Source organism: Lepidochelys kempii, chromosome 18 (assembly GCF_965140265.1).
Source record: "Lepidochelys kempii isolate rLepKem1 chromosome 18, rLepKem1.hap2, whole genome shotgun sequence".
NCBI lineage: Eukaryota > Metazoa > Chordata > Testudines > Cheloniidae > Lepidochelys > Lepidochelys kempii.
Window position 1 is genome coordinate 19058767 of NC_133273.1, and position 288358 is coordinate 19347124.

Sequence of the window (288358 nt, forward strand, 5' to 3'; positions counted from 1 at the left end):
AATGTAGCGCAAGCAGAGCAGGGGCATCAGGGAACGAGAGCTGAGGAAGCGTTGTTCTAAGTCATCCATAAAAATGTTGGCATTCAGGAACCGGTCGGAGAACACTTCAATCTCTTTGGTCACTTGATTACAGATCTAAAAGTTGCAATTCTTCAATAAAAAAACTTCAGAAACAGAGTCCAACCAGAGACTGCTGAATTGGAATTGATTTGCAAACTGGATACAATTAACTTAGGCTTGAATAGAGACTGGGAGTGGATGGGTCATTACACAAAGTAAAACTATTTCCCCATGTTTATTTTCCCTCCCCACCCCCCACTGTTCCTCAGACATTCTTGTCAACTGCTGGAAATGGCGCACCTTGATTATCACTACAAAAGGTTTCTCCCCCCCCCCCAGCTCTCCTGCTGGTAATAGCTCATCTTAAGTGATCACTCTGGTTACAGTGTGTATGGTAACACCCATTGTTTCATGTTCTCTACGTATATAAATCTCCCCACTGTATTTTCCACTGAATGCATCCGATGAAGTGAGCTGTAGCTCACGAAAGCTTATGCTCCAATACATTTGTTAGTCTCTAAGGTGCCACAAGTACTCCTCATCTTAATCTGATACAGTCTCTGAGCCATCTGAATTCTGCATGCAAGGTCAGATCCATACAATGGATATTTTCATAACAGTTGGTGCCTGCTGCCACAGAGTTTGAGAAGAGGTAGCAATTTAGTAGGGTGACAAAACTGCTTAAAAAAGATTGTCATGGGCCATCTATGTAAGAATATGTGACAACTCCAACCTGGTGGCTATGAGAAAACTTTAATTATTTTCAAGAGGATTAGATGAGAAAGATTTGGTGGCTTACTTGTGGTTTTAATGCTGATTTTATGTGTTTTAATCTTCTATCTTTTGTCATTTAATCTGTCATTAACAGTAAAGGGCCTAGGATATTGTGATAGGTATTGTAGAAATAAAATGCATTATAAATCATTATTATTCTAGTTCCCATGTTTCCCCTACTTCTAATAGGCATTATTAATTCTGAGTGGGGGAAAAATATACTCAAAAATCTCATCTGCCTAAGTAAGAATTTGTGTGGAACTTTGATTTAACAGCAGGCTGTATGAGCTGGTATCTGCCCTTCTTCAAAATCATAGTTATGCAAAGTGCAAGCCCCCATTAACTCAATGAAAATTACTCACATGAATAAAGTTTTGCACATGCGTAGAGTTTTCCAGGAATGGGACTTAGATCAGGACTTTTCTTCTTCAAGGCATAGATGTACACTGGCTGCTCAATCAGCCTTGCAAAATTTGTCATAAGAATTTTTCACCCCAGGCACAAAATCTATTTGCCCTATCCTGATGATGAAAGCACCTACTCGCCTGTCAAATATTTTATTTTATTATATTATTTCTGGGCGATATTAGTGAGCTGCTTGCAAACACACAGGATACATTCTACAGTTTAAAGCCCTCATCTTGTAGGCTGATCTCTGCCAGTGGATCTTTACCCTCATCTAGACTCCAATGCAATTAATGGGCTCTGAACATAAGCAAGGGTCCGCTCCTAGAGATCAGTTTGAGGCATTAGGGCTTGTGTTTAAAAGACCAGAATGCTGAAATGATGTAGCCAATTAACAGACATATTGGAGCATAAGCTTTCGTGGGTGAATACCCACTTCGTTGGATGCATGTAGTGGAAATTTCCAGAGGCAGGTATAAGAGACACAAGAAAACAATTTCCTGTGTGTAAGTACTGTACTTCCATCAGTGGCCCAACCACAGCCAACAAAGCTTATTTTAACTGGGTCCAGGGTGCCTAAAAGGGGTTAACTGTTCTGGGTGTAGTTGATGCACAAAGAAACACAACTTATTCTTTCAGCAATGATTCCTTTAGAGGGCTCCACTCTATTGTGTAATTTAAGGTTTTATACAGGAAATTGTCTGTTAAAAGAACAATTCATAGTAGCCTTTATCCTTTTAGAGAACATGATGCCAATAATCTTCTTCCACATGTCTGCATTTTTACTAGATAACTTATTTACCTTAGCTGTTCTTTGATATTGTAACAGGTGTGTTCTTAGGAGATATAATTGTAACTGTGTGCCTGTTTTACTAGTCAAATAATTAGATGGTAGCTGTCTAGCCTTGGAGAGAAGCAGAATCTAAGAGTTCTAACCGCAGGTAGGTAGGCAAGCATGTGTAAGACAAGGAAAAATATAGAAAAATTGAATGTCTGAAAGATGTAAATCCGTGTATAATCCATACCCAGATGTATTAACTAATACGAAATTTTACCCTGTAGATTACATAAAAGAATGTTTTGATCCCCCCTCACCTCCATCATAAACAGCTTTCAAGATCTGTTAAAAAGCAGCCAAAGCAACGCAGTTAAGCATTAGAGTGTAAATTTAGGTGTTTTCTTTCCCAGTGTGCATTAGCTGCAGAGAATGACAAAACAAATGTAGGAGGGGAGGAAGGAATAGTAAGAAAATCGAAAGCTACATTAGTTCTACATATGTCTTCCCCTGCTCATTTTAATATATAATACCTATCTATACACACACTTTATACATATATGTGGGTGCATGGGTGGATGGATGGATATTTTCCTCAGTCCCTTCAGAGCCCTTGTTTTGCTTCCCTATCTTGCTTTCTATATAAAATATTAGTGTTGAATGGTACAAGCAGGAATATAGAAACTATAACCCAAGCCTTCTCCCCAGTACATCCTCAGGCTTGGAAAAATCTCGGAATAAAGTATCTGGATATTCTGTTCCTTCCTGCCTTCTAGTGCTCAAAGATACATGTTTGTTCTTTAAAACGTTTCCTCCATAGTGTTTCTTCTCTTCTTCCGACAGAGCGGACCCAAACAGCCCGGCGGACAAAACGTGGGACGTTCACACTTGGCACCCGAGTTTGCCCTGCGAAGAGAGACCGTGAGGACCAAACTGCCTAACTGCATCTTGGACAATGTCCCCCCAGCCGACACCTCTACTGGGCCAACCCCCTTTAATAGCAAAGAGGGGCCCCCGAGAGGTGGCAGGAGCTGGTCTGAACTGTGTGCATTCAGTGAGCCTAAGGAGCTCTTGCTATCTGAGGACTCAGCCCTGGGGCAGTCACGGTCCCGATTCTTCTCAACGCCGCTGCATGCCTACGGATGTAGTAATCCAGCATGTTTCATCTCAGGGAAGCAGCCCCTAGCCCTGCCAGAGATGAGGAAGAAGTTTGACTAACGCTGGCTCTGCTTCCCATGCTCTTGCTAGTGCTTTGTGGGTGTGACTTGTTTAAAGCCCCTGCCACTGCAAAATCCCCTTGTTCCCGGGGCTAGATCCCCCCGCTCGTCTCCCCCCTCCAATCTCCGTGCCGCAGAGGGCTGCTGTTGCCCCTGGAGTTGTGCGGGGGAAGGAAGGGGAGGGAACGTGCTGCGCACACACACGCATACACAAACTCCTGCAGTTTACCTACGCTTCTCCCAGATAAACCGTGCATGAATCTCCCTCCGAACAGCCCCTGGACTGGTGGCTGCTCCAGGGACGTGTCCCCCTGTGGCCCGAGTCTGGACGGGATCGTTGTATTTAGTTTTGGTTTTTGCACAGGGGCACTTCGACAAATGCTCACCCGATCCTAGCTCGCTCCCTCCTGCGCTTGCTATGATCAAATCTGTAATTTCAGGGGTTATTTTCGGCAACCAGCTTTGCACGGAGGAAGCTCTGCTGGGAAGAAGCCTCTGAAAAGCAGCCGCGAGTGGGGACGGCCCAGAGGGGCAGCTGTCAAGCTGGCATGCCGCTTCGCCTGTCCGTGGTATGAGGCAGCGACCGGGGGGCAGCCCAGGAGTCTGGGAGGGCTGACCCTGCTCCCCATCTCGCCCTGCCTGCTTGTCTCTGAGGCGCGGGAGCGATTGTGGGGGTTGCTGCTGGGGAGCAACAACACGGCTTCAAACTGAGCCTCAACTTAACGCAGCAGGGATGGTAACACTACAGCAGCCTCCTCGGCGCTTCCAGGACAGCAGGAGAGCCAGGGCTTTGCTTGCCACTGTCTAAGGCCTGGGACTAAAATGGAATTTCTCACCTGGATTTTGCCGTCCTTGGTTCTGCTGTGCACCCAGCAGCACAGGTGTATCAGGTAAGGGTGGGGGGCGGCTCCAGGGTCTTTACTTGGGTGTCATTATCCCCCTTTGCCAGGGACGCCCTGAGTTCGTGGGCTGCGGATTTTTGCCTGGCAGGGAAAGTGGGTCTCGACTGGAGAGTTCGTCACAAGGTGCCCTACTTTTATCACTGTTCCACCCGCTGAGCAGCAGCGTCCCGGGTTAATCAAGTGGGAAGCCCGTTAACAGGATATCTGGGGAAGCCTTATCTCTAGGGCACTTTGATCTAAATTGGAGGCAATCTCTAAAGTTAATGGCATTTCACAGGCCCGGGATAGTCCCGTCCCCGTTTAAAAAGCAGCAATCCCTGCAGCTTGGCCATAAAACTCGGCAGCTCACTGGAGATCGTTGGCTGGTGACAAAGAGCCTCCCCAGACGTAACAAAAAAAAACCAGAGAGAAGTTTGAAAAACAAATCAGACCCATTTTTAAAAACAAGTGTAGGGCTAAATCTGTGCAATTGATAGTTATGTTCACTCCAAAGGTGTTAGCTAGGCAACCAGCTTGGATCCAATTTGCAATGTTCTTTATATACTCTCCACGAATCTGGAGGCTGAAAGTGGAGAAAGCTTGCCATGGTTATGCAATGAACGCAGAAGGGGAGGAAATCTTTAAAAGAGAGAGATCTAGTTCAGGGCATCTAAAAGCAATGCCCAAGCTTTTCCAGGCAGGGAGCCCTGGGAGGGATGGAGGGGATTCCCCTGCTCCTCAAAAACGGTGGCTATGCCTATTTGTATTTGGGGGCTTCAAGACGGTGGGAATAAAGGCCAAGTGGTGATTGTGCACAGAGGAACATGGTTACTGTGGTGTTTGGGATTATTTGCTGAGGTTTTATTATTTTATTGAGAAGCAGGATGGTTCAGTGGTTAGAACAGGAGTCAGGCAACTGAGTCTCATGTAGGACTTCGCCACTGATTGACAGCATGACCTTGAGCAAGCTACCAAAGGCCAGATGCTGATACATTTACATGAATACCTCCCTTCTCAGGTGCTCCTGTGACTTAAGAGGGTCACTCAAGGAGTAAGATGCTACTTGCTAGGTGAATAAGGGTGTCAGAATCTGGCCCATAATTTCAGTACCACAGTTTCCCCACCTATATACTTAAGATAACGTTGAGATTTTTGGCTGAAAGGTGCTGTATAAGTGCAAAGTATTATTCTTTTAAATAAGAAATTACTCTTCTCTAGCCTGTGACTTCAGGATCTGTTTCAAGGCATAGCAAGAGCTTGGATGTGTACAATGTATAATTTGTTACATAAATTATTTTATTACTGGATTAATTGCCTAGTTACTTGGCTTTCTTCCTACAATGACATAATAGTGATGAATTGTTGTTAGAAATACATATACTTCATGGCAGAGGAAGGGGACAGCTAGAAAAATACAACTGCTAGCTTTTGAGATTTAATGTTCTGTGTTCAAATGATGTTAGCGGTTTATCTTATCTATAATTGCCAATAGCAAAAGACTCTGAGTTCAAAGGAAGCTACCCTGTTTAGTTAAGTGTAGTCATCTGAAAGCTCACCTAGAACAGTGTTCTCATTGCAGATGCAGTGGTGAGCTGTATTTGAAAAGAAAAAAGGGTTAATGGACACCTGGTGTATCGCACCCTAGCCATACAATAATACAAATAATAAATAATAATCCTGTAAACCAGCCTACAAATAATTTTACTCATGTTAAATTAAATGGAGCTACACAAATGAGTAAAATTACTGATGTGTAAATGTTGGCAGGATTGGGACTAAAGTTTTTTCTAATGAAAAACTGCATTCCTGAGTTTTTGGGTGAGAACCATGAAATCAATGAAAGTTAACATGGTTGGTGAAACTTTGGAGCCCAGCGTCAGAAATTGCAAACTGTTTTCCACTTGGTTTTTAACACTGGACAAGGAGAAGAATTTCACTGTTGACTGTTAACCAAAATAAAGTTTAATGTGTGTAGTCTAAAGTCTCCCTTGCGTTATTGAATCATTATTTACAACCAAGCAGAAACTGGTTTCCATTGAGTTCACGTAGGACCTGATCCAAAGTCCACTAAAATCAATGGATAGATAACCTTCCATAAACCTCAAGGGGCTCTGGGTCAGGTTCTAAGTGCTGAAGACAATTCTTAGTGCTATAGCATCTGCAAGCAGCAAACTTAGACATATCAGACTCTTTACAGGTGGTGCAATTCCTTTTTCTTATTTTAATAACGCAATGACATTCTAACTTCTTTTCTGGTTTAAAAATCAATGCAAAGCATTTTAAAAAATGCATATTTAGCATTAAGCCCATCCAAACCCCACTATCTAACTGAGCTTTATTGAGAAATGTGTGACTAAGGCTGCACAATCCTCAGGCTGAAGTCCTGTGCAAATGCGCATAACGTCTGTGTGCGCTAACCAGTGTTGCTGAATTGTCACCTCAGGGTCCTGTTCTAATCTCTTGGACTGATGCACGTCCCTTGGCCACTGCAATAGCTCATCTTGTAAGGGCCTCAAGAAGAGTATACTTTTCTCCTTCTACCCTCTGTGCCAGAGATGCACAGGTTTGTATGGTAGATGGTGCTTTAGCCAGGATATATTTTACTAGTAGTTTTGTACACTGAGATTAAAATGTAAAATTTTGTCAGTGGCTACATTTCCTCTTTATTGATCTAATTTTGATTTTAAATGTGATGCCTTGATTATAATGACTGCAGGGTTGTCAAAGAATACATTTCTCTGGCCACAGATTCCATAGATTGCAGAGCAAGAGGTTATTAAAAGAAAGTGCTATTTGGAAGATTCTAAACACCACAGTATTAGTTAAGACTTCCCAAGGACCAGCTTTAAAGTTAAATACCAGAACTATCTTATTTTTTTTTTTTAGGAAACACCCACAATCTGCTCATGCTTGGCACTTTCTGAACATTGCCCATCTCAAATTAGATGCTCAAGACTGGTATAATTTGAGGTCTCCATTACGTGTGCTGTTTGACAGAAATCAGTGAACCAAATTCAGCCTCAAAGTCAGTGGAGTTGCATCAACTTATACCAGAGTTGAGGTTAGCCCACTGTGCTTATTAGTAGTATTAGTATTCATTTGCAGCTTTCTATGTGCAGAGCTTGGCGCATTGCAGACGCTCTCTTAATACAAATAAATAATAGTTGAGATGCATTAAAAGAAAATGTAGTGAGATGTCTTCTCTTGCAGTGGAAGAGTTTCATGTGCAGTATTTACTCCTATTACTATTAATAGGAGTCACGCGGCTGTCGTGCTCAAAGGTTTAAAAGGCCCCTGACTCTATAACTCTCCAACGAAATAGCTTTTAACTCTCTAATTAAAAATAGACACATAATCTTGTTTTAAAAATAATTCTATTTGTATATAATTAACTATCCTACTGGCTTGTACATCTCTCAACCTTTTCCTCCCAGAGATGAGAAGAGAGGCTTGCAAATGTGAAATATGTGCAAAGAGTAGACTACTTCATGCAGCTTAAAACTCAGGGAGAAATGGAAATAAAGACTTTGATGTTCATAAGGTTGCCATGAATTAAGCCTAATGCTTTTTCAGTTTCGTTTCAAAATATGGAACATTTTAGCTTCACGTAGAGTCACGGATGGCAGATGGAAAGGATACACATACTGCTCTGGATAATCCTGGAGCTTGCTACAGGCTAGATCATTCCCTGACCTTGCCTGATATTTAAAGGCCTTTTTCCAGGAAAAAATGGCAGAGAAAATTATACTGAAATGAAACAACTTTACCTCCATACCAGTGCTCTGGACCACACACAGTCAGCTATTTAACAGACTGATGCTTCCATCTTTCAGATGAAAATATCCATTTGCAGGTGCTCAGTTGCCCACAGACCGTGTAGAATGTAGGCTGGTTGGGCAACTTAAAGGAGAAATAGGAGAGATACAGGAAGCAAGACATTTTCCCCGCTGCACTTTTAAAATGAGAGTATCTGGCCACTAGCGCAGGTTACCATGACCTATCTACAAGTTTGATCTAAAGTCAGCTCTGCTGATGGCCATTAACTTGCAGAAGGTCCTTGGGCTTTTTTGTGCTGGAGACAGTAGCTGAGATTCCTATCTCTCTATATTCTTGTTCAGCAACCACTGAACAGTGCATTCATTCCCACATGGCTTAAGTGAAATATTTACCAAGTCTTTTGCTCACTGATATGAGGGAATTTTGACTCAATATGTTCAAGAAGTGTTCCAGGAGATAGTAAGAAGTGGGCAAAATCCCAGCTGATAAACCATGCTGCATTAGTGAAAATGCATTTATTCTGTAGCTGGTTGGAGAGACCCATCATCTGAATTAGGTGTATATGTTACCCACATCCCCACTGTTGGCTGTGTTTATATCCTTAGGAGAGCTGCATTTCTTGGTAATATTTATTTGAGGGGCTTTATAATTTTCCTAAGTTGTATAATAACCATAAACATCAGCTTCCTCTCTGCTTTAAGGGGGCTAAATTGTCTTTCCCTACCAGACAGGAAAACTAGACTTTTCTTTTTTTCAAGAAAGAAAGAAAAATGAGGCTCTTTTCCATGGTGAGCCAATTGCATTGATCAAAGCATCACAGAAATGTAGGGCTAGAAGGGACCGCAAGAGGTCATCTAGTCCAGCCCATTGCACTAATGCAGGATCAGGTAAACCTAGATTCCCTGACAAGTGTTTAGCTAACCTGTTCTTAAAACTCTCCGAAGATAGGGATTCCACAACTTCCTTTGGAAACCCTTACCTGCCCTTACAGTTAGAAAATTTTCCCTAATGTCTAACCTAAATCTCCCCTGCTGCACATTAAGCCCATTATTTCTTGTCCTACCTTCAGTGGACATGGAAAACAATTGATCACCATCCTCTTTATGATAGCCCTTAACATATTTGAAGACTATCAGGTTCCCCCTCCTCCTCCTTTTCTCAGAACTAAAATATGCCCAGTTTTTTTTAAATTCTTCCTCATAGGTCAGGTTTTCTAAACCTTTTATCATTTTTGTTGCTCTCCTCTGGACTTTTTCCAGTTTGTCCTCAACTTTCTTAGAATCATAGACCTTTAGGGTTGGAAGAGACAACAGAAGGTCATCTAGTCCAACTCCCTGCTCAAAGCAGGACCAACCCCAAATAAATCATCCCAGCCAGGACTTTGTCAAGCCGGGCCTCAGAAACCTCTAAGGATGGAGAGTACTTTGCACTTATTTTTATTGAATTTCATCTTATTGATTTCAGACCAGTTCTCAATTTGTGAAAGTCATGTTGAATTCTAGTCCTGTCCCGCAAAGTGCTAGCAACCCTTTCCAGCTTGGCGTCATCCACAAATTTTATAAGCATGCTGTCTCCACATTACTATCCAAGTCATTCATGAAAGTGTTGAATAGTACTGGACCCAGGACAAACCCCCACAAAACCCTCCTAGAGACCTTTTCCTGTTTTGAAAGATAATATTATGAGTACATTTTTTCAACCACTTGTGCACACATTTGATAGTAATTTCATTTAGATCACATTTCTTTCATTTAGTGTCCAAGCAAGGGCAAAACTCCATATTTGTATTAATGCAAGTCACTGCCCTGAAAGAGTGCAGACGAGGGTTAAAAAACCCTCTCCTGAACTGCAGCTTGCAGAAAACTTTCCAGAGAAATGATCCAGGAGCATGTTGCCCTCCTGTTAGCATGGCACCCACTCTGACTTGGTGCAGGGTAAAGATAAGCTATTCTTTTTCATTGCATGCTGGTGTGAGCCGCTAGAGTTTTAGGAATTAATAGCTTACTTTTATATGGTGCTTTTCATCCCAAAGCACACTGTACAAAAGCTTAGGTCAAGAAGTGAAGTTGCTGAATCAGCTGAAGGTGATTTCCTTTCTTCCCATCTTTATTACTTGGATTATAAAATGCAAATCCTCTCCAGCTTGCATTTCCATGCCAGTCCTCATGTTTCCGGGTAAAATTCATGAATAACATCTCAGGCCTCAGATAATCCCCATGGGTCATCATGGGTGAATGGACTTTTCTGCTCTTGCACACAGCCTCAGGAAACTGGGCCTGGTGTAGGGAAGGCCACAGGGGTGGGGCTATTTAGGTATCCCACACACCACACTGCTGGCAGGCCATCTCTATCACACCCTTTCCCTCCCCACTCTCGTGGCAGGCTGTAATGTGGTGTGGAGGGTTTATGTGGGTTCTCTGAACTTGCATGAATGTCACTCCAGATGTGAATTTCACTATGTTTTCCATCCAGTCAAATAGTAAAGAGTCCCTAGTATTTTTCATTAGATTAGGTTAAAACAAACAAAAGTTATAAGTCCAGTACAGCGGTCTGGACTGGATGATTTATCCTCCTAGTCCTACATTTCTATGAGTCTATGTACAATACCCTACTTGGATGTTGGTGGGGAATAGCTATTATGGGGACTTCTGAGGACTAGAAGATTTGGGGCCAAATTTAGCCCTGGAGTGAATGAGTATAATCCCTGTTGACAGGAGTGGAAATTGTGCCTACTTACACCATGGCTGAATTTAGCTCTTGGCCTACAGCCCTATTCACTCAAGCACAAAGACTCTGCTGCATTATTCCTAACTCCTATATTCTTTTCCTCGATTCTTTATCTTCCACACCCTCCGAATGAAAAATCTAGTGTCGTTTGGACAGTATGATTATAGAAATTACCACCATGTAGATTAGGACCAAAATTAAGGTTTTTCATAGAAAAATCTAATATGAATAGACAGTTTTCGTAACCTCAGGCTTTATTAATAATAGGACCAAGATTCCTTTTTAATTTTGTAGTATATTGTGCTGAGGATTTTTAAGTAAAATTCCCCATGGATTGCAATCTGCCTAAAATGCATGGCATATGTGGCCCATCATTTTTAACCTGAGATTGTCCTTTTAGCTCTCTTATTCTTGTTAACGCCACTACCATAGAACATTGACACAGGATAATGCCCTCCCACTCTGTGGCATGCTGTAAATGCTGAGGCTTTTATGGAAAATAAATGTCAAGGGAAAATGAGGTGATTTTATTTGTCAAAAGAGATGATGCTCCTGACAGTTCTTTTACAATGACTTTATTTCTGTAATAGCAAATGACTGATGATGAGTCAGTCATCTGGGGCTAAGTTCTCTAGGCAGCCACGTAACACATTTTGGTGTGAAAATGGAGCTGCAAAATTTGTTTTCTTAAATGTTTCAGATTCATTACGCAAGAGTAGACACAGGACTTCGGATTTTTATAACATCTTGCAGCTAACGATCGCAAAGCATTGTACACCCAAAAACCTGAAGGGCAGATTCTGACTTCCTTATAGATCAGGCCCCAAAGACAAGCACATGAGATAAGCAAGGGATGCATGCAGGAATCTCTTCACCCTGCACCAGAGTGCAGCCACCTCTAAAGCTAACACTGTCATTTGTTTAAAAACACAAGACAGGATGACAAATCTATCCCTAAAAAAGTGCATGGGATCTTTAATGACCTGGATCTCATGTCTATGTCTCAGGCTAAGACTTACAAATTACCAAAAACCCCCACCAAAAATGAAACGTTTAGAAACAAAATATCTGAAAACTATTCCTTTCTTGGCTAATCTGCCAAGAACGTACTTCTGGCTGTCATATGTCCCGTGTACTAACTGATAGCATCAGTGATACTCAAAGCAGGTCAGGGAATGCAAAAGAAAATAAATAAAAATATCACTGAGCTGCAATGTTCGTTCTCAGCTGCAGCAGGAGAAATGCAGAACCTTGAATTTGGGTCTTGGCAGGTAAGTAACAGAGTGAAAGGGTAACTTCACTTAAGTAAATATTGGCACTTCAACACCAAGGCGATAGGCACCTAAGAAATATCAAAGATACTAGATAGAGATAAGTGAGTTGGCTGCGCAGATGACAAGACCCAGCGAATAGAAAAAATATAGTTAGAATAAATCATCATAGCCTCCGTTGAAGTCAGGCTATGGCAATTTACCCCAGCTGAGGATCTGGGCCAGCGAGTCCTCTGAGATACTTGGATAGGTGCTGTAGCTAGCTATCTAGGTGAGTCTGTGTGTCAAGAGAATATTATAAATGCATTTAAACAAGCATCCCTAACCTTATGAGGTAATGAAATGATGAGCTAATGAAATGTCACTGTTGGGCAATAACTGTCCCCATGCATCTTCAAGGTCACTTTACGCCTTGACAGCGCTATTAACTCAGGATGGCAATGTCTCCGTTACTCAGAGCTTACAGTCACACGCTGTTATCCCAAAGCTTCCTTACGTTATTAACTCCATTCACATGCGGCAAGAACGTCATCATTCATCCCATGGTGAGAGGAAACATTGTTCTGGTGGCTGTTTCTTGCAGTAAGTGTAAATACTGATCTGAATACACCCATAAGTGACACATCTTGGAGAAAAAAACCCTTGTGCCTATGTGGGTCCGTGTCACACAAACGTTCTAAGAAAGTTATATAAGTCCCAAGGCAAGAGCTGTTTATGGTATATTAATCTGCAGCCTTTCATCAATATTTTAAAAGGTTTCTCTTCTGCTATCAGCGATATTTTTTTTAAGCTCCATGTTTATTGCAGAGCTGAGTGGAAGCAGCTGCACCAATGCTCCGACAGCTCTGATGTGGTGCTTGCATCCGGTTACCTGTGTTTTTGGGAGACTTGAGAGTTACCCACACACCCTGGTAGATAGGATCTTTTTGCCAGTTGATAGTCCAACAAACACTTCCCATTTCAACAGGCAGGTTTTCATACTAATTTTCTGATAGCAGTAGGAGAAGCTCGAAGGATTATGCTGTCAGCTGAGTGCGTGTGTAGTTTTACAGGCAACTCCTATTAACTTTAAGATGACCTGGGAACTCCCAGCGACTGGCACAGAAAATGGAGTTCTAGAGATCAAATGCTGATTCTGTTTATCTGGAGAAATCTGAAACTTCCATTCAAAGAGTGTTTTTGGAATAGTCCTTTCAGGACTTTGCTTTTTGCTGCCTCTTTGCTTTTCTCAATTTGTTTACCCTTTTGATCAGAGCTTTGCAAACGATGGCCATTTCAGGTCACATGAGTTTGCATTTCTTTTTGTGTTTGCATGGGCCTATTGTGCTTTTCACAAGAGCAGGGATGATAAAACTAGTCTCCTGGCTCTATTCCAGCTGAATTACATTCTTCTTCCCTAAACTCCCCTGATGTTACAACTGGATAAGTTCTTCACCACCTGACTTAAACTTTTGTGTAGTGTTGCTTTGAGGTGTTAGTTGCTATGCTCAACTATCGAGGTAGTTTCATTTCAGTGGCAGATGAAGCAATTCCTATGTGCACTAGATGAAGTACTTTGTAGTTTTCTGGGCCTCCTCCACCTCTTCCCTTCCATGAGGCTTAGCAAGTGAGCCCTTACCATATGCTCGCTTATTTTCTTTCCTTGACACAGAATGACTCTCCTATTATCACCACCTCTCTGGGCAGAGTTAAGGGGAAGAGGGCCTTTGGAATGTTCCACGTCCTTTGCTCTTTTTGGGACTCCTAATCTTTTATCCTGCCTGTTACATCTTGCACTGAGCCACTCAGAAACTCCATTCTCTTTCACATCCAGGTGGACCTGGATCTGTGAGGGAGAGGCCTGAAATTAAGTCACCAGTGTCTGCAGGTGAAGTTTAACTCTTGTCATCTCACCAGTAGGGAATAGATTCCTTGCCCCCCCCCCACGATGAGTAAAAATTCATGAAGGCAAAATTGGCCCCCTGATGGTGTCACATGTTATGACTGATATGTCTCAGGTTCATTCAACTCACAGGGCTTCTCTATGATCTCTGCAAGTTGTTCTTTGGTGTATAGTACCTTGGACACAAGAAGCGGGGCAGAAGTAGTTCCTGAGCTCACTTAAGCAGCGGTTTGGTGTATGAAGCAGAAAGCCCTACAGAATCTGTGAGAGGGGGACTGCAGAGACCAAAGTGATGGGCATTATATGAGAGATGGATAGATCAGTGGTTGTGGCCAGCTGCTTTTTTAATGATTGTAAAATTTTTGAATTTTGATTGATACTTTCTAGCCTGAGGTTTGTTAGTACTGGGGTCAGGTTGGCTTTGGGAAACAAAGACCTTTTAAAAATTGGATTAGGTAACTGGAGTTAGCAAACGTGACTTGAAGCACCTAGGATAGACACAGTTTAACACTTTTAAAATTGTGCAACACATTGTGTTGTTAACCCAAAGGTCCCGATTTCCTGACCCAGGAAGAAGAGCTAGATGGTGCTCAGCAGTGGTGGATAGATGGTGCCTAGGCCATCAATAAGCTAAGGCCTTTGAGTATGTTGGTACTCCAGTGCTCTTACATAATCTCTGTTATTTATTTGATAATTATAGTATATTTGGTTTCATTTGAGCACTTAAAGATTCCTGCTAAACGAGCATGTTGCTTTATTATGCTGTCAGTTGAATACACGGTGAAGCCAGCTTATGGCAAAGTCATGTTTGTCACACAACATCTTCACTACAACTGGAATTACACCTTGTATATCAAGATGCAGTGAAGCAATTCAGGATTTATGGTCTTTCTTCATAAACCAAATCTCTCTATCGCCACATCTCTCCATAAGCAGGTTCCACATAATTTGTTAATAACAGAATTGTATCCCATTTCTTTTTCATATTGGAGGAAAAAAGAAAGATGAATTAAAAACAAGATCCTAGTTTGGTTCCAGTGACTAACTTTCTCAATTATTTTTTTCACAACAAGGAAAATAAATCAAGTCATCTTAAACTTTGGTTTTATGTATTTAGGAGAAAAAATAAACTAAAAGATGTTTGTTCTTGACCTCATGTCCCTAGGTAGGCTGTAGCCTTGTCTATACTATTTTCTAGTCTAAACATCATTTGTCCCTCCCCCACAAATAAATGAAACAGTCCTATCAACTCTCAGAACTGCTCCAATCAGTTACCAATCATGCTGAGTAGCTGACATTTTATCAGAGCTCTAGTAATGGACACGTAAGTCTTCTATCTTTTTCTGCCACATTTTATTTTCTCTACACATGGTGAGGTTTTAAAAGCTTGCTTGGACACTTGTGGTTTTGTTTGTTTTTTATCCAGCGCCATGAATGACATTGGAGATTACACAGGCTCCAACATAGAAATATCCTGGTTACCTAATCTGGATGATTTAATGAAAGGATATGCACGGAATTTCAGGCCTGGAATTGGAGGTAAGAGTCTGATTTATGTCTCTTCTGATTTCTAATGTATTCCTTGTATAATCTAATGGCTGAAATGGATGTGAATGTCTCCCTTTTGGTGGATATAATCAAGTGTTTGTGAATGTCTTGCTCTTAGACATAGTGATAATAACAGTAAGAATTTATTTTTTTTATGTCAGCCTTTGCAAAAAGTCCCACAATCTAGCCCAATTAAAAGCTGCATCAAACCAGTTATCTTTTGAATTTTGAGTTCATATTTGAGTTTGCTGTGCCAGAGTTTCTCAGTGATCACGCTCCTCCCCCACACTATGAACAACCCTCTTGTTTTGAGGCTTTGGTATAAAAACAAAACTCAGAGCAGGTTCATCAAGAGATTTCCAAACCTTTCAGGTACACCTGGGCCAGTCTACAGGATTGTGTCAAAACCATGAACACTGTGCCGTTCCACTTGGGTCCAAAGCAAAAGCAAGGGAAACTTGATGGTTTCCCCTGAGTTTTGCTTTGAGATTTTGCATTTGTCTGAACTGGAAGCTTAAAGCAAAACTCAATGGATGTGAATGCATTGAAGGCTAAACGCAAAAATGTTCTCCTGAGTCCTTGCACAGTGATTCTGTCCAGTTTCACGCATGTTATTAAAAATGAGAGAGGCCTAACCCACAAAGTTTGGAGCCACACCTAGTCCCAGATCATTGCAAATTTCAGTGGATATTATTCAGGTCCTTTCAAGTTGAAGTCAAAGGACCTAATTCCTCTCCATTCGTCAATGGGAGTCTTTTCATTGTCTTCAATGAGTGCTGGATCAGGCCCTAAACACGCTCCTTTTTTCTCATGTGAAAGAGCAAATGGGTCCATGAGTTGGGGCAAAAAAGATATCAAGATGTCAGGCTCCCTGGTTACAATATAAAACATAGCAGTGCTCTGAATTTAGGACAATCCAGTGAGTCTGCAGACATCGACCTTCAACAATCCACTACATAAAAGGAAAATAACTCTGTGCTTTCGGGCCCAGTGTTACTGAAATGCTTTATAAGGAAGTAAAATCAGTTGCCCAGATTTTCAAAAGCAACTAGTGATTTTGGATGCACAACTTGGGATGTCTTAAAGGGGCCTGATTTTCAGGAGGTGGGGGCTCAGCAGTGTGTGAAAATCAGGCCCCTTTAAGGTGTTTCAGGTTGGGCCCCTCAAAATGGAGACCTCCAAGATCACGAGTCAATCCTGAAAATCTTGGCCAATTTGACAAGGTTGTGGCTGGCCTGCAAAGAAACTATAAGACTTTAAACTACTGGCAACTATTATAGACTGTCCTGTAGCTCAAGGGGCATTTTGTTTTCCCTTTTTAGCATGTGTGCAGTTCAGCTGATGCCCATGTGGCCTGCGTATGTATGTGGACCTGGATCTTCATAGAGTTGAAGCAACAATACAACATACACAAAGTGTTTAGATAGCATTTGGCAATCCCCTTTTCTAGTGTTCTTTGAAAATGATCACTCTATCCCAATCCACAGAACAATGAACGTAGCAAAGCATGCACATGAATAGAAGCAAAACTTCCATCTTGCCAGGACAGAGGAAATTCTACTAGGAATCTGGATACCCTGGCAAGTCAGTCAGCTTGTAATCAGTTTTAATTGGCACTCTCGTAAGCCATAATGTTATTTTTCACCTGAAGCAGCTACTTTCTAAAGGGGTGAAGTTTTCTTATCTTTGAAAATGTCAAAGCAATTACTTCCCCTGATCCTTAAAGCTGAAGGCTTTAAGCAATACAAGCAGTTCCTATTTTTTCCTGAGTTCTTACACCACTCCTGTCACCATGGTATCGGAACTGACTTTTGGAAAGTAATTTTGTGGTCCATATCAAGTGGTGATCACTTCTGTACTTGGATCCTCAAAGTAAGTGTCATGATTTCAAGGGGTTGCCACCAACTGTCAGAGATCATGACCAGCCTCCCTTTCTTTATGGCTAGATGGGAGGGTTTCTATGGAAACTTGGCATCACAATAAGAGGTTGGAAACCCATTGTTCTAAGACAGATTTTATTTCTGGAAACTGTGAGTAGGGGAAAAGATATTTAGGGACTCACTTCTGTGAACTGACTCCATATGAAAAGATTGACAAAGCTAGTGCATATATATTCACACCATATCCTCCCCAATTTAACGTGTCTCTTTCTCAGGCCCTCCTGTTAATGTTGCCCTAGCGATTGAAGTTACTAGCATTGATCACATCTCAGAAGTTAACATGGTAAGTTGCCATTGAAACTTGTTAAGACTGGAAAGCTGGGAATGCTTATACTGTAGTGGTGGGAAGTATAGAAAACTGATTAGGCATATATGATTATTCTACATAGAACTATCACTAGCTGAAATGAATTGGCAAAGACAGAAAAAAAAGTCCTACATTTTTCAAGTGAAAAATTGATTCAGGAAAATCCTGTAAAGAGCAGACTTACAGCTGCATGCTAGCCCATAGGCCAGATCCTCAGTGGCTGTACATTGGCATTGCATATCTTCACTGGAGCTACACAGATTTGTACCAGCTAGGGATCTGGCTATGTATGTCCCATTTAAACTGGCTTAGTAGGGAGGGCAGGGTTGGGGTCTGAAGTATGTTGCCCTTATTGTTAGGGAAACTATTTTTAAGAATTAAATCCAATTTCTACTCCAATTCCACTTGCTCCTGTACACTTCTGGAAAGAGGCCTGCGGAGTTCAGCCTCTTTTTTGCCCCTCTGCAAAGCCACTGAGCTGTGGGATGTTCCCTTAACCATCTCAGCCATGCCCATACCCTGAACAAACCAACAGGCTAGATTCTAGAACATGTCACTTTACTACATATCTAAGAACTGCAAAGATCAACTGCATTTTTGTAGCCTATTAATCCTGAAAGATTTATTCTTAAAGCTATAGCTGTGACTTATCATTGACCCCCTCTCTCTATTGCATTCACCTGGGGCTTTTATTTTTTTAACTGGACTGAAAAAAAACATACAAAAACCCTACAAAAAAACCACTGGTCCTACTTAGGAAAGATGCTTAGGAGGGATATTAACCTGATTCTTCCCATCAGTCTCAGACGGACATGCAGCTCTTACTACACAGTATACCTGACAAGGCCATAGAATCAGAGCAGTTAAACACATGCTTGGGTATCTTGTGGTTATCCATTGGTAGAAACAGACAAGAGACATTAAAATGTCCAGGCAGTTTTATTCTGAGTACAAAAATATTCCAGCGCACAGGAAGCAGCTATTAGATGTTCCAGACTAATACAATGAAATTTGACCAGGCCCCAAGATATCATCATTGTGTTTGTTTCACATGGTTTGTTAACTGTTGGTTCTTCTTGTGCTAGGAATACACCATGACAGTATTTTTGCATCAGAGCTGGAGAGACGACCGGCTGTCTTACAACCACACCAACGAAACTCTGGGCTTGGACAGTCGGTTTGTGGACAAGCTCTGGTTACCAGATACATTCATAGTAAATGCCAAGTCTGCCTGGTTCCATGATGTGACTGTGGAAAACAAACTTATCAGGCTACAGCCTGATGGAGTCATTTTATATAGCATCAGGTAAAGAGAGAGAGAGAGAGAGATTTCTCTCATGTGTTAGCTTTTTGAATAGACTCTAAAAAATAATCACCCCCTTTCCCTGGATTATTTTGGAAAACAACCGTTCATTTAAAACATTTTTTTAAAACGTGAGCATGATGGATTTCTGTTGAAGACCCCTCATCTCTCTGCTGGGTCTACACGGGAAAGGCACCTGTGGAAACAGTAACACGTTTCCCATCATGTAATTGTTAATCACAAGTACATCATTAACAGAGCATGATCTTGCTATAATTGGGGTTGCTCTACAGCCACCAGTCCGAGAGGCAGCGTGAACAGAACAAGGAGTCCCTGGGTTCTGTTGTTGACTCTGCCACTGATTCCCTGTGTGACCTTGGTGGAGTGATCTAGAATCTCTCCGCTTTAAACTTCCCCATCTGTGCAATGGCAATAGTAACCTTTCCCCTCCTCAGAGGGGTATTCTGAGAAAAAGTTAATGTGTGCACAATGCTTTGGAGCTGTAGGGTCAAATTCATCCCTGGAGTAACTTCATTGACATTACACCGGAATGGATTTAGCTCACAAAACTCTATATTAGTGCTTATTTATTTATTTAGCAGTATCTGGTCTTGAGCAAGTCATTTAACCATTCAATACCTGTTTCTTCTACCTCAGGGGGGTGCTGTGAGGACTGGTTAGGATAATAGCTTAAAGGGCTTTGAAAGTATTACTGGTTTTTAATGTGGGTATGGCAGCAAAATAAGGACAGAAACATGCATGGAAGTAAGCAGCAGGCCACAACTTTTAATAAACTTTAACACAGGGAAGAGGCACTATCTGCCCATCACCCACACTCTCCTGTACCAGGCATTTAATTTGTTCCAGTGTTGGGAAACAGGGTTCCTTACCATGTAACTCATAACGTGGGGTAGGCTCTCCTCAGCCTGCCCTCTAGGACTCGGCTTTCTCTGAGTCTTAGCACCCTACATCCTGCTGTAAGCAGGACAGAGGGTGCAGCAGTGTGGGGACCTTGGCCTGTGAAGGTCACATGGTCTAACCCTATCACATGAGCCCAAGGCCCATCACCAAAATTCCAGGTCATTTGCCTCTGGGAACCGTTCATTTTATTCTCTTAACCACACTGGAAACCAGCTGTAAGTTGCGACAAACAACTTCACCCCACTACCTCGGGTGCCATGCGTATTCCAACTCAAACCACTGTGGCTTGCAGTGAAACTCCCTCTCTGGTTCTCCACCAACTGGCACATGGGAGAAAAAATTCCTAAGGAGCCAATTGGCTAGATCTGCAGTGTCTGTCAAGCCAGGTTCCCATTCCTAACTCAGGTGGGGAGGGTGGGCTGCTGGAATGGAGCCCAAAGAGGCTCCACACGGCCCCTGCAGCAGGTTAAATCCTGGGATCTGGCAAATGCTGGCCAATCAGCTGGCCAATGGGTGCCAGAGACCCCTGGGAGAAGGAGCTACCTATTGTCCCTTGGTGAGTGTCTCCCTCCCTTGCTGCTGGGACTCTCCCCCTTTCACTGCCAACCCCATCAACTTCCCCACCTGTTGATGTGGGTGAGTGGCATTTTAATAACAGAGGTAGGTTAAGGGTTTCCTACCCAGTCTTTGGATTATGGGAATAATTACATGCCAAGCTATGAAAGCCTACAGCCTGCTCTGAATATAACTAACTGGTACTTTGATTTTCCTTGCATGGGGCAGGATTACCTCAACCGTGGCCTGTGACATGGACCTTACTAAGTATCCCATGGATGAACAAGAGTGCATGCTAGATTTGGAGAGCTGTGAGTACGAAAGTCTGAGCACAGCAGTGCCTATAACTTATGTTCTGTTGAAAGCCTACATAGATAATCCTTAGCTTTGTTTCTGTGGGTCAACTTAAATCAATCAAATACAAGGGCTGTTTTCGATTTAGTAAATATAAGACCCAACCCCAATTCCCTTGATTCCAAGTTTGGACATCAGGTTACAGAGCCTTACAGCACTAGTTCAAAACTGCCATAGTTAGGGTCTGGCTTTTGACTGGAACACCTGGTTGAAAAGGGACCCTGGTGGCTCTGGTCAGCTAAAAGTCCGGTTGGTGGTGCAGCTGCCTGCCGTGGCTCCGCACAGCTCCTGGAAGCAGCGGAGCCATCTTCTATGCATCTCCTCCATCTCCTATGCATAGGGGCAGTGAGGGGGCTTGGCATGCTGCCCCCGCCGCAAGCCAATAGGAGCTGTGGGGGCGGCGCCTGAGGATGGGGCAGCATGCAGAACCACCTGGCCACACCTCCGCATAGGAGCTGGAGTGGGGACGTGCTGCTGCTTCCAGGAGCTGCTTGAGGTAAGCACTGCCTGGACGCTGCACCCCTGACACCCTCCCATGCCCCAACCCTCTGCCCCAGCCCTGATCCCCCTCCCGCCCTCTGAACCCCTCAATCACAGCCTGGAGCACCCACCTGCACCCTCAGCCAGAGACCTCACCCCCCCATGCCCCAATCCCTTGCCCCAGCCCTGATTTCCTTCCCACCCTCCAAACTCCTCGGTCCCAGCCTGGAGCATCCTCCTGCACTCCAAACCCCACATCCCCAGCCCAAGCCCTCACCCCTTCCCACATCCCAACCCACTGCTTCAGCCTGGAGCCCCCTCCTGCACCCTGAACTCCTCATTTCTGGCCACACCCCAGACCCCACACCCCCAGCTGGAGTCCATACTCTGTCCCGCACCCCAACCCTCTGAGCCAGCCTGGTGAAAATGAGTGAGTGAGGGTGGGAAAAGCAAGCGACAGAGGGAGGGGAGATGGAGTGAAAGGTGGGTGGGGCCTTGGAGGAGAGGAGGGGGAGGGGCGGGGCAAGGGTATTCATTTTATGCAAGTAGAAAGTTGGCAACCCTAGCTGCAGATCAGAACTATAGAACCAAATCCAGCAAGGTGCTGAGCACCCTCCATTCTCATTGGAGATGGAGAATTGGGAGCTTAGGGCTGATCCAAAGCCCACTGAAAACTGTGGGAGTCTTTCCATTAACTTCAGTGGGCTTTGGATCAGGCCCTGAGAGACAAAGCAGAGAGTACAGAGGGACTGAGCCCCAGGGCAAACTTCGGAGTGGGTTTTATTTTCTCTAAGAGAAATCAAGAGGGGCAGAATTCCGTGTGTGTGGGGACTGCTATTGTGACTAGCCCCCATAAAGGTCTCTGTCTTTCCTTGGCAACACCTCACCCCTACACAGGAGTCAGTCACAATCTGGGCCATAGACTAGTGACATTCTATTTAGTGCTTACGTGGGAAACCTGTATAAATTGTGTCTATATTCTACCCAGGTGCCATTCTCCTCCTAATCAGTGTGTAATTCCCATGAGCATTAATGCTTTGGGGATAAATTCACTATTGACTTAAGCAGGCACCACTCAATGACAGCAGCGAATTTGGCCATTTGTGGCTACATCAGTGGGAGAGTAGAATCCTGATGTTTCCAGAGATTTAGGACTAGCGGAGTACCTAAGCCAGGGCAACCACACTGGGGAGAGCATCGGTCACTCTCTTTCTTTTATAGCATTGACTCTGTTTTCTAGGCAATTAACCACAATACATTTCATCCTGTCAAAAATAGCAATCTGCAGTTTTACTTATGTAATCAGCAAATGCAGAGGCAGCAGACAATGAACTAGCAATCAATTCACTCTCCTGGCAAGTTTGGCAGGGTTTTTTTTTTTTAATTTAATTTAAGGATTTTTATTTCAGTGCAATAAACATAAGTAGAAATAAAGCCTCTTTAAACAAACATATTAAAGCAAAACCAGAGGAAACTTTCCCCCTGTTGTTTCCACATGCAGGGTTTCCTCTAGGCAACTGCTAACCCAAACCAAGGTGACTGTGTATTCCCATCTTCCTGCAGCATTGGTGTGGTCAATTTTTAGTGCAGTTACAAGATACTTTGCTCTATTTCTATCTAGACAGCCATTTCTCACTAGTAAGAGGATGCTGACAGCAGATTACACATTAGGGAACAGATTCTCTGCTGTGCCTAACTTCTGCTGGGCACAGCAGGGGGGTGATGGGATGCCAGGTGGCTGAGTGTAACTCTCTGATTCCCTGCCTCACCTTGGCCCCAAAGATACAAGTTAGAGTAGCCTCCATGGATCACCTGACAGCTGGGGATAGCTGCAGTGCGTCACTCTCCCTGCTTGCTTGTCTTTACCTCTAATATGTCCCCTGCACCAGAGTCTTCAGAAAGGGTGACCCAGGGGCCAGATTCACTGACTGTATGCCTGCCCATGACATTGGGATAATCCCCAGTGTTGGGGTTGTGACAAGTCTTTGCTCCATCCACTTTGCTTGACTGGCACAAAAATATTGGAAGCGGCACCGAATCTACCCATATAGATGTAAAAAAACACACTGTTTTTACCTGTGCTATGAGTGAACACCTTAGATGATTCAAATAATTAACAGTCTAATTTACTTTTCACTAATCCTGCTGCTTGATTGCTGTTTTGCAGTTCTGTCAGTTTGGATAATGAAAACATACTACAGTACTCCATTCAGCTTTAATATGTGGTCAGGTTCTCATGCTTTAGCATAATGCTACTGATTGGATTGCAAACAGTGCAAAGGAAATATTCTTTTATTAGTTTATTTTCCAACTGTTTCCATTGGAATGTAAATAAAAACCACTATGACCATTTTCTGTTGCTCTTAGGTTTATTTAAAAGCTTATTTTTAAGTTGTGTTCTCCACTTCAAAGTTCTTCTAAAGCTCTGAACAGTGTAAGCTAGCCTGGAGGGAACACTGTTCCGGCTAGGTCACTGGCAACCTCACTGTTGACAGGACATTGAGTTATCCAGATTGAAACGCAACATGTTTGTTGTGGGATTGAAGACGAGCAGCATGGCAGAGTCGTCTGAGTTTCACTTTGAGCCCATCAATCATTATTTCCCCCAAAACCTTTGCATTTATTCAGCTTCTTTTGGCAGATGGCTACTCTTCAGAGGATATTGTGTACCAATGGTCAGAAAACCAGGAGGAGATCCATGGGCTGGATAAGCTGCAGCTTGCTCAGTTCACAATCACTAATTACCGCTTCACGAGAGAAATGATGAACTTCAAATCTGGTAACAGACTCTGTGTCTTCATTGCAGGCATGCTGTCAGCCTCCACTATCTGTAACAGACAATCCCCTCTCTTAAGTAACCAGTTTAATGTGTCCATCTGGTTTCCAGTACAATTTATTTAGCCCGTATCTAAAGAGAGAGAATATTTTTGCTGGTTCCTTGGGTAGCCATTTCAGTCTATTGTGACAAATCCATACGTGTCCTGGGCTTTGTGTTTGCCATAATGCTACACATGGCTGCCAGTCAGCACTTCACAGCAACAGCAGAGTTAGAACTCAGATCCTCCTGCTCTAATTTGCAATTTTGGCTATAGGAGAATCTCCATTATTCCTAATAATATTGTGCTTATGATATCCAGTTGAGCAGTTCTGATTCCATCCACTAGACTAGAGGGTAGTGGTACACATACCTACTAGCATGCCTATTGCAATGTTTGTAAAAGCTTGAAGTCATTTCTTCCCTACTGATTTTTGTCCTCTTACATGTACTGTAGTTAAATGCTCATTTATACTGCCCCCTTATCCATCAAGCTCTTTCCCTGTTTGTTTTAAATTAACATGATCTTTTAAAAAAATCTAAATTTAGTATCTGGAGGACTTTCCACAACAGATTATAAAAATCTTAAGGCAGATCACATTTTGAAACAGTGTCATCATTAGAGCAAGGGATTTGGAATCAGGACTCCTGAAATCTATGTTTTGATCTGCTACTGACTCACTATACAACTCGGGCAAGTCACTTGACCTATTCTTAGGACTAACAATGCTGACCCTAACTATGGTGCCTTATAGGGGTTTTATGAGGCTTAATTAATGCAAAGCCCTTTGTGACCTTTGAATGAAAGATGATGTAAAAGTGCAAATCCATATCATTACTCTTGTATATTATTTTATTAACTGCGTGATTGTAAAGCCAACCTTCTAACACACAACTTTATATTTGTCCTTTGCCCACTCTTTCCATCAGCGGGTCAGTTTCCCAGGCTCAGTCTCCACTTCCACCTGAGGCGGAATCGAGGTGTTTACATCATTCAGTCTTACATGCCTTCCATCTTACTGGTGGCCATGTCATGGGTTTCCTTCTGGATCAGCCAGTCAGCTGTGCCTGCTAGGGTGTCACTAGGTAAAAAGATTGTGGCATTGGGATCTTGAAATGGAGGACATGTGAAGGCCATATGTTCATCTCCAGTGTGCCATTGTTGGAACAGAAGTACATTTATGAATGCTGTGTCTGCACTGGCAAAGCAATAAGTCCTTCAGCGAGTTTTATTCATGCTTTGGTGTCTGTCACTGGCGGATGCTTCTGTCAGGGCAGAATGCGCTAATAAAGGATGGAAAATAAAGGTCTGATGCTGTTATATTGTATCCCTAAGAACAACAGACACTACTAATAAAGAGTCAGTGCTGCAGCCCTTACTCCCACTGAAGTCATGAGTAAGAGGAGCAGATGCAGGTGCTAAGAATAGAAAGTACTCTCCAGGGGTTGTTCTAATGGATCTGTCTATCTGTGTCTGGTAAAAGAAGCCACATTGAGATTTTCAGAGTTGCCTTGGGCATTGGGTGCCCAGTTCAGAAGTGGGTGCCCACATCCCCTAGATAGCTTTGAAAATCTCAGCCAGCTCCTCTCTGGGTAGAAGTTATTGTTTGTTACCATTGGAATGTGTTACAGAACTCTAAGCCAAGCTTCTCATGCTATTCCCTAGGTATAACGACAGTTCTTACTATGACCACTTTGATGGTCAGTGCCCGCTCTTCACTCCCACGAGCCTCTGCCATCAAGGCGCTAGATGTTTACTTCTGGATTTGCTATGTGTTTGTCTTTGCCGCTCTGGTGGAATATGCATTTGCACATTTCAATGCAGACTACATGAAAAAGCAAAAAGACAAGATGAAGGCGAGCAGACAGAGTGGAGAGGTAAGCTGTGTGCTGGTGGTGCCGTGGAAGGCTTTGAAAAACAACCACCCTGCATTATAACCTTGTCTTCAGCCAGAGCAAATACTCCCCTCCGCTGCCCTTTGGTATAGTCATTCCCTGAGTTAATAGCCCCACCACGTGAGTGTTTAGCCCCTGAATGCCACCATGCTGATTGCTGCCTGTTGGCAGTACAAGTCAAAACCAGCTCAGAACAATTACCAGGATACAGAGCCGGTAACCAATCATCTCCATGCCACAAGCGGTTGGGACTGATTCTCATTCTGTTCCTGTGTTTGGGACAGGATGGGGGAATGGGAGGGAAGGGATACAAAGGGGCTTTTAAGCCACATTTGTGTTCCTCGTATTCTGGAGATGTACAGGACCTTTGGAGACATGTTCACCCCTTGGTGTAGATTCGAGCAACCTCAGTGTGCTCTGTTCAAATAGTCCCCAATATGCCCCCCATCACAGGCCAGGAGCAGGGCCAGTGTAGAGCCCTTATGCCAGTTCTACACCAGCCAGGGAGGCCCCACACCCCGAGGGTATTCTCAGGTAGCTGTTTACTTATGGGTCCTTTGCCTGGCAAGAGAACCATAAAAGGGCTTCAGCAACCCTGAGAACCAGGCCCATTGTCTTCAGTGTTGTCCCATGGAGATTAAATTCTCCATTGTGTGCAATGGATTCCAGATAGATCCTATTTTGCTCAGCATGAATACAATTTATGTTCCAAAGCAGACCTATACAACAGCTTGCAAGAACAAAGCAATTGCTTATGTGAAATTCCTTCCTGGACCTCTTAATTCTAGATAGCTCAGTTGTTCCCTTCATGTCCTTTATGTGGCTGATGAAACAGAATGAATTGATTAGGGAAAAATGCTTTTGACAATCCACAGTTTGCAAATTTCCCCCCACAAATCTGCAGGCATGTGAATCCCTGGACTTGATTTTTATTATGATTATTAGTATTTATTATTTTTATTGTTATTAATTAATCTTGCTAAGCTGCTAGCGGATATGATTGATCTGCGCTCTTTACTAAAACCTACCCAAGAACATCCACAGCCTTACAGGACCCACCCTATGTTTCAGGCCAATCAGTTATTCTTTCAGCTGGGTGACAGTCTCTTTGGAGTGGATCAATACTACTTGTGAACCAGCCCAGGGCTGAGCATGCTGCCTCTGCAGTGCCTCAAGCCCCTGCAATAGCCTAGGGCATGTAAAATTATCAACAGAATTTACTCCTGAGACTCCTGCATGGCAGAACAGAGCCATTCACAGCTTCCTCAGCCACTGCAAGCATTGGAACAAAGTACTGTCCATCACATTTGGATCTCGGGCAAGGCAGACCATTAGGCCACCTGGCTAGCTCTGATTAAGTATTCTGACTCTCTTCCCATGCAGATTGTCATAAGAGGTTCTTCTCTTTCATTTGCAGATCAATGTGAAGAACGCCATTGTTTTGTTTTCCCTTTCCATTGCTGGCGTGAACCAGGAACTGGCCATTTCCAACCGGCAGCACCGAGCTCCCAAAACCCTACCCGGATCATATGGCTCTGTAGAAGTCGAAACTGGAGAGACGAAGAAGCAGCAAGAAACTAAACTGGAGAAAAAGAGTGGCTTAAAGTCCCTCTTCAAGCCTATTGATGCGGACACCATTGATATTTATGCCAGGGCAGTGTTCCCAGCAGCCTTTGCAGCAGTCAATGTTATCTACTGGGTTGCTTATACAATGTAAGAACAAAAATGTGCTCCCAAGAGGTAAACTGTGGGCCGGAATTATGCTCAGACAGTACAGAGTAACTGAACAACCTGTATCGGTCCATTTCTTGTTGAAGTGCTTTCCAACGCGCTGAAGATATTTCTCGAATGCAGCAGAGTGTATCATTTCTGTTTGATTCTACAATCAACTCCAGCTAAAACTGGGAGAGGGGAGAATTGGCCATTACCAATTTGGTTTGATATATTTGTTATTACTAAACTCTGCCAAACAATCCAAGGATCCTTTGTTCCCCATCTCATCTTGAAACAATTTGTCACGTGTACATATCTTCAGTGAAGGTGCCACCACCAAATCCTAAAGCACAGTAGGATATTTTCCCTTTTCAAAGGTCTGCAGATGACGAGGCTCTGATTTTCCCCACACTCTTGGCATTTCTTTTCTCACAGCACAGCTAACCTCATGTTTTTACATGGGAGTACCTTTTCTGTGTCATGCCAGTTGTGTGACAGTTCAAGTTTAATGGGGATAGGAAAATGGCAGTGATCTCTACATGTGAAGACGGCAGGATTGAAGTATGGGGAGCAGAGCAAGGCGGAGGGTTTTTCTTTATTTGTCTTGGATAAAGTATTTAAAACACTTTTGATTCTCTTCTTCAGTCACAGCATGAAATAAAATATATTGTATAGAACCTAACTGAATTGTTAATATCCACTGTGTTGCATTTCAGACATAAGCTAAGGAAAGTCTTTCTTTACTGCTTAGGCTTCCTGTATATTGCTACTTGTCCATTTATGGTGCAATTACATTGGCAAAGTGATTTAAAAACACAGGCTGAGCCTAGGGTCCTTGTCCCAAAGGATTTAGGGTAAAATTTTCAAAAGCACTGAAGGGATTAGGAGCCTCAATCCCATTTTCCAAAAAGACTTAGGCACTTGGTAACCTAAGTTTCATTGGCTTTCAGTGAGAGTTAGGTACCTAGCAACCATTTGTGCTTTTGAAAATTTCCCTGAGAGGCTTCTAAGTGCCAAAGGTACTTATGAAAAGTCATAATTTTCTCCTAAGTCGCTTAGATGCTTTTGACTATTCTGTCCTGATAGTTGAAGGGGCCTGATCCTGAGAGATGCTGAGTACCCAGAGCTCCTGGTCACTTCACTGGGATTTACAGTAATGGAATCTATGGGTACTCATCCGCTCTCCCTTACTCAGAGCCAGATTCTGTTACCCTTACTTACACTGAGGAGTACTGTTGCCCTTAAGTAATTCCATTGATTTCAGTGGGGTAAGGTGGCATTCACCATAAATACTGATATCAGAATCTGGCCTTCAGATTAGTAGAATGAACAGGATGAGAGTACAGGCAGAGGAGATATTGTTAGCATAGGAGACCAGTGTAGGAGGCTTTGCAAGTGGAATGGGTTTAGCGGTGGGAGGGACCACTCTTGGTGCCTGGAAAGTGGGAGGGAGTTCCAAGCACAAAGAGAGACACAAAAGAAAATGTGAAGACAGAGTAGGCGGGGGAGACAAAAGAAGAGGCAAGGGAGCGAGGATGGGAGGGGGTGAGGTTTAGATTAAACAAGAGCACAAATGTACTTGGCAAGGGCAGAGCTGTGCTGGGCCTCGAAGATGAGGAGTTTGAACTTGGCAGTGATTAATACTTGTACTTGCAGTAAGAATGGTGGACACGTTTGATCAAAGTGCAAAACTCTTGTTCCTCTTGACTGACTTCCCTCTGACATGTGGTTTGATTCCACATGACCACGGCTGAAAGATGGAGTGTCCACTTTTTATTTTGAGCCAAGTCAGATTTATAACTTAGAATAAAAATCGTCCAATATCACCAAGGAAGAGAACGTTCTGAAGAAAAATAAATGATCCTGAACTGAGCTATAATTGAAAATATATTCCCTTCATAAATCAAGCTTATGTTCACTTAAATCTCCAGTTTGTCTCAGAATGGGAAAACTTTCTGCCAGCTCTGTGATGGAAGATGCAAACTGACATCAAACCACGGGTGTTCCACAAATCTATCCATCTATCTGGAAAGTTTGGCCTAGTGGATAGAGGACTGGACTGGGACACCTGAGTTCTATTCAGAATTCTTTCACTGGCCTACTAGGTGACCTTGAATAAGCCACTTTACTTCCCTGTGCCTCAGTTTCCCCATCTGTAAGAAATGGGAATAACGATACTAACCTTCGTTGTAAAGTGCTTTGAGATTTATGGGTGAAAAGCACTACAGAAGAGGCAGGAATTATCTATCTATCTTCCTACCTGGTGCTTATCACTGTAGTGTCTGAGGACCTCGGACATTGAATTAAAGCAAGAAAGAGCTCAACAAAGAGACTAGAGTTCTTCAACCTCACCCAGGAGGTTGCTGAAATTTTGTGGGCTTTTTAATGTGTGTGGTTGGGAGAGGGCTTCTCTCTTCGTTTTCTTGGCGGTGGTTGCTGCTGTTGTGGGAAGACCAGGCTTAAAGCATTGCACTGAATTCTGTCTGAAGGCACTGAAGTCTGTGGTCACTATCAGTTCCTCCATAGTGGGAGTTCCAGTTGCTGAGGGGGCTCGACTCCACTCCACTCTGCTCTCACATGCGTGACCTTTGCCACTGACGGGCTCAGCATTACTGTGATAAGTAACTGTGAAGAGCAGAGCGGAATGAAACCAGAGCTCAAGCGTGGTATTAAAATGCTTTTCCTTTAGTAAAGAGCTGCTTCTCTCCTGATCTTGGGCCAACTCCTTGGCCTCCTCTTACATCCCTTTTTGCGCTGCTCCATCAGCCACAAAGCTATGATTGTACTAACCTGGGGGTGCTTGGGGATGATTCAACCTTTGGAAATCCCTGGGATCAAGGCTGTTGTGAAGGTGGTTTAGGGTCACCCTTGCTTCCCCCCAGTCTCAGCATGAGCGTGCAAGTTGAGTATCCAGTCCCTTGTTCTACATCCTGACATGCTGGTAAAGCAATGTCGTGACACAGAAGGCAGAAACCAGTCTCCTGGGGAAAGGTAAGCTGTGAAGCTCGTAGGTCTAAAACATTCTGCCTAGTGCTTTTGATGGTAACACAATAACAGCCCACTTTAGGAAAGTCATTGTGCCTGATTCTCTTCTCCTCTTTTACATGGTGTAACTCATTAAAGTTGGCAGAGTTACACCAGTGTAAAATTGCTGTGAGATCAGAATCAGGCCCAGTGTATTCTGTTGGAATCTCTAACTCTATTAGCTTAATATGTGGCTTGTCCGGTACTGTCTCATTCACACAGAGGAGTGAGATTACAGACTAAATCCAGCGGAGGAAATACTTGAAGCCAACTCTAGTTGAGAGTGAAGCCTGTGAAGAGTCATCCTTGATTTCTGAATTAAGGTTATTAAGGGATAGAGAGCAAAGTACTGGCCCAGCCCCTCTCGTGTGCTGTTGCTGATCATTCAGAGTAATTAGAGAGAAGCAGCTTCTAAAAAGGAGATGACTGATCTAACTTGTACAGAAACTTTCTTATTGTGCTCCTGGCACAAGCTGCTTAGACTAGAGCCAAGTGAATAATTCACAATTAATAAGTTATTGGGTAAATGTAGTTCCTCTTCTGCCTAAAGGATACTCACAATCAAACTGTGAGTCCAGCTGATTTCTTCAAAATATGGATATAGTCAGTGAATTTCTCTATGATTTGATTGTAAATTGTTGAGTTGTGTAGCTCATTCACAGCCAAGCAATGTAACAAGCTGGCATCAGTCTTACAACCTGTAAGGTGCTGGATCTTCCGGCAAAGTGCAAAGATCAGGCCACCCCCTTGTCTCAGGTATGGGGGAACACGCTAGGGGGGAGATGCACCTGGGGCAGTCAGGGTGTGCCATAGGGTGGGAGGGTCTCAGAAGGGAGAACAGGGGTTTCGACTACTGCTATGGAAGCACACAGGTCAGCAGCTCAAGGACCAGACATTTCTATGTTGGAGAGTGGTTCTATGGTGAAGATTTCCTCACCATGTTCTCAGAGAAAGGAATAGGGAAGCCAGCTGCCAGGCAGCCACTTCTGGAACAGAGCTTGGAAGCATGGATCCCCTATGTAGATCTTAGTTTTGTGCAAATGAGAATCTTCTGGGGGAGCATATTTTTAAGTGGCTTTTAAAATTGCATTTTATGGTGTATGTAGCTCTGTGAATGCGTACTGCACTTCACAAACAGCTCAGAGCCAAAGCTCCTGGTCATAGGAGCTTATATTCCAATCAGCATTCATTTTACTGAACCCTGAATAAAGCACAACATCAACTGAAGACTGTCTGAGCTTTGCTCATTGCCAGTACACACACCCAGCACAAACAAAACCATGTCACAGACCAGGGAGCCATCACTTCCCTGCCATGGGTCAAACTGTCCAAAGCCTGGGTGTTCGTATCTTTAGAGAACTATTGTATAGATTGGAAGTAGAGCTGGATGACATTTTTCAGCCAAAAAATGTTTTGGTGGCAAATGCAGATTCAGTAACACCAAAACATTTTGTGAATTTGTCTCAGCTTTGCTGAATTGTCCATTTGGAAAAAATTAAATTTGAAAAATCAAATGTTTTGTTTCATCATTTTTTTAAATGAAAAGTTTCAATTCTTTGGTTTGAAATTAATTTTCCATTCAATGTTTCCTTTATTATTTTTTTTAAATCAACATTTTAAAATGGTCAAAACTGAAACAAAACATTTTGTTTGACCCAAAACAATTGTTTTGACTTTCTGCAAGAACATTTTCATTTGCAGTCTGACCCAAAAGAGATTTTATTTTCTGAAAGTGCCAGTGAACTGAAAAAGCCATTGTGTGCCAACTCTAACTGGAATGCCTTTGTGAAGTAGAGGGTGTGTAGGTGTGATTATTCTATAAATTGAAGTATTAATAAGTTTTATAAATTATACAGGAAGATGTAGCTTCTATCTCCTGACAAAATAAACATTCCAGTGAAAGAGAATTATTTTTAAAAGGAGGAAACTGGAACGTAAAAGGGATAATAAAGAAAATCAGAATAAACTCAGGGATTTCATCCCATCCTGAATACTTGCCTCTGCATTGCCTCGGGCCCCATAAAACCCTAATTTGGCCTTGACCACAAGAGGGAAAGTACCATTCTGTATTCATGCATGCTGTCAGAGGGGGACTTGTGTCGATATTTCTATTCATGTTGGAGAACATCTACTGCTTTTTATAAGAGGCTGAAAAGAATTAGGAAGTCATGGGATGAAGAGGGGAGGAGGGGGGAGAACTGCACAATGTATTTGACAAGCAATGTTTGCAGCACCAGAAACTGTACAATTTGTTAAAAGGTGAGGCTGGATTTGCCTTGATTGTGTGCAGAAAAGGAAGCATTCATCCAAGTTTAAATAAAGGCTCCCACGACAGTCTTTCCTGCTCCAATAGATAATAGAGTGAAAACCAATTTTAGCTCAATGAGCCTTCCACACACAGCACAACTAAGACTTTTCAGGCTTCCAGTGTTCAGTGTCATTAGACTAAACTAAAACTCTTACCATCAGGAGGAAAACATCATCCCTCTGATTATTTGTTTGGGCAATACTTGGTGCTAGAATAAATAACACAGAAAAACACTGAAAACTACCAAGAATATTTCCATTTAAAAATCCAAAGCCCAAGATCATTTTCTCCCCTATGTTACAGACATTTGATGCATTAGCAGTGATTGAAGGCCTGTTTGATGTTAGTCAAAGAAGGGTAGTGCAATGCCAACACAGAAATTACAAAAACAACAAGGAGTCCGGTGGCACCTTAAAGACTAACAGATTTACTTGAGCATAAGCTTTCGTGGGTTAAAACCCCACTTCTTCAGATGCATGGAGTGAAAGTTACAGATGCAGACATAAATATACTGACACATGAAGAGAAGGGAGGTAACTCCCTTATATAGTATATTTATGTCTGCATCTGTAACTTTCACTCCATGCATCTGAAGAAGTGGGGTTTTAACCCACGAAAGCTTATGCTCAAGTAAATCTGTTAGTCTTTAAGGTGCCACCAGACTCCTTGTTGTTTTTGTGGATACAGACTAACATGGCTACCCCCTGATACTTGACACCATAGAAATTACAGAGCTTTCTAATGAAGACTTAATGAATATGCTCAGCTAGAGGGGTTCAGTGGCTTAGTTGCAAAGCACTGTCCTTTGCTCTCTTTACAATTGAAGTTTTAAGTGATAGTCTAAGCCTGAGTGCTACATGGCATATTATAGGCATGATTCTCTCCCTTACACTAGTTTTAGACCACCGTCACTCCATTAACTGCAGAGGAGTTATTCTGAAATCGGAACTTGAACCTGTATCTTAATTCCACATCTGGTTCCTATTTTTATAATGGGACCAAACCAAATACCCCAGAAATCTGAGATGTTTGAAATCAGGGTCTAAACTATGTGTCTCAGGCCCATCTCTGCTTGAGAAGCAAAATCACACTGATTTATCACAAAGATTCCATCACATCCTGGTCTAGTAAATGAACAACGCATCCGTGTCAACCTGGCACACTGAGCAGCAGAACAGTAGAGGACGGAGGGTGGTCTAGTGGGCTGGCACTGGGAACTCTTGGACCTGATCCCAATTCTGATGCCGCCTTGTTGTGTGATCTGACAGGAAGGATGTCCCAATGGTTGGCAGGCTAGCCTGGGCTGTGGAACACCCAGGTCCAGTTTCTGCTGTGCCACAAATACCTTGTGTGACCATGGGCAAGTCATTTTGTCTCTCCGTGCCTCAGTTTCCCATCTATAAAATGGGGATATGGCACTGCCCTGCCTCACAGAGGTGCTGTGAGGATAAATACATTAAAGAGTGTGAGGCTCAGATACTACAGTGATGGGGGCCATATTCGTTCCTTATCTAGACTGGTCTGGGCAAAGCATTTAAGCCCACTGTCCATCCACTATTTTGGTACGCCTCAGGTTGTGGGTGCCCAATTTGAGACATCTAGGTCTTGATTTGCAGAGAGGCCAAGAAACCACTGTTCCCACTGAAGGCAAAGAGAGTTATGGATACTTAGCATCTCAGAAACATCACGCCCTATGTTGTCCTCAAACCGGACACGTAAAAAGCGAGTCTCTCAAAACTAGTGAAAACTTTTTAACATCTGTAAGGACTCATCTAAACAAGACAGTCGGGCTGATTTAACAAAATCAGGTTCACTATCTGCTTTCGTGGGCACTCTTATTTTAGTGTAAGAATGCCATATATCAATTTTGTTGAAGTCAATTCCTCACAGTCTTATGCTAATTCAGTATAAGTCATACTGAAACTGAAATAAGAGTGTCCAAACAATTGGTACAACTTTCTTGTGTAGACAAAGGCTAAGTTTTAGAGCCCCTATCTGTCAAAGAGACAGGTTTACATACCTCATTAAAAATATTTTGATGTTAAATTAGTTAAATGTTAGTAAAGCACTTTGAGATACGTAGGAGGAAGATGCTAGGATGTGCAAAGAGCATTTCAGATTTATAATGAGCAGTCTGTATGTTTCAAAACTGCATCACTAGCAATTGTATAATAACCCTGCCAGTGCTCAGTATGGTATTTGCCTGCTCCCAGAATCAGCCTGTTAAGGACAAAAAGTTTTGTATTGTCAATTCCTCTTTAAGAGACATGAGACATAAAAAAACCAAAGGGCTATAATGTGAAAAACGACTGTACATTTTTTAAAATTCTGATTGCTTTCAGACAGTTTTTATAATCTTGCAGTGACCATTAAGCACTAACCAATGCAAAACAAATCACCTGTTAGTTATGATGAGAAGCCTTTATTCCTTTACCCCTCATGAAATCTAGGTGCCATGGGAGCTTTTATAAACAGAAAATAAAATATCACCATATGCTCCTTCCCTATGTTAAGATGCAAGATTTCAAAGCCAGCACATGGAAAGTTAGTTAACTCTACAATTATATTTCCATGCTTGAAAACCTTATGTATCTTAATGTAAATGGGATGCATGTAACTTTTTTAAATGACTTGATTTAAAAAAAAAAATCAAGCTGCTCAAAAGTAATTTTTCAATGTCTGAAATTTACAAACTCAGGCCTGCAAGTCCACAGGTTCCACCTTGACTTCAGGGAGATCTCAGCACATGAAGGGCTTGCAGGATCAGGCCCTAAACCACAGATTCATTTATTAGTAGTATTTGTTTTACAGGAGCTCCTAGAAACCCTAACTGAGATTGCAACCTCACTAGGCTAGGCTGCATTTCACTTCCAGAAGAAGGATGCTCAACCAAGCTGGACACTGGTGTGAGAGGTCTGGAGTTAAAACCCACAGGAGTTTCCAGTCCCAGCTGAGAGGGCGTCCCTGAGCAGAGCACAGTTGAACATAGTTAGAATCAGAGCTTTTCTAAGGGGACTGGGCTAATCTATCTGTTCAGAAGCAGGATTGTTGGTTTCTTGGAGTCAGGTCAGGGACTGCTAAAGAAAGGTACTCCCTTGCTTACGTTATTTGGTGTCCACAATGAAAGCTGTATGGAAGGAATGGGCTCAGAGATTATGATGGATATGGGGTAGGGGTTGTGTTGTTCTTGGTGTACACAGATGCTGTAAAAATGAACCTGAAAGCACAGAAATGCTTTCTTTGCTTATCCTGGGTCTCCTGTGATGTTTCCTTTCAGCCACTGGACCTGTCAGATTGACTTTAGCCAAGTGAGTTAACTTTTTGTGTGCCTGTGTTTCCTCATCTATAAAATGGAGATAATGGGAGGTTGTGAGATTTAATCAGTGCTTATAAGGTGCTTTGAGATCCCCATGTAAAAGGTGGCCCATTTTGAATATAATGAAAACAACATGTATGTGGTGGTGTGAAAAACAAGAGTGGTAGGACTTTCTACACAGAGATGCAGGTGGAAGGGCAAATTTCTTGTGTAATCTCTTTCTAAATGTTGACTCTCCCAACCAATTTAAAAATATTGCTGGCTCTACTTAGTTTTCTTCCTCTCTCTGTTCCTAAGCTGAGGTCTTCAAAAATGGTTTTACAGAGGTATTTCTTGCCAATATTGGCAAGACTTCTGCTGTTGAGCTACTGCCATAGTTATTTATGTTATAGTTAGAATGCTTTTTCATAATATGTAACCAATTTCCCTTGCTGCAGATTAAGCCATTTATTTTTTATCCTACCTTGAGTGGACAATATGGAGAACAAGTGACCACTATCCTCTTTATAACCGTTCTTAATGTATATTTTAAGACTGTTATCCGGTCCCCCCCCTTAGTCTTCTTTTCTCAAGACTAAACATCTAGTGAAGCCACCTGTGCTGAGGCAAGACCAAGTATACCTAGACATCCCGGATAGGGGTTTGTCTAACCTATTCTTAAAAGTCTCCAATGACAGGGATTCTACAACCTCCCTTGGAAGCTTATTGCAGTGCTTAATTTCTGATTCTATGCCTTCTAAGAAAGTGAATTGTTTATACTCTGCATATGTACAATGCAGATGCACTCTAAAACCAGGTGAACTATGCTGAATAAATAACACTTCACAACTTATGGAGTGAAGTAAAAGGTGTGTATATATAGAAACAGGTAAATTCTTTTCACTCTGCAACTAATAAAGATTCCCCCCTACATACTGTTTTGGTGAAACTCCTAGGAAAGAATGTTGATTGAAATGAGTTACTTTGCTCTGTCCTGCACTGCAACAAGACATCTGTGGTGTTCATGCAGGGTATGTACATGATGTACTCAATCCTGCAATCAGACCCTTGTGCCATGTGGAGCCCAATTGATTTCAGTGGGGATCATGTTGGGCACAAGAGCCCACCTGCATGACTTTGAATGTGGCTAATGTGTCCATTTGTGCCTTTGAAAATCTCCCCCTAAATCATTATTAACCAGAATAGGTTTCTCTAGTATGTAAACAGGTTAACTTTCCTCAACAGTAATCTGTGAAATGAAGCTTGGTCCCCAAAGATATCATTGGTATTCATAGCTCTTGGAACTTACTGATACATTAACCTGTTTTTTGACAGGAACAAATAAGTGTCATCTTAATGTAACTGTTAAACATTATTTGGTCTGTTTTAATGTGGGTTAATAACATTAGTATTCAATCCAGCAAACTGATTTGCAAAGAATTACCATGGTGATTTGTGGTTTTATATATCATCTTGCTAACTCATAGATGATATATGCCTGGCTCTATTTTATGCTACAATAGTCAAATACCAACTCTTTGCAGTATCTATCTTAGCTTATTGGCATTGGGCCCAATTCTGTTCCCAGTTAAGTCAATGGAAAATTTGCTATTGACTTCAGTGGGAGCAGGATATGTCCCCTTGCTATCATATCATGGGTGGAAGGCTCAGACAATGAGTCCAGGCATGTATAGATCACTCCCTATTCATGCAACGCTTCCTGGGAGAACCCTTTCTTGTGACAAAACTTTATGCAAATATTCGCAATGCAGTGGGGATACTCACATGAGTAAATGTTTGCAGGGTCGAGCTGCAAATTCCATTCATCTTACTCAGCCAGGTAGTCCCTGAATGCTTTTCGGTAATGGAATTACTTGCTTTAGTACGGTGAGTGGGATGGATTTGACCGTTAGTAAGGAGCACAGATCAAAATGCGGCTCCTGCTGCTTGTTCTAGTGATGGGGCCTTGTTGCTAAAGGAGGAAGATATGGTCAATCAATTTTCATTCTTAGCTGACACTTCATTTCAGACATTTGAAGACCAGGAGGTAGAACTTTGTAGTAGAACAAATGGCCAACTTGCTCCATTTGTCCCTTATTTAGATCTCACTCTGAACCCACTTTGTTCTAATCCCAACTAAATCTTCAAATCCTTGGAGAAATGACTAGTCCTAATCCATCTGAAGATTCTAAATCACGTGACATGAGTATAGCAGGACGTGTACTCCTGCTCCATAGATGGAGACTGTTATGTAATCACTATGATTACTACAAGGACCTTTTCCTAAGCAACTGTATTTACCTTATGAGTTAAGATTCAGAAGGATGCCTTAAATCAAGTAGTAGTCTTTTTTCACCCACAAGGAAATCTTATCAGTCCCATTAAACACCCATTAGTGGCACAGTGAAAGTTAAAGAGAAACACAAGGGGAACCAAAGGAGAAGTGCACAAGAGCTGGGAGGATTAGAAGAGATGAGTTTCCTGGTGGTATACATTTATTTAGAAACCTTCCTGATTCTCATGTCTTCACCACTACCATGATCACAAAGGAATGATGCTCTACATTTCTATGGTGCCTGTCTTCTGACTTTCTCAAAGCACTTCACAAACAGGTAAATTAGCCGACCCCTGGTACAGGTTAGTGAACCAAGGCACAGAGGGCCTGCTCCATCACCACTCAAGCCAATGGAAATCTCTCATTGAGTTGAATGGAGCTGAGTCAGGCCCAGATAAATCCTCAAACGTATCTCAGATCAATGGGAATTAGGCATCTAAATACCTTTGAGCATCTGGGGCTAAATGCCTAACTCTGTTCTCATAGCAGTGCAACTCTGACTGCAGTGGGTTACTTACCACTCTGCCAGGTGATGCAGAGGAGAATGAGGCTCTGAGGGCCAGCTTTTTAAAGGCATTTAGGCACCTAACTCCCATTGATATTGAGAGGAAGTAGGCACCTAAATACCTTTAGAAACCTGGCCCTATGTGACTTGCCAAGGTCATATGGCAAGTCTTCACTCAGCTGGGACTAGAACACAGAAGTCCTGCCACCCAGTCCCCAGAGCTAACCATTTGAACACATTCTTTCGTTTTCCTTTTTTTCTGAACTTTCCACTTGATATGTAACAGTCTCTTATATGGAGAAAGCCAGACCTAAATGAATGTTAAACTGACTCTTAAGCTACCAAAATTAGTAGAGTACTTTAGCTGATTTAAGTGAATAAGCAAATGCATCTGAATATCCTAGCTGAGTTGCTTGCTAATGAATACATCAAACTGCATAGCTTAATAATTAAAAATTGTATAAAATGCCAGTTCATGATTTTCATGTTTATTTTTCTTCTTCTCATACCCATTGCAAAGGGGAGATGAAAACCTTGAATATAGCAACAAAATTTGTACTTCAAAATTACAAGAGTGGACACATACCTTATATCCGCTGATTCATCCCCTTCTCTTTAAAGCTGGGCAATGGGGGTCTGTGTTCATAAAGTGATGTTTTTCTTTCAAAGGAAAAGCCTCTTTATAAACAAGGAGCAAGTCCTTGGGGGGAAATAAAAATGATCACAGTCAAAGCTGGGGATGAGGGAGGGGAAAACGTCAGTGGTGGGGAGAGAGGAAAAGGGGGTGAAACTCCTTAGGTGTAGAGAAAAAAGGGTTGGGTCATGGTTACTGTGCTAGCTAAGTGCACCTCTGTCCGCTTTCTGGTCTCTGAGTGTTCCCCTCAGGGGTCAGGTCTCATGCTTTTTACCGATCCTGGGGTGAAACTCCACAATTCTTCCACTCTTAGATCAGGCCCAGGTCCCGGTATCCTGTGTATCAACAGTACTTATAACACAGGCACCGACTTTCCACTGTGCCGGGGGTGCTTGACTCTGGCTCTGCCTAAGGCCCCACCCCCACTCCACCCCTTCCCTCAAGGCTCCACCCCCACCCTGCCTCTTCCCACCCCCACTCCAACCCCACCCTGCCTCTTCCTGCTCCGTTCCACGCCCTCCCCCAAGCGTGCCATGTCCTCACTCCTCCCCCGCCCACCCTCCTGCATGCTGCCAAACAGCAGATGGCGGTGGGCTGGAGGTGTGGGAAGGGAGGGGGAAGCACTGATCGGTGGAGCCCACCAGGGGGTAGGAGGCACTGGGGGAAGAGGGAGGTGCTGATGAGAGGGCTGTCAGTGGGTGCTTGGCAACCACCATTTTTTCCCCATGGGTGCTCCAGCCCCGGAGCACCCATGGAGTCGGTGCCTCTGACTTACCCAGCAGGTCTAAGTCCCAGTACCTGCACTTCTTAAGGACAACAACAGCCATAGTGGGTCAGACCAACGGTCCATCTAGCCCAGTGTGCTGTCTTTCCACAGTGGCCAGTGCCAGATACTTCAGAGGGAATGAAGAGAAGAGGGCAATTATCAAGTGATCCATCCCCTGTCGTCCAGTCCCAGCTTCTGGCAGTCAGGAGCAAGGGGTTGTGTCCCTGACAATCTTGACTAATAGCCATTGATGGACCTATCCTCCATGAACTTCTCATTTTTTGAACCCAGTTAGACTTTTGGCCTTCACAACATCCCCTGGCAGCAGGTCCACAGGTTGACTGTGAGTTGTGTGAAGAAGTACTTCCTTATGTTTGTTTAAAATCTGCTGCCTTTTAATTTCCTTGGGAGATCCCTGGTTCTTGTGTTATGTGAAGGGGTAAATAACACTTCCCTATTCACACCATTCATGATTTTATAGACCTCTATCATATCCCCTGTTGTTCCTCTTTTTTCTAATCTGAACAGTCCCTGTCTTTTTAACCTCTCCTCATATGGAAGCTGTTTCATACCCCTAATCATTTTTATTGCTATTCTCTGTACTGTGTCCGATTCTAATATATCTTTTTTGAGATGGGCCAACCAGAACTGTATGCAGTATTCAATGTGCGAGCGTACCATGGGTTTATATAGTGACATTATGATATTTCCTGTCTTATTACCTCTCCTTTTCCAAATGGTTCCTGCATTCTGTTAGCTTTTTTGACTGCTGCTGTTGCACATTGAGCAGATGTTTTCAGAGAACTATCCATGACTCTGAGATCTTTCTTCAGTTGTAACAGCTAATTTAGATCCCATCATTTTGTATGTATACCTGGGATTATGTTTCCTATGTGCATTACTTTGCACTGGTTAACATGGAATTTAATCTGCCATTTTCTTACCCATCACCTAGTTTTGTGAGATCCCTTTGTAACTCTTTGCAGTCAGCTTTGGGCTTACCTATCTGGAGTAATTTTGTATTGTCTACCAACTTTGCCACTTCACTGTTTACCCCTTTTTCCACATCACTTACGAATATGTTAAACAGTACTAGTCCCAGTACAGATCCTTGGGGACCCCACTATTTACCTTTTTCCACTGTGAAAACTGACCATTTCCTCGTAAACTTTGTATTCTGTCTTTTAACCACTTACTGATCCCTCTTCCCTTCAGGCATCTGTGAGCATTGTTGAATACAGTGAGCAGACAACCATCTTTACTGTTAAATATTAATAGTAGAAACAAAGCATTTAGAGAGAAACTATTTTAAAACAACAAGGAGTCCGGTGGCACCTTAAAGACTAACAGATTTATTTGAGCATAAGCTTTCATGGGTAAAAACCGAAGTGGGGTTTTTATCCACAAAATCTTATACTCAATAAATCTGTTAGTCTTTAAGGTGACACCGGACTCCTTGTTGTTTTTGTGGATACAGACTAACACGGCTACCCCCTGATATTTTAAAAAGTCTTTATGCATGTCCGTCTTACCCAAAGGCTTAGCAACCCCTGAGGGTAGCTGAGGCAGGCCTCACTTCTTCAAATGCCGCAATGGGTGCCTGTGTGTGTGTGTGTGTCATAGAATAAAGGAAACGTTGGGCTGGAAGGGATGCTGAAAAGTCATCAGGTCCAGCCCCCTGCGCTGTGGCAGGGCCAAGTAAACCTAGACCATCCCTGACAGATGTTTGTCCAACCTATTTTAAAAGCCTCCAGTATTTTAATTGTATGGAGTATCTGGTCGCCATAGGGAGTGTCTACACTAGCACTTTACACCGCTGCAGCTTTCTTGCTCAGGGGTGTGAAAAAACACCCCCCTCAGCACTGCAAGTTTCAGCACTGTAAAGCGCCAGTGTAGACAGTGCTGGGAACTGTGTTCCTCGTGGAGGTGGGTTTTGTAGAGCGCTGGGAGAGCTCTCTCCCAGCACTGTACCGTGACTACACAAGCCACGTTAAAACGCTGCCGCGGCTGTGCTTTAACATTGCCAGCGTAGACAAGCCCTCAGTTCAGTCTGTTCTCCTGAGCTAGGGAAAGAATCACTTTTTAATCCAGTTAGTTCCTTTATCTTCTCAGATCCTGTAGCTTCTGGCTCTGCTAGCCAAAAACCCGTCCAATGGGCTCAGCAGAATAGAGAGCTAGTGACCTCAGAGCCAATGGCTCGTCCATTGTCCTGTAACAATCCTCAAGTATTTTCTGTTCTCTTGAGCCATTGTTTCACCTCTTGCTTGTTTTTATACCCCATTTCTGATTCAACTAAACCAATATAGTCAGACAGTAAATATCCCAGTAAACAAGTCACATACAGTATTTATAAATTATCACAGAGCAGCCCCACTTCCTTCACAGCTTGTTTTCACTGATGGTATGATTCACTACCATAAGTCACCATATGTTTTCATATATTCAAAGAGAAACCTTGGTTTGTTGTTTTCTGCCATGTGAAAAGTACTTCTTAATAATGATTTTAAATTGGTCAAATCAGTCCTTACATAGGCAAAATTCCTGTTGGCTTCAAATCTCTTTCAGTCCCGCTGTACTGTGTATCATGGATACACCCAAACCTCTTTTTTGGGACTGTTCTTATCTTTAAAACGTCAGCCAGTCTACTGAAGCTGTAGCACATGCTGTGAAGGAATAAGTATTAGGATCATCTTCTCTCTCCCTTTTTTTTTTTACAGCAAGTCTAGCTGGCACAACAGCAATGGGTAAATGCATGAGCTGCTTGCACTTTATAGATATTTTGTGCACAAAAATATGAAGAAGAAATTGATGTGGGTGATCTGCAGAGGTGGGCTGGACTCATTTGGAAAAGTTGAAGTTCTATCAGCTCTGTATTTACCTGGCTTTCGTTGTGATAGTTAGCAAATGTGGCTATTGCTAGGTCACAACGAGACAACAGTGTACGTATAAAGAAGAAATAATGTGCTATAATGCAATAAAAGAGGAAATAATTATATACACACTCAGTAATTTCAGAAGCAATTGTTCTGTCCCAAGAATAAACATTATGTACAGATTCCTAAGCACCCACCAGAATAACTTCCTGGGATAAGTTAAGGAGGCACCTGGGTCTATCTATTCCTGTCCCATCTGTTATGCAGGACGTCAGACCAGATATCATAATGATTCCTTTTGGCCTTAAAATATATTAATCTTTTCATTGTTCACTCCCTAATTTCTTAGCTAAGTGTGCAAAGATACTTGCAGCAAATATTACAGGTAAGATGCCAAGTGACATTTTTCTTTATTCACTAATGTAGATTATTTTTTAAACACAGGATCCTTCCCATTTTGTCCCGGTATTAGTGTAAAATTCACATTTTAGCCAGTCGTCAACTGGATTCTCTGAATGGCTCATCCTAGAGGGTGGCGGGGGCGTTCTCAGAGGTTTCAGAGTATTATTCCTGCCACGGAGGACAGCAGATTCCATCTGTTCCGTACAGAGTCTAAAATAAACTATTTTTAGTTTCTTCTTCTGGATTTCCCTTAAGTACTTCTCAAAAGCAAATGAGTTTTACAATTTTTTAATAAAGAGATTTTTATGAAAGAGAGCTGTGCCTCCTATGGTGACAGATATGTACCATTTCAGAGTGGTTTGGGGAGTTGGAATATTAATGAACATTCAGGGATAAATTTATGACCCTGATTGAGTCACATGCTTAAACATGCGATTAAGTTCTTGCATATAAACAGTCCTATTAAAGTCAAGGGGGTTGCTCACATGCTTGCAGTTAGATGTGCTAAAGTACCTTTCTGACTCAGGCAGGGGAGCTGGAACAATTTTTATAATGGGGGTGCTGAGAGCCATTGAACCAAACTGAAAACCTTGTGTATAATGAAAACCACTTCAAGCCAGGGGGTGTGGCAGTACACCCAGCACCTCTACTTCCAGCACCTATGGACTCAGGGCAGGAAGAAAACAACATCCCTGTGGGAATCTTCAGTTCACTTTAGACCAGATGGGACTGATACCATCCCAGGTGCTCATGGAAAAGAGAAAATACATGCAGCTTCTCCCTTTCCCAGTATAATTGCAGTCTCTTCTTTCACTGCTAAAGAGAGGGGGGTAAGGAAGGGCAAGGAGGACCTGGGACCAGGGGGCAGAGGGAAGCACCTTGCATCCTCTTAAAGAGGTAGCACAGCAGTCGCACTTAACTCCCTGCCCAGGCGTTCGGAGGTGCTGTGCATCTGACACCCAGTGCCTTCTGCGGAAATGTGGGTGGAACAGCCCTGCACCAGAGTAAGATATGATCATATATGCTTGGACCGCTCCCTACTTCCCAGTACAAGACTATGGGTTAAAGCCACTATTTACCCCAAAGAAGCTCATTTTCTTCCCCCAATAAACTACTTTTTAGAAAGAACAGTGCTCAGTACCCTGTGAACAACATTAAAATGAAGGAAGCTATGATCTATGAACATCAGGTATTCAGCTGAACTTTTCCCCAAAGCAGTTCCCTGAGACCATCTTGCCACCTACTGGAACTATGTAAAGATACATTCCTATAGAAAGTCATGCTTTTTAACTTCTACAGGCACCATGAAATAACTCAGAAGCCACTACATCCTGAAACCAGTACTCTGGATGTTGGTAGCATACAGCTAAAAAATGATTCTTTAACATGATATTTTATTAGGTACCACAGGGCAAATAAATGCCCATTGCTGCATTCTCTACCTACTCAAAGCTCTCCTGTCAGTATGTGTAGGGGGCAGGATACCCCCTGAATTTGAATGCACATCTGGATATAAAATATGTGTAATTGAGGGCTAGATTCTGATGAAACCTGTGTAAAGCCAAAGTAAATCCACTGAGTCAATGGGATTGGTTGGGGTGTATGTAATTTGGCACATAACTTGACCCCCCATTTGCAGAGATTTCTCAGTCAAAATGCATGTCATCCTTTTAGGTAACAGGGTCCCAATCCAGCTCAGTGAGACTTTACAATGAACTTCAATGGAAGCTGGATCAGATTCCTGATTAGAATAATCTGAAAAATGTCTGAACTTCTTGGGTGTTTGTTATTCTAAGTTTTCTAGGACAGTTCCTTTCATTGGGTGGGTGTGGATAGTCCTCACCCTACTTATATAAGGAGTTCACACTCACAGCCACAAAGGTGTTTAGTCTCCAAACTTTGCTTTAGTGGCTAGCCCCAGTCCCCAAAAAAGCCTGCTACCATCTCATACGAAAGGAGAGCTCCTTTAGTTCAAGGGGTTTTGGTTGCTGATGTTACTGCATTTGTATTCAATCACAGTTCACCCCCCAAGGAAGGGAATGCAGAATTGAAAGTCCCCAGTTTTGCTGTTGATGCTTGAGGCAGAATAGAACCAAACTTGCTCTCCTCTATTTGTACTGGATCTGATAGTAGCCACACTTCAACCAACTCAAATATTTTCAAGGAGTAATTTTTTCCCTTACGACAAACTGAACAGTCCACTTTAGAGTCTGCTCTCAAGTATGAAAAAAAGATAACACAAAGGTATTTTTCTCCCCAATGTTTTTTTAAATAATGCCTCAGCTTGAATACTTCCTTTCAATCTGGCACAAATTAAAATGGCTGAGTTAGAACCCTCTCAAAAATGGGGTTTATAATAGGGAGGGACATTCTCGGGTCCTTTACTTTAGCTCTAGTGAGTAATGGTTTGATAACTGTCAGTTTATTAGGTTGAGGGTAAGTTAATGTCAGATAAAAATGCAATATTCTGCTAGCTGAAAAAAAAATTGAGCTCAGGAACATATTCAGGATTTACGGCTCTATGCCAACAGAAGTTGGTTGTGTTTCAAAAAAATACGCCAGAGACAATGATCTTACAATATGTTATGCTTGTAATGCAGTTACAACCTTGTGAGCTAATCCATAAAGGGAAAACTGACATCATCTCTAAAAAGTGCCATCTACTGACCTTTCTCCCCTGAAATGGAGAGCATCAAATTTAGAAATGAATACATTTTAAAAAAAAATACTGTGATATTAAGAGACATTAAAACTTAGGACATTTTTGTTAAAATGATTAAAGGGTATTGAATGACCAGTGGAAAAAAACATAATGGAATATGTTCATTTTATGAACGTGTTGTTATAAGTGCTGTAAATGTACATAGAATTTTTTTTGTCTAAACTGTGTTTGAAAAAAAGAACAAAAGCTCATCCCTAATTAATTCACAGCACCTGTTGTTTAAGGAGCTTCTGTTGCTTTTCAGGTTTAATTATTTATTTCCATGCCATGTGAAGTAAGTATCATTATCTCAATTTTACAGATAGGGAAACTGAGACAGAGAGATTTAAGGGCCAGTTTTGAAACCATGACTCTTACTTAAGTGGGACTACTTGTGCAAGTAAGTACTACTCAACAGGAATAATGGTTGCTAACTCAAGCTCTTTGAGGATTGCAAAGTGAATAAGTGGCAACATCAGAAACAAAACTTTGGAGTCTTGACTCATAGTTTCCTACTCTAATGACTAGACTACAAAAACAGTAGAAAAAACCCCAGATCTCCCTTCCAGTGATATCATTAGTATTTTATTTGTACTGCTGTAGCACCTAGAAACTCCAGTAAGAGATCAGGGCCCATTGTGCTAGGTGCTATACAAACATATCAAAAAAACTATCTATTCTCCAGAAGGGTGCATAATTTACATATAGGATGAGAATCAACGGGTGGATGAAACTGACTGAAGGGAGAGCACAAAGTAACAATAAGATTAAAACCAGCATGACAAGCAGCAGTCACACAGGTCACATATACTAGTGCTTAACATGTATGCAATACTTTTCATCTTCAAAGTGCAAATTATGACGCCTCCAGTGGAAGAGTAAGGAACAGAACCCAGTAGTTCTAATACCTAATCTCATGCTCTGGGTATTAACCACATTGCCTCACTGCCTAGAAACAGAAGGATGGAGAGATCAAAAGAATCTATGCATAACCTATAATGAAAAATCACTGAGTTGAGCCAATGGGCAGGTCGGCCATCGATGTCTCTTTTGATACACTTTGGAGGCTCTGTAGGACAGGGACTCCCTGCAGCTTGTTTTTGAAGCTGTTCAGGCAAAAGTATTTTATTTACTTGTTTCAGGTTTTTATCAGGGTTAGCTCTTTGGAGTTATTCTTAATATTGTTTGTTTAGTTATTTCCTTTGTATCTTCATTTTGTTTGTTTTGATTGCTTTTTTCCTCTTGTATGGGTTTATTTAGATAATCTTTGGATTGTGTCTGTTTTGTTAGTGAAATACCTAGCTGAAACAAAAACAATTGTTGTAACATATTATCAGTATCTAATCTATTGGTTTGTCAGTTATGCTCAGATACATTTGATCCTGTCATCATGTATCTTACCCTTTAAAAGGTTGCAAACCTCCTGAGATAGTAGAGATGTTCTTTTAGCTGAAACTGGAAAATCTCTCACTTGGGAACCTAGATTCTGATCCCACTTTGAGATTTCTCTTTGTAAATGAGTTTATTAATTGGCTTGCAACAGATGCCTTTTACCGAGGGATGTGGAGACCTCTACTGTTCTAAGAGAGCCTTGAAAATGATTACATAACAATATTAAGTAATATTTTTGCTTTTAAAAATATATATTTAAAGTATTTGTTAAAGGCCTAAAATTAAGAATGAAAACACTTATACTGAAGAGTGGAATACACTGGGCATGATCTACCATTGACATCACTGACTTACCATCTTTTACTGAGGATGCTACAGAAACAGGATTGTTTTTATGCTACCCTGATTCGGTGGAGTTGGATCCTATGCCCCACGCGATTATGACCACACTACTCCCACAGTGTGTTCCAGCTGAGAATGTCAAAGCCCTTTGGAAACACAAATGGGTTAAGCTTCCACTTCCAACTGTAGCGTACTTTAGAGAGGGGTAAATCGAGGCACAGAGGTTAAGGGATATGCCTAAGGTCAATTGGTGGTAGCAAGGGGAATAGAACCCAGGAGCCCTTGCAGCCAGGACTCACTTCCCATTGACCCACCTATAACCAGGACTCAGGAATCCAGACACCAAGCCCCGTACCCCCATCTCCTCAGCCCCCCGGTGGGAACCCTGCCACCCCACCTCGGCAGCTTAGTGTCCCTCCCTCTCCCCGCTGGCTGCAGGTGCTCTCCTTGCCCCCTCCTATGTTATGACTGGCTGCCTCGCCTCAGCTCGCCAGGTAACGGGTGCCGATCTCTGATTGGCCAGGCCCGGGCGGTATCCCTCTGGGGATTGGTTTCAGGTGGGCGGCGCTTGCGATTGGTCGGCAGGTAGGGTGGGAGGCGCTCCATTGGCTGCTGCGGCCGCTAACCTGCTGGCTTGGGCCGCCATGTTCGGAGGAGTCGCGGCGGCGCTGGGGCCGCTGCAGCCGCCGGGCGGGGGTCGCCGCTGAGCCGGGCGCGGGGTGGGAAGGGAAGTCGGGGGGGAGCCGGGCCCTGGGTCGCCGCCTCAGGAGGGGGGCCGAAGGCGCGGGGAGGGGGGAACCGCGTCCGACCCCAACTTCCTGCCGGGACTTCGGGCAACTTCTAGCCCGGGGGCGGGAGAAGCCGGGGCGGGGCTAGGCTGAGGGGCTGGCGGCGGCGGCGGCGGCGGGCGGGGGGGCGCGGGCCGCACGCCTGGGGGGGACCCACTTCAGCTGGCGCCGCAGCAGGTAGGAGATAGCGCCCCCCTCACCGCCCCTGTGCTGGGGGGCGTAGCTCGTTCCGCTCGGCTGGGACCCCAGACCTAGAGCCGAGCTGGGGCACCCCCGCGTGGGCAAGGAGCCTGCGGGCACTAAGCCAGCCCCCCCCCCCCCACACACACACACGCCGGCCGTGACCCAGCGCGGAACGCTCTCCGGGGGGCAGGCCCCCCAGCGGGGGAGCGCCTCCGCTCCGCCGTGGGGCAGGGAGACTGCCCGGCTCCTCAGTGCAGAGACCACAACGCCCCGAGTTGGGACTCGGAGCCTAGGACCAGCAACACCTGCCAAGCGGCTAGTGGGACCCAGCCTGTAGAGGGGTGGCCGTGCTTTCTCTGAACCAGAGCCACCTGGGGAGGAATGACCCCAATACTCAAAAGACTGACAAACCCTGTCGGTTGTGTGGTTTCTCCCCCCCCCCCCCCCCAGCTGTTACAACCCTGCTTCAGTATATACTGGGGGGGCTTCAGATTATTAAACAGGTTCATAACTAGGCCTTCCCACCCTGTAAAGGGAGGCCAGCCTGCAGCTGGAACCTTCTCCTTAGAGACCTAGTTAACGTTGGTCTGGGATACAGCAGTGTTTCTTCCCTATGGGAAAGTGGAAAAACTTCTGTGTGGCATGAAAACTGTGGGACTAGAAGAAGGAGGAGTAAACAACTTTTCTGTAAATAAAGTGTTCCTTCCTTTCCCCAGTCTCTTAAAAAGAGCTTTTCTTGCAATACTTTTGGCCAGAAGTGGAAATATGCGAAGTTTTATTTGGAAACTTTGAAAAAGAAATTGTTCTTGAGGCATTCAGATCCTAGTTTTGTCATCTGAGGGGACAGATTAATATTCTGACAGTTGGAAATTTATCTTGTCTTAAACTTAATTTTACAAAATTATTCAGGTTAACAGGCCTTATTATTTTTTGACATTACTGTTTTCTTTAATGCTTATCCCTCTGCTTGTTAAGTGCTTTTAAAAGCTTTTATAAAATTAAAATGAGAGCATGACAAAAGTAATTAAAAGCTGACATATTTTTGCAGGACCAGGGCCTTATGGCAGTGAGTAGTCTCATTGATTTCGATGGTATATTGTGGGTAAAGTTAGTAATGTGTTTTAGTCATTGTAAGATCTAGCACCACATCTGTACTTTAATGTGTTCCAGTTTTTCTGGGTGTTTGTTAAACTCTCTATTTTTTCTTGTGTGTGCAGGTGGACCGGATATCATTGGAAAAAAGAACATGTAAATTTCACTTACTACTTCACTGGAATTTGGCATAACATTAGTGATTGCTTGTATCCTCCAAACTGGTCAAATCTTTATGCCCAGAACGTATTTGTCATTTACACTTCTGTATTAGTACCATGCCTAGCAGAATGGGATCGAAAATGAATCTGAACAGAGACTTCATCAGAGTAAAAGCTCATTACAATGGGTAAGTCATACAGTCCTTTCAGTGCTGCTTTATGTGTGGTTTGTCACTTCAGTTCACAGCGAACAATAGTCCATGAACTCATTTAGTAATGCAGTAACCAAAGAGTTGATGGTTCCAATGGATACTAACAAATCATTCTGTGTACAATGTTTGTAAATTTACTTGGATGTTAAAATGTTCATTTTTTAAAATCCCTGAATCTTTATAAGCTAGTGAGAGATGCGTCTGCCTTATTTTTGGTTGGCTTGTTTTTGGTTTCTAATCAAATCTGTTTTTGAAACAGAAGTATTGATGTATTTGCTGATCCAGTCTGAAGATTAATAAAACAATGTAGTCTGTTAAACCCAGGCACAGCTAATATATTTTAATTGGTTTTCCTTAGGCCCCAGTCCTTCAATGAGTTCTGCATTGGCAGATTTCCATTTAAGTTAGTGGGGCTGTGCTTGAGTGCTTGTGTCCACCTGCATAGTTCTCATTGAAAGTTTGGGGATGTACACTGTAAGCTCTTTGGGGCAGAAATTGTCTGGGCTTCTACAAAACCTATCACAAAAGGGTCCTGTTACTAGTTAACACCTTTTGGGTGCTACTGTAATGCAGATAATTTATAGCTGGTGTTATACTTTCATAATTAGTGGAATCAGTTCTGTGGTTAAAATTGTAGACTGTGTTGGCAACTGCCATTGTTTGGCTTATTGATTTCCACCACCACCATCTTAATGAAAGCTCAAAAGGATTGTCTGTCAGAGAAATATTTAGGAAGGTGTGGGAAATAAGTGTTTGTGTTTTATTATTTATTTTATTTATTACACAAATTATTAGTAAATCCAGTAAGAATATTTACCTGTTTAAAATTTGGTTATTTAAAATGAACTTAAAAATCCAATTTACCTTTCACTATTGATGATGTTGGCCCATGTTGAGTGAAATGCAAACATCAGAGTTGCAGTTATACCTATTAGGTTCACTTTGGTTTATACTCACTTTCATTTTCTAGCAACTTCACCAGCAGGTTGCTTTTGTTGTTTGGCCTCTAACATTGTAGGGAATTTTTTTTTTTTTAATTTAAAACAATCATGAGAGCATTTCTATCTAGTTTTGAATCCTGCTCCCTCCCTTTTTACTAAATATAACTTAGCTTAAAAGCAATTGACAGTGACTTTTTAAACTTAGACTTGAGTTTTGGCCTTTTTCCTTGTAAGCTAAAAATATATTGATCCCCAGTGTATTCATTGTCAGTAATTTGGTGTGTAGTGTGGATATATATATTTTTTTCAATAAGAAACTTTGTTTAGTAACAGTTGGAAAGAAGAGGACAAAACCGGGATGAAGAACTTAGTCTTTACAGACTGTGAAAGGGAGTAATGAGGAACAGTCCGCATGGATTCACCAAGGGCAAGTCATGCCTGACTAATCTAATTGCCTTCTATGACAAGATAACTGGCTCTGTGGATGAAGGGAATGCAGTGGACGTGTTGTTCCTTGACTTTAGCAAAGCTTTTGACACGGTCTCCCACAGTATTCTTGCCAGCAAGTTAAAGAAGTATGGGCTGGATGAATGGACTATAAGGTGGATAGAAAGTTGGCTAGATTGTCGGGCTCAAAGGGTAGTGATCAATGGCTCCATGTCTAGTTGGCAGCCGGTATCAAGTGGAGTGCCCCACGGGTCGGTCCTGGGCCGGTTTTGTTCAATATCTTCATAAATGATCTGGAGGATGGTATGGATTGCACCCTCAGCAAGTTTGGAGATGACACTAAACTGGGAGGAGTGGTAAACGTGCTGGAGGGTAGGGATAGGATACAGAGGGACCTAGACAAATTGGAGGATTGGGCCAAAAGAAATCTGATGAGGTTCAACAAGGACACTTGCAGAGTCCTGCACTTAGGACGGAAGAATCTCATGCACCGCTACAGACTAGGGACCGAGCAGATAGGCAGCAGTTCTGCAGAAAAGGACCTAGGGGTTACGGTGGACGAGAAGCTGGATTTGAGTCAGCAGTGTGTCCTTGTTGCCAAGAAGGCCAATGGCATTTTGGGATGTATAAGTAAGGGCATAGCGAGCAGATCGAGGGACGTGATTGTCCCCCTCTATTCGACATTGGTGAGGCCTCATCTGGAGTACTGTGTCCAGTTTTGAGCCCCACACTACAAGAAGGATGTGGAAAAATTGGAGAGAGTCCAGCCGAGGGCAACAAAAATGATTAGGGGACTGGAACATGTGAGTTATGAGGAGAGGCTGAGGGAACTGGGGATGTTTAGTCTACAGAAGAGAAGAGTGAGAGGGGATTTGATAGCTGCTTTCAACTACCTGAAAGGTGGTTTCAAAGAGGATGGCTCTAGACTGTTCTCAGTGGTAGCAGGTGACAGAACAAGGAGTAATGGTCTCAAGTTGCAGTGGGGGAGATTTAGGTTGGATATTAGGAAAATCTTTCCCCCTAGGAGGGTGGTGAAACACTGGAATGCGTTACCTAGGGAGGTGGTGGAATCTCCTTCCTTAGAAGTTTTGAAGGTCAGGCTTGACAAAGCCCTGGCTGGGATGATTTAATTGGGGATCGGTCCTGCTTTGAGCAGGGGTTTGGACTAGATGACCTCCTGAGGTCCCTTCCAACCTTGGTATTCTATGATTCTAATCGTATATTACTTTGCTAAGGCTATGGGTACCCTGCACGGCTGTAAGCCCTCTAATGTAGCTGCTCTAAGCTGGGGGGGGAGAGGTCTCCTGTCAGCTTCATTACTCCAGCCCCTGAGAGCAGCAGTAGCTGTGTAGGCAGGAGAAGGTCTCCCACTGACACAGTGCTGTCCACACTGGCACTTAAATCAGTGTCTAATTGGCTAATTCACACCCCTGAGCAACATAATTTGTGTCAAATTAAGCTATAGTGTATCAATAGCCTCATGCTCTGTTCTGATGTGTGAGTAGGATTGGCAAATAATGCCTTAAACAAAATGACTGGGTCCATGGATATATAGGGAAAATTTTTGCTCCTGCAGTGAAATGTGGCATAATCTTGTGGTTAGGGCGGGGGGACTGGAAGATAGCTCCTTGATTGTAAAACTAGCCATACCATTAACTTTCATTCTAACCAGGAGCCAGTCACTTAATCTCTGTGTGTCAATTTACCCATCTGTAAAATGGAAATCCACCAGAACCTTTCTAATTCACACTTCATTATAGATGTGATAATTTGCGCACAAAAATATGTCCTCAAATATTTATTGAGGCCTTATTTATAGTGAGGATTCTTGTTAAGACTACCTTTCAAAATATATTGCAGGACATTTATATAGCTATTATATGTTTAATAGATTTGTTTTTACTATATTAGATGTGTAAGTGAATACATGTGAAAATAAATGAGCACAGCATATTTTGTGGTGCATTATTACTGCTGTTATCGTGTTACTCTTGCTCAGTAATTTGTGAAATTTTGATCATCAGCAGTGATTAGTGCTAATTAGCAAGGTTTTACTACCTGACAGGGCTGTTTGGGAGATTTAATGAGTACTTGTAAACAGCTTTGAGATCTTTGGATGAAAGGCTTGCACAATACAAGTGCTGTTAAGTGTGCCTAGTTTCAGTTCAATAGAGATCTTTATCCTAAATTTATAAGACAATGTCAGTCTGGGTTTATGATGAAAGGATGTTCTCAACTTAATTATAGTAGCACTAGAGTGGTACTACATGTTTGAGATGTGCAAGCTGCTCTGAAACTGTAGTCCACAAATGTTATATCCAGTGTATATATGCACAACATTCAAACCTAATAAGTGTTTCCAGAATATAAAAATGTGTAATTCTCCAAATGTTTGCAAGGGGATATAGGAATAAAGAAAGGTAGGAGAGCTACTTGGCTCTATGAGGGGAAAAGAACAGTGGATGGAAAGAGGAATTAGCATAACCAATTTGAGACTGCTTGCTGGCACAGGAAGGAAGGTCTAGGGGTGTGCAGGTATATGTATAGGCTTTGTTCAGGAATGAAGCAGACCTTTGAATATTGGAAATTTGTGATAACATTTGATTCATTACTAGAATTCACTGGAAGGAATGTGAATATCATAAAAGGAATTAGTAAAAGTATTGAACATTCTTTGTACTTCCTGCAACAAGTATTCTGTAATTTTCATGAGTCATGCAGATTGTATTTGTAGATAAAAATGTTTTTTTCTCCAATAATTCATTCAGAACCTCTGCAGCATTCTAGCCATCGTTTGTTTAATGCTCTTCTCAGTTGGAGAAGAGCAAAGCATCTGTCCCACTTAAAGTAGGGGTCCCAGAATTACTGAATTTTGTCTTTGCTTTGTTGACACAAAGTTCTATGTTAAATAACAGGTTTATATAAAACAGTTTATGGGCTAAAGCATAACTTGAAGTGTTTCAGTATCTGTTCTGGATTCCTGCTTCCATATATGCAGATGTAGTAAAACATACTCTTTCAGAATTAGTATCTAGAGTTATTCAGTTAACTGCTAAATAATTTACAGTTCCAGCTGATAGAACAATATACCTTTCTGAAATTGTGATTAAACAAATAACCTGTTTAAGTAAGGACAAGGAAGCTGCAAAAATCATGAATGTTGTGATTGTGTCTCCATGGAGTCTCAGGAGCTATGGCATTTGTATTTCTTTGGTATACCAGAGTTCCTTATGTAACAGAAATGACCAGCATATGGAAACGGAAGTATAGAGCAAATTTGTGTAATTTCTCATTTCATTTTTAAAAACATTTTGTTGTCTAGATTATGTATAATCCTCTGAAATCGTCTGCATTAAATCCTGTTGACTACAAAGGAACTATCTGACTCTGGTTAGCTGTGCCCTAGCCAGCATGATTCTAACCTTTGCAATGCCTCATCCCAGGAATGCGAGAAATGCTCTTAATACAAGTATGTGCCCAACATTGGCCCCTTATGCTGTTTGATGGAGTCTGACTTCTTAACTCTGACTGGGGAAATGTGCATATCTAGTGGGATTCTTAAGTAAAGTTTAGCAACAAATAGTCTTCGTTCAGCTGTGCTCTGACCAGCTGATGTAGTTGTTGGCATTCAGATTTAATGTAGTAGCTCTCAAAAGTATATGTATAATTGACAGTAATTATTTGGATAAATCCTATATGCAATTGCATCAGAAATAGATGCTGCTTGAGCAAAATACAGTAGAAGTTTTCTGATCTGTACTTCTCTAATTAGTACAAAGAATGGCAGTTCACCTCCCACTTAAAAGCTTTAATAATTTAAGGAAAAAGGAGTACTTGTGGTACCTTAGAGGCTAACATTTATTAGAACGTAAGCTTTTGTGAGCTACAGCTCACTTCATCAGATATACAGAATGGAACACACACACATATTAGAAAAAAGAAAAGGAGTACTTGTGGCACCTTAGAGACTATCCAATTTATTTGAGCATAAGCTTTCGTGAGCTACAGCTCACTTCATCAGATGCATAAAAGTGGAAAATGCAGTGAGGTTGTTTTTATATACACAGATCATGGAAAAAATGGGTGTTTATCACTTCAAAGGTTTTCTCTCCCCCCCCACCCCACTCTCCTGCTGGAAATAGCTTATCTAAAGTGATCACTCTCCTTACAATGTGTATGATAATCAAGGTGGGTCATTTCCAGCACAAATCCAGGATTTAACAAGAACGTCTGAAGAACGGGGGGAGTGTTAGGAAAAAACAAGGGGAAATAGGTTACCTTGCATAATGACTTAGCCACTTAGCCAGTCTCTCGCTGGAGTCTGTTTTTGTAGTTTACTGTTGTAATATTGCAACTTTCATGTCTGTAATCGCGTGACCAGAGAGATTGAAGTGTTTTCTGACTGGGTTATGAATGTTATAATTCTTGATATATGATTTGTGTCCGTTTATTCTTTTACGTAGAGACTGTCCAGTTTGACCAATGTATATGGCAGAGGAGCATTGCTTGCAGTTAGAAGTTACCATACAAACTGTGAGAGGCTAATTAGTTAAGGTGAGCTATTATCAGCAGGAGGAAAAAAAACTGGATAATATCTACAAAAGATGGCCCATTTAAACAGTTGACAAGAAGGTGTGAGGATACTTAAGGAAATAGATTCAATGTGTAATGACCTAGCCACTCAGTCTCTATTCAAAGCCAAGTTAATGGTATCTAGTTTGCATATTAATTCAAGCTTAGCAGTTCCTTGTTGGAGTCTGTTTTTGAAGCTTTTCTGTTGCAAAATTGCCACCCTTCAACCTCTGTGGCCACTCAGTAAAAGATTTAAGTGGTCTCCTACCGGTTTTTGAATATTATGATTTCTGATGTCAGATTTGTCCATTTACTCTTTTGCATAGAGACGGTCCAATTTGCCCAATGTACATGGCAGAGGGGCATTGCTGGCACATGATGGCATATATCACATTGGTAGATGTGCAGGTGAACAAGCCCCTGATGGCGTGGCCAAGTGACACCGTCATAGGTCCTAATCACATTAAATAAACATGTGGACGGAGTTGGCATCGGGCTTTGTTGCAAGGAGAGGTTCCTGGGTTAGTGTTTTTTGTTGTGTGGTTGCTGGTGAGCATTTGCTTCAGGTTCGGGCTGTCTAAGTGAGGACTGGTCTGTCACAGATCTTGATTATCACTACAAAAGTTTTTTTTTTCTCCTGTTGATAATAGCTCATCTTAACTAATTAGCCTCTACCAATTTGTATGGTAACTTCCAATGTGTGTGTGTATACACATACTTACTATATTTTCCATTCTATGCATCCAATGAAGTGAGCTGTAGCTCATGAAAGCTTATGCTCTAATAAATTTGTTAGTCTCTAAGGTGCCACAAGTACTCTTGTTCTTTTTGCAGATACAGACTAACACGGCTGCTACACTGAAACCAATAATTTAAGGCTTGATCCTGCCATAGGATTTGCATCTAATACTCACATTGACTTCAGAAGAAGTTCAGGGTATGTATCCTATTGTAGTAACATGCATTCTGGGCCAGATCCTGAAATGGATGTTTGGCACGGAGTAAATTCCATATTCAGTGGAATTGCAACATCAGAAGTTGATCTGCTAACCTAACTGAAAACACATAGATGGAATACCCAAAGGTGGATGATGTCACAGTGCAGGTACACACACATGGTAAGAACTGAATCAGTTTTCACCTACAAAACAGCATGACTTGATAGTTATGTGAGTCTATCAATCTCTCCTGTGTTGTCTTCACTGAGCTAGTTACATGCTGAGTAGAAACAACCTGTAACTTGAGCTGTATTTTTCATAGTCTTATTGATTTCATAAAAAGAAAAGGAGTACTTGTGGCACCTTAGAGACTAACAAATTTATTTGAGCATAAGCTTTTGTGAGCTACAGCTCACCTAATTCGTAGTAAGGTACCTCGAGATACAGGTATGAAGGGCCCTCCATACAAGACATACTAAAAATTAGTTGTAACTTTTGGACAGGAGGTGTTTGTTACATGTAAATAACTGCTCTTGTTATATACATGAGATCCTGGCTAAAAAGTTATGTGGATATTCTGCAAGGTTTGTTTCCTTAATACTGAAGTATGGGACAGGGTTAAATTAGATTGACTTTTTTTCTGGATCTGTAACTTCTTATCTCCTTTAAAATGTGAGTTTCAAAAGGAAATAATTACATTCTTAATCTCCTCCTATAATCTCATCCCAAAGCACCTTTAGAGACATGGGAAACATAGTGTTGCCATTCATTCCTGTCCATAGGTAGTTCCTCCAGTAAGCTCAGCCTGGTCATGTCCCTGTGTACAATGTCCTGCCATCTATTCAGCGGTCAGCCTCTAGGTCTGACTGACCTTGTTGCGTCTTTATTATTTTCTTTGGCATACTGTCATTCGTTTGTTCTACAGCGTCCGCATGTGTGTCATCTTTCAGTTGCAGCGAATCCCCTACCTTGGCATCACGTTTTATTTTCCTTTTAACTTCTTCATTTATCTGAATATATCATTCTGCTTTTCAATTGCCATCTTGCGAAGAGCTCTCCTCTTTACTGCCTCCAGATTTCTGATGTCTGTTTCATTTAATGCAACTGCTTCCAGACCATAGAGTAATGCTGTTAGTACAGCGGTATGATAAATTTTCACAGTGGTACTGAAGATAATGGTTTTTATCCATAATTTCATCAGGCTCTGTGCAGCACTTGTAGCTGAAGCACATTTCCTTTAAACCTCAACCTTGATGGAACCATAGTCACTAATCAAGCTTCCTAGGTGTACTGAAGATTGTACTTGTTCTGTGATTTCACTGCTGCATTTCAACACTTCATCTGTTATCCCTTTTCTAGTATCAATCCCAGGGAAGATAATGGAGTGGCTGATAGGGGACTCAGTTAATAAATTAAAGGAGGGTGATGTAGTTAATGCAAATCAACGTGGGATTATGGAAAATAGATCTTGTTAGACAAACTGGATATCTTTTTTTATCAAATAACAAGTTTGCTTACGTACTTAGACTTCTGTAAGGTATTTGAGACACAGCATTTTGATTAAAAAGATAGAATGATATAAAATTACCATGGCATACATTAAATGGATTAAAAACTGGCCAACTGATGGATCTCAAAATGTAACTGTAAATGAGGAATCGTAGAATGGGTGTGTTTCCATTGAGGTCCCACAGGGATCAGTTCTTGGCTCTATGCCATTTAATATTTTTATCAGTGACCTGGAAGAAAACATAAAATCATAGTGATAAAATTTGCACTTGACACAAATTGTGGGAGTGGTAAATAATGAAGAGGACGGGTCACTGATTCAGAACGAACCGGATTGCTTGGTAAATTGAGGCAAACTATGCATTTTTAATATGGCTAAATGTTTACCTCTAGGAACAAGGAATGTCATCCATACTTATAGGATGAAGACTCTTTGCATTTCCCCAAGACAGGCTACTCCCATCCATCATCTGGGGGACATGCCTCTACGCTGTTGTCTCCTGGTGCAAGGCCTGCTATAGTAGTGATTTCAAAGTTATCTAAAGAAAATACTTCATCTTTTTTTTGTTTTTGTTTTTTTTTGGAACACATCAAGATTTATGTTCTTTCTAAGATATTGCCCTAGGGACAATAAATAATATTTATGTTAAAAGAAATCGGTCAGTCTGTCTCATCATAGTATGTGGTGTTCAGTCATATTCTTCCAAGAGCATACCTTGGTGCTCGAAATAACAGTTGGAAATTTTGTTTTTAGTTACAATATTTGTTTGCCTTGGTATTTTTCCATTGGTTCCTCTTCATCACTGTGCTCATATTTCTTTAAAAACAAACTCTACCAGTAAGAAACATTAATATCTGAGGAGAGGACATGAAACGTGTCCGCAGTGTCTCCATTACTACTTCTGTAAATCAAATCTCAAAACGGTTCAGAATTACTTATTTTATCCAGAGGATGGTCCCCTTCATTGATTTATTGCTCTCCATTTTTTCTAATTTCAGTAGTAACTTTCCACAGTCTGCAGAGGGCTAATTTTCCCTGAGAACTGTTTCTGAATGACACACCATGTGCTCAGGTGTACAGTTTGACGATTTGGTTACAGCTCAGCAAATCCACCTGTCTGTAGCTTCATACCAGATATAGATGCACTACTGTTATCTGTACACAGTTTTATCTATTATATTTGTTCGTAATTAGATTATGGAACAGATTGCCACATGAAGTTGTTGAGGTTAAGAATTTAGCAAAATTGAAAAAGGGATTGGGCATTTAAATGGATAACTAGAGTTGTTACAATTATGGTAAATATTTTTGGGGGATATTAAAAATCATTCTTCGGGTCTTAAGCCAATCTCTGACTCTCAGAGATCAGACTGAGACAAAATTTGGGGGATGCACACTATTCTATATCTGCCTGCTTTTAGGATTCTTAGGCCTCCTGTGAATTATCTGGTACTGGCCACTACCATAGACAGCATACAGGACTAGATGGACCTTGGATCTGATCCAACTAGACAATTCATATGTTGCTAGAATTTAAAAAAAAAAAAAAAAAAAAAATTCAAATCTCTAAATGTTAATGTTGAATCCTGTCCCCATTTGTATGTCCCAAGTTCTAGGGCCCAATCCTGTAAACAGACATGCATATGGTTCCATTAAGGACATACCTGGGTTAAGCACTATATAAAGATATATGAAGATATGGTGAATGGCCTAAAAAGTTTATACTCCCTATCCTACAAACACTTGAGCTTATACTTGAAGCACTGGGTCCTTAGATGATAACCTTTCTGGGTCAGTAACTGTGACTTTGTGTGCAGTGTTGTAGCCGCATTGGTCCCAGGACATTAAAGACGCAAGGTGGGTGAGGTAGTAATCTTTTATTGGACCAGCTTCTTTTGGTGGGAGAGACAAGCTTTCCAGCTAAGCAGAGCTCTTCTTCAGCTGTGTGGCTCAAAAGCTTGTCTCTCTCTCTCTAACAGAAGTTGGTCCAATAAAAGGTATTACCTCACCCACTTTGTTTCCCTGTCTTTGTGTCTTTATAGGGTGTTTTGTCTCCATGAAGCTTCTAGATTCTGCTTTGGTGTTGAGAACTAGTGCAGTTAAAATGCTTTTAATTATTGAGAGCTCTAAGAAGTACTTGTGGACTCCAGACCACTTGTTTATTTTGCAAGCAACATTAACATCTCAGTCTCACTCAGTAAATTGTGGTAGCTTATCACATTAAGTATGCTTTTCCAGATTGATATTTAAAAACCTGCTTGTGTTTTCATTTCCATAAGGAATAATTAGTTAAGATATAAACTGTCATTTAAGATCTCTTCAAATGCTAAAGAAAAAAAATTCCATGTTGAAAGATTATATAGCCCATTTTTAATCTACATTTGAAACTGAAACTATTTAAAAAAAAATATTGTGCTCACAGCTTTACTTCCAGTCATTTTAAAAAATTGGTTTTGCAAAAATATTCCTTTTGCCTTCATAAAACAAACAACTTACAGCAATATGACCTAATAATGCATGCATATTTTTCTTGAGGTAGTCTCCACATTTTTGACACTTTGACTAAACAGTTTCCGTGAAAATCAAGCTGGAATACTGTAAAGTTTCAGAGTAGCAGCTGTGTTGGTCTGTATCCGTAAAAAGAAAAGGAGTACTTGTGGCACCTTAGAGACTAACCAATTTATTAGAGCATAAGCTTTTGTGAGCTACAGCTCACTTCATCGGATGCTGTGGCTCACGAAAGCTTATGCTCTAATAAATCTGTTAGTCTCTAAGGTGCCACAAGTACTCCTTTTCCTTTTGTAAAGTTTCAATTTTCAGCTGACATACACAAATGTATGAAGTAGGTAAGACAGCTTGTTTTCTAAAACAATTTATCATACAGGGTGACAGTAACAAAACTAAATCATGTTTAGTTTATTCTCCTTATTTCTGGTCTCCTTGTTGACTTCAGTACATTATGTGAATAATTTACATGTGGTTCTAAGTACATATTCTTAACTGAGAAGTGCAGTTGCATAGTTATCCACTAGAGGGTCTTTATACCAAAAAAAAGTATCTCTGAACATCCTTCAAACACCTGCTTTTCTCCCCATGTTTATTTTGTGTAGCTTTTCCTTGAGGTACTTTAACTTTAATGTAAAACATGAAAAATCTACCTCACATGTTCAGTTGCTTACCTGATCTAGTTTGTATGTTTTTTTTAGTTTTTACATGCAACAGCTTAGTGTGACAAGATGTAGTTTCACACACATTCTCTAGGGTACTAAGTGGTTTACACTGTGTGAGTTTCATCATTCTAGAAACACTGAACGTCATAGAAAGGAATTAAAAACTTCAGCTTCAAGGAAAATAATACGCCCGAAAAAAGCATACTCAGCTTGCTAAAAGCTAAAACTTAGCATCCCATTCTAGTTGTCCGTCTTTATCATCTTTCAACAGTTCCATGTTGACGTCAGACTTGAGACTTTGTAATTATCAACTGTTCTTCTAAAAGAAGTACAGTTCTTAGCTGAAGTGTGATACAAATGTTTGATTTCAAAGTTACAGCATTGAATATAAGTTTTCACACACACCTAACACCAGAAATAACTTTGCCATTCTTCTGGTTAAAACCATATAAATGTGATAAGTCAGATTTAAAATTTAATAATCTGTTGTAGCCTTTTCACCATCCTATTGGTCAACTGTTATATACAGTGGTTTGTCAATTTATTCCGGTCTCGCTCACCTTCCACCATTTGTTTCTTTAATCTTAAGTAAAGTTTCAGGAGGTCAGAGACATCTTTTGTGTGGTGAATTTTTTTTAAAAAGTTCACATTTTCAGGATAATTAATTTATGAAATACAGTACAGGAAAATGTGGAATTAAAACCTATTTTTCAGAATATAATCATAATCAAAATGATCTCTTTAATAATGCAGGGACTTCTGAGCTGCTGCGAAGTCCTATATAAACTCCAACATGTTTCAGTCTTTGATTCCATATAGCTAAAGAAAAAATCACTTTGGTTAGTTTAGGAGTGGCAAAAGCTAGGCATTTTAAAATGCCCATTTAAACACTAAGATTTATGTCAAAGGAACTGACATCCAATAAAGCAGATATTGAAAAGCCAGGGTTGTTAATGTAAAATATTATTATAATAAACTAATGTTGAGATGTAAAGGCAATCTATCCCCCCCTCGGATAACAGTCTAGCCCTTTTTCACAAGAATAATACTTGCTTGTCCAAGTAGTCCCATTGATTTCAATGGGATTACTTTAGTGAGTAAGTGCCGCTTGTGTAAGCGCTGCTTGTGTGAGCACAGCTCAGCAGGATAAATTCCACAGATGCAGTTACTGGAGCAAGCAGTTTATGTCAGATACCATATTTCTGAATGAGGGACTATATTTTGTGGTTTAAATCTGTGAATTCATCTCTTGCAGGGACATCCTAATAACAAATTTAGAAGCATCAATGAACTATGGTGAACTTTGTGATGAAGTGAGGGAGATGTGCAGTTTACAACAGGAACAGCCAATTACCCTCAAGTGGATTGATGATGAAGGTATTACAAACACATGAGATTCTTTTCTAAATCTTTACTTGTTTTCTATATTGCAAAGTATGACTCAAAATATTAGACAAGGGGCTTGATGAAATTTGCTTAATTTAGGTTTCAGATAATCAAGGCATTTTTTTTATTGTAATTTATAGATATCATGGGACATAACCCTGTTTCACATAACAGGAAGGTTTGGATAAATGAGGCTCAGATAACCAAGGTTGTGCTGTACTTGAATTCACTTTTTAATCCTTTTAAATGAACTTTTTCAAAGTGTAATTATCTGAAGCACAGTTTAACTAGAGTGATCAGGGAAATGTATGGTGGGAAGGAATGTGGCAGGGTGGTTGCTTTCCTTACCTAGATGCTCTTATTTTCTTTTTTCTTTTTTTTTTTTATTGTAAGTGGAGAAAATGCAAACATAAGAACTAGAATTGTGGATCTGTTCTGATTGTTGAGGTCCATGAACTGCCTTGACAGGGTGAGAGCCCCCATTTTCCATGAGGAAGTCATGAAGTTACTAATGGCTATGGCTTAATTAGGTAATAATTTGTAGAGTGCATGAAGAGAAGGGGTAGAGTTCCTTGCCGACAGAGCTCCAGGACTACAAGTCTCAAGAGTCTGTTTTTCTGATTTTTCTTTTTTTTTTTTAAATCTAAAAATATTAGTCAAAATGCTCAACTTTTCTTTTTTTATTGCTTTGGGCCATCCTGATCGGAGTGTTTTCTTCTGAGGACCATATTGCAGGGGTAAAAAGTAGTGGCCCTTGCCCACACCTTTTGGAAAGGTTAATATAGTAGATATTGTCAGCTGAGCCTGTAGTATTCTAGGGCCCACCTGTATCTTGCAGTGGGCTGCGATAAATTGTAAGCTTGTGGATAGTAGCAGCTCGCTGGTCAGTCATCCTGAGTGCTGCTTGCTCAAGAATTATGGCAGGGGATCAGAAGCATGGCTCTGCTGGAGCAAACTTATATGTTCATTCCCTGACTAAAGCCTTGCAGCAGAAAACTTTAATTTGGTTATTGTGTGTAAGAAGCAAATAAAATCAGTTCTCCAGGGATTAGGCCCATGCAACAAGGTTCCTTAAGTCTCTATCCTGCATTGAGAGCCTTGCAAGCAGGTTCCTGAACCTGTACAAAGTCCCTTTGAAATCAGTAGTGAAATGGAATCAGATTGGGCCCTTAGTTTAAGGGTGAGAGGAAAAAACTGACCTTTAGGGAAGTCGCCTGAAATACTACAGAGCTCATGCCTGCATGTGTATACCACAATTAAACAGCCTCTTAGTCTGAGTGTGAGTCAGCTGATGCGGGCCAGCCACTGGTGTCTAACTGCAGTGTAGACATCCCCAAGAGTATAATTTATGTGAACAATCACTTGAAGAAAGAATGGTTACTTATCCCAAAGTAACTGGCTCTTTGAGATGTGGTGTTCACACAGATTCCATGTTCTGCCCTCCATCCTCATTTAACAGCATCCCAACACCTGGGATTCTTATTGGCAAAGGAACTGAGTGGTGGTCAAGGCTGCCTCATCTCTTATGCCCTTGCCTGTGGCATGGCTGCTGGAACTAGGGGTGCTTTAGGTGCTGCCGCACTCCCTGTCTTCAAGTGGTTTCCATCATATACAGGGCTCACAGTTTTGGTTCAATGGCTCTCAGTACCCCCACTGTACAAATTTGTTCCAGCAGCCCTGGTCAGTGGTGGTCATGAGGGTTGCAGGCATGGCCACAACACATACTGCTATTCAAAAATAACCCAATCTTGTGCATAAACTGCATGTGTGCCAAGATTGGACTCTTGTCTCGCTTTACCTTCGTATAAAATGGGTCTAAATGTATTTCCAAACATGTTTGTTTGAGAGAGAAGCGAAAGGCACTTCAGAACTGTAAAGCTTTTATTATTCAATAGCAAGTTAAAAAAAAAAACAACTTTAAGGTGAACGTTTTAATGGCAAAATGACACAGGTTGATGAAAGGCTGTTCAGACTTCTTTCCCATATTCTTTGGCATGCATGCAAAGTAACTTTTTTGAAAAAGTGCGTAAGTCCTATTTGACTTTCAATACAATTTAAGCACATGAGTCACATAGATGCTGCTGAAAATTTTACTTCTAGTCCTGATTCATCTTTGGAATGAGTGTCTGCTTGCTTTCAAGGTGGGGATACAGCTGTGTTATGGAAAAACTAAATGTTTTTGTCACTTACAATTTTTGATGTTTTGCACAGAACATATGACAAGAATTGTAGCAGTGATGCATATTTTCCTTTTTCTGTTGATTATTCTACCTGGCGGCCACCTTACTACTTCAGTAGGTCATTGGATGCAACCTTGACTGTAGTATTGGCCTAATGTATCCCATTCAGGGGCTAGTGGATGCATTGATGTTGGCTTCCTTTAAAAGAACCCTTTACTAAAAGACAGTACAATGTGCATGATAATCAAGGTGGGCCATTTCCTGCACAAATCCAGGTTTTCGAGTTTGTGTGTGTATGGGGGTGGGGGGCATGTGAGAACCTGGATTTGTGCAGGAAATGGCCCACCTTGATTATCATGCACATTGTGTAGAGAGTTGTCACTTTGGATGGGCTATCACCAGCAGGAGAGTGAATTTGTGGGGGGGGGTGGAGGGTGAGAACCTGGATTTGTGCTGGAAATGGCCCAACCTGATGATCACTTTAGATAAGCTATTACCAGCAGGACAGTGGGGTGGGAGGAGGTATTGTTTCATATTCTCTGTGTATATATAAAGTCTGCTACAGTTTCCACGGTATGCATCCGATGAAGTGAGCTGTAGCTCACGAAAGCTCATGCTCAAATAAATTGGTTAGTCTCTAAGGTGCCACAAGTACTCCTTTTCGGAACATGTGGGTGGTTTACCTGATCTTGGAACTACATTTTTCATATCTGTCATGGGCTAATAGTTGTCTGACAAATGTAAAGCTCTTCTGACGCTCTTCTTCCTCCTCAAGTTGCTGGAAGTGAAGGAAGAAGTTTCTTCTTCTTCTTCATCTCAGCAACTGTGGAGAGGGAGGTTTGTGTAGTGTGGTCTGTTCCCTCTCCTCCCTCCTCTGAAAGTGCTCTACAACTCTAACTCACCTACAATCTCCTGGTTGCTGTGAGTAGGGGCAGGGTGGATAAAAATAATTTTTTTAAATAAAAATCAGTTTTTTTCCTCAAGTATTTTATCTAAAGATTAGTTTTAATTAAATTACATTATAGCTCAAAGATATCTCCCTATGTAATTGGGATTATAAATTCTAATTCTACAGTATGGGACAATATATTCATGTAATGGTTAAACATTTTTTGTAAATGAGTTCCAATAGTTCATGGATTAGGGACCCATTTTATGGGGTTCCAGGGGCTTCTGTATAGATTATTTAGGTTAATCTTTCTATCTACCCAATGGGACTCAGTGCTCAGTCCAGAAGATACTATCAGAGATGGTTAGTTTTGCAGTTCTCAAACTGTGGATTTGTGTCTCCAGAGAGAACATGCTTGTTAACACATGTTTTTAAATAAATATATAGAGGTGAGAAATAAGGCTTCAACCATATTGTCCCTCTGCAAATGTACGTACACAGAGTCAATCCCTTATACCTCTCTAAAAGTGCAAAGTTTCGAAAAGTTAAATGAACAGAAGATTGTTGGGGGCGGAATAGATCTGAACAAGGAGGAGAAGTCTGGAGATAAATGTGAAAAGGGAGGGACAGGCAGTAGAAACAAAAGTGAAACTGAGCAGCATATTCCAGAAATCTTGGGGTCTTTCTGAGTGTAGCCTTGATTGATTTGAGATCTACCATACCATTCTCTCACTAGAAGAGAACCTATAATGGCAGCAGGCCGTGAAAGAGACCCAGTCTGGGAATAAGAACCATTCAAGAAATAGGTTTGCTAATGATGTGTTAAAGAAAATCACACCAGTGAACTGGTAGAAGTCACTTAAGCACTTGGATTCAGAGATAGTTGAAGTGATGATCATAGAATATCAGGGTTGGAAGGGACCCCAGAAGGTCATCTAGTCCAACCCCCTGCTCGAAGCAGGACCAATTCCCAGTTAAATCATCCCACCCGGGGCTTTGTCAAGCCTGACCTTAAAAACCTCTAAGGAAGGAGATTCTACCACCTCCCTAGGTAACGCATTCCAGTGTTTCACCACCCTCTTAGTGAGAGAGTTTTTCCTAATATCCAATCTAAACCTCCCCCACTGCAACTTGATCTCACTTTTAACAGCAGTAGTATCTCCTGCTGGTATATAAAGAATATTTTCTTCCTTTTGACTAATTCATTCCAAATTGAGAAATTGTTTGGGACCTGAAAAAGCAGGAAAGCTTGTTTTTCTTTTCCAGAATATGAACAACCAGCAAAACGAAGGTGAAGATGACAGTTAGCTGCAGAAGCCAATATTTTAAGTTTCTCTTGTTGACCTGGCTGACAGTCTATTTTAATTTTTTTAATATTTCATTTAACTATTTTAGTGAAAAACAATTCTAACAGAAACCAACCTGATTCTAAAAAACTTGAATGTTTAACTAAATTCAAAAATTCATATGCTTGTTTTGTTAAAATATTATGCATTTGCTGTTGAAGAAAAAAATCCAGAATACACAATGTTGTTTTTTAGTTAAATAAAACCATTTAAATGTCTGTCTGGGGATCTTCTCCTAATACAGCAAGGCAAGAAAATCCTCCAAATATTAATGATTAACCTGTTGAATTGGAGATAGTTCACCTCCCAATGACTTCATAAATATCTGCTTCAATTACCTTTGGTAAATGAAATAACCAAACAATCATTAATTTTCTGATATAGCTGTAAAACTAATCTGAAAAGTTTTCAAAATAAATCACTTTAAAAATGTATAGTGTGTAGCTTCTAAAAATGAAACCTACATCTATCTTTGAGTTGTGAAGAATATGTATTAAGGTTATAACAACCAACAAGAATGCACTTAGGTAGAAAGCCATGATTAAATTGAGTCTTCCTGACTAGTGATTTTAAATCAAATCCACCCTGAGTAGGGGGTGACTATATAGATTCCCGCTCCCCTGTGCTTCCCCCCGCTCTCCATTTTTGTTCTGTTCCCTTGTGAGTAACTTCAGTGTCTCCCTTCACTGCAGCTCACAGCCTTTCACAGCACCAGCAACATAACATTGCTATAATTCTTGACAGCTTCTTTGCTGCCCGCTGGTTTCTGAATAGCTGCCATGTAACTGTGTGGTCTCGTTGACCTTTGCTGCTCACCAAACTTTTAATTGTGGCGGGGACATTAGAACTGCATGCAAACTTCATTATATTTGTTCATGTTTTAAAGGTTATCCTTGTAATCCTAAGAGCTAGAAACCTTTTTTTTAAAAAGACCTCAATTTCTGCAGTTATGAGTGGTTCTGTCTTTCCATTTGCCAGGAAAAGTTCACTGTGGCCCAGTAGCGGAGTGGAATTTTCAAATTCTGCTACTACGGAGAAGGGCATCCTAAAGTCAAAGTTGCATGTGTGTTGGTCTTGTTTTTGTCTTCTTTTTTTAAGATTGAGCAGATGTAGTGAAAATATTTTGAATTAATCTCAGTTTTTCTTTTCATTCCTAATCCTGAGGAAGCTGGAGCAAGCTACACTGATATTTGTTTCCCCTGCTCCCAATTGCACTTCAGTAAATAATCTCTAATATGAAACAGTTCAATCAGGAGAGGTGTATGGAGAATAATGTACTCTACAAGTTGGACATTTTAATTACTAATAAAAAGCAGGATCCTTTTAATTAGAGGAAGTAACTCGTGCATGTTTTGGTGGACCCTAAGAAGGGGGGGAGGGGAGAGAGAGATAGTGACGTGTTGGTTTTCTGTCTCGTATGTTTGGTGGTTTTTTTGTTTTTTGAGGTTTACTTTAATTTAAAAGAGCATGGATTTCTACTATTTCAGGTGCTGTACTAATGAGCATATTCCTCTTGTAATCTTGAATTGAATTTGTATCTCAATTGGATTACAAATCTCATTTCAAATGTCTGCTTCAAGTTGTAAACTTTCTTCTTAGATTCAGCCAGCCTGCTGTTTTGGCTGCCTCAGTCTTCACAGATTATATTAGCTATTGAACTTTTGCACACTGTGTGCATTTACATTTTTGTTAATGTAATTTAAATGCCTCTGACTGATGCTCTTCTAAAGTAAGGTAAACAGATAGTTGCTTGGTGATTTAGTGGATAATGAGCTTTGCCTCTAGCAAAACTATTCAAAGGGCTCACTGTCAAACTGAGGAATATATCTAGTGGTGCACCACAGGGGTCATTTCTGTAACTGGTATTAGTCAATATTTTCATTAATGACATGGATAATAGAGTGGGTGTGTACACTAAAAAATTTCCAGATGACATTAATCTGGGAGGGATTGCAAGAATTTTGGAGGACAGGATTAGAATTCAAATTGAACTTGGAGAATTGGTCTGAAATAAATTGGATGAAATTCAGTAAAGACAAGTGCAAAATACTTCACTTAGGAAGGAAAAACAAATGCCCACTAGAAAATGGGGAATAATTGGCTAGTTGGTAGTACTGCTGAAAAGGGTCTGGGGTAGTAGTGAATCACAAATTGAATGAGAGTCAGCAATGTGATGCTGTTGCAAAAAAAAAAAAAAAAAAAAAAAAGGGGGGGGGGGAGGGGGGTAATTTTCATCCAATTGTCCACTAACTTATCCTGATTGAGGTACATTTCCTCCCTGACCTTTTTCTTACTTCTCCATTTGTTAATCTCAATGCAAGGACAGTCATGCCTCAAAATATTTTTGGGGTACTGATATATAGTGTAACGAATCCTTGACCACTTGCAGGTTGTCTCAGTTTAGAACTAAGTATCTACTTCATGAGTACTGACGATGCAAGTAGGGGCTGGGTCTAGTATTTGGACCCATTCTTCCATACACTGTAATCCCTGTAATTTTGTCCCATTCTTTCCCACCCCTCTGACATTAATATTTCATTCTTTTCTAATCAGTTTGGTAGAGCAGGTCAGAGAACTTCAAATGGCTTCTTGACTTTCCCTTTTAAAGCTCTTCATAACTTATTCCTGTCCTGCCTGACTGATCTAGTAACGTTTCTTAAAGTGGACTCTTGCTTTTGCTTTGTCAGCATTCCCAGCCTTCACTATCCATCACACAGCTTCTCCCTTAAACTTTATGCACAGGAAAAAACTCCCTCATAGAAGCTGAACAGTCACTACCTTAACCTCCCTTAAATTGCTCCCTAAGACACTCTTCTGTTGTGTTGCCTGCAACATCCAGTCTGCTGACCATGGCCAAGTGGGTGTGACTCTTCCCTTCCCCCCCACTTTTCTATTCCTAATCTCTAATCCTAATTACAAAAAATTCACCCCCCCCCGCAATACAGTAATTAATTGTGCCAATTCTTAACTGTATTCACATATGTATTCCCCTCCTCTACCCTTTGTCTGTCTTCCTTTAGATTGTAAGCACTTTGGGTAGGGATTACCTCTCTATACTCGTTCAGTGTCTAGCACAAGTGATACCCTGTCCTGATTTTGGCTTTTGGATACTACCATAATGTTTACTACAGTACACCCTCGCTATAACGAGCCTTCGTAATAACAAACCTTCAGATATAATGAACCTGGTCCTTGGATCCCATCTCCAGCCCCGTGGAAGTTAGTCAGCTTGCTTAAATTAATTTTCTGTCACGTGTACCAACCTAAGAGAACCATCTCCTAACTCTTATATGTTTTTGTCTTTAATCTTTTCAGTTTGGTTAAAAATGTAAAGTAAAAAAGACAAGTTTCATGTTACTGTATTATGTTTGGCCTTAATAAAATTATTAGGATAATATGATAACTTTGCTTGAATTTTCTCAGCTAACCAGTTTAAATCCTAAACTTAATATACCATAGTCATAAATTTGGTTGCATATTTTTGTTCCCCTTGCTAGGTGATCCATGTACCATCTCATCTCAGATGGAACTGGAAGAAGCCTTCCGTTTGTATTGTCATCATGGAGATGAAGGACTCATTATTCATGGCAAGTACTCTGCAATTTTAGAACCTTATCTAAATTTCTTGTGAGGAGGAATAAAGCAGTTCAGGAGCCCTGTGCAATATAAATACTCGCTGAGCTTCAACGCTGCAAGGACGTGTTAAATTAAATATTTGGGCTGACTTCTGGTCACTCTTGCAGTCGTTTTATGTACTGAGTCATGTTGGCTGGTATCCTTTGTAAGTTTGTAATCTACTGTATATACTCGTTCGTTTATAAGCAGACTCCCCCAAGATGGCTAGGTAAAAATAGTAGAAACTGTATGACCCTTTCATAAACCGACCCTATGTTTCTGGGGTTGGCAAACTTTGGCTCCTGACTCGTCAGGGTAAGCTGCTGGTGGGGTCAGGACGTTTTGTTTACCTGGAGAGTCTGCAGGCATGGAGCCCATCAGCTCCCTGTGGCCGCGGTTCACTGTTCCCAGCCAGTGGAAGCTGCGGGAATTTAGAGGGATTTAACTGGTGGTTTTATTTCTGAATTTGCTTCGTATCCCTGCAGACCTGCAATCAGATCTGCACAGATGTTTTCCTATCCTCTGTGGAACCCCATGGAAGCAGGAGGGACTCTGTACAGGTGCAGGAGTCTGCCTGTGTGGACCTTATTGCAGGTTTAGGGAGTCTGCTTGGGTAGTATGCTTCATGATACACTTTAAAAAAGTATTTGGGCAAGTTAGTTTGTTTCTGGATTAGTGAGTTTGCATTGCTGATTTTTGTGTCTTCATAACCCCACCTGAAATATTTGTTTACAAGCTTGCTGGAGAGGAAGATACCAGTACAAAGGGCTCAGTTCAGTCACATTAAAGATAACAAAGCTATAATATATATAGTCATATATAATATAAATGCTAAAATAGACTATCTAGGCAAATGATAATTTTGACATTAGGTCTCTATTTCAACTTTTATTTTTAATAAAATACTTGTGCTTCCATTTTTAAGAACCAATTATGGAAGCTTTTGACAACTTCAGTTTTTCAATTAGATCTACACCTTATGTGAATGGGTAATGCACATGTTATGGAAATGAATAATGCAACAAATTATTAGAAAAATACATGGTTTACATTAGGAACGTACCAATAAAAAATCAGTTTATATGTTCCGTTTTTTCAGGAGTCTCATGTCAGCTACATTATCTTCCTCCTCTCTTTTGGGCTTTAAGTATGTGCTTCATGGTCTTCATTGTAGTGAAGAGGACCTTGGAGCAATGGTGAAAGCACAGTGCTGGAAGCTGGGAAATCTGGGTTCTGTTTCTAGCTCTCCTACAGGCTTCCTGTTCAACCTGGGGCATATCATTAGTTTGCTGTGTTTATGTTCAAACTATAAAACAGGGATAATACGTCTTCATCTCATAAAGGTGTTGAATGGGTTAATTCATGTTTATATACTTCTTTGCTATCCGTAAATGAAAGATGCTGTGTAGGGATTTGATCCAGAGTCCATTGAAGTCCATGGGAGACTTTCCAGTGATTCAGTGGGCTTTAAGTCAGGCCCTATGTACAGCATACTGTGGTGTTGCTAGAATAATTGATTCTATGATCGTGGCATAAGAAGCTGGTTTAACCAGTTGTTTCTCAGAGCAGAACTGAAAAAAATCTAATCTTCCAAAAATTGTTTTAGATAAAGTAATTTATTACTTCAATAATAAGTGTCTGTTTTTGTTTTAGTTTTCCCCAGCATTCCAGAGAAACCAGGCATGCCATGTCCAGGAGAAGACAGTGAGTACTATGTCTTTTGGCTTTGCTCTTTATCTTATTGTCTTAATTTTTGATTCATATGTGTAAGAGATGTTTGCTTACTTGAAGTAGCTTATGATATATAATTAGGAAAAGGGTAAATGTATAACTGTGCAAGGATTGTTTAGAATATAAAAAATAAGGAGCAAGCATCTGGTGGCATTTTTAATGCTAATAAGAGTTAATACTGGTTTCCAGTAACTGACATAGTTTAAAACTACAATAAATACAACCAAGTGGTTTAACAATCAAATAGACTGACATACTGGTACAGTTTAGGGTGACCAGATGTCCCGATTTTATAGGGACAGTCCTGATATTTGGGGCTTTTTCTTATATAGGCTCTTATTCCCTGCCCCCCACCCCCCCATCCCAATTTTTCACGCTTGCTGTCTGGTCACCCTATACAGTTGGCACTCCTGTTTGCAATCAAACTGTGCATCTTCATAAGATCTAAAGGCAATTACAAATGACTGGTAATTATAGGTCAAAGTTTTAGTCTTATCTACAAGTGCAAGGTTTGTAGCTTTGATAGCAGGGATTGATTCTGAATAGATTATTTTTCAGAAATATTTTGTGTGTGTGTGCTGCTAATAAATACCAAATGTGCAAGACTGAGTGGAGGGTAGCAAGCAGAGCTATCTTCAATTAAATATTCACAGGATATTTGTCATCTTTCAAATCTTTAAGTATACAGGCATAATGCTGTTTCTCAGGTACCACTGTGAATCAACTATTGTTGAATGACCACCACTAATGACTACCATTATAGATAACTAATACATTAGAGAAGAATATTCCTAAACATTTGTTTTGTAAAGGCAAATTGACAGAATAAGTCAAGTAACAAAAACTTTTGGGAACGTAAAATTATGCTATTTTGATTCACTTGCTTCACAGTCTCGGAATATAAAGCAATATTCTGATTCATGCAAAAAAGCATGGCAGTGCACATAAATGTGATACTTTTTGCCAGTTGCATATAATTAAGATAATGTGGACAATTCTGTTCTCCCATATATAAATACAGGATTTAAAATATGGGTCTGTTTTTTGAGAACCATCTTGATCTAGTCTTACTTTCTATTGGGCTGTAGAAAATGGAGCAAGGTAGAGTAGATTTCTTAATTGTTGAGCTGCAGTGCATCAAAGATGGCCTTGTAAAAGTCAGATATTTGGCTGGGAGTTGTCTTTATTGGCTCTATCTGAATTACAACAAGGTTCTAACAATCAGAATAAGAAACTTTGGGTAAGGTACAAAACATGTCCTATATATAAAACTTGAAGATTCTTCCGTATTGTAAATTTCTGGTAGTACCAAAAAAATAGTTTTCTTTTAGACACTTTCTTTAGGTTTCAGAAAACCTAAATCACTTTAAATGTGTAAAACATCCGGATTGCTAGATGGTCTTGTGTCCCTTTTTGGGATGCAGTGGAATGGTCTACGTGAGGAGAATTCTATCTCAATAGTTATAAGGCACTCATTCCCAGATAGTGAAGACATCATACCTGATCTATTTTTCTTAGTTGTGCAAGATTTTTTTCTCCTGTGTATCTATGGAGGTTTAATTCTTGTTTGGTTTCTCTCCAGTTTCACTGATGAAATAGTCAATAGTCGTCTTTCACTGTATCATGTAATGCACTCTGCTGGCGGTGCAAGAAAATGAGGCCTGCATTTTCCCTTGAAGGTTAATCTTGAAGTGCTAGATTTGTGTTCATGTTGAACAGTATGTTGAAATTCTATGGGCATTTTAACTTAATGTCATGTCTCTTTTAGATTTGCCAGTTGTAAAAAGTTCTGGTCATGTTACCCATTTTCATTAGGTGAAAACATCATCTGACCACTCCAGATAATGTGCTTGTAGCCCAAGATATATTCTTGCTGCAAGTTGTATAATTTAAATACTATTTATTCTGACATCTGAGTTTAGCAGTTCTTTCCTAAATTGAACCTGGTGCTCATGAAAGGTGTCATTTACATACACCGCTGGAAACTGAATCTGTTATCTATAGTGCAGCATATGTAATGGTAGTTAAAGCTTGTGTGCATTTCCTTGCTGCTTTGCCTCCAACTTATTTTAGTAGTGACCATTTAAGGTCTGCAGATTAGTATCCATGTCCATGCAATCCTTGACCTCGGAGACTGCGTTCCGATGGGCCAGGATGGATTGTTTTGCTGATTAGACAGCTGTTGAATGGCTCTGGCACTCTACCATTACCAACCAGGGCAGAATTTGGCACCAGAGATTTAGGTAAGTATTGCTGTTTTCCATTATCAATCCCCAGTTGAAGCAGTCATCTCTGAACAAGCAGCCAATAGTTGATTTTTATTATTTGGTTTGTTACTATACAATTATTGGTAAAACAAGCAAAGTCAGACCTGTCTGGACCATTCAGTCAGGGCTCTTTCATCACCACCTAAGAATGTTTTTTAGTCTTGGGTAGGATTAAAAATTGGAAGACATTAACAATGTGATAGTGAACTAATGGACATCCCTTGTATTTACACATTGCGATAGAAGAATTCCAATAAAGAGCCGGCTGAAATTACAGAACCATGCAGAGATTTGTACTGCACGTTACCCGAAAAACAATCCAGTTCACTGCAAACAGAGGACACTGAAATTAAAGACTACTAATTCCAGTAGTTTGATAGATCTTATTGTAAAGAAACCAAGGAACAGGAATATAATTGACTTATGAAGCCAATTATGGCCAGAGCTGAAATCCGTGGAAAGACTTCCATTGGCTTCTCTAGGTTTTGGAACAGACCCCAAAATAAGTAAATCCCTCAGCTGACATACATGAAGGGCTCTTCAAGTGATATAAGAATTTTTTCATGCAATCGTTGTTTAATAATCTTTTGCAAAATATGCATTCGGAGCCTCAGTACAGAAAAGCCAAGGGCAGCATGGACTAAGAGCTGGGATTTAGGAATGTTGGGGCTGATTCCCAGCTCTGCTACTGGACTGCTCTGTGACCTTGAGCAAGTCACTTCCCTTTTTCTGCTTCAGTTCCCCCTCATCAGCCCTCGAAAACCAATACTCAGTCTGGATTAATTCAAAGTTAGATATTTCTAAAGTGCTTTCCTTTTTCATAGACCACTGATTTGTGTACCATCAGGTGTCCTGAAAATTAAAGTACTGACAAGTCATGGTTCTATTAGTACAGCCCATCAACTGGAACATACTGAGCTGCTTTGACTTTTTGATAGTTCCAGAAGATCACTACGTTTTTTCAAATTCAGCATGAAGGTTATTTGTGAAATAATTGTTGAGCACAGGTAAGAAGAAATTCCAAATTGTACCAATCCAGATTAGTACTAATCCCAAATAAGATTGTTTGCCCCTAAAGTATGATAACACAAAGTAAGCTGTTACCTTAACTAACCTGAAGAAGAGACAGTTACCTAAAGAGAGAAACATCAGGGGAGAATTTTAAACAAATGTAAAGTCTGATTCTGATCTGAAAAGTCACTATCTAAAAATTAGAGAAGATGGGTGAGGTAATACCTTTGATTGGACCAATTTCTGTTGGTGAGACAAGCTATTGAGCCATACAGAGCTCTTCTTCAGAGTTCTTCTAATATCCTGGGACTGACATGGTTACAACTACACTACATACAACTAAGTTAAAAATCGCACTTTCTTTCTCAATAGATATGTTCCTTGTGTCTATTCAGTCACTTTACTTTCTATCTGCTGTTAGCACTGCAGATCCAGTTAAAATATGAGTGTGTGTGAGCTGGATTCTGTTCTTGCTGGCATATCATCAATTTAACTAAATTTTTGATTACATAATCTTTGTCAACCTGAAAGAACCTAGCTTGATTTTCAGATCCTAGACTAATGGTATCATAGAATATCAGGGTTGGAAGGGACCTCAGGAGGTCGTCTAGTCCAACCCCCTGCTCAAAGCAGGACCAGTCCCCAATTTTGGCCCCAGGTCCGTAAATGGCCCCTTCAAGGATTGAGCTCACAACCCTGGGTTTAGCAGGCCAATGCTCAAACCACTGAGCTATCCCTCCCACCCCAGGCAGAATGTTTGCACAGAAGCTGTGAGATGGGATTCCTAGCTCTAATAGACAGACGTGCTAGATTCATGCAAGCTAGCACTCTGAAAGTCAGTGTGGCTACAGCAGCATGGGTCTCTGGCTAGCTGCCCAGATATGTATGCAGGAGGTCAGGTGGGATTGTACTCGGGTGTCTTGCCTGAAGTGCTGTTGTGGCCACACTGTTTTTAGCACGCCATCTAGAGTGTATGTCTACTTGAGCTGAGAATTGCTCTTCCCAGCTGCTGTATAGACATAAGTTTGCAATGCTGGAAAAAAAATACACTTGTAAGCTGAGCAAATTTAACCTAGTCACTGAAACACAATAAATATGAGCAATCACAATTCCATTTCTACAGTTAACTTTTCAGAGAGGAATTGCCTACTACCATTTTTTCCTTTGTTTTTTTAAAATTATTTTCAACATGACATAAGCTTAATTCCTTCATTGTTGTGACTCAGAAGAATAGGCTGAAGAGATTACTGTTGTAAATGAATTTAGGTTCAAATCCAGTGCTGCTCAATCCCTGGCCTGAGTAAGCCAGGTGGGGCACTGAGCTAATGCTAGAGAGAAGAATTCTTCCAATCTCCAAAGGCGGCTGGACCTTCAGAGGCTGCTTGAGTCCATGGGCTGCAGCAGTCTCGACTGTCTTCTACCTAATACCTTTTGGCTGCTCATGCCTTGTTTCTTCTGCCGTATGTAACGGCACATCACTTATGCTGGCAAAGAGTTCATTGGATCATGGAAGAGGAGGGCTGCACTTTGCCCTTGAGTGTGACTGAAAGGTGACTAAAATCTTCTGTCCACAGAACAGGTGAGAGTGTGGGCGTGGTTGTTGAAGCTTCCCTCCTGCAAGCTAACTCTGTCTTGGAGGCGTGACCTCTAGAGGTGAGAAGACTGTTCACTTTTCATGTCTATTCAGTCCTTGGCCTCCACTGTAGACTTTTGAGAGTGTCAGTTGGGTTCATGTTTTTTGTGATGTGGACACCTTTTTCTACTAAATTTGACTTGACACCATCAACTCATTGTGTTGGGCCATTGAACAGCCAATAGATGGTAACTTTTGGTCACCTCTTGTCTCAGACCAGTGACATCCCTTGATTCACCTAATCCCTCCCAAATGTAATTTGAGGCTTTGAGTTTCTAGGGGTTCTTCTAAATCACAGTAGTACTGGGTTGTTAATTTAATATAAACTGTAAAAAGAGCATTGGTTTAATCTGATAATGTTGGAACACCTTTAGGGAGAAAGTGGAAGTGAACAAAGTATGTGCAAATATTAAATGGCATGTTAGAGATGTGTTCCAATTTAACATGATCTCAGTTAAAGTAACTTGGATATTTTAGGACATTAACTCATAGCTGTCCTGATTGTACTGCTCCATATTATAAACTATATTAATCTGTAGAGATACATAATTCAGTTGACCCGTTTCCCTGTTGGTATGTAGAATGCTCATTCTTGTGCTGTTTTAGTAATCTTGTTGAATCATACTTTGTTTGAAAAGCCTGTTTAGTAGGATGTGCTTGGTAAGGGATTTGCAATCAGGTTTCTAAAGATGTAATGAATGAATTTTGTACACATTGTCTCTTGCAGTTATGGGACCTGAGTGGACACCTGGTACTGTGAACTAGTTTTGACTGTTTCCATATTGTTATGGTGTTGAGATATTAGATTGTATCAACACTAATTAATTTAGCATAAATTGATGTGTTCAGTATTGCTTGTTAGCTGCATGAATACAGCTAGAATCGTCATTATATAATTATACTCAAAGTGCTATTGATATTGGTGATTTTGATTATTTAAAGGATATGAGGTGAAAGTGGGTTACTCTGAAGAGTATTTTAAGTTAAACTTAAAATATACTTCTCAAAATCCATAGTAAAATGAGTTTACATTTGCCTACTAGTTTTACTGCATGCAAAATGTGCTATGAGCAATGTTGGAGTAGAAAGTTACAAGTTTTTTAAGTATTTGATTTGTTTCAATTTTTTATCTTTTATTCTTATCTTACAATATATCTTTATGGTATTCTCTTATATTAAATCATTTTAAAAAACATTTTTGGTATTTACAGCATATCCTATTTAAATTGAACTATATAAATAAAGATTTTTTTAGGTTTGTCTCAAATTATTTGCATGGACAAGTGAAAAAATTCTCCACTAAATTAAAATAGGCTACCCACTTATATTATCAATCTGTCAGTACAAACTGTGTGTTTTACAATTTGTACAAAACTATGGACACTTTGGAATGGAGCATATGAAGAACAATCAGTTGAATCTCCAAATCAATCTAACTTTTAGTGCTTTGCTCTGTGTCATTGATATTAGGTTATGAAGTACCTATTTATAGTGTTCTGTAATATTCTGAAGTGGCTTTTTATATGATGTGACTTTTGTTTTGTTTAAATTTTTTTTGCCCTCTACAACTACCTCTAACGATGGCAGAAAATATTTGTTATTTAGAGTGTTCTGTATTCATGTTGCGGTGGTGTACGGTATGTTGAAATAGAATAGTATGATTGCAGTCTACCTGGAACTCCTGAAAAGATGGGATGTACTAAAGGTTGTCTCAGTGAGCAAAACTTTAAAGAATGTGACTTAAACTCAGTGCTGTTTGCATCCCCTTCTTCAAACTGCAATTCAAGTAGTGTTCAGGAAAAGTTATTGAATTCTATTTTACCCTGCATTTGAAGAACAGACAGTTTTTTGTTTGGGGGGGGGGAGTAGTATTAATCAAAGGTTTCTCTTCTGGGTGTGTTTGAAGAAGCCATCTTTTTCCAGGCAGCAGCATCCTAATGTAAAATAGGATACACAGTTCTCTAGCTCCTGAACTTGTAATGACCCATCTACACTGTCTTTTGGGATTTTTCCTGCAGACCTGACTTCTTTACTCCCTATGTACTGCTGCTGTTACCATGATACCTTTTACCCTCAGCAGGACAGTTACTCAATTTCACATGAATCAGAATGGCAGTGCTGCTACATGGGTGAGGTGGCAGAATGTCTAAAACAGCTTGTATCTCTTTCCAGATACTGAATGTAACCTGTCCTTCCCTAGGTATTACTAGCACCTATTGGCCTGGAGCCTCGGATACTGATTTCCTTAGTTCAAAAAAACCTCCCATATTTAATAACATTCCAGAGCTGTATATATTAGACCAGTCTTCAAAATTTTACATGTATTTTAATTTTTTTGGTAAGTCACCTCTTCTTTCAGATTTGATGTTAAACATTGTTATAAAATTTGTGGGTGTTTTTGCCCACAAGCTACGGACGTGCTGCTGTCTTGATGCAAAATGAGATTTGAGTGGCATTCTTATCACTCTGTGGTCCCATTTTTTTGTCTGCACTGAGTCAGGCTTTTTTTGGTACTGTTTTCATTTTTGGTATTCCTTTGTGTTGCAAAACACAGTTGTGTTATACTGCCACTGTTTTCTTATTCATTTGTATCTTCCAGAGAGCTCTTTGTCAGAGTTGAGTTGTACTGCAGAAATATATGGGGCTGTTTTTTTTTGTGTGGTGGTTTGTTTTGGGGTTTTTTTTTTTTTTGGTGACATCAGCTCCTTAATGTCCATGCCATGTTTTAGTTTGTGCCTCAGCTGCTAGCTACAGCCTCCCAAGGGAGCCAGTACCACCCGTGCCTGGATACATGAGGCAGAGATGTGAAAGGGAGAGAACAGGATAACCAGTCTTCCATTAAATATTTGCTCTTAATGTTCAGGCTGATCCTGCCTATTGTCCTGGTGTCTAGTGGTATTCTAACAGCAGCATCAGTGGAAAAAAGGGAAAGGGAAATTTGTTTCATTTCAAACCTACTGCATTGTAAAGCATAAAGAATTACATGCTGAGGAAGCAAAAGAATAAAACCCAGTGAGTAATGCACGTCTTCTATAGATTTTATGTACCTTCATTGCTATTGCTGTTATGAATTGAAGCCATTGGTGCAGTATGTGTGTGCATGTGGTGCAGTAGATAATAGAAGTCAGCATTTTGGTTATCATGTAGTTGCTTTTCCTACAGTCCTCCTTTGCAACCATAGATTGTTACAAATACAGATATTACTGGTGCCTCTGCGTGTGTAGGGATGTGGCTGAAAGAGCTCTGAGAAATGTTGACAAAATTGGAGTGAAAAGACTTGGATTTTTTTGGTGATCAATTTTAGGAGAACAGACGATAGGAGTATGTAGAATGAGTGATGCCGCTGAAAATAAGGGAGATTAATGAAGGAAATGTATCCAAAAAAACCTGACGGTATGTGTTTAGGGCCTATTTATTATAAGACTGAAAACAATGCTCTGAAGATGTAAATCTTTAAATTAGCAAAGGCCTTTTTTCATTTTGCAGTGAAGTGAATTGCTTTAAATTGTTGAATAATGAAATATTTGTTTTGAATTAGTGTTTTGCTTAATGTTACGGGAAGAAATGTGCTGGTACACTTTTTTTTTGTTCTGCATTGCTACATCTGAATAAATCAATATTCTGTTTAATGATAAAAAATGTATCTTGATGTTGGATAGTTAATACTAATGGATTTTAATGATTTCACTTGCCATTGTTTTTTCTCTCAATAGAGCAATGAAAGGGACAATTCACTTTGATTAAAGCTTTTCATATGATATAGCATTTTTATACAGTAGTATGTTGGTGCCTATGGCATTACCATGATAGCACATTGATAATGTTTGTTATTGAATATCGATGGTGATCTTTGCTGAACTTCCCCCCCCTCCCTTTTTTTAAAAACGACTAGATTGTCATGGATGTTTTTGGTTTTTGGTGGGTTTTTTTGGGGGGGAGGGGGGTTCAATTTTTTTTGGTGTTGGCTTTTGATTTAGTTACTCCTCCCCCCCATTGTGTCTTAAGGTTAAATGAGGTATTTTATTAATCTAATTAGTATCTTGGCTTGTAAATTTATTTTAGATCTGAACATATAATTTTGCTGTATGTTCTGCCTAGCACAACAAAATAGCAGTAAAAGGTTGGTTGCGACAGTTGTGTGGCCTGTAAATATTGTGCTAGCTCACAAGGACAGGTTTTTCCCTTCATTTGTTACTGTATTAGCAGCAATGATTAGGTTATTCAGAGCACGTGAACCAATCCCATCCCCCAATGAAGAAAGGAACTATTGCGACCATAGAGACAACTCTGAAGACATAGCTTGGATTGCACTGGGTAATTCATCTGTTTTGAAACTAATTTAATAAAAAAAGCTCTTTATTGGTTGAAATGGCAGAAGGGGAAAACTAAACTGTTTTTCTTGTTCGAAAGGAAAATTTGCTCAAGATTTTAAAAGAGCTGTGTGATAGTTTCTCAAGAATGTCTGAAATCTCTGCCTCCATCCTGCTAATGTGTACCACGTGCTTTTTATTGCATACAGTTCATGTAGATTATGAGAAATTAAAATATAGATTGCCGAAGGGGTGGTAAACTTTAAGAACAAGAATTGTGGTTTAAGTCAATTATTTATTTGGTTAGAATTATTTAATTCCAAAATTTGCTTTGATTTTTATTAAAACTGAAAGACCCCCAATGGCTTCAGGGTTTTTAATGACTATGTAGGTGTGAGATTTCAAAGCTCATATTTTATTTTGATTTTTGCTCTTTTCTTTAGTTTATAATGCTAGATACTTACCAGATGTGTTCATTTCAGTCCATAAGTTATAAACAGAAAAGTATTTTGAATAAGGGAAGCTTCAGTGAAACTAGTTTAAGGGCTCAACTGGGTGACTTGGCTTCTTTCTCATTTTCTCTGTTTCTTTCTAATAACTTAAGATATAAACAATAGCTACATAGCGAAGTGTCACTTGGCTTTAAAAACCTTTTCCCTCCTAAGTTTCTCTCAATTCAATTTCCCCATCTTCCAAAACCACTCTATCCATAAAGGTAGATAGCAGCAGTCTCTTAAATCTAGACGTTCATTTTGGCTGGAAGGAGTTATTGACAAAGTTGATCACAGTAGTGAGTATTGGTTGGGTGACTCACTGGCCCCAACAGATGATTACTAATCTGTTAGACCTGTTAAAGCATTTTTTTTGTTTTGTTAGTGTCTATAACGAGATTTGTATAATCAGCCCTCCAAATGACAATTTCAAGGTTAGTTGTTAAAGGATATCTTGTTGGTCTGAAGGTCTTCTTTTAAAACCAGCTGCTCCATTACATGTTTTAGATCTTGATAACTTTTTATATTAAGCCACAGGAACATCCAAAGGCCTCTGGATAAGATGAATAGGGTCTTCCAAGCACGAAGGCCAATGTTACATTGCTCTCTGTGCATATATGCATCTGTGTATAAAAAAAACTGGGATTCTAGGCCTGGCTAATTGGAAATAGAGACGATTGCAGAAGTGAAGCTGAAATGAGTTTCTGCAAATGACTGACCATTAAAGAATTTGCTGCTGACTGAGACTTGTATAGCATTTAATCCTTCAGAAGGAAACTAATTGTAGGCTTGTTAAATCAGTGAGCAATTCTGAAGTATGGAGGTGTTGCTCTAAAGTAGTTAAACATGTATATTTGCCAGACTTAACAGATTAGAAATGTTTATTTTAGTCTAGGACTTAACTCCTTTTTCTTGGTTAGTTATTGGGAGGGAAGGGAGTTGAGAAGCCTGGGTTTGACCAGAGAAGTACCTGATTCAGGTCTCTTAGATTCCAGCACTAATACTTCACATCCATAAATGTTTTTTTGAATTGTTAGCTGGGGATAAAGAGAAGTGTAATGATAATACTAAAGAGTTTAGTACAGCCCTCTTTATCTGTGTTTGTAAAATGCTGAGCTCATAGTCACCACTAAGCAAATCATAAACAAGAATGTAATAAATGGTGCAGTGTTCTTGACCCACACTTTGAGACAATTGATTTATGCCCTTTCACTAATGGGGATTGGGGCAGGTACAGACAAATCTTTGTTCTCCAGATTTTCAGCTTCCATTTTAAAAAGTCACTAGCTGTTTGTGGTTGTGAAGAAAATCTTCAAAATGTGAAGCAAGTGCTGCAGAGATGTCCAGTTGATTTTTTCAGGGAGCCTGAAACAATATCTCTGAGAGGTGTGAACTTCCCCATTTATTTCAAGCTCCCGGACAAGTGATGAGACTTTAAATGAAATACTGTTAACTACTTCACTGTTCTTTCTTAAATGCTTTAATGGAGAGGAAGGGTCACATTATGAATCTCTATGGAGTGTTTCCAAAGTGTATGTGGGAGGTGGATAGGGAGCACAGAATATATGCAGATTAAGAGATCTAGGTCTCTAGTAGCATATGGTGAGGTTGCCAGGATGGTGCAACTGGTTTCATTTTTTGTGAACTTGGGTGGAAGGGGGATCATCTTTCAAAAGTATGGGAAACACTGTCTTAAACATAATTTACAACTATTTTAGATCTTCAGATTGTGATTCAAAATTTTAATATGAGGGGGAAAAACATGCTAATTTCTACACCTTCTGTTCCACAAAGTGGATAAAAAAGTTACACAAGATTCCATAAGCTAGACTGTAAGCAAGTCTGAGAAACCATCAGAAAGACAACTTGACAGATCACTCTCTTAGGTTAGGGTTTGATACTCCTCCAATATCATAAAAACTTAAGCGGGTGGTGGTATTAAATTTGCTATTAGAACCTATGTATCATCACATCAGCCACTTCGTCCAAAACACTCTATGGATATGTGAATAAGCTTGTAAAATATCTTAGCTGTTACAGAAGAGATTTAACTGCCATTTGGATATGTAGGGCTTTAATAGAGTTTTTCCTCTTCACATCACTTTACAAATATTAGCTAATTCTCATGATATACTTTTGAAGTAGATAAATATTGTCCCCTTTTCAGAGGTGAGGAAACTGAGACAGTTTGAGGACACAGAGGGAGACTGTTAGAGCTAAATTTTAGTGCTCTCAAGTTCTTGACTCCACACAAATATTACTTCAGAAAGTCATGTACAGTTTCTAGAACTCTGCCCAATACAAATTCATAATTTCAGTTTAATATTTTTTAAAAGTTTTCCTTGTTTTTAAAAAATCAGAATCCAGTTACATGCTGAGGTATCTTGTGAGCAGTTTAGTTTAAGTTAGAGTGCAGGTCAAAGATTGAATGTTTCTAGTCCAGTGTCTGAAATGAGAACAGAAATCCTGATAAAAATATAATAGCTGAATGAATGCCTGTACAAAGTTGGTTTTAATTTCAACTAAGTCCTTTTAAAAGTAGCTTTTCCTGCCTATTGGTGTACTAACAGTAAGGTGAGTTGTTATAGAATCTCTTCCATTGTGCAAGGCATCCTGTATTCAGATTACATGAGTTACCTGACAAGAACTTGCAGTGTGATATAGCTGCAAAGAAGATCAATGCAAGTTTTATGTACCTGGGCAAAATAACACCCATTTGAGCAGCAAAATAATCATAGAAACGTAGGGCTGGAAGGGACCTCGAGGTCATCTAGTCCAGTTGTAGTCTTTTCTCCCCACCCCCCAGTGCTGAGGCAGGACCAAGTATACCTCAAACCATCCCTGATGTGTATTTGCATAACCTAGGGGTGGCCAAGCCATGGCTTTTGAGCTGCATGAGTCTCTCTTACAGTTGGTGTAGCTCCTGGACCCCCCCATAAGTCCCTATTTTCTGCCCTGTGGTGGGGCTAGGGGCTTCAGAGACAACTGGTGCCTACTGAGAGTGGGGGAGGGGCACAATTTAAAGGTCCCCCTCCCCCCCCCCAACAGCTTGAATCACACACTTCACAGGCATTTCCACCCCTTACCCTCAGCTGCCCCTCCCTTCAGCTCCCAGCTATTAGTTCTGCAGGGAGAGGTAGCAGCAAACAGCTTGGAGTTGCAGGGAGTACTCCGGAGGGCATTCTGCACCAAAAAATTAAAAATTCTGCACAATATTTTAAAATTCTGCTACTTTTATTTCCCAAATAAATGAGAAGGCTCCAGCATGGCACTGGGGCTCCAACATGGCCCAGGCCACTGACAGCACAGAGGTGGGAGATCACTGTGCAGGTCCCCCCAGGACACAAGCTCAGTGGTGAGGCTGCATCCAACCCTGACACAGTGCAAGGACTGGGCCTGCCCCTCTGTGCCAGGTACACCAGGTGTGGGCAGGCAAGCTCAGCAACATAGAATCCAAGTGTGGAGGGGATCCAGGTGTGGGTTGAGAGGTGTTCTGTGTGGGGCAATCTGGGTGTGGGGCGGATCTATATGCACAGCGGTTTGGGGGGCAGGGTGTTCTGGGTGCAGTGGTAATGGGATTCTGCAGGGGAGTCCAGGTGAAGGTGGTTGGGGTTCAGCAGAGGGAACTGAGTGTGGGGGGTATAGAGCTCAGCAGGGGAGTATGGGTGTGGGGGGTCCATATGCAGCTGGTTGGGGCTTGGTGGAGTGAGTGTCTGGGTGCAGGTGGCTTGTTGGGGTGGGCCAGGTACAGTGAAGTGGGGCTAATCGGGGGGTGGAAGAGTTCGGTGTATGGGGAGGTAAGGCTCGGCAGGAGCATCTGGGAATGAGGGCATCTGACTTCAAGGGGGGGAGGATGGGAGAGCAGCTCCCTGCCCCGGGATCCCTGCCCCTGCTGCTGAGGAGCAATGGGTGCAGTAAGTGGGGGGCCAGGGGAGAAAGCTGGGGGTGGGTCTGACTTAGCCCTGGATGCTGTGCAGGGGAAGAGGAAGTCCTGTCCTGCCCAGCTGGGACTAGCAGCTGAGCCCAGTCCTGCCTTCTGCCTGACTGAAAGGGGCCAGCAAATCTTGTCAAAAATGGGGGGGGGGGGGGGGAGGGCAGCACAGGACTGCACATGGCCATGCTTGCCCCCCCCCCCCTCAATGCAGCATGTCTGGCTTTTGCCCAGCAGGGATGGGGGTCTCTGTGCCTGCTGGGGCCTCTCAGGGCTGAAGGTGCGTCCCGCAGGGCTGAAGTCCCAAGCCCCGGAAGGCGCATCCCGGCTCTCAAGCTTCTGAAGATTATTGTATGCAGCTTGGAGGGTCAGTAAGTTTGGCCACCCCTGCCATAACCTGTTCTTAAAAACCTCCAATGATGGGAATTCCACAGCCTCTTTTGGAAGCCTATTCCAATGCATAACTATCTTTATAATTAGAAAGATTTTCCTAATATGCAACCTAGATCTTCCTTGCTAATAACTTTTTTTGTCCTGCCTTCTGTGGATATGAAGAACAGGTGATCACTCTCTTCTTTATAGCAGCCCTTAGTCTTCAAATATGCTGTCAGTCTTTTTTTCCAAGACTAAACCTGTCAATTTTTTAACCTTTCCGTATAGACCAGGTTTTCTAAACCTTTTATCATTTGAGTTGCTCTTCTCTGGACTCTTTCCAATTTGTCCACTTTTTTCTTAATATATGGTGCCCAGAACTAGACCCAGTACTCGAGCTGAAGCCTCACCAATGCAGGCTATAGCATACAAGATTCCTGGTAATAAGGAGTCTGGTGGCACCTTAAAGACTAACATTTATTTGGGCATAAGCTTTTGTGAGATACTTGACTCCTGCTAATAGACTCCAGAATTTTAGCCTTTTTTTGGCTAGAGCAGGGTTTCCCAAACTTCATTGCACCATGTCCCCCTTCTGACAATAAAAATTACTAAAAGACCTCAGGAAGAGGGACTGAAGCCTGAGTTCCCCTGCCCTGGGAAGGGTGCCAAAGCTTGAGGGCTTCAGCCCTGGGCAGTGGGGCTTGAACTTTGGCTTCAGCCTTGGGCCCCGGCAAGTTTGACAGCCCTGGCAACCCTGCTAAAATGCGGTCGGGGCCCACTTCCCGACCCACAGTTTGAGAACCGCTGGGCTAGTGTGAGGAGAATCATTAAAACAATTGGCTGGATGATAAGGATATGCTTCTCCTTTTGCTGATGCATTACCAATTGTGTCTCTGCTTATTGCAGTGGGAAAGAGAGGACTTCTATATTTAAATCCTTCACAATGTAATAATTTTTGCTTACTAGCATAATGCACAGAAAACAAGTTACATTTTCTCTGGCTATTGCTTACGTAGTTTTTAGCATGAGTAAGGTATGATAAGTAATTCGTATACTTAAGTGGTCTATTTAAAATCTCTGAATCCTAGCGCATTTAGACACAACAGTAGACCCATAAGCAACTTACTTTTGGTAAGTCAACATCCAAGTAATCTAAAGCCATTTCTTGGCACAGTTGTCTGTCTGGTTCTTTATTTTATCATATTAGATGCCTCTCCAGAAGAATATTTGAGCTCCATAGCAAACTCTTTAACCCTGCAGGAAATAGCAATGCACAATATAAGTCAGTCTTTTAAATTATATATCAGTGTTTTTTACAAAATTGTAATGAGAACATACAATTCTGTATGCAACTTGAGAAACCTCCATTGCTGGTTGCTGAAGTTTAGTAACCAAAACACAATTTTAAATAAAAGTCTACCAAACAATCATTAAAATATCAAAGTAAACACAAAATTACACTTTTCTTCCTACCCTGGAAAATGAAGCATAAACAGTCCACAATAAGTCATTATTCAGTGTTTCTTTACATTGCTCTAGGTGCTATAAAAATTAAAAATACAAACTTGATTGTCTAGACAAAGTATTGGCTCATATTAGAAACCGTATATAGACTAATGGTCTACAGTATGGATCCTTGATCAGTTTTTAGGTTTTGCAACTGGATATGTTTCCAGCCCCAGAGAGCAGGAAAATTATTTTTTTTATTCTGTAGAAACTTCTGAGGTGATCAGGGTCATAGAACTGTATTTCAGAATGTCGTTATGCCATCAGTTTTTCAGCAGTATTCTCACTGATTTCACTTGGAGTTCTGCTTAAAAATGGATAGCATGATATGGCCCATAACTTTTTAAAATTCACACTTATAAGGGTATAAAAGTTATTCTGTGTATTCTAATTTAAACATGTAAGACCACTGAAGAAAGTGATTTCTTTTGAGACCTAATCATATAATGAACCTCAGGGGAATGGGCTAGATGACCTACTGAGATGTCTTCCAGTCCTACATTTCCAATTCTTTGAGAACACGAAGCATGTTCACTAATTTCCTTTGCATATTACTGTGGGGCTGATTGTTTTCTATTTGAACGTAGGAAAGGAAATATTTTTAAGAGGGGACAAAACCCAGTGATATCTGAGGGTATGTCTACACTACGAAATTAGGTCCAATTTATAGAAGTCGGTTTTGTAGAAAGTGTTTTTATACAGTCGATTGTGTGTGTCCCCACACAAATGCTCTAAGTGCGTGTAGTCGGCGGAGTGTGTCCACAGTACCAAGGCAACCGTCGTCTTCCAGAGCATTGCACTGTGGGTAGCTATCCCACAGTTCCCGCAGTCTCCGCCACCCATTTGAATTCTGGGTAGAAATCCCAGCTCCTGATGGGGCTGAAACATTGTCGTGGGTGGTTCTGGGTACAGATTCAGGCCCCCCTTCCCTCCCTCCTTCCATGAAGGCAAGGGCAGACAATCGTTTTGCGCTTTTTTTTCTTGAGTTACCTGTGCAGACGCCATACCATGGCAAGCATGGAGCCCACTCAGCTAACCGTCACCGTATGTCTCCTGGGTGCTGGCAGACACGGTACTGCATTGCTACACGGCAGCAGTTTATTGCCTTTTGGCGGCAGACAGTGCAGTATGACTGGTAGCCGTCGTCAACGTAGTCCTGGGTACTCTTTTAACCGACCTCGATCAGGTCAGGGGCGCCTGTGCAAACATGGGAGTGACTCAGCCAGGTCATTTCCCTTTTAAGTTTCATCTCATAGTACACTGCCGGTAGGACTCAATCGCAGTCTTTTAATCAGCAGCCAACAGAAGACGATGGCCAGTAGTCCATACTGCACAGTCTTCTGCTGAGCACCCAGGAGACGACGATGGCTAGCGATCGTACTGCACAGTCTGCTGCCAGCAAGATGTATGAAGATAGATGAAGTGGCTCAAAACAAGAAATGGACCAGATTTGTTTTGTATTCATTTTCTCCTCCCTCCCTCTGTGAAATCGACGGCCTGCTAAACCCAGTTTTGAGTTCTATCCTTGAGGGGGCCATTCAGTTTCTCACAAAGCCACCCCCTTTGTTGATTTTAATTCCCTGTAAGCCATGTCGTCAGTCATTCCTCCCTCCATCAGGGCAATGGCAGACCATCGTTCCGCTCCTTTTTTCTGTGCAGGCACCATACCATGGCAAGCATGGAGCCTGCTCAGATCACTTTGGCAATTAGGAGCACATTAAACACCACATGCATTATCCAGCAGTATATGCAGCACCAGAACCTGGCAAAGTGAAACCGGGTGAGTAGGCAACGTCAGCGCGGTGACAAGAGTGATGAGGACATGGACACAGACTTCTCTCAAAGCACGGGCCCTGGCAATGTGGGCATCATGGTGCTAATGGGGCAGGTTCATGCGCTGGAACATCGATTCTGGGCTCGGGAAACAAGCACAGACTGGTGAGACCGCATAGTGTTGCAGGTCTGGGACGATTCCCAGTGGCTGCAAAACTTTCGCATGCGTAAGGGCACTTTCATGGAACTTTGACTTGCTTTCCCCTACCCTGAGGCGCAATAATACCAAGATGAGAGCAGCCCTCACAGTTGAGAAGCGAGTGGCAACAGGCCTGTGGAAGCTTGCAACACCAGACAGCTATCGGTCAGTCGGGAATCAATTTGGAGTGGGCAAATCTACTGTGGGAGCTGCTGTGATGCACGTAGCCAACACAATCAAAGATCTGCTGATATCAAGGGTAGTGACCCTGGGAAATGTGCAGGTCGTAGTGGATGGATTTGCTGCAATGGGATTCCCTAACTGTGGGCCATAGATGAAACCCATATCCCTATCTTGGCACCGGAGCACCAAGCCGGCGAGTACATACACCGCAAGGGGTACTTTTCAATAGTGTTGCAAGCACTGGTGGATCACAAGGGACGTTTCACCAACATCAACGTGGGATGGCCGGGAAAGGTACATGACGCTCGCATCTTCAGGAACTCTGGTCTGTTTCAAAAGCTTCAGGAAGGGACTTTATTCCCAGACCAGAAAATAACCGTTGGGGATGCTGCAATGCCTATAGTTATCCTTGGGGACCTAGCCTACCCCTTAATGCCATGGCTCATGAAGCCATACACAGGCAGCCTGGACAGTAGTCAGGAGCTGTTCAACTACAGGCTGAGCAAGCGCAGAATGGTGGTAGAATGTGCATTTGGATGTTTGAAAGCGTGCTGGTGCAGTTTACTGACTCGCTTAGACCTCAGCAAAACCAATATTCCCACTGTTATCACTGCTTGCTGTGTGCTCCACAATATCTGTGAGTAAGGGGGAGACGTTTATGGTGGGGTGGGAGGTTGAGGCAAATCGCCTGGCCGCTGGTTACACACAGCCAGACACCAGGCTGGTTAGAAGAGCACAGGAGGGCGTGGTGCACATCAGAGAAGCTTTGAAAACCAGTTTCATGACTGGCCAGGCTACAGTGTGAAAGTTCTGTTTGTTTCTCCTTGATGAAACCCCCCGCCCCTTGATTCACTCTACTTCCCTGTAAGCTAACCACCCTCCCTCCTCCCTTCGATCACCGCTTGCAGAGGCAATAAAGTCATTGTTGCTTCACATTGATGCATTCTTTATTCATTCATCACACAAATAGGGGGATAACTACCAAGGTAGCCCAGGAAGGGTGGTGGAGGAGAGAAGCACCAGGAAGGGTGGTGGAGGAGGGAAGGACAAGGCCACACAGCACTTTAAAAGTTTAAAACTTTTAAAAACTTTTTGAATGCCAGCCTTCTGTTGCTTGGGCAATCCTCTGGGGTGGAGTGGCCGGAGGGGGGCCCCCCCCACTGCATTCTTGGGCATCTGGGTGAGGAGGCTATGCAACTTGGGGAGGAGGGTGGTTGGTTACACAAGGGCTGTAGCAGCAGTCTGCTCCTGCTGCCTTTCCTGCAGCTCAACCATATCCTGGAGCGTATTAGTTTGATCCTCCAGCAGCCTCAGCATTGAGTCCTGCCTCCTCTCGTCACGCTGCTGCCATTTTTCAGCTTCAGCCTTCTCTTCAGCCCGTCACTTACTCTCTTCAGCCCACCACCTCTCCTCCCGGTCATTTTGTGCTTTCCTGCACTCCAACATTGTCTGCCTTCACGCATTCGTCTGTGCTCTCTCAGTGTGGGAGGACAGCATGAGCTCAGAACATTTCATCGTGAGTGCATGTTTTCTCCTTCTGATCTTCGCTAGCCTCTGGGAAGGAGAAGATCCTGTGATCCTTGAAACACATGCAGCTGGTGGAAGAAAAAAAAGGGACAGTGGTATTTAAAAAGACACATTTTATAGAACAATGGGTACACTCTCTCTTTTACGGTAAACCTTGCTGTTAACATTACATAGCACATGTGTTTTCGTTCCAAGGTCGCATTTTGCCTCCCCCCCAGCGTGTGGCTAGTCCCACCCCCCCCTCCCCGTGGCTAACAGCAGGGAACATTTCTGTTCAGCCACAGGCAAACAGCCCAGGGCAGAAAAGGTGGGGGAGTTGCACTGTATATAAGAGAGCAGTATGACTGCTTAGAACTCCGGTATGAAACTGCAGAAAAACCTGAGAATCTCTGGATTAAGTTTAGAAGTGTGAGCACCAAGGGTGATGTCGTGGTGGGAGTTTGCTATAGACCACCGGACCAGGGGGATGAGGCTGACGAGGCTTTCTTCTGGCAACTCGCAGAAGCTACTAGATCGCACGCCCTGGTTCTTGTGGGAGACTTCAATCACCCTGATATCTGCTGGGAGAGCAATACAGCGGTGCATAGACAATCCAGGAAGTTTTTGGAAAATGTAGGGGACAATTTCCTGGTGCAAGTGCTGGAGGAAACAACTCGGGTCAGAGCTCTTCTTGACCTGCTGCTCGCAAACCGGGAAGAATTAGTAGGGGAAGCAAAAGTGGATGGGAACCTGGGAGGCAGTGACCATGAGATGGTCGAGGTTAGGATCTTGACACAAGGAGGAAAGGAAAGCAGCAGAATACAGACCCTGGACCCTGTGGATAAATTGGAGAGAGTTGTGGATAAATTGGAGAGAGTCCAGCGAAGGGCAACAAAAATGATTAGGGGACTGGAACACATGAGTTATGAGGAGAGGCTGAGGGAGCTGGGATTGTTTAGCCTGCAGAAGAGAAGAATGAGGGGGGATTTGATAGCTGCTTTCAACTACCTGAAAGGGGGTTCCAAAGAGGATGGCTCTAGACTGTTCTCAATGGTAGCAGATGACAGAACGAGGAGTAATGGTCTCAAGTTGCAGTGGGGGAGGTTTAGATTGGATATGAGGAAAAACTTTTTCACTAAGAGGGTGGTGAAACACTGGAATGCGTTACATAGGGAGGTGGTAGAATCTCCTTCCTTAGAGGTTTTTAAGGTCAGGCTTGACAAAGCCCTGGCTGGGATGATTTAACTGGGAATTGGTCCTGCTTTGAGCAGGGGGTTGGACTAGATGACCTTCTGGGGTCCCTTCCAACCCTGATATTCGATGATTCTATGACTTCAGAAAAGCAGACTTTGACTCCCTCAAGGAACTGATGGGCAAGATCCCCTGGGAGAATAACATGAAGGGAAAAGGAGTCAAGGAGAGCTGGCTTTATTTTAAATAATTCTTATTGAAGTTACAGGAACAAACCATCCCGATGTGTAGAAAGAATACTAATATGGCAGGCGACCAGCTTGGCTTAACAGTGAAATCCTTGCTGATCTTAAACACAAAGAAGCTTACAAGAAGTGGAAGATTGGACAAATGACCAGGGATTAGTATAAAAATATTGCTTGGGCATGCAGGAGTGAAATCCGGAAGGCCAAATCACATCTGGAGTTGCAGCTAGCCAGAGATGTTAAGAGTAACAAGAAGGGTTTCTTCAGGTATGTTGGCAACAAGAAGAAAGTCAAGGGAAGTGTGGGCCCCTTACTGAATGAGGGAAGCAACCTAGTGACAGAGGATGTGGAAAAAGCTAATGTACTCTTGCCTCTGTCTTCACGAACGAGGTCAGCTCCCAGACTATTGCACTGGGCAGCACAGCATGGGGAGGAGATGACCAGCCCTCTGTGGAGAAAGAAGTGGTTTGGGACTATTTAGAAAAGCTGGACATGCACAAGTCCATGGGGCCGGATGCGTTGCATCCGAGAGTGCTAAAGGAGTTGGCGGATGTGATTGCGGAGCCATAGTCCATGATCTTTGAAAACTCGTGGCGATCCAGGGAAGTCACAGACGCCTGGAAAAAGGCTAATGTAGTGCCCATCTTTAAAAAAGGGAAGAAGGAGGATCCTGGGAACTACAGACCAGTCAGCCTCACTTCAGTCCCCGGAAAAATCATGGAGCAGGTCCTCAAGGATTCAATTCTGAAGCACTTAGATGAGAGGAAAGTGATCAGGAATAGTCAGCATGGATTCACCAAGGGCAAGTCATGCCTGACTAATCTAATTGCCTTCTATGACGAGAACTGATTCTGTGGATGAAGGGAAAGCAGTGGACGTGGTGTTCCTTAACTTTAGCAAAGCTTTTGACACTGTCTCCTACAAAAAGAAAAAGAGTACTTGTGGCACCTTAGAGACTAACCAATTTATTTGAGCATAAGCTTTCGTGAGCTACAGCTCACTTCATCAGATGCATACTGTGGAAACTGCAGACTAACACGGCTGTTACTCTGAAACCTGTCTCCCACAGTATTCTTGTCAGCAAGTTTAAAGTAGTATGGGCTGGATGAATGCACTGTAAGGTGGGTAGAAAGTTGGCTAGATTGTCGGGCTCAAAGGGTAGTGATCAATGGGTCCATGTCTAGTTGGCAGCCAGTATCAAACCGAGTGCCCCAAGGGTCGGTCTTGGGGCCGGTTTTGTTCAATATCTTCATAAATGATCTGGAGGATGGTGTGGATTGCATCCTCAGCAAGTTTGCAGACGACACTAAACTGGGAGGAGTGGTAGATATGCTGGAGCGTAGGTATAGGATACAGAGGGACCTAGACAAATTGGAGGATTGGGCCAAAAGAAATCTGATGAAGTTCAACAAGGACACTTGCAGAGTCCTGCACTTAAGATGGAAGAATCCCATGCACCGCTACAGACTAGGGACCAAGTAGCTAGGCAGCAGTTCTGCAGAAAAGGACCTAGGGGTGAGAGTGGACAAGAAGCTGGATATGAGTCAGCAGTGTGCCCTTGTTGCCAAGAAGGCATTTTGGGATGTATAAGTAGGGGCATTGCCAGCAGATCGAGGGACGTGATCGTTCCCCTTTATTCGACACTGAGGCCTCATCTGGAGTACTGTGTCCAGTTTTGGGCCCCATACGACAAAAAGGAAGTGGAAAAATTGGAGAGAGTCCAGCGGAGGGCAACAAAAATGATTAGGGGACTGGAACACATGAGTTATGAGGAGAGGCTGAGGGAACTGGGATTGTATAGTCTACAGAAGAGAAGAATGAGGGGGGATTTGATAGCTGCTTTCAAATACCTGAAAGGTGGTTCCAAAGAGGATGGATCTCGAGTATTCTCAGTGGTAGTGGATGACAGGACAAGAAGTAATGGTCTCAAGTTGCAGTGGGGGAGATTTAGGTTGGATATTAGGAAAATCTTTCCCCCTAGGAGGGTGGTGAAACACTGGAATGCGTTACCTAGGGAGGTGGTGGAATCTCCTTCCGTAGAAGTTTTGAAGGTCAAGCTTGACAAAGCCCTGGCTGGGATGATTTAATTGGGGATCGGTCCTGCTTTGAGCAGGGGGTTGGACTAGTTGACCTCTTGAGGTCCCTTCCAACCCTGATATTCTATGATACTACGAATGGGCACCTCTGAATGTCCCCTTAAGAAAAGCACCCTATTTCAACCAGGTGACCATGAATGATAACACAGAGAGATAAAGAATGGATGTTTGAACGCCAGCAAACATACACTGCAATGTTTTGTTCTACAATGATTCCCGAGTATGTGCTACTGTCCTGGAGTGGTAAAGTGTCCTACCATGGTGGACGGAATAAGGCTGCCCTCCCCAGAAACCTGTTGCAAAGGCTTTGGGAGTTCATCCAGGAGAGCTGCGAATGCCAGTGCAAATTAATCATTAAACATGCTTGCTTTTAAACCACGTATAGTATTTTAAAAGGTACACTCACCAGAGGTCCCTTCTTCACCTGGCGGGTCTGGGAGGCAGCCTTGGGTGGGTTCGGGGGGTACTGGCTCCAGGTCCAGGGTGAGAAACAGTTTCTGGCTGTCGGGGAAAACTGGTTTCTCAGCTTGCTTGCTGTGAGCTATCTACAACCTCAGCATCCTCATCTTCCTCGTCTCCAAAACCTGCATCCATGTTGCCTCCATCTCCATTGAAGGAGTCAAACAACATGGCTGGGTTAGTGGTGGCTGAACCTCCTAAAATGGCATGCAGCTGCTCATAGAAGCAGCATGTTTTGGGCTCTGACCGGAGCGGCCATTCGCCTCTCTGGTTTTCTGGTAGGCTTGCCTCAGCTCCTTAAGTTTCACGCAGCACTGTTTCGGGTCCCTGTTATGGCCTCTGTCCTTCATGCCCTGGGAGATTTTGACAAATGTTTTGGCATTTCGAAAACTGGAACGGAGTTCTGATAGCACGGATTCCTCTCCCCATACAGCGATCAGATCCCGTACCTCCCGTTCGGTCCATGCTGGAGCTCTTTTGCGATTCTGGGACTCCATCATGGTCACCTCTGCTGATGAGCTCTGTATGGTCACCTGCAGCTTTTCACGCTGGCCAAAGAGGAAATTGAAATTCAAAAGTTCACGGGCCTTTTCCTGTCTACCTGGCCAGTGCATCTGAGTTGAGTGCTGTCCAGAGCAGTCACAATGGAGCACTCTGGGATAGCTCCCGGAGGCTAATACCGTCTAATTGTGTCCACAATACCCCAAATTTGACCTAGCAAGGCCAATTTCAACGCTAATCCCCATCGGGGGTGGAGTAAGGAAATCGATTTTAAGAGCCCTTTAAGTCGAAAAAAGGGCTTCGTCGTGTGGACGGGTGCAGGGTTAAATCGATTTAACACTGCTAAATTCAACCTCAACTCCTAGTGTAGATCAGGGCTTAGTGATCACACCATAGAGAAGGGGTAGCAATGTGCAACATCCAAGAATAGGGAGTTATGGAGCACAGGAGGCAGGGATTCTTATGATGATCTACTCCACAATCTTTTGGAGTTTTTTGCTTTTGAAAGGCAGACTTTTCTCCAGGATAAGACCACTTGCCACTGAGCCAGCATCTGAGAATGCTGATAGCTTCCACAAATCAAGATTATACGTATGAACAATTCTGCTTTTTCAAGCCTCTTGTGTAGACCTAATTTTCAAGTGTGTGTAGGGAGGTGAGAGGGTGTTTGGAGCATCATCCCAAAAGCATTTTAGGTCTGACAGTCACTATTATTAGGATTTGACAGTAAACACTCCAGAAAAGTGATTTTTTTCCAGTTAAGAGACTTTGCCAACTGTTAAATGAATTTCACCACCAAGCAAGTATAATGTGAAAAAAGTACGTAGCTGATATAAATGATCCTCAAAATGCTTCATATTGATCAAGGAAAGGGTTGTTTTGTCTATCAGACTGATAATACTGACAGAAGCAGAGTTTTACTAATACTCATCTTTCCTGCCCCACATGTCTGAGTCCAGAAAACCCCCAAACCTATACAACTTTGGCAGAGGTTTAAAAATAATGCTATAGCTTTTAAGAATGCCTGTTTGGATAGTACACACGTTGTGGGATACTACTAATCTTTCAAACAATGTGTTTACAGTCAATCGTTAATCTGTTTTCCCAATGGGTAATTAAATGTGTGGATCCAACATTATTGTAATTTACATTACAGCAGCACCTGCTAGTTCCATCATAGTTCAGTTTTTGTCAGTTCCCATTATATTTTTAGGAGGATTTATAGCGGAGTTAAAAAGCAGCAATAGAAAGTCTAAGTGGGGGAGTGAATTGATTTTTCTTAATTTTATTTCAGTTGGTCCAAATCTAGATTTTTTCTTAGGTATCTTTATTGAATTTTCAAGTCTATGGATACAAAATGCTAATCAAAATTACAAACAAAATGGGGGAAGTGGGAAGTAAGCTTGTCCTCGTAAGTACCCCAGAGAAATGCCTAGATAAGAGTCAATGTTAAGGGACGTAGTTCAAAAACAGGTTGTGCTATAAGACACCAAAGAATTAGCCTGTGAACTGCTTCTACATCTGGAATTCTGTAGTTACTGTTGGTCATGACTGTAGGAAGGGTATACCATGGTCTTGGAGAAGTAGCTAAATGACTATTGGAAGATTACATTAAGAGGAAAAGATTCATGAAGTTGGATTTTTTGTAGGAAAAGAGATGACTTAATTTGTTTTGGAAAAAGTCTAAGGAACATTTCAAAAATAAAAAAGCCTAAGAATTTAGGAGTAAATATAGAACTTTGTCAGAATTGCTTCAGGGCAATGGTGACGAACCTATGAGTTGAGTTAATGATGTGACCCAAACCACAGAGTATAAATAAATGCGGAAGACATCTAGACTTGTTTCAACAAGGTATTCGGAGGACTGATGGAAAAGTGGAGTTCAGATATATCAGAAAGAGCAGATATCTTGAGCTGCAAGGGTCTTTCTCCTGTTAGTTAGGATTAAAACAGCAGATGCTATTGTGTATAGAGTTGGCTGCTATAAGTAGTCTAGTGGCTGGAGCAGGTACTTTATCCTCTTATTGCCTAGAATGCATACCCTTGGGATACAGGAATGGATGGGCTCCATGTGATGGAAAAGGACTCACGTTTTTCTTGCATACAATCAGGGATTTACTGCATTGTGCAGTGTATATAATGTTTCACTTTGCGATTCTGTAATATTTAAAGCATACATTGTAATTAGATTAGTTTAGTCATATAAAATTGTTTCATCTAATTCCTTTCGCTTTTCTTTAACAATTTGCAGATGCCTTTTTCTCCACTGGATTTGGTCTATGAATTTCATTGAAAAAAATATCCTGGATCTTTGGAAATATATTTTAAAATATAGCATATAAAATGTCCACATTATTCCAACTCACTCTACTTTCATTTTACGTGAGATTAATCTCTGATGTGAATATAAATTAAGCTCTCTCTGGGTATAGGAATCTGCCCTGTATATGAGTATAACAAGAACAGCTTTGGGCTTGCTTTGTAAAGAAAATTCAATACAACATGGGGAGGGAAGGGAAAGTCAAGGTCACATCTTATAATATTGCTTCATTTTTGTTCAGCAAGTGGAAATAAGTTGCAAATTTCATCTGAAAACCTTTTTGTTCTACATCAATTTATAAGTATACAGTAGATTGTGAAATGTCTTGTTTCTTTGCTTTATTCTATCTCTTTTTTTGGTGTTGCTGAAAGTAGTAACTTAACAAATATAGGCTACAGGTAATTTTGTCATCTGACTTTGCACTCTGCATCCTTGGAGTTTGCAGAGTTCTCACTTTAAGAGCTCTTCGAAGCTTAGTTCACATGGCAAGTTGACTCAGTTCAATAACTAAATGTTTTATATCTTCAAATACTGTTTTTCATTCCTTTATAAAGTGATTTTTTCTTAATTCCTAATATTAAGTAAATGCAGTCTAATTTTGTTTCCTATCTGTGCCCTTAATGTTCCTGACCACATCCTACTCTGTTAATGCTTTTCTTTTTATATCTATATAAATGTAATGACTTCACATACAAAAGGTATGTTTCCAGTGCTGTTTTTTTTGTTTTTTTTAATTTTGAACAATTTATAAACAGGAGGGGGATGACCGTTCTGAAACATGATCCCATAAAACACTGGAAACCATTCTCATTGTTCTGTCATGAGAGGCTTATTCCTTGCATTGAAGTATATTGTTTCTGCTAGATTGGATTTGTAAAATGCATTTCAACTGCGTTTTGATTCACTACAGACTTGTCTTGTTTTCTGTGATAAATGAATCCTGGATTAATTGGGTGAGGCAAGGTGCAAGGAATAGTTTAGACAGTCACAGAAAATGTGTCTTCCTGACGTGATTGTGATATATTGGCTGGACAGTGATTTGACAAGTCGTTGTCTTTATTTTGAATACTGGCATATTTTAAAATTTGATTTGTACATTTTAATGAAACATTCCTTTTTATCAGTGAAAAAAGAGAGGTCCCTCAAGTTCTCTGAATAGTAGCAATAAAACACAAAACAAGCTTAGTAAATCTGCAGTTGCAACAAAGAATGGATTCTGGAGGTCTCTTGATTAAGTTCACGATGCACTGCTTTAGTTTTTATTGACCATTAAATTTCAGCATTGCAGGAATAACAAAGAAGGTGAAGAAAGCTGAGTGGTGGACATTTATGGGAAGCAAAAATAATGAAGAGGCCAACCTTGAGCTACTGAGATTAGCAAGAAAGGCAAAAATAAACAGCCTTTAAGTAGCATTTGTAGAGTATCTTCTTTGTGAAAGAAGCTGTTGCTGGATGTTAATTACAAGGATAAAATAGCTGGAAATAACCGTAGCAAACACAGTACTCAGAGAAAGAGTGAGCACAAATGAAAATGGAACAGTTAAAATTGTGGAGACTTGTTGAGAAGCACTGCCAAATTTGAGAATGACATCATAAAAAGAAAGCAGTAAGGTATGTAATAGAGGAAAAAAAATAATAAAATTAATAAGACTTTTAATTATCACTTCCAAATTTTTGTTCGTATTATAGCAAGTACTTAAATATTTGTTTACGCTGAATGATAGAAGGCGAGCAAGCTTTTCTTTTGATTATGGTGATTAAAAACCACTTTCTGCCAGAAGCAAAGTGTTTGCAGGGCTAGAGGAAATATGTACTTCATATTCAAATCCTTACTTTGTGGGATCTGTAATATGTGGACAAATATCTGGTAGAACTTTTTTCCACTTGGAAAACCTAAAAGCTATGTAGGTTTAAAACAACAACAAAATCCTAGATAAGTATAACCTCTGTCACTTGACAGTACTGATTTTAGGAATATTCTAACTTGAGAACCATGTACACATTCTGCTATGCATAGCTATTCTATGTGGACCATATCTTGGCCCTATTGAAGTAAGAGGGAATCAGGATTTTGCCCTCTATGGTACTTTGTGAAGTGGTGTCCGCAGCATCTGTAAATGAACATGTAAGGACCAGACTCTCTGGCTTTTTCCAATGTGTATGCTCAAAAGGCATTAGTAAATTGAATCGAAGGATGCTATCACAAAGTTGAAGGTGTTCACACTGCCTGGACTCCATGTGCTAGCGTCAGGTGACAAAGTGTGTCTTAGAATGTGCATTCTTCTCCCTTCAGTTAACTTGTTCTGGTGGCATGACTGATTGGTGTCTGCCTTGCAAGACTGTCTAGAATGGGGACATAAAATGTCTTTGCACTATTAATTTGAGCCAGCTGTTTATGGAGGGGTAAAAAGAGACAGTTTGATCCTTATAGTTTTGAATAAAACGTAACATCCTGGCTTTGTAAGAGAGGAGAAATGGGGATAAAAAGAAACAACCTTATAAATCCAACTTTCATGTTTGGACTAAAATGAAGCAATGCAATAAATAGTAATGCACTTTTACCATCTGAAGTTGTTGTTCTGTCTGTTTACAGAATTATGTCACTTGAATGGCACTACATTAAATATTGTGTTTATGTATATATTATAAATCTAGATAAACACTGAAGGGTTGTCTTGCTGATATTTAGTTGTATCCTATTCCCCAAAAAAGAGTTGCATTTAATTCATAATTTCACTACTCTTTTTTTTTTTGGTAACATCACATTACCAACAAAAAAGGTTCCCATTAACATGGCATTATCTTTAAAGTATAAACAGGCATAAAGAGTCCAATCCAGTACCCACTTAAATCGTTAGTCTGCCATTGAGTACATTTGGTGTTGAATCAGGGCTATAATGAATTTCTAAATGTTAATGCAAGTAACAACATTTCAGTGAGCAAAATAATCTCTCAAACCAAAGACGCATCATTTCTGTATTCTACTCCAGTTGTGTGATGGATATATCTCGAGGCAGTTTTCCACTTGTCTGGACAGATAAGTCTACACCTTAAGTATATTTTTGCCTGGCACACAGTGTTTTTCCGTGATTCATTTGAAATGTGTGCTTGTGAATTTTACTGTTACAGTTAAGCTACTATAACTTTTTATTTAGTAAACCTCTGCCAAGGCAGTTTGCTGAACAGTAATACAACAAATGTTACTCTGTCTTAATTTGTTTACTCAACTCTTTTGGAATAATAGTTGGCATCTTTCTATAGCCAAGTGTGTGAAGTAATAGAGAATATATTAGTGATTTCGTATCCCAAAGAATCCACTGGAAGGGCAATGTAAAGTTCTGCAGTCCCTGATGCATGAATCTGGAACTGCTGAGTCAGCCAGACACACAGTGAAAATGGCTGACTGAAGTACCACTGAAATTGTAATAGTTTGATTAGAGTTACTCCAGGTCCTCACTTCCTGTTCCCATCTTGTAATTCTCAGAGTAAAAGAGCAACTTTGGCTGTGCTTACGTGATCAGTTTATGTACCGTTTTAACTAAATCTGTTTAAAAGCTGATTTAGTTAAATCAGTGCAGTCCCTTTGAGTGGGCACACTAACTTCAATTGAGGAGTGCTTCACATTGATTTGCATTAAGTCATTAAGGAATCGACTTGGGCAAAATTGAAGTAAATCTGGATATAGAGTAACTGTCACCAAATTATGTGGTGCAGTTTGATTGGTGCTTCTGTCTTCTGCTTGCATTGTGAGTTACTGACCAAGTCATTCCAGACAGCTTGGAGATTTAGTTACTTTACGTTGGTACAACTTTCTTTTGTAGAAAGTCCATAGAGATTCAAATAGTACAACTTGTAGGATGCACATCATTCCACTTATTTTGGGCTCCAGTAGGTTACTTTGTCTTCTCTATAAAATAACAGATACAGAGGATGACTTATGGTGTAAGGAACATCATAAAATCATAATTTATTGTGGATACATTGCATCATTCTCATTTTTTAAAAAGTTAAACTAAGAACACTTTAAAATTAAACAAGACACTTACATTTACCAAATTACTAAAATATATTAAGTCTTTAATTGTGTAGTAGCCAATTCAGAGGGTCTAAACATGTGCGCCATGACAAGACCCATAATTAAGGCACTCACAAAATTTTCTAGTTTATGCAGATTTCCATAGATCAGAGCCCAGGAAATTTTAACTGATTGATAGATATGCAAATATGCAGAATATTAATGTATAACTTGGTAGCTTTCTTAGGTGCTCTGCATAATGATTTTATGCTTTTTAACTGTAAAAGTTGAATGGGCAGGATTGCTGTGTATTCAGCAGTGTAAATGAATTAAGACTTGCTGATAATTTGTGGTGTTGCAGCATACTGGAATTACACCCGTTAACATTAAATTTTTAGTACAGGGACATTTAAACCCTTTCTATGCTAGGTTTGTCAAAATTTTCCCACTGGCTAATCTCTATCCGTGAGGTCCACGTTTAAATTATCAGGCATTTTCGTGTCAGTTACCTTCATAATATTCAAGTCAGTTTTCTTGTGCTGTATTGTTCAGCTTGTTTTAGTATAAACAACCACCTTTACAACTCACTGTCTGACTTGAAGAGGCATGTCTTAACTAAAGTAATTTAACACACCATCGTTTTCCGCATAGATTGAGTTCAGTAGCAATACTTCACATTTTTTAAAATAAAACCTCTTGGATTTAGTTGCTGCAGTGGGTATAAAAGTCTACTGTTCCTCTATTATATATTCTTTACTAAATATGTAATTACAGTGGAGTTGCATCTTACGCCGGGGTTAGGTTCTAAAGTCAGCACATAGGACGAAAATCGCATCTAGTCAAAAAGAGAGACGGAAGAATGAAAGAATAAAAAAGGGAGAAAGACAACTTCAGCATCGTTATGCGCAAACCGGAGTGCCTCAGGATGGCCAGGAGCATTGTCTACTATCAGCAACACTTTATAGTCAAGTCCTTTCTCTTCGAGGTACCACTTGACCTCTGGAATGAAACACTGGAACAAATCCAGAAATAATGCTGCCGTCACCCAAGCCTTTTTATTTGATTGCCAGAATGCAGGTAGGAAATTTTTTATTCTTGCCTTTTAGGGCACAGGGATTTGCAGCCCTGTAGAGCAAGCCCGGCTTTATTAAATGCCCAGCCGCATTGCCACAAAACAACACAGTCACCCGGTTTTTAGCTGCTTTGAAGCCAGGGGCTTGTCTTTCTGATTTCGAAGTATAAGTGTGGTTGGGCATTGTTTTCCAGAAGAGTCCAATCTTGTCAGCATTAAAAACTTGTTGCAGATTTTCTTCTGTGATTTTCTTTAATTGTTTGGGGTAGGCTTTTGCTGCCTCTTCATTGGCAGATACAAATTCACCAGTAGTCTGCACGTTTTTGAGGTTGAAGTGGTTCCTAAAACTGTTAAGCCAACCTTGGCTGGCTTTGAATTCCTTCTCATCAGAAGGCTGTCTGCCTTCAGTGGGAGGTTTGAACAGTGCGTAGAGGCTAAGAGTCTTTTCTCGCAACGTGTTGCCATCTATAGGCACATGTTTACGGTTCATGTCTTTCAGCTATAAGTTTAATGCCTTTTCAGTCTTGTCTTCTCACACACCTGGTTCATCACCTTAGTAGTTATTGGAGCACTTAATGCCATGGCTTGATGAATTTCTCTCTCTCGAATCTTGATGGCACAGATACTAGTTTTGTTGTGGCCATATTTACGCGCCACATTGGAGACCAACATACCGTCTCTCAATAAGTCCAACACAATCAGTTTTTTTCTCCAGCGTTGGAACAGATTGCTGTTTCTTCGGTTGAGCACCAGATGAAGTAGTTGGCTTGCATTTAGGGGCCATGTTGTATGAAAAATACGTATCTTTAAACACTAGAATCACACTCAGTGCGGCGAGATGCTCACCGGATCAGTGGGCAGCAATCGATCCAGCGGGGGTTAATTTATTGCGTCTAGTCTAGACATGATAAATTGACATGACACCCCCCTCCCCCGAGCACTCTCCCGTCAACTCCTATACAGTACTCCACCACTGTGAGTTAGTTGTGGTTTTTTTTGGCTGAGCGGGTATAGTGGAATTCGCTATGTTAGTTAAATGCGCATATGATGCAACTCCACTGTACACATCTATTCTGTTTTGTAAACCATTTGTATTCATTTTTATAATGACCATGGTCAGTATTTTCATATATCCGTTCCTAAAGATGTGTTGCTATATTCCTATTAAGGGGGCTAACTAACTGGCCTGTTTTGTTGTTTTGGTTTTTTTTTGTTTTTTAAAGTTGTCGAGGTAGTCTTGTTTTCACAGGCACTCAAGTTGGAAAATGTTGGCGTTTGCTCTTAAGGAGATTATTAAGACAGTAAATTGAGAAGATTAATGTTTGTACTCAATTCCTATTGACTCTTGTAATCTGTGGGAATTGTTTCACAAGGATGGCTTTATCTTTTTCTTATTCATTGTTGTATTTAATAATGACATTGCTTTCTGCATATTAGGTAACCATGAATTTACGAAGAATTTAAATGGTCTCTCAAATTATCAGTATAATTAATCCCTTTTGTAGTTTGTCACTTTTTGATACTTCAATTTGAAAATTGAGGGAGAAGTAGTATGACAGAATATAGTCGAGTAAAATTTCTATTGTCTTGATTTTATTTATTGACTTTAGTGCTGGTGAAAAGTTCCTGATTGACTACTGTTCTCTAATTATTCACTGAACAGGTTAAGTGCAGCAGGGTCAGTGTAAGCATCCCTAAATTACCCCATATGGAACTTCAGTTTTGTTCTAGAGGAATCACCTGTACAGAATAGAACAGAGGTGTCAGTAGTGGTCATAATTTTGTGGTGTAGTTGTCTGTTCCGTCAGCAGTGGACAGATATCACCCATTTAGTTCACTTAAACCACTGAATAGCAATCAGAATCTAACGCGGATTGCATATAGCTCATTGAACTGAGAGGTCTTAAAGTGCACATACTGTTTTTCTATAGATCTGGATTGTCTTGCTCCAGTTCTCCAGAGTTTGGTTTTCATACCATACTTGTTGTCTTCCAGACAAGCTATTCTTTAGAACTGTTTGCAATAACATGGTGGTACGCTAGTGGAGTACTTCAGTAACTGCACAGATACATTAATTAGCAACTCATTCTTTCCCTCTTCGTCCGTCTTCCTCTTTGGGTTGTTTTCTTCAATTTAATTATATATGCACAATACTCTGTTGGTGGCTTCTTCCCTCTTTCTCCCAGTTCCTTCAACCACAGGGATCTGTGTTCCTTTTAGAAGTAGGAGGTGGGTGATGCCTTTTGGTAACTCCTTGCTATGTTTACTCGTGAAGACGAGGTCTGGAAGCCTCCCTAAGTGTGCTACATTTGGGGCTACCACAGGACTATGAAGAGAAGGCGGCCAGTATAACAGGATCTGCTCACCAAGTTTTCTGTCACAAGGCATTAGCCCCAACTAGGGAGTGTTTCTTCTATCAAGAAGTATTGCAGCCTCCATGTCCCCCTCTACTCCTCTCTGTTAATGACTTGTAGTTCCCCTCCCCATCTCATGAGAACTCCCAGGTTGGGAACTGCTGCCTTATAGCTTTAGGCATTATAACTTACTGAGAGAAAACGTTGGCCAGAAGAATGTGCTTATTGTGAATCGTGGTTTGCTGCCTGAACTTCCATATTGTTATAACTGCTTAGAAAGCACAGTTTGATTGAAACATGGTGCCCTACGAAAGAGCTCAAATGTGAAATGGGGATAGAAGTATTTTCCAAATTGTTTGGAAAGTGCTACATATAAAAAAGCTAACCTTTAATTTTCCTGCTAAAATGGCTGTGGAGACCCAACTTCATTTGCACATGATTAACCATTTATGAAATACTAAATTTTGTGTCAGAATGCATTTAATTAAATGGTCAGTGCTACTAGTCCTCACTTTCATGAGCATTAAATTCATTCATAGATTAACAAAAGGTTTGAGATCTGTGTGAGAGCAGTCTGTTGGACCTTTACTTAGGCATTACTCTGGAATGACTGACAGTAGGGATCAGTCTGCCCAAAAACAGGTTGGTTAGTTATAATACCAGCTTAGTGCTCCTAGACCTAACCCTTGTAACTCAAAGCCACTAAAGGAGCTAAAGACTGAGACTTTTTGAGGTTTTTTGCTCTTATTCACAGCAAAATTGAATATTTTACGATAAGCATTAAATTTGACACACTGTTTTGTAGACAAAATACAATTAAAAACAAACCCCATAGGATGCTGCATGAGAATTTAGACTGAGAGAATATGGACATTTTTGCTACAATGGTGGGTGGGGTGAGGTGGGTGGTCAAATTAACAGTTTCAGTGAGTTTTAATGCACATGTAGGCTCGTGTGAAAAGCACTGTCTTGATTCAAATAAAATGTGAGCAGGTGTTGCACAGGTGCACCCAGCTCTGCCAGTCCACCTCCATCCTGGCTTCCCCCTGCTATTCATATCTCAAGCCTCCCCTAAACTGGGATTGCCAGTCATGCAAACTTCTGTGGTTTTGTCCAGAAATCTGCACTGGAGACCAAAGAACTGATATTTGTGACCTAAGTTGGACTTGAACTCTGGTTTCCAGAAATTAGACACTGTAATTGTGCATTGTCACTGCAGTTATCAGCATAGATATGGATCCCTGCACAAGTGCACACAGTGTTTAATTTCAAAATTTCCATAATTCAAAGGGGAAGATCAAACCTTTATAGAGGAGATGTCGTCCTGTATGTATGATATATTCAGCAGTTCTGTAGAACCTCAGAGTTAAACGCACCTGGGGAATGGAGGTTGTTCTTAACTCTGAAATGTTTGTAACTCTAAACAAAATGTTGTTCTTTCGAAAGTTAATTGAATATTGATTTTATACAGCTTTGAAACTTTACTATGCAGAAGACAAATACGGCTTTTCTTTTTTTTAGTAGTTGGTTTAAACCAGCACTATACTGTGTTTCCTTTTTTTATTTTGTCTCTGCTGCCGCCTGATTGTGTACTTCCAGTTCCAAATGAGGTGTGTGGTTAACTGGTCAGTTCATAACTCTGATGTTCGTAACTCAGAGGTTCTACTGTAGTAGGTAAAAACATTTTCAGATAATGTGGTTTTGAAGTTAGTGGTATTCCTAACACTACATTTTCCAAATGCTTTTCAGAGCTGACATCTATAGAGATGCGATTATTCTCTTTCTATAGCTAGTATTACAAGTTGTATAATATTTAATTACTAATTCAGTTCAGAGTGTCTGAAACATATAAACATGATCTTTCAAAAAGAACATTACCCTTTATCATGCAAAAACTTTTACCATATATTTAGTATCTAGCTATTATAATTTGGTTAAACAAATACATCTTACATGGAAAATAGTTACATGAACGTACCATAAAAAGCATGGCATTTTTATAGGCAGACAGAGAACATTAGTTATAAATTCAGAAGCTACGGATCAAGAAATAGTGACAGGTTTTAGTGGAAGTTAGTCAAAATACTCTCTTTCTGTGTAGCACTACTTATTTCATGACTGGTTGTCTGCCCGTCACCACAGAGGGGGCTCCATAACCTCTGTAACAGTGAGTTTAACAATGTGAGCAGGAGTTAAATAAGTCTACTTGGAGTCCTTTTAAAAAAAAATTCAAAAAGAAAGTGCACATACCAGGGGATCAGCTCTGCAAACACACTGACTACAGTACTTGCGTGCACAAGGATTAGGATTCACAGGATCTGCCATATATGTACACTAGCTACAGTAGAACCTCAGTTACAAATACCAGAGTTACCAACTGACCCGTCAACCATACACCTCATTTGGAACTGGAAGTATGCAATCAGACAGCAGCAGAGACGGGGGAAAAAAAGCAAATACAGTACTGTTAAACATAAACTACTAAAAAAAAAATGTGGGGGGAAAGCAGCATTTTTCTTCTGCATAGTAAAGTTACAAAGCTGTATTAAGTAAATGTTCAGTTGTAAACTTTTGAAAGAACAACCATAACATTTTGCTCAGAGTTATGAAGAACCTCCATTCTTGAGGTATTCATAAGTTTGAGATTCTACTTTATTTTTAAATGATTGCTATAACTGATGGAGGGAAAACTTTATTTTGTCAGTATGCTTACCTTTTGCGTTTGACTGCACTGCACTTTGTATGTAGTCCTATTTGCTGTTCCCACTGTATAGTCACTTAGTTTCTACTGAATGCATCCGTTGAAGTGAGCTGTAGCTCACGAAAGCTTATGCTCAAATAAATTTGTTAGTCTCGAAGGTGCCACAAGTACTCTTTTCTTTTTGCGGGTACAGACTAACACGGCTGCTACTCTGAAATTAGTCTCTCCTGTTTGTGTAATAGTATGGCTCTCTAATATAGCAACAAGAGAAGAATTAACTTTTAAAAATAAGCAAATGTAATTGTAAAACTACTAAAATTAAATGGGAGACTTGTGCCAGATGTAATGTCTGAAATTACTTTAAACTTAAATTTGAAGTGACTAGATTTAATAGTAATTGATGTTTACATAACATTCTCATCCATCCTCCCCGTGGAAGGAAAAGGCCTGGGTAGGGACCGCCGAATAGTGGAAGTCAACGAATGGCTACGTGGGTGGTGTCGGAGAGAAGGCTTTGGATTCTTTGACCATGGGATGGTGTTCCATGAAGGAGGAGTGCTGGGCAGAGACGGGCTCCACCTTACGAAGAGAGGGAAGAGCATCTTTGCGAGCAGGCTAGCTAACCTAGTGAGGAGGGCTTTAAACTAGGTTCACCGGGGGAAGGAGACCAAAGCCTTGAGGTAAGTGGGAAAGCAGGATACCGGGAGGAAGCACAGGCAGGAATGTCTGTGAGGGGAGGGCTCCTGCCTCATACTGAGAATGAGGGGCGATCAGCAGGTTATCTCAAGTGCTTATGTACAAATGCACAAAGCCTTGGAAACAAGCAGGGAGAACTGGAGGTCCTGGTGATGTCTAGGAATTGACGTGATTGGAATAACAGAGACTTGGTGGGATAACTCACATGACTGGAGTACTGTCATGGATGGTTATAAACTGTTCAGGAAGGACAGGCAGGGCAGAAAAGGTGGGGGAGTAGCACTGTATGTAAGGGAGCAGTATGACTGCTCAGAGCTCCGGTACGGTACTGCAGAAAAACCTGAGTGTCTCTGGATTAAGTTTAGAAGCCTGAGCAACAGGAGTGATGTAGTGGTGGGAGTCTGCTATAGACCACCGGACCAGGGGGATGAGGTGGATGAGGCTTTCTTCTGGCAGCTCGCGGAAGCTACTAGATCGCATGCCCTGGTTCTCATGGGTGACTTTAATTTTCCTGATATCTGCTGGGAGAGCAATACAGCGGTGCATAGACAATCCAGGAAGTTTTTGGAAAGCGTAGGGGACAATTTCCTGGTGCAAGTGCTAGAGGAGCCAACTAGGGGGGGAGCTTTTCTTGACCTGCTGCTCACAAACCAGGAAGAATTAGTAGGGGAAGCAAAAGTGGATGGGAATCTGGGAGGCAGTGACCATGAGTTGGTTGAGGTCAGGATCCTGACACAGGGAAGAAAGGTAAGCAGCAGGATACGGACCCTGGACTTCAGGAAAGCAGACTTCGACTCCCTCAGGGAACGGATGGGTAGGATCCCCTGGGGGGACTAACATGAAGGGGAAAGGAGTCCAGGAGAGCTGGCTGTATTTCAAGGAATCCCTGTTGAGGTTACAGGGACAAACCATCCCGATGTGTCGAAAGAACAGTAAATATGGCAGGCGACCAGCTTGGCTTAACAGTGAAATCCTTGCTGATCTTAAACACAAAGAAGCTTACAAGAAGTGGAAGATTGGACAAATGACCAGGGATTAGTATAAAAATATTGCTCGGGCATGCAGGAGTGAAATCCGGAAGGCCAAATCACATCTGGAGTTGCAGCTAGCCAGAGATGTTAAGAGTAACAAGAAGGGTTTCTTCAGGTATGTTGGCAACAAGAAGAAAGTCAAGGGAAGTGTGGGCCCCTTACTGAATGAGGGAAGCAACCTAGTGACAGAGGATGTGGAAAAAGCTAATGTACTCTTGCCTCTGTCTTCACGAACGAGGTCAGCTCCCAGACTATTGCACTGGGCAGCACAGCATGGGGAGGAGATGACCAGCCCTCTGTGGAGAAAGAAGTGGTTTGGGACTATTTAGAAAAGCTGGACGTGCACAAGTCCATGGGGCCGGATGCGTTGCATCCGAGAGTGCTAAAGGAGCTGGCGGTTGTGATTGCAGAGCCATTGGCCATTATCTTTGAAAACTCGTGGCGAACGGGGGAAGTCCCGGATGACTGGAAAAAGGCTAATGTAGTGCCAATCTTTAAAAAAGGGAAGGAGGAGGATCCTGGGAACTACAGACCAGTCAGCCTCACTTCAGTCCCCGGAAAAATCATGGAGCAGGTCCTCAAGGAATCAATCCTGAAGCACTTAGATGAGAGGAAAGTGATCAGGAATAGTCAGCATGGATTCACCAAGGGAAGGTCATGCCTGACTAATCTAATCGCCTTCTATGATGAGATTACTGGTTCTGTGGATGAAGGGAAAGCAGTGGATGTATTGTTTCTTGACTTCAGCAAAGCTTTTGACACAGTCTCCCACAGTATTCTTGTCAGCAAGTTAAGGAAGTGTGGGCTGGATGAATGCACCATAAGGTGGGTAGAAAGTTGGCTAGATTGTCGGGCTCAATGGGTAGTGATCAATGGCTCCATGTCTAGTTGGCAGCCGGTGTCAAGTGGAGTGCCCCTGGGGTCGGTCCTAGGGCCGGTTTTGTTCAATATCTTCATAAATGATCTGGAGGATGGTGTGGATTGCACTCTCAGCACATTTGCGGGTGATACTAAACTGGGAGGAGTGGTAGATACGCTGGAGGGGAGGGATAGGATACAGAGGGACCTAGACAAATTGGAGGATTGGGCCAAAAGAAATCTGATGAGGTTCAATAAGGATAAGTGCAGGGTCCTGCACTTAGGACGGAAGAACCCAATGCATAGCTACAGACTAGGGACCGAACGGCTAGGCAGCAGTTCTGCGGAAAAGGACCTAGGGGTGACAGTGGACGAGAAGCTGGATATGAGCCACCAGTGTGCCCTTGTTGCCAAGAAGGCCAATGGCATTTTGGGATGTATAAGTAGGGGCATAGCGAGCAGATCGAGGGACGTGATCGTCCCCCTCTATTCGACATTGGTGAGGCCTCATCTGGAGTACTGTGTCCAGTTTTGGGCCCCACACTACAAGAAGGATGTGGATAAATTGGAGAGAGTCCAGCGAAGGGCAACAAAAATGATTAGGGGTCTGGAACACATGAGTTATGAGGAGAGGCTGAGGGAACTGGGATTGTTTAGTCTGCAGAAGAGAAGAATGAGGGGGGATTTGATAGCTGCTTTCAACTACCTGAGAGGTAGTTCCAGAGAGGATGGTTCTAGACTATTCTCAGTGGTGGAAGAGGACAAGACAAGGAGTAATGGTCTCAAGTTGCAGTGGGGGAGGTTTAGATTGGATATTAGGAAAAACTTTTTCACTAGGAGGGTGGTGAAACACTGGAATGCGTTGCCTAAGGAGGTGGTGGAATCTCCTTCCGTAGAAGTTTTGAAGGTCAGGCTTGACAAAGCCCTGGCTGGGATGATTTAATTGGGTATGGGTCCTGCTTTTGAGCAGGGGGTTGGACTAGATGACCTCCTGAGGTCCCTTCCAACCCTGATATTCTATGATTCTAAAATTAGAGTTCTCAAGGCACTGATATTAACTGTAATCCATTCCTTTATGAACAGAGATTAAAAACAATTGGAGCACTTTTCTATTTAAAAATCTTCATAGTTGACCACTTGTCAGGATTGGTTAATGTAACATACTTCTGAGTGACTTATCTTAAATGTAGACACATACACCTGACTGTTTAAATTCCACAAGTGTTCATAACTATGTAGTGTTCACTTATTACAGTAGGCTATGCTTTCTGCATAACGTGCTGTCTGTGACCGTTGCAACAACTGTACATTTACTAATAACTGTCTTATAACTCTCTTCCTAATTTTTAGTAGCACCAGTGAAACAAAACCTGACTGTTTACTTCAGTATTTCTTGTCAAAACCTTTATTTAGGGCTCTAGTCAATTGGAACCTGGAGTTCCGTGCTTTTGGCTAGATTTTCCTTAGCAGCTGTGGATCCTAAATATGTTTAGGAATCAAACCTTGTGTAGGCTGAATATTCACAGCTCATGAACATTTTGCCTCCTTTCATCTTGGTGCGTGAAAGATGGTTCACATTTATTATGGCTAAGTTGAGGTTTTGCTTAGAGATCAGTCGTACTGAATGAAGTGAAATACATTGGGAGTGCTCTTGAGCCATACTGACAATTCAGCTGCAACTGACTTTCCTTTTTTTAAGGATAGATACCTGTGTGTGTCTTGGCTGCACATAACTCTAATACGGAATGAAGACTAGAAAGACTCCAGACTTTGATTGTAACCTAGGATATTTGTTTCATTCCTTCCGTGACCCGACTGTGGTTGTCAGATACCTGATTTATTTTCTGTACTCTTAATTACAGCCTGAAAGCTAGGAACATATACTACTTAACATGTTTTCTGAAATCCTTTGTCTTACTAGGTTTCCCATGCACCAACTGCAGTGTGACTAATATATTTAGCAGCAATACATTCCTGAAAATCCCATTGTCGTCCATTTCTGATACTATTCAAGTGAGCATGTTTATTTGGAGACTGGGGGTTGCAACCGAACATGGCAACAGGAGTAAAGGGACATATGGCACCAGTGTAGGAGGGGTTTCTGTAGATGAGATGGTATTCCTGTTTTTGCTTGGTGCAGTGCTGTAATAACTTTGGCATATCACCTTGTAGTGGCATGGAGCCATTTAAACAGAAGGGCATGAGGAAGAGTAGCCAAGAGACCATGCATGAGAATGTGTGTGAAGGACAGGATTCACTCCCAGCAGGTCTGAAGTGGTAGTCCGTTCATAGCAGTTAGGCCAGTGGGGAACAGGATATCCAAACACTACTATACCGGAGTTGGATTAGATATATTTTAAAAAAAAATCTGTATCTATTAATTTTTGGCACTGAGTCAGAATTAGCTTTTTCTGGTGAGGTACAGTTTTATTGCTCTTTCATTGTTAACTTCTGCCAGTCTGCGTAGCCTTGCATTTTTTACATTTCTTGTCATCACTGTTTTTGATTGTTTACTGTATTTCTGACAAAGATAAATATAATTGTTTTTATCATGGTGTGTATTCACTGTGATTTTTAGGGTCTGCTGGAAATGAAAAAACAAATTGAGGACAACATACTGAAAGACTAAGCCTTTCTAAGTGTCAGTATTTATAGAATTACATAGATGTGCTGAAACACTTTATCCGCAAGAAACCATCCTGTCATAAAGACTGTAGTCTAAATTAGAATTAAATGTAAATGTGTATATCTTTTAAAAAATATTATGTCAAATGCCTTGCAACATTTCAGTAATACAAGACAACAAATCTAATACATGATCAAAAACACATTGTATAGTTACGTTTAAAGTATGTTCATGAGACCACTTACAGAGGGAGATGGCATATAATAAGAAAAGAGAAGGTAAGAGATGTTTTTCAGTGAAGAACTGAGAGTTGGAAGTGTTTCAGTTGGCAGGAGCCGTAGTTCAGAAGGCCTTTTTATCTGTAGAAGCTAGGTTTGTTTACTTTAAAAAACAAAAAACAAAACAGAGTACTTGTGTCAGACAAGGAGAGGGAGCAGAGAGGAGGTCTGTGAGGTTGGCAGGAAGACCATTTTGAACCGTCATGAGATAAATAGGAGGGTCACTGGGATTGTTCATAAGTATTTTAGGAGGGAGATGATATACCTGTGCTGGTCGGTACATTTTGAGAAAGCAGGCAGCAGCATTGCTTATGGACTGGAATCTAGAGAGCTACATCCTGGAAAGGGCTACCCACTGAAGAGAGATTTGTGGTAATCAAATTGAGAGATGGCTTTGGAAATTGGAACTGGTTTCATTGAGTAAAAGAGAGCTACTGTTGTACTGATACTGCAATTCTTTCTAGCTGTTTTTGACCAATGCTTTGGGATTCTTAGCTCCACATTCTATTATTCCGCAAAGCAGCACTGTAATTTCCATATTTAGGACATAAACTCATTGTCTTCTGATATGGAGATGAGAGAGTGCTGATTACTTGTATGGAATGCTTGCAGTGACCAAACAATTTAGTGATACAAAGATGAGTTCAAATACTCTGCTGTCTCTTGATACTGTCTTTACAATGGAATAGAAATTAACTGAAGCGTTTAACCTCTCACAAATGAATGTGCCACCTTTATGACCTTGTTTGTTATTGTGACTGATGAAAACTTATGAATAGTCATACATGTATTTCCATCTCTGCTGAGGCATTCTGGCTGGCTCCAGTGCATAAACATGATGGTTCAGTTGTATATCCTTGCTTACACATAATAAAAGACAAGGGTTGAGGTCACATCATAGCATTATGATTCCAGTAGCAAACTGCAGTGAGCAGAATAGGTTTTATGTCATTTGAATGTAGTTATTCAGGAAATTGACAAATGTTTAGAGATACAGCATAATTTAGAGAACTCCTCCAGACTGCAGGGCATGTGTACATAACAATCACTCAGCCTATCTTTATTTGTAGTATTAGAGAGACAGGGTCTTTTTTTGGACTAACTTCTGTTGATGAAAGACAAGCGTTCAAGTTAGAGAACTCTTTTTCAGGTCTGGGAAAGATATATACTCAGGTCTGGTCTACATAAGCGGCCTTACATCAACCTAATTATGTCAGTGTACGTACTACATTGTCCTGCCAATGTAAGTGCCCTGCTGCACCAACATCATAACTCCACTTCCATGGGAAGCACAGGGCTTACGTCGGTGTAGTTAGAGCAACACAGTGTCTGTGTAGATGCTGCATTACTTACTTCAGCTGTTTGCTGTCTTGTCAATTTCACGGCTCTATTAGACAAGAAAGTCTGCTGCCTGGAGGCTCCCTGTTCAGGGAGGTGAGACTTCGGTGTGGCTGCTCCCGGCTGGGAGCTGCATGGAGGGCTCTCAGCCTCCCCACACTGCTCCCCCCTTCAGTCAGTGGAAGCGCTTCTGGTGAGGACGCTCACTACTGACAGAAGGAGAGTAATATGGACATCAGCCTCCACAGTAATTCCTGCACTGATTGTAAGTTGACCTAACAGAAGTTGATTTTGGGCTGTAGTGTAGACATGCCCTTAGAGTCACAGCTAAGTACAAAGCGGAACAGATTGTTTAGCATAAGTAGCTAACACATATTCCAAGAGACCATTCAAGGTGAAGTTGCCCATTAACACCTCTACAGTCATAAAACAAAAATGGGGGGTTAATAGATTGTTGTAATGTAATCATGATTTTTAGTGTCTAGCAAAGTTATGAATTTAGGCTTCGAGGTTCATCTTTTGAAGGTGATACTCAAGTTTCCTTTGAGGATGAGGACTGGGAGGTTAGCTGTGGAATGATTGTTTTGTGAAAAGTGTTCTCCCATGGGTGATAAAAGACAAAAACACTCACTTTTCAGTTTGAGTTGTTCACTTTTCAGTTGTTTCATTTGACAGTACAGTGATTGGTTTTACCCACATAGTTGTTGGGGCATTTAGTGTGTTGGATGAGGTACACCATATGTGATAAGCATGTGTAGGACAATTAATCTTGAAAGGTGTTGAGGGGTTGATTATTTATAGCAGCGGAGATATGTCTGTGGGTTTTTCATCTGCTCTGTCTGGGTCTGGTGCTGCTTTGACTTGGTATGCCCTGGTTTGTGGGGAGCTTGCTGCTTATTTTGAGTTTGGGAGATTGTTTGAAGTCCAGAAGAGGGAGTTTGAGAGAGATTCCTTTCAGGATGTGGTCCCAATCAAGTGTAGGTTGTAATCCCATTTGGATTCCAGTTTGGGGTGTTGGGTGACAACTAAGGGTGTGTGGATGGAGGGTTATTTTTTCCTCAAAGCATCTGAGTGACCCGTTCCGTGATGCAATGTACTTCTCTGATGGAGTGTCCTTGTTTGAAGGTGGTTTTAAGTGTTTTAACATGTATCTATCCTGAACTTTCTCCTTGGAACACAGAATATGGCTGCAGATAACAGATTTCTTGGAGTGTTTGGGGTGGTTCCTGGATCCAAGAAGGTAAACAGGTTTTCTGCATGTTCCCCCTGTAGTGTATGGGAGCATGTGATGATTTCTTATTTGAGGTGGTCTGTTTGGAATATGTTAAGTGCTGGAGATGGTTTCCTCCGTTTTTCTGAAGTCCTTCTGCAGGGCTGTTCAACACATTTAGAATTATAATATTAGAGTTGACTGGAAATGTAAAGATTCATTTTCTTTTCATGTACAGTTTGTGAGTGTTGGTTTTTAAATAAAGCTCACTTGTTTGTTCTTCAGCAAAACGCTTTTTTAAAAAAAAAAACTGAGCAGTTGGCAGGCAATATAATGTGCTCTTACGTCATTGCGTTAATCTCTGAGAAGTGATCAATTGTAACAGCGTTTCTCTGCTTAGTATTATGAGTTTGCATAAATTTTTTCATTTAAAAATACTTTTGAATTGCTAAAAGCATTTATAGCATTAAAATGGAGGAAAAACCTTTTATTGACAAATTGTTACAACTTATGTGCTACTTGGTGTAAACCAGATTTTTTTAGACTGCTTCTGAATTCTTGTACTGTCTTCCGCAAAGCTTTTGCTTTACTAAACTTTGTCAAAAGTAAACTTAATCTGTTTCTTCATATTCCTCACACTTACATTGCCAACGAGTTATGTTAGTATTTATTTAAATAGCAAGTCTGTTTTCTTCTGGGATTTTAATCTCCCTGTTTACTTAAAATAAGACTTCAACTCCATATCAGTAAGGTACTGTGGACAAGTAGCTGGATAGGGGAGTCTCTCCAACAAACTTTTGGATTCCCTCCATTCTTTTGTTGCTGAAATGCTATAGAAATAGCTGCTCCAGAAATATAGTGAAATTCTCCCCTTTCCTCACTTCATTTGAAAGAGTATATGGAAGAGATTTCCTGTAACTCTCAGACAAAAATTAAAACCCTGGATTACTTTTGACTCTACTTAAAGTGAAGGTATCTATCTAATGTCCTTTATACTCTTTACTAGTATCTTAATAGAGAAGTAAGGCATAATATTGTACAACATATGACCCCTCAAAATGACACATGACCCCATTCTGTAAATGTGATAGTTTGGGGTGAACAGTGAGCTGTCAGTTTCTCAAAACACTATGAAAATAGTGTATGCCTTAGTCACACTTTTTGTTCTACATGTATTTTTTCCCCTTACCACTTTGTTTTTTCTGTAAGTAATTTTAAAAGGCGAAAGTAAAATATGAATCAATTAGAATGCCTTTGAAACATAATTATTAGTTAAACTTCAAGGTGCATTGTATATTGCCATTAATGATGCAGTTGCAGAACTTAGCAACAGAGGGGGGAATTGTACAACAGAGACAGAGAACTGTTCCACTCCATGGATTGTGTAGAGGCAGCTATCTGCTTTAGATTTAGCATCTCTGCTTTACATGCAGTTTCAGTATTTTTATTTCTGTGGAAATCAAACTGGAAGGACATAACCTCTTAAGAAAATAATGGAAGTAGTTACATTACAGTAAATGTATTCTAACTAGGGTTTTTTTCCCCCCTGTATTCTCAAAAGCAAGTTGAACTTCTAGCGCAAAATGGGAAAAAATTCCCTGCACATCTAATTCAGAGTTGGGAAGCTTTCTCTGGCAAGTGTATTGGGCTTAAGACATCAATTTCTGCAGAATTTAAGTTTTGATTAAAGGAAGAAATAATTCTTCTCATATAGTTGCAAAGATAAACCTTCTAAAAGTGGCCTGAATGTAAAGCAATGCAGTGTTGTCTCTCAGCTTCTACAGACTACTTCAGTCACTTTCTTGTTGCTCATAGCTTTATTAAAATACAGAATGGTGAAATGAATATCAGAATCTTGTTGGTAGCAGTGAAACTGTTAGAAATACTTCCCATTTAATGCTGCTGTTGCTGCTTAGGAAAGCTCTAGGTAGCACCAAATAGTGGCAGGAGCAGAGGTAATCCTAGAGGGTGACCCATAAAAAAGGATGCCGGGGAAGGGTAAAATAGCAGACCACTTGTATTTTTTTCTCCCGTGCCCTGGCAGTGACCAAAAGGCTCTAGATAGAGGGAAGAGACAAAAATCTAATTTTCCTTTCTACCATGCCGGGGTTGGAGATTCACGTTTATCGGACCTGTACTAGCCAGGCCTCCAAACAGTGTCCAGGTCAGCATTCTGTAAAACTGGTTCCCCTTCCCAGCAGCAGGAGAATGCAACACAGTGCTCTTTCTGCGTCTACTAGCTAATACGTTTAGTTCCCCCATGAGGGTAGTCCTCTGAATTTTTGCAAGCCACATTTTAAAAACCCAAAACTGCAGTGGAATTTCAAGCACTCTGAAACAAAAGATATATAATGAAGTAATTTAACTGGAAGTGTTAATGGATTTTTGTTTTAACATGTTATATAGATTTGGAGTTTTGGCCATCTTATTTTGTGTCATGCCAGAATGACTTGTGACAGTATATTTACTGTGATATTTAACTATAATACAGTAGGACATGAAGTTTATTTTTAAACACATTTTACTGATTACAAAAATAAATTAATAAATTACCTATTAAATTAGAGGATCTCTGGCTTTGGAATAACCACTTTTACTAGTCCAACAGAGCCTGCCTGTTTAAACTTCAGGCTATAGAGTAAGGCCCATTTGTTCTCTGTTTTTGCCTGAAACAGGTGACTGAAGTATGCATAGACTATATTTCGTGGGTGAGAAAGCTATATTTCCCCTAGACTGTCATCCTAATATCATATTGGGTAATATTTCATGTAGTAACATCATATGTGATACTGCTTCTTGGAAATTATGTATTGTTACTTTATTTTGTACCTTTACTACATTTAGCTCTAACATTCACCTGTCTCCTGTGGGTTGAGATTAGGTAGTCAAATACCCATTGAGCCTCCTTTCGCTTAGCTTTACAGAACTCACAAGTGCCATTGTATGATCAGTGATGCTATTTTGTTGCCCTCCTCTGAGGGATACCAGCATTTGGCATGAAATATAGAAGGCTCAAAGAAGCTACAGGCTCTTAAAGCAGGAGGATAATCTATTGAGTCTCTAAAAGAATGATATGCAAAATTTTCAATCTCAGCAGAATTTTCTAGGAGGTTGAACTCGTATGAGTTTGTGGAAGAAAATTTCCCATTCTCTCTGTTAGCTGCTTTTCAACTCTACTCCAAACCTGTAGACACCTATGAATGGGAATGTTTTGAAATTCTCTTATGCTTCTGCTGTAGAAGAGCCTGGAAGTGAAGACTTCACTTAACTGTCCCCCTAATTAAGCAAAGTAGGATTTTGACCTGGAATTAGTGTGCCTGAGCCTAGAAGCAACAAAATCCAGAATTCCTCAAAAAATTGAATTGTGCCTATGTTGTGGGACAGATGAAGGAAGGAATTACTTAGTCCTCTTCGTGCAACTAATGATTTCAACTAATGCAGTAATGGAACCATTAAAAAAACATTAGAACAATTCAGTTCCTAGTGGGCTGGTATCCACGTCATAAAGATGTCATTACAGCTTGTTTTAATTGTCTGTCTCAGAGGAACCAAGGATAATGCTTTCATTATTTTTAACTCTGTAAAGCATTTTGGGAACACGCTTTGAATGAAAGAAGCTAAACCAAATGGATTTGTATTGTAGGAGTTGAACTGGCATAGAGTTTGAATCTACCTCTTCACCACTGAGATGTGGGGGTGAGTATATGCTAGGATAGAGGCCTGTGCTTGCAGTGCACTGCTGCTGATAGAGTATCTATTTTTCTGTTTTGTGGATAAATAGAGCTTTTTAAAGTTTACTTTTTAAAAAAAATCCCCATTTTATCATTCCTCAAAGGTCCCTTTCTTCTAGAAACAGTAATGAAATGCTAAACTGTATACTGTTCAGTAGGTGTGTGTAACACACCTTAATGGGCCACTCTACCTTGACTAACCAATTTATTTGAGCATAAGCTTTCGTGAGCTGCAGCTCACTTCATCCGATGCATACTGTGGAAACTGCAGAAGACCATTATATACACAGAGACCATGGTCTCTGGTCTCTGTGTATATAATGTCTTCTGCAGTTTCCACAGTATGCATCGGATGAAGTGAGCTGCAGCTCACGAAAGCTTATGCTCAAATAAATTGGTTAGTCTCTAAGGTGCCACAGGTACTCCTTTTCTTTTTGCGAATACAGACTAACACGGCTGTTACTCTGAAATCTACCTTGACTGACCCTTTAGAATATGTGCTAACTACTTATGCTAAACAATCTGTTCCATCTTGCATTTAGCTGTGATGCTCGGAATACCTTTCCCAGACCTGAAGAAGAGCGCTGGGTGGTTTGAAAGCTTCTCTCTTGCCAACAGAAGTTGGTCCAATAAAACATTACCTTATTTACTTTGTCTCTCTAATACCTTATCTTAAGCTTAAAACAGCCATTTCTGGCAGTGCATCAGAGAGTCTTAAATTGAACAGATCTCTTGGAAGGGAGCTCTGAAACCTTTCCATATCTGGTACAAGAGCCTGATCAGCTAGGAGCAGCCCTACAAGCTACCTTGTACAATGTGTACGTGACAGAAGCAAACTGGGAGTAGGGGAAAAAATGGGTATTTGTCTCACTTTTTGTTTTGTTTGATAAGTTTTGAGATTGTCTTCCTTCCCCAGCAGAGCACAAATTTGTTAGTAATTTTTGATGTAAGATTTAAAGCAGCTAGATAATGATGTAGAAAACTGTGCTAGAGAAGGTGTGTTCTCTGCATGATTGATAACTCTACGATCTTCTTTAGAATTTCTGAAATACACTTCTATATTAATACAAGATGTATTTTAGTTTTGCTGCAGTAGTGTTAGGGAGAAATGAGACCTTCTACTATCAATCCAGAAATATAAAGAAAGATTGAAGGCCTCGTGTATAACAAAGAATAGGTGAAATGCAATTCCATTCTTGATTGAGATCTTGGAATTACACTTTACAATTTTCCCCCCTTTAATTGGAGGTGGGAAATCAACCTGAATATAATCAGGTTTCCTGTGGTTAGTGATATAGCAAGGTGAGGTCAATGGTATGCCTCACCCTACCCCACCTGCAGCCGACCTCACCAATTACAGCAATGAAACCTAAAGTCTTATCTCCACTAGGGTTTTACATCTAGATAACTAATGTATTAGTTAGCTTACTATAAAAACATGCCCTTTTTGGTAGTGAACACAAGGCCAAATGTGTTAAACAATTTAAGGTCAAAAACAAAACACCTCTAGTAAAGACAGTATTGATTCATGTCCTTGGAAGCTACATGTGTTCAGGACCTTTGAAAATCAATTCACTTATTTGAAGTGTCAAATTTAGGCACCATGTTGGAAAACTTTGTCCTCAGTGCTACTAGTTTGGGGGAAAAAAATTACGTTTTGGGGACAACTGAGTTCTGATTTGACATTCTGTGGTAACACACCTGAAAATTGCTAGCTAATCAGTGTGGTGGTGATTAGAAATCCTTTAGAAAGCAATCACCTAGGTTGTTGAATGAATGACCAGTCTGGATGGTCTTAAAGGTACAGTAGGAAGTACAAATGTGAGATCTCTGAGTAGCAAGAAATAGCTCTTCATGGTGAATATTCCGAAAGCGTTCAGAGGGATAAATATCAGAGAGGGAGAGGAGTTATTTAAGTTGACCACCCATGTGGTCACAAGAACATGATACAAATTGGCCATCAACAAGTTTAGGTTTTAAATTAGATGAAAGTTTCTAACCATCAGAGGAGTGAAGTTCTGGAACAGCCTTCAAAGGGAAGCAGAGGGGGGCGAAAAACCCTAACTGGCAAGACTGAACTTGGTACGTTTATGGAGGGGATTGTATGATATTGTCTACAATGACGTGTTGCCGATCTGCAGCGGCTAGTAGCAAATAACTCCCAATGGCTGGTGATGGGACACTAGATGGGGAGGCTCTGAGTTAATATGGAGAATGTCTGTCTGGTGGGCCTTGCCCACGTGCTCAGGGTCTAACTGATCACTGTATTTGGGTCTGGGAAGGAATTTTCCCTGGGTCAGATTGACAGAGAACTTGGCTGTTTTCGCCTTCCTCTGCAACATGGGGCACAGATCACTTGCAGGTTTAAATAGTGTAAATGGTGGATTCTCTGTAACATGAAGTCTTTGAGGACTTCCCTAACCTCTGGCTAAGTGGCTGGTCTATTACAGTAGTGGGTGGGTGACGTTCTGTGGCCTGAAATGTTCAGAAGTCAGACTAGAGCGGGGTGGGGAAACTTTTTGGCCCGAGGGCCACATTTGGGTATGGAAATTGTATGGTGGGCTATGAATGCTCACGAAATTGGGGGTTGGGATGCAGGAGGGGGTGAGGGCTCTAGGGTGTGGCCAGAAATGAGGTGTTCAGGGTGTGGGAGCGGATTTCAGGCTGGGGTTGGGGTGCAGGTGTGTGCTCTGGGCTGGGACCGAGGGATTCGGAGGGCGGGAGGGGTATCGGGGGGTGGGCCAGGGGGTTGGGGCACGGGAGGGGGTCAGGTGCAGGCTCTGGAGTGTGCTTACCTCAAGCAGCTCCCAGAAGCAGTGGCATGTCCCCTCACCGGCTCCTACACAGAGGCGCAGCCACATGGCTCTGTGTGTTGCCCTGTCCGCAGGTGCCCCCCTTGCAGCTCCCTTTGGCCATGGTTCCCAGCCAATGGGAGCTGTGGGGGCAAGCACTTGGGGTGGGGGCAGCGTGCGGAGCCCCCTGGCTGCCCCTATGCATAGGAGCCAGAAGCGGGATTTGGTGCTGCTTTTGGGAGCTGCATGGAGCGAGGCAAGCCCTCAACCCTGCTCCCTGGCTGGAGCAAGTAAAGCCCTGGAACCTGCTCCCCAGCGGGAGCTCAAGGGCTGGATTAAAACATGTGGCCCCTGGGCCATAGTTTGCCCATTCCTGGACTAGATAATCGTCGTGGTTCCTTCTGACCTTAGAGTCTGATTCTAATTGTTACATGTCATCTGATTGATCTTCATCTACATTGATCTTGATGTAATGACATTTCCTAGAAAGAACGTGCATAACTTTTCTTTGGATAGTGATTTGTGTGCAGCAATCAAAAGTATCGGTGTTCAATTTTTAGCAGCAAGGAAATATTTGTGAATTCTTAACAAGCTATATAGTAGTTCAGCTCTTTAGGATGATTCTTATATTTGGCCAAATAAATAATTGATTTGGAGCTATAGAAACAGAAGTTCAATAAAACGTAGGGACTGGCAAATGGACAATATTGAACAAAAGGTGGCAAATCGTGACCTAATGCACTGATGATTACTACTTTTCTTATGAGGAAGTGTTACCTCTTTATAATTTGAGGACTAAATTTAGTCTTGATGTGACAGTCCATTGACATACATGACATTGTACTTACGCCACAGTTTAATTTGGCCCCTGATTTTTTTATACCATTTGGTGCCTACATCTGAATAGGGTAGTTGTGGTTTAGTGGTGGTCTGGAGGAAAGGAAATTGCAGTGTTCCATGCAATTTTAATAAACCTCTTAATTTTATGAATAATTGAGTTGGTGGGTATGGGTTAATGCCTTGATTTTTTTTTTTAAACAAATTGTAAAGCTTGTTTGATTTCCAGAAGCCCCACATCAGTTTCTACAGAGTCCATCTGTTGGTTCCCTAATAAAGGCCTTTATAGTAGTTGCTTCAAAACTAATTTGTGATTTCTGACTGTTATTCAGTTCCTTTCAAAATGGATTCGTTCATCTGAAGTCATGGATGTCAAGGCTTTAGTGCAGGGGTGGGTAAACTATGGGCCGGATCCAGCCCCTCAGGGCTTTGGATCCGGCCCCCAGTACTGCCCACTATGGTGCCGCAGGCCCCGCACCGCTCTCGGAAGCGGCCATCACCACATCCCTGCGGCCCCAGGGGGGAAGAGGGCTCTGTGTATTGCTGTGGTCTCCAGGCACCACCCCGCAGCTCCCATTGGCCGGGAACGGGGAACCATGGCCAATGGGAGCTTTGGGGGAGGTACCTGGAGGCATGGCAAAGGCAGTGAGTGGAGCCCTGTGCCTCCACCCCCCCAGGGGGCTGTGCAGGGACATGGGGCCAGGGCAGGAAGGCAGGGGAGCCCGCCCTGGCCCCGGTGTATGCCGCTGCCACCCCAGAGCTGCTTTAGGTAAGTGGTGCCGGGTCGGAGCCCGAACCCCTCCTGCACCCCGCCCCTCTAACTCCCTGCCCTGAGCCCCCTGCTGCACCCTGCACCCCAGTTCCCTGCCCTGAGCTCCATCCCGCAATCCACACCCCTCCTACACTCTGCATCCCTCCTGCACCCCAACCCCCTTCCCTGAGCCCCCCATACATCCCACACTGCTCCTCTGCCCCAATCCGTTGCCCTGAGCCTGTTCCTGCACACTGCACCTCCTGCCCCGCATACAATTTCCCCACCCAGATGTGGCCCTCGGCCCAAAAAGTTTGCCCACCCCTGCTTTAGTGTCATCATTTTGTGGCACTGATTCTTTCCCCTGCTGATTCCACTCCCCCACCATACCCGCCTCCAATGGTGGCAAGGTGGATGTCTAAAAGTTTGGTGGAGAGTTTTCATTTTTGATTTTTAACTGATCCCAACAATAAATAGAACACGGATGAGGTATTGTTAATAAATGGTTGATATCCACAGAAAAGCTTTTTGAAAGATAACTAAAATCTGTTTCATTATCAGCATTGTCCTTCTCCTTTGTTCATTCAAACTGTCTTGTTCCAGGGCTGTTTAAAGTATAAGTATTAGACTGCTAGCATAGTGTGTTTGCTGCTCTAATAAGAGCATTAGAGTACTTACTTCGAAGACAATGATGTTTCAAGGAGTATATGAATATTGCAGATGTTATGTAAATAGATATGAGGGGAAAAATATAAAAAATGTTGGAAAATCTTTGTGATAACTCCTCTCTTCTTCCTCATGTAACCCTATGCTATTTAATATTGCTTCTCTAATAAAATTATTAGGGGTATGGAATGGCCTCCATATGAGGGGAGATTAATATGACTGGGACTTTTCTCCTTTGAAAAGAGATGACTAGGGGGGTTATGATAGAGGTCTATAAAATGACTGGTGTGGAGAAAGTAAATAAGGAAGTGTTGTTTACTCCTTGTGACACAAGAACTAGGGGTCACCAAATGAAATTAATAGGTAGCAGGTTTAAAACAAAAGGAAGTATTTCTTCACCCAACACACAGTCAACCTATGAAACACCTTGCCAGAGGATGTTGTGAAGGCCAAGACTATAACATGGTTCAAAAAAGATGTAGGTAAATTCATGGATTATTGGTCCATCAATGGCTTTTAGCCAGGATGGGCAGGGATGGTGTTCCTAGCCTCTGTCTGCCAGAGTCTGGGGATGGGCGACAGGAGATGGATCACTTGATGACTGATTACCTGTTCATTCCCTCTGAGTCACCTGGCATTGGAAGACAGGATACTGGGCCAGATGGACCTTTGGTCTGACCCAGTATGACAATTCTTACGTTATGGCACCCCTGGAAAGCATATTTGTTCATGAACGCAGGGAGAAATGCTTAGAATTATACTCAAGGATTTTTCCTTAGGACGAGTGGACTGTAACATGGATGAGGATGTGAAATCCCAGTGATTTTACTCACATTTATAATCCCCGAGGAGGTCATTTGGGTCAGCAATATACATTTGACTGTATTTTGCCATTAGTGCATGACTTCCAGCTCTTGTGCATTACAGGCATTCTGTCTATATATTGATGCTTCATTTCACTTGATACACAAAGGGCCACTCATTTTTTTTTTGAAGCAATTAATGTCATCTCAGACTTGCTTGGGAAAATTGATCATAGAGTGGGCAGCATAGATAGTATATCAGAGAATAGACATACATTATCTCTGGAGTCCAAATTTTGAGTAAGGATTATAAGACACGAGGGCTCCATGGCCATATTAGATGGAAGATTTGTTCTCCGTCATTAGGTTTGTCTTGGGTGTATGCCCTAGGGTTGCCTTAGAGTAGGCAGTGCCTTTTCTTAATGTGTCTGTATAGCAGTGAACACAGCATGGCCCTAATCCTGATTAGGGGTTTCTGGAAACTACTGTAATTTAAATAATAACCATAATGCAGGTGGATTGGAAGATAGCAATGAAAATTGTCGACAAAACATTTGTCAGTGAAGCTGGACCTGCAGCAAGAGGGCTAGCAATTGTGATGTTCAGTAAATGGGCGTTCTTTCATCTATGTGGTCATCTTCAGCTAATCTCTCATGCTGCCCATCAGAAAGTAGACCCCAAGATATTCCTTTACATTGTTTAATCTTTTTTCCCCAAAGGGAAGTAAGAATCTGTCGCCTAGATCCTACTTCACTTTAGGTAGCAGCTTGGCCAGAGGGTCTTTGTTTGTGCAGGTTATCGAATTACGAACTAATGGAAACTCTCAGTTGACTGCCAGAGTTCCAGTGCAACTTAATTTATGCCTTTAGTCAAGTATTTTTCCATATTTTCATTCCATGAAATCTAAAAGGCTGCTGCGAGAGACTAGACTACTTGCTCTCTGTTCCAGAAAACTTGCTGTCTGCCATGTTTTTTAAAACTAGCTAGCCTTCAAGATGTTCTCTAATGACAATGATTAACTTCCTGTATGAAGGTCAGTGAATTGTAACCTCTGTTAATTAATTTTCCCTTTCTCATAAGATGAAAAGATGTTCTCAACCCTTATTTTGACTTAATGCCAAAAACATTTTTGGCATTTAAAATGTTCAGCTGTCTTGAACCTCCTCCTTTCCTTCTTGTCACTTTGCCTCTACTTGGGATGTTTTCAATGTTGCCTACTCTAAGAAATCATGAGATTGCCTCTTTGAAAATCAGAGACATTGGGTCAGACTTCTGATTTTTGAAATTGGTGGAAAAGCCTCCTGAGGCTTTACTACATAGTGTAGCATCATTCATTAACATGTAGAATGTACTCTTTGTTAACATGGTTGAGTGCTGTATTTTTCTTTCTTGGATCTGATTTTCTATATTTAATAGTCCAAGTAAATGCAAAGGAATTATCCTGTTTTGGAAGCCCAAAAGTCCAATTTGATCCATGCCTCATTTAACATAGACTGCAAACATTTAGTAATCCAGATGGGGTGACTCAGAGTGCATAGTTCCATATTTCTTTTGTAATAAGAAAATTACACTTAAATTTTAAAGCGTCATTAGAACAAAATAATAGTACTTAGCACATACAGGACAGGACTTTGCATAATGACAGGTTTCAGAGTAACAGCCGTGTTAGTCTGTATTCGCAAAAAGAAAAGGAGTACTTGTGGCACCTTAGAGACTAAATAATTTATTTGAGCATGAGCTTTCGTGAGCTACAGCTGTCTGTAGGCAAGGACTGGCCTGTCTCTCCTCCAACACATTATTAAGGATCTACAACCTATCCTAAAGGATGACCCAACACTCTCACAAATCTTGGGAGACAGGCCAGTCCTTGCCTACAGACAGCCCTGCAACCTGAAGCAAATACTCACCAACAACCACATACCACACAACAGAACCACTAACCCAGGAACTTATCCTTGCAACAAAGCCCGTTGCCAACTGTGCCCACATATCTATTCAGGGGACACCATCACAGGGCCTAATAACATCAGCCACGCTATCAGAGGCTCGTTCACCTGCACATCCACCAATGTGATATATGCCATCATGTGCCAGCAATGCCCCTCTGCCATGTACATTGGTCAAACTGGACAGTCTCTACGTAAAAGAATAAATGGACACAAATCAGATGTCAGGAATTATAACATTCATAAACCAGTTGGAGAAGACTTCAATCTCTCTGGTCACGCAATCACAGACATGAAGGTCGCTATCTTAAAACAAAAAAACTTCAAATCCAGACTCCAGCGAGAAACTGCTGAATTGGAATTCATTTGCAAATTGGACACTATTAATTTAGGCTTAAATAGAGACTGGAAGTGGCTAAGTCATTATGCAAGGTAGCCTATTTCCCCTTGTTTTTTCCTTACCCCCCCCCCCCCCCAGACGTTCTGGTTTAACTTGGATTTAAACTTGGAGAGTGGTCAGTTTGGATGAGCTATTGCCAGCAGGAGAGTGAGTTTGTGTGTGTGTCCCCGGGAAGAAGAAGAAAAAAAAGGGAGGGGGTGGGATGAGAGCCTGGATTTGTGCAGGAAATGGCCCACCTTGATTATCATGCACATTGTAGGGAGAGTTGTCACTTTGAATGGACTATTACCAGCAGGAGAGTGAGTTTGGGGGGGGGGGGGTGGAGGGTGAGAAAACCTGGATTTGTGCTGGAAATGGCCCAACTTGATGATCACTTTAGATAAGCTATTACCAGCAGGACAGTGGGGTGGGAGGAGGTATTGTTTTATGATCTCTGTGTGTATATAAAGTCTGCTGCAGTTTCCACGGTATGCATCCGATGAAATGAGCTGTAGCTCACGAAAGCTCATGCTCAAATTGGTTAGTCTCTAAGGTGCCACAAGTACTCCTTGACTTTGCATAAGAACGTAATATAAAAATGGCCATCTGGGTCAGACTAATGGTCAATCTAGTCCAGAATCCAATCTTTTAATAGTTGCCTGTGCTAAATGCTTCAGAGGGAATGAACAAAGCAGGGAAATTATTGAATGATTCATCCTGTGTTGTTCAGTCCCAGCTTTTGGCATCTTGCATACATCCTCACACCTCTGTGAGAAACATACTGGTGTCCCCATTTTTCAGGTAGGGAAATAGAATCAGAGGTTGACTTGCCTAAGGCCACGCAACGAGTCAGTGGCAGAGCCATTGAAAATCTGGGCTTTCCAGGCCTGTTCTCTGTTCACTAGACCACACTACTTCAGTATAATATCATATGAAGCTCTGACTTGGTTTAATATTTTTAATCTGGGAAGTGGTTGCTCCTCTGTTTATGAATTTCTTCAACATAAGAGGCATGGCAACACAAGCTGCTTATAAATTTATCAACTATTTAATATTCCTCCTGTCTGTGATAAGCTTATGTTCAGAACACAAATGATGTAAGTTGCCTCCATATGGTACTGCCTAATGAGTCAATTAGCTGACATGGGAAAAATCCTTGTGATTAATTCTTTCTCTTGGTGGTGAGCCATGCTACAAGTGGGGGAGCAGTCTTTCACTGATACTTAGTTATGGTATATATTCCAATTAGATCAGAAAAGCAGTAGTTAAGGATATATGTATTGTGAAAGTATTTCATAATTAGTGTAAGTATAGCTACATATATTTTTTTATAGAATAGGTTTGAATAAATTCAGTGAACATTGTTTTGGGTTCAGTAATACTAACTACAGTGACATTTTGTGTTTTTTTTTTTGCTGCTGAGTCAAACTATTTCTCATCAAGGAACTGAGTGAAAAGGGATGATTTAAGACAGTCATTTATCTTTAGAATCTGCTAAACTTTTCCATGTACTAGTACATTGTCTTCACTGATCTAGTGGCTTGCACTATTGCATCGTTTGATATTGACATCCAAGTACTTATAGTACAGTACTATTCACTCAGAAAACTAATTTATTTTCCTGTTTCTGAAGAATTTGATACTATACCATAGTTATCTGTGCCAATATGACTTTGAAAGAGCAAAGTCCTACTGTTTCCCTTTAAAAATGCTGATCATACATTGATCAGTGGATTTCTAACAGATTATGCTAACAGGACAATATTTAATTGCTACTTTTCTCTGGGGCTCTGTATTCAACTGATGGTATGATGTTTTGCCCAGGAAGAAAAAGATGTATTTCAGTGAGTGTGTTTTTCCTTGTTAAAATCCGTAGTGGTGTTTTTTTGAATGCCTCCTTCATTTGTATTTTACAGTATTTTTTGCCATTTTTGTAAATAGTCTTCCCCTTTTAATACTATTTTTAAAATCTGTTAATTTTTTTTGTCACAAGAAAAGGCTATAAATACCTAAAGGTGTATTAAAATACAAAAAGGCTTGGTCAATAAAAACTTACCATTCACTCCTGGGGGAATTCTGGGCTATTGCACACGCACACACAGAATTCATGTGCAGGGAGGAGCTGGCTGAGTGGGGGTGCAGGGACACATGGGGAAGGAGGGGTGACTGAGGGGGGTGCAGGGATATATGGGGACAGGCAGATGTGCCCAAATGAATGAGAGGCTAGGGCTCAGCCATGATCTGCGTGGACGAGGCTCTCTAACAATCCCCCTCCACCCGAAAGAGAAAACTGTTCCATACTTCTTCCACCCACACCCAACAACCCTCCAAGTTCACATCCGGGTTCCTTCCAGCAATTGCTTCCCTTTCCCTCAGCTCCTCCATTGCCCCTGACTCCCCAAAGCCTTTGCACCGCTTCTGAGAGGTGCGGGAAATACGTTTCCATATTGTAGTTTAAATGAATTATTGCTAGGGTTCTGTGTCTGTCGTGAAGGTCATGGAAGTAACGGATGTGCAATTTTCCCCAACCTCCGTGATTCCTGCAGTGCCCAGTGTTGCTGACCCCAGGGCCACCCAAGCAGCTGGCTCTGGGGTCAGCTGCTCAGGTGGTCCCAGGGATAGCCACACCGGCTGCTGCCGTAGCGGCTCTGCAGCCAGTTGCTGGGACGGCCCTGGCCCTAGTGTGATGATATTATGTTTTATGACAAAATGTACTGAATTTTGCAGAATTTTTAATTTTTTGATGCAGGGTTCCCCCAGGAGTATACCATTATACTATGAAATCTGAGGTAAATGGTAAAGAGATTAATGCTATGGGTAGCATATTTATAAAAGAAAAGGATATGCATCCTTCTAAGAGTTACAGTAAATACATACATATTGTGAACACAGGATCCCTAGAGAATAGTGGGCATCAGCAGTTTCTGAAAGAGGTTAGAATAGTAGGACATGAGCTCTTCTCGTCTAAAACTTTTAGACATCTTTACACCATTGTTTGTAAAAGTGAGGGTTTTCGACAACATTTTTAAAGTGAGAGAGATTGGCAAACTGGCTAAACCTGTTACAGCAAATTGCTTATTGCATAGTTCACTACTATGGCTTCCCACAGGACCAGCTAATAGTTTCTTCACTGTAATCTGTACATTTTCTTATACCCAATAGAACAGAAGGTGACTTCTCATAGGACTTTCGAACTGGCTATCAGAAACCTTAAAGTTACAGATGATTAGATTAGTGTTCCTCTTTTTTTATTAGCTCAGGCTCTCAGAAGCAGTGCTCTTTTTGGATTTGTTCTTACAGAACGATCATTTTAAATTACTTGGGTGACAAATCCTGGCCAAACCAACCCTCTGCTAGTATGTAAAACTACTTAGGCATTGGCAACAATGCAGTCTTGCTGTAAAGAGCAGAATGCTGGGAACAAGAGTTTCTATATTCTTGTCAGGGCTGGCTCCAGGCACCAGCTTTCCAAGCAGGTGCTTGGGGCAGCAGTCTGTGTCCTGCGATGGCTTTGGGGCAGCAGCTCCGCCACTCTTCCAGGCACAGCGGCAATTCAGCAGCGACTGCTTGGGGTGGCAAAATTGGTAGAGCCGCCCCTGATTCTTGTGGTCAAGAGAGCTATATTCTATGTGGGGCTCAATCCATCTTTACATGGAGGGCATGAGTTAAAATATGAGGATCTGAAGGCTTAACACCCCTGCATCTATATCCCTCATTATATAAGGCAGTGCATCTGCAGTTGAGCCTGCTGCAGCCCTGAGGCTCTAGTAGTAGTAGATAAGCTGCTTAGCTGGCATTCTACAAACCTGGAGGAGTGTTCCTTACCATTATCCCTGTGGAACATCCCATTATACTGACAGTTTACTCTAATCCTAACTCTCCTAGAAATTAGAAGCTAATTTTCTTTAACTTTTTTGTCCAAGTTGGTAGGTAAACTATTTCATTTTGATATTTGTAGAAGATATTGTGTCATTGCACAGAAGCATAGGTTATAGGTAAAGCACATCCTATCTAGTCCCTGTTGAAATCTTTTTTGTATTCTGATGTTTTCTGTCACTGTTTTCTCAGGTTAGCACAGTTGTAGCATTTGCTAATTCTCACATGTCATTATTTCTTGTATGCCATCACACGAGTGATTTTGGATCACATGTGATCTGTCATGGTGCACCACGGTGAAGAACTGGAATATTAATTAGTGCTATAACAAGATAAAAAAAATCTCATAACAATTACTGCAATAAGGCTTCTTATACTTCTTTCTCTTAATTCAAACAGTGGTTTTAATTTTCTTTCCTAAATTGCTAGAAAAATATAATTAATCTTTTGGTATGTTAGTCAAACTAAGACTCAATCAAACACGACTCCTCAGATTTCTTTCACATTTAATGTACGTGCTATTGGTGTTTAAAAAAATCAGGAGCTCACAAAGGAGTTATTCAGTAGTCCTCATTCATGTTGCGGTCTTTCAGTTTATACCTTCAGATAACTCAGCTGTGACAATATCATTTAGAACAAAATTGCTTGTATATTTCTTTTGTTTTCAAAGGTTAATGCCAGAGGTTTTAAATTTAGTTTTGTCAAAACATTTTTTTATTCATTGTAGACTTCCTAAACTAAGCACTAAAAAGTTAATAGGCTTTGCAAACTCTATAAACGTATTCTTTTAGATTCTGATTACTATAGATTCTAGGAACATGTAGGGTTTATTTTTTGCCAACACAGATATAGTAAAATCTGAGCTGTTCTAAACTTACTGTGTCATTCAGGGTTTTTAGCTTCAGACAGTATGAAGAAAACCTGTTCATATTTCCTGCATGTTAGAAAAATGAACAGCGCTGAGTTTTTTACTGTTTGTATTTACAGTAGCACACAGAGGCCTTCGTGAATATGGGGAGTCCATTGTGCCAGTTGCTATACAGATACAGAATAAAAAACTGTTAAATGCATAAACGTAGAACCCCAGAAAGAGGCTTGGGGTTTCGTTCCCTGCTTAATGCAACCCACTTTTATTAGTTGCCTGAAGGTTGTATTAAAGATGGAGTGTCAGTGTTAACTTGAATATTGCAGATATTGATAGTTTGTGTCACAACTTTGTTTATTTAAACATAGTTTTTAAATGCGTTTTCTCAGACACTGTATGCTTTTAGGACTCTAGGTTACCATAGAAACTGTTAGTTAAAATTCCTTGAGAGTATCCTAATAGACATTCATATGAAAGCTCGCTTCTTATTTCAAGGCCCTCAACGTTAAATATAGTATGTCAATTTTTGAATGGTCAAAAAACCCTGGGCTACAGAATTGCATTATTTCTTTGTTTGAAGAGAGAAAGGAGGCCCTGTCTGTACGTTGCTCAGACAGGATTTCTTCTTTCCAAAAAGGAGTTGAAGAGAGTAAAATCCTCCATTCTGGTACAAGCATAAGACCTAATAGCACTGGAGATGGGTAATATGTTCCAGGACAAGCATAAAGAGGAACAAGAACTGTTAGATAAAATAATTTAAAACTTCAAAGATCTATGTCTGGCATAGACATTGGATACTATGTTCTTAGTCTAATTTATAGACAGACATGGAGAATCTTAAGGCTAATTTGACAGAGACAAAGTGCAGCTTATCTGAATTTATTAATATAATTCACAGAGCAGCATCATTTTCAGAAACCCAGAAAACAGCTGTTACATTGGCTACTCTTCTACAAGACACTGGTTTACTTTCTGCGTGTCTGTCCCCCACACCCAAATATGCTAAATTTCTTGTTAAGGTTATATGCCTGGGATCTCACTCAGAATCTTCACCATCGTATGGATTTGGTTATTAAGAAAACAAAAGGAAACCTACCTGATTTTTTTTCTGTCAACAACCCTTTCCCTTAAAATCAAGAAAACTTGTCTAAATCAATTAAAAGTAATGGAACCATACCAAGTTACTGAAGCTAAGCATCTGGCCACAAGTTTTAAATACTTAATGATCCCCATCTAGTTCAAAGGCATCTATTATCTCCACTATTGAGCCCAACTTGATCCTAAATATGTTTGCTTGAGCTGCTAACCCTCTCTCTGGTTTTCTGTTTGATACTTACTTACCAGTACTGCTGCAAGTGATTTATCTTTTCTAGACTGAAAAATTGTATAGAAGTGTAAACATTTATAATGAAAGAATATTACTTGCAATAATAAAATCTGACACCCAGGACATGTTCTTTTCATTCATTAATATCACCTATTCAAGATATGTACAACATACAACAATACTGTACTGATGCTAATCTATGGCTCAAACACACAGATGAACACTCCAGTCAGCTGGTTAAAATATATTGCAGTGTTTAAAATTCAACTTGCCCCGTGGTTTTTCATCATTTTTGTTGAGGTTCTGAATCATTGGAACTGATACCAAGCTCTGAACTGAGTGGGAACTCTAATGAGCGTTTAAATGTGTAGCTTTTATTTATTACATGTTTATTCAATAGATTTTCTCTTTGAAAATAAAGATGAATGCTATCAGAATTAATACATTCACAGATGCTGTAGTTTCAACCTGAAACTGAGAATGAGAATACTTGTCTAAAAAAAATTTAATTGCCTGCAATCAAACTGTACATCTTTCAAAAACAAAAGCAGCATCAGATACACGCCCCCCCACCAAAAAAAGATCGGTGCCCAAGGACAGTCTTTTTAAGAGCTACAGATTAAGCTATTGTATTAGCAGACTCTAATCATATTAATGGCTTTAAGGGTTGGTTTCTATTAGGGTGGTACAACAAGGATGCAAGGTTTCCACCAAAGATTATCTGGATAATCAGTAGGGTGGTTATATACAGTTCGGCTTTTTCAGAACATGTCATTAGTCACATTCCACTTAAATTTCCTGCTCTTTTAATATACTAGTATATTCATAGGCCCAAGCATTTTTCCTTGCTTTCCATGTTTTGAGAAGACATACTTCACATGTTTTTCAACATTCAGAATGACTTGATTTGTTTAATGTAAATTATTTACTAACTCTTTTCTTGTAGGGAATTGGACAGGTGTCCTGGCCACTTCTAATACTGACTACATAGGTCAGTCTACATTCAATACTCAAAAATAAACAATTGACTGTCAGAAATGGTTTAGGTGGTATTACCTTGGCATTTTACCTAAAAGCTCATGGTTAGTATTTTATTTTTTTTTGCTGTTGGTGCCTAGAAAACGTGGTGCCATAAAATACAGACCCAAAATGTCACATAGCACACATCAGCTTGGTTATTTTGCCATGATGTTCGATTCCCTCCTCACCCCATCCTTGATCCAGATTTTGTCTGAGATTGTAAAGTCTTTCTGGCAGGGACCTGTTGTCTTACACACTTTTGGGTACTATATAAATAAGTCTGGTTTACTGTTGCAAGAGTCTGTGCCCAAGCATATACCTAGTGGCTGCCCTCTCTATACATAGCTCACACAAGATTGTTTCTTTCCAAAGAGGAATTGGAGATGGTAAAATCCTCCATACTGGTACATGCAGAAGACCCAACAGCACTGGAGTTGTGTAATATCTTCCAAGAGGAGCATAAAGAAGGAGAACTGGTAGATAATTAAAACGTTAAAGATTTATTTTTATCCCATTGATAATGTCACTGGGGGAAAAGTACATTTTATGTAAAAGATATCAGCTGCCATGGAGAGCTTCTGACTATTAGATTATAGACATATGTAACAAAGCATGTGAATTTGAAAAGTTAACCTATACACTGACGCACACTTATTTGTGATGTACCTGGTATTCAGGTTAAAACAACCATGTACTTGACTTTGCAAAGAACCGTGGATCTTTGCAGGACTAGTGCAAAATTGTTTCCAAAATGTAAGTGTGAGGAAACAGTGAAAGAACTGAAGTGCATCCAATAAAAAAATCATATCAGAGTATAAAGAACAGAATGCAAAGATAAACCAAGAGACCATTTTTGATTTGTTTATCGTAAATGTGGAATTAATTATAACATGATACAAAGGTACCCAATACAAGGGTTCTGGTGTCATGCGTTCAGTAAAAGCAACCATTTTGCGAACGTGTTGCTCTAAGCCCAGAGTGATTTTTATATATAAAATTTAAATAATAAATAAAATAGGAAAGACTTTGATGGACGTGCAGCCAGAGGGCAAAGCTCTTACGTTGCAGAAGCCGATTTCTTTGTTGGATCTCCTTTAATAAATTTGTGAAGCAAGGTTTAACAAACAGATATGGCGCTGAATGTAGTGTGATCACGGGGAAGCATAAACAAAATGATTAACTGTCCAATGTTAAAAAAGCTTTTGTTTCATGTAGTGGGCACAAAATGAGCCCTGTAGGAAAGCCACAGTGGCATGTTTGACTGAGAGAGCGCTCAGTTTAAAATAGTACAACAGAAAGTCCTATGTAGCCTTGGGTTGATAAACAGTTTGCAAACATAAATGGTCAACTCGCCTACTAAACAGAATACAAAAGACCACCTTAAAGAATTTGATCAGGCTTTTTATGGTCTCGGGTTCATTAGGCTATAATATGTTACATTGATACGTTCCGGTGTGTTGCCACAATGCATGCACGAAGTAAAGTCCCACTGTCAATGAAATTCAAGTTGAATTTGACCTGATGGTTTATTTAGAAGTTACAGAAGAAATTCAGACACCAACTGCCTGAGTTTACAGGATGGCCATTGTAATACAAACAAACAAGTAAAGGATTTGTGTACATCCAAAAGATTTGGATAAAGCTATTAAATGCTACTCTGAGAACAACAGTTGAGGAGATAAAGTATAGATTTCAAAATGCAAAATAATTTTCAGTTTTGGATGAAAACCAATGATTTTGGCAAGTCTTACATGGGACGAAAATTCAAAAGTCTACTCCTGGTAGATATGTGTTTGATTTTCATTCAGGATTCTACCTGAGTCAAGCATCCAACAACATATCCTGAATCTTTGAGGATCTGAATGTGGGGAAAGTAATTGCTGATCTGGGGCAAAAATGGAACGGCAACATGAGAATGCATACTGTATTATAATGTGCTAAAGAGCCTGACAATGAACAGGAACAAGTATCAGGGCTAAATTACATTGAGACTGACTCAGATCTCAGACTCCTTTTGTTAATTAGGTCTTTTGGGGGAGAGTGAGGCTTATTTATCTTAGCAGCTAAATGGGAGGAGCCAGAGAAGAAATTGTTTTCAGGAGAGACCTTTGAAGTTCAAGAATAGTCATTTTTGAAAGATATCCTTTAAGAGGCAGAATAATCCTCTCGTCCCTCTAAGGGATTCAGGTCTACTGACTTCCATGCGATACATCATGTGTGTGTGAGTGAGAGATTAATTAGCTGGATTAGTTTTGTGAGGGTTATTTTGATATGTACTATGGAGTTTTTTTATTACGTCCAACAGCCATCAGAGTCAGTAGTTGCTAACCTCTACCTTATGATGGGAATATAAGCTTTTGTGACCCTGACCAATGTCATTTGAATGGAACCAGAAAATAAAGACCAGTCACTTACTGGCATTCCTTATTCTTACATCATTATCCTAGAATGCAGCAAGTACATTTCCTAATTCTCCTTTGTTGGAGGCTTTCAGACCTTGTGGCTGCTTATTGGCAACTTTATGTGCCAGGACTAGTTGGTAACTCTATCTTGAGTCCTAAGCACAAGTGTCTCTATCCAGTTGGTACTGAGGCATGCAGTGGTATTGGTACACAAAAAGTGACAAGAAATACCAACAGCAATAAGTTTCTTTTTCAAGTGAAAATTAGTTTGTATTGGGAAGGAGACGGGAAGGTAGGGAGTATTTAGTCAGGTAAACTTCATTTTGTATTGAGTAGCAAAATAGGTACTGGTTTCTTTAAACATAGGATTTTTTGTGAAATATGATAAAATGAAAAAAGTTTATTAAAGGATTTGCCAACCATTGAACTCATTGATGGACTAAGGAAAAAAACCTGTTAAGGCTAGTGTAGCTGAGGGCTCATTGCATTATTTTCAAAGTCAGCAGTTTCCTCCTACTCTTCATACTACTTAGCTCACTCCTATCTCTTCATTCCATGGTTTTGTTACATTTTTTGATCCATCTGGAGCAGTAGTCAAACAATAAAGAGAATGTAATGTGGCTGTGCTAGGATGCTACGCTGTCTCTCCCTTTTTTAAAATCGTAAACCAAAAGGAGGATTTAGATAATTGGAACTTTGCATTACAGTTGTTTCTCTAGAGGTAAAAATTACAGAACATTCTTTACCACTGTAAAGTCTGTGAGTGCTGCTCCTCTACAAATTTCTGCCACCCCATTGTGCTGTCGGAGGCTTTGGCTTCCCATCTCTGTCTTCAGCTACATGGTGTCAGGAAGGAAATGAAGCAAGAGCACCCATTCCAGTTCTTATCTTCCCACTCTACAGTCCTTGAAAGCTATGACAGGTAGTTCTGAAATGTGACCATTGAAAAAAGTGGATAAAAGAATACTAAAAATGTGAGCCAGCCATTTTCATTTTGAGTTAATGTTTACTAAGTATTCTCGAAGATGTTGCAGCCATTGTTTTTGATAGGCAGAATCTGCAGTGTGTGTCAATTCTGTGTTATACTATTCCCCATTTTCTGACTCCATACAGACCATATTCTTAGTGACGGATTACAAAAGAAACATTAAGAAAAGGAGTACTTGTGGCACCTTAGAGACTAACCAATTTATTTGAGCATGAGCTTTCGTGAGCTACAGCTCACTTCATCAGATGTTTACCGTGGAAACTGCAGCAGACTTTATATACACACAGAAATCATGAAACAATACCTCCTCCCACCCCACTGTCCTGCTGGTAATAGCTTATCTAAAGTGATCAACAGGTGGGCCATTTCCAGCACAAATCCAGGTTTTCTCACCCTCCACCCCCCCACACAAATTCACTCTCCTGCTGGTGCTAGCCCATCCAAAGTGACAACTCTTTACATAATCAAGTCGGGCTATTTCCTGCATAGATCAAGGTTTTCTCACATCCCCCCCACCCCCATACACACACAAACTCACTCTCCTGCTGGTAATAGCTCATCTAAACTGACCATTCTCCAGGTTTAAATCCAAGTTAAACCAGAACATCTGGGGGGGGGGGTAGGAAAAAACAAGAGGAAACAGGCTACCTTGCATAATGACTTAGCCACTCCCAGTCTCTATTTAAGCCTAAATTAATAGTATCCAATTTGCAAATGAATTCCAATTCAGCAGTTTCTCGCTGGAGTCTGGATTTGAAGTTTTTTTGTTTTAAGATAGCGACCTTCATGTCTGTGATTGCGTGACCAGAGAGATTGAAGTGTTCTCCGACTGGTTTATGAATGTTATAATTCTTGACATCTGATTTGTGTCCATTTATTCTTTTACGTAGAGACTGTCCAGTTTGACCAATGTACATGGCAGAGGGGCATTGCTGGCACATGATGGCATAGATCACATTGGTGGATGTGCAGGTGAACGAGCCTCTGATAGTGTGGCTGATGTTATTAGGCCCTGTGATGGTCTAAGAAGAAACATTCTAGCTGATGGTCAGTGCATCCCATGGTGCAATCCATGCATAAGGAAGAATTACTTAGGCACTTGCTCTAAGAAATGTTTTTGACATTGATAGTTTAGCTAGTTATTTTTAGAGTGTAATCTCCCCCTTTTGGCAAAGATTGGAAATAAATAGGTGAAGCCACTCTCGCAATGCTAAATTCTTCGGATTTTGTTGCCCGGGTCAATCCAGTTTTTGTCCTGCATGTGGTATGGAGACTGCACTGTTTTCATTGCTTAACTATCTCCAGCTTCTGGTGATGACCAAGAATCCTATGTCCGTACTAGTTTTATTAGCTCTGCCAGCTGCCGTTGATAGCAATATTTTGTGGTCAATGGTGACATGGCTGCTGTCTGTGTTGAGGATGGAGTCATTTTTTAAGTCACTGTTCTTTGCTTGCTGAGAGGTCTCACAGGGATAGCGTAGTGAAATTGACCTGCTATCCTGAGGACAGTCTCACTGCAGGTTACTGCAGGATTCTGTGCTGATGAATTTGTATGTGAGGCCAATGTCAGAGATCATAAGGTTGCTTGGGTTGTAGAGTTTTCCATATACACATGGTGCTCCGTTTTTCATCTTTGTCACATGTACCCAGTGCAGTCAACTGTCTTGTCCAGTGTCTGCTTGGATTAGAATGATCTGGCTCAGACTCAACCAAGATAAAACTATGGTTATTATGATGAGATAGAGGAATCAAGCTGAGGAACTGGTGAAAGTGAATATTGCTATTTATTACCCAAATTCACAGCCTGTTAATCCACAGTTGCTTCTGGATGTCTGGGATAGGGCAGTTTCCGAGAGCGCGTTCTGTTAGCTAAAAGATTGAAACTCTTTAGGAAGCAGACCATCCCACCCAGCAATCCACAATTGATCTCCCACTGTCACAGGAAAGTTTGCCCAAAGATCAAGAGTAGAATATAACCTTTAAATTTCCAGTGACGTATTTTTTTTTGTTCAGTATTTTATTTGTTGCTTTCAGCATCGCACAACAGGAAAACATGCTCATCTTAAGGACCAATGCTATTTTTGCCTTTATTTCTTTTTTTCCTTCTTCATCTCCTCTTCCTCGGTATTTTTTTTTCTTCCCTCTTCTCTGAACCAACTCCCATTTCCACTAGTGCACTTCATGTCCAATCCTTTCCCCTATTTGAAAGTTAAGTGCGCAGTGAAATAGTTAAAGATTATCTTTTAAAGTGCAATTAGGCCTTTAAAGCTACCATTGGAATTAATAGTAGGCCGTGAAGTTCATACCTCTGAGCCATAGTTTCAGGCACATAGCCTTGCACTGGTTACATTAAATTCGTATATGGAATATTTCCCTTGCAATAATGAAAATAGAAACTACTTTTTAATCAAAGCTTTAGATTTTTGTAGATCATGAATAGCCATATGGGTACATAATCCCATCATCTAGGCTCTATCTAGACTAGCAGCTCTGGATTTGATGCCTCTCTTATATACAGAGACTTGTAGCTTCTTTGAGAGTTTTTTTTCTTTCGAGCAATTAATTTTTTTTTTAAATAAATTTTAAAGGTACTGTGCTCTTTTAAGGTCCTGATCCTTAAATTTATAATGGGACTACTTGCATGGTAAATTTATACGTGTGTGCACGTATTTTCAGATTTGGAGCTGAAATTTCCAGCGTGGTCAGAAACCTTCTCAATAATCCATTGTCCCCTTTTTAGAAAAACTTGCCTTAGTTTTGTAGGACAAACTATGAGAAATCTAAAAACTGGACGTAGTACCAATGTGCACTCATTACACACAGGAGAAAAGATCAGAAGTAGTTTTCGCTAATGCAGACTTAAATACATTTTTCTTTTGTTGGAAGATCATTTTATTTCATCTATTTTTAGTCATAACAATGGCAAATATACAACTGACTATTGTTAAAGTGAGTCAAGCTTCTAATAATATAAGCTTCATAAATGTGTTTACATTTAGGATTTATTTCTGACTTCTCGAAAGCCAAAAAGTTTAAAGATGATGACCTGAACATCATTTTGAATTAATTTGCCAAGAATTAAACATTGACTGTCTTCCCACTTCAGAGTTCAGTACTATATCATAAGAAAACAAATTTTATAAATCCATTTCTTTAAATATAATCTGGATTTTTGTTCTGACTTTACTTTTAGAAGCAATAAAATGTTTTCCTTTGTTAATTAAAATAATTTGCTTGAGTTTCACGGTCTTATTTTTAAAAATCTTCTAAACTACCTTTATTCATTACTTTTTTAAAAATAATATCCCTGGATAATGTGCCAAAGAACATTATAGTAGATCAGTTGGTAAGTAACTCAAGTTTACAGGGTTTAAAGATACTTGAGTTAGGGATCTAGCCACACAGAAATCTTCTGAGGATAGCTGGATAGCAGGTTAGGGAATCAGAATCTGGTGCTATTCACCGCTAGGGCTAAGCAAAATTGTTTCACTTAACAGAATACAGTTTGGCGGTGACCAAAACTGTTCATGAATTCAGGAGGAACTCAGCAAATAGTTTCAGCCAAATAAAAAATTAGTTGATTTTTCTTGAAAAAGTCAAAATGGTTTGTTTCAGATTTTTCTAAACAAACCATTTCAACATTTCTTTCAAATTGACTTTTCGTTTCAAATAAACTCAAACATTTTTTTTTAATTTTTTGTTTCCGTGAGGGTTAGTTTTGGTTTGAAATGAATCTAAACTGTTTCTGGATGTATTTATTTTTTGTTTCATCATCACCAAATTGGGAAAAAAATCAATTATTTGCTGAACCCTAGTTGTTACCAATTGTCAGGCTGGTTTGGTTAGGAGATTGCTCTTACAACCAGCATATTAGACTCCTAGTGGAAAGTGTTAGCCCTTTTGCATGAGGATGCTGTGAAGCAGGAGAGAGGAAATCAGATTGAAAAACAGGACACACAAGCTTTATTAATGTTTTAATACTGTGTAATATATGCCATTATCATCAGCTAACACATTCTTTACATGTTTACCCATTAAGGTGACTGTTAAATAAGTAGCATGAGGTTTATAGAGAAACACTGTTTCTTTAACTGTATCTATCCATCTCACCTGAGCTTGAAACAGCAAGCAGCCAAGGAACTGTAACAAGATTATAATCATGTGAGAAAAAGAGAGAGGGATAGATAAAAGGGAGAGGCAGTGGCGAAAGCACGTCCTCCAGAAGCTGTCATTTAAGGCTTCTTAAATAAATAAATAAAAATCCTGATTTTTGTCAGTAGGGATTTTAGCTGTGCGTTAGTGTTTAGAAAAGCAAGAATGTTTTAAGTCACAACTTGCGTGACGTGGTGTATCTGGTATTGCTATGTTACTATGCTGCTGCTTTACACCTTTTTAATTTCCTTCTTAGAATCAATCTACCGACGTGGAGCAAGAAGATGGAGGAAGCTCTACCGAGTGAATGGGCATCTGTTTCAAGCCAAACGCTTTAACAGAGTGAGTACTGTTGCTAAAAATGCCATTTTTTGGGTAATGCTCTGCAGTCATTGTTTTTTCAGTGTTTGCTTTTCCTGTATTTGGAACGTGGGGGAAAGAAAAGGAAAAGTGAGATGCTTGTTTATGTGAATTCAGTATGCAATATTATTCCCTGCACAACGACCAGAAAAAGTCAGAAGTTTTTGAATTATTTAGAGTCTGGGATGAGGTCAGTAGTACATAATTAATGGAAATGTTTTCTTTTAAATGCTCTTACAAGCTTTTTTTTAAAAGATATTTTAGATCAGATTCTTTCCCTCTCTCTTATGGTTCTGATTTTCTATAAGCACAGTTATTGTCCTCAATATTCCTTGCCTTTCATTGTCTATATAAATGATTTTTATTTAATCTCTTAATATCCTGACTAAACATGCTTGGAACCTGAACTAGTATATAATATAATTGGTGGGGGAGGAGAGGGGAATTCTGGTATATGTATTTAAGCTGCAAGTCAGTATATATGCCAAGATACAACAACGTAAAGGATCTGACTTAGTCCATAAAAGCAAGAGAACGTAGCTTTAAGGCTGAGACTCCTCCTTCCTTAACCTAGCCCATTGTGCCAGAATTTTGCAGCACATATAAGGTACACATCTTGGAATTTCATAAAAGCCTAAGTGCAAAGAGGTGGGTTAATTTTTAGATCCAACAATGATATTGTATGGCAGTAAAAGGAATCAAATCTTTGCTATTGTTTGGATAGAGTTTTTTGTTTCTAATGCTCTAGAAAAAAAATGCCATTTGACATGTGTTACAGAGATCTAAGACTCGTTAAGGTTAAGTATTCCATCTGTGGACCATTAAAATTTAAATGAGATATACATAATGCACCTTTTCACCGCATACTAAACAAGTATAGTGACTAAAGTATTGTTTTTGATGCACATTATGGAATGTGTTTTGCCTTTTTTTTGTGTATTATACTTACATGGTCAAAAAATATGCCATTGGACAACATACATTTTAATTAGAAATCTATAGTAATTAGTAAAATGTTTATGAAAATTAGGCCTGTAGTTAGTGAGGTTTCAAAAGCACAGATATACATTAACACGGTCATTTTATTTTTGTTGACAATCCCTAATGGGCCTGGTTTACACTGAACTTCAGTGTAGAGAATCAATGCATTTCAGAGCTACAGCACCATAAGAATACAACTGAAGCTAGTAATAAAGGCAGCAAACAGTATACCATAGATGACAAAAATTTGTGTGTGTGTATATGTGTGTGTGTGTATATATATATATATATGCAAATTAAATATCTACCTTCAGCCCTGAATGAGTTTTTATAGTCAATTCTGTAAACTTCTGAATTCATTAAAAAAATCACTTTATAATACACCTATAATAAGGCGAACACTGTAGTCCACTTAATTTCTTGTCTTTGTATTTTAATTCTTTTCTTTTAAAAATACTGCACGAATGAAGGGTATATCATGTGAAAGGAGGTGGAAGGGCTTGCGTGTACAACTCTGTTAATGTTATATTCAACAGCACTGTAGATTGTACTTGTTAATTTACTTATGAACACTCATAACTCTGACACATACTTCTCAAAAATAGCAATTTGAAATGGGCACTTGTAAATCCTGAATTTTAACCTCCTTGATTATTAGCATAATGTTAAAAAAATATATATTCTGTACTATATATATATATATATATTTAAGTGGGCTTATAACACTGTATACAGCTCAGTTGCAGTCTTAAAGTGCCCTCAATTATATAACCTTTTCTCTTTCACTGTGAACCTCAAGTGCACTTGAACAGGAACGGAGTAAAAGAGTTATTAGATTAATTTAGATGTTCACAAGCCTTTGTGCCCACACACAACAGTGACCGCTCCTAAGATTATAAGTATATGTAATTAACAACTAACCCTCAGTTCCTGTTTCTTGATCTGCAGTGCCTCGCTCAAGGATGTCAGTCACTAAGTTGTCATTTTTGCAGTCTGACATTTTCTTTAAATGTCTTATTATTGGAGGCCTTTTGTAAGCTATTTAGCCTGACCCCAGTATGACTCTCCATTATTTTTAGTTTGTGACAAAATAAATAGAAATTCATGTCAAATTATTTGTGTTGTGTCAGAAGAAGCCCAGAAGGTCTGAATTCAAATTGTTCTTCAACATTTACATAAAATGTCCAGTAGATCTGCTCTCTTTTTGCCATTGGTACTTGGAGTCTAAGCAAGTGGACTCCTCTGGCCCCTTATGAAACCCAGGGCTTTGGATGAGAGAACTATGAGGCTTTCCTTCCTAGATTTATGGCTGGGAAACCTTGGATCTCTTCTCCATTATGTCTGCAAGAAACTAGCCAGTTAAAGATAGAAAGGTGCAGCGGGTATAGTCAATATTTTTAAAAAGGGAAAAAGTTAACTATTCCTTTCCCATACTCTATATTTGTTGCTTGTGATCTTAGGCCCCATTCTTCACTGGTGCAGAACTACAAATCCTTCTAGATAGTGCAGACGGGCTTAAGAAAGATCATTCACTCTGCGACTACTACTAGTAAGGATTCAAAGTGACTTAACCATTTTGTGATGGGCACTGTGTTCCTGTAAGCGATTGATTCCACAGAAGAGGATCTGAAAGCCAAACTGCAGCTTACAGGTTTGCTAGACAAGATAGACTTTCACTGTCTTCGGGCTCGGAACAGTTACATCACAGCCTTCAGAGTTTGGTATAAGCCTGAAGTGGGGGAGGAGTGCAAGACTGCATGTGCAGCTTTCAAGAATACAGTGAATCATGGGAAGACCAAGAGTAATGGGAAGGGTCTGGGACTGTTACAGTGGCTGCCGGCGCCAGCCTGTAGGTTGGGAGTAGAGAACATTCTTGAGCTGTCAAAAGGTGCTGTGGATAAGGGAGAAAATTGAGACTGGAATGATTAAATGATCGGCATTTGAGAATCTAAGTTAGGTTGGTTTCAGAGTCAGCTTGTTGGGCAAAATGGCTAAAATGCATGCTGTTTGCATACATGGCGCTGATTAAAGAAAACTTACAATTAATCACAAGTGGGAAGTATTCAGCTTCTTAATGTGACAGTTACTTTTGTGTATAAGAAATAACAAGGAACCTAGCTAAAGTGGTAATGGATGTACACTTGGGGGTTAAAAAAGGTAATTTCATACCTTTCATCATATTTCGGTGCATGTGTTAAGTGACACCTTTTTAATTCATCGTTTAATGGGTTTCCCCCCAACCAGTGGATGACATTTTTAATATGAGCTTTTTGATTATGTATTTTGATTACCCAAACTATCCTGCTGACATGCACTGCTACCAATGTTAGTGTGTAGGTATGGTAAGGTGGACTGTAAGGACGTTATAATTCCCCTTTATTAGAAATACTTGTGATCAATTACTGTGATGTTCTCGGAGTTTTTTCTTTTTCAAATAACAATGTGGTTCAAATTCCTGTCAGTTTTTTGTCTGTGTGCCACCTAGCAACACTTGAAGTTCAAAATAAATATAGCAGATAGGGAAAATGTGCAAATGTTAGTGAATCTATTACAATCTAGCCAGCTCTAATCCTTTGCCCATGCTACATTTGGTTAATATGGGCAGTCAACTTTATCTACATTTTGAACAAGATCTTAACACACTCAGACCTGAGAGAGGAAACTGAAAGAAGTAGTCTCTTGAATTCTATTCTTTATTATTGATTGTTTTTTAATAAAAGCTCTGTCTCACAAACCAGTTTCTCCTTCTGTTTGAATCTGAAGTTGTCATAGTCCTGTATTTGTTGTATGGGTTTTTGGGGTTTTTTGCAAGAGGAATAGTTAGTTGTCACAAATTCAGTATTGTGAGTTTAGATCACTGAGAGAATGAGCTATGAAGATGTTTGTTTAAACGTGTGTGTGTGTGTGAGAGCGCAAAATTGGCGAGGGAAATTTAAGAAAGGAAAACAAGCTACAAATATTACAATAAAATGAATTACTACATATAAAATAAATGTGTTCTCAGTGTGAAAGTGTTAGGCCTTTGTTTTTCCTAAAAATTCTTATCATGGCTACCAGTATAGTCCGAATATGAGCTGCTACTGTCCTTTACGTATTCTGACCTGGATTAGACTCAGATCCTGTAACACTTAGGCATCTGCTGAACTTTACATGCATGTGTATTGCAATTGCAGCTGATGGGACTGATCACGTGCATAATAAGCTGCGTGTAAGTATTTACAGGATCTAGGCCACATATGGCCCAGGACTTAAAACACACCCAGTGGTAACCTTGAAACCTGTGCACACTAGCGCTTCCATAGAGGCTAAGAATGGTACAAAATTTTGGCCCAGAAAACCTTGTATGTATTTCTATCTCTGTCTCTATCTGCTGTCTATCTCCTAATGTATGCACAGACTAAATGTACACCTCCAGTTTTATAATAGCACATTTATGCACAACTTAATTTGATATATAATTAAATGATCAATTAGAAATTATGAAAATGAAATGCATGCGTCAATTACAACTTCTTAATCGGGTATTTTCAAATGTGGCAAAGCTATCTGGCCTCAAATAGAGCTAATTGTAATGTTGAAAAAAATTGTAAAGATGGGGGAAAAAACCTGTTTAAATCATGTTTTTTTTAAAAAAGTAGTTTAATTACTTGTCATGCTTGCATAGCTCAGACAGTTTAAATGATTTTATTCAAAATCCTTTGGACAGAGACTAACCATAAAAAATTTTAGGCCAAAAGGAAATGTGGAAACTGGATTTTTTTTAAATGGAATGGCTATTTCAAGTTATTGTACATTTATTGTGGCTGTGGGCAGTTTTTGGGACATGTCTGAAAAATATTACAGGACCTTTTTTCAGAACTGAAAATCTTCTACTATTTCACATCTCTCCAACATCTTGGCCTCTAAATCTGAAACATTTCAAGAAAAAATCAGTGGTGGGAGACTCTAATACATGAAAATTTTAAAAAAAAATGAATTTTAAAGGAGGAAAGTAAAGGTGGTGAGAGATCAAAATTGGAAAGAATGATCTGTACCCGAGTTAATTTGTATGGAGACCAAGGTTGTAATTCTGGCAATAAAACATATCACACCACTATATCTCATAATAATATGAATATAGGTTGCCATTGAAAGAGACTGTTTCTAAGTATCTGGAGAGCCAGGTATTGGAACACAATACAGGTATCTTATCTTATGTTAATGAGTCATATTAAACAGTGGAACAATATGGATATAAAATAACTTGATTTGACACATACATCAAGTTGTGACAGGAAATAGTGACTCTTGTTAAAAACTGCAGAAGCAAATGGCAATTGGTATTGGGCCAAGAGGCAAAATAAAAAGCAACAGAACAAAATGAAAATTGAAACCTTCTTGGTTTAGCTTCTATCTGTGAATATACGGGTGGTACATTTAGAGTATCCTTTTCTGAGAGGCATTCTAATCATTGCAGGAAAACAGGCATAAACTCCTATTTTTCAATAAATAGACAATTCAGAGATGTTTCTCTTGTAGGGTAGTGACCCAGTCCTGCTAACCCTTGGTGCAGATAGTCCCCTTGGCATAAAATCTGTAGACTTGAAACCAGGTTAGGATGATCTCTAAATGAAACCTACATTGCCATTAATGAACTCCTTCTCATTAATGGTACATATATTATGTCCCAGAGATGTGATACATTGCTGCAAATTGGGAATGCTCAACATTCAAGCGTTTTGAGGAGAATTTTTGTTTTGTTTCAGGGTTTGGTTTTTTTGCATTTAATTAAACTATATCCTAAGTCCCTTCTCAGTGGCTTACAGGAAAAACACCACAGAATCATAGGACTGGAAGGGGAACCTGAAGAAGTCTTCTAGTCCAGCCCCCTGCAGTCAAGGCAGGACAGAGTATTCTCTAGACCATGCCTGACAAATAGTAGTTCTTCTGCTCTACTCCACACTGATTAGGCCTCAACTAGAGTATTGTGTCCAGTTCTGAGTGCCACATTTCAGAAAGGATGTGGACATACTGGAGAAAGTCCAGAGAAGAGCAACAAAAATGATAAAAGGTCTAGAAAACATGTTAGTTATACTACAAGGTGTCTATTGTTTAAACTGCTTGCGTTAGAAAATATTTCATCGCAAGATACTTGTTGGAAGCCTATATTTCAACACATGCTCCGCTATCAAAGGTCCTTCTTTTCCATGGGTCCAGATGATGATGTCATCAATATAGCATAAGTAAAGTAGGGGCGTTAAGGGACGAGAGCTGAGGAAGCGTTCTAAATCAGCCATAAAAATGTTGGCATACTGTGGGGCCATGCAGGTACCCATAGCAGTGCCGCTGATCTGAAAGTATACATTGTCCCCAAATGTAAAATAGTTATGGGTAAGGACAAAGTCACAAAGTTCAGCCACCAGGTTAGCCGTGACATTATCGGGGATAGTGTTCTTGACGGCTTGTAGTCCATTTTTGTGTGGAATGTTGGTGTAGAGGGCTTCTACATCCATAGTGGCCAGGATGGTGTTTTCAGGAAGATCACCGATGGATTGTAGTTTCCTCAGGAAGTCAGTGGTGTCTCAAAGGTAGCTGGGAGTGCTGGTAGTGTAGGGCCTGAGGAGGGAGTCTACATAGCCAGACAATCCTGCTGTCAGGGTGCCAATGCCTGAGATGATGGGGCGCCCAGGATTTCCAGGTTTATGGATCTTGGGTAGTAGACAGAATATCCCAGGTCGGGGTTCCAGGGGTGTGTCTGTGCGGATTTGATCTTGTGCTTTTTCAGGAATGCTGAAGTTGCTTTTGGTAACTCTCAGTGGGATCAGAGGGTAATAGCTTGTAGAAAGTGGTGTTGGAGAGCTGCCAAGCAGCCTCTTGTTCATGTTCCGACTTATTCATGATGACAACAGCACCTCCTTTGTCAGCCTTTTTGATTACCAATGTGATATATGCCATCATGTGCCAGCAATGCCCCTCTGCCATGTACATTGGTCAAACTGGAGAGTCTCTACGTAAAAACACAAATCAGATGTCAAGAATTATAACATTCATAAACCAGTCGGAGAACACTTCAATCTCTCTGGTCACGCAATCACAGACATGAAGGTCGCTATCTTACAACAAAAAAACTTCAAATCCAGACTCCAGCGAGAAACTGCTGAATTGGAATTCATTTGCAAATTGGATACTATTAATTTAGGCTTAAATAGAGACTGGGAGTGGCTAAGTCATTATGCAAGGTAGCCTATTTCCGCTTGTTTTTTCCAACCCCCCCCCCACCCCCCCCATTGTTCTGGTTAAACTTGGATTTATGCTGGAAATGGCCCACCTTAATTATCATACACATTGTAAAGAGAGTGGTCACTTTGGATGGGCTATTACCAGCAGGAGAGAGTTTGGGGGGGGGGGGGGGCAGAGGGTGAGAGAACCTGGATTTGTGCTGGAAATGGCCCACCTTGATTATCATACACATTGTAAGGAGAGTGATCACTTTAGATAAGCTATTACCAGCAGGAGAGTGGGGTGGGAGGAGATATTGTTTCATGGTCTCTGTGTATATAATGTCTTCTGCAGTTTCCACAGTATGCATCCAATGAAGTGAGCTGTAGCTCACAAAAGCTTATGCTCAAATAAATTGGTTAGTCTCTAAGGTGCCACAAGTACTCCTTTTCTTTTTGCGAATACAGATTAACACGGCTGTAACTCTGAAACCTGTCATTATTTCTCACTATATCTCTCTCACCATTGCTCCACTGACACACAGGTTCTAAGGCAGTGGTTCTCAAACTTCTGTACTGGTGCCCCCTTTCACGTAGCAAGCCTCTGAGTGTGACCCCCCCACACACACATTCCCCCCCCCCCAAAAAAAAATTAAAAATAGTTTAAAAAATATTTAACGCTATTCTACATGCTGGAGATGAAGTGGGGTTTGGGGTGGAGGCTGACAGCTCGCGACCACCCATGTAATAACTTCAGGGGTCACGACCCCCAGTTTGAGAACCCCTGTTCTAAGGTCATGCAATGGCAAAAGCTGCAATCAGACCCTAGGAGTCCTGACTCCCGTTCTGTGCGTATGGTCATAGCCCATATACCCTCCCCAGTTCTTGTATCGGAAGCGTTTCCATTGAATGGCCTGGCTTGGAGCATAAGAAGTCTGAGAAAGTGTAATCCCAGTGCTCGTAAACCATACATTTTAAAGCCTGCCTCCATTAGGCACTTTGCCCCTTTGAAAATATATATAACAGCTTATTTTGTAATGGAATGCTATTTAAAGTAAATATATCGATTGCAAACATGCCTTTTTCTCTACTGGGTAAAATGGCAAAATTTAGCCATGCTGATGTGTTCCAGTATCAGCTAAACTACTGTGTTTGTTTCCAAGCATTAGGAAAAATACTGACAAATCTCTAGTGTTGGTTTATGTGGACGGTGGAGACGTATTAAACTTATAAGAGGAACAGCCTGTGTCCAGTACTCCAGTTAGAATCTTGTTCACTTCTTTATAATTTCTCTATATACATGCTGTAGAAATTTATCAAATGTCAGCTCAGCAGTGCAAAAAAGCCCCCCTGCCTTGGTCTTAAGAAACTCCTTTGAGGACTCTTGCCTAACAAGTTGATGTATAGAAGTTCTCTGATCATCCCCTTTGATTTTTGATGAAGCAGCTCTGGGAATTTTTCTTTCTTATCTGAAGTGCAATAAGAATCAAAATGCTAATTGTAACTTGTTGAGCCTCAGTGCTGCTTGTTGAACAGTTGTACTCCAGCATCTGGATAAAACAAAAACTCTGAATTAAATATGGGAGAATATTAATACAGTGCTATCCCAGGAATTCATTAACCTCTGTTTTCACAGGCTTATTTCTTAACCATGAAATTGTCTATAGGCTGAAATTTTTCACACATCAGTCCAAGGAGTGAATTTTTAACAATTTGTGGGGAAGTGAAAATTTATTTGGCTATTGGAAAGGTAATGCTGTCTCAGCCTTGTGCACCTGCTGTCCACAAACCGTCTTATTCATACAGGGCCGTAGCTAAGCATAATGTCTTATGGACAAATATGAAATACAATCCATGCCCCAAGAGACTTGGTCAATGTCAATTAAACCTTACTTATTTTGTTCTACAGACTTGCAGTATTCTCTCCTCAAACTAAATGTGCCTATGGACTATTGTGCCTTCTGTTATGATGCTCCATACACTTAAGATACTCTTTTCCTGAAGTGTGACAAGCAATCTTGCTCTACAACCTCAAACTCTCCTAGAAATACATTTTTCAGTATCTTCCACCAAATGCCATCTGCCTTTGCTCTTATGCCTCACCTCGTAATCACTTAATTTAGCTCATGTTTTGTTATTTCACAATGTAATTGACAAACAGAAAATACATTAAGTTTTCTAATTTAGGTATTAAGCTCTTCTTCCCAGAAACCTAGTCTTAATACATGCCTTTAAAATGTCGTGCACACTAACGGCGATAAAAGAATAATACTAACAGCCCAAGTTTTGCATGCAAATTGCTGGTGTAGCAATGCACAATAGGTGTACTACTTTTATGGACACAGTCAACTTTGTTTTTGAAGTATTGGGTACAGTGCCTAAAATCAGAAGCAGTGTTTGAAAAGTTTTGAAGATGTACCCTCAGGTGAGTCATGTCAATAAAAGACATGTTTCTGATGAACGTAAATTCTTGAAGCATTGTGAAATAGTTTTTTTTGGCCGGTAGCTATGAATATATAAAGAAGAATTGTTAGAGGTCTAAAACTTGAAGATAATTATACTACTTGCTTTTTAGAGAGCATATTGTGGCCAGTGCAGTGAAAGGATATGGGGTCTCGGAAGGCAAGGCTACAAGTGTATCAACTGCAAATTGCTGGTCCATAAACGCTGTCACATACTTGTTCCACTGACCTGCAAAAGGCATATGGTAAGTTTGTATTCTGTATAAAGCTAATGTGTTTTACACCACCTCCATGTGCGTTATTTCCAAAGAGTATTTCCTAACTGACAAAATGTTGTTCATGTAGGCAGGTCACCAGGTTTGTAACGCATGCTGGTATCGTGAACACGGTTCGTGAGCTATCAGTTTAGTAAATGGAGAAGGGGAGGGAGTGTTTTGTGATCAATGAAAACAAAGTGAGGAACGGAGACCTTTGTGCTGTGAAAAAATACAGACTTGGATTTGAAGTTCTTCTTAGTTCACAAAAAAGTATTTATTTCAGATATATGAAGAACATAGTTTGAAAAAACGTTTTCATTTGCATCCTCTGTCTCATGGGAAGTTCTGCAGTACTAAGAAGCTCTCTTTTTTGTTTTTACGTCTCCATTTGTCACTCAACATCTCCCCTGGGTCCTGCTGCCATTTTAAACTCAATCTATTAAATACTCACCTTCTCCTGATCTGTCTACCCATCTCCCTTATCTATTTGTATTGACAACTCCAGTATTCTTTCAATCGTAGACTCAAAACTTTGGTGTCCCCTTCGTCCAATTCCCAGCCTCCTCCAAATCTGTCCTGTATTCAGTATTACTAGTTACTTTGGTTTCTTCCTCTTTAATATCAACCAGATCCATCTTTTCCTCACCAGTCCAGCTGCTGAAACGCTTTTTGCATATCTTGCCTTGATTACTTGATTCTTTGCCATCCTATTAATTGCTGCGTATGTGGAGACGGTATTTGAGTCTAACATACTTGTTGCTATATCTGCTCTAACAGTTCTGCATGTCTTATGTTAATGGTTGAGAACTCATTACAAAAAGAAAACTAAAACTTTTATGTCCTTTTATTAATGAATGCAAGACCTTTTGGAACAGTGACAGTATTTCTTATTTTTAGCCAGGGCAGGGAATATGCTGATGCTTTAGACTGCCTATATAAATTCACACTAAACATGGATACTTTTTATAAGGAATGGCTGCAGTTTCAAATGATAGTCTCAAATCTTTAATTCTGTTTGTGTGTATTTTACAGTAAAATATGCTGGATTTCGTTTTAAAAGAATTATTTAAATATGAGATTTGTTTACACTGCACTGTGCAGGGAGAAGATGGACTTTCTGTAGAGGCTTTTTAGAATTCATTACAAACCATTCATGTTCTGATAAGTATCTGTAATAACCCACTACCTGTCCTGGAAGCTTCAAGTGTAAATTTCTAGCTATAAATTATTTATATAACAAGGCAAACTTGTTTAAAACCTTTAGGAAGCCATATTCAGATGGCATAAACAGATTACATTAATTGATGGATATTTTTTCTCTAAATTGTGTATTTTGCCAGGATTCGGTCATGCCTTCCCAGGAACCTCAATTAGATGATAAAAATGATGAAGTTGACCTCCCCTCTGAAGAAACTGATGGAAGTAGGTATTTTCCCCACTAATGTGCAGTTGATATACTTGCACTTTCGGCTGTAACTATAGTCATAATAGGAACCATGATGCCAACTCTCAGTGCTACCATTATTAGTAATAGTAATTTTTAGTACGTTTGCCATGTTGGTTCCAGAATATGAGAGACACAAGGTACATGACGTAATATCTTTTATTGGATCAAATTCTGTTTGTGGAAGGTACAAGCTTTCAGAGTACACAAAGCTCTTCTTCAGGACTGGGGAAGGAAACTGGAGTGTCTGAACTAAATACAAGTTTGGGATACATTAAGACTCATGTTGTAGGAGGACACTGGAAATGGAGTGGGCGATAAAGGTTAGACAATGTTATACAAAAGGGATTTGAAGTGGCCCATTAGAGGTTAGCAAGCAGATGTGTATTATAAATTGTTGTAATGAGCCATGAAACCAGTATCTAGCAGTGTTCTGAATTTAAGTTTCTAGCAGGAGAATGGAAGCTCCCTAAAAGTGAGTGGGCGGGTCACCAGTGCCCCAACCATGGCCACGCTGCCTCTTGCCTCAAGGCCCCATCCTCTGCTTGCTCCTCCCTCCCTCCCTCCCCCTTGCCCTTATGACTGGTAAAAATTGATGGGACCATGGCCCCTGGTTCCCCTCTATTCTGGAGACCCTGGTTTCTAGCCTTGCTTTTTGAAGTTTCTGTGCAAGCTTCCTTTGAGGAAGTGTATTGGAAGATCAATTATGGAGTGATAGCTTTGTGAAAAGTGCTTGCCAACAGGTGAGTGTTTTCATCATTTTTCTGAGAGTTCATTTGAGAGCATTCTGATTGTTTGGTTTCACCCACTTAGTTGCTGAGGCATTTGATATACTGATGAAATACACCATGTTGTGATAGGCAAGTATAGGATATATGATTCTTGCAAGGTGTGTTGTGAGGGGCATTGATGATTGTAGCAGTGAAGTATGTCTGCAGGTTTTGCATCTGTTTTTTATGGCAGGGTCTGATGCCACTTTGAGTTGGTGTGTCCTGGTCTGTGGGGAGCTTGCGTCTGATGGTGAGATTGGCGTGATTAGGGAGTTGTTTGAAGGCCAGAAGAGGGGGTTTAGGAAAGTTTTCTTTCAGGAAGTGATCCCCATCAAATATGAGTTGTAGTTATTTGATACCCTGTATGGGTTCCAGTGTGGTTTGATAGGTGACAACTAGATGTGTGTAGTTAGTGGGTTTTTTCTGTACTGAAGCAGATTCTCCTCGGGTATTTGGGGGCCCTTTCCATGATGCAATCTACTTCTCTGATGGAGTGTAAATTGGTCCAATAAAAGATATAACCTCACCTACCTTGTGTCTCTAATAATTTGTAATACAGTAGTGCCTCATGGATCAGGACTCCATCATGCTAGGTATATTATATACACATGTAATAGAGTCCTTGTCCCAAAAATCTTGCCATGCACTCTGCCTCAGTTGACCTATATGTAAAATGTGGGTTGTAAGGCTGAATCAGTTACTGTTTGTAGAGCATTTTAAGGATCACAGTTGAGGGTGCTGTAGAAATGTATAAAGGTGTTTAAGGTTTGGGGGTGGGTTGGGGTAGGTTTTTTTTCACAAATTTTAGAGCCTACAACTTGTAAATTTGTTATAAATATACATTGCTAGTGAACTTGGTAACATTTGCAAGGAGTACAGAGGCAGCTGAGTATGTTACAGAAAGTGAGATCTTTAGCCTTCAGGTTAGGGTGTCTGACTATTTATTTATATATTAAGATGTCTGTAACCACGCCTACCTCAAGGCTCCTCTACTGAAGAGGACTGGATAGGACAGTCTGGGCCTGTCACACATGGTTCAGCAAGTTAAAGGGTTCACTGTTAAGTGCCAAAAGGCTCCTCTTCCCCTATTCCAATGTTGACCCCTCTTCAGCACCTTTAGTATGTGCTATCAAGATTATGACAACTAAGGGAAAAAATCCTACCTACATGTCCCATGGGGCAAAGTAAACTGATTTTATGATTTGTCCACTATGTGCAGGATAGTTTTGGCAATCTACTTGTTCTGTTTATCCACTTTGTCTTGCAGTACCTTATATTCCTTCAACCCGGAAACATGACAACATTAAAGATGACTCTGAGGTATTTTAAAAATTATTTTTAAATTAATATTTACGTTTTCTGCATAATGTAGCTATAGTTTATAGGCAGTGTTTTCTTCTTACTGTGTATATCCTTTTTTTCCAGTACAGGAAATCTGGGTCTCCCAAAATCAAGTATTTAGTGATTTAATGGATTTCTCAGACTTTCTTTTTGTTTTCTGTTTATATTGTCTCGATCACAAAGTGTGAAAGACTTTATTTCCCCATTCATATTGGGGAACAACTATGATTTATCTGAGGGTTGCAATTTATTGGTCCTTGCCTCTGAATTAGCAGCTTACAGTGGTTTAACATTATTTCAGTTCTTTGCTGTTATCCTCTCTAATGCATGTACACTGCTTATCACCCTCAGGCCACCCCTCCACAGACTAAAATTATGAATCTTGGTCCAGTGTCACTGACAATGTAAGTCATTAACTATCTGGTTTGCTCTGAAATTTTGCAGATAAATAATACACACCCAATTATAAAGGGCCCTGAAGAAATAAAAGTAGAAAAATGTATGCGTACGTTTTATATTTTAGCTCTTTTGTAGAGGGTCTAGCAGCATCTCTGCAGACTACAAATGTTATTCCCTTGGAGCACTTTGACAAATCCCAGTGCACTTTAAATAAGCCTAACGGGCTTCAAAACAATAGCTTCAAAAATGCTTCGGCATATTTAAAATAAATAAGAAGCACTTTACAAAGCATTACCAGGTTGGTTTCTCCCTTTCAACAAAACTGCACCATCTATTCTCCACTACACTCACTGCCACTGCCAGTAATTCACACATGAGTGGTTCTGGTTATTGCATAGATTGCCATGCTTTCAATCATATATGTTTTTAAGAATCATCTTAAGTAAACACAAAGAGACTAAAATGTGTACATTAGGATGACTACAGAAAATTTAGTCTCATTTTCTGAAATGAGAAAAGGAGTACTTGTGGCACCTGAAATGGATAGTTATTTGTATTGCAGTAGTACCAAAAGGTCCAATCAAAATTTAGGTCCTCTTGTGCTAGGTGCTGTACTAATGTATAGGAAGACACCTGGCCCCTACCCTAATCAGCTGTTCCCATTTTTTCCACCTTGTAGATGAGTGCTATTAAACTGAAATCGCATATCCTGCACAGAGAGGATGTGGCATGCTGGAACCTTGCTGGCTAGAATCTTTAAGCTCAGTGCAATCTCTTTTAATAACAGTCAATCCTAGATCAAGACTCCTTATATAAACACTTCCCATAGATCGGCAGAACCTTGATCTGGCTACAAGTACAGTAGTATGAGGTCAAATAAAAATAGAAATAAAAATGTGTTGAAGCATTGTAAACATTGGTAATGGGGTATAAGTGAGACAGATGCTGTACTTTGCTTAACTCTTTCCGACTGCTTGATTTTGAATGTCTCTAAATCTGTCATTTACAGTCACCAAAATAGTTTGGTTTTATTTAATATCAAGACACCTCCCCAAGGGACAAAATAGTTATTTCTATCTTCTTTAATAAAGCTTCAATCAAAATAATATATTTTCCATTTTGAAATCTCTTCCACAAATATTCACTCTTGGGAAATCAGCATGGTCCTGACCAGCAACTTGAATTTCACTACAGCTGTAGTGCGTTTGACATACCCTGAAACTGCTTAACCTCATGCCAAGGCAGATGTACTCAATTAGCAGAGTATGGTTTCTGTATCTTTTTTTCTCCGTAGATCTTCTTTATTAATATGTAGCTCCATATCTTTCAGAATGTGCAAGACACTGTTCACTCTCACACAGAGCTCTAGCTCGGAAGGGCTAACAATCCAAGAATTGAATTCAGACCCTCTTTGCTTGGTCAGAGTCTTTCATTTTCCAGAGTAGGGAATCCAAGAGTTTCCATGATGGATGAATACTACATAGCTGTAACCAAAATCCTGTGAATGAGTATTTAAAAATATATATACTTGGGATTTCTAGGGCTTAGTTAGACAGAAAACCTGAAGTGGAAATGCTTGATGCTTAGAAATGAGTGATAAGTGACCCACAACTTTTTTCCACTGTGAATAATAGAGTTGCATACTATTTCCCTTGTCCTGATTTACTACCAGAAAAGGAACCTGGCTGTAGGACTTTTATTTTAAATATGTTTGTCTGACTTTGGACTCTTATCACCTTGGGATTTAAGTCTCTGAGGGTCTGTCTTGACTAGGAAAAGTGGTTGCGTTTAGTTTAACATATAAAGTAAGCATGACCTGAACTTGACCACTTTTTCAAGACAAAAACTCCCAGGTGGGGAACCTGACTGGATCAATATTTGGTAATGTAATACAGACCCTGTCACCTCTAGGCCATTAATGTAAATTTCTGCTCTGATCTGTATAAAATAAAAGCTGATTCCAAGGCAGTGGGTTCTACAGGCACACTGTACAAAAGTAGAAACTGGTTTGCATGTTAAAAAGCAAGTTACACCAGTAAAAAATAGAGCATCTAATAACCTTAGGTGATAGGTCTGCCACGAACTGTTGACTCAGTCACATGCTAGACTTCCTGGCTGGTTGTTCTGAACAACCAGCATGTCAGACACTGGCAAACCAGCCACCATTGGCCAAAATAGAACTTCAGTATAATGGTGCTTTACATGGTGTGGTGAGCTGCTGAGGATAATTGCATAGATATGTATGGTCCTACAGCAGTTCACCTGCAGAATATGGGAACATTCAGTATTTATTCTTATTAAAAACATGTTACTTAAGATGAAATGTTCAGCAAGCTATTCCCTTAGAGGAAAAATAATTGGCACCCATAATAGCAAGTAGAAAAATTATACCAAGGAAGGTTTTTTTAAAAAAAAACTACTTGTTTTAGGGCTGTCATTCTTGTATTATTTGACAAATCGGTGTTTGACTAGTGTGCACATTGAGCAAATCCTGACTCTGTTAAGAGGTTAAACTTGTTTGCTCTAACAGTTCTTAGTTAAGAAGACTTCAGCTGTTTCTGAATATGTATCTGTTTGTCTTTATACAGGATATCAAGCCAGTTATTGATGGAATGGATGGAATTAAGATTTCTCAGGGGCTTGGACTACAGGACTTTGACTTAATCAGAGTTATTGGACGTGGAAGTTATGCCAAAGTTCTTTTAGTACGGTTAAAAAAGAATGATCAAATTTATGCCATGAAAGTAGTGAAAAAAGAATTGGTCCATGATGATGAGGTAAGTCTGTTTAAAATTTTAAAATGCTGAATTGAATCATAGTTCAGTATTGCCATTGGTTCTAACTGGTGAATGAAGGAAAAAGTGTTAAAAATGTGACTGAAATTTTGAACAAATATTTTGTCATGTAGTGGAAGCTTCACTGACTGGTAAGTTGGTTGGTGGCATCAACTGCCTACATGAAGTATGGCACAGATTGGTTCTGGGAGAAATGTCCACTACCTCCGAAGTAACTAATACAGACTAATTGGTTAGCAGTTTTAGAAAAACACAAATGAATTATTTATAATAAACCTGGATGTTATTCGAAGTCTAGCCTTTTGTTTACTGGTTAAATAGAGCATTGGGTATTAAATAGTCTGTTCATCTGCGACTAAAAGGATAGCAAAATGTTACCTCCCTCCCAATTTCAGCTTGTAGGGTGTCAGAAGAAACTAATGAACAAATTCTGAACTTCGTAACGGGAGCTGAACTTACATTTTTATAATGTTTTTTTATTTTTATAGAAATATATCATCTGAGTGCATTTTGGGTGTGTATATAAAATACATGTGCGCATACACAGTACATGTAATGTAAAACTACAGATTGTTTTTCACATTTAGTAAATCACTGGCTTTTAAAAGGGGCTACATCAACATGATTTTTTTTTTTCATGAGTCAATTTAAAAAAAATTCAGTCTGGATGAACGGCATGTCCTGGTTTTTGTTTTTTTTTTTAATTGCTTTAAAAATGTGCTATAATAGTTTCTTCGGTAAGGTAGGGAGTGACAGATTGAGAGGGAACCATGAATTTGAATGATAAATGCATTGAGTAAATGAACTGGAAAAATAAAGAAAATATTTTTCAGTAGCTTCTTTCCATATTAGCAGTCGAACTTTTGGCTATAACAGATGCACATTTTTCAGACACAATTGTGATTTTGTTTTTTAAGTTGGCAGTCTCTGTTAATTCCATGGCCACTGGAAAACTAGTTTACAAAAAGAAAAGGAGGACTTGTGGCACCTTAGAGACTAACACATTTATTTGAGCATAAGCTTTCGTGAGCTACAGCTCACTTCATCAGATGCATGCAGTGGAAGGCAATATTTTGTTGCAAAGAACTAAAAAAAAAAAAAAAAAAAAATCTGTGGTGGTAGTAACCAATTTCACTAGTTGCTGTACTTGTTACGTTCCAGAGGCTGATATTCAAAGAATATGTCTGCTTAGATTCTTTATCTTTAGACTTGCTTGCCTAAGTGTTGCAATCTTTTTTTCATGACCAAGAAAAGGGGATAAGAAAAAGTTGCTCCGTAATTACATTTCTTGTTTCTTCAATTGTTTCTTTCGGTGACAGTGAAAGGTGAGGAGAAATATTTAGTCAGCTTTGTGGTTGTCTTTGAGAACTAGAAACAGTTGAGAAAATTCTCAGTTATTTTGGATTGTGTCCTCACACATCATAACATAGAAACTTGATCTAATTGCTGCTGTTTGCTACAAGCTAGCATCTATGAGAAATGGAATTTTATGAATACACAGCTAAAGTGATGGAAATTCCATTTGATTGTGTTTCAATGGTAGAGAAAATGCATTACTTAGTAATGTTTTCGTCTTTCAAATATCAGTGAATTTAGAATGCATCGAACCTGCTGGTGCTTTGTTAGTGTTGTAGTAACAGTAATATTCAAAGGCTATCTTCACCAAAACGGAGTTGAGGCAGATTTCTCTCCCCCCTCCCCCCCCGGCCCTGATTTAATGAGAACTGAAGTTAAAGGAACCGAAAGGAAATATCCTGTTGAATGCTTATTCAGAGTATGTTGTCAGACTAAAAGTAATAAGTTTCAAAAAACAAAATTCATTAACTGTCTTTTTACCAAGTTACCTTATTATACCCATGTGAAAGACAACTTAGAAATACCTATCACAAAGCACCAGTTGTTAAAGCTGAAAGAATTTTTAAAATCTAATTTGCTTTACGCTGTTCATGCTGTTCCTTTTGATTTTTTTCTTAGCCTAGGAAGTGAGAATAATGCCCCCCTTTTTTGATCGTTACTAGGCAGTGTCACTCTCCTGTTCCAATGGAAATAGCACAATGCACAAAGCTTGGTTTACAGTCATTGTAAGAAAAGTTTACTTGGTGCTTAAAAAAAAAGACATGGAAACACTTCTATTGCTTGTTTATACTAATTTTTGTATATACATAATTTTTTGCCTGTAATTGACCTGTCTCTGCCTCTTCAAAGGCTACATCTTTATGTACAGAACCAAATACATGTTAACACTTGATGGGGATTTCCAGCTCCCATGGAGATCTCAGTTGTTGGGCTTGGCCTGACAGGATAGCACTAAAGATTGCTCTCTAGAGGTTGCAGTCTAGCTTTTACCTGCTGGACCTCACGTCAGGGCACCTGAGTATATATCCCCTAGTTGTCTTCAGATTGACTGGAGAGTTGACATAGTGTTGGTCAGCTAGAAACTGGGGAATTCAAGCCTACCAATGCCCAAGGTTTCCTGCCAGTCACTCCTTGATAGGTATTCATGGAGGGGGTGAAGTATTGTGGAATATATGCTATAACAGGCATGGGGAATGCTTACCTATGCTGAGAACAATTATAGTACACAAACTTTAGTTTTTGCATTTATGAACAGATTTGGGATATTTTTTTACCATAGGTCTTGGTTTTGCAGTGCTGTCCTAGCATCTATTAAATTTGGGAAATACCAGTAGCTTGTGGTCTCCTTTCTCAGTATTTCACGTGCATAGTTTAGCTGATCACAGAAACCATGTGAAACTCCGTGACTTGTACCCAAACCAAAGGAAATTGTGGCAGCTCCAGCTGACACAAATGGTTACAATGTGATATCCACTTGCTTCAGTACACTTTGAACCAATACATCATTAATACTTCACATAGGTGGTGGTCTTTTTTAAATTTCATGATGAGTAAATTTTGTTCAGAAAACCTCTGACAAGCAGTTGAAGCAAAAAAATATTACTTTCTCTGGGCTATCTTTTTTTTAAGGAATGTTTGTAACAGTGACACACTATATATATATATATATATATATATATATATATATATATATATATATATATAAAAATAATATGGGACTATAAATGTTGACGGTTTATTTTCTGGCTTTACCCACAGCAGGGTATCCAGCAGTAGTTCTGATTCTCCAAATACTCTATTTCAGGATATTGATTGGGTACAGACAGAGAAACATGTGTTTGAACAGGCATCCAGTAATCCATTCCTAGTTGGTTTACATTCGTGCTTTCAAACAACAAGTCGGTAAGAAAGTTTTGAAGTTACTTTATTTTGAAAATCTTGATCTTTGTACTAACTGCTTTTTCATAAAGCAACCATGGCGGTTAGAGAGTATAATCTTAGTGTTTTGAGACCTTTGGATCGAAGTATTACTATAACAGCCCTTTGTAGAAATAACACAAGATAACGGCGTGGCCTATTTAATAGTACAGTAACATTCAGATATAGACATGTAAATGGACAAACTTTTAGGGTAGTAAGTTAGCTGTTTCTCTCTTATACCTTTCTGGACACACAAAATCAAGCAGTCTTAAAAAGCACACACTAAGAACTGTCTCTTCTCACAGTATTTATTGGGGCAATTAATTTGGACAACTTAAATGCCGTTCCTACATATATATCGAGAAGTAATATTTTTATATATAGCTGTTCATTATTTTATGCTTTCATCACTGTGGCATTTAAATACATAGCACAGATTGAGAAAGTACTTTGATTCATTTGAGAAAACACTTAATAAATTCTTATCTACTTGCAAGTATCAGTGAATTGTTTTTTCTCATCTGCAAAAACTGAAGTGATTTATAAAAAGAAAAGGAGTACTTGTGGCACCTTAGAGACTAACCAATTTATTTGAGCATAAGCTTTCGTGAGCTACAGCTCACTTCATCGGATGCATACCGTGGAAACTGCAGCAGACTTCATATATACACAGAGAATATGAAACAATACCTCCTCCCACCCCACTGTCCTGCTGTAATTACCAGATTATATGTAATCACATACATATAGTTAAACATGTGTAAGTCTTTGCACAATCACAGTCTAAATTAGATAACATTGTGATCACAATAACCAAGATATTGGGAAGGGGCGGGGGGCATAAGAGGTCAGCAGTTGCAACAGTGAAAGATCACAAGCTCTGCTTCTTGATATGTATTCATATAGTTTGTTAGGGGCATGTGGGTCTTGGTTTCATTTAGTTTTTTGTAGTTTTTCAATAGCAGTTGCAAGAAAAAGAATCCTGAAATTGGGCCATGACAAGCTGGTTTGCCTCTTAAGTAAATTAACTGAGTGTATTTTTTTAAGTGTCTCCAAAAAGAAGGGGGTCAGTCCTTTGCTTTGGATTTTAACTTAGTTTAGATTTTGACTTAATTTGGAGTTGTTTTCAGAGGGCTTTCTCTGGATAGAATTCATAGGTTCTTCTATAGTGGTTAATCTTTACAAAGTATGTATTTTAGAATTAGATGAGCAGTGAGGAGAATTTGCCAAGTGTGTGTGGGGAAAAGAAGGTGTAGAGAGAAGAATTTTTAATTCTGGAATAATTGGGTGCATAAAGAAAAGCTGCTTCTGAGGCAGCTTCAGTTTTCACAAGAAGCACTCACTCAGCATATTTCTATTCTGTAGGACTCTTTAACCTTGTCAGCTTGCATGGATCATATTTTCCCACAAGTGGTATCTTCTCTCCAGTGTGTAATAAGTCTCTTCATATGGCTGATCATTCCACTTGTAAAAAGAAAAGGAGTACTTGTGGCACCTTAGAGACTAACCAATTTATTTGAGCATGAGCTTTCGTGAGCTATAGCTCACTTCATCGGATGCATACCGTGGAAACTGCAGCAGATTTTATATATACACAGAGAATATGAAACAATACCTCCTCCCACCCCACTGTCCTGCTGGTAATAGCTTATCTAAAGTGATCATCAGGTTGGGCCATTTCCAGCACAAATCCAGGTTTTCTCACCCTCCACCCCCCCACACAAATTCACTCTCCTGCTGGTGATAGCCCATCCAAAGTGACAACTCTTTACACAATGTGCATGATAATCAAGTTGGGCCATTTCCTGCACAAATCCAGGTTCTCTCACCCCCTCACCCTCCTCCCAAAAACCACACACACAAACTCACTATCCTGCTGGTAATAGCTCATCCAAAGTGACCATTCTCCCTACAATGTGCATGATAATCAAGGTGGGCCATTTCCAGCACAAATCCAGGTTTTCTCTCACACACCCCACCCCCATACACACACAAACTCACTCTCCTGCTGGTAATAGCTCATCCAAACTGACCACTCTCCAAGTTTAAATCCAAGTTAAACCAGAACATCGGGGGGGGGGGTAGTAGGAAAAAACAAGGGGAAAAGGCTACCTTGCATAATGACTTAGCCACTCCCAGTCTCTATTTAAGCCTAAATTAATAGTATCCAATTTGCAAATGAATTCCAATTCAGCAGTTTCTCGCTGGAGTCTGGATTTGAAGTTTTTTTGTTTTAAGATAGCGACCTTCATGTCTGTGATTGCGTGACCAGAGAGATTGAAGTGTTCTCCAACTGGTTTATGAATGTTATAATTCTTGACATCTGATTTGTGTCCATTTATTCTTTTACGTAGAGACTGTCCAGTTTGACCAATGTACATGGCAGAGGGGCATTGCTGGCACATGATGGCATATATCACATTGGTGGATGTGCAGGTGAACGAGCCTCTGATAGTGTGGCTGATGTTTAGGCCCTGTGATGGTGTCCCCTGAATAGATATGTGGGCACAATTGGCAACGGGCTTTGTTGCAAAGATAAGTTCCTGGGTTAGTGGTTCTGTTGTGTGGTATGTGGTTGTTGGTGAGTATTTGCTTCAGGTTGCGGGGCTGTCTGTAGGCAAGGACTGGCCTGTCTCCCAAGATTTGTGAGAGTGTTGGGTCATCCTTTAGGATGGGCTGTAGATCCTTAATAATGCGTTGGAGGGGTTTTAGTTTGGGGCTGAAGGTGACGGCTAGTGGCGTTCTGTTATTTTCTTTGTTAGGCCTGTCCTGTAGTAGGTAACTTCTGGGAACTCTTCTGGCTCTATCAATCTGTTTCTTTACTTCTGCAGGTGGGTATTGTAGTTGTAAGAAAGCTTGACAGAGATCTTGTAGGTGTTTGTCTCTGTCTGAGGGGTTGGAGCAAATGCGGTTGTATCGCAGAGCTTGGCTGTAGACGATGGATCGTGTGGTGTGATCAGGGTGAAAGCTGGAGGTATGCAGGTAGCAATAACGGTCAGTAGGTTTCCGGTATAGGGTGGCGTTTATGTGACCATTGTTTATTAGCACTGTAGTGTCCAGGAAGTGGATCTCTTGTGTGGACTGGACCAGGCTGAGGTTGGTGGTGGGATGGAAATTGTTGAAATCATGGTGGAATTCCTCAAGGGCTTCTTTTCCATGGGTCCAGATGATGATGATGTCATCAATATAGCGCAAGCAGAGTAGGGGCTTTAGGGACGAGAGCTGAGGAAGCGTTGTTCTAAATCAGCCATAAAAATGGTGGCATACCGTGGGGCCATGCGGGTACCCATAGCAGTGAAGTGAGCTGTAGCTCACGAAAGCTCATGCTCAAATAAATTGGTTAGTCTCTAAGGTGCCACAAGTACTCCTTTTCTTTTTGCGAATACAGACTAACACGGCTGTTACTCTGAAACCTGTCATTCCACTTGTGTTTTCCCTACCCCTACTGCATTTTCTCTTGTGTTTTGAGGAGTGCATTGCAAAACTAGTTTTGAAAAGCTACTAATAGGCCCTGATAATGCAGCCATTAACTTCAGGGGGTATACTATGTAGAATATTACAGAATTGGACCCATAATGGTTATTGCAATGTCTTTGAAGATATGTATCAGACTAAAAAACCCCAGGCTGCTTATTCATCCATCTCCAAAATGTCCATACATTTCTGGAGTTTCCTGCAAAATCTTTGTAACACTGTCCTTGCTTGACATACTGCCTTTCTGTAATGCGAAGTAATAAGCAATGCAGATTTATCAACAAAAATCAAAGAAGGCTGCAGCCAGTTGTCTTGCTTTGGAGAGAAATTTACATATTAAATGAGTCAATGTCCTCTCTCATTACACTGTGTTGTGTTATGAAGTAGAGAATCATTGCATGCAGGTTAAGATGCCAATGGATGAAACTTGGATGAGTTGTTGAATTATGAGGTGGTAAATTGGGTTTTCCCAAGGTTACGAGATCATACTCTTTTCATATTAAGGTGGACCTTTATCCTATACTAGACAAGGGGTTGAAAAAATAAGTGTATTTGTTAGCTTCCGCTACTGGGTTTGGGGGGCTTGGGGGATTATTCAGATTCAGATTCTTTTAGTGGCAAAGGTCCTAGTCAAAGAACAGAGCTGTAATAATTCCAGATGGTCCTGTTGGCTGCACCAAATTTAATTTCCATTTCTAGTGAAAAATGGCCACATCTGAACTCATCAGACTCCTATTTTTATTATGGGTGGCCTTATGGAGCCAGGCATTTCTGTGTCCTTCGAATTTAGAAGGTTTCTCCCAGCATGGCATTAGGAGCTCAGATTGTTGTATTCAGCATATAAACAGAATTATTTTAATTTTTATGGGTGCGTATAAGGATCCTGATACAATTTAAAACTTTATTTGGAAGAGGATTGTTGTGAATCATGTGATTGAAATCATTAGAACCCTTTTACTTTGCTCAAACATAAATTTGTTTTTCTACACTTCAGAGAAATGTAGATCTCCAGACATCTTTCTTCAGTGTGTCAGTTTTGGCTTTTCAGAAGCTAGTGCAAATAACAGCATAATAGTTGTATGTTCATTGATGATCAAAACTCTACAGTGCTTACTGACCTTTTTAATACTGGTAAATTAATAGTAAAACTAGTCATCTTAGTCTTCTTAAAATATGTTTACTTTTGACTTGTATTTTGGTTGGTTTAAAAAATGTCTTACATGTATCAAAAATGTAACGAGTCTGGGTGTGTGAACTTTGTTTTTCAAATATGAAACTATTCAGATTTCATGTCTTTGCCTGATTTTAAAAAAAAAACCCACCTTCAGCCTAAAACAGTATTCAGTATTTTGTCTAATATTTGTCAAAGTAGATCTGTGCCAAACTCCTAGATGACTGATCCTTATTTAGTGGCAAATAATAAAATTTCATCTAATGAGAAACTTTGTGTTTTTTAAACTTACACTATTTTGTTTAAAATGTACTTATCTAACAGTCTGTTTTCTAAGCCATTCAGAATACAGCTATTCAGTAGCAGTACACGGAGAAAATTTGATACTATTCCCTATCACAAGACAGCCATTGCAATATGCATCAGTCATTTGATATGATAGACGTAGCCATTAAAATGAGATGCTTTTATAGTATAAATGTCCTGTTATTTGAAAATTGTCTATTTTGCTCCTGCATTTGTTTTTGATAAAGCCTTTGGCTTTGCAATTTATCATCTACTTGCCATACTCCTGTGACAATATCTTATTCCTTTGTTGCAATCTCAAAGTTAAACTTTTAAAATATACATTTGATACTGTATTCAAGAAATGATGTTTTACACTGACAACCCACAATGGTACTTGGTTACTTTCAGCAACCTCTGTTATCCTTTTCATGTGTTTGGATAGTTATGTTGGCTTCATGCCAAACTCAGACCTAGCATTAAGCAGGTATACCTTCATTAAGCTCAAATCAATTTCTTCATTTGTGTTTTTCTATTAAGTATTCTTATACATGCTTTTAAATTATGGATATGTCATCTACATACCACAGACATGGGTGTATTATAAATTGAATAGATGCTCTTGTTTTGTTTCTAAATGGTTAATTTTTATTGTAATTACAATTTTAATTGCCTTACTTGAGAGGGCAACTCAGAGGAACATTTTTAACTTTAGATTTTGTTGTTGTTGGAGTGAAATATTAGCCGTGACCTTAGTAAAAATGTCAGTCTTATGGAATTAAAAAGAGTTTTCCTTGCGTTGGAATCCATTTATTGTATTGTATATTTTCAGATTGTTCCTTGTCATAGAGTATGTAAATGGGGGAGATCTCATGTTTCATATGCAACGGCAAAGAAAACTTCCTGAAGAACATGCAAGGTATTTTACTAATGCGTTGATAAATGTAATAAACTTTTTAATGTTGTGCTATGTAATGAGCCTACAAAAGAATTATCTTAAATGACAACAAGAGAATATAAAAATTTCAAGGGAAATTGCTGTAGGTGGTTTGGAAAGCTTAAAAAAATTAGAAAGCTCAACCTTAAATTTGGAAAGCAGTTCAGTTGAAAGATAAATAATCTTGGTATTCTACAAGGAAACGAGTTTTTAAAAAAAAAGCCTTTGATAATAGGAACAACTAACTGTCATTGCTTTTATATTTGATTAACAGTTCTCTGAAGTGCATTGCTGATATAGGGTTTAAGTGTTTTGGTGAACCTAGTTAAGGGAGTTTTATACAGAAACGAATAAAAAGTACTGTCTTGCAAGTGTTGGCATTACAGACACATGTCTTGGCACTGCATTAGAATAGCTGATGTAGATTTTACTGGCTCAGAAATCCAGTTCTGATGCCCAGTATTTGAGTTTTACAGCTTCAGAGAAATATTCAATAGTATGATGAAAAAAATTTCTTCAATATCAAATTGAAAAAAAATTACTTGCTATAAGTCTTTAGCCTTGTAGACAGTGGCTCTATTTTTTTAATTATTTGTATTTTGATTGTAACAACTACTTTTGAGTGAATTTAGGGGTTTTTGTTGTTTTTATCCTATCCATGGTGAGAAGCCAGATTCTGTTAGCTTTTCCTTCTTACTTTGTTCCTTTGGTTTCAAAAACTGTCATTGGATTTTTTCAATTTATGCCAGTTTTTGTGTAATTCTTCTACTAATGAATGACTCTTTTTTCTGATTTAAGATTTTATGCTGCTGAAATTTGTATTGCTCTGAACTTCCTACACGAGAGAGGAATAATCTATAGAGATTTAAAACTAGACAATGTTCTGCTAGATGCAGAGGGTCATATCAAGTTAACAGATTATGGCATGTGCAAGGTAAGTTTCTCCTCTGATTTTCTGTCTTTCCTTATAATTCTACTGTGAATCTGTATATTTTAATCTAGTTGTGTCAAATAGTCTTGTTGAATGAAATTCTACAGCCAGCAATACCAGGGTAAATCTGAGATACGAAGTTTGCCTAGATTAATGTAAGTGTAACTGAGCCTAGAATTTAGTCTTAAACTGCAGTTCTGCTCTGAAAAATTACTTCTGAAAAATGGCACCACCTTGCTCAACAAATCTATTTCTTGGGTGTATTCCAAGTCATACTGGTGAATTTGTGGACAAAAATAAAGTTCTTACTATGTTTGTGCTGTTAGACCTGCAGATTCAATACAGCTGTGAATGCTGAATTCTGTTCCTTCACATTTGTTACCAACAGAACTGTTAACTAAATTCAATCCGAGGACCAGATATGGCCAAACTGCTTTTACACCCACATAATTTCATTGAAGAAAATGAATTGTAATTTGCCTTTATTTTAGAATAATCAATTCTAATACTTTAGAAGCCAAAGCCACAAGGGGTTCCATAGTTATAGTAATTGATTCTTGACCTTTTGACTAAGATGAAGTGTAGGGACTGGTTAAACCAGCGATGCAACTTTGAGAATGAAACCCTGCCTCACGTCCTGTGCAGCTGTAAACCCCATTCCAGAGCATGGCCACTTCACCACAGCAATGTGCAGAATAGGTTTGTTAAGGCAATTTCAGCATCTGTGAGCTGTTTTCGTTAACTCTTCAATTCTGGACTTCAACTCTCAGCTAAAACTGGATGTTGTGATCACTGATGAGGAACCAGAAGTGAATTATCCCTGTGATGGGTACCCTCCCAGGATGCCACTTGGAACTGGGGTACCAGTGAGCCCACCAGCCTGGGCTCCCTTTCACACTGTGCTGCTGCGATAAGTTGCCAAGCTCTCCACACTTGCTCCTTCACCAGCGTACACACAGATAAGGACACACCCAGCTGCAGCTTCACACACACATGCTGAGATCAGCTCTGCATGGGAAGGCTCAGCTAAGGCACCTCCCAGTTGCTAAGACACGCAATCCCCTCTGGAGCATAAACCCAAAATTATACTGTCTTGCGCTGCGCAGGGAACTGTACAGCATAAACGCATAAAATTCATCCCCTCCCTCAGTGTGGAGAGATGGATGTGACAGCTTTCTGCCCCAAGTTATAATTTCCACAAACACTGCTTTTAGACAAAACAAAACAAGTTTATTAATCTCAAAAGATAGATTTTAAGTGATAGCAAACAGATGAAAACAGATTACCTTAGTAAATAAACAAAACCACAAACTGAGTTTAAGCAAAAAGAAAAGGAGTACTTGTGGCACCTTAGAGACTAACAAATTTATTTGAGCATAAGCTTTCGTACAGCTCACGAAAGCTTATGCTCAAATAAATTTGTTAGCCCTAAGGTGCCACAAGTACTCCTTTTCTTTTTGCGAATACAGACTAACACGGCTGCTACTCTGAAACCTGAGTTTAAGTAGATAGGTAGGGTATGAATTAGCAAATTCTAAGCCTGAGTGAAAACAGGCTGGCAGATTCTTAACGCACAAGTTGCCTTGGCTTTCTCACGTTTTCACACACAGGCTAAAAATTCCTCTAGCCTGAGACCATCACTTCCCACAGTTCAGTCCTTGCCCCTCAAGTGTTTCCAGGTGTATTGTTGTAGGGAGAGTGAGGTATCATCATGATGTCATTGTCCCCCTTTTATATATTCTTCCCACTTGCTGGAAAGCTCTTTTGCTGTGACCTGGGTCAAACAGTTCCCATTGTGTAGTGCTATCTGAGAGGTTTCTAGTGTACACATTTTCTGGGTAATCCTTGTGCTTGTGTGCATTTCCTCCATAAGCCATTCAAATGCCTTTTTACTGTTGTACCTGAAAGGCTGCTTGTGGGTGATTTCAACCTTACGACATGTTTCAGTAACATATACCCAGTCAAACTTCATAACTTCACATATGATAGCACATACCATTCAATGAGATATTAATGTCTAGCAGATCAAGATTTTTAGAATATCACACAAGGCATACTTTGTACAAAACATATCCTAATTACATGACAGTGGTGAATATTGGGGTGCCAGGGTGTCACAATCCCCTTCAAGAATCAGGTCGCTGCCTTCATTGAGACACAGGAATGGAAAATGGAGAAATACACACACATCCTGGCTGGTACCTTGAAAGAATGGGGATACTCCACTGCCGTTCACACACTGATCATCAGAGCATTGGGTGCCTGGGACTGCAAGAATGAGACTGTTTCAGGACTGTGAGGTGCCCAGACACTACTCCAGGCTGATGGAGTAGTTGATAGTTTCAGATACCGCTATATTGAACACATTACTGGACACTGCCAATCTGAGGATAAGATTCAGACCACTAACTGAGAAGCGACAAGACTGAACGATTCTTTGAACTGATTTAACTAACTAGTGTACTTTCTTTTTCTATGTTCTATGCTTAACCACTAATCCTCATCTGTCTTTTCTGCTACAGGCAATTGTCAGCTCATATCACTTTTCTCTCTCTTCATTTGCAATCCATGGTTATAATGTTTTTGACAAGCATGAACTGATATGGCATGGGTACTTATAATGTGTATTCAACAATTTGTGTTCTGTAACTTTAAATATTCTCTAATAAAAGTTTTAATTTGTTTCATATCTGATATGACCTCTATTAGGAGACTAACCCTGCACTTCTAGGGGGATGGCCTTGATGAATTAATACAATAGGTCTTTTCCATCTCTAATTTTTATGATTCTGTATATTTGAATTGTGTTAGCCCTTTTCAATGACTGCCAATCCTCCAAGAGAGACCATCTCTAATAAATTACTGTTGACACTGGAACTTTTTAGCACTGAATAGCACTTCATAAATTTTGATCAAATGCAACCTGTACCTAAAGAGAGACTGAGGCAGGCAAATACAGCCCTACAGAAGGTTATTTGTAGCCTTATTTAAATGAACTGGTATTTGAAATAAAAGTCAAAGCAGATATTAAGAAGCTCAAGTAAATTAATGAACTATGAGGTCAGACTGCTCAGGGGGCTTGTAATGGGATATTACCTCTTTGGGTTGCTGCTTTGACACGCACAAATACTTGCTGGCAGTTGTTGTCTCCAAGTTATTTGTTGGCCCATGTGAAATGAGATGAGGGGTCTCAGTCTAGTTTGTGATGGACCGCCACGTCCCCAAAACCAGCACCACAAGTAGCACCCTTTTTGTCAATTTCAGAGGGTCCAGGGATTGAACGGACCAAGTTAACTGAGCTACCTTCTCCGTCTTATTAGGGGTTCTTCACAGTTCATTATGCACATTAGCAGTGGGGCACTGTGGGGGAGCTTGCATTGTCACTGCTTGTGATATACCTCTTCAAGGAATAAATAGGACTCCAGTTTTCAAGGACTCTTATCTGACGTGTTGCATCAGCACTAATATTCATAACCTGGAGTTAAACGGCAGCAATTGCAAAAAATGATGAATTGGTTTCATCTTTAAAAATAACAAATAAACAATTCCCCAGAAATGAGAGACTTTTTTCTTTGTCTAAACTAAACAAATTAAACGTTATAAATGTCAAGATTAGTAACATCCAGGGTGGATAAAAATCAATTATTTTTCTTTTAATCAAAAAAATCTGAGATTTTTTATATTTAAATCAGATTTTTTTATTTAAAAAGGTTTTTTCCTCAAAATGCAATCTAAAGATAGTTTTAATTAAGTTACATTATAGCTCAAAGAGAGCTCATCATGGAATAGGGATTATAAATTCTAATTCCACAGTATGAGACAATATATTCATGTAACGTTTAAGAAAAGTTTTGTAAATGATTTCCAATAGTTCATGGATTAGGGACCCAATCTTACGGGGTTCCGGGGGCTTCTGTATAGATTATTTAGGTTAATCTTTCTATCTACCCAGTGGGACTCAGTGCTCAGTCTAGAAGATACCATCAGAGATGCTTAATTTTGCAGTTCTCAAACGGTGGATTTGTCTGTGGAGATAACATGCTTGTTAACAGCAAAAATGTTTTAAATAAATAAATTTAATGTATAGAGGTGAGAAATAACAGACCTCAACCCTATTGTCCCCTGTAAATTTGTGTACACAGAGTCAAACCCTTACATCTCTCTAAAAGTGCAAAATTTCAAAAAGTTCAATAAATAGAAGATTGCTGAGGGCGGAATAGATCTGGACAAGGAGAAGAAGTCTGGAGATAAATGTGAAAAGGGAGGGACAGGCAGTAGAAAGAAACAAAAGTGAAACGGAGCATCATATTCCAGAAATCTTGAGGTCTTTCTGAGTGTAGCCTTCATTGATTTCAGATCTACCATACCATTCTCTCACTAGAAGGGAAAACCTATAATGGCAGCAGGCTGTAAAAGAGACCCAGTTTGGGAATAAGAACCATTCAGGAAATATGTTTGCTGCTGATACTTTAAAGAAAGTCACACCAGTGAACTGGTGGAAGTCACTTAAGCACTTGGATTCAGCGACTGTTGAAGTAATGATCTCACTTTTAACAGCAGTAGCTTCTTCTGCCGGGGTAGAAAGAATATTTTCTTCCTTTGGACTAATTCATTCCAAATTGAGAAATCGTTTAGGACCTGAAAAAGCAGGAAAGCTTGTTTTTCTTTTCCAGATTATGAACAAACGGGAAAATGAAGGTGAAGACGACTGAGTTAGCTGCAGAAGCCAATATTTTAAGTTTCTCTTATTGACCTGGCTGACAGTCTATTTAATATTTTGGGTTTTTTTATATTTCATTTAATTATTTTAGTTAAAAACAATTTTAACAAAAACAAACCTGGTTTTAAAAAACTTGAATGTTTAACTAAATTCAAAAATTCATATGCTTGTTTTGTTAAAATATTATGCATCTGCTACTGAAGAAAAAAAATCCAGAATACATAATGTTGTTGTTTCAGTTAAATAAAACAATTTAAATGTCTGTCTGGTGGTGGTCTCCTCCTAATACAGCAAGGCAAGAAAATCCTCCAAATATTAATGATTAACCTGTTGAATTGGTGATAGTTCACCTCCCAGTGACTTCATAAATATCTGCTTCAGTTACCTTTTGTAAATGAAATAACCAAACAATCATTAATTTTCTGATATAGCTGTAAAATTAATCTGAAAAGTTTTCAAAATAAATCACTTAAATGTATTGTGTGTACCTTCTAAAAATGAAACCTACATCTGTCTCTGAGTTGTAAAGACTATGTATTAAGGTTTATAATAACCAACAAGAATGCACTTTTATGTAGAAGTCCATGATTAAATAATCTTCCTGACCAGTGATTTAAATCAATTTGATTTAAATCAATTTTATTTAAATCAGTTCCACCCTGGTAATGTCACACACACTTACCATGATGAAGGGCTGTAAAAAAAATTTAAAAGTTTGTTTTGACTGGTAGGAGTTTTTGGGAGGAGTCTTATCACTACCTTGACCCCTGGAATCTCGTTGGTGAATGGAGGCATCTTAGACTCCTGGTTTTAAATACTTATAAAAGCGTGGTTGAAGGTAAATTGCTGCAGGTAGAATTTAACTTTCAAAAGATGAATTGGTCTATTCCAATAGGAAGGATTGGGTCCTGGTGACACGACAAGCACTTTCTGTGGAACGCCAAATTACATTGCACCAGAGATCCTAAGAGGGGAAGAATATGGTGAGTTGGTGCATAAACTTGTAAGTTTAATTACAGTGAATCACTAATTTAAGTTCCAATTTGCAGGACACTAAGAGTACAGTTTTAATTAAGCTTACATGTTTTTACTCTGTTTTCTGAATTTTTAGTTTAATTTTCTCAGATGTACTTCAGACAGTTTGTGTTTTTTGACCCTCATAGTCATGGATGTACAGCTTCTATTAAAAGATATTTCTAGAAAGGGTGAGCTTTTTCCTGAAAGAGAACTCCTGCTTTGTGCTACAGAGCAGATACCACAACCCAATCCTTTTATGCTGGTTTGAGCTTTCAGCTGTTTGGATCAGGGTGTCGGACAACAGAAAACATAGAATTCGAAACAGTAGTAGTTTATAGGAGCACACTAACTACTGTTGTGAATTTAAAAAGTGGCCTATCTAGTTGGTAAAATACCTGAGTACTGTCATTTTCCTATATGGTAACATAGCATTCACAACTTTCAAAAATCCTCCAGTATCTTCCAGCTTTAAGAAGTATATTGACCTTTATCTTGGCACTGTTAATTGAAGTCTCACTCTCTTGTGGACTGTTATGGCCCAGCTACAAGTTCCTGAACAAATTACCGTTACTAATTTTTCTCCAAAGTGCTCTATTAAAGGCTATTCCTGTGAGGCACTGAGCCCTGCTGCTAGCAGTTTCAGTGGGAGTTGAGGATTCTCAGCTCTCTGCAGAATCAGGTCCTTAATCTCCATCGGTGATGCAATAAATGTCATTGTACCATTATCCTAGAACCAGGAATTATTACCTGAAAATGTGTTCTTTAATGCTTATAGGGTTCAGTGTGGACTGGTGGGCTCTTGGTGTCCTGATGTTTGAAATGATGGCAGGAAGATCTCCATTTGATATAATAACTGACAATCCAGACATGAACACTGAAGATTACCTCTTCCAAGGTATATTTAAGATTTGTTGTTTTGTTTTTGTTTTGAGTTTCAGTGTTTTTTTTTTCTTGAATCCCTTTGAAGGAAGAACAAAACACTAAATAATGAAAATTAGCAACCACCTTTTACATACTGTGGGTGCCTTCTCTCTTCCTTTTAATTTCCTACACAGCAAAGATGTAAGAGAGGTCTCAGTAGTTCCCATCATCTCATGACTACCAGTGATACTAGCATAGGTAAACAGGGCTGTGGTATTTCAGCTGGCCGCATGCTTCAAGCCTGGGAAGACACACAGGCTCGCTCTGCTAAAAATAGCAGTGTGCATGTTGCGGCATGGGCGGCAGCTCAGATGAGCCACCTGAGCTCAGACCCAGGTAGGCAGGTGAGTCCAGGTTCAGGTGCCTAGCCTGCGGCATCACCCCTGCCACAGCATCCACACCGCTATTATTAGCAGGCTAATTTGAGAGGAGCTGCTTACTATGTGTTGGTCTTCCTGGGCTGGGAGACATGCTTCCAGCTACCGTGTAGACTTACCCAGTGAGTTCAGAAGTAGCCATTGAAAACAAGGTTCAGAAATCTTGGGTTGAATCTGTGTGTGCCCTCTTTGAATTGCAGTTCAAGACCATAAATCCATTGTTATGTTCAACAAAGACATTATCATTCATATTACTCTTATACTCTGGTATATTTTTCTCTTTCACCCTAGTTCTTTGGTACATATGTTTATATTCCTTGTATGTCTTATATTTTATAACTTACTTTGAATGTAACAAAATGAATTGAGCACAATGGCAGATGATGTGCTTCTAGAACTTGCTAGTTGCTTCCCACAACGTGTTACACCCCGAGAATACTGACCTATACATTTATCCCCAACTTAAAACAGTTAATCTGATAAATACAATGTAAGCGTTGTTAATAGTATTAGACTTGATGGTGGTCTCCAGACACCTGACTGGTCACATGCAGCTGGCTTGCCTTGATGCCAGTCAAGAGAAACAGAACAGGTGGGAGGGAGAGATGAAATGAAATGAAGACACAGTAGACCGCCTGACTGACTTTCTTCAGAAAGGGCAAAACACTCATTGAACCAAAGGCTATTAATACTTCAGTGATATTTCTTTTCCATTAAACCAACTGCTGTAATTGCCACAAGGATGTTAAGTTATCATCAGTAGGGACAGAACGTGCCAATGAAAGGAATGGGAGACCATGCATTAGACAGTGTGTCTGCTAGGTTGTGTCCAGAGTATGGAAAGGTTCTTGAAAACTGTATTATAAGAAGGCATTGAGGGAACTTTCTGGGCACCAACCATATCTACCTGTAGTTTTGCTCCAGCTAACTTTTTCTGTTTCTCTATGGTGATTTCTTGGTAGCAGTGTCATAAGTTACTTTAATAGCAACTGGTTTGCATGGGTAGCAGTGTGCCCATTATTCTAATCAAAGGTGGTAGCATGCACAACCATGTCAAGTACAGGAGCAATGCTGAAAGTGCTTGATTGGTAAAGAGTGAATTGCAAAGGTGTATGTGCATAGTCTCAGAGAAGGAAGAGAGGATTGGAAGGAATTTTTCCCCAGGTCAGACTGGTGGTGACCTTAGGGTTTTTGTATTCCTCTGCAACATGGGGCCTGGGTCACTCTCCAGAATTCTATGGGTATATCTCACTTAATAAAATTCCCTGCCATTGCAGAGACCTCAGGCATTGGTGCACCAAGATCCCTCCCATTCTATGCCTGAGGCATATAATAGTTTAGTCTCCTGTGGGCTGTAATACTTTGGGTGTTGGATTTAGTGTGCAGATGCTAGTTAGTGCTTGTGGCCTTAAACTCTGACTCATTCTGAAATACTTCCTAGTGACCAATCTGACTGCCGGTGTGAGCAGTCTCAAGCACCACTGTGTACTCTTTTTAAAGTGCATAACTAGTCTCCAAAATACTCCTTGAGTGGGAATACTGTATAATGAAGGAAGAAAGTTGCTTGTAATGACACAATGGGGAATCCCCACAACCTCTGGTCCAGTGTAATATTTCCTCAATTGTTAAAAAATGTGAGATCACATTTATATAACCCCTTGATCAGGACTTTAAGGAGATGAAAAGCCTTTATACAATGTGTTTATCAGTATGACAGGATGAAAGAAATGATGCATGAGATTAAGAATTTTCAGAAAGTCTTTAAATGTCACTGCTACCATAGCACTTTTCATGTGAAGATCCCAAGATACAAACATTAACTGGGTAAGCCTTGCAAAGTTAGAGAAAAGTAAATGCTCATTTGATGGTTGTGGAAGCAGGAACTAAATGTTGAAGTGACTTGCCCCCATAGTCGTTAATGTGTCAGTCACACAAAAAAAGGAATTGCACTCAGGAGCCTTGACTCCTAATCCCCTGCTCTAACCACTGGATTCATTGCCCCCAGCTTTTTGAAAACAAAAATGAGTATGCTGGCTTTCTCTTCTGAGTTATGTCCTTAAAAGTCCATTTTATAGTACATTTAGAAAAGATATTAACCAGAGAGAGTGTGGAGTGACTTTTTATATTAAGAAAAAATAAAATAAAATTGTATAGCCTGGCAAATTTAGCAGAAATAACTTAAATAGTTGCTATATTAGTACATTGTCCCCGCAGTAATACAAATAAAGTTTTTATTAAAATCATAGTGGATGTCATATAACAGAGTGCAAAACATATTGGGGTTTTGTTTTTTTTTAAACTTGTAACAGTTATCCTTGAAAAGCCAATCCGGATTCCAAGATTTCTCTCTGTCAAGGCCTCTCATGTCTTAAAAGGATTTTTAAACAAGGTAAGTTTTACAACACTGTTGTTTATATAAGTTCAATAGCTCAGAGCTTCATGTTATAAAACATAAATTAATTAAAAACTTAGAGGTGTATCTACTTTCTGTAAAGAAATTTTATAAAATCAGGACATATAGCTTCCAAAAAAGAATCTTTTAAATTGCTGATTTTTCATGTGAAAATTTTATAGCATGGAACTTCATTTGAAAATGTACTAGCAAGTTGGCAAGTTAGTAAAATGGTCTTTTATAATGAAACTGAGTACAAAACCTAAGATAATTATTGGTCTGTGTTTGCAAACAATTATTAAATGAGTAGTCCTTACTAATACAAGCAGACCAAGTGAAATCAGTGGAACTATTATCTGCATCAATAGGGAAAACAGCACATTTATTAAGTAAATTCAGAGTGTTGATATCACGAGAAATGCTGTAAAATAAAAAGTCTAAAATGAATTTTCAAACCCATGAAGTTTTGAAAACTAGATTGCCTTGATTTATTTTACCAACAGTGTATGTACTACTGCCTGTCCCTGTATGATCTACCTGCGCCAGTGAAAAACTGGAGACTCTGTCATGATAGAACAAAGAAAAAGAAGTGTAAAGACAAACACGATATTGATTGTGTTTTCTCTTGTCTTCCACAGGATCCCAAAGAAAGGCTTGGCTGCCAGCCACAGACAGGGTTTTCTGATATCAAGTCTCACACATTTTTCCGCAGCATAGACTGGGATCTGGTAAAAATTTATTCTACTTAAGTATGTTAAATAGAGACATGTTCCTTCAATGTTTTAATTACTGTGTGCATGAACCTATCATGGTAAACACTCTGTTAATGAATACTCTCTTCAAAAATACAGTTGCTCATAACTGAAAGAATACATCAAACCTCAAAGTATTCATATAAAATTAACTTCAGTTTAGGCTTTTCATTAATGTAAAAATGTTGGAAACTAGATTTATTTCATGGTCAAAAATGTGACTTGTTACCAAATATTAAGTGTAGTTTCACTCATGGTCTTTACTTTAAAAATGTGAGGTTAAATTTTTAGTAAAAAGACAATTGTGATATTAGGTAGAAAATAACAAAAACACATTATTTAAACCATAATAAAGTCTTGGGGGCCAATTAATTCCCTGAATTCTATTGGTAGGTGCTGCAGAACTTGTGCTGCAGCCCCTAGCGTTGGTCCTTGTAATGCACCAGGTGGACTTTTCACACCAACCCTCTCTCTCCCAGAAGAGCTGGGGTTAGAATTTGTCTGGGAGAGCCACAAAATGGGTAAGGTATGACAAGATTGAGGGTGGGGGGGAAGGGAGGGCGGGGAAGAAAACATATGCTGATTCAGCAGAGATCTTCCGTTGGTGGAGTTCTTGTGGAGCCCTGCTTTTAATTTAAAGCTGCTGCTACCTGATAGTTTCCAATAGAGGAAGTGGCAACATGTATAGATTGCAACCTATTGTTCTTGATGGTCTGAAGCAAGCCCTCTCTAACATTTGTCTAAATCTTATATTTAATTGTTTTAGGCAGGTCTGATTCCAGGGAGGCAAAATATCCTAAGCAAGTCTTGAGTAGTGGTAAATGTAACGGGGACTTTGGAAGAAGTAGCAGCCTGGTATTCTGTTCCGGGGGGGGAAAATACTAGAGTGAAGCTGTTATTAGTGTATGCTGTATGTAGAATAAGAATGGCCATACTGGGTCGGACCAAAGGTCCATCTAGCTCAGTATCCTGTCCAACAGTAGCCAATGCCAGGTGTTTTAGAGGGAATGAACAGAACAAGTAATCATCAAGTGATCCATTTATATGCATCATTTATATACATGGCATCAGACAGACACATAAGAAGGCAGTTTCCTTACAGTTTACAATATAAGGCCCCAGTCATACAAAACCTTACATATGTGATCCTTCCTTACCTGAATAGTCCCATTGATTTAAATTGGGCTGTTAATATTTGTAGAATCGGGCCCTTAAAAGACAAAATGACCTAAGGAAGAGATGCGACTTGAATGCAGTATGATTGAGTAGTTGTGTTTTGCTTGCTTGCTGGTTACTTTCAAGCTTTACATTTTGTTTTGTTACTCCTTGCTCTTAGGGATGTTTTTGGTCTATAATGTGGGATAAGATGTACTTCTGTTTCAGTGGGATTTGCAAGAAGGTGCATGCAGTTATGATCAGTTTAAGCGTCAGTTGATCTAGAAGAATACCAGTCACTTCTTGATTATGTCCACTGCTATCATCACGAAATCATCATTAAAAACTCTTATCTGCTACACTAACTACTTTATGGCTAAGGTGCCAACTATATCAGGAACATTATTTTAGTTAGCTATGTAAATTTTTAATAGCTAGTTTAATGATGGAGATGCAAGTATGCATTATTATTTTTTGCAGTACTGTGAACTCTATAGGAAATATCGTAGAAACAGGAGGTAATGACTCGAGCATCATGAGAGAAGTTTTCAGAGAAAGGGAGAAAACAGAATGATTAAATTTTTACTTTGAGGCTCGTCGTTCAGACCATCCTTATTGAAGTTCTTCATAGAAGAAGCTTTCTACAGAGGCAGAATGTCTGGCATTTCTATAGCTGTTCATATAACACAGAGGATCTGATTAAGCTATTAATAATTTGTGAAGATATAGGTTTTAAATAGCTCCCTTAATCTGGTGTGTGATGTTGTTGTTTTACGGCATGCACCTTCAGGCACTATGATGCTAATTAATAGGAACATCAACATCAAACTTCACATACTGTAGCTTTATGAGAGAAGATTTTGTTGGATTCATTTTATATTTGTAAAAGAGACTTTTACCCTGCTTCGCTTACTTTATATTTCATGGTGATCACTTGGGAAGACCACCCCAAACTGAAACAGAGTGATTATGTAATCCTGGCTTCTTTTCAACAGAGCTGTGTCATGTAAATTACTATCTTGAGATGTAAATTATGCATCGTTTAACATTTTGATACGATTACAGGAAAATCATGTTTACTTTGGGTCCCTGTCGTATTCTGTGTTCTATTTAGAAGATGATGCTGCGTGTAGTTGTTTTAGGTGTCACTATCCTTTCAGTGTAGGCCAAAATATTTCAGTTTTGTAAAGTGAATAAATAGAAGCCTCATATAAATATTTTTATTACTTTTTAATTTAGTGAATCTTCTTCTGGATTACAAGTGGTGAGGGGGAGATTTTCATTAAACATTTCTCAGTATCATTTACCTTGAAATACAGTGCCTTACACAACAAAACCAGAGGGTAAAATTGACAAGAAACTATTGCCAGGGTCCAGCCTGAGTGAAGTGCAAAAAATAAACAAAATGTATAGATAGTGAAAGGAGACAGATTCTAAATATCTTTTCAGTGTTAGCAATCTAAGGTGTAAGTAGTAAAGGTAAAGACATTTTTCAGTGAATTTTAAACTTAATGGCCTGATTTTGAAAGGTACTGAGATTCCTCCAACCACGTAATTGGAAGCAAGGTGCTCAGTACCTCTTAATTTTGATGATTTTTTGCATGAGGGATATGTTATACAATAGGGGTCTATTATAACTTGAGTATTGGGACATTGCTCTGCATGAAATGAGGCAGTAACATTCTGGAACCTAGTAAGACAGCTTTCCTAATTCTTTTAGAACACTTACCAAATGTTTTCTACTATATAAGACAAAATCCATTTATATTCCAAATCTCTGTGTTTCTTGACTATGCCTTACATAATAAAAGCAATACTACAAAATTGTGGTTGATGTCACTGCTTAGGTGTGCAGAGATACAATGGAGGTGGACCTAGAATAAAGATGCAGATAAAGAGTGATATGTCTGACAAAATTAATTGCCTACAAAATGCATTTTGGGGGGAATTGTAATGGAGACCTGTATAAGAATATTTTATTAATACACTCGGTGGAGTTTTGTCCATTCACAGCTAGATCTGAACTTGGCCCATTTATGGTTGTGATGACTTCCAGATGATCAGACCAAGTTGGCTGATAGTTTGATACGTGGTTTGAGAAGTAAACATACTAACCCTACATAATCAAAGATACGGAGACTGTCAATAAGTTCAACCTAAACAATGATCAGTGATTCAGTGAGAAGCAAAGTTATTGTGGGAATGAAACTGGAAGGAAGCGAAAAATATAGTCTTGGAAAATAGAGTACATCAAGAGCAGTTCCAGGTAACGTGGAAAGATTGCTTCCAGACAGGTTAAGAATTCTTAGGAATGTCCACCTCAAAGGAAAAGAGCACTTGCATTTTGAACAAAAGGCCACTGATTTCAATAGGAGTTAGGCCCTTAACCTGCTTAAGTGCCTTTTAGCATCCCACTCACCAGGCACCTGTCTGAAACTAAATACCTTTGAAAATCTGGCCCAAAGTAAACAATGTAATTGGATAAGAAGGAGAAAAAAATTACAGAAAGATCTTTGGTAGTAAGGTGAAAATGACACTGATAAGCAGTGAGAAGAAACCTCATATTTATGTGTGAAGTACATACAAAGGTGGTTAAACATTTTTAAATAGAGCAGTTTGAATAGTGTTGAGTGGATGAAGAAGTAACTAACCTTTCACTTAAAAGAATAAGCAAAACCTTTTTGGAAGATGTTGACAAAACAATATATCGAATATTTGTATCTTTAAAAAGAAGACTAAGACAGCAGAGAGGGAGCATAGAGCTGTGATCTGCCTAACACAGAGCATAACTATTTGTGAAAGTCATTGCTGGGAAGATTGTACTTCAAGGCTTTCTCTTGCTATGTGTTATGAGCTTACTTCCCAGAAGTTACAAAGAAATAAAACTAAAAAGAAAAATTACCTTAGCAGTCTGGAGAATACATATATGAAAGCAGGAAGTGCGACAAAGCTGGTTAAGGATGGAGTCAGGAAATACCTAGAGGGATTTCATGGAGGTGTAAAGCAGCAAACCTACAGAAATGTTGTCTTTAATAAATTAAATCTTTGCCTCTGTGGCCGTAAATAGAGAGGCATAAAAAGATAGATCGGAAAAGACACACATGGGACTCAGAATGTCAGAAAAGATTGTAATTTTCAGAAAGCAAGCTGATTTCAGCCTTAAATTAGCTCAGTGAATTAGATATACCCCTCCCTGAGATTCTTAAGGGGGCTGATAAAACTGATTCGAATGCATTTTGTGGCAACTGATTCCTCAGTTCCTCAAATTAAAGGCTGCAACACTGCCACCTACTTGTTAAAATAGACTTTTACTTTCATATTCCAATGGATGTAATATCATCCTAAAGATAGAGTCCAGTTTTTACTCTTTCTACTCTTTGAACACCATCTTATATCCATTCAGAATGCTGCTGCAAAAATTATTTTCCTAGCCCATCACTTTTACCATGTCTCTCCTCTCTTTGCATCCCTCTGCTGTATAAGCCTAAACTAACTGCCCTCACGTTTGTGGCCTGTTGATGCCCATCTCTGTCATCCACATGTTAAATTTCCAAACAAGCATCTTTGTGTTGTCTCCTGGGCCTGCCTCTCACTCTTGGGTGGAGCGCCCCATAAACATCCACAAAACTAACAGGCTTTCCTCCTTCCAAACCCTCCTTAAAACTTTCTTTTTCTGTGATGTCTACAAAAAGCTTAACAGTTAGGCTGCTGGTGTGCTGAGATCACGCCCTATCATACCGACTGATATTGTCTCTGTTTCCTTGCACTCCGTCTGTTGTCTCTTGTTTTATACTTAAATTGTAAACTCTGAGGTAGGGACCATCTTTTTCTTCTCGTTTGTACAGCGCCTAGCACAGCGGTGTCCTGGTCCAAGCCCAGGGCTCTGAGGTTATGGTAATACAAATAATAAATAATCATGCTCAGTGATGATCTGCTTAGCTCTAGCAGTATATTCAATTGTTACTATCAAACCAGTGATGGGCGGATGGACGTGTGCATGCACACACAGAGTATGGGTCCTTCTTTGGTAAATTTAAAAGAAAATAAAAGCTATTTATTTAGAATCTAAAAGTCAGGAACTGGTTTATAACTGTTTTAAATAGGTCAAATTTTGGGCCAAACTGCGTGACAGCAATTCTTTTAAGCTACAGATCGGTGCACCCAAAATCTCAAGTACTGTACAAATGTTGCATTCCAGTTGGCATAATTACAGACTTTCATGTAACGCGTCCCTTACTGCTAAATAATAATACCCTCCCACAATTCCCAAGTATTGTCTTGTGAGCAGTCTTAGTCTGTATATTGATTTCAGAATCATGTCTTTTTATTGCAGGTTTAGTCCTTACTGTAGTAACTGCATCAAGACTTTTGCAGCTCTTTCAAAGGACTACAATATATAGGCAAAGCCCTGAAAAATTTAATTGGGTATGAAAATCGTAGTTATTACTGCAGCAGAGTTTATGGGGTATAATACAATTAAGTACATTGATATGTTAGGATATAGCCTCCTCAAAGAGCAGAGAAGTGCTATTAAAATCAGTAAGAGAAGAAAGGATTCCCCATTAACTTTTTGGAGGGTGAAGGGGGGAGCATTCAAGTGCTGTGAGAGAATCTGTCAGCCTTGAAAGAACACTGAACTAAATTAGGAAAAATACAACATAAAATGTGTGTATTCCTTGTTGATCTCTATCGTTAAATGCTGCATATTCATTGTAATGGTTTCCATTGCCTGGCTAAACAAGATGTTTTATCTGGGTATTTTGACATTAATCTCAAAAGAATGTTTTCAACTTGAATTTATAGAGTTATTTTACACTGTCCATTACAAGTCAGTAGCTGACTTTTGTTTTATAACAGAAGTAAATTTAGCTGTGAAAGGTTAGAAAACTGAATTGCTCTATTTTTCATCATAAAATAAACACACACAAATCCCCACAATTGTTGTCCTAAAAGTGATTTTAAAAGAATCTTAAAATGAAGTCTTGAGCCTTTCAGTTTGAACAAAATTCTGATTTAAGTAGTTCAACCAACATTTTATTTGTTGTGCATATATAACAGGTGTCTTGGGGGATGGAAGATTGGTGGAGAATGGTTTGACTAGGGTCTTTTAGCTTAAGACTTCTGTGTCTAGTGTCAGAAACCCGAAGTGGGAGAAAACCCTCTTCTGAGCATTTCAGAACCACAAAAGATGTAGGTTCAGATCAGCTTCTAAAACTGGGTAAAAGTTCAGGGGGATCCTTAGGATGTCTGAGCCAGACTTCTCATCTTAAAATCCTACATCCCATTTTTGAGCACATGTAACCTTGTGTCAGAACATTAAACAAGATTCAGAATCTTTAGATTTAGATGTAACTTTTGAGGGCTAGAATTGTTGCCGTATAATATTGTGTTAGCGAATTGAGTCACACATCAGCTCGTCATCTTACCGACGTTAAGTAACATCCATCATTTTAATCCTCATATGTCTTGGTTTAATAGACAATAAAATGTTAAATTGCAGCAAAGCAGATGGCTAAATTTTAACTAACATCAATCCTTGAAAAAATTTATTGTATAAAAAATTTTGTAATTGCAAGTAGTAGGTGATGTATTGGATCCAGATGTGAACACTGTAAAGAAGGAATTTTACACTAGGTGTGAAGTATAACAGAAAGGTAGGTCCCTAATTGAGGGGGTTTGTCAAAAGGTACTGGAATTATTTTTCATTTAATTATTGTTAAAGGGTATGCAATTCATGTCCTTATTTGTACTATCCGTTTTTACTGAATTTATTTTCTGGTGACTTATAAAACATGGGAGTCAAGTAAACGAGACACCTACAGTAATATTTTTAATTAATGGGCTCTTACATAGGTTCCCAAAGTATTTGGAAAACATGATCTCTCAAGGGGTATAGACACACTCCATCATTTCCTCCCCCACTCCCTTATATCTGCCCCACCTCATTTCATGGTTATCAGTCTTAAACTACTTGTTGACCCAAGGTGCAAAATGCCTTTAGCCACATTGAAGACTGACACCACTGAGAGGAGGCAGGCAGGCTTTTGTGGGCTTGGAGCTGTAGCAAGTGTAACTTGGCTTGGCAGGATTCAATTTCATCAATAACTATCAGTAAATATCAATTTCAGCTGATGGCTGAACTAGATTGGTGTTTTTTCCCCATCACAACAGTGGGCATGCCTGCAGGGATTGCATTTCACTAGTTCTGCAGCCGTGTAGGGAGCCCTCAGGAGCCCTGCTGTCACAGGAGTGAGAGAGCAGGCCCATGATTGTGGTGACACCTGATCCCTGCAGGTCCTAGTGGGGCAGAGCAGAGACCCTTGGCCAGGACTGCAAGGAAGAAGAGGACAGCAGTGCAGGGAGCAGTCTGCAGCCTCACTGTCACAGAACCATTGTCTCTTTCCCCAGCTGGGAGTACTGGTGATCTGTGCTCTGCCTCACCAGAACCACAGCCTTTCCCACCCCTTGCGCATGCAGGGGTTGGATGCCACTGGCCCTACAGCCATGCAGGGAACCCCTGCAAATCCGTTGTGATGGGAGTTCCTGCCCAGGCTGGCTCCCACATTACTGGCTGGGGAGTAAATGGGGCTAGTGACAGCTCTGCAGGCACAAGGTGCTGGGAAGACTGTAGTCCTGGTTCTGGAAAGCAGAGATCCTTGGCCAGGACTGTGAGGAGGGAGTGGTCCCTGCTGCTGAATAGCTCTGTTCCCAAGCAGGAGCCCTTCAGCAGCAGAGTGGCCTCCCCCCCAGCAGGGACTTGTTGTCCTCCTTGCAGCCCTGCCAGGGGGATTCTGCTGTGCCACACCTGTCCCTCAGCCTTCCTTGTGCCTTCAGGGATCAGCTGTCACCAGCCCCATGGCTGTGCAAGGAGTCCTCTGGAGCTCCAGTGTCACAGACCCACTCATGCTACTGATGTGCCAGGAGTGTGAGAGCCGTCCTGAGGCAGAAACTGTTCAGCAGCAGGGTGGCTTCCCCGTCCCCGGGGGCACATCAACCACAGCCTCCTTTGCACCATAGTCCATTGGGCTACTCGGCTGCACCCTGCTCTCAGGTTGCCCTGATCCCAACCCTACTCACCACAGCTGTAAAAATACAAATATTGATAAATGATTAATTAGAAAAAATAAAAATCACATTCTGCCAATCCAAAGTATAACCTTCAAAAACCAATTACACCGAAATTATTTAGCCTTTTTCTGAAGTTTATCCTGCAAACTCTCTACCTTCTCTCTTTGCATGCTAAAAACTGGTTGTATCCATCAAAGATTAGATTATTTTCCTAAGGATATTGAATAATGAAATGCATGCCAAACACGTAAAAGGGGCCAAGACAGATTAATCACTGTATATGGTGCGTTTTTTCTTTTGAGCAGTAATTGTGTGATAATGTAAGTGATAGTAATTACGACAGTGTAGAGGTCAGAGTTAGAAGTACGCCTATGTGTACCTGCCTCTACAGATCTCGGAACCAACCCATTAATATACTACAGGCTATCACATGATAATTAGCTAATTCTGTAGAACTGAGCCATTAATGAACGACAGGCAAATAAACATGCAGGACAGTTGAGCCACAAAAGAAAAGCGGGAAGGCAACAACAAACAGATATACTCTGCAGAAAACTGCAACTCTTCTAGAACTGAACTGAACTGCTTGCAAGTTAATAGAGGTTGCTGGAAGTTTCATATGCCAGGTAAGTGACAAAGGAAGAGAAGGCTTTGCCTTTGTTTAAGCAGACCATTGAAACTACCATTTCTGATCTCAAGCCCCTTTTAGAAACACAGGAATCGTTGTGCTGGATCAGACCAGTGATCCATCCACTCTAGTAGCCTGTATTCAATAGTGCCCAGTTTAGATTAGTGTGAAATGGACTATATGAGAGAGCCTGCTAGTGTCTTCCTAAGTTCAGCAGGTGCTTGCTGACTAATCACCTGAAGCATAGACAGCTATATAACTTATCAGTTTGTATCAAGTGATATGTCATCAGTATAAAAATGCAACTTCTTAGAGAGTTGCTCTGAATCTTCCTTGGAAAACTACAAGTTTAGAAACAATTCTGCCAATCTGTCATTTAATTAATATTATTTATCTCCTCTGTGGATGTTTTTCATGAAAACAAAATGATGTGATTTTCCAGAGTTTTCCAGGTACTGTCATCAGGTCTCTTCCAAAAGGAGTTTTGAGTCTTGATTTTTTGGCTGATATTTCTCTAGAGAAACGGTGACCTCTGGTGGCCAGCCAGGCTACTCCAAAGTGTGTATCCCACATAGGCAATAACAGCACAGAACAATGATCATACCTGGTAGTCTGTTTCCGGCAAAGCCACTTTCAGAAGCTTGAGCCGCTGGTAAAAGTAGTTCCAAATGCTATGCAGTGTTGCTCGTAGGGATAGAGGAATTCCTTCCAGACCCCTGTGGTGATCAGCTTTATGCCCTGAAGCATGAATCTTTTGTAAATTATTATTCTCAAGTGGCTTCTCAAGCATTTTGAATAAAGGAGCTCCTGTTCCCCAAAATGTTTGTAGCTAGGCTTTCTTGTCCACTCAAAGAGTTGATTTTACATTAAAAGAATTGTCACTTTCCGATGGAATTGGCAAAGAATTTCTTATAGGCAATTGATTATAAATTTAATAAATTTATTTTAATTAAAATTTAATTAATTATTATAGTAATCCTAATTTCTCATGGACTATCCAGTGAAGCTGGACTCCTGACACACACAAGGGATCTATTTTGTGAAATGGTAAATGGCTTACATAGAAGTTCTGAACATCAGCAATATTAAGATTGTAAGCTCTTCAAGGCAAGAACACGGCACAGAGTTCAAGGGACAAGTAGGGGGACAATGGTGGCTTTAACCACCTTTGCGCCTTCTCAATTCTTGGCTCCTCCAGGGCTGGAGCAGTCCCTGGCATAAGTTAGGCAACTTTTCCACTGCTGCCAATGGGCCAGCAGTGCTGCCCAGAAACTGCAACTAGACTCTCTCCAACTAACACCCTTCCAGCCCCAGCCCTGCCCCTAGTATGTCCCCTGTACTGAAATTTGCAAGGGAGTTCTTGGAAAACAGACAGCAGCTGTGTTCCTCAGTTAAGAACATAAGAATGGTCATACTGGGTCAGACTAATGGTCCATATAGCCAGTATCCTATCTTCTGACAGAAGCAGGTGCTGGATACGTCAGAGGGAATGAATAGAACAGGGTAGTTATCGAGTGATCCATCCCCTGTTGTCCAGTCCCAGCTCCTGGCAGTCAGAGTATGCATTTGCATCCATGACCATCTTGGCTAATAGCCATTGAGGGACCTAACCTCCATGAGCTTATCTAATTATTTTTTGAATCCAGTTATACTTTTGGCCAAAATCCCTTGGCAATGAGTTCCACAAGTTGACTGTGTGTTGTGTGAAGAAGTACTTCCTTACGTTTGTTTTAAACATGCTGCCTATTTAATTTCATTAGGTGGCCCCTGGTTCATGTGTTATGTTGTGAAGAGGTACAGAAATCTCCACACCATTCTTGATTTTACAGACCTCTGATCTCCCCCTTCAGCCGTCTCTTTTCTAAGCTGAACAGTCCCATTTTTTTTAAAATGGCTCCTCATATGGAAGCTGTTCCATATCCCTAATCATATGTTGCCCCTTTCTGTACCTTTTCCAATTCTAATGTGTCTTGTTTTGAGATTGGGCGACCCAGACCTGCACGCAGTATTGATGGAGCGGGCATACCATAGGGATTCTCCTTAGGCCAGATCCAGGGCTTTGTCTTCCCAACCCCTTGACCCAGCATACAGGCGCTGAGAGAATCTCACCCTCTCTTCCTGTATATCTTTACAGAGCCTGGCACAGTGGGGCTGATCTTGTTTAAGGTGATGGGTGTTACCCTAGTATGTATAAATAAATTTTTTGAATGATATTTTTGTAAATATTCTTATCTCCTCATCATGTTATCTGAGCATCAGAACCCTTGCTTCATCCACCCTCTTTTCTTTTGTGCTTCCAAGAAGAGGGCAGGATTTTAATTGACATGTTAAATAAGGAAAACTTTTTTTTTAAACCTTGGCATGCAAAATACTATGGATTTGTTTTTGAGATGAAAGACCATTTCAAACAAGCATTGAAGCAGAGAGAGCCGCTTCTAAGCAACATGCTGAAAGTAGAGATGCTGACAAAACTGTTACAAACTTTACTGAAAAAAGGATGTTGGGGAGTGTACTGGGGGACCAGTTCCCATAAGTAGAGTTCTCATGTATTTGTGTGTGTTGCCTTACCATATTTCAGTGGCTTTCCTGCCCTTTTCCACAATTGGCCAGGTAATGAATTTGGATGCATGTTTAGACCCCAGTTCTTCTGTTAAGTCTACACAGGCAGAGTCCTGGTAGATCAGTGGAGCTTCATGCGGATGCCAGGGACCACCTGTGCAAACATATTATGGAGGTGAGATGTTAGCTTGTAATTTGTCATAAGTAGAAGAGCACTAAAAACATGCAACCAACACGTCAGATCTGCAGTTTATAATCTGCACAAAAATTGGAAGTCCATGTCTCCCCTGACCCTCAGCAAAGATTGAATAGCAGATGCTGTAATGAGCCTTGGGTTTCTAGGATTTTGTTGCTTTACATAATATACTACAGTAAACTTACTAACATGTTGTAAAGAATTACTTTCTAAAATAAACATCGAGGTACAATTGATAAAATAAATGAAAATACTTCTGGTGAAGCAGTATAGACCAGCATTTCCATTGTGATAGTGCACTTAACTTGCTAATTGAGTCATTTGCAGTGTCTGTGCCCCTACTGTAAATTAGCAAGACCTTTCTGTATATACTACCAACCTTCACAAGGCCTCTAGACTTGTAGACTTTATTTATTATGTCATATAGGCACAAGGGTTCCAGTAGCAAAAACGTATTTGTTATATACCTTTCTAAGATGTTCATTAAGGCTGCTTTACTGTCAACACTGTTTTTGATGAAAAATGCGGTTTTTGACAGTGATTCTTTTTAGTTTTGTTTTGTTTTTGAAAAGTATCTACATTCCACAGAAAATTGTAACTTTTTGTCAAAAATACAACGGCGCAAAACCGGAAAAAATTTTTATTTGAAAAATTTTGATTTAAAGTGTTGCCTCCTTGGGGGTCTGTCTCTCTCTATCATTCTCCTCTCTGGGTTGGGTTTTTCCAGCTGAACTACATCTCCAAAATGGACTCCAGTCAGACTCCTGCATCATGGCAACTCGGCAAGAGGGGAGATCATGGGAATTAGTCTAAGGAGCCCTGCCCGTAGAGTAGAATAGGGGCTTGAGGGACCTGAGCTTACAATTCCCTTGAGGCACCACAACAGGATATCTGAATAGAACAGTGGATCTCAAACTTTTTTTTCTCAGACCACTTGAAAATTGCTGAGGGTCTCGGTGGACCACTTAATGATTTTTCCAAATGTTTGTACTGATAACTAACTATTGTAAAGCGCTCTGGATAAAAGTGATATATAAAAAACCTTGATAACAAAATTTGTTCTACAAATAAAAGGACACAACTCATATTTTAACATCAGTAGTCTTACCTTTCTAATGCGATGGATGTGCCCTCTCTCTTTCCCGCCATGGCAGCTTCCGAGCTGGGGCTGGGAAGGAGGGGAGTCACTCCCTCTCTCCTCCACCACAGAGCTGAGGGCTGTCTCTCCCTGGCAGGCGCAGCCCTGAAGTTGGGGAAAGTCGCCTCTTTCTCTGGATGCCGCTGCCTTGCATGTCCCAAATTCCTCCCCACCCCTTCTTCTTACACCACTGTCCCCTCATACCTATCCCCTGTTCTCCCCAAGGCCACCACCTCACCTTGCATGTAGGTGGCCCTTCATTCTCTTGTGTGCGGCCACCCAGGCGCTGACCTTAGAGGAAACTATCCATGGACCACCTGAATGGAGCTCGGAGGCCACTGGTGGTCTGCGGACCACAGTTTGAAAACCTCTGGAATAGAAAATATTGAAGGCTTGGTAAAATATTTTCAGTTTTCCACCAACAAGCTAAAATTTTCTACAGGAATCCCCCTCCCCCAACAACTGTAATGTGCATCACTGTAGCATTTGAACCCAGTCCTTCAAACCCCATTGCGTAGGGTGCTTGCAATTGGGAGTTAGTCCCACTGATATAAATGGGACTACTCCCAGTAGTTAGTTTGTAGGATTGGGCCTTTTTATAATTCTTTTAACTGAACCATGGACAGTGGGGAAATGTTTGAATTACATTTGTTCATGGTTAGAAAAGACCTGCTATTTAAACTGGGTCAAACCTACTTGGTGTCTTTTACTGTATTGGTTTGTATTTTTCTTGCAAAGCTGTTTCCATTTATCTTTTTTGTGATTCTCTCACTTGTACTGATAGTCCTGTGAACTCTAGAACTATGCTTCAGAAAAAAATGTCAAGGTTATATGAAGGAATGTAACAAGCTGGTATTCTTTTATGGGTTTTAGAAAGCTTATGCTCAAATAAATTGGTTAGTCTCTAAGGTGCCACAAGTACTCCTATTCTTTTATGGTGTCTTGTGATGTATATAATTGAGTTTGCAAGTATGAACAAGTTTGTTACTAGTAAGTCGAATAGTATTTTTCTTGAAAAAAAGTGAGTTAAAATTAATGTAAACTCCTGTATAATTTGAAGCCTTACTAATTTAAAGAGCTGATATCCAGAGCTATTAATTACTAAACTGAACATTGACTCATCGTTCACCCAGGGTGTATTGGGCTTATTTTTCTGAAAAAGCACCTTTATAATAAATATACCTAGTGTTTGGTTTGTGGATATTTGTTTTGGGACTGTGCCTGCCAAGTTGTACTTAAATTAATTTTTGCTGTTGTATTTTCTGAGTTTTGTCTATTGGGATATAAAACAAAGACTTATTTGAAGTTGGGAAGGCAACCAAATAAATTCTTTAATATTGGCTGGAGCTAGTTGTGATTCTGTTGAATCCGGTGAAGACTGCATTTGAAGGCGTGCTTTTATTTTGAATCTTTTATCAGAGCAGCCTACAGATTTTTTTTGTAAAAATCATTTAAAAAATACATCTAGAATTGAAGTCAATAGCACAGGCCTTGTTATTGGAATTCAGAGTTGCTCACATCTTTGAATCCAGCCCCAGTATCAAAATTACCATATTTGGGATCTGTAATAGAATGGGTAGACTCAGACCAATCCCTAATGGACAGGAGTCCAGAGCATCTTTGACACCTGGCAACTTGATTCATAGGCTCTGCAGAGAAGAAACTTAACTCTTCCTTTGCTTTGAATTGTCTCTCCACATTGGGACTGGGGCATATATGGGCAATGTGGTGCGGGAAGAAGATTGTGCTAACGCTTCCTGTGCTGTACTTGTTGAGTGGGGAGAGGACTTTAGTTACCAGCGCTGCAAATCTGACACTTTTCATGAACACTACAAACAAAATTACCATTTCTATGTTACAATCCTTTCCCCCTATGATGATGGATGTATTTCCAGTGGAGTTCATCAAGATGTTTCTCAGCTGATTTATTTACCAGTATGAAAAAGCTATCTTGTGAGTTCAAGACAGAGGGAAAATGATATCCTGGTTTAAATTAGATTTTTGTCTGCTCAGTCCTACTTGTTATCTAATGAATACTAGCTGTAAACATTAGAAAATAACCCACTGGGGAAAAAACAGTACAGAGAAGTCAAATTATCTTTCCTGTTGGGAATTTCACATTAGCCATTTTCTATAGGTATTTTTAAAAATCTTATATTAAGCTAAATGAGAGTTTATGCATTGAGATGGTAGTGTCTGGCACGTCTGTGCTGTTCTTCTAAATCTAAATCTGATCACAATCTAATTCTCAGTAGCTTGCAACTTTTTATCATATCAGTCACATTCTCAAGCTAATTCCTTCTATATTTGAATGTATAGCACTTTCTTGTTATCTTAGTGAGTACAGAGAGATTCAGATACTCCCTATTCAGTGAACCAATAAGATTTCTTGCCTTTAAATATGTTTAAAATGCCTTTTGTTCCCTACGTTGTCTCCCAGCCTGCCCGTAAACACGGTTACTTTTCTAATTTCCTTTGTTGTGGTTATGAGCATACTTCTCATTTGCACCCAGATACTGTAGTCACAAGTCAGACATTGGGAAAAAATGTGCCTTATTGTTAGCTACATCACTTGTCTTAGGCTCCCAATTTACTTCCTATCACATGCAAACCTGTTATCCTTCTGTTTCCGTAGGATACTTACTGTAGCATCAGACTCCTAGCATCATAAATACTATAAAGTCAATTTTATCCACATTCAAGAAAAGGGAGTCTTACATAATTTCATGTCTTCCTTTGCTATTTCATGTTGTGCCTTGATTGTGGGTTTTTATTACACATTAAGACCCATAGCATGTTGAGAACTGTGCTCATTAGTACAAGGTCAAGCATCTTTCTATAGAGCATGAACAAGCGCACAGAAGAGACCTAACAAACAGCATGCTCAGTACTTAAGTGTTATAACCTTGTTGGAAGAAAGTGCTCTGAATTTTTGTACTTTCCTGAAGATGTTTTATACGTTAGCTGTTCCACTTGTTTGTGTTTGGTACAATTCTACTACACACAGAGTTTTTCTGTATTTAAATTCCTGCCTGTGAGATTGATAAGCAATGTTGTTCTCTCCTGCTCATTCTTTCATAATAGTGTTTTCTGGTAGTTTGTGGGAGGAAACAAGGGGTAGAGGAGAGAGATTATGATTCGGTTGTTGCACAATATGATTGGTACAAGAATTAGATTAAATATCCACAGTAAGATAAACAAAGGTTGGAAAGAGGCAGCCAGTGCCGCTTTGCCTCTAGTCTAGTGCATGTAAGCATCCACCAAAATAACATTGCACTCGGGTTTCTTTGTTTGTCTTTTCTCTCATGAAGCAGAGGAAAGCTTTCCTGGTACTGTCAGAACACTTTTTGCATTAGGATGCAATGTGAAATTCCAAGTCATGATCAGGAGAGTTCAGATAAAAAATGTAAGCAGTGTATAATTATCTTGAAAAGCCATGAAAGTCCAAGTCCAATAGAATACTAACCAATCAAATGCTAGTGATTTCTTGTCAGCCCTAACAGAGTTCTGTCACTTTACTATAGCATAATATACTTCATGATCTTGTTAACCATGGAGCTCTGTAACATGGTGGAGGCATAAAGGCAATTACAATAATACTACTTGTGACCAATGTTAAAATGTGACTTAACTGGCAAGAACAGAGCCCAAAATAAGTGGGCATTGGTTGACTAAATATATTACTCCAGCAACCAATGAGTGCTTGGATCAGTTGAATCCTTTCATTAGCTTCCAGAGCTTTGAACTCATCCCTGTGGTTTCCCATTGATTGCTCCCAAACTGAAAATCTGGCCCTGTTATAAATCTTTTTGAACTGTCACCGGTAGGGATTTAAATGGATTGCCTCATTATACCTGTCGGTAGCTCCTTTCTCACCTGAGTATGTGATAAACTAGAGAATCTGGTAACTCTGGGGCCTAGCAAAGATGTGTCTTAAACTCTCTGTCATAATTTTGTGGTTTTAACACAACTAGTAGTTCCAAGTCAGAAGAGGGTCTTAATCACTTAGAAAGGCATTATTTACAAGTAAGGACCGAAATGTCTTGGCAGAATTGGAGAGAGAAGGTGGGTGAGGTAATTAATCTTTGATTGAGAGAGACAGGCTTGACAGAACTAAGCATTGTCAGCTAACATAGCTTCTGACTGTTGTAAATGTTATCTTGATTTACACAATAATAAATTTCACCCCTAAATAATAAAAGAAAAACGTAGGCTTGGAAACATCAGAGGAGATATCAGTTTTTTTTAACTTTTTAACTATTTTTAATATGTCCTGGAAAAAAAATATACCTTTCTGTTTCTATCCTTGTGCACCTATGCAGAGTGTTTAGACAAGATGAGCACTTAAGTCATGCAGAATGCTACTCAAAACCATGCAAAAGTTTGCTTGGCCCTGGATTTCATAAGACTCAAAACTCTGGCAGTGTTAGTTAAAAGGTTGCTACAGGTCATAAGCGTGGGCCCAGATTCTAATGTTATCTGCTTGAAACATAGGTGAACCTTGGCAATTTCAGCAGAATTTCATTTTGAACTTTTTAGTTTGTACTTGAAAGCCAAAGTGAAACTTGTGTGATGGGGCCTTGATCCCACAATGACCAAAAGTGAACATTAGTGTGAACCACCCTTGTGAAGTAAAACTGCTTGTTTGTCTATGGTTTAGTGAACGCTGGTGCAGAAGATACGTGTGGGTTGCTTAATTAACGTAGAGTGATATTTCTTTACATAGTAAAGACGTTGGCTGCTTTTGACATTTTAGTGCTTAGATGCAATTGCTTTCAGTGAATGCGAACTATTACAGTAGCAGCGTCTCCTCCATCACAGCTGGCTATTGATGCGAGCATTAGCAGAAACAGCTTATGATTTTGCTCTGGAATTAGGTTGGGAGACAAACAGATCTGGTTAAATTGACTTGACTGTTGGTGTGTGTGATCTAGATGCAGCTCACATCTTCTAAATGCTCATATTTGAAACATGACAAAGGCACTTTACAGAAGCATTTAAGAGGAAAAAGTGAGTGTTTGGGGAAGCGTCTTGGCTTGAACTTAAAATAGATTGAAGGCCTCTTGAGACATATGTCCAGTTTATAAACAGTTTTGATACCAAGAATATGTAATTAAATGTTACATTAGTTTGTGTTGCACTCTGGCTTTATTTAGAGACAATGTTTGCTCTTAGAAGAGGTATGCTGAGAAATATTTGGAAATTGCTTTCTCTCTCCTTTTAAACTTAAAGTTCAGTATGTTTTGCTGATTTTTCTCAAATATTTGTTTTTGAAACCACAAAAGATGAATAAACAGAATGAACATCATTTAATGTGAAAATCCTTTAAATGCATAATATTTAGTGTTTGTCTCTTTCATCAATATTGGACGTGTAAAGTATGGCTGTAGTGTTTCATAGTGTATATATACATAGAGCAGGTGTAAGCTTTCTGAGAAGATTTAGTAAATATTCAATCTTTGATTCCCCCCCCCCTTTCCCCACCTTATTATTCTCAGCTGGAAAAGAAGCAAGCGATCCCTCCATTTCAGCCTCAGATCACAGACGATTATGGTTTGGATAACTTTGATACACAGTTCACCAGCGAACCCGTGCAGCTCACCCCAGATGATGAGTATGTTTTTTAATATAATTAAACAAATATGCATCCAGAAATGTATAATGAATATGAAGTTGTTGTAACGTTACTGAGAGAGTTAATATCTAAAAATGGAACCAACATTTTGAAGTTAAAGATACTAATGTAAATTCAAGAAATGTATAAGTTAACATTCTCATGGTGACATTTAGACATCCACATAATACATACTGTATATTTCAGAATACATCTAACAGACTAATGAATAATCAAAACTATGTGTATTGCTGTTGTTGACTGTCAGCAACGTGCTTGGTGCTGTACAAACAGCTAAGAACATATGATGTCTGCCCCACGAGACTTAGTTTTGTATGGAGACAAACAATTTAGAGACACTGCATCAAGAACCAGTATGAGTTTGACATGATAGAGGACTCTTGCAGAGGGCATTATTGAAAGTCTTGGCTGGAAAAGAAAGCGTGGAATGAGAAGGGATTTGAAGGTCAAGAGGCCCGTTGCTTGGTGCAAGAGGAGAAGGACACTGTTCCGCGTATAAGGCAAAGATGAAGGCAAGATGCAGATGTGGTGCTTAGGAGGAAAACTTGGAAGCAGTTACAGAATGAGAGCCAAGATCATATGAACAGGTTCAGGGTATGGTAGGCGTTGAAGGTCAGCCTCAGAAGCTTGAACCCCTTTTAGAAAAACAAGGGGAAGCTAAGTATGCAATGGGAGGAAAATTTCAGTGAAACACATGAATCTTGTCATCTTGTTAGGCACTTGACAGACATATGTCTCATGCTGAATGAATAATACGGGAGGGGAGGATGTCCCTACCATGTTGCTTGTGACAAGGTTGGATGGCCTCCCCAGCCTCTTTTATTTTTGTTTTGTTTTGTTGCTGGATTGATTTTGCTGGCCAGCCCACTACAGTGTGTTTTTGATAAGCATAGGTCACCACCTTGTATTTTTCTGCGTGTTGTCCAATTGGGAAGCAATGCAAAGTGAATTGATTCATCCCTTTTTCCAGGTGCACAGTTTCTCTTTCAAGACTATTACATATGGCACTACTGTTAAATGTTTGTTAGAGTTTTACCTTTTTAAGGACTCAATTTACTGGCTCTGCTACTTGAGGAAATGGCACAATAGAACCTATGTTACATACTCAGCAGGACTGTTTATACACTGACATTTTTTTATACATTTGGCATTCTCATACCATTGGGGTGAGAGAGAGTCAAAAGAAGCAAGACTTTCATTATTCAAATCCAGAATTTTAAAATGGAAAATAAACCAAGTGTCCATGTCAATGGAGACTTTGGGTTTATTTGAAATTAAACAAGGCTGTTACCTTGGAGTTGATGAAATTAGACTCAGACTAGGAATTGCTAGGCCAGTTCTACTCCGAGAGAGCAGGCAAGTAAGCTGTGGCTTTCCATCCCCAAAGTTTGATTTCAGATGAGCTTGCTTACACATGCACCTTTTTGGTAGCTGGGTTTCTTTCCCTTTCCCTTATTAAAGTGGAAGTGCTGTGAATTTCTTCACTATGCTGTGAAGTGATTCCTTCTGAATGGTTCCTGCCTGTGATCTTCCTGACTGGGCCTGTTCCCTTAAGGAAGTCTAGTTTAGGTAGAAGTGCACAGTTTTGAAGTCTTAACTTGCAATTTCATCTGAACTTTTACAGGTTCTAATTCAGGAAAGTACTTAAGCAAAAGCTACTGAAGATGTTGGGACTACTCATGTGCATAAAGTTAAGCCAGTGATGAAGTATCTTCCAGAGTTAGGGCCACAGTCCATAAACTCTGACCATCCCTATTATTCAGTGCTGAAGTACTCCTTACTCTTTTGTCAAACAAACAGCGAGGCAAGATGCCTTCACCCCAAGCAAGCAAAGACTATCACACTTCATACTCACCATCAAATGGCCTCTCAGCCTAGAGCCACGCTGGACTCAGTAGTAACCTAAACTTAAGTGGGCTGCCTCCCTCTCTTGCTGCTTCCTAGCCTAACCTGAGTTGCCGGCATGGAAAGCAGGAGACAATCAGGACTCATTGCACTTCCTCTGTAGCAGAATGCTCACTAGTAACCTAGGGAACAACCTATTATCCAGTCTCCAAGTGACATCCATAGGAAGATTAGCTTGTTTTTCGAGGGGTAAAGACTACTATAACTACATTCAGAGGAGGAATGTGTAGACTGTGTTCGGGACCAGCTTGATCACAAACAATACAGCAAATTACAAATGGATGTTGGATTAAAATATTTTTGATTTTTCTGTTTTTATCCATCTCTTAATTTCAAACGATATCATAATAAATAATGGACTGAGGCTTCTGCTCTGTTTCATGAACCGAAAAACATGCCTGTTTCTAAACACTTTTAAAGTTGGTATTTCTTTAAATTAATTTAAACTCTAAACCAATGGTTCTCAAGCTATTTATCATTGTGGGCTGCCTGTGCGGCCCATAATGTGTTACCTGGGCTGCAGGTTGAGAACCACAGTGCCGCATGCCCCCCAAATGCCCTTCCAGACCCCTATGCGTGGGGGCAGGGGAGCCAGGACCCTTGGCCCCAGACCTTGCCAAGCTGGCGGCCCTTTAGCACACAGCTGGGCCACAGTTGCGTGCTGATTGAGCCACACGTGGCCCACGGGTTGAGAACTACTGCTCTAAACTGACAGCTAGACACCTTTGTGCTGAAATTTGCAAACTGCTTCTAAACAACAGTTCAGCTCTTTTTCCTTTCCAATCTGTTTTTCTTCCTAGTCTGTCTACTCCTATACTAATTCTTTGGCTCCGGATGCATAAGGCATGACAACAGTTTGTTATTAGGTTACTTTAATGGGAAATACAGGCTCTCTGCATTAGAGGATTACAAATCAGCTTGCAAAAAAATTTTTTATGGGGGGAGGAAAGAAACATGAAAAATGAATTGTGTGTGTCCTAGATTTTTTAGTGAGAAGGGGTTTTACAGAATTAAAGAAAATGGCAATTTCAAAAAATTCTGTTAGGCTCTGGAGAAAAAGAATTCCGGTTGACATTTGACAAGCTGTAGGACACAATCCACCCTTCTGTCAGTTTGTGAGGATTTACACAGGAAATTCCCAATAAAGATAATGCTGCTCATGTGTAAATTTGTGCAGCGTGCTACAGGAACCAGACCCTTTTTTTGAAATGGGTTTTAGCAGATTAAAGATGGAGAGAAAGGCAGTAATGGTTCGTGTTTTAAATAAAATTAGGATTGCTGGGTTCTGTTCCTGACTCTATGAAGGCCTTGTCCACACAACAACTTTTAACTGTGTGTGTGTGTGTATGTTAGTGGTGGGGATGACTGTAAATGATAGTTTGTGTCTGCGCAGGTCACGGATAGAAGTTAGTAGTTGTGACGGCTAACAGCAGCCTAGGCTGGCACCTGGCTGTTGTCTTTTGTAACAGATTAAATGCACTGGGGTTTGTTTGGTGAAGAAAGTACTCCCGGCCAGTTCTTCTAGCTGTCAGTGCAGGAGGAGATTTGAGTTCTTTGCCTTTGCTGATGGGTGCTCTGTGCGTATGACCTTCAGTCGCACAGTGCTTCTGCTGAAGCACTATGGGACAGTTGCTATGATTTTCTCAGAAGGCATAGATAAAAACAAGTTAGGCATCATGGTACATGCAGAGTCAAACAATCATATGGCAATAAAGCTGCTGTGCAAATGAAAACTGAACCATGTTACTTGTGAACCATGTTACATGTAACAATTAAGATAACTCTGTTGCCGACTGGCTATAAAATCACAGTTGAAGACCTAACACACTGTCCTTGGCAAGTTGGTTTTCTCTGTGCATCAGTTTCTAAAACCTTCCATTGGCTCTCCCTTGTGCACAAGGTTCAGTTTAAATTTGTTTTCCTCAGCTTTCTGTCTCAACAACTCCATAGCATCCTCTCCTACATCTCAGAACTTATGTTACTTTCCCCTGGCCATCACCACTGCCAGTGATATCAGCCTCTATGCCTTGTGCATTTCTTTCTCTGTGTAAATTGCTGTTCCATCCCAGTTTTCCAAACTACCAACCTCTCATTACTATTCCTCTGTGATGCACATAAATGAGTATATTACTCTATAGAGGGGCAGAAACAAACCCTCTGTTGTTCTCATCTCATGATCTCTAGCAATACTGCTTGAGATTTTGGAATGAAAGATTTATTAAAAGTATTTGTGTATTCAAAGCTGGTTGGTTAGTTGTTCATTCTAATCTTATTGGTTCTATATCACTAATACTTAGTATTATAACATACAAGTTCTATACATATGCTATACGAAGAGAAATCTCTTGAACAAAATGTTTAGCAACACAATTGAGAGTTCCAAGTAGTAACCTAAAAAAATATTTCTCATTTTTCAGAGATGTAATAAAAAGAATAGATCAGTCGGAATTTGAAGGATTTGAATACATTAATCCATTGTTGCTGTCAACAGAGGAAACAGTATGAAGGAATGACTTCTCCATTGTGGACAAATAATGTGAATGAACTTTAAATTTATCCTTAACTACAGTATATGCATGCAAGGCTGGGGAACTGTAAGGGTTTGGAAGGAGACCAATGATAAAAATTATTGCTGCTGAAAATCAAAGATGAGAATATGATTTTGGTGGGTGTCTTCCTCTAAATACTGGATTTAAAAAGTTTTGAGCACTGACACAACTGGCTTCGTTAATGAAGGAATTTGCATTTGTGCCTGTCTCATGAAGGATCAAAGTGTTCATTGCATCCTCTAGAAAAAGAGAGATTCCATCAACAACTTTGAAAGCTACGTACTTTCCAGAAACACTTGATGCAGTGAGCTACTAATTGAAGAATATTAGAGTGTAACATCCTGAAGAATAAAACGTTAGTGGTGTTGAAGCTTATTTTTATGCCTTTTTCACAAGAGGTACCTGTCTAAATGTCTCAGATACGGTATGTAAAAGGAGTTGTGTTTTATTAGCAATCAAAACATAAATTTGGGTACAGGTTTTAAGTGCCTAAATGGATAAACTGCATTGAAGACTTACTACATATTTTCAACATTCTTAACCCTGGTAAGTTATGCTTGTTAACATTAAATAAGGAAAATACAAATAAAAGCTGCAACCTAATACTGAGGTACATCTTTATAGAGGAGCAGAGTGATTCAGCAATACCAATTCCAAATTAGAACATCCCGTGTCAAATCAAAAATCTGGATTGTTTAAACCTCAATTTTAGTTTAAAAAAAAAAACCTAAATTTGCACAGAGTGGATTTCTGAAAATATGTAAGCAGTGCCTACAATGATGTCTTGTGTATTAGATTTTTGAAAAATATTTTTATCAATAATACAATATTCAGAAATAGAACAACAAAAGTGTAATGGATCGTAGCCTTAAAGTTTAAATAGCAAATCTAGATTATCCATACACATGCTACATTTTCCTGATAAAGCACACCTCCTACTAATTAACTGTCTGCTTAGAAATACTCAGTGTATATTACTAATTCATTGCTCTACATAGGAGAACGGGATGCTTTGATAAAAATGGCTTGCTTCAAAGCAGTAACTTTTTCAATGGAGGGGGAAAATGAATACACGATAAATTTGGGTGAGGTGATAGATGTTCAGTCCCTTCTCTTGAAAACTGGGAAAAAGGGGATGTTGTATCACAAAGGTTAAGAATTCGTTGTCAGCTGTGGAAAAACTCCTGTCACTATATTTGATGACTAAATGTGCACTGCAATCTAAAACCTTTCAGATGCTTGTAAAGATTTACCTGTCTCATTGCAGATGACAACAACAGAGGCAGTACTTTGTGCTAGGTTTTTAACTACATTGTGTGGCTTGTGGTTTTGGGGGAAAATTGATGTGGGAATTTAGAAAAAACCAAGAAACCCTGTGCCATGACATCTCATCTAATTTGGTGTAAAATGCAGGATAAATTGCAACATTTTTTCACTTTCTTTACATTAACATATAGGTTTCTCAGGGTACAGCATTGCATTAGGTGCTGAACATGACATCTTTCGGATTCACATCCAAGTCATGAGGTGCTAGGATGAGACTGCCAAAACATTGTGTTTAAATTTTTCAATTAACCATTGGTTAACAAACTACATTTTGTATCCCTTTATTGGCCACAATTATGCAAACCTGTGGTAATTCAGTTTTATTAATCCCATCCAGATTTGAGTTTTGGATTTCTTTGTGTTGGATTGTAGCTTTTTATATTAAGCAAGATGTGTTCTAACCAGCACTAAATTATTTAATCAGAAAAAAGTACTTGCCTCAAATGCCTGGAGTTTAGATAATTTGGTATCTAGTAAAGGAGGAGTTTACTTTTTAAATGTGATATGAACTGTTTTGTTTTAATTCCCCCTTTTTTTCCCTCCTTGGCAATTTAGTGTACCCTGAACATTTTCTGTTTCAGTATTTAATCAATGCCCTTCCTTTTACAACTGATCATTACTTAAAACAGGGACTCTGGCAGTTCTTGCATGGAGATATGACAAAGCTGCCCTTAGATGGATCTGGGCAAGGGGCTTAGAAGTGGAAACATGAAGGTTTTTTACCTCAAATTTCTGAGACATTGGAACATTTTATTTGGGGGGAGTGGGGGGGAGGGGAAGAGAAAGGGACAGACAGACACATTTGCTCAACAAACATTAAAAAAAAAAAATCCTTGATTTATTTACAATTCAAGGCATTTACAATGTTTCTGTGTTGCCAAATAGTTTGCTGGTTATAAGTTTGGTTGCTCACGTGCAAGTGTATGAACAATGTTCTTCTGTTCATGATGAAGGGGGAAATTTTTTATATAAAGTACTTGTTTTATAAATTAAAGAAAATGAAGGATGTAATTAAATGTGTGGTTTGAAAAAAAAATCCTAATATATTACAAATGGATCTGGTTATGATATATAGTTGTCTTATTTGAAATAGTAAATGAAAACTCTAGTTAATTTAATGATTGTAAAACAGTAAATATGTTCTTGTAGTTTTGTATAATTAATTAGTTGAGATCTTTGCTGGCCAGTTTTAATTGTGCAGAAGATGGTATTCTAATCCATAACAGCTAAGATCATTTATATTCTTGCACAGCTATTAAAGACTTTAATGAAAAAGCCAACAGATTTATTATTTATCACCATGTTGAGAAATGACCAAAATAGTTAGATTTTTTTTTTAACTGAGAGCCTGATGGTTATTGTAAATTAAAATATTCAACAAGGTTTATATTTTGATACTGTATTATTTTTATTCTGTATTTTTGGACCATAACCAATGCCTAAGTCATTGAGACTGGTCCAACAGTTTCTCTGTGGCAAAACATTTTTGTTCAAATATTGAACTTTTACGTCAGTGTTAATTTAAGGTGCATTCTTTCACAGCACAACATGTGTAGCCAAGGCCAAAATAATGAAAAGAAAATGCAGACCAGTCTTTTTTTATTCATAATCTTCATATGTGTAGAAATGAGTTCACACTCAGGGATTGTGAATCCAAATATCATGTAATGCATGAATGAATTACCCTGTTTGGTGAAAACAGGTGTCTGTCCCTTGAGGAAATGAAGCACCTATTGTATATCAGTATCTTCCCTCCTTCCCCACAAATTGTTTATAAGCGATTACCGAATGTAATGATCTGCAATCAGTAATGAAATTTAAAAATTTACAACATATTTAACTGCAACTGTCTTGGTAACCAGCTGGAAATTGATGTTGTGTATAATTTTAAAGCACAAAATCTGATCTTGAAAATGAAAGAGCATAAAAAAATATCAGTGTGATTTACTGAACAAAGAAGCTGTGCTGCTTTACATTTTCACATGTCTGGGGGCAGCAACGTGGATATTTGAGCCTTGTTCTACTAGCATAATTACATTAAACTGTTCTGCATTTGGCTGCTATGAGAACATCTAGCTATGCATTTATCGGGCATAATTTATGAGGCTTGCTATCTTAGTTATTTTAAATGAAAGGTTATAATGAAGCAGACCTTGACTTATGGGGGAGAATCAGGGAGCAGTGATATGAATCCAGGAATGTCATTTGTATGAAGGGTGCAGTTTTCCTTCCCTAGTCTGGGATATACCATTATATATATATATACACACACACACACACAGACAATACAGAACAGTGCAAAATTCCAACTAGATTTTTATTTAAACTGTTTTCAAATAAAGCATGAACTGAAATTTAAAAGCCCAAAGAGACATTTGGTACTATAGCACTTTTTTAAAGTATCAGGCAATTTATTTTCCAAAGAGTTAACCATTTAGAACCTGTACAAAGCCTATTGAAGTCACTGGATTCAATGACATTTGGATTAGGCAAATTAAGTCTACAAGAAAATTTCTTGCATCAACCTCTTCTTGCTATACCTTTCAAAAGCATAACAATTTAAATATATGGTAAAAGAGAACAGATACTGTACTTCAAGGAGTCACAATAGTACTTTCTTGATATGCATTCGGTGGGGCTCCACAGCATCCGAAGTATGCCAGCACAGTTCTCTTTGCAGAATCGGGGATACAGTGTAAACACAGAGAGGTTCAGAGGAACTGAGTAGGCTGATGATATTTCTGAACTTCCTTTGTTTTTTAATTACACAAGTTTAATACACATCAGGACACGTTTGCTTGATATACTTTCCTTTTTTCTTGTAGAGAGATTCATATTTTAGCATCTGACTTCTTGGATCTTCATTCTTGTTGTTTTACCAGATCACATCATCTGCACTTTCAGACAAACATTTAGCAAGATGGCTATCAATATCCAACTGTGACAATCTGCAAATTAAGAGAGAATTCTTTCATTTTATCAGAACTACTAATCAAATCTGTTTCCTTCATTTACTCGCACTCCCCCACACTCTGAACCTGTTTCCAAAATAGTAACTTAAATTTACAAGCCCATTTAATATGGGAACTGCATGGAGACTTGCAGAATTTCCAGTTAACTATATCAGCAGTTCTCAAACTGTGGGTCACGACCCTGTTTTAATGAGGTCACCAGGGCTGGCTTAGACTTGCTGGGGCCTGAGGCCAAAGCAGATAACCAAGCCCCACTGCCCAGGGCTTCGAAGCCCACGGGCTTCAGCCCTGGATGGCAGGGCTCAGGTTACAGACTCCTTGCCTGGGGCTGAAGCCCTTAAGCTTCAGATTTGGTCTCCCCTGCCCAAGGCGGTGGGGCTCAGGCTTTGGCCCCCCTGCCTGGAGTGGCGGGGCTTGGGCAGGCCCAGGCTTCGGTCCCCCCTCCTGGGGTTGTGGTAATTTTTGTTGTCAGAAGAGTTCACGGTGCCATGAAGTTTGAGAACCCCTGACCTAGATCAATAACAATGAGTAGTGTGGGGAATATTCTGAAGCCTTTCAAAAAGGCTTTTGGGTATGCTCATTCTTCCACTTGGAGAGAAAAAGGTAAAATGAATTCTCTGTACAGCACCCTTCATAGCCCTTGGTTAAAAAAAAAAATCTTCTCCAAAGCAATACAATCCAAATCACTAGTGGAAAGGTAGGTGTGATGCCACAGAAGAGTAGTCTTCTGTCACATCACTGGCAAAACAGACATTTTTATTAGTTGCATTGAAGCGATCCTTTCGTTTGTCCCCTTGTACAGTCTCCAGGAGGGAGAACGAAGCTGCAGGATTATTATGCTGTATGGCCTAAGGCCATAAGATGCTTTGCAGAACACCTACAAGCATATTACTAACGTTACTTTTCAGCAGCTGGCGAGGAGACCGCATGAATGCTGGTAAGTGGTATGGTATGAATACGCCATTTAGTTCATTTCTTATAGCAGGTGTCTGGTTTAGGAAAATATTTTTATTATGAATTTAGTTCCTGTGAAAAGCCACCTCAACAATAAGGGAGACTGAAATCATGTTTAACCACCAAACATGGGAACAGCAAAGACAGTGGCAGCTTCCCCTCTTCCGTCTCTCTCCCCCACCCCCCCCAACCCCCGAGCTCTGACCTGGAAAGGCCACTTCTAAACATGAAAGGGTAGGTTTCAGAGTAACAGCCGTGTTAGTCTGTATTCGCAAAAAGAAAAGGAGTACTTGTGGCACCTTAGAGACTAACCAATTTATTTGAGCATGAGCTTTCGTGAGCTACAGCTCACTTCATCAGATGTATCCATCTGATGAAGTGAGCTGTAGCTCACGAAAGCTCATGCTCAAATAAATTGGTTAGTCTCTAAGGTGCCACAAGTACTCTTTTTCATGAAAGGGTAGTTTGTCATCTATGCATATTCAGTCTTTGGGCCTGTTTTTTGTGATTTGAACCCCACCTGCTCACAAATATGACCCACCAAATAGCTGACAATTTGTCATTAACTCACTCAATTTAGATCAGTGACCTTAGAAGTGGAGACTCCTCTTTTACAGATTAAAAACTAGTCAGCCTACCAGAAAAATAAAATTAAAACATGAGGCCCACAATCTGTAACAGACAGGCACAGTCTCAAAGTATGTAACATATACTATGCTGTAGCTCAGTGCTCAGGCCAAACTGACTGCTAATTATGTCCTACACTATTTTTGTTTGGGTCACAAAGGTTACCCCTGGGAGTTTTTATTCAGGGTAAAACCTCCTCACGGGCTGCAATAAGAGTGCAGGATCAAGTATTAAGAGAGATTTTTCTTATCTTTGATATACAGGGATTTCCATACTCAATCATTTAACCATCATGGAGAGCTGAGTGGAACTCAGAATGCATCAGGATGAGATTACTGTAATTCCCTATCCCAACTCCATGTGTTAGCGTTACTCTGTGCCGCTAAATAGCAGCCAGCATATTGAGCCTTAAGAGCAAAAGGCAAAAAGTAAATGTCCAGGAGCCACAATTATATTTTTTAACTGAGATCAGCAAAATTATTTCTAAACATACCAGTAACTTTGACATTTTGCATTTTCTATAAAAATATGCCAAAAGGAGGATTTCCACAAATTTAAGCCCCAACCCACTCGCCAAAACAGCAGCTTCAATTGATCTGAGAAGAAAAATTTCTTCCACTTCTACCAACAGCCAGCATTCAGATAACTGGCAGGTTTCTCATCCTGAAAGCATAATGATTCTTCTGTGGTTTTGTCCACTCAGGGATATTTATTAGCATTACTATACCAATATGTTTATACCAGTATAACTTCCCCTATGCGTTAACGTTCTTATGCACAACCATGGAAACTGAAAAAAGGCCTCTTATTTTAAATGAGTGTCCATCTAAGGAGTCAGTGGTATAATTATACTGGTAAATTTCCCAGTATAGACTGACTATTATCACTGCATGATCCTTTACTCAAACTGAGTGAGTGTGTATTAGCTGTGAAAGATCTGTTAAAACAAGGTTGTCACCTAGAGCTATTCTGCACCATAGAGTGGTGTAGGAAGGCTGGCATAACTCCTTGTGTAGATGCAGCCTGTAGGAGTGGAAAATGTTTTTCTATCACCGTAGCAACACCACTTCCCTGAGCAACAGTGGAAAGGTAAATGGAAGCATTCTTCCATTAACCTAACTGCATCTACAACAGAGACTAGGTTTGCATAGATTTTTCACACCCTGAGAGTGCTGTAGTTATATTGACCGAAGTTTTAAGTGCAGACTTGGCCTTAGAGGTGCTGGGCACTCAACTCCTGCGTCAATCAGCAGAAGAGGGACATGATGGAAAGCACCAGTGCAAGTTTCTCTCACTGCCACAAGTGTGTACCTACCTCAGAGGGAACACTGATAGGTATCAGAGAAATCTGAATGGGTATGGAGACTAGGCTTTAGCTAGCAAGGGTACCAATTTTGGATGATTGAAATATACTGATCTAAAAATACATCTACTTCACCAAAAAACAATGTGCCAATTTGGAATATACAAAGTCAAAGCAGGGCTCAAATTTAGCTTTCTTTTTAGAGCAGTATAATATAGAAAACATGTGAACCTTATTCCACCTTTGTTTTGGATTTAAAATAGATTGTCCAAGCACTTTAACAGTAGAACCTTTGTCCCAATTTGCACAGCTTTGTTTATAGGGAAGTCCCAACCAAAGTGACATGTTTTGTGTTTGTATACTGTAAAAAAACAAACATATTCCAGAGTAGTAAAATGAAACTTACGTTCCAGTAAACTGGATTAGACACATCGGACAACTGTCAAGAGTTAAAGTTTCTGCTCTCTGATCCTCAGCCTTTTCCTCAAGACCTTCCATTTTGCAGATGTCAACAGGAGACTTTATTTCTGCAGATGTAGATCTGGTCTCACCTAATAAAACATTATGTTGGTGCATTTGTGAAAGTGACTGTTGTCCTTTGCTTTCATTTTCTTTTCTGTTTTTCTCTTCACTCAGCACAGTCCCTTTACAGAGCTGTTGAAGGCAAAAATCTTTTGCAAGACTTTGGGAAGATGCTGGTACAAAATGCAGTGTTGAATCTGTACGTAGATTACATTCATACCTTTCAGTCCTTTCTTTTTCTTTCAGTTTTGAACTTTTTTTGCTGTGTTTCATTCTTAGGTTCTCATCTGGATCGTCATTGACTGCAAGGGATATTTTCTCAACTACAGGAGCAATATTTAGCTGGTTTTGGTCTGCCTGGTCCTCCCTTTCCATTAGATGCTCAGTGAGACTTTTTGATATGTGAAAGCAGCTTGGATCCCTTCTATTAAGAGCTTTTTCTTTGTAGAAAGATGGGAGAGGTATCCATGGAAAATCTTTCATTCCAACCTTAAAGACTTCTGGTTTTGGTGGGTTCTTCTCATTTTCAAAATTCTATAAAACAGCAAAAATTTCTCTCCTTCAAAACAATTGCAATTTCTTCCATCAAAAAGTCTAGACACAGCACTTACAAGTATATTATAGAAGCCAATACTGCACTAGGGGAATGGTCAGGTCTCTTCCATGGCTAATCTCTGAGAAGTGTCTACTTCCATTTATAAATGGGAAGGGAATCCCTACTTACTATCAGGTTTCAGAATAGCAGCCGTGTTAGTCTGTATTTGCAAAAAGAAAAGGAGTACTTGTGGCACCTTAGAGACCAACTAGTTTATTTGAGCACAAGTTTTCGTGAGCTACAGCTCACTTAAATGTTAAGATGACTGAACATGAGTAAGCTTTTCTTTGGAACTGGTTAGTAATCCAGAATTTTAAACAAAGGGCTTTCTGTGAAAGGTCTAATTAGGCAAAAGATATAGATACATGGTGGGTTTTAAAGTGGAATTTATCATGCCTCAACTTTTAGATTGTCTGTGGTAACAGTTGACATCTAATTCAGATTCTGCCAAAGTTTGTGAAGAACAACGCTCTATTTGTCCTGAGAGAGAACTTCTAACAGACAATGTAGAAACTAGGGACGTAAAAGTTTAACTGGTTAACCAATAAGCTTGATGCTTATAGTTCCAGTTAACAATTAAACTCTGCTGCCAGCCCCACACGCAGCCAGAGGTCCCACAGCGCCCTGGGCATGGGGCAGGTAGAGGGGCAGCCAGGACCCTGGGCGTGGGTTGGGGGCTGCAGTGCCCTAGTTTCCTGTTAAAGGATTAACCAGCTGAAGATGTTCCTACTAGGAATGTAAACAATGGGTTAAAAAAAAAAAAGTAATAGTTTCACCTACTAAAATTCACACATTACCTGTCCAAAAAATTCTGGTAAACTGGGCACTGTTTCCCAGCTTGTGCGTTTTAGATCTGAATTGACAGTCTTCAGTATCAGCATCCACATATTTTCAGACTCACTTAATCCTTGTCGTTCAAACCAGGAGTCTCTGTTGGCCAATGTTCTGTAAAAAAAAATAAAATAAATACGTGCAAAAAATAAGTGTAGAAAAAAATGCACTCTACAATACTATTAAAAACCTCTGGTGCATAAATTATCTGCTGTAACCAAGTATTGGACAATGCACCCCTGAGCAATAGTTGTTAATCTTTTCCATTGTAACCCTATGTTACAGTATAGTTTTGAGACTACCTCTCAACAATAATGAGATGAGACCCCAAAATTAAACCAAGCAAACAGGGCTGTCCCTAGCTATTCTGGGGCTCTAAGTAGGCCTCTGCAGGGGGGAGCGGGGCTGGCTTGGGGGTAGGGGGAAACCATCCCCCAGCACTCACTGGTGGCATGGCTGGGGCTGGGTTGCTGTACTGAGTGCAGCCCTGGCCCTGCTGCAGAGCTCAGGGGGGTGGGGTTAGGGAAGAGGCAGGGTGGGGCAGGGGAAGGGCTGGAGCAGCACACAGCTGCACAAGGCACCAGGAAATTTGGTGCCCCATACAGCTGCGTACTTTGCACATGGGTAACGATGGCCCTGCAAGCATACTGTACCAAACCCCCCTTCCCTCCAGCTGAGTTGGATTTTTTACAGCAAATAGACTCCCAAGAGAGGTGTTCAAGATTACACACAGTTCATACTTCCTAAAATGTCTCAAATTGCTTTACTAAATCTCATTTTTATGGTGGTGGGAGATAGGAAACCAAGAAGACAACTAAAAAATGAGGAGTCCTTGTGGCACCTTAGAGACCAACCAATTTATTTGGGCATAAGCTTTTGGGGGCTAGAACCCACTTCATCAGATGTATGAAGTAAAAGATACAGGAGCAGGTATAAATACATGAAAGGATGTGGGTTGCTTTACCAAGTGTTAGGTCAGTCTTGGTGAAACAACCCACATCCTTTCATGTATATATACCTGCTCCTGTATCTTTTACTTCATACATCTGATGAAGTGGGTTCTAGTCCCCCAAAGCTTACGCCTAAATAAATGTTAATCTCTAAGGTGCCATAAGTACTCCTCGTTGTTTTTGCTGATACAAACTAACCTGGCTACCACTGAAGCAAGAAGACAACTGGTTTGGTTCTTAAAGAAAACAAACAAAAACTCCATCCTTTACACTACCACTTTTTCAACTTCTAATTTACAAATGTCTTCCATAAAGCATCTGGCAAACCATCTTAAAACACACGTGTTACATAGGAGGCATGTCTTGTCATAGGAGGCAAGTCTGCAAATGCAGATTTTGCCTCCTATAACTGGGAGAGTGCCAACTGCATGGGGATGGAGGAAAAAGGGATTTTACTGTACTGCATGCTTACATACTCAGTTATCAAGATGACCTCCATATCACTAGAGCAAGCTCTTTCTAAAACCCCCAGCAATGGAGCATTACCATGACAGTCACTCTGAACTCTTGCATTTAACAGGTCTGTTTTTTGGAAACTGAAGAGAGACTGGATTTATGGTTTATTACAACAATCTGTAACCCACTCTCACACACACACACACAGCTACTTTCCTCCCCACGCTTGGAGGCTGTTAACAGGTCACTTCAATTTGAATGATCCCTTGAAATGTGTGTTAACTACTTATGTTAACCAAGAAATACTGAGTTAGTTTCCCAGACCTGAAGAAAAGCTCCATGTAAGCTTGAAAGCTTCTCTCTCTCTCCAACAAAAGTTGGTCCAAAAAAAAAAAAAAATAGTACCTCATTTACTTTGTGTCTCTAATATCCTGGGACCAACACACCTACAACCCTACATCCAGGCTATCCTCATGACAATCTGATAAAGGCCACATATGATGAGAATATCTTTAATTCTTTAGCATTTACTGTAAATGTAATGCTCAATAGGTGAGCATTTTCTGCTGTGTCTGGAAAAATATTTGGTTTTCTTAACAAAGGGCTTGTATATTGGACTGCATGAAAATGTGTTTAAAGGTCTGCCCCTCTCACTATTAACAACCAGGAGTAGGAATCTCATCTCCTATAATATTTGCTGGCCCAGCCCACGCTACAAGCTAGAAAAACTGCATGTAACTAAAACACTTTTCAGGAACCGAACTTGAATCATTTCAGTATCCACCAAAAACCTCTACCATGGGTGAACTTGTAAGTTGCAAGTTCACACAAGTTCTCTGAGGTAGGACTTAATGACCTATAGGGAGAAGAAATTCAGTTCTAAATAACAGATCATCTATCAATCAATATGGGATTTCACCACAAACAATACAACTGGTAAAAAGTGTGAGTTGGGGAAGTGACACACGATTGCATGGAAAATACCAACAGTTGCATCAGTTTCCATAACATTGTGGGAGGCCCTCTCCACACTGATAGATGAAACTGAGGAAGGGCTGTGTAGCTGGCAAGCTTGTCTCTTTCACTAACACAAGTTGGTCAAATAAAAAAATACTACCTCATTTGAAACTACTGCTCTCGATTTAGAAATGGTATTTGAAACTACTGGTATCCTTTCAGAGGACAGTATTTAAATATTTCTGCTAGGAAGCTGTTTAAAAAGGTTGATTGCACAGGAAATAAAGAAGCACCACGAAAAAACACGGTGGTGTATGAAGCCAGCCTCCAAAAACAACATCATATTAGGCCCCAACTTCCTCCTCCTTTCTGAAGCACCTTCCAGGGCACCCGTCCCGCGGGGCAGAGACGCAGCTTTCACAAGCCCTCGCCTGGGGGAAGAAGCCGGGTCTGTGAGGGCGGGAGGGCCGTTTCACCCAACCCCTCGAACCGGCCGCGAGAGAGGAACCGCCAGAACAGGGGCTGGCGACGCCCCGACGGGGAGGCTGCAAAGGGCTCGCGGGGTTCAGCCGCTCCCCGGCACCGGCGGCGAGTCGAAAACGCGCCCGCCGCTCCCGGCCCAGCAGCCGGGCCCCAGTCCCGAGCTGAGCCGCGAACGGAGAAGCCCCGGGCCCGAATCCGGCGGGAGGGGGAAGGGGTTCCCCGCGTGCGGCCCCGGCCCCGGCCGGCCCAGGCCCCCCGCTGCCCACCCAGCAGGGCAGGGGCTGGGCCCGGGCCCGCTGCCAGCGCACCGCCGGCCCGGTGTGGGGCGGACCGAGACCGTCCTTCCCGCCGGGAGCAGTACCAGAGCCCGCCCCCTCCAGCCCGGGGCCTTGGCTCCGTCCCTGCTCGGCCGGGACTCACTGGCGCCGCGCGGGGGGCTCCCGGCCCGGGCTGGGCTCCCGGCTGCGGCCCGGTGGCGCCTTCCTGGGCTTGAGGCGCAGTTTGCCGCCTCCCTCCTCGGACATGGCCGGGCCGAGGGGCCTGCGCCGCGCCGCGCCGCCCCGGCCTCCCCTGGGGGGCCCGCCCGGCTCCGCCTGCGCGGGGCGGGGCGGCCGCAGCGCTACGGGGCCCGGGGGCGGGCGGGGAGAGCTCGGGCCTGCCCGGCGGGAGAGCGCGGATGTGCCCGGTGTGCGGGGGCGGGGCAGAGCTCGGGGCTGCTGTGGGGCGGGGGCGCTGTGAAGGGGGAAGAGCTCAGTTCCGCCTGGCGTTGGCTTTGTAATGGGGGCAGGCTCTGTGCTCCTCTGGGTGCAGTGGGGCTGGGGCTCCATGACGGGGGGGGAGGTTGCAGTAGCCCAGACGCGGTGTGGCTAGGAGGGGACCGTGGTGGGTGCCCAGAGAGGCCCCTCACTGAGGTTGGGATGGGGAGCTTAGGCCAAGTACACAGTTGTAGGTAACGTGGCTGTTCTGAGCCCACCAGTACCCCTCCTTGTTGCCCATCTTATTGTCTCACAGATTTCCCCCAACCCCTCTGGTAAGGGGCACAGGGAAGAGGCCCAGTTGGGCGAGTATCAGGCTATGGATGAGGTGCAGTTTGTCGGTTCTCTCCCCAGGGTCAGCCAGGCCAAGGGAGCCTGCTCTGCTTCTGAGAATTGGCTCCTCTGCAGTGGACTACAGAAGTTTCATAATTTCATTGCTTAAACAGCATGTGTCTGATACTTTTTAACATGCCTGAATGTAATCCTGGGTGCACTGCTGTGCAACTGATTTGTGAAAAGGCAATATTTGCCAGGTAGGTGGCCCCTTGGGGGTTTTGTTAGGCTCTATTTGGTCAGACTCCGACACTGAGTTAGTCTAACACATTGCTTCATGACACTGGGGCATCCAGACTACAGGAGGATGGAACATGTAACCAGAGTTTTCTGCAAATGGCCAAGAGGACTAGAACCTCAGCTGCATTCATCCTTAGTTTATTGATTTTGTGCCCATGCCGGGGATCTGTTTACCTTGGCAGCCAGCAACTCAGTTGCTCATTCAAATAACAAAGGTATCATGAGTGCATCTCTGGCCTAGCTCCTCTTTTAAGAAAGAACAGCAGTGAAGCGAGGCCATTTGTCTTTTCTGGGAAGAACCTGTGTGTATGACGTAAAATGAAGTGGTTCCTAGAGCCAGGGCATAGCTGGCAGATTGACATGTACAAATACACTGGCTAGGCTGCAGCCCTTTCAAAAATAGATATGCTATTAGAAATGCCATAACAGAAGAGGATCATACAGAGAGACGGGGGGGGGGGTGACCAAATGCCTCCCAGTCACCACAAGAAGAATTGTACTAGAAAATAAAAGTCCACCATCCCCATACCCACCTGACACTAGGTGCCTGTGAACTGCAGAAGGGAATCAGGTATGTTTATAGGGTGAATTTACTATTTGTCAATGGTGCCTGACTGCCCTGGGGACTGGAAACCTGTTTCTTCCTGCACTATGAACAGCATTGGTGCCCACTCTCTCATTTCATCTCCACACTTTACTTCCGCACTGACCTATAGGGCTGAGGGGATATTTGTTTCTGTGACCCATTTACATTATTTAAATTGGTTAGTCTCTAAGATGCTTAGTGGTGTTGTGATTTAACTGGGAATTGGTCCTGCTTTGAGCAGGGGGTTGGACTAGATGACCTTCTGGGGTCCCTTCCAACCCTGATATTCTATGATTCTATGCCATAAGTACTCCTTTTCTATTTACTCCTTAGTGTCTGTGCTGAGGTTGCCAAGTAGGTGTCAATTAGTGCTAACTGCAGTGTTGTTGGTTTTTTAGGTATGTCCCCAAGTTACTGGGCTGAGCTCTCCCTCCCCGCCCCCCTCTACAACTTTTCACATAGGCCACCAAATAGCAATTACAGAACAGCCACCTTCAGTCACTGCATCCCTGGGCCAGATTTGAACCAGCAAAATGGCGTTCAGATCCCACGGTGATTGGTGGACATCAGAAACACCTAGATAGCTATAACCGACAGGTGATAGCACCATATCATATTGCCAGCCACCCAGTCCTACTGAGCTATAATTAAAAACAGAGGAAGAATGGTTGACTGGTGAGGGTACTAACCTGAGACTTGAAAGATTGGGGTTTGATTCCACAGCTTCATTATATGATCTTGGGGCGATCTCTTTACTTAGGGTGATCACCCATCTGTAAACTGGTGATAAGAAGTGGTTCCCTACCTCACAGTGGTGTTGTGAGGATAAATATACATTAAAGATTTTGAGGTGCTCCGATATTACAGCAATGGGGGGGCCGTTAAATAGGCCATACACGGGAAAATACTAGGACTCACCAAGCCTGAATTCTGGCATTTCTTGTGCTTAGTGGTCAGGCTAAATGAAAATGAACTTTGCCTCTAGAAAGAAACAGCCTGAGTTTGTTCTAGAAATACTAATGGGCACCTACTAGACTGACAGTTTCCCTGGACCCTTGTGTTTGGTTCCTGGCACCAGCACACTCATAAAATACTAAAAAAGCCTGTTGTCTTAGAATTCACCTGTAGTCTGTGCTGCTGGCATTTGAAAGCTGCTCCCCAGTCAGCTGATATGGCATTCCTGCAAGCCACCTGTCCTGTCAATGATAAAGGATTAGAAAACGTGTCTTATAGTGACAGAGTCAAGGAGCTCAATTTAGTTTAACAAAGAGAAGGTTCAGGGTTGACTTGATTATGGTCTGTAAATACTTACATGGGAAACAAAATATTTAATAATGAGCTCTTCACTCTCATGGAGAAAGGTCTAACACAATCCAATGGCTGGAAATTGAAGCTAGGCTGATTCAGGTTGGAAATAAGGTGTACATTTTTAACAGTGCGAGTAACCATCTGAACAATTTACCAAGGATTGTGACTGATTCTCTGTCACTGACTATTTTGAAATCAAGATTTGATGTTTTTGTAAAGGGTCTGCTCTAGGAGTTATTTTGGAGGGATTCTGTGGCTTGTTATACAACAGGTCAGGCTGGATGATCACAGTGATTCCTTCTGGCCTTAGGTCCATTCTGACTCTGCAGAGCCAGAACCAGGTGGGCTGATGACAAAGGCAAATCATTTTATAATCGATGTAGGGAGGACGATGGCGATGGGGATAGAAGAGACTGATGAGGTGAAGTAGACCTGGGACAGCAAGGAAAAGGAGAAGAGGAGCAAGGAGGGGGAAAACATACTGCAATGCAATGGCTCATTAAAGAAGGGAGCATAAAAAGAATCGGAAAATGTTTGTAAAATCAAAGTAAAAAGTGTTTCTTTTATCCATTTATTTTTTAGCCCTGGCAACTGTGCTGAGTGAGCATTCGAATTAGTACTACCAGTATTCTCCACGTGGTGGCAGCAGACAAACATGCTTTAGGAAAGCCAAAAGCTCTCCTTTTCAATATGAGTGAGTGGCAGCCCAGCCCTGGTAGCTTTATGTGCAACTGTGCTAAATGTCTGGGCATGTGCATGCATGCATGGGCATATTTGTGTTAATGTCTGCGCTTGTATGGTAGTGCCTCTGTGTGACCATGTCTGCTTGTGTTAATGTCTCTGCGTTTCTCTTTGTGTTGCCCTGGACGACAATCCTCATCTCAAAAAGGTGGTATTTTTGCAATATTGTAAAATGCCCCCAGTGCTAGATATGAATTGTCAGAAACAATAAATCAGCAGCTATTCTTAATTTTCTTGTTAAATGTGTATCTTAATATGATACTATTTTTGTCATATTGTATACCATAACATTTGCAGTAGGTGTAATGTAGCTGAGGATACGTGAAGGGGAAAATCAAACTTACAGCACGGCAGGGGTTCAAAAATGAAGCACTCATTAAAGAAAACCCAAAGAATCAGGAGAAATTGTTTCAGTGCTAACTGTAAAATCAAAGTAAAAAGCATTAATTGCTGTTGCAATCCTAGCCCTAGCATTTTCTGACTTTTTGGGGAATTAAACTGTATAAACTCGGTGCTACAATTTTCTTGCATTTAATGTGTATCAAATGTACTGTTCCTAGGGTAACACTTCAACCCCCCCTGCCCCTTATACCTGTAGTGAAGCTTTACACTCTTGGCCTGTCTGTTTCCATGAGTACTCACAGAGTTGATTCTACCCTTTTGGGAACTTCATCCCCATTTATCTCCTACACATATTCAACATGTTTGAATCTGCCTTTTTCTGGAATTAGTTCAATCTAAACTTAACTTCTCCCACTTGCAGGAGCCAGATTCAAGGGCTCTACTCCAAATTGTTTTTGTGATACAGGCATCTATCCACCAGGACCTGCACAGAGAAATCTCACATTATTTCACACAGCCCCTGGATGAACTGTCGTCGTGATTTTTGGTCTGTGAAGAGGAAGTGTTGTCTACTGGTTAGCGCAAAGAACTGACCAACAGGACAGCTTCTAGCCTTGGTGCTGCCACCTTGGACAAGGTTACTTCTGTGCCTTAGTTCTTCCAGCTGTACAAGAGGGATAATAATCCTCATGGAACTTGCCTGGGTGGTGAGGCATACTTAACTGTGATAATGGTGATGTTTGGAGATCTTCACATGAAAGGTGCTCTAGAAATGCAAAGAATTATCATTAGCCACCATCTTCAGTTGGATTTGAGCCAGTGGCTGAGAGTTTGGAAGCTAGAGTATCTTTCCGTATAGCTGCGGGAATGCTTGTCAATGTTTGTCAATGGAGTGCCATTTATCTACTCCCAGGCTGCACATGCTGCACATGCTTAATCGTGATTTCCATAGTTCCTGATTCCTGACATAAATTAGGCCTCTGTTTTAACTTTTGCTCCCATGAAATGGGGGTGTGGGCAGAGGAAGGGTCTACTATAACAAATTCTAATGCTCCAACAAATTTCCACAAATATTAAAGCCTATAAATCGCCAGCCAAACACACCAAGTGATCTTTTCATGGGGTGGGGGAGAGAGGAGGATGTGAAACGCAGGTGCCAGCATTTGCTGGGGAAGAACTGGTACATTATCAACTAATCCGCCTTCTGCTATTTCTGATTTCCTCCCCAACAGCTGCAGCATTAAATGAGAGCTCCTGCATTTGGGAAGAATTAGAAAGCTTGAAGTAACGGAGGGGGTCTCTGTTGGAGACACAACGACTCACAGACAGGAGGGGGGTTGTGCTTCCAGTGTAGAACCTGGAGCATTAGGCATTTTACAGCCTGGAAAAATTGTCATGTTTCAGCTGTTCTAGAATTATCAATGAAGAAAAGACACTGTCATTTGTGCTAGGATTCCCACTGATGCTGATATAATCACATGTACATGGTATGCTTTTGCATAGCCCACTGTTGATACTGTGAGGGTGACAGGAAATGTAGGTTTATTGCAAAACCTTTTTAGGTGAGGACATATGCTAATAGTTGATGCTAGAAGCTTAGAAACTGTAAATTCTATAATGATGGTTGTTATATAAGATAGAGAACTAAAGTTTTTGAAACTGAGCTATGGTTTATCAAGACACTGATTTGCAGTTTGTTTAGAAAAAATAATATGGTGAGTTTTAGTGTGTATGAAAAGTTATTCAACTCCAATCAAGGATAAGGGTCCCATTGTGCTAGGTGTTGTACTTACAAGGGCTACAAAAACACCCCTCGAGACTGAAGTTCTGACTTTGTTGCCAGAACATTTACAGAACAGGCAGCATCAGGGTAAGCTTCCCTGGCCAAAGTGCCTGAAGCATGATCTGGAGGGACTAGATCTAGTGCTGGAGAGTCACAGTGGTCCAGGGGGCTAGTTTCCCAGCTCCAGTAGAATGGGAGAGAATGTCATTTTGCACCAGGAAGGGTGCAGCACAATTCAGAGCCATTAAATTATCAAAGCTGGTCAAATCTGTCTTTAGCAAAGTCAGGTGAAAGAATTTGATGTGGAATCTCATTTTTGAGAAACGCAAGCCCATTGCCATTTCCTGATTAAAAATTATTATAAGATCAGTGGAGGCATTTTTGCTGACCTGCCCTAGTGTTAGGGGTAGAGTCGTATGTCTTCGGTGATGCATCAGTTAGTTTGGACCCTGCTTGCGCTGGTGACTGACCAGAACCAAAGTTGGTCTTCTGAGCCCAGCGTGAGGCTCATTTTTTCAGCCCAGTCTTTTCTTTCGTGATGGAGCTATGAAGCAGGAAATTAAAACTCCCCTCATCCCCCTTCCTGCTGCCCTTCCCTTTTCCCTGGCCAGTTAAGGAGAAGGATCCTGAACAAGACCAGGGGAAGCAGCAGCCACCTGGTGAGCCAGGAGCTGCAGAGAGGAACCCCTAGGAACTGTGGACAGAACTGTGTGAGGGACGTTCTATGAATGTTGGAGGTTACAGCTGAGTGCAGGTCTGGGTGGTACTATGAGGAAGCAGCAGCAGGGCCCCAGTGAGAGAGACACCACCAAGTGATCCTGGCCTGAAAAGCTCCTGTTTGCTTGAATAGAAACTGGACTGGAGAAGGCGCCCCAGGCAGTAGGCCTCAAGAACCCTGTCTCTCAAGTGGCCTGACCCTAAGGTCTCAAACAAGGATCACTGATGCTCACTTTGAAATACAACTGTTTAAACCTCTGTATCTACGGTATCGGCTGTGTTTTCCCTTTCCTGCCTGCCCTAGTAAAATACCCTTTCACTTAACCACGTCTCTGAGTGGTTAAGGGGACCAACGGGGACGAGTGCCTACAAGGCATTTTGGGATGTATAAGTAGGGGCATAGCGAGCAGATCGAGGGACGTGATCGTTCCCCTCTATTCGACATTGGTGAGGCCTCATCTGGAGTACTGTGTGCAGTTTTGGGCCCCACACTTCAAGAAGGATGTGGATAAATTGGAGAGAGTCCAGCGAAGGGCAACAAAAATGATTAGGGGTCTGGAACACATGAGTTATGAGGAGAGGCTGAGGGAGCTGGGATTGTTTAGCCTGCAGAAGAGAAGAATGAGGGGGGATTTGATAGCTGCTTTCAACTACCTGAAAGGGGGTTCCAAAGAGGATGGCTCTAGACTGTTCTCAATGGTAGCAGATGACAGAACGAGGAGTAATGGTCTCAAGTTGCAGTGGGGGAGGTTTAGATTGGATATTAGGAAAAACTTTTTCACTAAGAGGGTGGTGAAACACTGGAATGCGTTACCTAGGGAGGTGGTAGAATCTCCTTCCTTAGAGGTTTTTAAGGTCAGGCTTGACAAAGCCCTGGCTGGGATGATTTAACTGGGAATTGGTCCTGCTTCGAGCAGGGGGTTGGACTAGATGACCTTCTGGGGTCCCTTCCAACCCTGATATTCTATGATTCTATGATTCTAAGGCCTCACTGCTGAAGCACCAACAGCGCTTGCCTCCGAATTGTGGCACACCGGACATGCAACTGGTAGGTGAAATCCAGCACTGAGCAGCCAGCACTTTGTTGGCGCTAAAGACTGCCTAGTCCCTTTCTTCTACGCTCTTCTGATTGATTGTCTGTGTCTGAGGTATCCAGATGCCTCAGGGATGCCATATTTGGCTATTCTGCTCCACACTCCCCTTCTGTGCTTGTTCTGCTCGCGCTATATGACACATCCATCCACCAGTAATGGTGCCCTCGAGGGAGTGGTGTCCATTGAGCATCTGGAGGGAATTTTATCATACCAATATGGTAGATAGGGGTTGCTGTCTAATGCTGAGAGATAGAAGGCTAAATTCTGAATCAGAGAAAGCCGTATGACCCTAACATAAAACCAGCTGTTGCTCAGGCTTGAGTGCTTGCCTACTTACTCCCATGACCATGTGTTACTATGGTATTCCATCCACTTTGAAGGTGGGTTGCCAGTTTCAGAGTAGATGGTCATAGATGGTTAGTCTATGATACGTGTATCATCTCCCGTTCAGGAAGTCCACCCTTTCAGAGCATAATGAAAGTTCAGAGCCGTGTGGCTCTTTACACACAATCACACTTGCTGACATTTGTATGCCAAGATGGAAAAACCTAAAGAGAGGATCAGGGAGACTGGCATGGCATTTGCGGGCACGCCAAGGTTGCCAAGGAGACATATTGTATTGAAACAGGTGCCTGGGAAACATTTAAAAATACATCGAGTGGCGCAGCATATGCGATGTGCCCACACGTGTTCTGTCTGAATGAAATGCCATGGCAGATGATGGCACAAGGGGACTGTTACTATTACGTGAAAAGATTCTGCACATGCTGTTAGTTTATGAGCACCCCCTGCCTACGCCACGCTGGCAGGACGTGCACAGAAGAGATCACTTTACCTGTGGCGGATGGAGTGGCGAGAGCCTGGTGCATTCAGTCAACATCAACTTCCCATGGCTGGAGGTGGCTCTGAAGAGTACCCTGGCGTCACAGTTTACATCAGACAGGTCCAATCTAAATTGACGACAAACCTATGTGTTTCCCCTTAGAGATAATCTCCACAGTGGGGTTGTTGGATATATTGGTTCTCTCAGTACATTAATATTCTATTTCATCCCTGCCTGAGATGGTGGCTCCATTGTGCCAGGGGAATAGCTACACATAGTAAGGGACAATCCCTCCCACAAAGAAATTTCAATCAAAGTAGACAAGAAAGACAAAGGGTGGGAGAACGGGAGCATTTTACAGCTGGGCAACCAAGACACACAGAGATCCAGGACCATATTTACAAAAGAGCTCAGAACAGTACTAAATTCTTGTGAAAATCTGGCCCAAGTAGTGGCAGCTGGTCACTAGAAGCTAATTGGGGCTAAACCACACCAATTAAAGCCTCAGATCCCCTTCTCCGTTTCTCTAAAAACAAACAAACAAAAACCCCTTTCTCCGCCAGTGAAGTCCGGGGAGGGAGAAGCAGACAACTTTCACCCCTCCAGCAGTGCCTGGGAGGAGAAAAACTCATCAACTAGTGATTTCCAGACTCTATGAGAACTCCTGCCTCCACTGGAACAAAAGGGGCAGGGCTGAGACTGGGCATGCTCACAAGCCACTTTCTCAGGCCTTGTGGGAGTCTTTTTTTAAAAAAAAGTGTTGGCAGCCTTAGTGCAGTACCCACCACTGGCTCTGGTCCTGCAGCAGGGGCCTGCTTTGGAGAGAGCCAAACTACCCAGCTCCAGCCTTTGACTATGAAGAACAGAGGCAGCAAGTTGGAGTTGGCCTGGTAGGAAAGGGGGCTGGAGCTCAGGGCAGGGGGAAGCTGTGGGGCTCTGCAGCCTGGTCAGGAGTCTGATGGAGCAAGGGGAGGAATCTGCAGGGAGCTGCTGCCTGTAGGGAGGGGTCCCAGAGGGCTGTGCTGCCCAGCAGGGGTGTCTTTCCTTGGTGGGGGGCCATGCGATCTGATGGAGTTGCCTTTGTGAGGAAAAGGCTGACTTTGAGGGCTCTGCCTCGTGAAGTGACATTTTGGCTGAGGAGAGGATCTGAGTGACTGCTGTCTTTGGGGGAATGGGAGACTTTGGCCAGTGAAGGGTGGACAGTCGGGGGGAAGGGGGTACCTTTTGGCTGGCTACTTATTTTGTGTGCCAGATGCTCAAGGACACCCAGAGCTATGAATTGAACACAGGTCTCCTGAGTCCCAGTCCAGTACCCTCACCGCAAGTACATGTTTAGTTATGTCACATCCTGATACATGTGTAGGATGAGTATGTGTGAGTGAGGCAGGGAAAATTGAACTGTCAACTTCCACTATAATCTTGGGGTGCTGCTGAGGGCTAGGATCCAAACTCTCCTGGCGAGATCAGTCTGGATCCTAAACAAAGACTAGGTTCAGGGGCTGGCAGGCCGTGAAACCCTGGGTTCTGTGGACCAACCCATGATTCTTCTGTGGGGGATATGCACTTATTACTCTCCCTAGGCTTTCTGAGCTTGCCTGTGAGTTTTGGTTTGTTGCAGTATTGTTTTGGTTTTTTTAATACTGTGTTGTGGAGTATTATGGGCCACAGCAGCTTGGGCTCTTCCTCCTTTGCTTTGTGCTGCTCTTCAGTTTACAACTGCCTTAGTACAATGTTAAGTAATGGCTTGAGTCATTGCTAAAGGCCACTTGACTTGTTCCACAGGTGTAAAAACTCTAAACTGATGGACAAAAATGCGGACAAACACCCACCTCCCTATTCATGTGCTATTATCCCATCCATAACACAAATAATGAGTTATCTGGGGCAGTATGTAATAAAATTAGCTGAAAATAGAAGAATGTCTGTTTAGTGCATTGCTGAGTGTGGTTAAGAGCCTCAGTTAGGGTTTTGTGCTTTGGATGGAGTACCTGCTGGAGTGCTAAATTACAGCAAGCTCCATTATCAGGGTTTGATCCAAAGCCTATTGAAGTACATGGGAGTCTCTTCACTGAATTCAGTGGGATTTGAGTGGACCCGAATATTGTAATGTTTATATTGCACTAATGCAAATCTCAATAACATATATGCAAAACATATGTCTCTCTTTCTAAATACTCTTCCTTCTACATTCAACCTCCCCATCTCCCATCATTGGCTTTGCCCTTGGGAAGAGAAAGCCAAAACTGTGACTGACTCAGGAGAACTGATATTTACATGTGATTAACCAGATGTGATCTGGAAAAAATGAATGGATACTTCACTGTATTAGACACATATTGCCCTGAGTCTGCCTTATTTACATTGGCTTAAGTCCACTGAACTGAGATCAAGCGGTTCCTGTACTTAGGATACAGCTCACTACTGCAGTAATGGCAGTGTTGCTGGAACAATGTGTATAGTGGGGGGTGCTGAGAACCATTGAACCAAACTGTAAACCCTGTATATAATGGAAATGACTTCAAATCAGGGGGTGTAACAGCACCCTTAATACCAGCATCTATAAGTAGTGGCACCTGGCTGGAGGTCTTATAGAACATGTTACCTTCATCTCCTCCCACCTTGCAACTCCCATCTCTGGAACTTTCCTGAATCTAAACTTTTCATATTCCAGCTTGTATGCCACCGTGTCACACATGAAGCAGTGCGACCACTGAAATATCTCCTCTGACTCCCTATCTATTTAAAAATTGCCCTTCTTCTTTCTAAAGCCTTTCACAGATTTGCTCCAACTGGCCTCTGAGAGATTCTCTCCCTGAACCCATTGCCTGCCCCTTCAATTCCCCTAGCTAGATCCTCAGCTGATGGAAAGTGGTATAGTTCCATTGCAGTCAATGGAACAGTCATCAATGCATCACTGAATCACAGCCACCTGTGAGGTGGAATGTAGCTGCAAGAACAGTGTGCCATGATGTCATACAGCAGTTTAGGACAGGAAGTAAAGAGGACTGTCCAACTCAAATGGAAAACTTAGGCAGAAAATAACTTTCCAGGGTTCAAAACCAATCATTGATACATTTGCCTATTTAGTAATATGCCCTGTAGGACTGGATGGCTTAGAGGATGGCTCACTTATGACTTGTATAAAATAAGCTGATGAGTCTCAGTCTGGATTCTAGTGGGCAGGAATCCACATCATTGAGAATTATAAAAATTGGCACGTTTAAGCCAAGGATGGAATCAACAGTGGAAGCTGAGATACCCTCTCAAACCAGGTGAGGCTTGAAGGGTATTAGTGGAGCAGTGGAGAGGCTTGCTCATGGCGTACAAGACCTATGGATGACTGTTATTCACTTATACTGCAGTATTAATTAGAATCTACACCCAAAATCAGAGCCACATTGTGCTAGTCATTGCACAGAAACTGCAAAAGGGACAGTACCTGCTCTTAAGATTTTGCATTCTAAATAATGTTCATATTTAGGAATTAATTCAGGGAAGTTCTCTGGCCTGTGTTTTGACCAGGAAGTCAGACTGGCTGATCACAATGGTCCCTTCTGGCTTTATAATCTAGGAACTAGGTAGAGGAAGTGCAGTGGTTCTTAACCAGGGGTATATAGAGGTCTTCCAGGAGGTACATCAACTCATCTAGATATTTGCCTAGTTTTACAAAAGGCTACATAAAAAGCACTAACAAAGTCAGTACAAACTAAAATTTCATACAGACAAAATGAGAAAGTAAGCAATTTTTCAATGATAGTGTGCCATGACACTTTTGTATTTTTGTCTGATTTTGTAAGCAAGTAGTTTTTAAGTGAGTTGAAACTTGCGGTACGCAAGACAAATCAGATTCCTGAAAGGGATACAGTAGACTGGAAAGGTTGAGAACCACTGTATTAGCCTATTAAACAGGTAACACAGAGAGATTAAGTAAATCACCAGAGATCATTCAGGGAACCTGTGGCAGGCCTGTGACCTGAACCCGGGTCTCTGGCTTAACGACAAGGGCCGCCTTCCTCTCAGTTAGTGTCTCACTCCCAAGGGCTCTCAGTCCAGAACCTTTCAGCAGCACTAAATTCACTTAAAAGGAATGGGAGGAACCTCCTCCAGGAGCGTGCTATCCTGGATCTCATTGCTTCCAGGGTATTGCTGGGTGCCGAACAGTTGTGTGAATAAACGGTCTCTGTAGTCCAAAAGACACATTCTGGCTTTGGTATGATTCTTCTAACTGCAAGCATCCACCTCGTTTACCATAGGCATCCTTTTATCTTAACGGAGCCTCTGCGTGTTGGGAGAGTTATTTCTGACTGTAATGTATTTCATGTGTGATAGTGATAAATACTGTACTCATAAATCAGCCTGGGCTGTCCTATCCTCAGATTCAGATTGGGAGACCACGACCACCTTGTTTCATATTTCTCCTCCTCCTGCTTTTTTCACCCTCTTGGCCATGCTAGCAGCTAGCATGTTGCTGGTCTCCTGACTCACTTTAAATACAGTATATATAATAGTCCTGCTAAAGTGTGTTTCTATAGTGGTTGTTATGCTTTTGGTGGTTAAGAGGTACATCTGGGCAGTGTGACTTTCCTCCCTGAGTGTGAAATTCACCCCTTCTGCCGAGGGTCAGCACGAGGCCCATGCACCAGAGGAGTCCTGCCTAAGACCTCCTAACATGAGGCATTTTCTTGCTTGTTTTGCGGCAGCGCCTAAATCAGCATTGGGGCCCCATTGTGCTAGGTGCCGTTAACACACACAGTGAAAAGATGGTCCCTGCCCTGACAAACGTCTCTAAATTACATATCCCGTAGCAGTGTGAGCGTAGCAATCGTGTGAGTGGGGCCATGGCCTGACCGTTTTTAAGCAGTGGTACTAAATTAGTGTGGATGCTGCTGGAGTGGCCCGGAGCATTGCTCCAGCTGCATGGTCACAACACCATTGAAATTTGACCCCAACGCCCCTCTGTACAGGGGTCTGATGCACGGGGTCATAATGCCATTTGAATGTCATTCAAATTTGGCCTGGCTGCCCCTCCATCTGAGGGTGGCTGGGTCAAATTGTTTGTTCCTGTACGGTGGGGTGGGGCGCAGGGGAGCGCACGAAGAACTTGACTCCTGGCAGTACCGGCTCATGCACTGTGTGGTAGAGAGAAGGTTGACTCCCCACACAGGGGAATGGGGTCCCTGCTGGGGGGAGGAGAGAAACCAGAATTTGTTCATCCCTCCCCGCCCCCTGAGAAATATCTGAATTGGTGCTGCTGGAGCATAGGAGCCTGGAACTCCAGAGTGCTAATTCAGGCTCTGGAACTGAGTCCGCTGGTCACCACAATCAAGATGCTTACCTGCCTGCCTCACTTACCCCATCTGTAAAATGGGGACCTGTAACACCTGGTTCAGAGAGACAAGTGAATGTTCATAAAATGTTTTGAAGATGCTGTGTGTTAGGTCTGACTGTTTCAGTACAATAGAGGAATGTACAGAACTCGCCCCAAAGTCTTATGGGGTTGCTACCTTGCTGTGCCAGACTGTTCCTTCTGGATTCCTCCCCATTCATCCTTTTTAAAAAAAAATTTTTAAAGGCTGATCTGCTTGGCAAAGGCTGCAAATAGTTTTTTCAGTGCTCTTGCTAAATTATGGCCCCATCTTTATAGCTTGTAAGTACTATGTGCTCTTAACGTGTTCGCAGAAAACCGGACTACATTAAATCTGAGTGTCTAAAGCAATCCATAGTCAATGAGCTTCTAATATTTAAATTGGCTTCTTGTTTTTTGTAGGAATTTTAAATGGACTGGATTGAGGGGATTTAAAATGATCTAAGCTAAACACAGCATGTGCAGTGCAGAAAATACTCCAGGATTCACTCATTTTTGTCTGGGGCAACACAATGAATTCTACATCCACTGTAACTGTAGCACTCTGTATATCTTGTTTGCTCACAAGAGTCAGTTCCTTACTTCGGCCAATGTCATCTCAACTTTCAAGCTGGTCTAGCAGAAGGCATCATAACTTCCCAAAGCTAGAGTCCTGCTTAAGCCAGGCTCCCCAGTGCAGTCAATGACCCAGAGCAGATGAATTCTTATAGGAGAGAAGCTTAAGAGAAAAAAAGAAGCTGAAGGAAAAAGAAGAATCTTGCCATCAGCTCAGAGGAAACGAGACTAAGAAAGGAAACTAGGAGGGGAAATTTTGGTGCTTATTTTTAGACAGTGTGGGTGTGTATTATTTTTCAACTCAGTATATTAATTTCTGCAGAATATAGTATCAAAGTGTGGTTAGATTGTCTATTAATAGGTTATCAGAACTTCTGGCTTCAGCCTACCAGCCATCCCCACAGAAACAATAAACCCATTTGGTACAAGGATGAGACAGCAGTAGACATCCCTGCCACATGCTCACACCTCAGATTGTCTGTTTCTCCTGGAGTCATAATGGAATGAAAGGGCAGCTCATCTAATCCATTTTAGGTATTTGATTGTGGGCCAATGAAGCCTGACATCAGGCTTCTAAATATTGTTATCCACCTCTTAACAGATCCTTCTGTTGTCTGGTGGGAGGTAAATCCAGTCTTACACAAAGCTGTAGGTTTAATACTAGCAGAACTCCGGCAGCCTGTTTTGTATTGCACCAGACTGGTCAGTGATGCTCGGTGTCTCAGGATTCAACAGTAGGGTGGTCTTGAAGAGAGACACCATTACACTGCCTGGTTTCGGGGTAGCAGCCGTGTTAGTCTGTATCCACAAAAAGAACAGGAGTACTTGTGGCACCTTAGAGACCAACAAATTGCTGTTTCCTTCTTGAATAAGGCAGGAGCCTGCGGACACGCCACTTCCACAGGAGTCCTGCAGTTGCTCAGTGAGTTGTTTTTGCCGTTGCACTTAGGGGAGAACTGGTTAGCGGAGACTGGCTTCCCTGAGGATTATTGACCCCTTAGCGGAGACTGGCTTCCCTGAGGATTATTGACCTCTGCAGTTGATTGAAGTGGATGGGGAAGCCAGCTCTAGCTCCGCTCAGTTTTATAAGTGAGCTGGGCAGGATGGCTGGTAACTCAGAAAGAAACGGAGTACTTGTGGCACCTTAGAGACTAACCAATTTATTTGAACATAAGCTTTCGTGAGCTACAGCTCACTTCATCGGATGCATACTGTGGAAACTGCAGAAGACATTATATACACAGAGACCATGAAACAATACCTCCTCCCACCCCACTCTCCTGCTGGTAATGGCTTATCTAAAGTGATCACTCTCCTTACAATGTGTATGATAATCAAGTTGGGCCATTTCCAGCACAAATCCAGGTTTTCTCACCCTCCGCCCCCCCCCCCCCCACACACACACAAACTCACTCTCCTGCTGGTAATAGAGTCCCTCTGATTATCACCAGCCTTTGTGTGCTCTCACGGTGTCATTGTAGAAGGGGCTTGTCCCTCAGCGAAGAGCTCCTTGTGATGAGCTGCACAAAAGCCATTCACCATGTGCAAGCAGCAGCTTTATCGCCCTGGAAAACCCAGGCACTGTTGTAAGTACTCTTGAGCACCACCTACTGGTGTGTTATCTATTAATTATTTACAGACAGACGAGCACTTTCGCAAACACTCAAGCCATGTGTACCTTGTATGCCTGCTAAATGTATCTATGATGGGGGAGGGAGAAGGGAATTTGTTGCTAGTTGCATATCATGCCCTGGGTGGAGCCCCTTGGAAAGCCTGTGACCAGCATATAGCACCGGGGGATCGGACCAAAAATCCTTTGCTGCAGACTAGAGTGAGCACTGTGAGAAAGGAAGGGAGGGAGACTGTATCTCAACAAAGACTCTTCTGGTTTCCTTTATAAACAGCTCTACACTTCCCCTAACTTGATTTTGAAGCAACAAGCCATTCTGAGGAGACTAGCCGACGCTCCAACGGATAGCCTCTGTGTGGGGGGACAGTGAGGCATGGAGCATGCAGATTACTTAAACATCAGCAGAAATTTGCCCTGCATTAAATGCAAGGTGCTCTATTATTCTGAGCCACTACATCTCTTTTAAGATTGAAAAATGAGGGCGAGATGCAGGCTGTCTAATGGTTAGATCACTGGGCTGAACTTCAGAAGGTCCGGGTTCTATTCCAGGCTCCGCCGATCACCTGCCGGGTGACCTTGGGCAAGTCGTGGTACCACTCGTTGCCTCAGTTTCCCCTCCCACTGTTTATTTGTAAATCATTAGGGCAGGAATTATCCATTGGTAGTATCATGCCTACCACAATGAGTCCCTGATCTCATCAGGGGCCTCTAGGTGCTACTGTAATAATAGAAAAGGAACAGAAAGGATAGAATTTACAGCCTCAATGAGCTAAATATGGACCAAGTGATGACAGGCACATTAGAAACAGCCAGGTAGGTAGTCAGATTATATTATAAATAGAACATCAGCTAGGAGAGAGAATGAGGCCTTGTTTTATATAATATTTCTTGGTTGTAGTAGCAAGACCCTGTAATTTGCCTGGTCAGTCTTACCAATAAAATAAGATTTCAATAGTGTCCATAAACAATTTAATAAGAAGCCACGTTTGGGCAAAGTTTGGAAAAAATTTTCTCTTTGCACCTAAATATTTCAGGCACTTGTCAGGGTCTTTATTAAATGCAATATATCAACTATTCCTGGATATGTATCAGCAGCTCTTGATACAACATCCAATTACAGCTTCTTTTGCATCACTTCTTGGTGCGAAAGTGACACTAGACAAAATACATACATGATCTTTTTTCCCTTGCAAAATGTGACCGATGTCTACTTTTTTATTCTAGCTTTTTTAAAGACAAAAGCTGGAAGCTTTAAAAATAGTGCTCTGCAAAATAATCCCAGGCTACCAACATTTATTAGGTTATTTATTGTGTTATGCAGCAGCCTTTGCACAAATTTGCAAGGGCCATGAATGTACAATTAAATCTTGTTTTGAATCTCCCAAGTGAGAACAAAGCCAAGCAAAAAGGAACCACTCAGATTATAAAATGTCAAAGGCATATTGATATAATTATTCTTAGAAGAAGATACTGTAGGAAATAGGATGGCTGGATTATTATAAACATGCCTGGAATAAAAATATTATAAAACATCAGCAGAATCACATGACCAGTGAATCAAAAGCATAAAAACAACACTTTCGAAATGAGGATTTTCCCAAGAAAACTTTACTGTAAGAAGCTGGGAAACTGCACTTTTCCTTGAGGCAAGAAAGGAAGGGTCAATCCAGCTTTAAAGGAACAGTGGCTGCATAAAACTTACATGTTAAAAAATATTAGTTTTCCCAATGCGTATTGCTTGTTCCTCTTTAGCATTTTGCTCTATGTGGATGATGTAAAAATGACCGTCTTGTGTCTCCTATTCTGCTTTTCTTTTTTTTTTTCTGGTTCTTATGCACTTTTTGGATGTTGCTTATGTGGTGGGCAGGGGAATAATACAAAACTCCCAGGGGAACAGGGATTAAAACACCTTTTCATTGACATTTTTAAAATGTATGTAAGCATTTCTGTTCTTACTGGGATCTTGTAAAACTGCTCAGTGCATTGATAATTGAATGAGAGACTTTAATTGGTAGGTTGCAGTTTCAAATCCAGTCTGTGTTAGGTAGCAATCAAAAGGTGCTACACTCTGCTTGCTCTTTAGTGACCCATGTGAAATGAATTTGATGGTCTCAGTTCACTTCTCAAGCATCCACCTCAATGAAACCACAAACACAGTTGGTCCCTAATTGGCACCTTTGATAGCTATCTCAGCCCAGGGCTGTGGATTGTATGGTCTTGGACGCAATGACGCTTTTGCCTTTAGAGCTGGTCTCTCAGTCTAAGCATATGTCTACGCAAGGATTTAAAAAAAAATGCGGATGACCTGGATCAGCTGACTCAGGTTTGCAGGACTCAGGCTGTGGGGCTGAAAAATCACTGTGTAGACATTCAGCCTTGGCCTGGAGCCCAAGCTCTGCGATCCTGCAAGGGGCCCAGCCTGAGCCCGAATGTCTACACAGCAATTGTTAGCCCCGTAGCCTGAATCAGCTGATTCAGGCCAGCCAAGGCTATACGTGTAGACGTACCCTAAGTCATCGTGGATTGAAGCACATAGATGGAACAGGCCCTGGGTGAAGTTTACCCTGCCACAACCTCTGTTGAACCTGTTCTGTAGATAAACAAAAGACTCCGATCTCTAGGGCTTTCAATCTGACTCCCTTCACTGGCAATAAAGTCACAGGAAAAATGGAAAGAAATTAAAACTTGTATCCGTCTCATCCCCACCCCCCTTTTTGGGAGCAAAGTCAAAAATTGGGCCTATAACTAGATAGCAGAAGTCACAGTTAGCCTGTGGAACTCTGCCACAAGGTATTATCGAGGCCAGGAGTTTAGCAGGATTCAGAAAAGAATTGGACTTTCATATGGTAATAAGAATATCCAGAGTTAGAGTAACAATTATTAAAGCAAGAGTTTTGGAAGGGCAATAAACCTTTGTGCTTCAAGGAATAAACCAATCTCTATTTTCTGGAGGCTGGGAAGAGACTTTCCCAGTGGGCAGGTTATTCCGTAACTGCCTCCTACCGTACTTTTTACACCTTCCTCTGAACCAGCTGACACCGGCCACTATCAGAAATGAGATACTGGACTAGATGGACCACTGGACCGGTCTAGTAATTCTGATGTTGACAGTGTCCCTTTAAAGATACAGCTAGAATCTGAAAAATCAACGGCAATGTTTGTGGCCCCGATGTTATTGCTTGTTGGAAACTGGAGAAGTGAATTTCTAAGAAGTAGTAAAAAATTTGGAGTATGTGATTCATTTTGGGAATGACTTAGAACCCTACCTAATCCCCTGGGGTCAACAGCAATCTTGAGATGCCCCCATAAATTTATTTAGAGCAAAACATGTTTGGCTCTCCATCCTTTGGCCTCTGCTAGCTGCACAAACTGCTAGGTTTGCAGGGGTATGCTGGGATTTGCAGAAGCCAGCGCCTAGGACAGTAAATACAAATCACATTTCAAAGGGAAATAGTCTTCAAGAACAAACAATGATCTCTCTGGTAGTGGGTGGCACAGAGAGACTGTTTTTTCCATTCAAGGCTCTTGCTTTTATATGTATTTGATTTAGATTGGTTTAACCTGGTGTGGGAATAGAAAGTTTATGACTGAAATTTCCTGTTCTAAGTTGTGGCTTAAGTGAGTTGCTGGATGAATCTAACTTGTCTTTCCTATATCCTCTTTCTTGCATTATGATCCTTGATTCTCATTTAGTGGTGAGTTTCCATTTCATGTGTGGGCTTGACGGAGGTGCACTGGCGACTGGAAATCTGTGCTCTCTTCCAGATTTGCTCTGTGTCCTTGGGTAGGGTTGGTTGCTTTATGCCTCTCTCTGCTTCGCTTTGCCTAGCTAAATTCTGAAAAGTGCTTTGCAGCCCTTAGATGGAGGACACTTCCAATTTATTTTCCACCAGAGGCTTCTTTGCTGGGCTGGCAACCTCCGTTAGTTGGAAAGGGGAATGTTCTCCCATTCCCTTCAGTCTCAGAATCTGCTTCATTGTTCTTCAAGCAAACTGAAGTCTCTTCCTCTTTTCTACATTCCTTTCCAGAGCTTCTGGAAAGTCCTAAAATGTCTCAGACACTTTAGGTCCAATTCTTCCCTTTGATCTGTGCCCCACCAAATTGACAGTGGCATTGGGAAGTTTCCTGGGGAAGCAGTTAGAGAGAGAACACTCTTCCCAGGCTGTGTCATGGTAGCCTGCAGGTTACAGTAGTGTCTACAGATGTTTTCCCCTTCTCCCGACCTCTGGCATATGGTTGGGAAGTGGCCAATGAATCTGTATATTTGCATCATTGGCTCCAACCTATCCACACCCCCACACCCAGCCCACGACTCCCTCCACAGGCAGAGCAGAAGGAAGTTGCCATGGTGGGAATATAGGGACCAGATATTTAGTGTAGTTCCATTGACATCAATCCCCTAATTAACGGCCTTGCTGTTCTACAAATTTCTAGATCATCTTGCCCAGAATTTTATTTGCACTAAACTGGGTCACCACCTTCTTAATGTATAGAGTTCCTTCCAAGATCCTAGGACTAAATTCTCCCCTCATCTGCACCCCGATTGACTTCAGTGGAGCTGCCGGAATGTAAACCAGAGAGCAATTTTGTCTTTAAAGGTAGAAGCACGACCAAGTTTTCCTTCTTCCTCAGCCCGTTCACTTTGCTGAAAGACCGTTGCACCTTTAACACAGTCTACAATAATGCCAAAATAAATCCTTTAAGTATTTGTCTGTTTGTTTTCCACCAAGGTTCTCTCTCTTCTGGGGAGCACATTGTGAATGTTCATTGGCATGGCCCCATCTGTCCTCTAGTTGCCTTCCTAGCAGAGCATGGAGGTGCTGAGTGAGGTGATCCACTTCTGATAGTGTCCAGAGCAGGTCCTTGTATCTTGCTAATAGAACTGTCACTCCTAACTCACCAGCCAAGAGACACAATATTTTAAAGTCCAGAGGCGAATAAAAAAGCAGTTGTTTTTCCCCCTTGAGTGCTAAAGTCACCCTCAGGAGTAAGATGGCGCAAGGAAGTCCACAGAATCACAGAATATCAGGGTTGGAAGGGACCTCAGGAGGTCATCTAGTCCAACCCCCTGCTCAAAGCAGGACCAATCCCCAATTTTTGCCCCAGATCCCTAAATGGCCCCCTCAAGGATTGAACTCACAACCCTGGGTTTAGCAGGCCAATGCTCAAACCACTGAGCTATCCCTCCCCCTTCCCTCGGGAAGTTCTGACTCATTCCCGAGCTCCATCTACACAGCTCCCCATTCAAGAGGTGACTGAGGGCCAATGCACTCAGCCAATGAAAACACAAATCATGAGCATTTCATCAGAACTAGCTCCCATTGGCTGACCAGTGCTCCAGCTAATAATACCTCAGAGCCAGTTTACCACCAGAATGCTGCAACTATGTTGTGCTACTATAAATGATTCTCTCTCTTTGAGTATGTGACGTAGCACCAGCCACCAGAGTTCTTTCTTTAATTGGAATTCCTATAGCGGGTTTAGTCTTTCCCAGTTAGGTGCTGACGTGGAATATTTGTAACTTCTGTCCTTCACAACTAGCCTGTCTCCTGGTTATTCTTGTACCACTTATCTCACTGGGATCGTGTTCTTTTTCCAGAGATGACCTCTCTCACTCACAGTCCACAGCTCACGGGGTCTTGTATTCTCCCTCCGCCCCCTGCGCCTCCTCCTTCTGGCATACTAACAGCAATTCAAACTGGTTGTTAACTTCTACTCTGCAGTTGTCACTGAGCCTTTCCAAGTTAAATATTACACATGGATATTAGAACATGCTTGGCACCGTCTTCTGTTGGAGGTGAAATTTGCACATTAGGAGGTGATGGTCACAACCAAATGTCAGCTCTGGAGAGATCCAGCAGACAGGAATGCTCCATTCGGCCTGTGTATTTGTTTAGATAGATTCCTTTGGAAGCCAGTGCTGCAATAGTATTGGCAAACAAGACGGATGTGGAAGTATGAGGAAACGTTTGTGATGTACATGAAGTGCTTTCAGATAACACTTTGAAGTTGCACAAACAGTGGATGTTTCTATTTGATTAAACCCTATAGCAGCCAAATCCCTTTTAAAAAAAAAAAAAAAAATCTAGATGGCTGTTCACTCAGGTGATGGAGAACAATGCAAACAATCTCAGTTCACCATCTGCCTCTGGAAATGAGTCAGGTGGAACCTCTTGGTTACTCAGTTATTGGTGGAGGTTGCTGGGAACAAAGTGTCCGGAATTGTAGCTTTGTGGCCCCGAATCAATATCTCTTCTCCGGGGTTCGCTCTTCCTTGAATGAAAACAAAATCTGTGTCTGTGACTTGATGTATCAGGGCCAAGTTCAGCCCTGCAAGGTGCTCTATGGGCCACATTCAGCAGTGACCTTGGTAAACAGTTGTTAACAGCAAAGTGGTGTAACTTGCACCAGTGGGCAAGGACAGTTAACGTGAATTACATGTCAAGGTAGCTGAAAGGGGCAGTAGGGACAGCATTGAAGGTAAGAAAGTGGTCCTCAGTCTGATCTCTGCTACACCAGTGTTGCTCCAGGGATGTTAGTGAGTTACTCCTGATTTACACTTCTATGAGAGTAGAATCAGTCCCAGCTACTTCACTTACATCACACCTTATGATACCAGGGCCAAATTTAGCCTCTGGTATAGGCAAACGCAACTTGGATTGATGTTAACAGAGTTGTCTCTTGATACCGGGGTTAAATATAATCCCCACTGAATACAAAATGGATATTGCAACCAAATTGATACAAGTTACACTACTTTGCCACTTACACCCATTTTTAACCAATGTACACTGATTGCACTTAAGCTGGATTTATATTAATGAACCTCTTGGCTATAGTGAAATTACTTACATCAGTGTAAATCAGGAGTGAGATCCAAACCAGGCTTTCAATGTGACGTGTACATCATTTTTTATAGCATTTCCACACTTGCTCTACAGTGCGCCAGATCCTGTGCTCAGTATGCCGCTATAAATCAGAATGACCCCACTGAGCTACTCAGATGTGAGTCATCCCAATTTACACTGAGCACAGAATCTAGCCTGTAAAGCTGGATTAGCAACACTCAGAAGATTCTGCAAAAGCAACATCCACCACCAGGCCCCTGCCTCATGCACTCATCTGGCTGAGCAGCAAAGCACTTGGGAGTGGGGTAGGGGGCCAGTAAAGAAATAATACATATCACTGCTAGAGAAATAGTTTATACAGCTTCTGAACTCTGTACAATCCCCACCCCAAAACATGATGAGGTGCTGCATACCAAGAACTGATTCATAAAAAGTCCCCTCCTGAGGCCCGGTTTCTCAGGTTACATTCCTTCTGCGGCTCGCTTGTGTACGGTACCTGTGTCAGACTCCGCACAAAAGGTCCATCTTGTCCTGGCATGTGCGTGTGTGCTCAGGCAGAGTCAGGCGAGTTCAGACTCTCGGGAACGTGGGCACTGGAATGAGAGTTCCAGGACATTCTGGCCAGCAGCACGGTGGGGTCCCTACAGCTGCTTGTGGTGGGTGCGTTACAGCAGTGCCTAGACACCTTGACCAAAATCAGGGCCATTCTACAGGCGCACTGAGTCCCGTACCTACACTATGGGGACAATAGCGGCATAGCTACACTGTAGTGGGGACGCAGCCTACAGCTATGGAAGGTGTTTTCCCATTGCTATAGGAACTCCACCTCCCTGAGCAATTTTTCTTTCAACCTAGCTGCATCTACAACAGGGTTAGGTCGATGGCGGGGGGAGGGGGCGGGGGATGTGGATATTGTTTTTTATACTGCTGAATGCCGTAACTACATCACCCTATGTTTTAAGCGTAGACCAGGCCTGAGCAAAGTCTCTGCCCCAAAGAGCTCACAGTGTAAATTGACAAGGGAAATTAAGGGGGGTGGAATAGGAGGCACAGTCAAAGGAAGAGACCTGCCCAATGTCACGCAGCAGGTGTGTGGTAGAGGTGGGAATAGAATCCAGGTCTCCTGGTTCCAGACCATGCTTCCCCTCATAACAATACCTTGTTCTTCCATACCACTCTTCATCCATGCATCTCAAGGTGCTTTACCAAGGAGGTCAGTTTCAGAATCTCCATGGTATAGATTGGGAAAGTGAGGCACGGGTAGGAAAGATGACTCACCTCAGATCACTCAGCAAACCAGTGGCAGAGTTAGGAATGGAACTCGGGTCCCCTGAGTTCTAGTCCAGTGGCCTTTTCCACTAAGCCACGTGATATATGAATTGTCTGCTTGTGGGGATTTAGAAATTCAATAACGTGGCTACAAGAGGAAAGGGAAGGATAACAGCATGAAAACATTAATTTGTGGAAGGTATGGATGAGCCCAAATCCAGCCCCCAGATCTGAACAATCCCAAACTCTGGGGAAACTCCAGACCCAGATATGAACTTCCTGGTGAATGAGCTCTTGTGAACAGCATTACATGTTCACAGGGCTGCTCAAAGCATGACCCAAGAGTCAGAAGCAGCCGAGGGAGTTCTACGGTACAGCCTACACAGCCACCCTCACCCTTAACGTGGAGGTGCTCTGCCTTGGAGCCGTGTAGCCTAGGCAGAGCATTGCTGGCTAGGATGTGTAACCTCCGTGGACAGCATGTTTGTGCTGCACGTACAGCTGTGCAGATGAAGGAGTCTGATCGTGTGAGGTGCTGAGCCATAGACTTCATTGGAATTGAGAGCACTTAGCCCCTGCTGGGATCAGGTTCTATGTGTGGGCTGTGGGCTTGGGGCTCCTGGCAGGTTGTCACTGCAGAGCTCAGATGGCCAAACCTTAGTGCCCCTGAAACCGGAGATGCTGTCTCCTTGAGAATGTGTCACTGAAAGCAAATCTGACAAGGAGCCTCTGAGTGATGCCATCAGGAATGACAACCCCTGACAGCTTCCAGCTTGAGGACAAAGTCACAGGGGACAGCCTTGACTCGCAGCATCAAGCACCCTCCGCGAGATTGCCAGCTGAGGATGGGAGCAGAGCTTGCAGTGACATGCTGGGGTGCATACAATGCTAGGTACGCCTGGGAAAGACGCTCCCCATGGCATAGGTTTGTCTGTGTTCCCACTCACTTGAATTAACATCCTGTTAATAACATGTGTGGGTTGCGCTGGAGCTGCGAAGTGGACAAAGCACATGCAGATTGTCAGAAGTGCCTTAAATCACGTACGTTGTGATAACAGCTAAATCAGCGATGTTTTATTTTTAATTAATTAGAAACCTCATGTACAAGTAAAACCTGCTGAAACCTGCCCTAGACCCCTTGTAACTTTCTAGCATCATAAATGCCTCCATTTCCTGCAGTGAGGTACGGCCCTAACAAAGTATATTTTGCATATGGAAGGCCAGATTTCTGATCTATTACATCCCTGTAAATCTGGAGTAATTCCAGTAAAGCCCATGAAGTCACTACAGATTTACAAATAATATCTGGCCTATATCCCACTGTTAATATGCAAACTCAAATGGAACCAGTGAAGTGGTTAGGCCTGATTCTGAGCTCTCGTATGCCAGTTTTACACCACAGCAGCTCCACTGACTTCCTGCTTGTGTTCTCTGTTTACACCAGAGCAATGGAAGATAAGAATGGGGCCCACGGACTGCTGTGGAATTACTCCAATTTTACGATGATGCAAGAGCAGAATCTGGTCCATTGCTTCTTTAAAGTCAGAGGAATTACTCACCCTCGTGTAAGAAGAGAATCTGTCCCTCAAGTTTAGTTCTAAAAAACTAATTGATGATGTGTACATAACATTCCTTTTCCCTCTGTAAAGAAGATGGAAAGTGGTGGTGCCCCATCAGACTGCAGAGAAAGAAAAGAAAACAAGAAATTTGAAAGGGAAAAAAAAAACCCTCCAAAAATCAGAGAAGCCAGTGGACCTAGTGAGAAAATGAGAGGCGACTGGAGAGCAGGAAGGAAAGGGGAAGGTTATGTCATTAGAGACTGGAATCCAATGTTTTGCTGAAACTCCATGGATACAGGAAGGAGCAGGGTGGGTAAAAATAGCAAAATGCATATAGTATGAGTTCCAAGAATTCAACTCTCTGAAAATAAAGAAATGTATGTTCTTGCTTAAAAGCAGAAGGAAAAAGTTATGTGTTGTTATGAATCTGTTTGAAAGAATGAAGGAGGTGGGGGAGGAACAGGAAGGCTGTTGAAAAGGATTTCTGGTTTCTCCAACCAAAACATGGACATTTTTATTATTATTACATACGTTTTATCTGACTGCTCAGTGGCTTGGTTCACAAGGGACGGAAAATACTTCTTTAGTAAAATCCTCCCATCAGAAGATATGGAGGCTGTTCAAGTGAAAGTTCTTTTTCGGACCGAGGTGCACACAGAAGAGCCCCAATGTTGATCACAGTTTAATTTTGCATTCTATAAGTTAAGGCTCTTTTCTCATATTTTTTCAGAGCTTAAATTCATATGCTAGCTAGTAGGCAGTTAGACCAAACCTCCAGTCTCTTTGGGCTGGACTGTATATGCTAGTATCTCTCCAGTCCAGAAATTCACACCTCATCTATAAAACAGAAAGCTCTTATGACAGAAAGAGAAAAAAAATCAGCCAGTTTACTCCATTAGGTTGTTTTATGTCAGAACAGATGGTAACATATCACCATAGAAGTCTTTATAAAAATTTCCATCTTTTAACTTTGAACGCGGGCCTTAAATTTTCCCCTGGTGCAAATGTGGAGCGTGAGTCATTATACACACCATGTGCTATCTGCATGGGATTTTCACTTACTTTATTCAGAAAGTCAGAAAGCCATTCCATTACTCTAACTGCTTTTTCTTCCCTCCCCAGCTTGGGCAAGTGGCCAATTCCATCATCTTAAACTCAGCAATATGAACAAGGAAGGTATCATCTGAGCGAGGAGGAGCTGGAATGCACAGACAAGGAGAGATGCATTGCTCCACAGCATAAAGGGCAGGAGTCAATTCCTAAAGCCCAAATTGTCAAAAGAGGTAGCATGAGTTATGACCCCTTCTGTCTATCCTCAAATCATTGGCTGAGAAGCTAGGGCCTGATCCTACAAGATAATGAGTGCTCTTAACTCCCGCTGAGTGCTCAGCACCTGCTGGATCTGGGCCCTCAATGCGCTTTTTCTTCCTCCTTTTGAACACAGAGGGCCGACTTAATCTCTCTCTGAAGTCCATGGCCAGTGACCGCTGTGGGAGCAGCAGTGTGCCGAGGGATGCTGAGCCTGATTGCTGCCGTGTAACTCCCTGGGTTGGAACTGGAGAGTCAGTCCCAGTCTATCCAGCCTGTAGTATCCTTCACAGTAGAGAAGCGACAGGACTTGGCTGTAATGATATAAAGGGGATTCTTCATTAAGGCTACAGGACAAGAACAAACCTTGTGGTTTTCTCTAGCTCCCAGACCGACTGACTGCAGCCTGCCCTGCCTACTGTCTCTACCCACTGTATTCCTAAATCCTGGTCTGGATGTGGCATTCATCCTTTGGATTGCTTCACTACTCACCCCTTCCTGCAAGCTGACTTACCAGGATGGGCCTTTATCAAAACTGCAAGTCCCAAATACCCCTGAACTCTGGGAAAATTCAGATCCAGACTTTGCAGCTTGGACCCATCTGTGCTATCCGAGTAATGTCTCAAGGCAGCATTCCCAGAACTGCAGGAAGAGACATGAAAGAAACATGTGATGTATTGCTTCCTAGACCCCATGGTGTTGGGTGCATTAGAAATGTAGCGAGGTGGATAGATAGATAAATTATTGCCAAGGCCACTGTCATTCAGAAGCAGGTTAGATCACTGCTCCCAGCCTGCATGATGCTTCATGACACTAAGCAGTGGGGTGAATGGCATCCCGTCGGACAGTAGGAATTATATAGAACACCATTTCCCCTGAAGAAATAGCTCACATGCCTTATATAATGAATGAGCTCATTTCACATGCCTTTGCCAGAAACAATAAAAGTTAGAAAATGTCCCAGTAATTAAAATAAAGTGTTACCCAGATTTATAGTGAGAAATGTGAAATATCAGGCAGTTGATTGTTGCTCCGAACTCACAAATATGCCTCACGTTGGTTAGAACAGGTTGCATTAATTACCAGGAACAGCTTGAGTCCAGTGTGAGCCCCAGAAAGCAGTGAGTCCAGCAGGAGCCCTAGAATGGTTGCGGAGAGAAGGCAGGGGGGAGAGAAAGGTGCCAGCTGGCTTAGCACCCAATGCATCTCGGGTCTTAGCGGCAATGACTGGAGTATGCACAGTACAGATTGTGGTCATTGCATCAGGATGGGTTTTGGATTACACGTGGGAAATGGGGCAGGAGGGAGGGAGTCCCATTCCCAGGCCTGCTACGTGCACCAAAGAAATCAAGCAGAAACTTGTGAAAAAGAAGAGGCAAAGCGAGACGAGGCTCAGCCAGCTCTGAGGGCTGGACAATTGTGATGTGTTGATAACGCTCCATACACCTCTGTGCCTACTTGGATGTGAGTGCTGGGCTCGTGGATGGGGAGGGAGTGACCGTTCAGAGAGCAGTGCATACCGCGTCCTCAGTCCAGGAGGGCGATGTGAAGACAGAAGTGTGTGTGGAGGTGTGTCAGCCCGCACGGACGGTTAGCCTTGGCCTCCACAGCGACTACCCATATGGGGCACAGCTAATGACCACCAGGGTAGTGTTTTGGGATAATGTGGAGAATTGTCCATTGGATACTGAACTGAAACCCACTGAACTCATGCTACATGGGCTAAGAACAGCCAGTAAACCAGAAACTGTCAGTCATTACTGACCTGGGCTATATTTGAACAGGTGGCCTGGATGAGAAGCAAATCAGTAGAGTATTGGGAAACCACAGCCTTATTTGAAGAGTGCAGGAGGGGAAACCTTTTAATACTGGTTAGGGGAGGGAAATGATTTAACAAACAGGTTTATTGGGTCTCTGGGGACTTGTATTCCAGTTCTGCTCTGCCACTGACATACTGTAGGACCTTGGGCAAGTCACTTTACTTCTCTGTGCTTCTTTTTCCCCTCCCACCTCTTGTCTGTTTAGACTGTAAGATATTAGTGGTAGTGTATGTGACTATACGCTCCCCAGCACAGTGCGGCCCTGATCTCAGTTGGGTCCCTGAAGCACTACTGGAATACAAATAATAAACAACGACAGTAACCATGATGAGCTGTTCAGAGGTTTGGACATTTGGTCATCGGACTTATCAAGATTAGTAGGCCAGATTTTCAAACCAGTTAAGGGCACAGTTGTTTGTGTCATTTCTGTGTCTTTCCATACACCAGTCAGCTGCACATACATATGTCTGCAGTTTCCTGATTTACATGTGCTGTCACGGTAAATGTCCATGTAAATTAGTCTTTCAGTTATGTGCATATGGCTGATGCAACTGTGCACCTCGCCTGTTTGAATGTTTATTTAAAAAAAAAAAACCCTCTGAAATATGGCATGATGGGGGACAAGGGGTCTCTGTCCGCATCCCCTTCAAAATCATGGCTATATAGTCCAGACCTGGTGTGCAGATAGTGTGCAGTGAAAATGAAATCTCTCCTAACCCAATCCAAAAATACTGACGTTGCTGGAACAACTAAAATAAATCTCTGCTTTTTGCTTCCATCTTGTGAAACAGAAACAAAAACGGCACGAGGACAGCTCATTCTAGATCTTACAAAATCTGGCACCTTCCGATAAGCCTGAGAAACCCAGATATGAACGATGTGGCGTGATGATTACTCATGATCACTTGCAACATCCCATCAAGACCAGTGGATGATCCTGTATGGAACAGCTGCACAGAAATAAGGGTACATGGGGTGACCATGTGGCAGAGCAAACTCTGCCCTGAATAGGAGCATGCAGATATTTTGTAGGTAATATCTCTTTAATGGTGCAATCGTTGCAGGGACTGGCTGACTCAGGGGATTAGTAACATTTGGCCTCTAGCTTTCAGGTTCCAATTCAGCTTAGGGAAACTGTGACCGAAAGCTGCTGCCATCTGATGGCTGTTGAGTCGCTAAGGTGACCTGAAGCAGTACGGGCCGGGGGTGATGGGAGGAGAAAGGCACTTTAGAGCTGGGGAGCTTTGCCTGTAACTTCAGACTCACAAGGCACCCGGCTGCTACTTTCTCATCTCTGCCTCCTGCTGGGAGCTATTCCCAGAGCTGGTGAGGATCTGGCACCTTTCATCAACTCGGAGCTCACACCCAGATCTAGAGAAGAAAAGTCGTGGACAGCTCTGAGCAGCCTGGTGCTGTGGTGCAGGAGGGACCTGGCTGGGTCTGCTGGAGCCTCAGGCCATTACAGAGTGAGTACGCCTTGGCTCCAGAGACAGGTGCCTGCTGTGACTGACCGCCACAGAAACCTTCAGAGGCGGCTGTTCTGCTCGGGGTAGATTTCAGCCCTCTGCCCATTCACAGCCCCAGAGCCATTCTGTCCCCCTGTGGCTATTTTAAAAAAAAAAGTTTCACATAAAAACTTAGTGTGATAACTTCTTCAAAGCAGGCAGCTTTCTGTCTCGATGCCAAACTATGGCTTCTTTTCCTGAGGAAGAGGAGGAGGTTGTGGAAGGGGAAGGGCTGCAGATGTTCTGGTGAACGCTGCAGTCTTGCAAAATGTTTTCACAGTCTGGTGCTACAATAACAAATGGTGGGGCTGATTCCAGGGGTGGCTTGGCTTGATCGGCAGGGCCAGGGAACAGGGCAGTGGAACACTTGAACCACCTGCCATTTAGCACCAGATTCTTCTCTTGCTTTGGTGTAAGTTGGGAGGAATTCCAGGGATTTTTACTAGAATTTCAGTAGGGAACAGGAAGGGTGGCCTTGGATTGGGACTTGGCAGAAGAGTGGGGCTCCGCCACAGACTCCCTCTACTGACCTCAAGCACATTGCGTCCCCTCTCTGTGCCTCAGTTTCCCATCTATAAGATGGGGATACTTATTCTTCCCTACCTCATGAGGTGGTTGCGACAATAAAGTCATTAATGCTAGCAAGGTGCCCAGATGCGATGGTGATGGGAACCACAAAAAAGCCTATACATAAAATGAGATTGGACCCCTGGAGCTCCTGGGGAGAAGGGGAGAAGGTTTGAGGACAGCATGTTCTGAATGACTCGAGGGCTGACATAAGCACTTGTGTTACCCTCACAGCGATCACCTGGTGGCTCCAGGCCTTAATTTCTTTTCTTTTTTTCTGGCCCATGTGTCAGAGAGGCAGACGCAGGTAAGTAAGAAATTAGAATAGAAGGGATGGTCTACGAGGAGGAGAAGGGAGGGAGGGATCTCTAATGTGTTCATGTGGAACGCAGGGTTTGGTCCCCAGTTCGTGCATGGCCTGTATATGAAATGAATGGGAGGAAATATTTCCACTAAGGATAAGTTTCTGCAGGTCAAAACATGCCAGCTTTGGGGCCCAGCCCTGAAGATCCTTTTTTCTGGGGTGGTGCCGCTGAAGCCAGCAGCATGTGGAAGGACTGCTTGCTTGGTCCCTATGGTGTGGGGACTTTGAACAATGGGAAGCCCATGTTCTGATGAAGCCCAAAACTGAGTGAGCTGGGGAGGCAAAGGGCCCAATCCTGTTCCCATTGAAGCCAATGAGAGAACTCCACTAACTCCTCTGGGTGCAGGATTGAGACACTCCTCTTTAGCAGTCACTTCAGTGTGGAACCGCTGGCTGCAGACTCTAACCCAAAGGGGAGACCCTAGTAGCCTGAATCTTCAGGTTTCAAATGCCCAACTTGCATGGAAGCCTCGGTTTGAGTCTCTGGTGCATCATTTGATTCAGCATCCGCCGGCTGCGGTGTTGACAGCGAGTGGCAGACAGTGTCCTGCCTGGGGGCTCTTCCAGCCTGGGAGCTGCTCTGCTGTGCTATACGTGGCTAGGAGGAACAGTCCCATGAACCCTTTTGTAAGAGCAGGGCTTTGGCTGGCAGTCCTTAGCCTCCTCCACAATGCTGTGCCGTGGCCACTAGCCGCTCCCGGGGGCGGTTTACATGCATGCTTGGGGAGGAAAGTTGCTGAATAAAAGTAAAAAGTCCTAAGGTCTTTGCTGTCCTGACAACCTAGCAGGGCTGTTCTGCTAGTTCCCTGGGGAATCCTGGGGGTTCCAGCTCGTACGCCTTCCTTGGAATTCTCCCAGTAAATTAACTTTTTTTTTTTAATTGGCAATGGCAGGCACGCCTGGCTTTTTAATGAGGTGTGTGGCGGCATCTGCTGGGGCATGTACGGTGGGGTGGGGGAGGCCCCTGGGCAGCATACCAGCCACCTGGAAAAGACTCCTGCAAGGGTAGGGAGCAATAAAGCACCACCCACTACAGGGAGGCTCCCCCCACAACCTCTGATGGGCTCTTGCCCTGTAAATGCTAAAATCAGGAGTGAGAGTGAAGGGACAGCATAGCCCTGCTAGCTACCCACACATGCCTGTTCGCAAAAGGGCCAACTGTGGCAGGGTCTGTAAAGATTTAGACTGAGGCTTTAAAAGATGCCTAAGGGATTTGGACGCCCAGTTTCCATTACAGTTAATGGGGTTTGGGCATCCAGTTCCCACAGGCAGTTTACAAATCTCAGCTTTGGCTTTTGAACAGGCTGCTGAATAGCATTGGGGCCCTCTAGAGCAGAAAGCATGAATGTCTACAGCCTGAGCTTAAGAGCTAGGTCCTGTGGACCATGTGCAGAGCAGGGATATATAACACACACTGGCGAGTGGGTTACCTACTCTCCCTGGATGGAGGAAGCTCATCCCCAGCATCCAGGTCCAACAGTAGTAGAAATCACTGCAAGCCTTCGCTTAAGTGTTGCCACATCTTGGTTGACGCACTGGCAATTGAACTGGGGATCTCCAGAGCTAAAAGCGTGAGCTTCTGAACTAAAGCGTGGGACTCTGCAGTGGGGGCTGTAATATACTTGTATCCTCTGTGTATTTAGCACAGAGAAGGAGGTATGATGCACACTGACCATTGTGCTACATTAGCTTGTGTGCATCCACAACAGGGTAACAGGCATGGAGATAGATAGATAGGGTGGGAAGCAGGATTGGCTGTAGAGGGATGGGGCAACTGTGGAGATGAGATGCTCATAAGGGGCCAACTCCCCCATCTCTGATGCCATGGAACATGGCTTGGGAGCAGCAGAAGCCGAGTCCAGCCCTGTAATACAAAACAGCTAGCAGAGCTGAGTCCAAAAGATGCAACCCAGCATGCTGCTGTCACAGTGCTGAGCAGAGACTAAACTAGAAAGGAGAAGTGAAAGACAAGGCCACATGAAGGAGCAGTCTGCTGGAGGAAAACTACTTTGTCATCTCCAGCCTGGGTCTGCATAATAATAATCAGGCAAGGAGAGGGTGATCCTAGAACTGCGTGTGGTCTCCCCTGCTTACCACATGTCTGCCTTGTGCTGGTGCCCCAGGGCATGGTGTTTTTGCTACGCCCTCATTCTGGCTTGGCAATCCTCTCTGTCTGGTTCCCTGGCCTTGACCTTTCCTCCCACTCTACAGAGCTGCGTCTGTGGCTCTGCCTTCCCGGGACTCACCAGCTCAGCTCTGCAGCTCCCCAGCCTCTGCGGTTCAGAGTACACAGCCTCAGAGGTCCCCGTCCAACTTGGGTTTCTTCACTGAAACCACACAGCGGGGCTCCAGTGGGACTAGCCTACCAGAGGGAACTCCCCTGCCTTCCGGGCCTCTCTCCGCATTTATTCAGTCACTGTCTTTATTTTGTATTTTAGCAAGTGGAACTGCATCTTCCCTCAGTTTGAGCCCTGCCAGGCATGCAAGCCACTGGCTCAGCTGGGAGATGATATGCTTTATTATCTCATCGTGAATCCCTTTCAACCACTGCTGCTCAGGGTTGGCTCAAAGATGAGAGAAACACTGAGTTCTTAGAGCTTCGCTGTATTCCTCTATTTACTGTTATGTTTCTGGGCCAGCATCTGATCTCCGATATAAATCCGGAGTCACTTCTTTTAAAATCAGCAGGAATTGTGGTCCCTTGCCCTATCTGAAAGTCAAGCCCGTTTTTCAAGTGTCTGATTATAAATTTAGGGGCGTAACTTTAGAACTCAGGGTCGACGCTTTTGCGGTAAGGCCTTAGATTTAGGTTATGTTCTTTAAATAAATACATTATAATTAAAAAACTGTATATGGCTAGAAATACTTGCATGTATTTTTGTTTTAAATTTCAGTTAAAGCTGCCTTTAAATAAATAAAATTAAACTTTCCTTTGCATTTTTCTGAAGCACAGCACGACTGGATTGTCCCTGTATACCAGCACTAGAAGGAGGCACTTAGTGTAATTGATTAACTTAGTTTCACCAGTGGAGCCCAGTGAAGGTGCAAAAAAAGTAAGCCTTATTGGGGAAAAGTGATTTATCTTCTTCCCCCTCAATGTTCTAATTGCACAAAGTAAGTCTGGACTAAATCTGTATTTGGGGAAGGGGGGGGACTCTGTGTCCTCAGGGAGTTTTTGCATTGTACAAACTACTTGTTTGCTGGATTGCACTAAAATTAAAGATGCTGGTTTGCCTCTGCAGCTGTTTGAGTGAAGTGACATGAAACTAACTAAAATGTAGGGGACTCTTAGCTTTGGATATGGGTGTGGTTGCTTTTCTAACTTCCTAAATGCTGGAGGGCTGTATACACAAAAATCTTCATTAATCTCTGAGCTCAGTAGGTTATTGATCCCTACTGCAATACCAGCTGACTTCCCCTACAGCCGGCCTGTTGCAGCGTGTGTGTTAGAAGATGCCCCAGGAATGGCAGAAGGGGAACCTAGATGCAGTTCCTGCTGCACTTCCCACGAACTCCTCTCACTGTGCAGCAGGAATGAAACTGCCAGCGATCAGAACAGGTCACCAGAGTATGCCGCGGGCTGAGAGTCCATGTCTGGGATCAGGTGCGCTCTTTGAGTAATTGGCTGGTGATTGTAAAAACTGTCTCGTGTTCTTCCTGACAAAATGAGAACAGCAGGTGGCTGCAGTTAAAGAAAAAAAATAGGATTAGTGTATTTTTGCTAAAGTTACATTTTTAGCCTGGTAACAATCAGTGTATTAAAAAACAAAAGCCTAGTCTAAATACCTCAGAGAGCTGGGCCAAAGTGTCTCAATGAAGCATTTCTTAGGGTCCAGTTTTAATATTGGAGTTAATGCACATGGCTGAATGACTCTCCTTTCAGGTGGTGGTTGGTTTCCCATTTTGATTGTACCCAGTGAAAACTAAAGCCCCAATTAGGCAAGGCACTGAAGTATCCAGGGTTGTGGTGTCACTGGCCATTTTAAAATCAAGATTGGGTGCTTTTCTAAAGATCAGCTTTAGGAATTATTTAAGGAAAGCTCTATGGTCTGTTATACAGGAGGTCAGAAAAGAGGATCACAATGGTCCCTTCTGGCCTTGGAATCGATGCATCTATGGAATCTGCTCAAGTCACTTTTGATCTCAGTTCTTTGCTAAATCAGGGCCTTCGCCTGCTAGATCCATCAGGCAGAGTCCACAAGCAACAGGAAGGAAGGGAGCAAAACGGAGAGGTGGGATGGTCCTGAGATAAAGCACTGGACTGGGGCTGCTGCTTTTTGCCCATCGAGGTATAAACTCTTTGGGGCAAAGACAGTCCCTTGCTATGAGCCTGATCCAAAGCCTAGGGAAGTCAGTCAGAGTCTTTCCGTTGAGTTCAGTGGGTTTTGGATCGGGCTGGACTTTCCAAAGTGCTTGGCACCCATCAGCACTTATGGACAGGGCTGCCACAGGCTGGGCATTTCTCGAGATGCTCCTGTGTTGGGCAGCCCTGAGCTCGCAGCTCAGACTCCATGTTGCACACATGGCTGAGCTGCTGGCAGAAGCCGTCATTCCTCCTGCCACATATAGAAGTTGCTGTTGAGTCCCTCAGAAGCAGGCAGCCCCCTGCCTGTATATCTTCCCTTCTGGTTGCTGCCCCTGCTGAATCCGAAGGAGGCAGCAGTGAGTGGCTGGCAGGCAGGCAGGCAGGGATAGAAGGGAAGGGGGACTCAATACGAGCTCCACGCTCCCCTAAACCCCCTGCCCTCCAGAGAGACTCCAGCCCCTGCCTGACACCTTGTCCCACAGAGAGAACCCAACCCCCTGCCTCCCAGATGGAGCCTAGAACCCCAGTTACCTGCACCCCCCCACCTACTCTGACAGCATCCAGCCCTCCAGCTACCTCAGACACCATAGCACGGCCCCCCTGCTAGCCCAGCAATCCCAGACCCCTGCCAGAACATCCCCAGATACCTCCCCACCTGCCCCAACCTCAGAGCTGGCAACTTTTGTGCTGCTCCACATCCTGTCCAGCCCTACCACGGCTTGGGGCAGGACGTGTTGACCCTAAGCTCAAATTATGGCCACATGCTAATGAGTTGCAAATATGCAAATTAGAGAACTAAATAATCCTCATGAAGTGTCATATAACTGACCAGCTTTTTCAAACCCATTCAGCGTCCAGGAGCACTGATCACTCCTGAAGATCTGGCCTCTTCTTTTACGTGCCTGGGGATCGCTCAGCTCTTTTGAGAGAGCAGTTAGGCTCCATTGTGCTGGGTACTGTACAGTCTTGGTTGGGGCTTCTAGCTACAAATCATTGATAATCAAATCTGCTCCAGCAGAGGCTCCCAAAGGGCAGGCTGGGTAGGAAACTGCATCTCCTTGCATTTCACTTTATTTTTATTTGTTTGTTACTTGTAGTGCCGCAAAACCCCAGTCAGGATTGGGGCCTCACTGTGCTTTGTACGGCGCAGGCCAGTCCCTGCCCCACAAGAATGTACAGTCTAAACCAAGATACATTATGCTCTTTAGCTGCTCTGAGTGGCATCTCTACATGTCCCTTTTGCCTTTGTGCTTTCAGATGTCACCTGTCTTCCACCCCCACTCCAGAGGCTAACCCTCCCCAGATGTTTTATGAAATAGTTGCAAGATGCAGTCCTGTCCCTGATAACCTCTCTGGCTTCCTGATGAGCTTCACATCTGGCAGCAGAGAGGACTGGAGCGTATTTTTATGTGTGTGTGTGTGTGTGTGTGTGGAATGTTTCAGGCACAAACACATCCCTCTTCCCGCTTGGGGAGATGGAAGGGGTTGGGGCGGTGATGAGGGAAGATGCTCCCCACTCACAGATTTGCAAGTGAACCAAAAGTGGAGGGGTGGATGGAATGAATTGCCTGTTTAAATATGGAAAATGGAGTCTGCTTTTCGTTCTGGGCCTTTGGAATCTGTGGGTGGATTGGAACTGGCAGGCAGGGAGCAAACACCCACCCACCATAGGGTTGTGTGGTTCAGAAGTTTACAAGAGCATTTGTGTTCCAGGAGCTGCTGGCCTTGAAGCCAATAGGAAAAAAAAAAAAGAGAGAGAGAAAAAAACTCTGTGGTGTCAGGGCCCTTCCTCTGAGATTCCCTCCCCCCCCCATTTCTGCTTTCTCCAGCTAGAAGGTTGTCAAGCATGAGAGATCTGAATTGGTTGGAGAGGCACTGGGGGTGTGTGTCAGGGGGATGTGTGTGTAAGATGAGTGTGTAGTTGTTGTTGTTATTGAACACACGTCCTGTTCACAGACCTCCATCAGGAAGGCAAGAGGCTTCAAAACCTGCTGTCACCTTACTCCAAAGTGAGAGATCTCTCTACTCCCCAGGCCAGTCTCCCCCACACCACCTCCCCACTGCTCTTTAACTCTGCACAGCCCCTGGGAGACAGACAAACGGAAGTTTTACTGTATTGTGAGTGGCGCGAACGCCAGCCTTTTAATGCCTAAACCTGTTAGGAAAAACCACAGCATTGAGCAATTTGATACTAATCCTTTCCCCTTCTCCAAAGCTGCTTGTCTGAGGATCTCAGAGTGTGTCTTACACCCATTCATAAACTAATCCTCCTTCTGAGACAGGGCAGGGTCACTATCCACACTTGCAGATAGAGAAACCGAGGCAAAGAATGAGGAAGGGACTTGCCCAGGGTCACCTACAGCTCATAGGAGGACGGTGTTCAAATACTTGGTTTTCTTCTACCCCATGCTCCTCCCACAACACAACTGCTCCCTTGCAGTCAATATTTCCCCTCTCCTCAGCTGAACGACCCAAGTTTATAGCCTGCTGAGGTCAGAGGGAACCTTTCCATTACTTCGCTGGGCTCTGGATCAGGTCCCTGATGCTGTTTTTACATCATTGCGCCTCCATTGGCCACAATGGAATTGATTCTGATTTAGGGCCTGATCTTGCTTCCATTCGAGTCAATCTGAGTTTTTGGTGACCTTAATGGGAATTAATTTTACCCTCCCTGGCCAGGCCCAGACTAAAGAATTTTGGGGCCCTGTGCACTATGGAAATTAAGCGGCCTCCCCGCCTTTCCTAAACGAGGTAGCAATCCGCCCCATAGCCCACACAAAGCTCAGAATGCTCCTCCCACCCCACATCCACCGCAACAACCCTCCACCAGCTCCCACTTATCCTGAGAGCCCCCCCAACTCATCCCAGCAGCCCTGACGTACATCCCACTCAATTTAAACTCCCCCCCCCAACACTGCCCTTTCACCCCAGAGCCCACCAACAACTCCCCCCAGCCCCTCACCCCCACCTCAGGATCTTCCTGGCCACTCATTGGTGCCCCCTGGCCCAGCACACTGCTCATGTTCCAGGCTACGGCAGCTCTTCCTGATTCCCCCACTGTCCAGCACCTCCACTCTCTCCCATTGCCTGCCTTGTACTCACAGTCCTGCGCTGCCCGATCACTCCTCCTTTGAGACAGGGAGGTGGCCGGGCCTAACTGGCACGAGTGTTGTTATGACCTGGCACATGAGGTTGCACTGTGCCACTGTGGTTTTTGTTTTGTTTGTTTGTTTGTTTTTCCTGGAAGTCAGGGGCCCTGTGCACACGCAGCGAGGGCACCCTGGTAAATCCAGGCCTGCCTGCCCTCAGGGAGCTGGCATTACCCCCATTTTACAGATGGGGGAAATGAGGCACAAAGAGATTAAATGACTTGCCCAAGGCAACATGAAATCCCCGGGAGATCTAGAAATAGAACCCAGATGTCCTGTGCCTCAACCACCAGGCCATCCTCCCTTTCCTTTGTATGGTCCTCTCTCTTCTAGGAATGACAGTTAGTGTCAGCCTGCCCACAAACAGCTCCTTACAGGATCCAGTGGATACCTGAGTAGCAGACACCATCTTGATTGGAGGAGCCACCTCTCTTAAAATGAACCTTAGTTGTTGGGTTTTTTGTTTTTAAAACGTACACTAACAAACCAGCTTCCAGAGCAAAGTGGCTTATCCGTTAATGAGTGAGTGTCCTTCTAAGTATATATTTTTTTCTCTTTAAAAGGATCAGGGATTCTATAGTTGGTGTTTGAATACATCTGGATTTTTCTCTTAGATTTTAATGTATCTAAAACCAGCTTTAAATTGCAATTAAATCTGTTTTAGGGAATTATTCTGTGTCCCATCAGTGTATCAGCTGAGTACCTTCCATATAAAATCAATTCACGAGCAATGTCCCTAGCACTTCTCCCTTTTTGGGGTCAAAACTCTGCTTGGGGAAAGGGTCTTTCTTTATTCTTCAAATACAAAACACTTTATGATTTGGAAGCAAAAGAACATGTGAGTGGGTAGATCTCATGCATACTTCCTATTATCAGGAGGTAACAGGCACAGTCAGTTTCAACCATACAACACTGAATTTTGTATTTAAAAGAATATATTCTTAACCAGTGCCCTTATAGATCACTAGCAACACAGCCCAGAATTCTGCCAGTAAACTGTAAGCTTTTTTGCATGATGGATTGGTTTTTTTTAATTGCATAAATGTACAGTACCTAGCACATTAGGGCCCTGGGTGCTGATTAGTACTTGTAGGTCCTATTATTATTTAATATTTGTATTGCAGTAGCATCTAAGAGCACCAGTCAAAGATCAGGACTGCCTTCTGTAGTGCATGAAGTGATATGACAGATGCTAGTCACATGAAGTTCTTTCCTTCTTTGCACTCCCTTTTCATACTTTAAACCCAGATGCTTCAACTGGATGCGTGTGACTGGACCCCTGGGCCCATCCTTGCTAATTCAAATTGTGGAATCAGAGCCTTCTTTTGTGCAAATACTGCACTTTGCTACCACCAGAATAACAGTGACAACAATATAAGGCAGGGTCTGTAATTTTCAAATTTGTTTATATATTGGCTCATGCAGTGGGGCTCCGAGTTGGTTAACTTGTAGGCGTTCCCACAATTACAAATGTTAAAATAATAATTAATAAAATGGTTGGACCAAAGTAACAAAAAAAAAATGTACAAGTGGCTGAAACCTCTGGGATTAGGCCCTGGAAATTGTCAAATCAGATGGTCGTTGAACGCTAGGGGGGTGTGAATTCAAAATCTTAATAGAATTCCAAAGAATTCTAAATAGAATTCCAAAGGGCATTGTGTTCCCCTAGCACATTGATTGATTTTGGCCAGACTTCCTCTTATTTTTGTGTCTGCACAGATCCTTCAAATTTAACATATCTATCTGGACATTCATCTCTTCACCCCTTTCCCCCAGATGTGTCTGCATCCACCTGTTGTGTTCTGTTTTATACTTAGATTGTAAGATCTTTGGGGCAGGAACCATATTTTTGCTTTGTGTTTTCACAGCCCCCGGCACACCAAGGTTCTGGTCCCTAACTGGGGCTCCTAGGCTGGATAAAGTTTGTCATGTAGCCTCTTCTTGTCTGCACATTAGAGTTAAATAAAATGTTGATTTATGAGAGGTGGTGGAAACAATCCTTGTTTCTCTCTTTTTTGGTTTTGAAACTTGTTTCTTATGTTTGTATTTAGAGTTGGTTGAAAAGACAGTAAAAAAAGAGTTTTGATTGTCGAAAAATTTGAAATTTTGACTGTGTAACTCATTGAAAAACCAGACACATTTCAACCAAAATTGTTTGCTAATTGAAAACAGATTTCTTTAGGAAAAGCTTTGAACTCTGGAGAATGTCTTCCAGTTCTCATTTGTTTTCATAACAGCAAGAAACCCAAAAAGTCGAGCAAAAATGGTGTGTACGCACCTGGGTATCTTCCGGTAGGTTCTCCCAAACTAAGTAGGGCTGAATGGGGTCAGTGATTGCCTGGGAGACTTGTTAGGAAAATCTTGGTGCTGAAGGAAGTGGTGTTAGTGATTCAGTAGAGGGTGCTCTTTCCTGTGAGTCAGTGCACAACCATCCTTGGGGTGGCTCTGTGCCCTCTTTCGCATGAGATGTGAAAGGGAGGTCCTCCATTAGTCATGGCTCTTAAAGATCCCAGGCTACCTTTTGACTGAACAAATTTAATTTTTCTGACCTAAAATACCCCTGCAGTTTCAGCTGAAAATGTATTTTCTCTCTTTGTTCTCCACTGTGTTTGTATTACAGCAGGCTGTGCCATGTTGTGCGTGTGTGTTCCATCTATACACTGTGTATTTGTGTTATGCATTTACATTGGGCATATGTTTTGCACTATGCATATGTGTGTGTGTTTTGTTTTACACATTACGTGTGTTTTGTGCATGTTCCGTGTGTGTGTGTGTATTTTGTGCGTGTGTTAGATGTACATGTTTTATGTTTGAAGGTGTTACACATAAAATTTGTATTACATGTATACGTTAGGTGCATATCTTTGTGTTGTGTGTGTGTGTGTGTGTATTTTGTGTCAGGTGTGGACTTGTCTTGAATTACATACAGATGGTGTATGTATGTTGTGCAACTTTTGTGTTAATTGCATGAAGCCTGGGTGTGTTGCATGTACCTTGTGTGTATGTGCTTATATCAGGCACACACTTAAAAAATTAAACACACACACCTCAACTCAGTGAATAATCAGGACAAAGCAGAAACCAAACCCTCAGAGAAAAGCCCTCACCCTCCCGCCCCCGTACTTCCTCGCTGGCAGGTCTGTGAACCCAGCACTTTACTCTCTTCCCCAGCCCGGCAGGCTCCGGGGCTTGCCTTCGCAGAGCGGCTCCGCGAAGAGCGGCGCGGGGGGAGGCGGCCCCCGTTCCTGGAAGAGCCCAGCCTGGGGAGTTGGTCACATTCTTGGCAGGGATTCAATGACTGAGGCAGACACCAACAAACAGGGGAGGGGTGCGGGCGGGCGCGCGGGGAGGGGCGGGGCGGGGCGGGGCGGGGGGAGGAGTGAGCGCGAGGCGGCCCGAGCTCAGGCGCGAGGCGCGCTCAGTCGCTGCCGGGGAGAGGAGCCGGGAGGATGCGCGCTCGCCGCCTGCAGCTCCCCGCAGCCCGCTAGACGCGAGAGCAGAGCAGAGCAAGAACTGAAAGCAAAGGAAACCTTCCCGACCCAGCCCGGGGACCACACGGAAAAGGGGGGGGAAGCCCGCCTGCCTGTCTGCCTGCAGCCCCCTTCTCTGTCTGCAGCCCCCCCCCACCACGTTTTTGGGGTTTTTTTGGACGTGCAAAAGATTGTGAAGCCGGGCGGGGGAGCTTTTAAGAAAAACCAAATATTGCAACAAAATTTTGTGGTTTTTTAGGTTGTGGTTTGTTTTTTTTGTTTTTTTTGTTTTTTGGGTGGCCCCCTCCTTGCACGGACCCAAGCTTCCCTCCCTCCCCCCCCCACTTACGCCCGCTTGGCTTCGGTGGAGATGGACAGCCGGGAGGCCGCCGCGGAGCCGCAGCCCGCGCGCCTTTGAGCCCCCCGGGGGCTGGAGCGTGGCACAGACTTTTCTGTGGGGTGTATTTGGGGGGGGGGTTGCTGCGGGGGGGGGGGGGGCGTCCGGGAGAGCGCGTGCTGGCGGCGTGGCGGGCGGGCGGGCCCGGTGTGCTCAGGGCGGCGCGACACTCGCGGGGCAGCGCGGGGGGGGGGGGAGGCGCGGGTGCAAGCGGCCCCCCCGGCGCCGGGCACACGCGCCCCGCGGGCACACTCAGCCGGAGGCCGGGCCGGGCGCTGTGGATGCGTTGGCCCCCGGCGTAGCGGCGCCCGAGCCGGGGCTTTGCGCTCCCTTCCCTTCCCTCTCGCTGTTGGTCGGGCCGGGGCGGGGAGGGGGCTCCGGGGCTGAAAGATGGAGGCGGTCGGTCGCAGCAGCTTCCAGCCGCACCCCGGGCTGCAGAAGACCTTGGAACAGTTTCACCTGAGCTCCATGAGCTCCCTGGGTGGCCCGGCCGCCTTCTCCGCCCGCTGGGCGCAGGAGATGTACAAGAAGGACAGTGGCAAGGAGCCGGCGGAGCCCGCCCTCCACCTGCCCCCCATCCAGCCCCCGCCGGTGATGCCGGGCCCCTTCTTCATGCCCTCGGACAGGTCCACGGAGCGGTGCGAGACCATCCTGGAGGGGGAGACCATCTCCTGCTTCGTGGTGGGCGGGGAGAAGCGGCTCTGCCTGCCGCAGATCCTGAACTCCGTGCTGCGGGACTTCTCCCTGCAGCAGATCAACTCGGTGTGCGACGAGCTGCACGTCTACTGCTCCCGCTGCACGGCCGACCAGCTGGAGATCCTGAAAGTCATGGGCATCCTGCCCTTCTCGGCCCCGTCCTGCGGGCTCATCACCAAGACGGACGCCGAGCGGCTCTGCAACGCCTTGCTCTACGGGGGCAGCTACCCGCCCCGCTGCAAGAAGGAGTTCCCCAGCACCATCGAGCTGGAGCTCACGGAGCAGAGCTTCAAGGTGTACCACGAGTGCTTCGGGAAGTGCAAGGGACTCCTGGTGCCGGAGCTGTACGCCAACCCCAGCGCTGCCTGCATCCAGTGCTTGGACTGCAGGCTCATGTACCCGCCTCACAAATTCGTGGTCCACTCGCATAAATCCCTGGAGAACAGGACTTGCCACTGGGGCTTTGACTCGGCGAACTGGAGGTCCTATATCCTCCTCAGCCAGGATTACACCGGGAAAGAGGAGAAAGCGAGGCTGGGCCAGTTCTTGGATGACATGAAAGAGAAATTTGACTACAGCAACAAATACAAGAGAAAAGCACCCAGGGTAAGTGGCACCTGGTTTTGGGGGGGAAAATTTGCCCACGGTTTCAGCGGTCTCCTGACAAACCAGCGTTGGTGGCCCCTTTCCCTTTAAAGGCATGCAGCAGCCTAACCATGCTGTGAAATCGAGCCCAGTGGGGTGATGTGGAAGAGCATTCTCAGACACTGCACTTCGCTTTCTTGTAGGCTTAAATTGTTGTTCTTGGTGGCTTTTAGGTTTTACTTAAAATACTTTTATCTTTCTATTTCTTCTTTGAATTGTACCTTAGGGGCCTGCTCCTGCTGCCTTTGCTCCCCCCATACTTTCACTGGGAGTGCTGGCTAGGCCAGGACTTTGGGATCGGAGCCTGAATGGGGAAGCACGGAAGCTGGGGCCAGGACAACTAACACGAACAAACTGCTCTTTACAGAAATACATACAACTCCACTCCTAATGTATGTGTTAATAATACATTGAACAGGTCTGGGAACAGAGACTAAACGATCTCCAAGCGTAGATGGAAATGAAATGTGACTGGTCACAGGGGTATATAGGAAAAAATCTGACAATAGGTCAGTATACTAGTAGCCCGCATTAGCGGCTGGTGTGTGAACGGAGAAGACTGAGCACATTGTCTGAATCCTACGACCAGACTGGCTTTTGTGTATTGGGTTTTGTATAATCCAGTAAATGAATCTGTCTAGAGCCAACTGCAGCAGTCTCTAAGATATGCCATGCGGGTGTTGACGCTGCCCATCCAGACTGCTAAACCACATTTATTTTAGGTGGCTTTTTTTTTTTTTCTTTTCCTTCTTCAGTCTGAGCAGCCTGAATCCCCAGCATGTGGGTGGGTGGCAGGCCGTGGTGGCCCCTGGCACCAGTCCTGATCAATGGGCAGCAATGCCACAGGGCCCTGAAAACTTCCTCGCAGACACCAGGATGTCTGGCTCACTGGCGGTGGTGTAATTGGCTGTGGGATGAGCAGCACACTGTCCGCACGCGCACACTCGAAAAGTCGAGTTAACTCCTTCCCTTGAGTTCTACTGCACTGGCTTGCTGGGTGGATTTTGTCTCATTTTGTTGGGGATTTTTGGTTGCTGGAGTTGTAGGGTGCACAAAGCTAGGGACAAACTCAAAGAGAAGCATTTAAAGCCTATTGCGAATGGGCAGGGATATTCTCATCACTTCCCAAATGCTTGTTTTAATCACTCTCTATCTTTAACTTTCTTTTTTAAATATCCAGACACAAAGCTGCACTTAGCCCAGCTAGCTTTGGGAGGCCCAGTTAATTCAGCTGCTTGCCTCTAGCTTTTCTTTCTTTTCTTTTTTTTCCAAATCAGTAACTAGACTCCTCCTCCCTCTAGTTCCTCAAATTCTCCTCCCCAGAGCTGGAGGGTCAGAGCCATTGTGGCAGTGTTGTGCTGTGATGAGCCACATTATCGCCATAGTTGGAGGTGGATGTGTTTTTAATGGCTTTTCTGTCCGCTGCTAATCATGCGCTAAGGTGGCATGGTGGGGATTGACTATCTTGTACAGATGTGTGGGGAGGGGAAGGGTTCAGAAGGGGGTGGGGTTGTGAGGCTGGGGAAGCAGGATTTTGGGGGTGAAGGGACCTTGCTGCGATTGTGGCATCCTGCCCAGACCACCTCTCCCCATTTCCCTCTCCTACTCCCAGAAAGGTGTATTTTGACTATTACCTGGGTTAGTCGCGTATTGGTGGATTGCTTCCCCATTTCCACAGCTGACCTCTTTCATTTGAAGAATTTCAAACCTTAAGTGGTGTCAATGGTTTTTTATGGAGTTTTACGCTGTTTTTAGCAATATCCAGAACCCTTGACTGGAGCTAAGTGGAGTCAGGGGAAGTTTAGACACAAGGGGCGACGTTTTTCAAAAGTGGTTACTGAACTTGGGGTGCTTTGATTTATTGATTTTTAAAAAAATTTTTTTTTTTAGGGGTGGAGCCCAACTCGAGATCCCACCCCAAAAGGGACTTCACTTTCTCAGAAAGCGCTAAGCACTCCTGGCTCCAGATGAGGCCTGTGGGAAAGGTGCACAGCACCTCTGACAAATCAGGATCAATGAGGCTCAAGTTGGGCACCTAAAAATTGTGGCATCAAAAATATTAAAAGATCAGTGGCTACTTTGGAACATTTTGCCAAAATGCATTTATGCTATGAAATTCCCAGGGTGTTGGCTTTCAAAATGCAATATTGTAAGGGGTAGATTGTGTCCATGTTCTGGGGATAGGGTGGGGGAAAGGGGAACGTTTTATCTCAGTTCTTGTGCAGAACTGGGCTAAGTTTCAAGGCTTTTGAGTTGGCTTCAGGGCTCCTGTATAAATACAACACAATCTTGAAGAGACCCTGTCAACAACTTACCTGGCAGACCAGACAGAGTTTTGGAATTGCCTTAGCTCACTTATGTTTCCTTTTTCTCCAGCCTTTTTCCATCAGATGTAGCCAACGGGATATCATATGTTAAGGTCATTTGTGCTGTAGCAGCATTTGCAGATAATTATGGAGAGATTCAGTCTGGCTCAAGGGCTGCTAGACTGGAGTAAATTTTAGGTCGCCTAGCAAGGAAATGAAAGGAAGATCCTGTCTCTGGCTCTGTGTGGTTGTGTTTATCACTGTCTGCCTGCATGCTCGTGTGTTTCTCTGGCTGCGTGTGGGGTGCTTTTTTGTGGATAAATGTGTGAAACGTGTGTCTGTGTCGCTTCGCTTTTTTGTGTGTATGTGCTTGTGTCACTTTGTTTTGTCATATATCCATTTGTGTACATATGCGTGTGTGATGTGTGCCTTCTTTTGTGATTTGTTTGAATTCGTCTCAGTTTCATGATGGGTCTGTGCTTATATGTGTCGGGCTGTGTGTCTCTGGGGTGTTTGGGGCTGGGGGTATCTCTGCTGCTCTGTCAGCATGACTGTGCCTTATGTGTCTGTGATTGTGCAAGGTGTGGTGTCTGTGGTTTTGCTCCTCCCGGGAGTGGCTTGGTCTAGAACTGCAGTGCAGGTGGAAGCCTCATGAAGGGGACAATGGGTTAAAGCCACAGATTTGAGGAAGCTCTGAACTCTGCAGTACAGCAGAGCAAGTTCCTCAGAGTCTGTCACTTTTCTTCCTTCCCTTTTCTTTTTAGTTTTATTCCTTTTTATTTCCTCCCTAATCTCGGGTCTGTTTTCCCTCTGTGTTGACCTATGAGCTTCTTCACATCCACTCCACCCTTAACCTTCACCTTCCCTCCACTTCCCAGAGCTTCCTCTTCCCTTGAGCTCTTTCCTGTTTCCCCTCAGTCTTTGCCCTTGTCCTAGTCCCTCCCCTTCTGTCTCTTCTTGTCACCTGGATTCTCCCCCTCCGCCCCTGCTCTCCCACTTCCCCCGGCATTTTTTTCTGTTCTCCCTGCTCCTTTCCTGGTCTCCTGCTGCTGCCTCTGGTTTTATATGTGAGTGTGTCCTAGTCTCTTCTACTTTTCTCCATTAGTTTGTTCCCTCTCCCTTCTCACCCACTGTGTCTGGAGTGGAGCTATTCAAAGCACAGCCACCACGTTCTGGGTTGTGTGTCCTAAGATTTAAAAACTTCCAGAATTGCAAAAATGGGTCCCATAAATTGAGAGCCATGGTTTCTTTTGGTATAGTTGCATAGAATCATAAGAACATAGGACTGGAAGGGACCTCGAAGATAGGCTGTCTTGTCCAGTGCCCTCCACAGAGGCAACACTAAGTATTATCTAGACCATCCCTGGCAGGTGTTTGTCAAACCTGTTCTTACAAATGTCCACTGACAGAGTTTTCACAACGTCCCTAGGTAATTTGTCCCAATACTTACGAAGCTTTTCCTAATGTCCAACCTTAATCTCCCTTGCTGCAATTTAAGCCCATTGCTTCTTGTTCTATCTTTAGTGGCTAAGGAGAACAATTTATCACCCTCCTTTTTATATCCGCCTTTTATGTACTTGGAGACTGTTACCATGTCCCCCCTCAGTCTTCTCTTCTCCAGACTAAATAAAACCGTTTTTTTTCATCTTTCCACATAGGTGATGTTTTCTAGACCTATAATCATATTTGTTGCTGTCCTCTGGATTTTTTTTTCTCCCATTTGTTCACATCTTTCCTGAAGTGTGATGCCCAGAACTGGACACAGTACTTCAGTTGAGACTTCCATGGTCTCCTCTGGCCAGTATAGGTGAGGCCTGGGTCGCCATTCCCATCTCTCCTGTGCTCCATGGCTGATGCCCTTGCCCTATCCTGGTCTGCTGTCTGTCTGCTTTCTACATGCCAGCATGTCTCCAAAGTGTCTGAGATACTAAAGCCTCAAAAGGGGGCTTTAAAGCTTTTTTGATTGGTGGGCAGTCTCCAGTAGAACAGTGTAAGATCCTGTCACCCTGCCCCATACCACTTTCTGTGAGTCATCGAACTGAGCACAGCCTGATGGGCTTTAATATTCCCCTCTCCTTGCATTTCAGAGCTAGACTTTTTTTTTAGCAAAACTACATAGAATCAGAGACTAGGGGGATAAGAGAATTCCGTGCACACTCCCACACACACCAGCGCTGCAGTGTTCCCATGGCTCAGGTCCCAGCATTTCTATGAAGTCGCTGTGAGCTAGAAGTAGCATTCTGGGTATTGACATGCAAATGAGCACAGTAGGCCTTCCACTTTATTTAGCAGTTCCTCCAAATCCAGCGCTGCTGCCACATCACGGAGCTTTCTCAGCTGGAGTAAGGTTTAGTCAGGTCAAGTGTGCAGCCAAATCAAAGGACAGAAATTATTCACGGTGAAATAATGCAGCTCTGAGTGACATTGTAAGATAGCTGTGGCCACTTAAGTACTTCACAGCTGTCATTGTACTGCACACTATGGCCACCCAGATCTTCACAGTGGCAGCAGGGATAAAATCCGGATCCTTTTACTCCACTAGTGTGAGTCCCTGCTACCTAAAGAGGAATCTCTTGCAGTTGCTAGGAATGTGTGGCCTGTGACATGCACTGTAGAGAACTTGTGGTTCTGCCCAGGTTGTGGCATCCAAACTACTGTCTAGTCCATCACTAAATGGATTAGATAAAAGTCAATGGGGAATTCTGCCTGCCTAAAGACTGCAGGATCAGGCCCATTATTATATATAACACTGAAATGACTCATTGCATTATCTGACTATTAAAAATTTTATTTGAAAATCTTCAATAAAAACCAAGATGGCCACCAAAGCAGAAACCAGCAATGGCTTGGAGCAACAGCTTAAGCTTGGTATCATTTTATGGCTCAGAAGCTAAGCTCCAAAAATGATACCAAGCTTAAAGCAAAATCCTGTGTGTGTGTGGAGATGTCCGTGTTTTAAGCAGGCATCAGCTATTTTTTTCCCCAGGAGTGGAAACTGATTTACCGATGTTACGGATTGAGAAGTAAGGTAGGGGTGTGCACATGGGTGAATATCTTGCAAATAATGAAATGAAGATTCTGAGCCGACTTCTGCTCTCAGTTGCCATAAACTAGTTCACCCCGATAGAAGTCACTGAAGTTAGACCTCTGATATTTTTTTTTAGGTAGGGATTTTGGGTGCCTAACTCCCTTCCTTCTGCTCTTTGGAAAATCCCAACGTTAGAACTGCAAACATTTGCTCTTTTTGTGGCCTATTCTGACACACCATTTTTGTGGCTTATGAACTCAGGACTTGGACCTGTCCAAGGCTTCAGTACACTTTAGGGACAAAGTTAAACATAGTTTGGTCCTGACTACATTGCAGGGACCTAATATCTGAACTATGCCTTAGGATTTGGACATGGTTGTTGCTAGCAGGGGTCTAACTTGATCGTCTTAACTAGTGAGGGCATATTTTTGTTTCTTGGGATCTGTGTTTAGATTGGCTTTACAAAAGCATGCCATACATGATCTGGAGGTGTCTATACTAGGCTTCAGAGCATGTCTAGACAACAGTGGTTAAAATGCTGGCAGCTGCTTGCACTTTATCTGTGCTACATCTTTCAACATTGCTAGAACGGTGGGAAATTTTAAGGTAACCCTAGTATTTACAAGACCATTGAGTCTAAGCATGTTTTGGCTAGCATGGTTCTTCGGAATAAGAAATCCATGCCACTCTGATTGGGGAAACCATGCTATAGAACATTTCAAGTGGCAGTGTTGTTTTGACACAGTTGTTAGCGTGGTCCTGATTCCAATTTGAAGAGGACCTCTATCACAACTCAGCACAGTCAAAAATTGTGCATGTCTGCAGCGCTAACAGTGTGAAGTGTCTGATGGTGGGAATTCACACCGGTAGCTTGGCACATGCTCTGGCTAGATATCACACACAAAAATCCATCTCAAAGTGCATTATTCAGACCCAGTTCTGTCTAAGCCAGGTTTAATTCTTCTTTTCAAAGACAGTAGCAAGCTTTGGGCTCAACACTATAGTACTTTGCCCAGAAGCAACTCCCACTGAAGTCAGTGGGAATTGTATCACTGTCTCCAATGGGAGGATTTAGCCTTAGAGGCCTTATCTCTGGGCTCTTGGGAAAGAAAGATAGTTAGGGAATGAACACTGGTGACTTATAAAACACTGCTTCCTAGGTAGTGTAGTTATAGAATACTAGCAGTCAGTAGGACTACTCCATTTTGGTTGAGTGGCTGGACAAGGCACATAAATCAAGTTGACCTCCAGATAAAGAAGCATTATCTAAAAAATGTAATAGTTTAGCATGTTTGTGTTTGAACTTGTGGACTTCATTATTAAATGAAATTTATTTGACTGTTAACAGACATAACATCTGGGGTTTTTTAATGCATTTTTAAAAATATTTTCTGAATTTGGGCAGTAAACATTGACATTTTTGTGCAGAAAATCTTTGCATTTCATTCTGCTGCTCCATGCTAAAAGCTAAACAGTAATCTTCAGTCTGCAAAGAGATTGGAAAATAATGGGATTGAGTTGATACTGTATTATTTTTACCTTGGAAAATTATTATTGAAGTGCATAGAATTCACTATGGGCAACGGTGATTGCTCAGTTAAGATATACTTCGTTCTCCCTCCGCTGCTTAGCTCCTTTAAATTTTTTTTTGCAAAAATTTAAATGCAGATAACTTAACACCCCCCCCCCCCCAAGACTCTGTAACGTAAGGATAGTTTGGGGCTAGTTCTGCAGTTCTCACTCAAGCAGTCAGCAGACAAGTAACTGAAGCCTATTTGCCCACAAACCACAGAAATACTGTAGTTGTATCAAACTCCTTCCTGTACTTCGACTGGCTGTTGAGCCATCCTAGAGTGTGGCCCTAGAGTCATGGGGGCAGATTTTGATCTAATTACACCCATTTGAATCCAGAGTAGCACCGCTGAGGTCAGTAGAGTTATTCTGGATTTACACTGGTACTCAATACCTACATCTAAGAGCAGAATCTAAAGCTGTGTTATTACTTTAGTATATCTGCTTTGGGAAATGCAGATCAAAGTTGGGGTTTCATTTTCAGAAGTGCACTATGGATCTGCTCCTGGAAACACTTACTAAAGGGATGGATAGTGCTTATTGCTGTAAATTGTCCCTCTGTCCTCAGACAGAAAGGACAATGTCACATGCAGGAATTGGGATTTATGATTGCTGTTAGGTATCTAGATTTCAGTTGTTAAATAGGGATTTTTGCAGCCTAGCAAATCTCCCCTCTAAAGCGGGAGTAAGGGCCATACTTTTTCCAGTAGTAATGTAGATACCATAAACTTGCATGCAAATGGCATCAAATATAGTTTTATAATTCTTTGGAATGGGTTTGTTTTTAATTATGGGCAAGCCTGCTGGCTGATGGACACTGGCCTTTCCGCACTGAGCTCTGTGTGTTGGTTTTACTTGCTCTTGGATGAGAAAACAAAAACACAGGTTGATATGAATTTGGGCCCCACTCCTGCTGCTGTTCTGTAATGGAACTCCCCTTGAAAGCAATGGGAATTCCCATGAGTGAAGCTCTTATCATTGGCTCAGTCAGTGGTTGGCTACTATCTCGTCTAACCGGGCTTTTCCAGGCTGAGGATGTAGTATTAAAGCAACAAGCGGTATAATCACCTTTTCTGCTAAATAAGGGCCTGATCCTGTAGCCCTTATTTACACTGAGTAGTCCCAGCAGTCCCATTAAAGTAAATGGAATTACACACGCAAGTACCTATTACGTGCATACGTAATAGTTGAAGCATCATACCTTAGGCTCAGAGTAAACAGCAAATGAACTAATCAGTGACCTGTCCTTGCTGTGTATTGATTTATGTGCAGTTAACTTTGCATATGCTTTGTGGAGGATAGGATCTCTTCTTGGTTTTCTTTTCTTTTCAGTAACGTTCCTTTTTGCTTCAGAATGTGTGGTATGCTCACCCCTTTTCTTGCAAGCAAGAATGCTGGGTTGTTAACATTTTTATTTATTCATTTTTAATATTGTGGCCTTGTATGTCCTCCATTTTGCCCCGTGGAGGATTTAGGTGGCATGCTAGGAAGACTTGCACCTCTGTACCTTTGTTCTTTAGCCTCTGCTCAGCCTCAGTCAGTGGTATCAATTTAAAGAATAAGGTCATTCACTTGGATTGGTTCTTGATTTCTCAAGCCCTTTTCACCAGCCAGTTTGTGTAATGTCTGTCTGAAACGTTGAGTAAGGGCATTGAAATAGCAGACAGGATATCGAGTGTTAGGAAGTCTGGGTTAAGTATAACAGAGGCTTTTCTGGCTGGCGCAGAGGGAGCAGCCCCTCTAGCTCAATTACCGAGCAGTCGCTCTGGAAGCTGGTGTCTCTGGTTTTAGCCCCCATGGTGGCCACCCTTCCCACATATAATTGTGCGTGTGTGGTGTTCTCTGATAGGGTTGTTGTGTCTGCATTTCCTCGTGCAGATTACTGTTCTCTGGGTGGCACTGTAATTGTTACACAAGCCGGAATAATGTCTCTCTTTCTAAGGATTGCATAAGTTTAGGATGATTTCTCCACTGGGAGAATTATGCAAGTTTAAACTGAAATGTATTTAGAAAGCTTTTGTGTGTTTGTTTTCTGACTTGCAATGCAAAGGATGATTTATTTGCATCTTTAATTGGACAACATCTGCTGGCGTTGGGAGGGAAAACTGTTCCATGTCTTTTCACTGCTGTAACCCTCATTGTTCCATGAACCCTTTCCCCACCCCCGATTGAATTCCATTGTTCACTGCATTATGTCTGCCATAGGCCCTGCATATGTTTAGAACAGACCCTAATACCCAGGCAAAGTCAAGTGGGCTGTTAGATTGGAGGCTTCTCTGGGCAGGGACCTCGTCTTTTTCACAGTGTGTCTGTAAAGCTGCAGAATATGTTAACGGTGCTGTTAAAATCATAAATAACACCACCACGTGGTTTTTCTCAGTCTTTGGATTTTCCTGCTTTGATGGGGAAGTTGTTGTCCTTACTACTGGTGTTAGGCAGAAGAGACCAGTGACTGAGGCTTCCCACCCTGTAAATAATGAAAGGGCTTGGAGGGACTTCTGTGATATTCCTTTGATTAGTGGAAAACTGTCTTGTTTGTTTTCATTGGGCTGAAAACCTTCCATGCCACTTGGCGCTGAGATGCAGGTGGGGGAAGAAAACCTCCAGCTAGCACTTGTATTGATGGAACTTTGAGGATACGTCTACACTGCAGTAAAACAGCCTGATCTGCGCAGGTGGTTCCCAGGGCCAATGCAGAGTCCCATTGACTTCAGTGGGACTCTGGGCAGGCAAGGAGATCTGCCCATGCAGGGGTTACATTGCAGGATTGGGACCTTAGTCGCTGTTTTCTCTGGCTATTTATTAGCAGTGATTTACTGTATGTTATTGGAGCTCTGGATGTCTTGAATTGCACGCATAAAACATGCTTTTGCAACGTCTTTCTAGTTAACTAAATCAATTCTATGGAGCATTAAAATGTATGTATTGCATAGCAATGCTTTTGCTCACTACAACAATTATTGTTACAGCATACGCAGGAAACCATCAATTACTCTTAAGAAAAAAAAACAAGACAACACTATGGAAGATACAGTTCTCTAAGACTCTTTTGGTGTTTTATTTGACAAGTATCCTTTATTTAAAAAAAATTTAGCTTTGGGTATTTAAACAGGAAAATAAGCGTTTTAGCTTTCACTGCACCTAATTTGTAACCTAAAATTAAAAGAAAATCCTTGAAACCAACACCTTAATTAATGGGCCTGAAAAGAAAAATGTATAGTACGAGGACACTATTTTGCTGTGATTTTCAGCCTTCATTGATTTCAGTGAAGTTACTCCAAATTTATTCTGGTGTTACTGAGATCAGAATTTGTCCCTTTAGCATTCATGAGACAGGGTTTCCTTTTTGCCTGTGTCTTCCTTCTTGATAAATGTATTTGAGTTCAAAGATAGTAGGCATTTGTTTTAAAAATACTCAGCAGCATTATGGACCTGATTCTCCATCCCTTATCCAGCAGCACTCCCAGTGAAATCAATGGGCATGGTTGTCCTTTGCTTACGCTGGCATGAATTAATTTACAATGGTACAAATCTGAGATAAGTGAGACGAAAATCAGGATGAATGAGTTCAGACTGCAGCATGAGGTCCATTCCTGATATTCCTTTATTCGCATTTTGTCATTAAGAAGAAACATACTGTACAATAAGGCCGTGAAGTCCTGTAGCAAAAGTTTAGCTGTGCTTGGCTTTTTGCCTTCCTCTTTTGTCACAGGAGTTTAGTTTTTGCAAAATCAGTGAAGGGTTTTAACTGAGGACTAGATAGGCACATCTTCCATGGAGATCTCCGGGCCAGGTTCAGCAGTAAAGAGTATTATAAGATGGGTGTAAGTGATAAAGTGGTGTAATTTGTACCAACTTAGCATTTGGTGGGTGTGCAAAACGATGGTGCAAAGGGTGTAAGACTCACGATATTTGGTGTTTTCTTAAAGCCTCAGCTCCTGGAGGCATATGATTATTTTAAAATCTCCACTTTTTTTTTTGTTTAAGTAAGTTTCTAGACCTCGTGGTTGTGGAGAAAAGCTGTAAAATGTGACACCAGTAATGGTTCAGAAACCAAAAAGCTATGAAAAAGAACCCCAAATCTAATAACTTTTAAATCAGCCTCATGAGTTTTAGGAGCCTGAGTCATGATTTTTGAATGCTTGGAATTGGCAACACTGTAAAATTTCACCCATTTTCAGAGCAGCTTTCGCCCAAGATGTGACTTACACCACACTTATGTCGTCATTGAATTTGTCCATGTGTCTTTAAGGAAATCAGGGCTTTTTCAAGTTTAAAAAAAAAAAAAAAAAAGCCAGCCATGATGAGTCTTGAATGAATGGCATCTGCACACCTGTTTAATATTAAGATCAAGCGTTCCATGCTTTGTGGCTTTAGCTTGAAATTCAAGTTCCTTTGAGTCATCCCCTTTCGTATTTTGTTTGGGTGGAAAAAAGGAGTGGCAGCAAATGGCCTGCAGCTAAGAAATGAAAGAGTTGAATTAATTTTTAGAAATAAGTTAGTCTTGGCATTTGGAGCATTTGCTAGTACAGATTTTCATGCTTCTTTTTATTTTCTTATGAGTTGAGCAGTTCACTGCTCAGGATGAAAGACAGCGTTATGGAAAAGATTTAAAACATGACACAGGCTGTATTGGAAGGATAGGAAAGATCTGGGCTCTGAATCCCAGTGGTGAACTGTACCAGTATATGGAGATATATGATAGTTATGGAAAAGATTTACCTTTGCCGTTTAGGCCTCACGTATAAAAGGGAGTGGTACTTTAAATAGCACAGTTCCCACTGGGCCAAATTCTGGGGATCCTTAATTCACTTATGGTCTAGTGTAAATAAAGAGTAAATCCTACTGACATCACTCAAGCTGTGCTGGTATAAAAACTGTGTTAGGGTCTGATCCAAGTTCAATTGAAGTCAAGGAAAACACTGTTATTGACTTCAGTTGGCTTTGAATCAGACCCCTCTGTGATATCAGAACCAGGTCAAGTGTCTTGCTTTCATTCAGGCAAACTGACGTTGGGTAAAATTCTGTTCTGTATTACTAGAGTAACTCCAGCAACATCAATGGAATTAATCCAGATTTAAACCATCGCAACCAAGAGCAGAATCTGCTGAACAGCTTCAGAAGTTGGGCCTCTTTCAGCAGTGGTTTGTAGTTTGTGTGTCAAATTCTGCTCTTAAGTTACTGCTGGAAATCAAGAGTCACTTGATTTACTAGAGTTACCGGGATTTACATCAGTCTGAGAGAAGAATTTGTGTGTGAAAGTATTATAATGTAATTTTAAGTTTAAAAGAATTAGCTAGTAAGATTACAATAGTTAAAGGGCATTATTCACCATTGCATTTCTCCAGTTTTATGTTGATTTGACTTTGTTTTCAGTGGATTTATACCAGTCAGCCAGACCCAGAATTCATACTTTTGGTCTAAACTTCATGTTGTTCCTTCATGCTATCCTTAAGGAGCAGCTGATCCTCCTCATGGCAGACTTGAAAGCCCTTCTGTTTATGCTGCTGTATTCTTCCTTATGACATTTGCATGAAAACAGCTCCTTTGTTGCTTAGAAGCTCCCTCTCCTTCTCTCTTTGCTTATTTCCCCCCATCTGAAATAGGAATCCTCTGTGACATCACAATTAGTTGTTGTGGAGACAATTGTGATGTCACAAAGCAAGCATTAGAGAAGAAATGTAGAGTGGAGAAGATCCTGGTTTTATGCAAACTTAAGAAGTAAAAAGGGTTTTGGGGAAAAAAAAATAATACAAGCCCAAAGCAGCTGCTCTTCAAAGTTTTCTATGAGGATCCATAGGTCAGATTCTGCTCTTGGTGACATCGTGGAGTAACAGTGGTGTTATGCCAGATTTACCCTGCAGAATCTGGTTCGGTAATTATAGAGGACACTCCAGTCTGGCTATTTATCAGTGGTTCTGTTTTGGCAGCAGATTGCTGCTGCTGTGTACTATCTCTTTTGTGGGCTTTTGCTGTAGGGACAGACCAGAATTGCCTCCTTGGAAAACTTTTTGAAAGATTGGCACAGCAGATCCACATCCTAAATTACTAGTTTGCAAGGTCACAATTACCAGCTCAATTCTGCTCTTTTGGACGCACTCAAACTTCTTTTTTCGTTTTTTTCCCCCCAAGCTTCTTGTTTAGCTGCTCTGCCCCAGTGCATCCTGGGATTTCCCTTTTGCTGAATGGGCTGCTTGTTTCATGGGGAGGAAGTGAGGTCCCTGTTAGATTAGGAGGGGATGGATGGGGAATGTCCTGTTTCATATGCAAAGCACACTGAACCAAGAAAAAAAAAGCGTTCAACAAAACCATCCATGTCACAGGCTAGCAGAGCAGCTGCTGTCATTTTGGGAGAAAATATTAATATTTCAAAGACTTTACAGGAGCTTTTAAAAAATGAGCTAAAGGAGGCAACATCCCTTTATTTAATAGGGATGGGGGAACCTTTATAATTTTGGATACGGTACATTCATGGGTTAGATTTTATTACAGGGCTCCACAATTCAGCCCGGAGCTCAAGGAAAAGTGTTCTCATGGTTCGTAGACTGTTTCCTAGACACTGCATAAAATGATTGGGGTCTGAGTCTCCCTTCACTTGCATCACCCTTACCTCTGTGTAACTCTGATTTCAGTGGAGTTGCTCCTGATCAGAGGAGAACCAGGCCCAATGGGCTGTTTCATTATGTATGTATAAAAAGACAAGATGGCCTGACTCTGATTTTAGTTTACACTGGTGTAAATCAGGAATAACTCCACTGAAATAAATGGAGCTGCTAGTGTAAAACAGTGCAAGTCAGAGGAGAGAGCAGTACGTACAAGGCCTCTCCTTGCACCAGTGATTGGAATTCTGTGATCTATAGAGAGAGTTTCCATAAAACTCTGAAGTCTGGGGGTAGGGAGGGAGGGTTAAATTTTACTCCTGACACTGCTGCCTTCTGCAGTCATCACTACCCTGCATCAGATCAGCAGGAGACAGGTTTAAATTCAGAAAGGACAATTTAAATAAAATGTGCATACCTGTCTGTTTATATTTGTCTGGTTAACCAGACACTAATAATGGCTACTGGTGAGTCACTATTTTAATTTAGTTGTTGTGGGATTTTTTTGTTTGGTGGTTTTTTTGGGCCTGGGAAGTCTTTGTATATTAGAAATATATAAAAAATAACTTTTATCATTCTAATACTCAACCTCTGTTGTGTATAAAAATATAAATGCCAGGGGCTGGCTGCTACTCTCAGTCACATTGATGTAAATTCTCAGTAACTCCTTTGAAATGCAGGGAGTTACATTGGTTTGTATGGTGAAGTCAGCATTATACATAGTGTAATTTGGTTCTAGGAATTTTAGAGTATTAGGGTCCAACTTTTGTTGGCTTCAACTGGAGTTATACACGTTCCAGGATTGGGTCCTTAGCACAGGAGGAATTTATTGATGTTCCTTCTGAATTAATGTGTGTGTTCTTGGATTAGTGGTGTAAGAAGGGAAATGATTAAAGGGCACCACACAGCAAATAACTAACTAACTAATTTTTCCGGAGAATTTAGAGTTACAGAATCTGATTCTGATCTAATTTTGCATTGCTTTTACACTGGTGTAATGCCATCAACTTAAAGAGGGTCACTCCTGATTTACATTGGTGTGAGATTTGAATCAGTGCAATAGATTTAATCCCTTTGGCCTTGAGATAAATAAGCCAGATGTCTTTTTTTGTGTCTTTTACCTTTCCTTGCCACCATTGCAAAAGACTAGAACTGCCATAGGTTAGGAAATAATGCTAACATTACACTTCCAAAGTATCGGTCACAAATTCCAGTGGACAGAGATTGGAAAAACCCTGCTGTGTTGCAGAACTGTCATGTACCTGTCTGACATGGTGTTTGTGTGGCCTGCATGATGCATTCAGATTCTGCAGTATCTTAGCTTTCATTTTAAACCAAAAGTAAGTTTCTAGCCATCATGGCTGCAGCAATAACCTTCCAAATGTGAGCAGAGTATAATCCGCGCACTGATGTCTTCCTGAGTCTGCAGACATCCTGTGACAAAGATGCAGAGGGGTGAAGTTCCCTTTCCCCTATGCGTTGTTGGGAGTTTACAGTCCTGACTTGAAACCTTTGATCATAATTAAACCTAGATATCAACCCCACTCCGCCGAGTGAGTTTGACATCCCTCTGGTAGGGCTCTATTCTCCAGTTCACTTATAGACTATGCAACCAATGGGTCTTCCACCATTTTCCTTCCACAGTCTAATAGATTTCCTAGTTAGGATATTTTTTTCTGATGTGTAGCTGAAATTTTTTGCTGCAGAACTTCTTTTGTCTGCCTTCTCCTCTACCTTCCCCATGTGCTTCTTAGAAAAGCAGAGCAGCGATTTGGTGGTTCTCCTTGTCCCTTTTCTTGGAGCTCAAAGTTGAGCATGCAGCAGCTGGGTCTGTTGAAAAAAACTCTCCTGCCAGAGAGTAACTGGAGCTATATACCAGATGCAGGCATTGGTGACAGGGACCACTGTTTGTTGTGCCCTGTGCTCCCATTTGTGGTTATTGCTGGGTTTGGTGCTCAGTATGGTATTCGGATCTCAGAATGTATTTGAAGCACAGAGTCCCCAGGCATAGTACTGCAAAGGTGCAGAGCAAAATGAATATCCAAGATTTCAGATGGCACCTTCCAGTTCCTTCAGAAGGCGCTGATGCTGCTTCTTGGTGCCCCCTGTTTATTTTACCTGCAGTCTTTCTCTACCCAGGGAGGGGCATATGTGTTGCCCAAACCGTTTATACTCGGAGTTGAATGAAATGCAAATGCAGTCAATTAAGCAAGGGGTTTTTAATTAGCAGTTTAAGTTCATGTGTGAAGTGCCTTGCCTTAATTACATGACAGTTTTGTTGTAAATTTGCTAAGTTTTTTTCCTGCAGAACTATCAAAACTGTGATTTTTTTTTTTTTTTTTTTTTTTTGGTTAAGGTTAAACATTCTTAAATACTGTGAGCTTTCCCTGTGCATCTGACCTTTATGCTTTTTGTCTCCATTTATAAAGCTCTTTTGGAAGCTGTAAAGATGCAGTAAAACCTTGTTAATTGCCTCATATTAAAGCAGTTATTACATTGCTTGAGCCTTTTTTTTTTTAAGAAGAATTAATGTATGGCTTGTCCATACTGAGCTGTGTGTGTTTCAACTGCTGTAGCTACATTGGTACGGCTCCACTTGCTGCAATTTTGCAGTGTACTTATGCCACCCTGGTGTAAAAGGTGATTTGCGGTGTCAAAGTTGCTTTTCACACCAGTGCATTATGTGCGTGCTTGACGTTTGCAATGGAGCAACAATAGTGCAACTGCAGTGATGCAAAAAGTAAAACCCCATTGTAGGCAAGCCTGTTGTGTTATGCTGTTGTGAAATTTTCTGGAAGTCCAGCACTGGACCAGGTTCCTTGGTTCTAACACTTCATTCTGGCATGGCATAGCCTTTGAGAGTGGTGCCGTTCTGCTCTTTGGCTCTCTGAGGACAGTTTCCAACTGGGTAACACTGACGTTAGGAGGGCACCCACCTTTAGCTTGAGGAGGAGGAAGGTGCCCTGGTCCCCTTGATGGTTTAGAAGAGTAAGGTGGGCAGGGGAAGGGTCACTGCCCAGAAGAGAAGAGGTGAACAGTGCCTGTGACAGCACCTGATTTGGCCTTCTGGTTGAACAATAGTCCTAAAACAAAACCCCTTCTCCATCCTCTGTGCTTTTACAGATCTAACTGCCCAGGCATCAGGGGTGATTCCCACCCGTGTGAGGTCAGAATCGTGCCCTGCATTTTGCTGAGTGTTTCATTTAAAAATGGAGGCTACTCTGAAATCTGACTCCCATGAGATTTTTGAGTGCAGAAGGGTCAGGGCTTTATTTGCTTCTTTCTGTGGCCATAGACTGGGGGTAGGGCTAAGCCAGCTGTGTGACTGTAGGCAGCGTATCTTGCAGGAACTCAGTGTCATCCAGGATATGTCCACCCAGCAGCTGGAAGCATGCTTTCCAGTGCTGGTAGATAGACTCTAGCTAGTGTCCAGTATAGGCAGGGTTAGCACGGACAGCGGCTTGGGCTAGCTGCCCAAATATATATGTATGGGGTCTTAGCAGGTTTGTATTCAGGCAGCAAGCCTGAGCTGTCTGTGCCGACCCTTTTCCTCCGGTTACACTGCTACTTTTAGCGTGCTAACTTTAGCAGAGCTAGCGTGCACCTGTCTACCATCCAAGGCAGGTGGAATTTAAAGGCTACAGTACTGAATATCTTAATATTGTAGGCAGGTCATCAAACACTGCTGGCAGATCTGTGTGTTGGCTCTGAGCACTGCTGCAGTGATCTACTCCCTTTAAATGTGGGGGGTGGACCTGGTATTGGTGGAGGTGAGGTTTGACCCGAGAGCAGAACTATGTGCAGATCTACATCTGTGGCTTGTCCCGCCTCCCCTATGAGCACTGAACTCCTATCGACACCAATAAGTAAATAAATAGATTTTAATTTCTCGGGCGCCTCTGCCCAAAAGCCTCTAGGCACCTTAACCAAAATGCAGAATTAAAACAAAATTAACTTAAATAGGCAGCCTGCCCAAACAAATACAGAAGTGGGAGGGAGGAACATCCCTAGCCTTGCCTGTTATCTGCAATCTACACAGGGTATCAAAACAACAAACAAACCTACAATAAATGTCAACTTGAAAGGGGAACAAGAAAGGTCAGATTCTTGTCCTGTTTGATGCTTGAAATGTTCTCTGGCAAACAGCAACTGGGACAGCACTCCAGTTCCATGCCCCATGTGGGAAATCCCCTGCCTCCCACCCTTTTAGATCAGCCAACGCTTTCTCCTGCAGCATCAAGCTCAGGATCTCAAAGCGTCTGGCAGACATTAACACATTTAGCTTGTGGAGTAGGTTCAGTGAAGCATCGAGAGGAGAGGTGACTTGCCTGATGGCACCCGTTGAATCAGGGGTATTGCTGAGGAGGGAATTCAGGTGTCCTGACAAGTCCTGTGAATCAACCACAAGACCCATCCTTGAGCTACTATAATATTTCTGGGCCGAACGCTGGCTTCAGCTCCTGAGTCCATGGGAACAATACATACACACGTGAAAGGAGAATTTGCCCTCCAGAAGTGCAGTCCGTTTCATCACTCTCGCTTCCCATAGCACATTATGTGGCGTCCGGAATAGCTGAAGCCGCAGGAATACCTTCATCTACCCTTGCACATGGAACAATGTCAACATTTGATATTGGCTTGTAGTTTTGTGGATCCCCACAGGGGCCTTTTCTTCCCAGTGTTTGCAGGCCGAGGGCTCCACAGTCATACGGAACCCCGGTAATGTTGTAAACCCAGCTCTTGTCAGTTACTTTTTCTGGCTTCCTTCATTTCCACTTTCCCTTTTTGCCTGCGAGTTTTGGTTTTGGTTTGTGGAGATGCTGGGGTTGGTTAACAGATTCTTCACCCTCTCAAATATATCATGCTGTCAGCTCTTTCTCTCCTGGGGATTCCAAACTCGCAGCCATCCTCCCAGGACCTCTGGTATCTGGATTAAAGGACTCAGATCATTTGAAGTTCAAGCCTTTGTTAAAGCAGTGCCCGGCAGCCCTGCTGTAGTTCAGGCTGAAAGGGGGTTTCCATTAGAGAAACCCCCTCCCCCCCCACTCATCTCCTTTTTTGGGAGGGTTTATAACCCATCTGTTTTAATTTACTTCGGGCTGAAAAATCCTCCATCTAGGAGGGAAGGAATTTTCCTCCCCCTTCTTCACAATTGTACTTACATTTCTTCATTGTGTGTGTGTAAAAATGAGTCCTCCTCCGTTTATAATGTTTGTGTCAGCCACCACATTCAAAGCAGGGAATTCTGAAAGTGTTTTGGTCATAGTTAGCTGGCAACTTGGAGTAGCTTTTCATTTGGAAGGAGCCTTTTGAAAACTTTTTGCCTGCCAGCATCTGAACTCAGGATTGTGTGTGCCCCATGGAGAATGAGTGGTACCATTCATCCCTGACACTTTCTCTTGGCTGGGTTTTAGGGAGTGCATACACTTTTCTGCTTTATAAATAACAAAATGAAAGAAAGTTAGTTTCCTCTCCTCCTGGCTACCATCATCGCATCAAATACTCATACCTACCATAAAACTCCTAGTACTGATAGGCTATGCTCTGTTCTCCTGAGTCTCTTTTCTTTTAGGCTGGTATCAATCCGAAGTAACTCCCATGGAAGTCGATCGCATTAGCCCAGTGTAAAACTCTTGTGAGATTAGAATCCAGCCCAATACGTAACTTTCAGATCTATGTACAAAAGCGATACTGTATTGACAGAAAATTCCCCATGTGCTGAGTCGCACATCCCTGTGATACATAAACCAGTCGAACTAGAAATGCCAGTGAAACCCTCCAATATGTACAGTCGACACAGAGATGCATGCCGTCCATCTCCTAGAGACATGGATGTTGAATGTAGCGCAACTGTACTGAAATGATATTGAGAGCCACACAGTGAGTGAGTGGTAGCCATTTAGAGAACCGAGGAGCCCTGGCTCCCCTCCCTTGTGCTGTTCCTGCACACGTGTACTCTGTGCAGTTACTGGGCCAGAATCTGGGGTGTGGCTGAGCTACACACAGCATAGATTCAGTAAATGCGCCCAAAGGCCCTGCAATGATGTGCAATGTGGGGGACTAATGCATGTGCAATGATGTGCAATGTGGGGGACTAATGCATCTATGATGTGCAATGTGGGGGACTAATGCATCTATCTCGGGCTTTTGCTGGTATAGAAATGCTTCCCCCCCCCCCCCCCCCGTCCCCCCAAATCACACCTTTAAGTGACATTGCTATGCTGGCAAAAGTTCCTGGTGTTGACCTGACCTAGGTCTCTCTTCCTGATAAAAATTCTGCCTATGTCAGGACTCTAAGAGCAGACCTTGGAATTGTAAAGCTCCATGTGCCATTATGGTTATTTTAAAATTGTCTCTTGCCTTGAATCTCATGCAGCCAAAAACCTACGCACAGAACTGCCCTTTAGAAAAACTAGTTCAACTGGACAAGGAGGTTTTTAGATACGGAAATCTCCAGTGGGAAATTGGCAAATGCAGTGAGATCCCTGTGCCCTCAGAAATCCTTGCTAGACTTTGACTGCGTTCCTGTTTATACAAAATGTAGCTGGATTTGTTGGTCCTACCCCTGTAAATGTGTTTAGGTAGGGGTCGGTCAGGAGAAAAAGGAGTGGGGATTGAGTGGAGAAAACAGTCACTTGTACATGTTCTCCATGTAAAAAGAAAATGTATGTAAATAGAATCTGTTTTTTGGAGTCCCAGGACAGATTTAATTATCTGACCCACCTTTACCCTGGTTCAGGGCAGCAGATAATACCACCTCTCTCTCTCTCCTCTTTTCCCTGTCAACTAGGATTCCTGACATACAACAAAATAAAAATGTGTTTAAAAAAACCCAAAAAACCAGAATGAACCAAACAGGCTCTGGTGTGTAGATGGCTGCAGCTGTCTTGGTTTTAGTGGAGTTATGCCCATTTATACCAGCAGAGACTCTTTTGTCCCTATAACTGCACAAACGTAGCAAAGCCGGAACTGTTCCAAAGCAAAGTTTAGCTGTTGACGTCACTTAGCCATATTGACCTCAGATCAGAGCATTGTTGAATATTATGCAACTCGGCCAGTGCTGCTCTTCTCCCTCCCTCCCCCATCTGTTTGATACAGTATTGAGCCCTTTAATGGAGATGCCAGTGTACACACGCCTTGATAAATAAGGATGCTAACTCCTAATAGAGTACGGTAGGAAATTCTGCCACCCAACATCATGCTCCTGTCCTCAAATACAGCTTGTGATATGGGCAATGCTGTGCTAATGCTAACCCCAACTATGAGGTAAAGTTCAGAAAAACAGCTGGCTCCTCATTTTATAAAAATCTCTCCAGGCATCAATCAGGTAGTAAGTGGCACGGGTTAGTGGTTGGGCTGTTCTGCTCACCTTATCTCCCGTTGAGGAGAATTGCTCATTATTAGGCTGGCAGGTAATTTATTCTTCATCATGGTAGCTGCAGTGCACAGCAGCTGCCCCAACACCTGTCTATAGTGCTTGGGCTTACAGAACCCCACAGGGGCATTCAGGAAGGGGTGAGTGCCCGGCATGGAATATCCCCGATGCAGTGGTGCCTAGCGACCCAAGGTGTACTGGGATGCTGAGCAGGGAAGTGAGCATGCAGGAGCAGAAATAGCCCTACCATTGCTTCACCAGCTTCTGAGGATGGTAGGTCGGGCAGCATTAAGGGAGGGAGCGTTCCCCAGTTCCTCCCCTCTCTGTGAACTTGGATGGAGTGAAAGTCTATGTATGCTGAAATGGCCTGGAAGTCCCAGTCTGTTTGAGTGCATCGCAACGACATGCTAATTGCGATTCCTTATTGTGCTGTTGGTGGTTTGTGACTGCGTGTGCACGTATGTGTGTGTGCACACACAAAAGAAAGGTGGTGGAACAACAAGAATAACATTTTCATTTACAAGTTAGGGTCTCGCAGATTTACAGTGCATACTCTAGTGACATTTAAAGAATTGCGTTAGGATCCCGTGTAGCCCTTTTAAACTCCTGTTTAGTCCTAACTTTCCATCATCACAGTTAAAAATTATGCTCATTTCTGTTCCACAACATACAAACTTCCATTATCTTTACTGTGCAGTTGATGGTACAATACAGATATCCTCAGTTCAAAGCTTTTAGCCTGGGAGAAGTGGTTCCCCCGAACAGAATTTGAGAGCCATATGGATTTAAAAAGAAAACAAAACAAAACTGCTGCATTAGTTCTGGTGACTGATTCTCACATCTGTGCATCTCACAGGGTATAGATTTTAAATAATTTAACAAATGCACAGTAATGTCTACAGTAGCAGCATTGTTAGAAACACTCTAGTCAGCAGACAGCCAGTCTGGGCAAAAGGCTAGGACACTCACGTTCAAATAGTCCATCATGTCTTTTGACTAAGGGATCCTGTTAAAAGATTTAGCACTGAATGTAGAGCGCACACTATTCAGAATCCTGTTGAGGAACAAAAAAGGAAAAAATGGCAGAGAAACATCCTCAAACCCGAACTCTTGATTTCATGTCTCTTCTTTTGGAAAATTGCTGTTTTTTTAAAATAAAAATCACATCACAAAAATGAACTTTACAAACAAAAATCTTGTGTGCTTCCTAGATGTGAATTTTCAGTCTTCTTTTCTATATTAATATCAATAAAAAAGGGAATGAAAAGGCTCCAACACAAGTGGGTGCTTGCTACACACACATCCAGTGGATTTTAAATGTCCCCCTGAAGAATTTGCAACCTAAAAACAATGTTGGGAAAGCAGAAAGTGGAAGTGACTACAAACTTATCTGAAAACTTAACTATTTTGTTTTCCAAACTGTGACCTGCATTGCTGCAGAAGGGAAATTGAATTTTGCTTTTGAAAGCCATTTCGGTTCTAATGATCGAAGGGATTATTAACAAGAGAGAGAGTTTTTGCCATTTTTTATATAAGATTTTTTTAACCTGGTAGTGTCCCTTCAGCACGTCACTGTGCTTTCAGGGTGGGACTGTGTGCGTGCTAGGTCCTAGAGGATGTTTCTCTAAGCCCTGTGCAATTTCTGAAAAGCAGTCCCTTATTCTGAGCAGGCTGCTGTTGTGGTGCCAGGACCCCCATTCACAGAATTTCTGGCTGCCTCAGAAGAGGCAGCCCTTTTGTTGAGGCTTCTTTGGGGTTGTGTTCCCATGTGCTGTGAAGGTGCTGACACATGACCTCTCACACACACAAAGTACTAAATATACTGCCCCTTCCCAGACCTGTCACGCTCCCACCCATCACCCCCTTTTCAGGAGCCCAGATGGTAAATAACAGCAGGAGGTGAAAGGGGAGCTTTGTCTCCTTTCTCATGCCTGCTTTAAGTATTCTGCGTCTGTCGGTTGCCCTCTGCCTTTCCCATTCTGCCCATGAATTAGCCAGCCCACTTTCCGATGAGGAAAGACAGAATGTCCATGAGCCACGATATCATCACCCACTCAAGATAGGTTTTTAAAACAATCTCAGCTTACGTTTCCTACGTGGCTGGGATCTATCTTCGTTTGGACAGAACCGAGCCCTGTCGTGCAGCCAAAGTGCTCACTGAATTCAGGTGGCACTTGGATTGTTCACGTGGTACCGCTAAAAAGCAAAGGGGTCTAGACTCAGTGCTTGGCCAGTCTCGTGGATCAGGGCTGCCCCGCAGGGCTGGGCTCTTACAATGTGGGAGCACATGTGGCCAGTGGTCTCTGTGAGAGCTGCTGAAAGCCCTGACCTCTGTGGAACCAGGGCGATTCTGCTGGGGGTGGGAGACTGTGCTGTGAACCCACAGAGGAGGATTTTGAAAAAGGCAGAGCCATGGCTGTGGGATGACACAGACCCAGCCCAGTTGTCAACTGCAGGGGCTGTGTCCGCTCTTTGAGTCTACAGAGCACCCCTGAGCACTGCCTGTTTTCTCTGCCTTTGCACAGGGGAGAGAATTTCGGTCTTGTAGGGGGAGGGCGGCTTATAACGGGAATTGCACTCAGCAGTGCTTTGATACAACTTGGCACTTCCATTCCGTTGCTTTGTAAGTGGACCAATTTCACGTTAAGTGGTTTCTTACTGTAGCAACAAGCGCAGCAAAATTAAACCAGGAGACTGATTCCTACCCACTAGAGAGGCAGCTGCATTTCAGTGGCAGAAGATCCCTGTGTGTGGTTTATAGAGCAGTCAAGAAAGTGCTTTGGGATCCTTTGGGAGGAGATGTTACGTAAGCATAAGGTTTTTGTTGCTAACATTGTTTTCTTCTTAAAACCAGGCATCAAACTGAAGGATCACTACAACAGTTTGAAACTGAGAGCATCTTTTTTTTTTGCTTTCAGAGAACTTTGCACCACTTTTGTTGTCTGGGGGCCAGCTTTGCAGCCACCGTGAATCTGGTGACATCCATGAAGCTATGCTGGTTTACACCAACTATGTATCTGGCCCTAATTCCTCCCCCCCCCCCCCAATTAACTATTACCCAAAACAAAAAACAAAACAAAAAAAAAAACCCCACAACCCTCTCTCCTCTACACCCCTTTGCCAAAATCAGACATTAAAGTATTCATCTCACAGCCTGAGATCTGGCATCTTATTGTGACTTAGTATGAAATCAGCTGTGCTTCACTAGAACCCAGGGTGTGCAGCTAAATGTAGAGTAATGACTTTCTTTCCAGTTTCAGTCGATTGCAGCTGAGAGGCTGGTGAACCGAAATACTGAAGGTTTAATGAATTCCCCGGGCATTGAGGTTACCATTCTTTTGTCTATCTTTGTTTTAAGCTGCTGAATATTAATGGGAGGAGGGAGGGAGGTGTAAGTTCTGGTTGCATGTCTAGTGGGTGAAAAGGGATTCTTCTTTTTTCCCCCCTTGTTTTGTTTTGCAAATATTGTTGTAGGAATCCTGCATGGTTGCCAGGCTCTTACCTAGCCTTTTAGATGCCATGCGAACATCAGTTGGGAAGCTGATGGGAGGGCTTTAAAGGGATAATGCCTTTTTGCAAGTGTTACGGCTCCAAAACCTTGAATGATTTCGCCTTTGACCATTTATTAATGAGCATCCCTCTTTAACTGGGGGTGAAAGTGCCTGGCGCTGGGTGCGCTTTGTGTGCTGTCCCATGGGATAAGAATGTTCTGCTCTTCATGTGCACTGGTTAGCTAAAGCGTTCACCTCCTCTGAGATTCCCAGTGTTTTTCTCCAAGCCTGCAGTTCCATTATGTAGTTAATATAGTTACTGTCAAGCAAAACAGGTCTAATGGGTTCAATCCTGCAATATGCTGAATGCCCTGGACTCAGTGGGAGTTGAGGGTCCTGAGCACCTCATAAGAGTGCCCAGCACCTTGTAGGGTCAAGCCCCGATTCTGTGCTCCTTGCTCATATTGAGTAAGGGCTACTCAGTGTGAGAAAGGAGGGAGAACTGTATCTTAGGTACTGTGGGCCTTGATTTTCCCTCTCAGGTACACAGGTTCCCTGCCGCTGCGATTTCATTTGCTTTGATGGAATTAATCATAGATCATAGTTCTATCATAGAATATCAGGGTTGGAAGGGACCTCAGGAGGTCATCTAGTCCAACCCCCTGCTCAAAGCAGGACCAATCCCCAGTTTTTGCCCCAGATCCCTAAATGGCCCCCTCAAGGATTGAACTCACAACCTTGGGTTTAGCAGGCCAATGCTCAAACCACTGAGCTATCCCAACCTCCATATCAGGGTTGGAAGGGACCTCGGGAGATCATCTAGTCCAAACCCCTCTTCAAAGCAGGACCAACCCCCAATATTTGCCTCGGATCCCTAAATGGCCCCCTCAAGGATTGAACTCACAACCGTGGGTTTAGCAGGCCAATGCTCAAACCACTGAGCTGCCCCTCACCCCAGTTACTCCCAATATAAGCCAGGGTATGTGAGAGCAAAGTCAGATCTCATGCGCAATCGGAACATGCCCATAAAAACCACAGAATCATATTATAGGGACGTGGTCAGCTTGAACGTTTTGGATTTTTTTAAATTTATGAATAGTGTGGTGCCGATATTTGAATAAAGTGATTTTCACTGTTTTGTTACACAAGGTTTTTTGTTCCCTGCTGATATTTATAAGGGCCTTCTCGGGAAGGGGAGAAACTGACAAATTAATTAAACACCAGAGGATGGTGAGATTGACTATACATAAGTGCTGTCAAATGCACAAAATAAGCAAATTGAAAATAACATTACTTGTAACTGTAATAGAGGCAGAAACTTCAGTCAAAAGTGGGGTTTCCCTGTTAGTGGTTTATCCTTTAACCTAAAAGCAAAGCAGTAGATAATACACTCTAAGGAACAGTCTGGCACTTAGCGCCTGAACTAGATGGAATCCAATAGGACTGTGATGCATTGAATCTTTGCTGTAGTAAAATGTCCTACTTACAGAAAATTTGACCATTAAAGATTTAGGTCAGTTTCTTTTTTTTAACACTTTATGATGTTGATACCCTAAACCATGACTCTTCTCGGAATATGTTTTTAATTTTAATTTAATCCGTCGAGCTTTTTTTGAAGCGCTAAAATGAATAGAAATAGTGTCTTCCCCTTTCCTTTCTCTTCAGACTCTACCCTGGTAGGCAGCTAGCCCTGGGGTCCTTTCTTTTTGTGTGGCTGGCAGAACAGAGAGAGAGACTGTCTGGGCCCCTAGTGCTGTCATGAGAAGAACAATAGTGCTGTTACCGATATATCTAAAGGGACAAGTTTGTATGCACATGCGACAGCAGCCATCACGCTGAATTAGTGCCATTTAGGCACTGCTAAGAGGCTAATTGAGTCGCTGGTACTTGCGGATTATACCAACAAATCCAATAAAGTATAGATGTGAATGTTTGTTAGGGTCAGTGTTCTGTGAAAATACATAGGCTACGTTTGCATTAACGCTTTCCATTGTCCCCAGACTGTTGAAGAATTTTAAACCATGAAAACAAAGTATTTTGGGAGATCCATCCTTATTTTATTCCAGTTGTTCCTTCTGAGCCATTGGGAGTCAAAATACCAGGTGAGGTATTAAAATGAAACCTCCCATGGTTGGACCCTTTCTCCCAGTATTACAACAGAGAACCCAAATCAGCTGTAGTTCAGCATCGTTAGCCGGAGCCGTGAGGTCTGGTATGAATAAGGTGAAGAACCAGGGATATAGTATCCCATGGTGATCAGTGATGGATGTGTGATACATCCATGCCACATGCATATGACAAAACGATCGTGGAAATTCTGGCTAACAGCCCTGACTCCACTTTCCTTGGAATAGAGCTAGTAATATGCACTTGCTGATTGCACCATGACTCCCAAATGTCCAGCCTTGCAAATGCCCCAAACCCTCCCCAGCCAGGTGATTGGGGGGCAGAGGAGCTGGGCAGAACAACAACAACTGGATTTAACGCTCCCCTCAAAGAAATACAATTTAAATTGAGCAAAACTGAACTGAACCTTGACATGAGTTCCTTATAATAACGTTTCTAGTGCTTTGCCCTCTCCAGGTAAATATAAGTCTGTTTTGTGTATGCACATAAACGCTTAGGGCCTGATTTTTGCTTTTGCTTGCAATGATTTTATACTGGTTGTAGCTACATTGACTTCAGTAGAGTTACTCCTGACTTACAGCAGTGTAACTGGAGCGCAGAATCAGCTGCTTCTGTTTTTATTTGAAGTGTGCAGTACTCTCCAGGAGGCTGTTGTGCTGACAGCATATTTCTGTTTTTGGTTAATTGATTGTTGTTTTGTTTTCAACTTTTAAAAAGAAAAAGACACATCTCAGTCTAAGCCATAAGGATGCACATCTAACCACTGTGAGAAAACTCCAGGAGAATGGTGGGTTCCAAACTTTGTGAGCCATTGTGGAAAGATGGACCGTATGGGAACATGTATGCAGAGGAGTGGGAATGGTTTGCTCTGGGGCTGGAGAGACAAAGGAATCTATAGAATGGGCAGCAGAGGGGTCAGCACCAGCATGCATCTCATTCCAGAGTGAAACTCAAGCATCAAGAAATGACATTCTGGGTGGGAAATAAAACCTGGCAGTCGTCAGCTGCGGCGTGTCTCCCCCCCCCCCCCCCCCCGAGGTATCTGTGGATTCTTTGAAGATCAAGCCTGTTCTTGCCTTCAGTGCAGTAACAAGAAAATCTCTACAGGCAACGAGCACACCTTAGAGGGTTTTGCAGGAAAAATTGGGTTAGCAAGATGTGCTCAACTCAGGAATGTTCACGTCTCTTTGCAGGCACCTCAGTTGTTGGGCGATGGGAGTTGGTGGATATGTTTTTTTTCTACCTAAAAACCATTGAACTTTACACCAGTTTTAATACCTGATTTCTGTTAATCTGACCCCAGTTTTAACACTTAATTTATTTGTGTGTGTGTGTGTGTGTGAGAGAGAGAGAGAGAGAGAGAGATGGGCAGATCTGGGCTGGATCAGTTCTTGAGACTACACAGAAGTTCATTCATCCCTCATCTGAAATTGCTCATGTTAGGAATCATTTGTCCTTGGAGGGGTGGGGTGAGGCGCTGATTTCCCTTTCTCAGAGTAAAAGTTCTTAAAGTTGCAGAGAGGCAGTGTTGACCATGGGCAGGGCACAGGATTGGGAGTCAAGAGACCTG

General features: G+C 41.6%; 4 protein-coding genes across 17 annotated transcripts in view; 3 read left to right on the forward strand and 1 right to left on the reverse strand.

Annotated features, from left to right (window-relative positions):
- The first annotated feature begins 2947 nt into the window (after window positions 1–2947).
- Window positions 2948–28278, forward strand: GABRD (gamma-aminobutyric acid type A receptor subunit delta). Of its 2 annotated transcripts, XM_073316573.1 has the most exons (9): window positions 2948–4121; window positions 15196–15308; window positions 17473–17540; window positions 18650–18870; window positions 20572–20654; window positions 23819–23956; window positions 24923–25078; window positions 25659–25870; window positions 27306–28278. In XM_073316573.1, the coding sequence occupies exons 1-9, from the start codon at window positions 4054–4056 to the stop codon at window positions 27603–27605; spliced, it is 1359 nt and encodes a 452-aa protein (XP_073172674.1). In that variant the 5' UTR covers window positions 2948–4053; the 3' UTR covers window positions 27606–28278. The 2 variants fall into 2 exon arrangements, with proteins under 2 accessions (XP_073172674.1, XP_073172675.1); XM_073316574.1 differs by lacking the exon at window positions 24923–25078 and having other exon boundaries at window positions 2954–4121.
- A 20787-nt stretch (window positions 28279–49065) lies between these two features.
- PRKCZ (protein kinase C zeta) lies at window positions 49066–207835 on the forward strand. 11 transcript variants are annotated; one of them, XM_073316898.1, is made up of 19 exons: window positions 49066–49143; window positions 50367–50590; window positions 63448–63569; window positions 71491–71580; window positions 73262–73312; window positions 144304–144389; window positions 154161–154292; window positions 155645–155726; window positions 157786–157838; window positions 160847–161035; window positions 164214–164311; window positions 170092–170178; window positions 170995–171130; window positions 176743–176830; window positions 177640–177759; window positions 180472–180551; window positions 181193–181282; window positions 199549–199664; window positions 204008–207832. In XM_073316898.1, exons 2-19 carry the CDS (start codon window positions 50520–50522, stop codon window positions 204093–204095), a joined length of 1779 nt encoding a protein of 592 aa, XP_073172999.1. In that variant the 5' UTR covers window positions 49066–49143; window positions 50367–50519; the 3' UTR covers window positions 204096–207832. The 11 variants fall into 11 exon arrangements, 10 of the variants coding, with proteins under 10 accessions (XP_073172999.1, XP_073173005.1, XP_073173008.1 ...); XM_073316904.1 differs by lacking the exon at window positions 204008–207832 and having other exon boundaries at window positions 181193–181303; window positions 199549–199670; XM_073316902.1 differs by lacking the exons at window positions 49066–49143; window positions 63448–63569 and adding an exon at window positions 140786–140867 and having other exon boundaries at window positions 50502–50590; window positions 204008–207834.
- On the reverse strand, window positions 207765–216724 carry FAAP20 (FA core complex associated protein 20). Of its 2 annotated transcripts, none has more exons than XM_073316910.1 (4): window positions 216536–216724; window positions 213236–213383; window positions 211728–212377; window positions 207765–208413 (listed from the first exon to the last, which is right to left on the reverse strand). In XM_073316910.1, exons 1-4 carry the CDS (start codon window positions 216637–216639, stop codon window positions 208341–208343), a joined length of 975 nt encoding a protein of 324 aa, XP_073173011.1. In that variant the 5' UTR covers window positions 216640–216724; the 3' UTR covers window positions 207765–208340. The 2 variants fall into 2 exon arrangements, with proteins under 2 accessions (XP_073173011.1, XP_073173012.1); XM_073316911.1 differs by lacking the exon at window positions 216536–216724 and adding an exon at window positions 215793–215999.
- A 42400-nt stretch (window positions 216725–259124) lies between these two features.
- Window positions 259125–288358, forward strand: part of SKI (SKI proto-oncogene) — a 107245-nt gene continuing 78011 nt past the window's right edge. For both annotated transcript variants that reach the window (XM_073316356.1, XM_073316357.1), the window contains exon 1: window positions 259125–260251. In XM_073316356.1, coding sequence (XP_073172457.1) covers window positions 259340–260251 — 912 coding nt within the window. In that variant the 5' untranslated portion in view covers window positions 259125–259339. The remainder of the gene's footprint in view (window positions 260252–288358) is intronic.

Excerpts from the sequence above, each read along its gene's own strand:
- GABRD (XM_073316573.1), top strand. The coding sequence starts at position 4,054 with ATGGAATTTCTCACCTGGATTTTGCCGTCCTTGGTTCTGCTGTGCACC. Across the intron at positions 18,871-20,571 it reads GTCATTTTATATAGCATCAG|GATTACCTCAACCGTGGCCT; the intron begins GTAAAGAGAGAG and ends TGCATGGGGCAG. Across the intron at positions 20,655-23,818 it reads CATGCTAGATTTGGAGAGCT|ATGGCTACTCTTCAGAGGAT; the intron begins GTGAGTACGAAA and ends TTCTTTTGGCAG.
- PRKCZ (XM_073316898.1), top strand. The coding sequence starts at position 50,520 with ATGCCTAGCAGAATGGGATCGAAAATGAATCTGAACAGAGACTTCATC. Across the intron at positions 177,760-180,471 it reads TGAAGATTACCTCTTCCAAG|TTATCCTTGAAAAGCCAATC; the intron begins GTATATTTAAGA and ends AACTTGTAACAG. Across the intron at positions 181,283-199,548 it reads GCAGCATAGACTGGGATCTG|CTGGAAAAGAAGCAAGCGAT; the intron begins GTAAAAATTTAT and ends TATTATTCTCAG.
- FAAP20 (XM_073316910.1), bottom strand. The coding sequence starts at position 216,639 with ATGTCCGAGGAGGGAGGCGGCAAACTGCGCCTCAAGCCCAGGAAGGCG. Across the intron at positions 213,384-216,535 it reads GAGCCCCCCGCGCGGCGCCA|AACATTGGCCAACAGAGACT; the intron begins GTGAGTCCCGGC and ends TTTTTTTTACAG. Across the intron at positions 212,378-213,235 it reads TACCAGAATTTTTTGGACAG|AATTTTGAAAATGAGAAGAA; the intron begins GTAATGTGTGAA and ends GCTGTTTTATAG.